Source organism: Sciurus carolinensis, chromosome 2 (assembly GCF_902686445.1).
Source record: "Sciurus carolinensis chromosome 2, mSciCar1.2, whole genome shotgun sequence".
Classification (NCBI taxonomy): Eukaryota; Metazoa; Chordata; class Mammalia; order Rodentia; family Sciuridae; genus Sciurus; species Sciurus carolinensis.
Genome location: NC_062214.1, coordinates 81,886,993 through 82,157,562, shown reverse-complemented (window position 1 = coordinate 82,157,562; position 270,570 = coordinate 81,886,993). Strand labels below are relative to the sequence as shown.

The following is a 270,570-nucleotide window of genomic DNA, read 5'->3' as shown; positions in this document are numbered from 1 at the left end:
CCCCTCAGGATGCAGTGGCTGACTGGGCTGCAGTTTGCTGCCATTGTCCAGCATTATAAGACTATCAGGCAGCATATCAATAGCTCAGGAAAAGATCAAAATCCAAAATCCAAGGTCTGGTTTCTATTGCACGCTTATCACTTTTGCACCACCAGTTGAAAAATCATAAGTCCAGCCATCTTGGGGACCATCTGTATTTCCCATTATAGATACAATTTCGAATTTCCTGGAGCTGCACCCAAACAACTCACACGAATGGGTGTGCATACAACTGTTGAGTCTGAATAAACTCTGTGGATCATGCCAATGTTAATTCCATGATTTTGCTATTGTACTGTGGTTGTATGGAATGTTGACATGAGCTGGTGCATGGGACTCCTCTGTACATTCCTTTGCAAATTTCATGAAGCTATAATTACTTCGAAGAAAGAAATTTAAAATATGTATAATGAGTCAGGCGCAGCAACACATGCCTGTAATCCCAGGCAATTGGGAGGCTGAGGTGGGAGGATCGCAAATTCAAGGCCAGCCTCAGCAACTTAACGAGGCCCTAAACAACTCAGTGAGACCATCAACAACAACAAAAAAGTGTAACCAGAATACAACTCCTGTCCTGTTAACAGCCTGGCCCAGGACATTATTGTTTCTTGTTTAAATTATTGCAACAGATTCTCAATGGGTCTTTCTGTTTTTACATGCAGTCTGTTCTTAATAGAGCAGCTTTTTAAAATGTAAGAGAATTTGTCATTTGCAGAAATAACTAAAAACCAATCAAATGAGAAACCCAAAAGCTATTTATTCAGAAATTGCCATAACAAGGGAGTTGACCACCAAAGCTTGCATTGTAACAGAGACTCAAGGGCAGACAGAAGGGTGGGAAATCTTACAGTAGGAAAAACAGGAGGGTTTCGGGTGTGAAGGAGACTGTTGGTATTGGGAAGCTGAAGGGGGATAATTGTGAGCAGTACCCTATGGGGTAGGGGGTGCAAATTTAGCATTCTCTGGTTGGTCCTAACTTGGAAGTTGGGACAAAAATTAGGGAAACTAACAGTTACTAATCAAGTCTTGACCATTTGGGGCTGCATGCTACAGAAGTTGTTTTGCTCTCTACATCGTTACTAGAGACAGCATCTGGCTTCCTATAAGTCTGACTTATGGCGCTCTGGCTTCCTGGGCTGTTTTTGTAGATAAAAGGATTGGTTTCCTGGGCAGGTGGCTGCAGGTTGTGGGTCAGAATTCTGTTTTATGTATTTTCCCTTCATATGTTCAGCCTCTCACATTCCTCTGCTCAGGACCCTGCACAAAGTCCATATGATGGCCTATAAGGCCTCACATGAAGGAGCCCCATTTCCCCTCTGGCCTTACTCTCTACCTCTTGCTGCGCCAGCCACACTGGATTCCCGACTGTTCTGGGACATGCCAGACCCTTTCCCAAGGCACTGATGGCCTCCTAACATACTGTATGAGCTTTCTTATTTTTAATGCTTCTTGTTTATGTCTAGCTCTCCCAACTAGAATGTAAAGTCCACAAGGACAGGCATTGTCTAGGTTGAACTTGTTCACTGCTATAGAACTACCACCTGGATCATTGCCTTGTCTGGCACATAGTGAGTATTCAATATTTTTATTTTTTTCTGGTGCTGGGTATTGAATCCAAGGTTTTGCACATGCTAGGCAAGTGCTCTGCCACTGAGCTATGTCCCCAGCCTGATAAATTTTTTAAATGTATAAATAAATGAATATGTGAGTATATGTGCTCAGATATGTTTAATAGTATCAACATCTCTTTATTGGATGCTTAGAGTATACCAGGCTCTGTGCCAAGTGCTTTTCATCTAGTGTCCCACTTTTATTCTTTATAGTTCTCTGGGCAGGTATCATTAGGAACACTTATTTTTCAATGGTAATAAGTCCCCAAGGGGCATGGCCAAAGCTCTTGAGTTTTTCAGAGACCTAAATAAAAATTAAAAATCTGAAAAATCTTGGCTCCAAAGTTTAAAAACTGCAGAATAATTAAAATTAATAAATGCTTGATTAAATTTCTATAAAGCATAAATTATCTATAAATTATCTATTGCTAATGTATGTCATAAATTCTATGTCACCTTCTTTAATTATTAAGTGTAGTATTCATAACAATTTCCTCATACTTGAAAAGAATTTGTAGAATAAATAGCTTTTAATTCTGTTAGCACATCAAGAATGTGAATGAGTGGTCATGGAGAGCTGAGGAATGGTGGAGAATTGTGCTGTAAGTGAATTACTCCTGGTCAAATAATTCCCAAGGAAAACTTACAAAATCACTTTGCATTTATAATAATGGGCTATATTTAATATAGAAATGCTGTGCTTTTTAATGTTTGAGAAGCTATGGGAAGGAACTAGTTCAGCACCTCCCATTTTCTCCTAGTCACACCCTCAACTTTCTTCCCTACCCTCATCCCTACCAAGTACACCTGGGCCCAGGTACAACAGGGATGTTTGTGTTCTTGTGAAAGTAGATAGCAATGTTTAGCAAAGTTCCCCCACTTGGTTCTCACTCCACCACCCCTCAGGACCCTTCTTGACCCCTGAAGCTACTGGAAAGGAAACCAGCTATGTCCTACAGTGCCACAAGATGGCGCCACAAGCTCAGACTGGGCTTCTTGGGTTCTTTAACAGGAGGCTCAGGCCCAAGAGCCTAAGGCTGACCCTGGAAGCCTCTGGGTGCCTCTCCCAGGGATTCTTCTCTTCAGGGGTGACTCTGGCCCCTCCAGTGTGACCTACAGGCTTTTTCTTACCCCTGTGGCAGGCCTCATAGTTTGGGGGCCCATGGGATCCAGAAGCCAGTGGGGAGCCTCAGACCCCCTTTTAAAGAGCCAGTTTCTCTCATCCTCAGCTCCAAGGCCAAAGTTGGAATGGAAAGTGAATGAACGGGACCAGAGTCCTGTGGCCCCAGAACAACTCAGAGAGCACCTTGCCATCTTTCCCGCCCACAGGCCACGCCTTCCTCTCCAGTTCTGTCTGGACCCATCTCTACTACAACTTTCTCCTTGTGCAGTTCTGTTTCTCTCTTGCTCTAGGTCTCTCTACTCTCACTCTCTTTGTCTCTGCCTCTCTTCTGGTTCCTACTCCCTCCCTCTGTCCTGGCTCCCTGTCATTTTGTCTTTTCTTACTTCCCCATGCTTCCTCTCTTCCTCTCCTCTTTCCCTTTTCCCCCCTCTCTCTCTCCTTCTGTCTTTTGCAGCAAATCCAAGATTTCTTCATCTTATTCAGCAAGTTAATTTTAAAAACCACTTGCCAGTCCCCATTATATGGCAGATGGAAATCTAACAAAAGCATGCTGGAGTCCCAGCTCTCTGCAGAGGTATCAGGGACTGTGATGGGCAAGTCTTCAGGGCCTGGAGAGTATCACCTTCAACTTCCCTCTCTCCTCTCTGTCCACCTACCTCTTTCCTGACTGGGGTAGTATTTGGAGCTGCAGGGGTGGGACCCCACCCCCACAGTCTTCACCTAGCCCCATTCAATGGAGTCAGACTTGGAGAGCAACTCAAGGATCTTGAGACCCTTTTTATTCTAAGCCAATCCTGCCTCTCCATGGTCATTCCTAGGAGCCATGAGATAGCTCAGGAACCAGCCACAAATCCTTCTGGGAGGATTCTCTCTGGGTCTGCTGGGCCTCAGTCTTCTGATCTGTGAAGTGAGCTAGTAGATCAAATCTCTTCTGCTTCTTTCCTGTTCTGTTCTCAAAGGTTCTCCCAGACTGTCACCCACCCCTGCCTCATGGCCTCAATTAGCACCAACTGCCCCCTCACCAGTCTTGATAATGTTGGCCTTTGGTCATTGCTAAAAGATTTGCTGTCCTGGCTGGGTTTCTCTTGGCCCAGGAAAAGAATCAAGAACCACCCACTAGAAAGAGACAGACATTGACTCCTCCCAGCCTCCACACCTCCAATAAATAAATAAATTTCCTCAGCCCCTTCATCTTTCTCACTTTATGAATTTTGGTTGGGAGGATCTACAGAGAGGCTGACCCAGGTTGGGCCCTGTCAGTGACCAAGATTTTACCATTAGCCCTTCTTTTCCTTGAAATTGTTCCAATTAATAAACATTCCAGTGCTTGGGAAATGGAACTGAACTACCAAGATTTTCCATCTGCACCCAAATATTACCCACCCCCATATTTCCTCCCTTCTTTCTCCAAGACAAGACATCACTTCTTTGTCCCTTTGCTAAGGCTCAGACCCCAGTTCCTTCTCTTCCTCTAGAAAGTCACTCTCTTTCTCTTTCCTTCTCTCCCTCCCTCCCAAGGGCCTGGCTTTTTCCTCTCACTAGGTTATGTCTCACACCTCATCCATCTGAAAAATACCTCCCCCCACTAGCCAATGTGATGAGAAAAGACAAGGCATTGTAAAGATCAGAAAAAGCTGGCAAAGTTTCACCATTTACAGATGATATGACTACACCAAAGATGAAATACTAGAAATAAAATTTAAAAATAGTAAGTTACTAAGATACAAAATTACTTCAGAGCAATCAATTGCATTTTGATCAGATAATACAATGGAAGAGAAGATCTAATTCATAGCTGCATCAGAGAAGATAAAGTATCTAGGAATAAACTTAATAAGAAATGTTCAAAACCAATAGAAACAGTATTTTCAATTTTCTAAAGGATACAAAAGAAGAAATAAAAACACATCATGTTCATGAATAGGAAAACTTAATGTCATAAAGATTGCAATTTTCTGAGTTACTCTACACATTTCATGTGATCCAAATAAACATGCCAACATTTTTTATTTACTTATTTTTTTAACTAGACTGGGGTTGTGACTCAGTGGTAGAGCACTTGCACAGCACTTTTAAGGCACTGGGTTCAATCCTCAGCACCACAAAAAATAAATAAAAATAAAGTGTTGTGTCCATCTACAACTAAAAAACAGAAAAGCAAACTGGGTAATTCTGAATTTCATTTAAAAGAAAAAGAGAGACAGGAAGACCTTCTTTAAAAGCATTAAAAAGAATTAATCCCACAGATATTTTAAAAAGTAGTCTTAGAACATGAATAAACATTAGCCCAATGGAACAGACAGAAAATCCAGCCATAGACCCATAAACAGAAATGCATGGTGCTGAAAAAAAAAAAGTAGATCCAGCAGGGCGCATGTGTCTTAATAATCCCAGGATCTCCGGCAGTGAGGCAAGAGGATCATAAATTCAAAGCCAGCCTCAGCAACTGAGTAAGGGCCTAAGTAACTCAGGGAGATCCTGTCTCTCAATAAAATGGAAAAAAAGGGCTGGGGATGTGGCTCAGTGGTTAAGTGCCCTGGGGTTCAATCCCTGGTACCAAAAAAAAAAAAAAAAAAAAAAAATGTAGGCCCATACTTTATACTTTGTGCTTATTTAAATTCTATGTGGGCCAAAAAACAGAAAGAAGTACATATAATTCTTTAATGGTCTCAAAATGGAATTGCTTTATTTCCTTCCTTATTTCCCCTGCAGGGCCTCCAGATTGCTAGGCAAGTGTTCTACCACTGAGCTATACCTCCAGCCCCGTCTTTCTGTTATGTCTCCAAATTCAGGAGTCATTTAATTTCATGGAAATATACCATAAGCAAAGTCAAAATACAAACCAACAATTTTTTTTTCTTGAGGTGGGGTTAGTACCAGGATCGAGGGGCACACACCTATAATCCTGATGACTCTCAACTCCCAAGGCTAAGGAAGGAGAATAGCCTAAAGCAATTTAGCATGACCCTGTCTCAAAATAAAAAATAAGACGGGCGTGGTGATGTACACCTGTAATCCCAGAGATCAGGAGGCTGAGACAGGGCCATGGCAGATTCAAAGTCAGTCTCAGAAATTTAGCAATGCCCTAGGTAACTTAGCCAGACCCTGTCTCAAAATTTAAAAAATATAAAAAGGCCTCAGGATGTGGCTCAGTGGTTGAGCACCCCGGTTTCAATTCCCTGTACACAACATACACACACACACGCACACCCCAACCTGAAAGAACAACCAAGAAACTAAACTAACAGCAGGGGAAACCTGTACGGAGAAATGTGTGGGGAAGGGTATAGTGGAGTCGTGTGTGAGGGACAATTTTCATAGTATGTCTTTTAAAATTCTTTTAATTTTTTTAAAAGAATTTCATTTATTTTTATGTGGTGCCAAGGATTGAACTCAGTGCCTCACACATGCCAGACAAGCGCTCTGACATAAGAGTCACAACCTCAGCCTCCAAAATTCTTTTTAATTTTTGAACCATGTGAATGTATTACCTATTCAAAATGAAAATACTTATGTAAAAATTACATCAAACCTGGGCCTGTTAATCCCAGCTACTGGGGAGACTGATGTAGGAGGTTCAAGAGTTCAAGGTCAGCCAGGGCAACTTAACAAGACCCTGTCTCAAAATAAAAAATAAAAAGGGCTGGGGATGTAGCTTAGTGGTAAAGGGTCCCTGGGTCAGTCCTTGGATGATAGTAGATCATCATGTAAGTTATTTGGATGTCTAGATAAGTACAGGGACATATTCAGCATGCCCTCACCACAGTCCCTGCACAACCCCCCTCGTGCTTTTGGTTTCAGTCCCCCAGAGGTGCCAGCCTGCTTCTTCCATCTGTGCTCTGGCAGGGACTTCCCCTCTGCAGGGTGACTGACCCATCTATTCTGAAGGCCCATGCAGCAGCAGTCTCAGACCTGGCTTCCTCAGGGAAGTCTTCTGGGGTTGACCCATGTCCTCCCCTTCACCCAGCCATTCTGGTGGCCTTTGAACCTAAGGTTCCTCTTCCTACTGGGCTGGCCTTGCCTCCTTTCAAGGGTGGGGACTTAGTGACCATGTGAGGCCTTACTCTCCACCCAGACATCTAGAAGTTTCATTTTCCCCTAAAAGTTATGTTCATCTTCCCACACCCATGAAGAAAACCTGAGAAGTTTCAGTTTCTCTCAAGTTGTGATCTCATTTTCCTCACTACTCTCCCTGATCCCCACCAAGAGACAGAGCCAGCTTCCGTGGTGGAGATGCTTGGTACTCCCAGGGCACTTGCCACTTAGCGTGGAGCAGCCACGGAGGGCATCTGCAGGTGAATCATGCTTGCATGGAGCTCACACCCCAGCAGGGAGGTGCAGCAGCAGACAGTGGGGAAGAGGCACAGTGACAGCTGCAAGAGGGGAGGTCAGGCAGGGGCAAAGAGGAGCAGCCCTGCTGGGCCTCAGGGGCAGCAGTGTGGCCAGTGGGGACTGATGGGGAGGCTCTGGAACAAAGTCCCAGCTGGAAAGCCCTGGGCTCTGGAACAAAGTCCCAGCTGGAAAGCCCTGGGCAGGCTGAGGAGAGGCCTGTAGGTGAGCAGAGAGGGGCAGCAGCAGGGGTGGCAGGCTGGGGCTGAGGAGGGCCCCACAGCTGACAACCAAGCCCCAAGACTGCAGCAGTGGGGTACATGCTGGGCTTGAAGAAGGCACCCCAGGCCAGGCAGAAGGCTCACCAAGGCAGTGTGGTGCCAGCAAGGAGAGAGGGGCAAACTGGATGGGGGCCTGGTGCCAAAGAAGAGAAAAGGGCCCCAGAGGAAAGGCTACCAGGGGACAAGCTGGAGGCTGTTCTTCAAGGAGGTAGTTCTGGTTTTTGTCATTTGGTTCTGGATTTTCCCCTACAAGTCTGTCCAGGAAGTGAGATTCATTTCTTAGCACTGGAGAGTCAGAGGCCACTTCCCTGTGAGCTGAAGCATTGGAGCGGAGAGCCAGTTGGGCCCAGGGCCAGGACTGGTTGCCTGTTCCCTTCCCCTCAGCAGAGGCATTGGGACAGCAGTTAGCAGTGCCCCAGCTCCTCTCTTGAATGTGATACGAGACCCTCACCCTGTCATGCATCGAGTTAATGATTGCAGAACCACATCCCTCTTTCCTGGCAACCTGTACCCCCAACCATAAAGAACAGAAAGCACCCGTGGGCCCTGCATACTGGGGCTTTGAGACCCAGGAAGAACTACAGGTATCCACAGGCTCTAGGTCAGCCTCCAGGGCCTCAGTCCCTCCTGGGCTGGGGGGTGGGGATTACCTTGGCCCCTCCTGGCCCACCCTACTTGCCCATAGCCACGCTTCACTTCTCTGCTCTACATTGGAAACACCACATTTATTCGTTGGAGGCTTTTAAGCCTCTGATAAGGCGTACAGGAAGAGCAGGGCTTTCCTGCATGCTGCCCTGGCCCAGCTCGTCAGGCATGCAGGACAGAGCTGGTAGATGAGGCAAGGTGTCTTCAGGAGCGGGACCATAGAAGCAGCAGGCCCTGCTGTCCCATGCCCTCCCCCACTAGCCTGGTCTGAACTGCAATCAGGTGGGTGGGCCCAGCCCAGTCCTGTTGCAGGGGCCTTTTGCTGGGGCCACCCTCCCTCTCCCTCCCCCACCCTCTTCAATCCCCTCTGAAGCTTGCAATCCAAGTCATGCACTTTGGTCCTTCACACAAGCCACACCAGCTGCCATCAGGCTGGTTCTGTGTGTCCTGCCTCTCCATTCAGGTAGTCAGCTGGGCAGGGCAGGCCTGGTTCTCCTGTCCTCACTCTGTGTAGTCAGCTCACAGCTGGGCACTCGGTGGGAGCAAAGGCCTGTTCAGTAAATTGCCGCAGGCAGGAACTTCCAGCTGCTGCTGGCCCTCAGCCTACATCCGTGGGCTCCTGGCTGGGCCTGGAACTTTTCAGGGTCTCAACTTTCTGCAGTGCAGATCAACACCTCCTCCTTCAAAAAGAAGCTCCCCTGGCTCGGTGCCAGGCTTGAGGCTGGGCAACGGATGGTCAGCCAGGGCTGCTACTTCAGGGCCCTTAGGACTGCCTCCAGCTTCATGGCCACTGCCAGGTCACCCTTCACTTTCAGTCGCCCACTCATGTAGGCCCCCAGGGGCCGCAGCTCCCTGCACAACAGAGCCCGCAGGTCTGCTTCAGCCATCTCCACCACCACATCGGGGACACCTTCAGGCACACCATGTCCCACCCTGCCTCGCCCTGTGGGAGGAAAGAAAACTGAGCATTAGTAGGGACATGGGACATAGACAGCTATGGAGGAAAGGAGAGGTCAGCATGTCCCACTGGAAGGAGCAGAGAATACTGGTCAGGAGTTTAGGTTCAAGGGCTGGAGCGTAGCTCAGTGGAAGAGCACCTGGTTAGCATGCATGAGGCCCTGGGCTCCATCACCAGCATACACACATATACACAAACCATTCAGGTTCTAATACCCTGAGTTCAAGTCCTATAGGCCCCTTGGTGCCTCAGAGTGCAAATCTGTGAAGGGGACCTAAGCTCATGGTAAGAAGCAGGTGATAGAATGCACAAAAGTGCTCAGCACAGAGCCTGGCATGTGGCAGGTCTGCTGTATGTGCAGGGCTCTTGGTATCGGTAGCCTAGCCATCTCAAATGTCCTCCCACAGCAGGGAGAGCAAGGCCCAGATAATTATTGTCTAGAAATGGTGTCAGAGCCCCGGACTGCCATGGGTTCACCCAAATTGTTGGCAGGAGTAGGAAGCCTTGCTCCTACTGGGTATGGGGGCAGTCTAAAACATAGCCATGGGGGGGCAGGTGTACAAGCAACTGGGTGTGAGGGAGAGGCAGGGGCAGCTGCACCTGTGGTGAGATCCAGGAAGTAGATGCTCTGGGTGCCACTAGGAAGGATGACGTTGAACTGGTAGCAGGCCCCAACCTGGCTGACCAGGGCTTCAGACAGGAAGGGCTCCAGAGCAGTCAGCAGCCCCTCGGCCACAGGCTGCTTCAGGCTGTGAGGTGCAGGTGGCTCCACTTCGCTCACCATCTCTAGGGTGTCTGCCGGGGTGGCCAACAAAGCTGGGCAGGAAGGCAGAGAGGCAGGTAGGTCAGTGTGTTCCCAGGGACAGCTGGCCTCTGCCCCTTTTTGGCCTCCGTTCAACTCCCTTCTTTGTCAGGAGACTGCCCCTAAGTTTCTACTTTAAACACCTGAATCCTGTTTCTCAGCTGCTCGTGCTGAGATCAGACGTGGAACACTCTTTCCAGCTGCAGGAAGAGGTACTGCTGTCTCCTCTCACCGTGCCTGCCACATGTCTCTCCATACTCGTACAATCTGGGCTCTTCTCACAGACCTAGCTTGGGTTGTCCCTAGAATCAGCGTGGTCCAGACAGACAGGCAGAGAGTGCACTGTGCAGAGGTGCTTGATTAAGGGAGCAAGTAGCGAAGTCAGCTCCAGGCCAAGCCGAGAGCACCTCCCCCTTGTCCCCAAGTTCCTCACCTGGTCCGGCACATGGGGTACCTCCTGCCACTGAGTTCATGCCCCCTCCCAGCAAGTGCAAGGCCAGCTGCTGGAGGGTGCTGTCCAGGCTGGACCCTGCTGGGCTGTCCTGGGGCTGCTGCAGCACGGCCTCCACTGCCAGCTCCACTCGGTCCACCTCCAGCCCCCAGGCCCTGGTCACATCGTTGATCTCCAGCTGGAGGACAGTGTGAGAGAAATGGAATTCATGCAATAAACCTTTCCCGAGCACCTTCTTGAGTGCGCCACTATGGCCACAGGTAGACCTGGAGGTCCCATGCCTGCCCTTGAGGAGCACAGGCAGGGGACACTGACAGTCCAGCTGTGTGAGTGCTCAAACAAGAGTCAGGGAGACACTGTCGGGGACTCTCCAGGTGGAGAACCTTCCAGGCAAAGGGAACAGCATGAGCAAAGCTCAGAGAGGAGAAACTGGAGGTCTGGGCACTTCAAGCAGTTCCATTTAGTCAGTCCCTAAAGTGTAGGCTGGGGGACCGAAGATGGCTGAGGTGTCAGAGGTGGACTCTTCCTACTTACTTGGATTTCTTGAGGCAACAAGGACATCAGAGAGGAGTTTATGCAAGTGACAGAGCAGACTTACCTTTTGGAAACACCCTCCTGGCTGCTGTGTGGACACTGGATTGGATGGGGCTGATGATGGAGGCTTGGGGTGTAAGTAAAGCACTATTTCAGATTGCGAGGAGAAAGGAGACAGATTTGGTGGGAGGCAGGAGGGTCCAGTGAAGCAGATACACTGAGGGGGTACAACTCTGCCAACTGCGCCAAGCTGCAGCAGGCACAAGAGGAGTGCCACTTTGCTGCCTGGATGTGCCATGGCACAGAGGACAGAGGAGGGGGAGGCAGGCTTCTGGTGAGATTTTTCTGGGCTCAAGAGTATGGTATTCACTTAGAGAATACGCACACAGGATGAGGTGGGGCGGGGGATAACTGGGTTTTCGTTCATTTGTTAATTCTGTAAGCTCTGGGTGTCTGTGGGACAGCAAGTGTCCTGCAGGCAGCTGGATAAATGGGAGCAAGATTCAGGAGAGTCAGACTGGAGCAGCGTGCTGTGAACAACCAGTGCCCAGAGGAAACAAGTCCTGGGTGGCTCAGCTCTCTCAGAAAGGTGACTGATGAGAAGGGGATAGAGTTCAGGAACCTGAACAATGAAAGGCAGGAGAACCAGCAAGGTCAAGGGGAGCAGAGGAGGAGGAGGAGTCACGCAGACGAACACTGCCAGCAGGTAAAATAAGGGAAGGCTGAGAAGTGTCTGCTGGGCTGGGAAGAGGGAGGTCACCACGACGTCCACCAGAGCTATCTCAGGAGCTGGGGGAAGCCTAGGTTGAGGATGGGATGGGAGGAATGGGAGCCTTCCAGAGGGAAGGGGAGAGGGTGGGTAGGGGGGAGAGGGGGAGCAGGGCAAAAGGAGAACATGTTTCTGTGCAGAAAAGAGAGAAGAAAGAATGAAGAGATAGTGAACCTGAATGGAGGGAGAGAGGTAGAGGTAGGGAAAGAGAGGACAGTGTTGGAGGAGGTAGGGACCAGAGTACTGTCCCATGCAGGGATGAGCTTCAGGAAGAGCGAGTGGGCGGGAAATGAGTAAGGAAAAGCAGCACAGGTGCAGAGGGTGGGAAGTGAAGGCTGAAGGTGGAGGAAGCTGAAAGATTCCTGTCCTGGAGTTTTGTTGTTGTTGTTCTTTTTGTTTTTTCTCCTGTGTGTAAAGAGGCAGGACCTGTTGCAAAGAGCGACGGGGTGGGCCAGGTTGCAGGAAGGCAGCAGAGGGGTGAAGCTGTCTGGGAGCACTAGTGGGTGAGTCACTGAGCAGGGGCCAGCAAGTGAGGGGGCAGCCTGCAATCCCTTCAGAGGAAAAGTGGGCAAAAGAGGAAGTGAGAATGAGAACATACGCCTTAACCAGGGTGGGGAGATTTGGCTTCTACCTCAGGCACTGCCCATACTCTGCCAGGTGCCCACTCAGTCTGGGTGACTTTCACATCACAGGATGGAATGCCCCTTTCACACCAAAGCAATGTGCAACAGGGCGGAGATCCACTTTCCTTTTCCTAAAGATGAATTATAATGGGGTATAGGGTTTTACGAATAAAAAAATTATTGTCTGAGTTGTATTAGATCAAGTACTTTTTTGAGGGTGGGGAACCAAGGGGTCTGGCTCAGGTTCAGTTCTGCCCTTGATCATGACTCTTTGTGTGTAGGTGAGGGGGTGGTACTGCGGATTAAGCTACATCTCAGTCTACTGAGATGCAGATTGGTGCTCCCCTACCAAGCTATATCCCAGTTCTTTTTATTTTTTGAACAGTCTTACTAAGTTGCCCAGGCTGGCCTCAAACTTGCCATCATACTGCCTCAGCCTCCCTGGCTGCTGGGATTACAGGTGCCATCATGCCCAGCCACGTGGCTCTTAGAGGCAAGCTGAGACATTTCTGAGCCTGGGTTTTCACCCTCCAGTAATACTGGCCCTCTTGCTGCAAAAAATGTGAAGCTGAGCTATTCTGGGGCGGGCACAGGACTCTGTGAACCATGACAGACAGCATATGTGAGGGCAGTTGTTACAATCAGGACTAAGGGTCTGAGGAATTTCACCCAGCTGGCTGCTTGCTGACTTTCTTGATGAAGGGACTGAGAAGCTCCAGGACTGGCATTATCCCACTTCTTCCATGTCCTCTAACCCCATTTCCCCTGGGGTTAGATCAGAGTGGCAGGGAAAGAGGGAAAAGTTCTCTCACCTTCCTCCATGAGGACAAGCAAAAGGGGGGAGCAGGAGTGGAGCGTGGCTGTGAGGCACATGCCACTGCCCATGCATTTACATCTACCCTATCTTTTAGTACAAGGATTTAAGGTGAATTCCATGCAGATCATTTTTCATACACATGGAGAGAAGCCAGGAAGAAGATTCAAATGTCTTCATGTTTCTTTGTTCTGTTCCAAACAAGAAAAACCAACCCACAAAAATGCATGTGCTGCCTCATGAGTACAGAACTCCCTAGGGAACCCCTCCTACCACCCACCACACACACTGAGAGTCAGGTCCTGAACCCAACTGGGACTGCAGAGGCCCCTGAGACCTCATGTTGATATCAGAGCAAAGAAAGGCAGAACCTCAGCAGTCTGCCTGCCTACAGAGGTCGGGCCCCAGGAATTCCCACTGGGGTAGTTCCCCTTCTTAGGACCATGTGTGCCCAGCATGGTTATGGTCTAAGCTATCTTCCGTTCCTCAACTCAGATCACTGGCTCAGCAGAGGTGGTTACACTCTCGGCACATAAGATAAACTGAGGTTAGAGCAACCTGTTTGCTCAAAGTGACCAGGTGCCAGCCTCTGAGCTCCACCTTGCAAGGAGCTGCCTACCAGGAGCTGGTCGCTGATCTTGAGCTTCTCCATCTGGATCTCCCGCAGTGGCCTCCTGAGCAGGGCCTTGGTCATGGCATTCTGGGCCGTCAGGCGTGTGGCTGTGTTCAGGTCCTTCACAGTCATCACCGACAGCACCGGGTCCCAGATACGGAACTGGACATCAGCCCCCACAGACAGCACAGCCCCATCCTTAGAGGCCAGCTGTTGGGAGAGGCCATGAAAGAGAAAGGACACTCAGGAGGCCTGGGCTACAAGGTTAGGCCCACTGGGACCACCCAATTTGACCCACCCACTTGACAGCTAGCTCCTTAAAGGCAAAATGGTGTCTCCAAGTACATGGGGTCAGATGTAAAGAGTGAGGATGCCCTCCAAGCCTTTATCCTTAACTTTCTGTTCTCTTCTCCCACTTTCCCAGAAGGTTACTTTTAGGCCAATGCCCTGGCACTCATAGAACACTCTCTACAAGCCCCCATTCTGTCTGTCCAGAGCAGCTGAGAAGACCCTCACCTTGCAAGGAGGGACATTGAAGGCTCGTGTTCTCAGATCCACCCTCTGAAAGGAGTCAATGAAGGGCAGGAGCAGAACCATGCCAGGTCCCTGGGGCGTGCGGATCCGGCCCAGACGGAACACTATCATCCGCTCATAGGTAGGCACAATCTGTTCACAATGGCAAAGGGAAGAGTTGGAAGTGGTTTGCCTAAGCTTACCAATGACATTTCCCCAGATCCCTTCCTCTCCTCTTTCCCCTTTGCCTTGGTCATAATCAGGTATCCTGAGCTGTTTTTAGATAAGAACACCAAGACTCAGAGAGGTCAAGTTCAGAAAGGTACTCAGAAGTCACACAGCACCTAAGTGAAATGGGCACTATTCTGAATGACTCCAAAGGCCATGTGTCTTAATCACCACATTGTACTGACTTGATTTATAGAGAAACTTCATCTTTCTTTAAAGATAAACATGATTCATACAAGGAAACTGTCTGCCCTTGGATTAGTTGGGGAAAAGGCTGGTCTGTTCTAACAGCACCCCAAACAAAGGGGTTCCAACTTAAGATCCATGGAGTCCTAAAGAAGTTGAAGAAATTGAGAACTGAAAGCCCAGAAGTACACAGTAACTTATCCAAGGTCACACAGTATTTGTCTAGTAGCATTTCAGAATTATGATCTAGAACCATCTAAGAACTCCCTTTCAGATCACAGAAACCTACAGGCTTTCTAGAGAAGCTGACTGTTTCCTTGGGCCACACAAAGGGGAGGGCTTGACTGGGCTTCCACCTTGACCACAGCATGAAGGTGTGATTTACAACTAGAGCTCTATTATTCATCCTTTTTCCATCTGTACCAAATCTTGTTGAAAATGAAGTCTGACTTCCTATTGCAAATTGCCTGCTGGGCCAAGTTGGGTGTTTTTATTTCTAATTTGGCCTAACCCAAGATATCTGACCAGATCCCAGGACTTAGAAGTTTGGGAAGACTTGTTTCTACTTCTTACTGGTTCCCATGATGACAAGTCTGGGCCTCAGTTTCCTCATCTGAAATACGGAAAGAGACAATTCTTGCATTACCCCTTTTGTAGAGGTGTGATAGAGGCAGGAGATATAGAATATGAGGAATTCATTCATCAATGCCAAACCCTTCAATATGACCCACCCACCCTAGAGGTGACCCAGCCAGTCTTACCTTCAGGGCAAACCAGCCCGAAATGGGGAAAGTTACCATCAGCAGCAAGAACCCAAGGAAACTGATGAGGCCATGGCAGAGGCAGGAAGGCCAGCTTTGGGGTACATCTGGGGGTGAGAGAGCACAGGTGGTTAAGGAACACCAGATGGCTTGGCAGGACAGCTATTAAGTACAATGAGCTTGGTCAGGTGTATTTTGCCCACCTTCCCCTTCATACACTCTGGTCTCACTGTTCTCAATCATATCTTTGGACACGTGCTCATTAGGTACTGTTCTCTCCCCCTATACATCAAAACTAATCTGATCCAAGTACAGCCCTCATGAGTCTTTATTCTTTGCTAGGCAAGTCACTGCATCTGAGAGTACAACTCATATGATGCTGTCCTTACTGGACTGAACAGGAATCAATCCCTTGTCAATTTATGCCAATTAGTCATGCGAATTTATACTGATTAGTCATGGAGCCAGGAATACCTGGGCATCTGAAAAACATGTGCTGGCTTGAGTTGAATGCTGCTGGCATAACACATTCCTCCTCTACCAACAGTCCCGGAAAGTGTGCTTTCAAGGGGTCCTTATGGAAACAATGCCTTAGCCCTATGGGGATGCAGCATTAATTGCTCATTAATAAGAGAGTGCAGTATTAACTGCTCATTAATAGGAGCATGAGATGCAGATAAAATTTTCTTTTCTACTCCTCACCCCACTTCAATGCCCTAAGAACCAACAAAATTGCATATTTCAATTCAAGCAGCTTGGTGGTGGTGGTGGTAGTTGGGGTAGGGAGGAGGAGGTAGAAGAAGATGAGTTACATCCAAACCAAGGAGAGCCAGGAGTACAGGATGGAAAGCCCCAGAATCTGGAATGAGCTTATTCTCTGCTCCTCCTTTTCCATTTCTGGACAGGAAGCAGACTGGTGCCTTGCTTCCATCCTTCATGAAGTTCATGTCTAGTGGGCTTTCCAAGGCCCAGGACAGCAAGGTTTCACTTCCTGCCTGGCTCTGATCCACTGTGACCTCTGCAGGAAAGAAATTCTTGAACAGGAGCAGCTGTCGGTATAGAAGGGTCAGGGAGGGACCAAATCCTCCAAGGTTAGGCTGAGAGGTACGGGAGCCAACCTGGGGCCCAAAGGAGCCACAGACAGCTTTGGAGCAAGACAGAGAGAGGACAGACAATGGGTAGCTGAAGGTCTGCCTTTTTGTTCTGTGCATCTTCTCCAGGTACTAAGTAGATGGCAGGTCCCTGGGTTTCTACCCTGGGGTGAATATTCTTCCATTTCTCTTCAGGTACCTGTAGGGTGCTGATGAACTATGCATAATGGGAACCTGACACCTCTGCCTGATAAAAGCCAAGGAGAAATGTGATGTGGTTCATTTCGGTAAGATGGAAGCTACGCTAGCTCTGAGGCTGCAGTGCCATGCCCCTAGGGAGGGCAGATCAGCAAAAGCAGCCCAGCAACGGGCCCAGCCCCCTCTCCAATCGCACGTCGTTTCCCTTCTCGGTCCTTTCTCTTAGGGTGCGAGGCCGCAAGGCCGGTCGACTCCTTAGAGGCAGAGGGTTCCGGCTTGTGGGTACCGTCCAATCTTCCCCTCCCCCGGTCCGCCTGTTGGGCGACCACTCACCGGCCCCCGTCCCTACGCCGCCCCGCTCCGGGGACAAGCAGCCCTTCTGCGAGCCCAGAAAGCCGAAGCTCGACTGCTGGAAGCGGTCAAAATCCCCCAAAGGCAGGGCCCGATACCCGGACCTGCCAAGCATGATTCCTAACGGGGACACGCCCCCGCGCTTCGGCCGGCCCCAGCCCCTGCCGGCCGCCGCTTCCGGCTTCACCTGCGTCGCCACAGGCGGCGGCCGGGCACAGGAGCTGGAGGCCGACCCCGGTCTGTGCCCGCGGGGACACGGCGCCCCCTGCGCTGGGAGGACCGAACTGCGGCCTCAGGCGTGGGGGCGTGGCCCGATTTCTTGGCAACCCGGGGGTCATTGCCACCTTATCCCAGATCTTTTTTTTTTGTACCAGGAATTGAACTCAGGGGCACTTGACCACTGAGCCACATCCCAGCCCTATTTTGTATTTTATTTAGAGACAGGATCTCCCTTAGTTGCTTACGCCTCACTTTGGCCGAGTCTGGCTCGGAACTCAAGATCCTCCTGCCTCAGTCTGCTGAGCTGCTGGGATTACAGGTATGTGGCACAGCGGCCGGCCTTCTCCCAGATCTTACCCGAACTTAGAAATGGAGGAGGGAAGGTGGGCTTCATAAGAGGAGATTCAGGAGCCAAATTTCCAGAATCAAGGAAATGCTGTTTTCAGTCTTCTCAACCCTCTCTATTCAATCTCACAAACGAAGGGAGGTCTTATGTAGATTTAGAGTTTCTCTAGGGCATAGAGTGTAAAATAATTGCTTTGTGTCCCCACAGCTCTGCAAGCAGGGCCTGTCCCAAAGCAGGTCTCAGTACATTGTTGAATGATGGTCCAGGTCACTGTGGACAGAGCAGAGCGGGAAGGGCTGAACTTTGGCACCAAAAGAACATTTCCACGTGCAGACCTTAGGGAGCACTGCAGAAGGAAAGGACAGCCTACAGCTAGCAGGGCAGGATCACCAGAGCATCGCAGCACACCCCTTGATCCAGGCACTAAAGGCACTTGCCTCTTCATGTCTTTAGAAAACCCAAATGCAAATAGCAAATTTATTCTGAGAAATGTTAACTTTCAATAAGATGTTGGGGCAGGCTGGGAGCAGGTTACCTTCCAAAGTTAGCAAATAAAGTTTTCTCAGTTCTGTCTCCTTGGGCTTTTCATCCTGCCCCCAACACCCAGCACAGCCCATTTCCAAATCCCTTCTACATATCGCTACCCACCATATTTGACTTGTCCTAATTTGGTGGTCTGATTGTGAAGGCCTGGGGGCACTGACCAGGCTGGAGGGTATGGCACTCTCCTGAAGCCTTTCACAGTTCTTGGTGTTGGATCTCCTTCCAGTCCCTGACTCACACATGTACCTCAGACTCTACTCTTTAGAAGAGCAAGGCCCTGTCACATCCCTTCTACTCTATTCCATGTTGGAACTTAGTACTGGATGTGCGTGCAGAGACCAGTGCAGTGGCTGGGATGGTTTGAAGTTTGAAGCCAGAGACGTTGACCCAGGGAAGCTGCCTGGAGCTGCACCCTTCCATCCTCACCGGCTAGGGTCTGGTCTGCTTTTCATCTGCCAAAAGTTAACGTACTGTCTCCTTAACTTCTTCATACCTGCTAGTTAGTTTTCCACACTTCCTCCCTTTCCCCCTCCATCTCAGAGGTTCAGGAGGCATGGTGGTCCAGTCTTCTTAGCACATTCCTCATGAGTTCCCTCTTAAATCTGAAAGTGGCCCAAACTACCTCCCAAACAGGCTCTCCTGTTTCAAGTCTCCATACCTTCTGCCCGGCTGTCGTTTAAGGTGCCCCCCTCCCCCTGCCGCCAGTCCTGTATCTCTGGTGAATTCCCGCTGCTCCCTCAAATCCCAGATGAGTGATCTTCTTTCCTGCCAGTCCCAGTACTGCGCGTTTGGAGGCTGGCTCCTCTACTAGATCTGGGGTTCTTTGAAGTACTGGCCGTGTGTGGTTCATGTCTAGATCCCAGGGCCCCAGGTGCTAGCTAGGGTGGGCACAAAGCTATGTCAGAGGTGAGACCGTGAATGACTCAAAGCCTCCCTGGGGGAGTGCTCAGCCTCGCTCCCTCTCCCGAGCTCAGCCGCGCCTCCGCTGCTCTTCTGGGGCTCCCTCCTCCCAGTTCTGCGCGAGTCTTCAAAACCCACAGCCCGCCTGTCGGCGCCTAGACCCGCCCCAGCCCTGTCTCACTTCCTCTCCGGAGGCGGGCCTTCAACCGGTACCTCCCCTTTGGGGACAGTTCGGGAGACCGCCTTCTGACTGACGCCACGGGTTGGGTTTCTTCTCCCGCCCTCCAAGATCCAAACGGAGAATCGAAACTGCGCTGGGCTCCATGCAGCAGGAGCCTGCATCCGCCCGATCTCCCGGCCTCCAGCAGGACCCTGTCCTGCCTCACACGCCCACAATGCCTCCCCCGGACTCCCCCTCCGGAGGCCACCAGCCCAGCCACAGCCCGGCAGAGGTATAAATGGGTTTGGGGATGAAGGGGTTTAGGCTTTGTTGGTTTGCTGTGGAGGGAGAGTTGGGAAGAGTAATGTGGATCAGGCCAAGTACCTTAAAGAGTGACACGAAGAGCGAAGGCCAGACACCAGGGTCCTGACTCTCTTGGTTGGGGTAGTCGAAAGGCCTGGATAGATAGGAAGAGGAAACAAGATGAGCTGGGGGGACCACTATGAACTGTCGTTCTCCACTGAGCAGTTTGGGAAACATGCGGAGGGCCCGTGGCAGCAGACCGCTTTTCCTCCTTTCCACCCAGCCTGGAGCCTTGGCTTTTCCCAGATGAAGGACCTCAGGTTAGAGACAGTGGAGGTAGTAGCCCTATTGCACCACCTGGGGCTAGTGGCATGTCCCAGGCATGGGACACCCAAGTTCCACACACCCAAGTTCCAGATCAGAAGTGAAGAACTGTGTCCCACATGGGAGAGATTACCTTGGCCAAGGCCTAGCTGCAGCTCATGTGATTTCTTCTCAAGGAAGTCCCAGTCCTTCTCTTGGAACACCCTTCCTGGCCACCTCTCACCCACAAGGGAGTTTGTTAAGTCCTCCTCTTGCAAGTTTTGCCTTAGCCTTCTTCTGGGGACCCTCGTCTCCACCCCCAAAGCAACTACTTGGCACCTTGTTCTATATTTTTTCCAGGCCCTTTTGCTCCCTTTCATGAGAACATGTTGCTGTAACTTATATTATTAGCATTTTAAAACTAAGAATAATATTACTTAACAGTACTAGTTAAAATTTATGAGTAGTTCTCATGTGCCAACTACTGTATTGAGCACTTTGGTGGAACATTTTTTTTGTTATGGTGAAATACACATAACATAAAAGTTACCATATTAGCCATTTCTAACTGTATAATTCAGTGGCATTAAGTTCATTCATAATGTTGTATAACCAACACTACCATCGATTTCCAGAACTTTTTCATCACCACGTATACCTGTACCCTTTAAGCAATAACTCCTTGTTCCCTGATAACTTCTAATTTACCTTTTTCTCTATGAACTTGATTATTCTGGATATTTTATATAAGTGGAATCTCTCAGTGTTTCTCCTTTTGTGTCTGGCTTATTTCATTTAATGTAATGCCCTCAAGGTTCATCCATGTTGTTGCAGATATCAGAATTTCATTTCTTTTTAAGGCCGAATAATATTCCATTGTGTTGTAGACCACACAGTTTATTCATTCATCTATTAATGAACACTTGGGTTGTTCCCTTTTGGTATTGTGACTAATGCTATTCTGTACATTAGTGTACAAATATGTGTTTGAATCTTTGTTTCCAGGTCTTTTTCAGGCATATATCTAGGAGTGGAATTGCTGGGTCATATGATAATTCTGTGATTAACTTTTTGAGCCTCCCCCCAAACTGTGTTAAGTATTTTACAAAGAGGTTGGTGCTTAGTATATTCACCATCTAAACTGAGTTCACTGAAGGCAAGGATGTATTCTACGCATTCTTATATGCCAGGGCCTAATACTATGTCTGATGGGAAAGTAGATTGTATGATGAGATTTGGAAAACTTGAGTAAATGGGGAAGTTGGGATGCTGATAAGCCAGGATTTTGCATCATTAAATGACTGCCTGGAATGGAATGTGAGGTCCCACTCTGACTTCCAACAGAATGGGCTGGTGGCCAGTGGGCGGGGACTCCTGGGACTTCTGGCCTCACCTTCCTTCTTTGGTTCTCCAGCAGTCCATGGAAGAAGAGTTCCAGTTCCTGCACTGCCAGGGATGCCAGGCACAAGCCAAGTGCCCCAAGCTGCTGCCTTGCTTGCATACACTGTGCTCAGGATGCTTGGAGGCGCCGGGCCTGCAGTGCCCTATCTGCCAGGCACCCCAGCCCCAGGGCGCTGACTCTCCGGCCCTGGATAACGTATTCTTTGAGAGCTTGCAGCGGCGCCTGTCCATGTACAGGCAGATCCTGGATGTGCAGGCGGCTTGCACCCGCTGCAGAGAGCCAGCTGACTTCTGGTGCTTCGAGTGTGAGCAGCTCCTCTGTGCCAAATGCTTTGAGGCACATCAGTGGTTCCTCAAGCACGAGGCTCGACCCCTGGCTGAGCTCCGCAGCCAGTCCGCTCGTGAGTTCCTGGATGGCACGCGCAAGTCCAATAACATCTTCTGCTCCAACCCCAACCACCGCACCCCTGCGCTGACTAGGTGAGTGTACAGCCCTGGGTGGGTGGCCCCGTGGGTAGAGCAAAGATGAAAAGAGTCACACAAGGCAGACAAGGAGCTTTTAGGGCTTCGCAGTTCAAAATGTGGTCCAAGGACCTGCAGGCTCTGTGGCAATGACACCAGTTTTTACAATAAGTTGCCACGTGGGTGGATAGTGAAGTTTCCAACCCCACGCCCACAGTAAATAATGCTGCTGAAGCATCATTGCACCCTTATCCGTCGTTTTTTAGGATAAATATTTAGAAGGACCACTGATAGGTGGAGTATAAAAATTTTACGTTTTTACACTAAAAAATATACTACCAAACTACCCTTTAGAAAGTCTTATAATGGAATTTTCCATAAAGTGCCAACAGGGAATCTCAATAAGGCTGGGTTCTAGGATCAGACACAGTTATTTGTTTCTATCTGAAAAGTCCAAATCCTAACGCTGGGCTGTGCTTTCTGTGAATGTATACATGAAAAGAAAAAACAAACAAACAAACAAAAAAATGCCAAATCCACATATAATTATTTTTATTAAATAGCAGGTACTCATTTCATTTTTGAAGAGGTAATACATTTATATGGTTCACAAATAATTTGCACCATCTCCATTCTATTCCTGTCTGCCTAATTTCCATCTCTTCTCCCTCCCTCCATCTGTGATCGTTCTTGTTACTAGTTTTGAATGTTTCTTTGCAGTTTCTATGTGAACATATATGCAGGTAGAGTAGTCTTTTTTTTTTTTTTTTTTTTGATACTAGGGATTGAACCCAGGGCCTTGTGCTTGTGAGGCAAGAACTCTACCAACTGAGCTATATCCCCAGCCCAGGGTAGTCTTATAAGGTATTGTTTCCCTCCCTTTTAACCAATAAGATAGCATACATTAAATGAACTTTTGACCACTGGAATAGATAGTTTATATAGGGTTCTTCCTAGTATGTACTGTATTAGTTCTTGGGGAGCACGTGCAATGGGAAGTTATTCTTTGTTCATTCTGACACATTGAAAACTACTGTACTTTGCTGATAATCTGCAATATCGGCTGAATTTATTGCAGAGCACTACCTGTCCCCCTTTCCTGAACAGCTTATAATATTAATTTGCATTTCTTTGCTGATCGTTTTGGTTGAGTGGTTCCCCCCACCTCTGTTTATTAGCCCTGTGGGTTTCCTCTGTTTATTTCCTAAATAAGCAACATTGTGAGTTGTTTATTTAGCTCCTTTGCCTGCCCCCCCACCCCTTGGAGGAATTAGTCCCTTTATTTGTGTAAGAAGCTGTTATACTGCAAATATATTTTCCCATCATTCACCTTTGTCATTTCATTTAGTACACAGTATAGTGTTTCAGATAAGCCCTTAGTATTAAGTAGTCAAATTTGTCCATTTCTTTCTTCATGATGTCTGGCTTTTATGCATCTCAGGAAAGATCTCCCCCTGCCACCATGCCAATGTTAAAAATGTTCTCCTATATTCTATTTCAGTAATTTCATGGTTTAGGTGCTGGGGGTGTACTTCAGTGCCCCAGCACCACAAAAATAAATAAATAATAATTTCATGGTTTTGTTTTTATAATTCAGTCTTTAATTTATATGGATTTTATTTTTGTGCATGGTATAAGAATCATTACTTTGTTTTTCTCTCCAAATGGAATTTTTTCTTTCTTTCTTTTTTTTAATCAGGGATGGAACCCAGGGGTGCTTAACCACTGAACCACATCCCTAGCCCCTTTTTATATTTTATTTTGAGATAGGGTCTTGTTAAGTTGCTGAGGCTGACTTTGAACTTGCAATCCTCTACCTTAGTCTCCCAAGCTGCTGGGATTAGAGGCATGCACCACCGTGCCCAGCTCCAAATGGAAAACCAGTTCTCCCCACTGCATTTATCAGATAGTCATTCTGCCCATTGATCTCAAATGCCCTTTTAAATCTTATACTAAATGCCCATGTAGTCATGAGTTTGTCTATAAATCTGTTCTGTGCCAATGTGACTGTCCATGCTCTTTCTGTGCTTTTTCCCATTCTTCAAAACTTTCAATTGAAATTGCATTAAATCTGGGGATAATTTACCTCGTCTCTGGTTATTTCTTTTAGATTTTATAGTTTTAGTTACATAGGTCTTGAACTTATAATTTGTAATACTCAATAGTGAGATCATTTTATATTATAATTTATAACTGATTATGATTAGTCCTAACTAATCCTAACTTATATATATTAATATTCAGCCATCAATGAGTTATTTTATTTGCTCTATTAAGTTTTTCAATTGATTTGCTTGGACAGTCTAAGTAAACAATGATATCATCTGAAAGTTGTAGGGTTTTTCATTTTCTGGGTACTTATACATGTTGCCACTTTCTATAGCTTTGTTTCATTGTCCAGAACCATCAGAACAATATTGCACAATAGTGATTAGCAAAGGCAACTTAATCTTGTTCCTATCTTTAATGAGAAAGTTTCTAATGTTTTCTTAAGTATGATGTTTATTGTTGACATCCTTAGAAAATTTCTTAAAATCACATTAAGAAATTTACTTTTGGGAGGCTGAGGCAGGAGGATTAAGAGTTCAAAGCTGGCCTTGCAAAAGCAAGGCACTAAGCAACTCAGTGAGACCCTCTCACTAAATAAAATACAAAATAGGGCTAGAGATATGGATTAGTGGTTGAGTGCCCCTGAGTTTAATCCCCGATACTCCCCGCCAAAAAAAAAGAAATTTATTTTTTGTTCCTTGTTTACTAAGAATTTTGTTATTACTATTCTTTTGTTTTTGTTATTGTTTTTTGCAGGTTGAGGATCAAACCCAGGCCTGGCTCTTGCTAGGCAAATGTTCTATCACTGAGACACGTCCTGAACCCCAGTAGTTTTCATTTTTACCTTAGGAATAGATGTCATTTGGGACTCTGCGAGGGTGTCCTTTCACTTTTTACTTTGAAAATTAAAATCGATGTATTTCTTTATGTTGACCATTTTTTAATTACCAAAAGGAAAAACCCTACTTGATCATGATATTCTATTATTTTAATTCACAGCTAGTTCCTATTTAGTAATATTTTATTTAGGCTATTATCTGTATTCGTAAATGTAATCATAAAGATTTTTGTGGTATTGGGAATGGAACCTAAGATCTTGCATTTATTAGGCAAGTACTCTATCAATGAAGCACATCCCCAGACTTTCTTAAATTTTTATTCTGAGACAGGGTCTCATTAAGTTGCCCAGGCTGACCTACTAGCAATCCTCCTGCCTCATCCCACCAAATAGCTGGAATTACAAGCATGTACCACTGTGCTAGGCTGTAAATGTAATCAATTTTGAATGAAATGTGTGTGATTTGTCAGGTTTTCTTATACATTTTATACTAATATCTTTTAATGAATTTGTAAGTTTTCATATTTTTGGATATGATAATATGTTCCCTCGTTGGCATTTCAAGGGAAATTGGTCACAGGACTCCTCCGTCCCTGCCCCCCCACCCCCAAAGACACTTCCTGCCATGTACTTTAAGTCACCTCTAGGTCACTTATACTACCTATATATTCTTATACAGTGTGAGTGTTATTTAAATAGTTGTTATACTATATTATTTAGGGGATAATTTTTTTAAAAGCCTGTATATGTTCAGTGCAGATGTAATTTTTAAAACTACTTTTGATCTGTGATTGGTTGAATCCACAGATATAAAACTTGTGTATACAGAGGGCTGACTGAATGTGTGCACATGATATGTATGTGTAGAAGTAGGGTTTTTGTGTATGTGGTACTGGAATTAAACCTAGCGGTGCTTTAACACTGAGCTACATCTTCAGCCCTATTTATTTATTTTTAATTTTAAGACAGGGTCTAGCTAAATTGCTGAAGCTGGTCTTGAACTTGCCATCCTCCTGCCTCAGCCTCCCAAGTTGCTGGGATTACAGGCATGTGTCACTGCACCTGGCTTACAAGTAGATTCTATATATACACACATATATATTCACATACACATACATGTATAGGTACACACACATTAGACCTATTTTGTCTGTCACTATGAAGAGTAAAATATGACTTTTCTTCCAGCCAAGATAAAACCTTTAGCATACTTCTTCTTTTCCTATCTTTCCCTTCCCACTTTCATACTGAGTTGAAATAATGTTAACTTGTGGTTCCAGATTATTGCCTTTTCTATTTTAAATATCCATTTTAACAATTATTAAGCTTCATAATCACATTATAATTAGTCATAACCTTAGATTTAATTGGTTTCATTGCTCACATTTTTTTCTCTAGTATATCTGTCTCTTTTTCTTTCTTTCCCCGCCCCTCTCTCTCTCTCTTTCTTTGTCTTCCCCTTTATTGAAATATTTAATGTGATTGGCTGGAATACTATAACATCAAGTAATTTAGTTATTTTATTTTGGGACCTTAAGTGTCTTAATTTGCATGTCCTTATTTTGCTGTCACACATAAAGGAAATTTTAGCTTGCTGTAAAATTCTGGGGTTGCAATCACAATTCTTACATCTTGGAAAATGTAAACATTGCTTCATAAATTTCTAGCCTCTGGTGTTTCAGATGAGTAATTCTAATTATTTTTCCTCTACCAGTAGTCTGTTTTTTGCTTGCTAAGGATCCTTATATAATTGTTTCTTCTTGGAAATCATTGATAAGGTGTATTGGGTACAGGTCTTTCTCTTCTTCCAGTAATCCTCCGTGACCATTGTTGATCTGAACACTCAAGTCTTCAGCTCAGTAAATTTGTCTTCTATTGTTTTATATATGAATTCCCTATTTGTTTTGATTTTTACTACTATCATTATATGGATGGATATTACCGTACATCATTATATTTGGAACTCCAAATCCATCCTGTATATCATCTTCCTTTTTTCTTCCTATAGATTCCATCACTTTGCCTTTTTCCGCACAGATTCTCAGAGAGCTCCTTGAACTGATTTTCTAATTCATCAACTCCTTTTTTTTCCTGTAGACATTTTTCAGTGTTTTATTACCTGGGTGGGGTTGTTTTTATTCCCCAGCAATCATGTTTTGTTTTGTTTTTTAATTGCCAGAAGAGCTTAGTGTTCTCAGGATGCTTTTCCTTGACAGCCTCTTCTTGTTTTCTCAGTGTACTAAAAAAAAAAGTCAGCACATACCAAAGTTTTGTTTCTGGGAAAAAAAAAAGTCAGCATGTACCAAAGTTTTGTTTCCTATGTCATCCCTTTCTCACTGGGGGCTGAGAGACTTACTCTGTCAGGTCTTCCATTTTGACTGCTGGTTTCTGTGTAGGTCCTGGGTCATGACCATGTACATAAAGATTGACATTCAGATTGTTCAGTATTGGCAGCTGATGTGGGCTGGCAGCAATTGCAAACAGCACAGTTTACTCTTCCTTCCCCTGCAGTGAGGCCAGAGCTGTTCCCAGAGCCCCAGATGGACTCGGCTTATAAGTAGTCCCATGTCCACTGGAGGAGTAGGTGTATTTGTCCCCAGTGGAGGGGAGGAAAGTCTTTATCCATTTTAGGTTCTCCTGCTGAGGCCCTGAAATTAGATCAACAAAAGACAAATAATCAAGAAAAAGCCAAGTTTATTAGCTTGTATATTGTTCTTATGCACGGGAGTATCCAGGAATAAGAGTCGGTTAGAATTTCGACTTATATAGCACCTTAACAAAAGAAAAACAAAGTTTTAAAGAAGTGATAAGATGAAAGAAAAGGGCCAGTGCAGTGTAATCCTAGCGGCTCAGGAGTTTGAGGCAGGAGGATCAAAAATTCAAAGCCAGCCTCAGCAATTTAGCGAGGTTCTAAAGCAACTTAGTGAGACCCTGTCTCTAAATAAAATATAAAAAAGGGCTGGGAATGTGCTGAGTGGTTAAGCACCACGGGACTCAATCCCCGGTACCAAAAAAACAAACAACAACAAAAAAAAAAAAAAGAAAGAAAAAATAAGAAAGAAAGAAAAGATTTCCAAGGTGGCAACTGCAGGAAGGTAAACATGGAAACGAAAGGAGTGCGGGTTGTTTGTGCGGCCCGTCTTGGTGCCAACTTTCTATCTTCGTCATGACCATAAACCTTCCCTGAGAGAGGAGATTTATAGCAGCCCTCATGTCCCAGAAGTTTCTGCTTTTTTCATATAAAGGAAGCTTTGGGAAGGCTGTTTTCTGTATCTGTTGTTTCTCATTTGCCTCCAGCTCAGAATAATAGTGGGCCAAAGTGGCATGTTTTGACCCGCTACACTGGACAAGGCTGGTCCAGCCAGCAAGAAGGCAGGATTCTTGTCCCTTGAGCAAGGAGGATGGTTATAAAAAAAACCTGGCCATGTTGTTTACAGACCATGCACATATACTCCCAGCTCACTGTTTGACTATTTACCAGTAGTTATAGGGAAAACTCAATATTTCTTTGCAAAACCTCAGTTCCATGAATTACCCACAACTGCCTTCTGATCTCAAGTCAGTAATAAACCACCCCATCATTTGCTACTGAGCTGACTTGGGGCCCATACTGGGGAGCAGTCCAAGAGGTGGCTTTAAACCCAGGACTGGTGTGGGTGTGGGGGTAACCTCTGGCTGCTGGCATTTGATCAACATGCTTGTGGAGCCTATTCTCTTAGCACATGTTCGTGTCACACCTACTTTGTGGCATGTTCTCTGCTAGGTGATAAATGGGGTATAAATATGAACAGCTAGAGTGAAACTTGGCCCTCTGTGAGGTTACCATGTGGTAGAAGAACCAAATTGGCAATGAACAATCAAGACTTCAGAGTGGCATGAGGAAGCCTCTGTCACTTGCTGACCGTTGTGCCTGTGTTTTCATAGAGGGGTTATGTGGCAGTAACCCTTGACCAGCACATGCTGACATCCAGTGTGTGTTCAGGCAACTGTGGGAGCACAGCGGAAGAAGGCAGGCAGGCACAACAGCCAGTGACCCCAGAAAAGACATGTGCCCAGCCTTCCAAGAAGATGTCACACTCGGCATGCTGTGTAAGGAAAGACAGGTGACAGAGAAGAGGGGCTATGTGTGCAAGGCAGAGGCACTGGTGAGTCTGCATCTCTGGAACGGTGATAATGGGGTTTACATGAGAACAGGGACAAAAACAGTGAACTGGGATCAGACAGGGCTTGGAAGGAGTTAGGACTCTAACCTGCAATTTCCAGAATACTGGACGTGCTCAGCTTACCCCTTTCTCATGCACGTGCCCTTGTCTTACCAGTGGATATCCGGTAGATTACTGCATGAATCCCACTGATGGGTGTTGAGGAGGGAGTGCATGGCTAAATCCTCTCCCTGTACTCTGCTACTTTGACTCAATGGGGCAACTTTAGGAGCAGAGAGATCACTATTTATTTATTTAATTGCATACTTATTTATATTTCACCCCATTCCACAAAGATTTTGATGGGATTTACACCATATTTTGAGTATATTCAGAAACTGAAGCTGAAGAATCTGGACAGGAGAAAAGGAGCCCCATTTGGAGTTAGGGATGAGGCCTGTAAGATGGCAGAGATGGAAGGGTGGAGGGAAGGTCGGTGTCTCGTATTACCAGGGCATGCAGGACCACAGGGAGCCCTGGGAAGCACTGGCTGGGAGTGAGGGGGCTTTCACCAATAGTGGTCTGTGCCTAGGACTGCAGGTGGAGCTGAGGTCCCTCTATGTCTAAAACTTGGTCCGTTGGGATAGGGGAATTAATCCAGGGGCATCAAAGCCTAGAACTTGGATTGTATTTCAATGGAGAAAACAAAAGATCTATTAATCGAGTTTAAGAACTGTGCCAGATCATAAGTGGGAGAAAGTTCCAAAGACCAGAAGCTACAGTGATTGGCAACAGGTGATTAAAAGGCATCCAGACAACCTCAGGCAGGGGTCAGGACAGAGGTCAATGACATTCAGTGGCAAAACTGCTGACAAAGCAAGGAAGAGCTGGGCTGCTGGCTAAAGAGGAGTTGGAAGAGACAGATGCTGGCTGGGCGTGGTGATGTGTGCCTGTAAGCCCAGTGTCTTGGGAGGCTGACGCAGGAGGATTTCAAGTTCAAGGCCAGCGTAGGCAACTTAAGGAAATCCTGTCCCAAAATGAAAAGGGCGAGTGTAGGAAAAAAGAAAGGAGAGATGAAAAGGGCTGGGGATGTAGCTCAGTAGCTCCTGAGTATCCCCAGTATGGCAGAGAAAGAAGGAAAGAAAAGACAGATGCCAGTGGGGTAGGACTGATGGAGCCAACCTGCTGTTGAAGGTGCGAGCTCTAAGGAGGCCCTCACCTGCCTTGCCCTCATGAACCTACAGTGAGCATTGCCCTAAAGTTTGCACCCTGGGCGTCTTGCTGCCCTGCCTCAGTCCCAGCCCTGCCTTATGCCCCACGTGCAGTGCTGAGTAAATTTCATCTTACTGGGGATGGTGATACCAGGACTGCTTCTTGATCCATGAGAAACACCACATGGTAGAAGAAGGGCTGCTGGGAGAAGCTGGGCAGCAAGACGGAAGAACAATAAATGACTCTTTTCCAGATTTTTCTGTTGAACTTACTTGAGGGACTTGGTTTTAGAGCAAGAGCAACTATTTTCCTTTTCATAAAGGAACCTCAAAGTTCCATTTGGTAGAATAATATGTGGATAAAAGGGGCTCCATCCACCAGTCCTTTTTGATATTTTAGAGAAAAAAGCAATGAATTTAAGCCAAGATCAGGGTTAGGACTAGGGGCCCTGTCTCAGTTCTCATGGAGACTGATCTCTCCTTTTCCAGCTGTGGGTATGGGCCCCACTGCTTAGGTATGGAGGCCTTGGACATTTTAGAAGAGCGTTGAACACAAGATTGAAATTAGCAGTTGATTCTGAACTGATAAAATTAAGCTAACTGGAATTACATCAGTCCATTTGCCCAGCCAGCCATTAAGCAATCATGTATGAGGTATCTCTCCATGCCTGGTGTTGGGATGGCTGTTGCTGGATGAATGGGAATTGGTGTCCTTGGAGTCTGAATCTACAGAGAGCTTCAGTCCGTGGATAAGTTGTATATGCACAGTTCTGTGCTGCATGTCAAGGACCCACAGGTGCAGATGAAGTGCCACAGCAATTTTAAGAAGGAAGACCTTGCACTTAATTAGGTGGAGAATTAGGAAAACCTTGGTAAAAGAGTCAGTATTGAGCTATATGTTGAAGAGGTTTTCTAGTCATTGAGCTGTATGTTGAAGAGGTTTGTTAGTTTCTGTGAGTTTTGATGATAATAAATCATTTAAATTAGTGAGAAATATTTTAAGTTAGTGGCTTAAACAAAAACATGAATGGTGGGTGACATACAAGTGAATAAGGATGAGCTGGTCTCTTACCTGACCCAATTGGATATTCTGATCATGTCCCAGGGTGAAGTTCTCTGAATTTTTTGTGACTTGGCTTTCTGCCAGAAGCTATACACCCTCAATCTCAAATCCAGAGGAAGACAGTGAGAATCTCTCCTTGAATTTCAAGTTTCAATGTGTCTGCAATTGGATCAGGTTCTCTCCTTGAAAGACTGCTCAGGCTGCTGGGGGACACTCAGGTTGGCTTATGCCCAAATCATATGCTCCCAAAAAGTTCTTGGACCAAGAATTAGGAGTGTGTGTCTCCCTGAAGGGAAGTCCAATTCCATAATGATGCCAGAATATAGAATGCGCCTTTAATATGTCTTAAGAAAAATGACTACTGCAAAGGAAAAGTACTCCAGGTATGTAGATTACAGGGGATATATTTGAAGCCAGCCTCAGGCAAAGCACCCTGACTCCCCCTGGGGACCTGGGCAGCCCCTTTCCAATGGGGCCAGGGAATGGACTGTTCTGGTTGGATTACACCTTCCTTCTTTACACAGTAGAGCAAGATCCTGTCTTTTGAGATGTTTTCCGTGTGCTATCTTAATTTCAGCACCCTCCTACAGGATTGTAGGGGAAGAAAATTATTTCCATTGTACAAAGGAGGTGAGAGGTCAAGGAGCTACCCCACAAGGAGAGCTTGCAGAGAACAGGCTGCAAGGTGCACCTGTTTCGCTCATGCTGGCCTCTACCTTTAGGCTCCTGCAACAAGCAATAGGGGCTGAATTGCAGAAAGAATTCTGCTCCTCATTCTTTAGAACTCAAGACTGTGTTTTCCCTTCAACTTGTATTATTAAAAGTAAGCTTTCTGTTTAAGCAATGTGAAATTTAATTTTCTTTGAATTTAACAGAAGAAAAAGAACTAATGTAAAATTAGACTTACTCCTGTAACCCAGTGACCCTGGAGGCTGAGGCAGGAGGATCACAAGTTCAAAGTCAGCCTCAGCAACTTAGTGAGGCCCTAGTAACTTATTGAGACCCCATCTCAAAATAAAAAATAAAAAGGGCTGGAGATGTGACTCAGTGGTTACAAGCCCCTGGGTTCAATCCTCCCCCCCAAAAAAGAAAAGAAAAGAAAAGAAAAGAAAAGAAAAATAGACTTGCCAAGCTTCAAAGATATATCTTCTTAAATATCTTTCTTGGGGCTCAGTGGTAGAGCCCTTGCCTAGCATATGTGAGTCCCCAGCACCTCAAAACAAATCTTAAAAGATCCCTCTAAGATTAATAACAAAAAATACTAAGACATTAAGTATGTTAGTTTGTTTTCAATGAAATGCTTCCATATTAAACAGTAGTAACAGAATCTTGGCTATGAAAGATCAGGAATATTCAGTTCCCACTCTTCTAGTTTTGGGTCCATGTAAAAAGGGCTATAACAGTTGGCACTGGTTCTTTCATCTTAACCTTGCTTTTTGCAAATTTTGTTTATATTTATTTATTTATTTATTTATTTTAATTTTTCAGTGCTGGGGATCAAACTCAGGGCCTCACCCATTCTAGGCAGGTAGTCCACAATTGAGCTACATCTCTGGCCCCCAAATTCTCTATTCCAGTTGAGCTCTTCTTTGAATGGATGCTATCAACAAGCAGTTTCTTCAAGAAGGTCTTCTGTGTTCTGAGTTCCTTGCGTCTCTTGGTGCTGAGAATGTCTCTGCTTACTCTTACACTTGAATGGCATCTTGGCTGGGTATAATAGTCGTGGGTCACAGTCTTTTCTTTGTAGACACTGATACACTGTCTTTGATCATCTAATGTTCATGAACAGAGGGCTGAGGCCAAACTGATTTGCTTTTTCTGTCTTGAAATCTAATAAATTCTTGAAATTTATTAATTAACTAAGTTGTCTTGGTGTTAAGCATTTCATATCAAATTATTCTGGAATACAGAATGCTCCTTCAATCTAAAAATTCTGTTCCTTCAATGAAATTTGTTGTTACTCCTCCTCCTCTGACTTTGTTTTCTTCCTTCTCATTGCTTTCTTTTTCTTGGATTATTACCACTAGTATTACAATTGTTTTGTTGATTTAAGTGTTTTCAGATTAGTAAACTAACATTTATATTACTACAATTTGAGGGAACTTATTTATTTAACGACTATTGAATGAGTAACCAATATCAGAACACCATATACAATCAAAGCTATATAAGAATAATTTTCTGCACATTTTTCTTTTTTTCTTTGGGGTGCTGGGGATCGAACCCAGGGCCTTGTGCTTGCACCGCAAGCACACATTTTTCTAAAAGTACTTGAGAATATCAGAATTATTTATGTCACATACAGAGTTACTGCCTATTTTCTACATTACTGGATTCAGTTAACATTTAATGATTAACTTAGTAATCGAATTTTGTAACAAATTCTTGCTATCCAGATTTTACACTAGGGATATGTTCTGCCAAAGCTTTTAGGGTTGGTGAGGTACTTCAAGATTGGCACAACTAAATGGAACTGTTTTTAACCGTTATGTTACTTGCCTACTATAGTGTTGTGTTATTGTTACCTTAAACATGAAATATCTTTTTACTTGTGCTTACCTTTAATTGACTGATTATTTTAGCTATTCCCATCTCTTTGGACATTTCACTTACTGAAAGCAAATCAGATTTAAGTAAAAATAACAGTAATCACTGTATTTTCTAGGTAATAAGCTTTGTTTTATTTCTTACAACGTTTACTGGCTGGCAAATCCATATTATGTTAATGTTTGCCTGCATTTAATACTATATAATTGTGGTGTATTGTTAGGAAAGTCAATGAATTTCCCCAGGTGATCTAACTTTCTTCCAAAAATTGAATTTCCTTTCTTAGCATATAACAGATATGACAGACACAATTTTGATTGTAAGGGGTGATATTGCTATCACCTCTGCTTCTGATGGTAATAATCATGCTTTTAAAATTCCATGTTGAGCTGGGCACAGTGGTGCATGCCTGTAATCCCAGCGATTTGGGAGGCTTAAGCAGGAGGATCATGAGTTCAAAGCCAACCTCAGCAAAAACAAGGTGCTAAGCAACTGAGTGAGACCCTGTCTCTAAATAAAATGCAAAATAGGGCTGGGGATGTGGTTCAGAGGTCGAGTACCCCTAACTTCAATCCCTGGTACTCCCCCTGCCAAAAAAAATTCCATGTTGATGACTAAGGAAAGTAGATTGGGATTGGAGAGACCAAGGCAAGAAGGCCAAGTATAAGATGGTGCCCTGGGAGATGAGCAATGATCAAGGCAAGAACAAAGGCAGCAATAGTGGGAACTGATGTGACAGGTTGAGGAGCCAGAATTCTGACTTTACCATCTTTGCACCCCAGGCTCTTGCCTTCATGAAGTGGTGATTCATCACTTAAAATTTTTTTTTTCTGGGTAGGGATTGAACCCAGGGCCTTATACATGCAAGACAAGTGCTGTACACTGTGCTATATTCCCATTCCCATAATTTTTAAAAGTTTTCACCCAGGACACTTAATGATGAATCATTTTTTGAAGTGATCCAGCATCCATTGGGATGACCCTGTGGTCCCTGGCTTGAGTGACTGCCAAATGGTAGTGCCACTCACTGCCCTAATGAAGGGAAGAGGAGCAGGACTGCATGCAGCAACATACCTGCTACTTACAGAATAAGTGAACTTTCTCTTCCTCATTCTTGTGTGCAGGGGCAGCATAAGATATGCAAAAGAGAAAGTGCTTCCTTCTCTCACTTATTTCCTTGTTGCTTCTCTAACTTCTTGTGTTTTCCTCTCTGAGTTCTCAGGCTTTCTTGTCTCTCCCTCACCTTCTCAAAACCAATGAATACCCAACCACACTGGCACCTGCTTGTTAATCCCAGCAACTCTGGAGGTGACACAGGAATATCTCAAGTTCAAGGTCAGCCTTGGCAATTTAGCAAAATCCTGTCTCAAAATTAAAAATAAAAAGGGCTGAGGATGTGGCTCAGAGATTAAGAGCTCCCGGGTTCAATCCCCAGTACCAAAAACAAAAACAAAACAACAATAATAATAAAAAACAATGAGTAGTTGGGGGGAGGTCAGTAGAAACAATGTGTTCACTCTTCTAAAATAATCCAGGTTCTAGAATGACTCTCTCTGGCTTTAGAAATCTTGTTTCCTCATATCTTGGCACCAAAGAGATAGCATGAAATTGTTCTGGTTAAATATTCATACTACTGTGTAAATGACTGATGGGTTTCTTTAATTGCTCTGTATTTATCTGAATTTCCAAAAGAGTTGCTCCTTTGCTACTTCACCAAAGTGAAAGCTCCAAGTTGCCGTGTGGAGGTGGAGGATTGGGGGGCCATTCAGGCAAACCAGGCCCTTCCCTGGCGTCCTGCTCTGGTGCCAGCTCCACCATTCTATTTTCATAGCGCTTTTTCTGCCTGTATTCTAGTTACCTGTTTTCTAAAACAGCAGAGATGACCTGTTCCTTTGTCTCCAGCAGGAAGTGTGACTGAACCGGAATGACATGAGTATGCTGGGAAGGGGACAGCCGAGGGAACACATTCAGTGGTGCTGTCTCTTTACTGTCTGAGCTGGAGAGGTTCACCCTTCAGCATCAGGGCTACCTCCACCATGTATGTGTGTGGCTACTGCCCCCTCTTCCTTGATAGCTCCAGAATGCCCAGTGTGTACTGGCATTGTGCTGGGCACATCATATATACCAGCCTGAATTTGTCCTCATGATAGTCTATGAGGGAAGCATTATCATTCTTGTTTTGCAGGTGGAGAAATTAGGATTCAGAGAGACTTTGCTCAAAGAGTCAGCTAGGGACTAGGAGAGCTCAGATTCAGTTCCAGCTGTCTCCTCTGGAATTCATACCTTTTCTGCTGTTCGTGGCCCTGGTGTGGCAGTTTAGACATGGGAACTTTAGGATGGGGAAGCTGAGAACCCAGAAAACTTGTCAAGTCTTCTATTAAAATATTAACAAGGTTGGAAATTCATTGAACAGTCATAAAGGGATAAGCAAAACTATATTCCAGGGAAGGAGAGAAAGCTTTGTTGTAATGCCTACATGGGATATTCTTTGAGGGTTCTTTATTGCCTCCTATTTAAAGTCCAAATTCCTTGGCTTAGAATTGGTTATAGAAACTTTTGGAAGATCTAAATTGGTGAAAAGGAGTGGAAGGAGAAGAGATCACTCCCACTGTATTACCATAGACTTTTCCCTTCTTGTAGTCTCCTGTCATCATCTAAAACAAAATGAACAACACTTAATGTCATATAACTTGCCTTCTTATGGCATTACATAAATCATGAATGTCTTTGCAAAAAAAAAAGTATAGTTTTGAATTTTTAGGCAGTAGCATCTGTGGGTTGTATGATTCTTCCATTTCTTGGGCAATTTTAAGTTCTTTACCATCATGAGACAAAGAGTTGACTACAATTTCTCCTTCACATGTTGTTTTTCTCATTTTAACTCCAAAATCCATTGGAAATATATCTGCATGTGAAGAAAGAAGCAAGTCTGTCATTTGGTTCCTGCCCCCTCTCCCCCAGTGCCAGCCAGTTTTCCTGGTTCCCATTCTTGAAAATCCCTTTAATTTGGGATGCTGTTTGAGTACCGTGTTCTTTTTTGTTGTTGTTTTTGTTTGCTTGTTTTTGAGATGAGGTCTTGCCATGTTGTCCAGTCTGATCTTAAACTCATGGGCTACACTGATCCTCCTGCCTTAGCCTCCCAAGTAGGTGGGACTACAAGCATGTGCCACTACACCTAGCAACACTCTTTTAATAATGGCAGTTATATAAAGTGTCTTTTAACTAAGAAAAGTCCCATTCCTTATTCTGATTTTTCAGAAAATTTTTAGCTATTTGCTGTTTATCCATTCATTTGACTCAGTATCAAAATCTCATTTGCAATTGGACTAAAATTGCTTTAATTCTTTATATTAACTTGAGAGTTAATCTTATACTATTTGGTATCTCTAATTGGGACCTTGTTATACTTTTCTGGATTTTTTTAGTCTTTCAGTGGTTTTTTGTCATTTTCTTCATATCATGTTAGGATTATGTCTAGGTATTTTGTAGTTTTTTGTGGAGGGGTATTGCTGTTGTGAATGGGACCATGCACCTTCCCCCATTCTTTTCTTTTCTTTCTCTTTTTCAGCGCTGGGATTGAGCCCAGGACCTTGCACATGCCAGGCAGGCACTTTACCCCTGAGCTGCACTCCCAGCCCCTATATTTTTTTCCATTTGCTTTGCTGGGATAGAATTAAGCACCATCCCCCACCACCACCACCCCGCCCCCACCGCAACCCTCTGTTAATTCTATTACAATCTAGCCACTTTGCTGAGCAATTGTTTATTCTTTTGAATATTCCAGGAACAAGTAAGTTATTTGCCTTTCCAAAGAGACCTTCCCCTATGTGTGTGTTGGGTTTGGGTTCTTGCTGAGGTGCTCCCTGTGGGCAGGTGCCTGCCTCACTTATGGTCTCCCCCATTTTGCCAAGCACACAGTATTGACTCAGTGAGTGTCCCTTGGATGACTAAGGTCAGTTAACTAAGAAGGTCATTCCTGGTCCTGAGGGGAGCTCCTGGATGGGTCACTCCAGTTCAAAGTCTGCACTTCTTATCAGAGGGCTGCAAAGTCTTATCAGAAGGCTGGGGGCTCTAGGGGGTGGGTGGCCAAGGGCATAGAGTTAGCATCAGACCCACATCTACCCAGTCCTATCTCTGCTCCAGGTGCTGCTTACCTTAGTCATAGACCCTGTCTCTGAGTGACGATCTGTCTTACTTAGATCAGATTTCCCAAGGCTGGAGGAGCTAAACACCTATGATCCATTGACAACACCTATTCCTCTCTCCCACACTCTGTTCTCCAGAAGCCTCTGTTGGCCTGGAATAAGTCTCCAGTGTTTGGTCAGGAGGATCAAGCCCTGAGACTTGACCACCTAGGGTGGCTTGGGAACTTTGAGAGCTGGTGAAGCTGAGGACCAGTGCCTGGTGCCATGAGTCAGGAGTCAGGCTCGTCAGCAAGCTGTTAGTAGTTCCAGAAAAATTTGATCTTGGTAATTTAAGCCAAAGTAGCCCCAGATAAGACCCTTTTCCTGGTCTCAGGTGGGCTGACTTTTTCTTACCATTGTTGGTGTGAGCAAATTACAGCAATATTTCTGGGAAATTAGCTAACAATATTTTTCCTGGCAATATCTGAAGAAGCAACATTGCAGTTGTTAAAGGCATGAACTTAGCCTTCCTGCCTGGGATTTTATATTAATTTCATATGGCTTCTATAACAAAATTCATTTTGCCACAAATTTTGGGACTTAAAAATGTATTATCTTAAAGATGTATTATCTTGTCCATCTGGAGATCAGAATGAATCAAATGAGTCTGAGATTAAAGGGCCAGCAGGGCTTTGTTCCTTTTAGGCGACTCTTGGGGAGAATTATTTTCCTTGCCTTTCCCAGCTTCTAGAAGCTGCTTGAATTCCTTGGTACATGACCCCTTCCATCCTCAGAGCCAGCAGCATAGCATCCCTCCAGCCTCTGCTCCCATCACATCTTCTCTCACTTTCCTGCCTCCCTCCTCTTTCCTTTATAATGACTCTTGGGATTACATTGGATCCACCCAGATAATCTATCTCAGGATTCCTAATTCAGTCACACCTTCAAAGTCCCTACCACATGTAAAGTAACATTCACAGGTTTGATAGGAGGATTAATTAATATGGTAAAAATCTATGAAAGTGTCTGCTAGCTAAAAAAAATACATATATATTAAATGGATAAAAAATGTATATATTTATGGTGTACACAATGATGTTTTGAAATATGTATACATTGTGAAATGGCTAAATCCTCCTAATTAACATAGCCATTATCTCACAAACTAAATATTAATTAAATATATAAAGTACATAGAATATTACAAATATACACTCTTTGATGTAGCAATCCTCTTATTTGTACTTTATTTCATAGAAACAGAAGTGTGTAAAACATTTAATAACATGGATATTATTAAATCATTGTTCATATTGGAAAAAGAAAAAGGAAGGAAAGAGAAAATTCACAAACAGGAAGTCACAGAATGTCTGTCAAAAGGAGAATGACTGAACCCATTGTCTATCTGGAAAATGGTGGATCCGTTAAAGAGAATACGAACTGGGTGTGGTAACATGTACCTGTAATCCCAGAGACTTGGGAGGCTGAGGCAGGAAGATTGCAAGTTCAGAGGCCACCTCTTCAATTTAGTGACACCCTGTCCCCAAATTAAAAATAAAAAGGACTCAGGATGTAACTCAGTGGTCAAACACCCCTGCATTCAATCACCAGTACTGAAAGAGGGAGAGAAAGAAAGAGAGAATATGAGAATATATTAGATCAACTCCTATAGAACTAGAGAAATGTCCTAAATGGAAAACTAAAGGAAAAAGTTACAAAGTGATGATGTAGCATAATCTTGTTTTTGTTTTGAGACAGAATCTTGCAATGTTGCCAGGCCTGGCCTCCAACTCCTAGGCCCAAGTGATCCATCCACCTGCCTCAGCCTGTCCATTGGCTGGGATTACAGGTGTTGCCACTGGACCTAGCCTGGCTTCATTTTTTTAAAGAACACTCAGCAACTCTCCAAATTGTTTAGATATCTGTTTGGGTTTTTTCTTTTGTGTAACAAGGATAATGATAATTCTCACCTGGAGGGCTCTTGCATAGGTTAAATGGGATGATTTCTGTCCAGTCCTTAAAATTCTACAAGCAGCAGCAGCCAGGGCATTTGTGTAAGGTGAGTTGAGTGGAGAAAGGAGGGAAGGATGCATCCTATCATGCTTACCTGGTGCCTCAGAGGTGGGGAAGTTTAGAAATGGTGGAAGGAGATTATTACTTTATTTTTTTTTGTATAATTTTGCATCTTTGCATGGATGGAGAAATTGTTACTGTAGTAACTTTTAAAAGACTGTTGTTTTATCGGTAGTTTAGGTTCTGTCAACATAACTATTAACACTGAATTGGGAAAAGGACGAATCTAAAAACATGTCATGTTGCAAAGTTTGGTAGTTTTGGAATAGGAATTTAATAATGAAAATTTAAAGGGAAAATGGCAGGAGCGCCTTAACCCGGGGATGGACTTGTGTGTCCACAGCATTTACTGCCGAGGCTGCTCCAAGCCACTGTGCTGCTCCTGCGCGCTCCTGGACAGAGACCACAGCGACCTCAAGTGCGACATCAGTGCGGAGATCCAGCAGCGGCAGGAGGAGTTGGACGCTATGACACAGGCACTGCAGGAGCAGGACAGTACCTTCAGCGCCGCGCACGCACAGATGCGCTCAGCCATTGGCCAGCTGGGTCGCGCGCGCGCAGATACAGAGGAGCTGATCAGCACTCGAGTGCGCCAAGTGGTAGCCCACGTGCTGGCACAGGAGCGCGAGCTGCTGGAGGCAGTGAATGAACGGTACCAGCGAGATTACGAAGAGATGGCCTGCCAGCTTGGTCGCCTGGATGCTGTGCTGCAACGCATCCGCACTGGCGGTGCACTGGTACAGAGGATGAAGCGCTACGCCTCCGACCAGGAGGTTCTGGACATGCACGACTTCGTGCACAAGGCACTCAGCCGCCTGCGCCAGGAGGAGCCCCAGAGCCCGCAAGCTACCCTGCGCACTGACTGCTTTGAGGAGTTCAAGGTGCGCGTACAGGACCTCATCTCTTGCATCACCCATGGAACAGGTAAGCTCTGGTCATTTGAGGATTTATGCCTTGCTGCTGCCTCCTGGGGAAGTCGAGGCAGAAAAGATCATCTCCATTTGACAGAAAAGGAAACTGAATTTCGATTAAATCCTTTGGATTTCCGCAGGTATTAAGTTCCAGAGTGCAGAATAAAGGGGAGAGGAGTCCATGCCCATGGGTTGCAGGTACCCCAAGAGGGCACATTTTGCTAATATATAGGACCCTATGAAATAGCTGTGACTCAGGGAACATGTGGAAGTTGACAGACTGCACACCTGAGAACCCAACCTGGTATCATTTTGGCCCTCTCCAGGAGGTTCTCTTCAGCCCCCTGTTCCCAGCAATAGAGAAGACAGCTGGAACCTGGGGGCTAAGAAAACCTCTGGAGAGTGATTGGATGCTTGTTCAAAACCTTGCCCCTGGGATGACCTGCCACTAGACCAGCTGCCAACCTCTATGGACTCTGCCTAGTACTGGGCGCTTGGGAGCTGGAGAATGACACAGTGCTTGGCCTTGCATCAGAGTCCAGGAAGTGAAGCAGCTCTGTGCCAGTCTTTCAAAATGAGTAGGGGGAGGAGGGGAGGGCACAAGATTGCCTTCAGGGCTTTTTGACTAAATCTCTAAGCTGGAATCAGAGCTCTGAGCAAGTGGTATAGGGTGCTCTTCCTGGGAAAGGGGAGGGAGAATCCAAAGTTATCTGGGCAGGAGTCAGTAATGGAGAGCTCACTCACTCCTCCTGGAGCTGATGAACTTTGGCTCATAAAGGTATGATCTAGAGTGAGCAGGAACTTGTGCCTTCTCCACCTAAGCAGTGAGTATTTCCCCATATCTGGGAAATAACCCCGAAGTTTAAGCAGGTTGCTTTGGATAACGTAACTGGTCAGTGACAGAAGGAAGAGTTATTTTAGTCTGAAGCATGAGAAATTTTTACACTAGATTTAATAAAAGCCAGGCAGTAGGTCAGGAAGAGTATCATGGAGCTCTCACCCTATAGGAATCAGTGAGCAGAAATGGTTGTCTGCATTTTGCCTTGCTGTTGACTTAGAGATGGAGAAATGTACACCTGGGGTTTGGAGTTTGCTACCCCTTTCTCCCTTTTGGTGGGTTCAGGCCTACTGCAGCCAAGGGAGCGTTCCTTCCAACTGCCAGCCCCTCCACAGAGATGCCCTGGAGAATGGGGGTCCAGAGAAAGCCACAGGAACTCCTCTCTGTCACTGTTCCTGGCCAGGATGCCCCTCACTGGGATGTCTCTGACCTACTGTCCATTCTCTGTGTTCTCCAGATGCAGCTGTACCCAGGAGAGCCAGCCCAGAGACTTCTAGAACTCCCAAGGAGCCTTTTGATGTTGACTTGGTGAGAGGGGCTTGAGATGTGAAGGGGAGGTGGTACAGTGGTGTCCCTGTGTCTGGAAGAGTGCCTGAGAGGGACATCAAGTGGCTGGACTAGAACTTTTAGTGGAAGGGAGTGGAGGAAGGCATTAAGGAGGGATTGGCTAGCTGGCTCTGGCCAAAAGTAGCTTTGGCTCTGCCAAAGTAGCTCTTGATGGGCCATGAGCTGGGTTCAAAGGGGTTAGATCCCGAGGTGGTAAGTGGTGAAGGAAATGGTTACTGGCAGCAGCCTTGTTGGATGTGACAGATGACCTCCCTCTTCCCCGTACCCCACTCTAAACATGTGAGTCATTTTCTGGGGTCAACTTAGGTGGACTTTATCCTCATCTTTCCCCCACACATGGTCGTTGGTTGAGAGAATGGGGCCAGGAGTCTGATCTCCATCCCAGCAGCCAAGCTTCCACTGTATGACTCCAGGGACATCATATACCTAAGAGCCACAGCTTCTCAGAGTTGGAAGGCACCCATATGCCATCTCATGTTGGTTTTTCGTTGGCAGCACCCCTGACCTGTGGGTGTCCAGCTTTCACGTGCACACCTCCAGGGACAGGAAGGTCATTCATTCTGGAGGCAGCCACTCCCATCTCTGACTGCTTTGACTTAGAAAGTTCTTTCCTGAGTGGTGGCATCCCTTAGCTTACCCCTTCAGCATTCACAGGCATGACTCCCCTCCCCAGGATAAGCCTTCTCAGTTCCTTCCTGGGCCTGGAATGTGTCTCTTCCCCACACATTCCCTGGAATGTGTCACTCTGGTTTGTGTGTGCCTGTCAAGGGTCTAGGCTCAGCACTAAATAGTCCTCCCTGGAAATCAGGTCCTCTGGTGAGGGACAGGGACAGTAAGCTTGGCTATGGTATGATCCATAGACAGAGAGATTGCTGTGGGTTGAGGCAGATGGGGGAGGCTTCCTGAAGGAGGTAGCACTTAAAGTCTGAGAGGTTTAGAGCTAAAAGAGAGTATGGAGTCTAAGCCCCTCTTACTTAGGATGAAGCTGAACCCAGAGAGGGTCTGTGACTTACCCAAAGCCACACACAGCAAGCTAGGGACAGGATTAAAAGCCAACTCTTAAAATTGCCTTGGGTATTACATCCCTGTATACATAGTTTCAAAAATAAAAAGAAGGCAATTTAATTTACTTTTCAATAGGTCATATAATCACACTGTCAGAAATTAAAACATAGAAAGTGACAAGTAGCATGTCTCGCTCCTCTCTCATCTGCCATTTGTCCAATTCTTTTGCCCAGATACTTATCTTTTTTCATTTCTTATATATCCTTTATATAATTTCTTCATGCAATTATAAGAAAATATGATTATAGATACTTGCTTTTTCTACTTCATTTTTGTACAAAGATAGCATAACACCACATATATATGGTATTGTACTCTGGACTTTTTTGCTCAATGATATATTCCAAAATTCTTACCCTGTCAGTACTGGGAAGCTTCCTCCAATATTTTAGTGGCATTTTTTTTTTTTTTTTTTATATATACTGGAATTGAGCCCAGGAGCACTTAACCACTGAGTCATACACCCAACCCTTTTTAATATTTTATTTAGAGACAGGGTCTCATTAAGTTGCTTAGGGCCTTCCTAAGTTGCTGAGGCTGGCTTTGAACTAGTGATCCTCCTGCCTCAGCCTCCCCAGGTGCTGGGATTACAGGTGTGTGCCACCGTGCCCAGCTCCTGGCACCTTTTTGCCAGGAAGTCAGTATTAGGAAACTTCCTGGTATCTTCCTGCCACCTTTTTGTGGTCTTTTAAATGGATGGAGTGTGCTTTGTGTAGCCAGTTCCCTGTTGTAGGTAGTTTTACTATCACAAACAGTGCTAACATGGCTAATGTCTACAAAGAAACAATATGAAATAATAATGGGAAAGTGCCCTGGACCCACAGTCTCAGCTGTCTTCCAGGTGCCAGTCACTGGCTCTTGAACAGTAAGTGAGCCCGTACAGTCTTGTGTACAGGTCTAGGCATTTTGTCCCATCTTTGTCTCAATAAAGCCAGAAAAGAAGAAGCCTCACCTTCAGCTATGACAGCTTGAACTTGAACTTGGAGCATGTATGCAGTGTTCTTTTGGCAAAGCCTCTTGCTTGTTACTTTGGTCATTACTTGGGACTGGGAGTGGAGTTGAGGGAAAGAAGTGTTTAACAGTGTGTGTGTGTGTGTGTGTGTGTGTGTGTGTGTGTATGTGTGTGTGTGTGTGTGTGTGTGTGCACGTGCAAAGGTCAGGTGACACAGGCACAGGCAGGCTGCCCCAGGGAAGTGTGGCTCCATCTCCCCTGCCAGGAGAGAGGCAGCCCATTTTGTTGCCTTAGGAGATAGGAATTGGCCTCCTGGCTCTAACATTCATCCCTCTTGAAGCCGCTGGTTTGTTTGCCTCTTTGCAACTGTGCCTAGAAGAGAGGAAGAGAAAGCACACCCACAGGCTTAGCTAGGAGTATATGAGGGGAGCCGTGGCTCCATTATCTTCCCTCCTCTATTTCTTCCAGGCTTATTTCATAGTGATGTTATAATGCTTTCATGGAAAAAAGTCCATTTGTTATTTTAAAACTCTGAGACAACCATAAAGCAGTTGACATTTTTTTTTTCTTACTGAGTCCCTCTGTGTAACCCCTTCTTTCTTAACATTAGTGGTGGGTGGGGTGTCAGGAAGGGAGGGAAGCAGGCCCAATTAGTTCGTGGCCTAAGTGGGAAAAGGGCCTCTTACATACCAGCAGTTTGCAGAGCCAGACAGGGAAGGATAGAGCCGGACCAGTGGTAGGATGGAGCCCAGGACCTCCAACATACTTGGCAAGCATTCTCACCACCGAGCCACACCTCCAGCTCTGTGTTCAGGTGTGTGTTTGAACATGTTTTCAGTTCTTTTAGGCATATACTTTGGAGTAGGATCACTGGGTCTTTATGTCAATTCTTTGTTTCACTTTTTTTCTCTAAATATCTGCTTTTATTTTTTTTCTTTGCTTAGTTTCTTCAAAAGGCATAAAATTATGTGATAATTATAACAATTATTATTGAAGTAGTAATGCTTACAGATATGGTCTATATAAAAATACTACCCAAAAATGGAGTGTCATGAAATATTTAGAGATAGTTTGAGCAATGACTCCTACTTTATCTTGAGATAGGTACACAAAGCACTTGGCCCTGAGCCTGGCATGGAGTAGTAATAAAAACAGTATTAATCATCATCATTATCATCATCATCACTATTATTAATGGTACTTTTTAAGTGCCAGGTGCTCTTCTAAACATTTTGCTTGAATTTAATACATTTCTTCCACACCACCATTTGAGGTAAGTGTTATTATTCCCATTTTACAGAAGGAACTGAAGCTCAGTTAGTTTTAAGTAATTTGTCCAACTTGTGTAGTAGCCAACCAGGTAGAAGAAAGGTCCAGGGAGCAGAGTCACGTTCATAAGAGGCCAGGTTCTGCTCAGTGGGAGGATTTCTCACTGCTAGAAATTTGCAGTCTTGGCAGCAAATCCCTGGATATGTGGAAGCCGGGCTGGCTTGTGGCCATGTCTTGAGGAAGAGTTGGGCAGTATAGTCCCTGAGGTATCTTTCAGTCTGGTTAGGATACCCAGGAATTGAATTGGTGCCTGGACACCAGCAAACCAAGGTCGGGAGAAGGTGAAGTCATGGAAGGGGAGAACTCCTTGTCCCCAGTGGGCTCAGAGCTTGAGAGCAGAGAGTCTAACTGAGGCTGGCTACAGGCCTGGGGTCACTGGCCTGGGACCTGCTGCTTAATCATTTCTGATTTTCTTGTTTCCTGACTTCACAGCCGGACGAGGCAGAGAGGGTACAGGCCCAGGCCTTGGCTGAGGCACAATCTGTGGCTGTGGTACAGTCGGTGCCCGGAGCACACCCTGTGCCACTGTATGCCTTCTCCATCAAAGGCTCCTCCTACAGAGAGGTAAGCCTCTACCCAGCCCCGGCCTCTCTCAGAAGGCCCACATTCTACCAAGACAGTGAACTGAAGCCAGGGTGAAATCCCAGCCTTCAGAATCTCTTCAGGAGGAAGTGTTTGCTTGACACCTACTCTGTGCCCTCCCTTGCTCTTGGATGCACCATCGGGAAGCTCCCCTCTCAGCATGAGCCACTCCCAGCCCAGCTGGGGTGCTGGGACACCCAGGGCTGTCAAAGACCAGTAGAGGTTGGTGGTGAGCAGCTAGGAGCAGCGTGCTTGGCAGTGTGGGAGGGCTTCCTGTCTGAAGAGGGGCATCTTGAATGGCAGAGGGAACATCGGGAGGAAAAACACAACCGTTGGACTCCAGCAACCAGATGGGATCTCTGCTTCTAACCCTAGAGTCACCTAACCCAGCCTGTGACTCCCCCTGCACAGGAGGTCTCCAACACAACCACCCCCCAGAAGAGGAAGTCCTGCCACACCCAGTGCTCCAGGAAGGTCATTAAGTTGGAGTCTGAGGAGGAGAATGAGGCAAGATTGGCCCCAAGCTCCCCGGAGCAGCCCAGACCCAGTACCTCCAAGGCAGTCTCACCTCCCCACCTGGATGGGCCCCCCAGCCCTGAGAGCCCCATCATAGGAAAAGAGGTCCTCCTGCCCAACAACAACCACGTGACTGGCGACACTGGGGAGGCAGGTAGGGAGGTGGGTTAGGGCAGCAGCAGCTGAGGCCTGCGTGCTGTCCTTCAGGGTCTGGGTGGGCCCCTTCGGCATTCTGACCCTACCTTGGATCCCCAAATCAACAAGATTCCCTTGTGTGTTGTTCTTTGAGCTGCCACTGAATAGGTCAGGGACAGTATATGATTTTCCCAGGGATGAGGGTCTATACAGTTTATCATGTTCTTTGCTGTGATGCAGAGCTGGAAGCCTGAGGGGCTAGCATGCATAGTCCTATGAATCCTTTGCCCAGAACATTCTTCCAGTGCCTGTTCCTGTGCACAGGGTGGGTATCCCCAAGAAATGTTGGTGAGTGACTAGCACAGTCCCAAAGAGGACCTGGGTAAAGTTCATATCCATCACTTCCCCCAATTTTTCTACCTAAGTATTTCATTTGTCTTCATGAGATATCTGTTATGGACTCCACCAGACAGACAGTGTGAGTCCTTGGGCAGGAATTGAGGTCAACACTAAGGATCCTGGAATAAGAGATTTTTTTTTTCCTGGATCTGCCTGACCCAGAGTTCAGCTTTGTTCTTCATTGTAGTTCCCAGACTGAGCCCTGACTGCTATTCCTTACTCACAAATGCTGTTGGTTATAAAAGGGTTTCGATTAACTAGATGAAGAACTTTTAACTCTAGACATCTGAGCTCACAGGGCTGAGAGTGGAACAAACCATCACCCCCGCAGCCCACTGGCTCCGAGGTCCCTTCTGGCCCTCATTCTGAGGTTCTGTGTTAGAAAGTACATGGAGCCACTAGAGTTCAGGGCCAGCCTGGTCAACAGCAAGACCCTGTCTCTGGGGCAAAAGAAAAATCACAAAAGGTTCTAAACCAGGTGGTGGTTGTCAGGCTTCCTGTACAGAGAACAAATTCTGAATTCAGGGCCAGTAGCTCATTAAATATTCACAGATGAGGCACATGGTGAATGTCTACATCACCCCACAATGCTTCCATCACCCCGCAGCCCACTGGCCTGCAAGGACCCCCACCCACCCTAGTGATCATCACCCCCTACCCTAGCCAGCATGCATCCCAGACAGGACCTAATGTTACCTCCCCTCATTGTTTCAGAGGAGCGCATCGTTGTGATCAGCAGCTCAGAAGACTCAGATGCTGAGAACTCGGTGAGTGGCCCAGAAGTTTGGCCCTGGACTCCAGCCACCCCTTATTCCAGGTCCCAGGGGCCACAGCCACAGCAGGTGACTCTCAGACTTGCCTTGCGCCTAGGGAATTTTCCAGCAAGGCAGTAAGGCCTAAATTGCCCCAACGACAGTCTTCAATCCAGCTGTATGCCTCTCACCACACCAGGGCAGGAGCCTTCAGTTGGCATATGTACTCTTGAAAGGCTTGCTAGAGTGCTTCCTTCTAGAGCCCTGGTTCCTCTCTGGAATGTCCAAGGCTTTTGTCTGGAGCTTCCTTACATATTTTCTGGCCTCTAAGTCCTCTGTGAGGAGTACTGGATGAGAACCCCTTCTCTGGTTAATTGCAGTCAGTGAGGGCCAACGGAGGGAGGGAAGGGGCGTGAGGCCCCCCGGGCAGCACTGTGCTGGGGCCAGACAAGCAAGTTTGACTCCATGTAAGAAAGAACTTCTTTAAAGCCATCCTGCAACGAAACCAGTGGCCTCACAGGTAGAGGCCTGTCCCTAGAGGTATGTTAGAGGCTGGGCTGTCACCTTTCCAGGGAAAGGGAGATCTGAATCGAGTGGAAGGTTGGACTGGGTGGCCCTGAGGTCCCTTCCGGCTCTCAGTCTGAGGTTCTGTGTTGGAAAGTGCATGGAGCCACCGGAGACCGCTGAGCCACCCTCCTCACCAGCCCACTCCCTGCTGAGAGCGCCAGGAGCCACCCACCCCCATCCGGCCTCCCAGCAGCCCCACGGCACAGGCCGCCCCCCAGCCTGGCCTCCCCACCAGTCTGCAGCCGTCCCCGATGCTGAGTCTCCCAGCCAGCCTGCCGATCACCAGGAGCATGCTGCCATCCACCGTGGGATCAGCGTCCACCCGTGCAGGGCACAGAGAGCCACCCGCCTTCACCGCTTCCTCCGCTTGCCCCCCCGACTATATCATGCCCCCATGTGGACTTGCTCTTCCCCCATAGCCCAGGCTACCACCTCCACCACAGCAGGGCCTCCTGGCCATCCTGCCAATGCCCAGGAGTGTCCTCCCCGTCTGCAGAGGGCCATCAGCCCACCCCGCCAGGTGTGCAGGGCCCTGCGATCCCGCTGCCGCTCCTTCAGGGGCTCACGCCATTTAGCTCAGTGGCTCAACAATATTTTTGCCCTCCCTCGCTCCTACATGGATTCCATGAGGGGCACACGGGGAGGCCAGGCACCCCAGACTCTTGGGACAAGAGTTCCCCCCAGGAATTCTGACAGAGCTCCCAGGGAAAGTCCCACTGGGAGTTTCTCCAATTGCATTCCCAACATCCCACCCTCACAAGAGGTCCCCCACCAACCCAGGCCTGGATCCTCCTAAGACAGGCCTCTGAGAGCCTTGAGTGCCTCCTTCTGCAACTGCTCACCACCCCATCCCAGCTTTGCAGCCAGAACCCCCTCCCTGCCTCTGTCACCCCACATACCTAAAAGCCTGCAAAGCAGGCATGGGTTAACTCCCAATCAAGGAAGGGACCAAGGAATGAATGGACCTCTGGGTAGGGAGATGAGGCCCCCTGACTGAAGGGAAACTGAAGGCATTGCTGAGATTCGGCCTGCCCTTCCTCACAGGCCTCTTTGCCCAAGGGGGAGCTTCTCTTGCCCTTTGTACCCTCCTGTGTCCCAAGCCCCACCCCCATCCCCCACCCAAGCCTGTCCCCTGAGCCTCTGCCAGGATCTGAGCCCTGTGTGCAGGGACTGTGTCCATTCCAAGACCTGGCAGATGTGGCTGCTTAATAAATTCTTGCTAAATGATCACCCTTGCGAACCCTTATTCCATGACCATCAGATTCCCTGGCGGATTGAGCTCTTCCCTGCAGGTGGTTTTGTCTCCTTCCTGCAGAAAACTTGGTTCTCAGAACTCCAGGGATACCACATCCCTCTTCCTCCCACACTTCTCAGCATCAGAGGTGGGAGGTGGGGCAAGGCCCTTTGCACCCCCTGGACTGTCCCAGCCCCACCATGTGGTAGGACCCCCTGTGCCTTCGAGGTACAATTCTTGGGGTGTACCCCACTCTCCCTGCCTCAGATGTCCACCCCCCACCCTCCACGAGGGAAGATGTGAGCATCTGCCGCCTAGATTTCTTCTCCCGCTCAGGTCCTGCCTTCTTACTGTCTTCAGCATCCCTCACCCTGACCTCTCAAGGGTCTTCATCTCACTCCACTTCTGCCAACACACCTGTGGCCATACCCTGCACCTTCCACTGCCAAGGAACTACCATTCTCTAACCTGGTTCACTCAGAGTGCAGTCCTGGGTTCCTTGAGCCCTTGGTCCTATCTGCCAGCACTGTCCCTTTTTCAGTCATTCTTTATCAGGATCTCAGCTCCCAGTTCACAGGACCTCCGGTTAGGCCTGCCCAGCAGAAAGAGCCCTGGCAGGGTGCAGGAGCTTGCTGCCTCTCTGCTGCCCCCTGAAGGCGAGATTTGTTGGAGAAAAGCCACACCGAGAGGAAAACTTGCAGAGGACGGTGTCCAGCCTCTGAGGCCTCTGAGGGCCCCTTGGTGCCCCTCAATGTCACACCCTCCTGCTCTCCACCACAGCTCCCTACCACCACTTCTCTGGTCTTCATCCTGACCCTCACTTTCAGCTGGTGACTATCTCCTGCTCTGGAGAGAAGAAGGGAGCTCTCTGATGGCCTAGGAATGGTGGACATCTTGCTACCTAATTACAGGTTTACCTGACCCTGTCATATCGCTTCACCTGTCCCTTTTGTTAGGGTGGAGGGGATGTTGACCTGCCTCTAGGATTCACCTTGTGTCCTGGCCCAGCTCCCTGGAGCCTTACTCCATCTCCTCATCCTCATCACCTCCCCTGCATCTTCTAACGCTTTCACTTCCTTCTGAACTTCACACCCTGGGAGATGTCTTGTCCATCTCCACCAACCCTTCCCCTTGAGGTTTTATGCCGCTCCTTCCTCACCCCACTTCCCTGCACCTCCCTGCCATGCCGATGAACCCTACCCACTGACCCAAGGAAATCCCCTGCCTCTGAGTGCAGCGGTCCCTTCAGTCCTGGGTGTCCTTGACCAGTGTGGGCTGCTTGCACCTGCTGCTGTGGGCACTCCATTCTCGGGTCTCTGTTCTTGTAATGTTGGCATTCTTCCAGCTTTGGTTTGAGACCCTCTTTATTTAGTCCTCACATTCTCATGATGATCTCAGCTGCACCCTGATTCCAGTTACTGCCCAGGGGTATCTGATGCCCACGCTCACTCCTGCTGCTGCATTAGCATGTCCAGTGGCCTCTGAAAGCTCCACTGGGATGCAGTATAGGTACCCCAGATTCATCCCCTCTCCTGTCCTCTCCAAGGATTGCCCTGCCAGCTGTCCAGAGCCAAGGCGTTGTTTTCACCCAGGACCCCTCCTTTTTTAGGATTCCTCACATCCAGCTAACGGCCCATGTCTTTCCCCGGGCCATATTCTTGATACCTGCGAGCTTTTTTCCATCCTTTGATCTTGGTAAGGTTAAAGTGACCACTGACCTCAGGTGGAAGTAGAAGCCTAGGAAGGAAAGGTGGAGTAGAGGATGGGGATGCCAGTAGTCTCACCTCGTATTCTGAAGAGTTGAGCTGAGGAACTGAAACCAGTAATACGTGGGGGCAGAGAGGGGAGAAGGGGATCCATCCAACCCCCAGCTATCCACAAGGAGTCAGTAGGGATGTAGGGTTAATCAGGTTGGAGGGATAAGCATATTCTGGGTTATGAAGAAGTGAAAAGCCAGAGGCCTGCTTGCTTTAGAGCTGGACCTGAGGTGTGGGAGAGAGCCAGACGCCCACTGCTTTTGCATGTATATTCTTTAGAAGAGCATGTAAAAAAAAATTGATCACTACAGGAGCCCCAAACTTTTAAAAATATGTAGTATTTACACCGAATATTAGGTCCCCTTCCTGCATTTCTCACTCATTTTCACAATCCCTTCCAGAGCCCTGGTGTCCCTAGGGTACCTGCAATATCTCCAATGCAAATTCCCACTCCCCAGCTTAGAGGGAGGTGTTAGGGTGCTCTAGGTGGCCCCCTCCCGTGTCCTCCCCATCTGCAGCCTTTATCCAGCTTTACAGTGAGTGAAAGTTGTAGAATACCAGCCTGCTGAAGCTGCACATTTTCCAAGTGTCCCTGGGATGAAGAGGGGACTCTGCATGGACTTCGGCTGTGTCTGTTGCTGGACTCTGCCCTTCTGGGACTTGGGTGAGAGACTTTGAGCAAAGAGGAGTATGCCAAAATAGCTCTCCCCTGCTGGAGGAGGGAGTAGGGCTGTGGTCATGGGGTGGAGGGCAAGTCCCAGGCCTGCTGTGGGATGAGGACTATTTAAACACTGAAGAGGTGGGTCAGCAAGGCCTCTATCAGGGGCCCTGTCTTAGGATCCAAAGCAACACAAGATAGATACTTTGATTCACGTTCGTGACGGATGACTGGCTCCAGTGCCTCAGCGGCAGCAGCAGAACCAGTGGAAACAGGAGGGACCTGGCAGAGGTGTGGCCTGTGTTAGCCATGGCAGTGTGACCACAGGGAGGCCTGTGGGGAGCTGCTGGTCCAGGGGAAGGCCGTGGTGCTGGTGAGTGTGCATAGCAGAAAGAGACCTGGGTGCTTGGCTGAGAAGGTGAGAGCCACATTTGCTGAGGGGCAGCGCTGCCTGCAGAGGAGCCGGAGCAGCAGGTGGAAGGGCTGCAGAGGCCACAGGCTAGCCAATGGGATGATCCACACTCACTGGCACATGTGCTGTGTCTCCAGAGCCTTCAAGACTGTAAGAGCCGGGGTTTGTGTCTGCAAAAACCAGAAATGCTGCCAAAATGATCCCAGCTATAGCTGAAGCTTGGGTGCTTAGAAAGTCGGGAGCTCAGGGACTGTTGCTGAGCATTAATGTCAGACACTAGATCCCGTTAGGAGGCTGGATGATGACTATCAAAGAGTTTGGCTCATATTTGGCTGATGACTAAACATGAACTGAATCTGAAGTTAGGACAGTGATTCTCAAGCCTGGAAGTTTTAGCAACTATAGATTGCTGGATCCCCACCTCCAGATGTTCTAATTCCATTAGTCTGGGGTACAGCATGGGCTTCCAGAGTTTTTCAATGCAAATAATGCCAAGTCAAAGTCAAGGGCCACTGAATGGGGGATTCAATTGCACACGTGTCAGAAGAATACTCTCATTTGTCTGTGTATAAGTCCTGAATGGAGGTGTGATGCTTTCATACTGGATATGATACATTAGGCATCTTCCTGGATAAACCTTGACTTTTGGAAGCTAACTCCAATGTCAACCCAGCACTTCCAATGAGCACCCTTGGTATAGCGGTCAGACCTGCTGTGTTGAATTGGATCATAGCTGACCTGCCGCAGCTCGAGATCTGTGATGAGCAAGAGTGAGGAAGACACAGCTGGAAAGCTAGATTGCAGGTGTATCCTAGTTGTTTTTATATCCTGAAAAGTCCCGGATCCCATGTGGCTCTATCTGAAACAGAGTTTGGCTTTCAGAGAAACAGTTCACTAACCAGTATAATAAAGAAACACCTTTCAGTATTTATTTTTCTTTCAGAGAATAGTAAAGGGAATCCAGCTTATAACCCTTGCCAGCATTTCTTAAAGTCCTCTTCCCCTTTCTCCCACTCCAGAGTTCATCCCTTTTCCTTTTCTGTTCCTCACCCATGGACAGGCATCTCTTTTCTCTGCCCCACTGCCTTCTTCCCTTTCCTTCCAAGCAAACTTTTTCCAAAGACTTTTCGGCTCTGTGCACCCCCGCCCCTCACACCCAGCTTTGTGATTTGTGGGACCTGCTAGGTGGGACAGGAGATTCTCCCTTAGTGAGCAGGGAGGGAAAGATGTCTGATGCCAGACTTTCTATATACCAATTGCCCTTCTGGTGGACCAGAGATTTTAGAAAAGCCTTGTTTAAATATTCTAGCACATCCCAGCTGTGTTGCTGGGAATGAAGGGGAGGAGGGGAGATTGCAAATTTATAGCTGGATGGATTAAATACAAGGCATTCCTGTGTGATCAGCCCCATGGGTTGGCCATTCTCTATGGCAATCCCTAAAGAGGAACAGTGGAGGAGCAAGTGTCAGGGCTGAAATATCCTGCCTTTCCTCCAATGACAAGCTCAGGGAAGGGAGTGTCCTATTAGTGAGGAAGCCCCTCAGTGAGTGCTCCCTTAGAGAAGGTGGCTTCAGTTCATTCAGGACAAAGCACAGTTCCATGTCTACAACAATGGGAGGGTGTAAGTGAGATTCTGATGGCATCCATAAATGACCTGCTGTGAAGATGGGGGAGGGGTCCAAAGGTTCTGCTGTGTGACTCTACACTCTGGGAACCCTGCTCTTGTAAGACAGATCTGAAGGCAAGGAGCCTGACTCTGAGACCTGAAGGGACATTGCTGGAAGGAATGAACCAGATGGAAGTGCTCGGGGCCACCAAGGGGCATTTGCAGCTATGTTTGGAGCAAAAGAAAGAATGGAGAAGAGAAAACCCCTTATGCCACATCAGTGGGTGGCAGAACAGGCGCAGCCAAGGAAAGAGCTCTTCAGCCAGTGGCAAGAGGGAGCTGAGTCCTGGGGAGGACCTGGTGAGAGCAGCCCAGATCCTTCCACCAGCCCAAACAGGACAGCACCACCCCTCAGGGCCCTGGAGATGGAAAACAACTTGATTTCTCCAAGAAAAACAAGAAGGCAGAGTCTAAGGTCTCCCAGCTAGCAACCAGGAGGACTCCTCAAAGAAGGGTCCCCACAAATGGAGGAAGCAGTGTAAGGTCACTCAGCAGGATGTCAAATCAACTTTTGACCACGTGGCCAAGCAAGGAAGCAGAGATGCAAGGCATTTGGCCAGTTTTCCTCAGATCCTTAGCTGTAAAGAGGCAAACCCAGCTCTAGATGGATCCATAGTGATGTATTTCTGTCAGTGACTGGAAAGAAGTTGGAGATCCTGGTGTGAGGCCACAAAATGCAAGTGGAGTAAAAAGCAGCCACTCCGAGGAAAATCCACCCCATTTTAACTTGCTTGTGGGCAATAAGGACTTTTCTCTTGGCTGAAGTTTTGTGGAAAACAAATGTTTCACCTGGACAGTGAAGGGGGCCCCCGGAATGTGCTAGTTGACTCCCAGGCCAGGGGTGTTAGCCAGAACCCAAAGTAAATAGAGCTTACGCCCCAAGTGACACCAACTCCATTGACAAGCCAGAGATAGTACGTAAGAGGTCAGACCTGAGGACTTTTGGGGGCTCTGTTCCAGGAGTGCCCTCAGCTGATGCTGAGACACTGGCCATGCCACTTCCTCTTGGTCTCTTCCTCTTGGTGGCATTCACAGGACATTCACCAAAGATGAGACATCTGGGTTTGGCAGTTGTGCACATGACAAGCAATTAACTTTTTATTATCACCAGAGGCTTCACCCCCTCTGTAGCCCCAGCTCCTTAGAAAAATCTCTGGAGCCCTTTCTGTCTCCTAAGGATCCCCACCCTGGGGCCTTTCAGACAGTGTTCCAGCCAGGACTAACATTGGTGCTGGAGAACAGAATCTCAAGTGCCAAGCCAGGGGACACCCAGGCTCCTCTGTGCAGCTGGGGCTTAGATGCTAAAAGATAAGCAGTCTACAAGCTCCAAGACTCTGACCTCCTTCCACTGCCCTCTCACTGCCTGGAACCTGTGTGTCCACATAGATGTGGTATTCAGGAGGCTGAGCACTTAGTTCTCTTTCCTTGCATAGGACACTGGGCCCTACAGCTGGCTTTGGGGACAAGGAAAACCAGACTTCTGGCCTCTTTCCCAAAATCTCCTGGGGTTCCATATGAGGCTCCTTCTTCCTGTCCCAAGTTTATGATGTTTCTTCTGAGTCTGTGCAGGAAGATGAAATTAGCAGCTATCTCAGGCTTTGCGCACCACGGCAAGTCACCCTTTCCCTGAGTCTCCACAAACAGCACAACTTGCCCACACACACTCGAATTTTCTCACATTTGCTTGTGTCCACACAGGTCCACAGATTCACACTGATGCTTGGCACTTGAATTCATTTCCATACATCCACAGCTTGCATGCTTGATTGCCTGCATGAGCTCACCCCCCACACATAGTCTTTTCCTAAGGCAGGTGCCCTAGTTCACACTCATGGCCCTCACATGCGACACACCCAGTTCTTGCCTGTTCTTACACACACACACACACACACACACACTTGCTCCTGGGCACATGCTCACCTTGCCATTTCCATCCTTCAGGCCTCTGAACCCCTGACCTGTTGGTTTTTCTGTGTTGCAGTCCTCCCGAGAGCTGGATGACAGCAGCAGCGAGTCCAGTGACCTCCAGCTGGAGGGCCCCAGCTCCCTCAGGGTCCTGGATGAGAGCCTCGCCGACCCCCGAGCAGAAGACAGGCCCCTGGTTTTCTTTGACCTCAAGATTGACAATGAAAGTGGGTTCTTCTGAAGCCACCCCCACCCCTTTCTAGCTTAGCCTCTGAGTCCCCAAAAAGAAGTGTACACAGAGCTCTCAGTGAGGCCCAGGCCAGCCCTGAGCTCAGCCTATGATGGCAGCCACAGGGGACAGAGCTCTTGGGCTCACCTGTGCTCCCAGATGCATGCATGACTTGGAGGTCTGAACAAGTCACTGCCTGGAGCAGTCTTGCACTTGGGAAGGAGGCAAGTTCCTCCATGAGTTCACCTCTGACCAGACCTTCTCTTAGAGAGCTGGGGACACACTCGTAAACAGTGTGTCTCATTGCTGAGATCAGTAATCCTGTGAGACCTTGGCTGTGGCTGCACATTTCTGAGTACCAGGCCCATCCCACAGGTGGATGCACAGGCCAACAGAGTCAAGCTCACAGATCATTTGAACCCTTCTCCCAGAAGCCCCTTGTTCTCCCTCCCTGTCATGCTTTCCCTGGTTCTGTAATGCCCCTCCTGAAACCAGAAGCCCTGGGCCCTGCCCTGCAACATGAACTTGACATTGGGGCCAGAGAAGCAGCAGGTATTTTCATGGAGCAGGAAAGTCATTTGCAGACAGCAGGAGGCTCTGGTCCATGGTCCCAGTGGAATGCACTGGGCATTCTGCTCTCTGTGCCCTAGGGAGCCTCAGCTAAGTGACTGATGGGATTGGAGGCAGGAGTGTGGAGTAGAGGGCTGGAAAGAAACAGTCTGGGGTCACGGAGGCTGATAGAAGACAGGAGGGATCTCGGTCCTGGGGATTTGGCAAACTGCAGTGGGTGGAGTGGGGAAGAGCTAGATCCCCAGGTGAACAAGCTAGGCAACCTACCTCCCCTTCTGACCTCTGTCCCATCAGAGCCAGGTGAGAACTGCATCTGGAGGCTGATGTTTGGTTCCTGCCAGCAGGCCCCAACGTGTTATCTCTAGATGGTGGGTTGGTAGCCCCACGAGGTCCCCCTGCACCAGCCCTCCAGTGCTCCTGGGGCCTCACCCTGCCCTTCTCTCCTGCCCAGCCCAGAAGATTAGCCAGCTGGCAGCTGTGAACCGGGAGAGCAAGTTCCGTGTGCTCATCCAGCCGGAGGCCTTCAGCATCTACTCCAAGGCCGTCTCCCTGGAGGTGGGGCTGCAGCACTTCCTCAGTTTCCTCAGCTCTATGCGCCGCCCCATCTTGGCCTGCTATAAACTATGGGGGCCCGGACTTCCCAATTTCTTCCAGGCCCTGGAGGACATTAACAAGCTGTGGGAATTCCAGGAGGCCATCTCGGGCTTCCTGGCTGCTCTGCCCCTCATCCGGGAGCGTGTGCCCGGGGCCAGGAGCTTCAAACTCAAGAATCTGGCTAAGACCTACCTAGCGAGAAACATGAGTGAGCGCAGTGCCCTGGCTGCTGTGCTGGCCATGCGTGACCTGTGCCGCCTCCTTGAGGTCTCTCCGGGCCCACAGCTGGCCCAGCACGTCTACCCTTTCAACAGCCTGCAATGCTTCGCCTCCCTGCAGCCTCTGGTTCAGGCATCCGTCCTGCCCCGGGCTGAAGCCCGCCTCCTGGCCCTGCACAATGTGAGCTTCCTGGAGCTGCTGACCGCATACCGCAGTAACCCTCAGCGGGGCTTGAAGAGGTACAGCCGCTACCTGAGCCTGCAGACCACCTCATCACCCCCTGCCCAGCCTGCTGTCTACCTGCAGGCTCTGAGCACCTACTTGGAAGGTCTGTTGGAGGGCCCGGCCTTGGCACGGGCAGAAGGCAGCTCTACCACTCTCACTGGCCGCAGCTTGGCAGAAAAGGCCCCCCAGCAGAGCTGAAAGGAGGGGATGACTGGCATAGGGTCTCTGGTAGGCAGAGAGGGAGGGGGTCCCTGAGCCAGGCCCCGCCCATCACAGCATTCCCAGGTCCTAGTACCTAGTATTCAGTTATCATTTGGTCCAGAATCAGTTCCCTTTCTCGGGGACCAAATTTCTCCTCTCTAAAAACCCTGCAGAGGCGGCAAAGCACTCAGCCCCTACCGCCAGGCCCCAACCCCCAGGAACCCCAGTCCCCAGGCCTCTCTCTCCAGGAGCCAGAACCAGGGAGGTCCTCAGTGAAGAAGCCATGACTTCTGGGCTCTCTAAGTGGCCCATACTGCCCCAACCACCCCACCTTCCTGACCCCCAGCCACTGCTGATAGTTCCCACAGACAGCCATCTGTGGTGAGACCGACAGCAACAACAGTAGCCCCGTGGGTACCAAAGTGCCTTTCAAACTAAACCCCTCCTGAATCTGGGTTCTCCCAGCCTCTGTCTGCCCAGAGATCAGTTCTCCATTCACTTCCTTTCAGGAGCATTTTTGTCCCAAGGGTGCCTCAGATCAACAGAGAAAGCTAGAAGCCATTGCTCACCTGCTTGCAGTCTGACCCTTCAAAACGTGCTTCCTTTCTCCCAGCCATGAAAATGCCTTCCTTCCATTGTGACTACACTCTTTGGTCCTCAGACCACCAGACCCCCTCCTCAACATGGTCCTTCACTTTCCCTGTGCTGCCCCCAGCAGTGTCCCAAGGGATGTCCCCATCTTGACCTGAGGCGTTGGCCTCCCCTGAGAACGTCTTAGAAATGTGGATCCATGGGCTCTATTTCAGGCTTCCAGAATCAGGATTTTTGGGTGTGGACCCAGCAATCTGTTTAAGCAGGTGATCCTGGTCCATGCTCAAGTTTGAGAACCACTGCTCTGATAGACACCTCCCCAAGGGGAAACAGTGTAGAATGGCTGAGAAAGTCCTGTCCCTGCCCCTGACCCTGTGCATTGAATGTGACTAAGAAGAGGTCTCTTCTGGAGCTCCAGTGTCCCCATCTGTGAAATGGGCCAAGTGGCCTGCATGGCCTCAGAGTTCCCATCCTGCTCTGCCATCCTGAGTTTTTAGGCATGGACAGGAGGTCTCTGAGGCAGTGGATAAGAAGCCCTAGCTTCCATCCTAAGTCTTTGGCTGCCAACCTCATGGTCACACCAGAGGTCAGCAGCAGAACAGGAAGTCAGGACCATCCCCGCTGATTAGCAGAACTCTTGTGCCTTCCCTAGCCTCCCCCTGTCCCATTCCTCCTCTGTGGCTCTTGACTCCTAGCATGCTTTCCAGACAGCCCAGGCCTCTAGTCTCCATGACTGATGGACTTTCACACTGGTGGAGTCTGTGTGCCCACTGGGTGGGCTTGAAGACCCACTAAGGCATTCCATAGGAACTTGCTCCCATTATGCTGGCTCTTAACAGTGAAAAATGCATCTAAAATAAGATCGCAATATTAGCCCATTAAAGCTTTTTCTGAACAGGCCAGTGGATGAAGGAGAAGGGAAGCAGGGGCCCCCGCCTGGCCGTTCTGACCCTCTTGGCAAATGGCAAGGCAGTGCTGGGGCCACTTCTCATATTTTGTCCTTAGCCTAGTCCTGGGCTGAGCAGTGCTTATTGAGGCCCAGTCCCACCATGTCTGCTGTCTTCAGATGTGACTGATGATAGGCTTTATAATAAAGGGACACTCTGTCACAACCTTTAATAAAGATATGAATCTTGAAAGCCCAATTGCTCCAATCACAAACTGCTAAGTCCATCCCAGAGGAGCCATTGAGATACCTCTTCCTTGGGAAGAAGGGGCTCTCCCAGGCATGGATGAGCAGACATTAGCCCAGCACGGCCATGCCATGAGGGGGGTCTTTCAGGGATTGACAGAATGTGAACCCCCATTGCAAGTAGGGAATCCAGGGTAAGTTTGCCTCAGGATCATTTCCAAAGGGAAGGGCCATGTGGAAGGAAAGAGGCATCAATTTCAAGAATTATCTCCTTCCCCAGTGAGATGGCACCCACCTTTAATCCCAGTGATTCAGGACGCTAAGGCAGGAGGATCAAGAGTTCAAAACCAGCCTCAGCAAATTAGCCAGGCCTTAAGCAACTTAGCAAGACCCTGTCTCAAAAAGAGTTGGGGATGTAGCTCAGTAGTTAAGCATCCCTGGCTTCAATCCCTAGTAACACACACACACAAATGAGGTTTGGGACGAGCAGACAACTGTGGGGCCTTGGGGTCTGAAGGAGCCAAGAAGAGCAGGGGGCCTACCTTGGAGGATCAGGGCAGTAGGTGGTTCTGTGTTCCTGACACACCAAATGGGAGAAAACCAGGGACAGAGAAGACCTGTGGCAGCTCAGCCCCATTTTGCCCCAGGGCCTCCTCTGGGGACTAACAGCTCACTCACAATTCAGTGAAGTTCACTTAAAAATCTGCTTAAATCCTAGTCCCATCCTTGCTCATCCTTCCACCTGTACTACACCTAGATTTTGTCCTGGCCCCTGGTCCCACTGTTCTCCCATCCTACCCACCCTGCCCTGACCACTCTGTCCACCTCAAAGTCTGACCTTCACTCCACTCCTCCCAGCAGACCCCTAGCTCCTAGATCCTAGCTCCTCCTTTGGCCTCAGCCTGTCTCCACACCACACTCCCACGTGCATCTCGCCTTGCTTCACTCCACACAATTATGGAACGCCATAGCTAGTCAGCGTGGAATCAGAGAGGGTAGGGTACTGTGGACCTATCCAGCAGAAAAGGAGCAGAACTAGGACTGCTCACAGACTCTGCCAGCAGAGGGCGCTGCAGCCCACTGGTTTGGTAGGAGGCTGCCGCCAGGCAGGGGCGTGAGTGGGATGCACTGGCGTCCTCAGGCTAAGCTGAAATAGCTCAGCCTTTCTAGAGTACCATGCACACTTACAGGGCAATGGGAGAAAACTAGGTAGTGGGTGCATGGAAAGCAGTGTCAAAATGTTAAACATTTTATATTTTAACATCTTTTTGAAACACTGTAACCAACCTATCAAAACCATGATTTCTGAGATATAGTTGCTCAGACGCTAATGTGGGATTCTTTCAGGATCCACTTAGGACAAATACTAAGTAACTACAAGCTCAGAAGTAGGCACAAGGACAGCAACACTTGTGACAGTAGAAGTGAATGACCTAAGTTTGGGAAATTCTGAGTTACCAGTAGAATTAAGATGAGGGTTATGGGAGAGAGTTAGAGTTAAGGTCAGGGCCAAGTTAGATCAGGGGAAGGATGGGGTGGGTTAGAAACCTGGGTGAGGGGCTGGGGAGATAGCTCAGTTGGTAGAGTGCTTGCCTTACAAGCACAAGGCCCTGGGTTCAATCCCCAGCACCGCAAAAAAAAAGAAAAAAAGAAACAAAAAAAAAAAAAAAAAGAAACCTGGGTGAGGGCTGAAGGGCCCATCTGGGGGCACTGGGATAGGATTTGGGATTAGATCAGATTTGGGTGACTAAGGTTAGAAATAGAGCTAGGAACAGATTCAGAGTCTCTCTTCAGACTACAGGTCTTTGTGACTTTGGCAACTGAGAAGTCCATGGAACCATAGACACGTGGGCAGGAGCTTCTGCAGAGGACTGCTAAGGTGGCTTCCGGAGTGCATTCTGCTTCCCTCCCTAGAACCCATTCCAGAAGCATTGGCAGGGCCTCTGCCTCAGCTCAAGAACCCCAGTGGGGCCCAGGCAACTATTGGGATCAGAGGGACAAACGTGGCCAGGAGTGAGGGTCCCTGGTACAACCAGGTGAATAAAGTTCACAGTTAGACAATAGGAAAATACTACGGACTCTATTAAACCATTTAGCACAAGTAATCTCATTCAATCCCCCCAGCCACCCTACAGCTGACATCCTCCTCATCCTGCTGATGAACATAGGGGAAGCAAGCTGAATATCTTGTTCAAGGTCAGTACATTTGCCTGTGGCATAGCTGGGGTTTGCCTACAGGGAGCCTGTGTCTAGACTGGTACCATCTGTAGTACACGCTACAGAGGACCCAGCCGCCAGCCCCTGAGTGGGGGCAGGTTTCCTGGTCTCTCCTTCCTATTCCCTTCTGGTCTGCCAATCACAGGTGAGGAGAAAGACAGGTGCCCAAATGCTACCCTGTCAGCCTTCTGGTCCTCCTGTTTGAACTTACCCTAGTTCTTTTTTTTTTTTTTTTTTTTTTTTTTTCCTTTAGGGAAGTGTTTCTCAGCCTTTTTTTTTTTTTTTTTTTCCATTATTGCCCACATAAGGAGGCTTTTTAGATTTTTTTCCCCCTAATTTCATTGAAATTTTAATGCTGGAGGTATACTGAGGGCTGGGGGTGTAGTTTAGTGGTAGAGCACTTGCTTAGCATGCGTGAAGCCTGGGTTTAAGAAAAAAAAAAAGGATCATGTATGAAAATGAGATCATTTTATTTTGTGCACAACATACTTATGAAGCGTGGTCCTTTGGAGGGTTAGAAACCGTTACAATACCTGAGGTTGTTAGCTGCCCACCCAGGATGAATTTCTTCCCTTTATGGGGGTGATACTGTCCCCATTGAGGATGAGTGATGTCTGGGAAGTCACCATCTCCAGTTACAATGCAAATAAGTGGTTGTGGGGGTGCTAGCTCCTCCATGAGGGTGGGGACAGGGTGAGGACATTCTGAGGGAGATGAAATAGCATATAGGCAGGGGACTCAGGGAACATGCTTCCCTAGCATGACCTGGGTCCTGGTCCAAGGTACAAGCCCAGGCTGAGCCTGGGCTGAGGGAAGGATGGAGACAGTACCACTAGTTGTTTTTGTCTCTGAATCCAGGTTCAACTCCATTGGACCTGAATAAAACAGCTGTGAGTGGAGAGTCTGGTGAAGAATCTCCCCTGACTCCTCCCATTCTAAAAGAAATGAATAAATAAGAAAACCAAAATACAACAACAGGAAGTTTGGAACTCTCTAGCCACCCTTATAAAATATATTTGTGTCAAATGAGGAGGAAATTCCTTCATTCTTGGCTCTAGGAACTTCCTTAAACTCAGCCCAAAGGAATTCTCTAAAATACCAGTTGCCTGGATTATGCTTAAGTCAGCTTATAAATATTATAAATATCCCAAACTTGATAGCCAAGTAGACTACAAAAGCTAGCAAGCTAACCACAGAAATTTTCCAAAAAGTAAGCCAGTCAGACAAGTGTGATAGGAGACGTTGTGGAATCTAGAGTGGCTTGTCTGATTGTCTTAATCGGCCTTCATCACGCAGACAGAAGGCAGAGGACTGACTCCCCTACAGTTCTACAGCCAGAAATTCAAAGTTGGGGCTCACCCCAGGCTGGACCATTCTGCAACAAATCAGAAGAGGGTGGAGGAGAGGTGAGGTCTGTGCCCTGGAGGCACCCTCTGAAGGGTGCATGTAATATAGAATTTGGCTTTGGAGGGACGTGGGTTCAAATACCACCTCTGCTGTGTGACCCTGGAGAAATTACTTAACCTCTGAGATCTCATATGCAAATTGGGGATTAAATGGGATAACAAATATAAAGTACTTAACAAGTTGACAACACAATAAAAACCACTAGAATCCAACACCATACCAAAGGCTTGTACTGACTTCCAGAACATTCCAGAGAGCACTGCCTATTTTGCCCCCTCACCCCTCTGCTCCTTCCTAGTTTCCCCAGTCTCCACCATTTCCCTTCCCTGCCTTTCCCTCCCTTCCTTCTCTTACTCTCCTCTCTTCTGATTCTAGTCCATTTAGGATCTAGGTGACTATCCCCAGTCACTTCTCCTGGTTCCTCTATCCCCACCCCCTCCAAGCCTCCTGCATCCTCTGCCCCAACAGGGTCACCTCTGGGTTGCAGCCTAGAGGGATTTATAGCAGCCCCCTCCTCTGCATCCCCACCTGGTTACCAGACGGCCATCTGCATGAAGGTCACTTTCTCACAGTACTGGCAGACTTGCAGGTTGGCTAGAGGAGGCCCTGGGAGGAGCAAATAAATACATCAAGTTTCCAGCTGGGTCTGGAGATAAGAATGCAGGGAAATGAAGCTGAGGCAAGGGGAGGCGTTCACAGCCCTTCCAGCCTGTTTCCACTGACTTGCCAGCAAAGACTATTTGGGACACTTCAAAGAGGACATCAAAGGGTCTCATGCCAGCCGGGCGTGGTGTTACATGCCTGTAATCCCAGCGACTCAGGGAGGATCACAAGTTCAAAGCCAGCCTTAGCGATTTAGCAAGGCCCTAAGCAACTCAGGAATACCCTGTCTCAAAATAAAAAGTTAAAAAAAAAAAAAGACTGGGGATGTTGCTCAGTGGGTAAGCACCCTGGGCTCAATCTCTGGTACCAAAAACAAAAACAAAAACCATGCCTAGAGGTTGTGCCTGGGAGGCACTGAACTGAACCACCCTCCTCAGTTTGGATTGGTCTAAGGAGTGAGAATGTAATCAACCTGAGCCCAAGATGAGGCAGGCAGGAGGAATGGTTAGCCCAGCAGCACAGGAGGGAAAACTGAGGCCCAAAAGAAAGAGAGATTTTTCCAGCGTCTCACAGGAAGTCAATAAAAGAATAAATTCAGCTTGCTAGCCCCTGGTCTCCTGCTCTGGAGCCCCGTACACTGAATCGTGCCTCTTATATAGAATTATACCTTGCTGGATTCTGCCAGGTCATTTCCTTAATTGACTACTTTCACACAAAAGATTGCTTCAGTTCTGTTTCTGGGAGACCATTTCCAAAACCAAAAACAACAACAACAACAACAACAACAAAAAGAGTTCATTAACAGCCAGAGACCAAAGATACCTGAGAAGAAATTAAGTTTTATTCCATCCCTCCATGCACCCACTCTGAGGTATTTTGATGGGGACAGTGGATGTGAAGGCCTGGAGCAGTCCTCCAGGAACTTTGAAGCTGGGGATGGAAAAGAAGACCTCCAGGATCTGCCCACAGGGCATCTGCTGGGTGCAGGAATCTCTAAGTATGCATTTCGTGTGATCCCTCTCCCATCCCTTAGACAATGGAGCAATGACTATGACAGAGCAGAGAGGAGTGGTGACCTTGGTCTTCCTTGCTCAGTCATTACCTCAGGTGACTGAACTATTCAGTGATCAGATTTTAATCTCTAGGAATGGTACCCCACTGCCTGAGTCCTCCTGAGGGAAGGGTCTTAGGGAACTACTCAGAAACAGAAGGACTCTCTTTGCCCATTAAGCAGTGCACAGCAAGTTGGTGGGGAGCGGGGTTAGCTCCTGGGGCCCAAGTGTGGAGATGACCTCAAGAGATGAGGCAGGCTGCAGTGTGATGGGAGGCAGAACAGACACTGTCAAGAGCATGGGGAGGAAGGAAGCAGTGTTCCAGGATTCACAGAGGACATCTTCTTGAGGAAGCCCCTCCAATGACAACCCATCCCTTGAAGTGCAACTCAACCTGCAAACAGGCTGCTCCTAAGTCACAGCACCCCCAGAACCAAGGCTTCAAAAAGGGCAGCACTGGAAGGATCTCAGGGCACATCTGGTCCATTCTCTAGCATGGCAAGAATGGAAACTTAGAAGGAGAGAGAAGGAGAAATGGCTCAAGATCACACTGCAGGCCTGTAGTTAGAGGGAGTTTTCAGGCCATGAGTGCCAAGCCCAGAGTGGCCTGCACTGCTTCATGCTACCTCCATATTCTTCCTAAGACCAAAGTAACATTCTTCCCCCTGTTTCCCACCTGACAATTCAGGGCCTCTCTTGTCGTAGGTCTGGTGCTGTGCTTTGGGTGTGAAGCCACGTGAGAGCGTCTCTAGAGTTCATAAACATCCTGTTCATAAATCTCCAACTAACGAATGAAGCTTCTGCTGCTCCCAAAATAGCTTTAGATCCCAGCACAGGCATTTCTAAGAACAGATTTTCATCCTTTCAAGAATTCTGTGAAAGCAGAGGATCCCCTGGTTTTTATGCCCAGCAAAGAGAGTTCCCTGGACCTGGCCACACATGCTGCCCTGACCCTGATCTTAACCTAAGTCCTGACCCTGGATTCAGAGTGTGGACATAGACTGGCCTCATCTCCACATAAGAACCCAGATATAATCTGGTTCATTATAATCATGGCCATTCTCATTTCGCCACAATATCTTGTTTACTCTGAACAAGCAACCCCCAATCCTGCTACTTAAAGGAAGCCTTGCTTGTAGGGAATCTTTATTATTATTATTATTATTATTTTGGTGGTGCTGGGGATTTGAACCCAGGGCCTTGTGCTTGTGAGGCAAGCACTCTACCAACTGAGCTATATTCCCAACTCTTGTAGGGAATCTTGAGGTAGACTCCTTGCTATTCATTTCAGGACTAGTGATTACTGACTGTAAGTCAGTCAGTTTCGATCCCTTGGCCAGTGATTGGTTCAAAGATGGGGTGTCCTAAGCCAATATGTGTCAACAGGACCCAATAAGGGACTATGGTTTCAGAAAAGAGAATCCAGTCTCCCCATCCCACTAGCTTGTTAATAAGTATGTTATTCCTGCTGCTGTGACATCAATGATACAATCCTTGGGTTGGAGTCTTGTTAAGTGTGTGAGAGAGAGAAAGTGAATCTGGGACTGCTCTTGTCATTAAGCCATGGAATCAACCTGTCCAGAAGCCTCCTGCTTTGTGAGATGGTCCACTTACCAGCCTCTACCCGTGGGACTGGGAACTCTGTTATTAGCAGATGGACGCATCATGCGCCATCCCCACCTCCCCTACACTGTGTCATCCCACCACCTCTTTACTGTAGTAAGACTAGCCATGGAGGAGCTGGCCACCTCAGGGGCTCTCCTGCTCTGAGTGAGCCAGTCCTGCCCAGGCTGGGGTGCAACAGCTCACCATGTTGCCCCTCACATGCAGGAATGTCACCTCTTCCAGGAAGGAGTTCCCCAGCATCAGTGAGACAAGCACAGACTCACGTAATTACATGAGCTGCCACTGGAAGAGCTGTCGTTAATTTTGATGGCAATAAATGGCCTTGCCAGCATGTTAAGCTAATTTCATGAAAGCACTGGGAGTAAGGTCATAGGCTGGATCCTGGATTATTAATAATGTCAAGCTTCATTTGAACCATTCAGGAAATTCCTCCCAGTTGCCTCCAGCAAACTGCCACAGGTTGCTACTTTCCTCTGAAATCAACCGCCTTCCCATAGGCCAATGTGGACGTTTTTGTTTTTCCCTAGAAAATAATTAAAGTCACAGAGCCCAATAAATACTTAAACAGAATTTGGTTTTAATTAAAAACCTCCACCAAGTCTGCAGTTGCAGGTCTTTCTTTCCAAGCAGGCTTGCTGGTGACAGCCATGGGCATCATCAATATCAGTGTGTATGTATGTGAGACTAGAAACCTTCACAAAAAATAGCAATAATTTTGATGGCTGCTTATGCTGATAGGGTATGTGTCAAATGGGTGGTGATGACGAGAGATGTCTAGGGCAGAGCCAAGGTCCTCTCCCTGTGGAGGAGGCAGTTCACAAGCATGTAGGTGTTGTGTGTGGCCGCACATCTCTTCATACCTGTATCCAACTCTGCACAGCAATCACAGTAGCTAATTCTATTCAGCTATTGGTGAAAAAAAAAAAATAGCTTCTTTAATGAGCACTAAGTGCCATGTGCTAAGTGCTTTGCATATTTTGACTCATTTAATCCTCACAAGAACCCCCAAACATAGGTACTCTTATTTATGCCCTATTTTCCTGAGGCACAGAGAGGTTAAGGAACTTGGTCAGGATTGCACTGCTAGTATACAGTGAATGTGATGCTAGCCTGTCCCAGCCACTACATAGAGTGTATATGAAAAGAAGCTAAGCGTAGGGGGCGGCGACGGTGGTGTAGAAATGGCCATTTTCCCTGAGAAGTGATCTTTCTAATGGAAATTAGGAAAGGAAATCAGTTTGGGGAGAAGGGTGGCTGGGGGAACGTGTGTGTGTGTGTGTGTGTGTGTTTTCAGCTTTAGAAACTGAAAAGTGGGAGGCAATGAGTGAGTGTTAGGGAGCTTCTGGCTGGAGGGCAGCTGTGGGGAAGGTCTCCAGAGCAGGCTGCTGTACTAAGGATGTTTGATGTCCATCTGGGCCCTGGCTTTCTTATTCTCAGAATTCCTTCCTGCATCCCCAGGCAAGTCCATTAAATCACCCATGTGTCACATTAAAACTCAGGGCATATAGGATTTTGAACCCAGTTGCCACCGAATCCTTTGCACATTACCCGTCTTAAACGTTTAATCAAACATCAATTGCTTCTGATTTTGCAGTTTTCTTTTTCCCTCTTATGGCCAATAGATTTTCTTTGGTTAGCTCTCCTACATTTTATGGGCCCTTCAAAAAGTTATGAATCTAAGGGTTAGGACGGGAAGAAAAAGTGCTCCCGCCACAGGGAGGACAGTGGAGAAGGTGAGCAAAATTAAGCTCATTGATTGGCTTGTGCCAGGGACTAGTGGCTTTGGGAGAATTCAGCGGGCGCCTGTTGTGCCCTGGGCGCTGAAAATACTATGGGGTGCAAAACTGCCGTGCCTGTGTTAATGAGGGTAGAAGAAGTTGCAAATTCCTGGGGCGTAGCCTGGGTGGGTAGCGAGGGAAGCCTCGGGGCTTTGGTTGAGCGCTCTGGTTGCCTAGTCCCCCAACTTCCCGGCCCGCCATTGCCCTACCTCTGTACCCTTCAGAAGGTGTCCAGCAGGGGGCGTGCGAGGACCAGGACTGGGCCCGGGGAGCACCGGCCCCTGGAGCAAGTCCTGGGATCCTGTGGATTTCAGCTCAACACCCTTCCGACAATCCCCTGTCCTCCAGGTTAAAATTGGAGGTCAATTCGCAGAAGGGGGCCCTGGGCTCCAAGTTTCCGCCCCTGAATCTGTCTGGAGTCAGGACTCCATTCTGGTAAAAAGCTCAAGCTCGGATTTGACAGACACTGAAGCTGAAGCCCTCTGCTTCCTCGCCTTGGAACTTTGTATTCCTCCTTTCTCCCGGTTCCTGCTTCCACGCACCTGATTAGGTGCCTGTTTCTTTAATTATCAAAGACGTAGGAGGCGGCGGGGGTGGTGTCTTCGCTCTCGGTTCCCTGGCCTTTCAGTAACTGTATAGTTATTAACATTACAAGCATTAGATCTGCTTCTGCGCGCAGAGCGGCGCAGAGCGAGATGCGCGTGATCTTCTAGCTGAACTCGGAGGTTGAACCCGGAGCTGTGGCTCCCATCCCAGGCCCAAGTGGACTCTTACCAGGGGCGACTCGGGTTCCAGCCCTGCCGGAACAGGCACTGGGTTCTCCAGATAAAAGGCAGGGGTAAGGGGTGTCTTCTGCCCAGAAAGGATCCGGGAACAAAAGCTTTTGCTGGAGAGTTGGCGGAAGCCTCCCGGGCTGCGGGAATTAGCACCCTTGCCGCGGGTAGCTGCTGCACCCGAAGTGCTGTCTCCCCACAGAACGCCCCGACTTCTGCCTCCCTGGCAAGAGAGCAAGGAAACGGGGGTTCTTCCAAGCCCATGGGCCCTGAGGTTTCCGGGACCCTGAAGGCGTTGGTCCCAGCATCCAGGGACCTTTGGGTAGCGAGCTGTGGAGTTCCCACCTACTCCCTATAGTCTGTCTTCCTATGTCTAGCTCCGTCTAAGTTGTCCCTTGGCCCGCTTGCTTCTCCACCGAAAGCAAAAAGAACCAGAATAGAGGTGAAAGCTGGCGTGGTGGTGGGCAGTGTACTAGCCATGAACCTCCACCCCAGTGCCTCCCTCTCTACCTCCATTCCTTGCTCCCTTCCCTCCGTCCCGAAAATTCCCCAGGACCCACCATCTGGCACCAGACCCTTAGTCCCGCTGCTGGGCCCCAGTCCCCTCGGATCCCTCTTCTCTGGATGATGCTCCCAGGAACGTTCCCCCAAGGTTCCCAAGACGCCGGCAACGCAATCAGGACGCCCACCTTGCGCTGCAGACAAAGAAATCTGCCAGACCCGCCGGCCGTGCCACGTGTCACTTTCGGGCTCAGTCCGGCCCAGATCTCTGGGACTTACTCCTGCTTTAGGGACCCATTCCTGGCTGACCCATTGTAGGGTCCCGGGTGGGGACGGGTCACAGTGGTCTCACCCTCAGCCTTTCTCCAAGATGCCTTCCCTCGAAGGGCGACCTCCTCCTCCTCCTGGGTCGCCTGTGGGGACCCCCCGCCTGGACAGGTGTCATGAAGTTCTGGGTTCCGAACTTGATTGAGCGACGTGTACTGGCTCTAGCTCGCTGGGCCGCCTCTGGCGACCACAGGAGTAGGAGAGAGGGAGGGGACTCAGAGTGTGCGTGCACCAGTCTGTTCATATTTAATTTACAAAGAAGCCTCAGAACCCAGGCCGGGTGGTCTCTTTAGATGCAGCGCTCTTTGCCTGTCTCTCTCCCCCACCTCCTCCCCAGCTCATTAAAATGCTTAACTCAAATCGGGGTATTGATCTCCGCGGAGGCCCCAAACACGCGCCATCGACCCATCAAGACAGACCGCTACCCTGGGTGAAGGCTGGGGAACCAAATGCGCCCCAAGAGCTCAGTGTCAACAGAAAGGACTGGGGACTGGGACTCTGCATGTCTCTCGGGGCCTGTACCCCTTTTCGGGTTGGGACCAGCAGTTCAGTCTCCTAGACTACTGGAGGCAACACGGGATGGAAACGAATTTTAGCCAAATGCCTCGACATCCCTGCGCCTCCGCCTCCTTGTCGCTAAAAGAAATGTCGGGGTTTCGCCAGAGATAGAGTAGGGAACAGCGAGTCCGCGAGTCTGCTGAGGCCAGCTGTTGTGTGAGGGTGTGAGACGGCTTTGGGGCATATCGTGTGGAGAGCGGGGGTTGACTGTATGTTTGCTTGAAAAACTGTGAAGATACCGGGGGTGGAGGGACGTTCGGGTCTTAAGTCCCCAGCCCCCAGTGCTCAAGAGGAGCAGACGTTTTGTAACCATCCCTGTTGCTGCCACAGACCGCTACAACCCCGGTGCCACATTTGTCTGGAGCTGGCAATACCTGTGAGCGAGGCACTTGGGTGCGCTCAAGCAAGCCTCCAGAGAGAAAGCAGGCTGATACCTGCGCGCCCCACCCCACCCGGCGGTGAGCACAGGCTAGCACGCTGGGCGGTGGGCTACAAGCGCTGGTTTTGCTACAAAAGACCAGACGTAAAGAGTTCCGGCTTAATAGGATAGTGGCGGCAGAGGGTTGGGGAGGTGGGTGTCTCTTCCCCATGCTCCCTGCACCGCTGCGCGTTCTCGTCTGGCGGGGTAAACTGGCAGGGGGCGGGGGAGACTAGGGCTTGAATCTGCCCAGATCCAGGCAAAAACGGCAGGGAGGGTGAGGCGCTCTGCTAACACTATCAATTATGCATCGTGTTGAACGTGGCTTCGGGGAGGAGGCGGCTAACAGGGGGGTGCGGGAGAGAAGGGTCCGCGCCAGCCAGGCTGAGCGCAGCTCTGTCGGTCCCGCTGGAGGTCTTTCTGCGCCACTGCCTGCATTTGCAAAAAGTGTTTAAAGGCAAAGACACGCCCCCACTACAGTCGGGTGCGTTTCCTTCCCCCAAATTCCTCAAAGATGGTTTGTCTCACGTGTTGCGGGGCGTAAAAACGGCTCGCATTCAATTATCAGCAAAGCTCACGGGCGCTGGCGGGACGGGCGCGCAAGGGTGAGTGCGCGTGAATGTGTGCATGTGCGAAATAGGGAGAACCGTGAGTGTCCGGGGTGAAGGTGTGCTTGCGAAAATATGTGTGAACATAGCGACAGCTCAACACGTTGACGCGATTATTACATGATGATGGACAATTCTAACGTGAAGGTCGATTGTGTGGAGAGAGTGGGGGGAGGGAGAGAGAATGTGTGTTTTGGGGGCAGTGAGACGAGGGACAGGGACAATGTCAACGGCGCAGTAAATGTAGGGGAATAGGGGGAAGGGGTGCGGAGGGCTGGGAAGGGCCAAGCTTAGGACGGCGGGCATACGGTGCCCTTTGTGACCGACGTATCTCTGCCTCGGGGAGGGTCTTTATGGCTTTAACAAATGCAGAGGATGCAGGAGGTGGGAGAGGCTATGCGCGTTCCCGCCGAGTCCGGGGGGCGCGCGAGTACTCTCTCCAACCTGCAGCCAGAGAGAAGTGGGGCCAACAGACACGAAAGGAAAAACTGAAGTGGGACTTCAGGGGCAGGGGAATCCTCAAACTTACCTGTCCCTTTCTCGGCTCCTCCCTCGTTTTGTCCGTAAGCTGCAGCAACAGATGCCGGAAGCTCTCTTGGGCTGTCACCCCAGCTCTGCCATACCGAGTCTGGAGAAGGGTTTGCAGTCCGAAGGCTGCATACTGGGAGTCAGCCAGCAGCGGGTAAGCAGTGGGGACCGCCCCTGCAACCTTAACACAGGTGGGGGGTGGGTCCAGCCTAGAGTACTGAACCCTAGCATCACCTTCTGGGAGGATTGGGAAGGGAGGGGCTCCCCCGTAGGAGCACTAAGATGCGGGATTCCAAAGACAGTGTGGGAGGGGCTCTGCCAAACCTGACAGGTGTCCCAAGGTGGGGGGAGCCTATGTAAATGTGTTTGTGAGACTGGAGATGAGATTTTCTGGGGGTCCCAGGGGCATCTTGGGGCTATGAAGAGAAAGGCACAGAATTTTAAACCTTCTCCAGCTTCATTTGCTAGGAGAGGCTGCTTCCTTGACCTGTGGACAGGGGACTCCTCTCTCCCTGGAAGCACCTGGGGTCTGAAAGACCCAAGGGGGAAGCTTTGGTGACTGTTCCCACTATGCATCTGGTTCAGACATGGTGGGGGGTTTCCCTTCCCAGACTTAAGGGGGACCAACCACCCTGGCTAGGGATGGGGATGCTATAGCCCAGGGGAGGCTGACATCTCCTAGGACGGAAAAGGGTATACATGCCATCAGGGACTTCCCCAGATCCCATGCCTCAAGTCAGCCTGCAGCAAGTTCTGGGGTATTGCCTGCTCAGGTTTCAGAGGAGGTGTGAATGCACATGAAAGTATGGGCCTGTGTCCCTGTGGGTCAGTTCTCACAACAAACAGAACAGCACTTTGCATGGTAGTGAAAATACTGTACAAATGCTGGGTTCAGTTGACAGAACAATGAGGTCTCTGGGGTACATCGTGTAGGTGTCCGGGTGTCTATGTGTTTGTGTCTATAAAATGCATTGTGAACCTTCTGATAGAGCATCAGGTCCTCTAGTTGGTGGCTGGATGATGATGCCTGAGCTTCTGTTTGTATTGTTGTGTGCCTGTATGGGCGTGTGTGACAATGCTGTGTGTGGGACAAAGGGTTCCTGAAAGAACAGCCAGTCATGGGCAAAAATATCCTTTCTGTGTATCCATTTCACGGGGTTAAATGAAGACTTAGAAACACACAGAGGGGTCAGTGCAGAGCTCACTGCAGACGGCAAGCAGCAGAGCCTATGGAGGGCTAGCTCCAGGATGAGGGTAGGGAAGACAAGAGCATGGTCCATGCCCTCAGGAAAAGGAAGTCAGGGTCCGGTCCGGAGGGTGAGCTCTGCTCATGCCCAAGAGAAGTTCCTGGATGTACAGGAGGTCGTGGAGCTGTGGAGTCTGTGCTAGATGGGTTTGCGGAGACACAGCTTGTTAGGGAAGAGAAGCTGGAGTTTGATAAGTCATTTTCTCCTTTTTGCCCCGCTTCCATTTGCAGGAACCGTGATGGCACCCCTTCGAGCCCTCTGGTTGGCCTGGGCACTGATAGGAGTAGCTGGAGCGTGCCCAGAGCCGTGTGCCTGTGTAGACAAGTACGCTCACCAGTTTGCTGACTGTGCCTACAAAGAGCTGCGCGAGGTGCCTGAAGGACTGCCAGCCAATGTGACCACGCTGAGTCTCTCAGCCAACAAGATCACTGTGTTAAGGCGCGGGGCCTTTGCCAATGTCACGCAAGTCACGTCGCTGTGGCTGGCGCACAATGAGGTGCGCACTGTGGAGCAGGGGTCACTGGCTGTGCTAAGCCAGCTCAAGAACCTCGACCTGAGCCACAACCTCATATCCAGCTTCCCTTGGAGCGACCTGCGTAACCTGAGCGCGCTGCAACTGCTCAAAATGAACCACAATCGCCTGGGCTCTCTGCCCCGGGAAGCACTCGGAGCACTGCCCGACCTGCGCTCCTTGCGAATAAACAACAACCGGCTGCGTACACTGGAGCCTGGCACCTTCGACGCACTAAGCGCTCTGTCACACTTGCAACTGTATCACAATCCCTTTCACTGTGGCTGCGGCCTTGTGTGGCTGCAGGCCTGGGCCGCGAGCACTCGGGTCTCCTTGCCAGAGCCCGACTCCATTGCGTGTGCCACGCCTCCGGCGCTGCAGGGGGTGCCGGTACACCGTCTGCCCGCCCTGCCCTGTGCACCACCTACCGTGCATTTGAGTGCAGAGTCTCTGTCTGAGGCACCCGGCACTCCGCTGCGCCCCGGGACAGTGTTCCTGTTGCACTGCGTGGCTGAAGGCCACCCCACGCCCCGCCTGCAATGGCAACTTCAGATCCCCGGTGGCACAGTCCTCTTAGAGCCGCCTGTCCTGAGCAGGGAGGACGACGGGGACGTGGGAGAGGAAGGGCAAGGGGAAGAAGATGGGGACGTGCCCACGCAGACCGAAGCCCCAACCTCATCTCCGGCACCCGCTTGGCCTGCGCCCCCAGCCACCCCGCGCTTCCTGGCCCTCGCAAACGGTTCCCTGTTGGTGCCTGTCTTGAGCGCCAAGGAGGCAGGCGTCTACACATGCCGTGCACACAATGAGCTGGGTGTCAATTCGACATCAGTACGCGTGGCTGTAGCTGCAGCAGGGCCCCCTAAGCACGCTCCTGGCGTGGGGGGAGAGCCCGATGGGCAAGGCCCGACTTCTGAGCGCAAGTCCACAACCAAAGGCCGGGGCAACAGCGTCCTGCCCTCAAAGCCTGAGGGCAAAACCAAAGGCCAAGGCCTGGCTCGGGTCAGCGTCCTTGGTGAGACAGAGGCACAGCTGGAGGAGATAGGTGAAGGAGAGGAAGCAGACCAGATTCCTGTGGACCCAGGCGAAGAGCAGCACTGCGGCCACGGGGATCCCTCTCGGTACGTGTCTAATCATGCGTTCAACCAAAGCTCAGAACTCAAATCGCACGTCTTCGAGCTGGGCGTCATCGCGCTGGATGTGTCGGAGCGTGAAGCTAGGGTGCAGCTGACGCCGTTGGCGGCGCGCTGGGGTCCTGGGCCCGGCGGAGCTACCGGAAGCGGGCGGCCTGGGCGGCGGCCCCTGCGCCTACTCTATTTGTGTCCAGCGGGGGGCGGCGCGGCAGTGCAGTGGTCCCGCGTGGAGGAAGGCGTTAATGCTTACTGGTTCCGTGGCCTGAGGCCAGGCACCAACTACTCAGTGTGTCTGGCACTGGCAGGCGAGGCCTGCCACGTGCAAGTGGTATTCGCCACCAAAAAGGAGCTACCCTCGCTACTGGTCATCGTGGCGGTGAGTGTATTCCTCCTGGTGCTGGCCACCGTGCCCCTGCTGGGCGCCGCCTGCTGCCATCTGCTGGCCAAACACCCCGGCAAGCCCTACCGTCTAATCCTGAGACCTCAGGTCCCAGACCCGATGGAGAAGCGCATCGCTGCCGACTTCGACCCGCGGGCCTCCTACCTTGAGTCCGAGAAAAGCTATCCAGCAGGAGGCGAGGCGGGGGGCGAGGAGCCTGAGGAGGCGCCAGGGGAGGGCCTTGATGAAGACGCGGAGCAGGGAGACCCAAGTGGGGACCTGCAAAGGGAGGAGAGCCTGGCGGCATGCTCACTGGTGGAGTCCCAGTCTAAGGCCAACCAAGAGGAGTTCGAGGCGGGCTCCGAGTACAGCGACCGGCTGCCGCTGGGCGCGGAGGCAGTCAATATCGCCCAGGAGATTAACGGCAACTACAGGCAGACGGCGGGCTGAGCCCCCAGCCCGCCTGGCCCGCCCATTCCGCCCCCGCTTTGGGTGCCCGGGAGCAGAAACCTAGGGCTGGCAGATTTTATCATTTATCCCCTGCACCCCACCACCTTCAAACTTCACTTACTCCGCACCCTTGGACTACTAGGAACTTCTAGTAGGAATCGGGCCGAATTCACTAGTCCCTGGTCACTCGTGGCCGTCTTTATCCCGGTGGGCTCTGCCCACCCCCCAGGTCCCACTCTTATTTCCCCATATAAGACACAACCCGCCGACAGCGAGGCGAGATCTATATCCCTTCACTTCTATCACGATTATCTGCGAATTCCTCCCCGCAGCCCGTCCCACCCGTGGGCCCTGGAGCCGGAGGAAACACGCGAAGACACTGGAAACATTTGGAGGCATCGCTGTTTCTGGCCCCGGACCTCTAGTAGATGACCCCATAGTGGAGCGTTGTGGGTCTCACCTCGACCCTGCACCGCCTTTCCAGGGCTGCCCGTCCCAGAAGCCGGCTAGTTTTAATCTCAAAGCCCGACAGAGAACCAAATCCTTCTGTCCCCCCGCTCCACCCCAACCCTACTTCTGTCCAGCTGGAGCCAAGCCCGGTGCCTGGGGCGCCTTTCAGCTCCACGTTCTGGTTTTCACATTTTCGTTGTTTTCAAAGACAGCGACATTCTGGGTCTGGTGCTAACACTCCCTTCCAACCTCTGGGAAAACTGGGTGTACGTGTGTCAGGGAGTGTGGGAGGGAATCCGTTTCCTCCCGCCTGTCTTCTAACTTAGAGCGCCGCAGAACCACGCGCCCCTTTTCGGCAGAGGGGTCAGCTTGGTTCGGGGCCAATTTCGTTGTCCATGTGTGGCGGTTTCCGGAAAGCGGCATGCACTACAGCTTCTTCCGCGGCTCCACCGGGCCCAGACTCCAGCCGGAAAGCGCCGGGGGCGTAGGAAGCCAACTGTGGCTCCCTGGGGCCGAGTTTCTCCGGAGGGCTGGTGCCCTGGTGCGCACAAAGCCGGCGCGTGACTGCAGCGAGATCCGGACCGGGAGAAGCCCCCGGGTCCTCGCATCTCCTCGCCCCGCCCCGACCCGCCCAGCCCCTCCTTCCGCGAGAATAGTGTTTGCCCGGCGTGTAGTCCTAGTCGAGCGTGGTGTGTAGGAGAAATCTGTGTCCTGTATAGTGTGACCGTGTAGGGTAGCGGGGCGGGCGGGCAGGCAGGTGGGCGGGGAGGGAGGGAGGGAGGGAGGGAGAGGGTGGGCGTGGCGCGGGGGTCGATTTTTCGTTCTTAAAGGAAAGTGTCGGGGTCGGGTTTTCAGGCCTAGGGACCAACCCTCTCCGTGAAGCGCAGCACAAGCGTGGCCCCGGGCGGAGTAGCCCCCCGGAAGCCCGCATCTTTTTCTAAGCTTGTCTGTATGTAAACAGTCAATAAAACAATCGATTTAAACTGGGCTTGGAGACTTTTTGTCGAGGGTTGAGAGGAGGGTGACGGAGCAGGCCTGCGGGATGATGGAGGCAACCACGAAAAGAAGGAATCCCTAGGAGCCTTGCGTTGGGATCTTTTGTGCGATTTCGTGTTTGAACGTCTTGTGATCTTGCCAGGTGTTTGCATCTGGCCCTGCTCTTGATGCCTCCAACTCTTGGGTGGAGGGGTGAAACCGCTTGGAATGGGAAGTGGGTAGACATGAATGGGAAGGGCTCGCAGGGAAGAAGGGACCAGTGTGTTCAGTGTGTTCATAGGACCAAGACTGCTGTGGCTTGCACAAGAGAAATAACACAAATATCAGAGCAGGCAAATGATGTCAAACGGCAAAGGGGAAATCTGGCAGGTTGATTCCACAGAACAAACTGGCACTTTAACCTGTCTCCAAGAGTGTGTATGTGTGTGTTGTAGTTGCAAATGGGGAGTGAATAATGCATGGATGGGATGCAAGGGGAGGGTTACACACATGAAATCAGACTTGAAAGTACACTGACTTAATAGTCTTAGAAATGGCGAGCCAGAGAGATGGAAGATCAAGAGTGGATTCTGGGCGGGGGTGGGGGGGCGCTGGTAAGGGAAGAATGGAGGACCCTTATATTGTGTAGAGGGAAATGAGAGGAGGGGAGGGGTGGGGGGAGGAAAGACGGTGAAATGAGACAAACATCATTACCCTATGTACATGTATGATTACAGAAATGGTGTGACTCTACATGGTGTACAGCCAGAGAAATGAAAAGTTGTACTCCATTTGTGTACAATGAATCAAAATGTATTCTGCTGTAATGTATAACTAAATAGAACAAATGGGCGGGGGGAGTGGATGCTGTGCTCCTCACCAGCCTAAAAGGCTGGGGGTGTGCTGCCTATATATTTCAGCAGAATCCCCTCAAGGGATAGGAAGTATCCAGGAAGAAAGGTGGAAGAAGAAAGGAAAAGAAATGAGGGGAACAAGTAAAGATTCCATCCTTTTCCTCCCTCTTTCTGCTTCAGATCTCTTCACCCATGCCCTCTTTGTGAGTTTCAGGTCTTCCTAATTCGGTTAGTCAGACACTAAATGGACCCAGGTCAGACAGGCCCTGATTGAGGTCTGACCCAGGTCCCCTTCCTAGACCAGCAAAGCTGTTTCAGAAGGAAAAATTCTTTCTAAGGGCCACAACCTCAACCCTGCCCAGGTCCCAGACCAAGTCCTATCTTTGCAGCCCACCCACTGGAATATTACCTTTTAGAAAGGAACTGCTTTATTCTACCTGCCAGTCAATTCCTAGGACTGGTTCAGGGATCCACCCATAGGATTGCTGCTGGGTACAGGCCTGACTGGGTCAGAAAGTGCTTGGTGGTTTAAGTCTAACCAAATCCTCTGGTCATGGATCTCCTGTGTGGAGAAGGATTCCTTCCTGTCTCTCCCTGTCCTCAGGATTGGGGCCCTCCTGAGCCTCCCAAGGATCCTGGGTGCCCACTGGGGAAGGTGTAGAGGTGCTGAGGGTTCAGCCTCTTCTCTGTCTGGCAACAAGCTTCCTAACAGACAACAAGCCCTACTCAGCTAGACCTTGTGCTCCTTGGGAGAGGGCAGGCCCAAAGACTCTGTTCACAGGACAGGAATGGGTAGGGTTGGAGTCCCAGGACCAGGATGTAATGCCAACCTTCTCAGGAACTCTCCAACCTCTGACCAAATGTTTGGCATGTGCACAGAATGGTCCCTAGACTCTGACTTTCCTTCCTGTTTCCTTTTAAATTTTATTTTTTCGTTTCCTTTCCATCTTTCCCCTCTTTTCTCTTTTCAGTTGTTCTAATTCAACTATCCCCTTGAAATTTATTTCTCTTTTACAGTCTCCATGTCAGGTGGTTGGGTAACCTTGGCTTGTACTTAACCAGAGGTGGGGAACTCACTTTTTATTCTCTTCCTTCAAGGAACCACATGTTGAATAGTTTCAAAAGTGTCTGTTCCTGCTGCCACCCCTCAGGCCTGACTGCCACTGGCATGTGCCCTGTGAGAAACTGCAGAATTTTAGAGATGTAATCCCCACCTCCGCCTCTAACTCCAGGGCCCCACAATTTTTCTTTCAATGCACCTTCTTTGAGTGTCTATTGTATGCTTCAGGTGCTGTGCTGGCTTAGCTTCCCACAGTGTGTTTAGTCAGAGAAGTTATTTGGATGCCACATGATAATGGAATCTAATGGATAAAAGAGTATAACCATGTGTGTGTGTGTGTGTGTGTGTGTGTGTCTAAATGTGTATTGGGGAACCTGGAAATGGTCAGAAAATGCAATATGACAGCAGTAGCCTTGGAATTCAGAGAAGTTTATTAGGATCAGTAATTCTTTGAGCTATAGAAACCACATGCCCCGGATGTGGCCTTGAATCTGATCAGAAACCTGTCTGCCCAAGTAATTTGAAAGAAGAGCTGCCCCTCCCCCACAGTCTTCCTGAAGATCAGCTGGAATGAGAACCATCTAGAAGATCATCAGAGAAAGTCCATTAATATAAAGGAACAAAGGAGAGCAGGGCTCCTCTGAGAAAAAGCAGCTGGTGTAGGTCCTCTGCTTCTGGATCTTGTCTGGAATGCAGTCCTCTCCCCACCCATGACAACCCAGTAACATCCACAATTAAAGCTTACATCTCCAAATATCAATAAATGTTTGGACTGTTGCTCCCTGTGGTGATGTGAATATCAGTTTTCTTTCCTGGCTTTCAGGGTGATGCAGGAATCTTGCTAAGATTGTTCCTTTCTGGATTTGTTAACCCTAGAACACAGCCTGCTGTCTACACAAAAGAGGTATCACCTGCAGAGAAAGGACCATGACTGTATGAGCACTGATGGAGGGAAACTGTCCTTTCAGGTACACTCCTGGTGGAAAGCCAACTCCAGGTACCAGTACATTAAAAGGCTCTAAGTGGAAGCCATAAATTGCCAAGTGTGACCTAACAAATACCTTTATCCTAAACATCTGCAACATACAGCTATTGATGAGAAATTCTGCTAGAAAAACCGGGATGAAACAAGCAGAGCCATTTCAGTTGTAATGTGTCAATCAATTGATTGCATTTGAAACACACCCACCTACACCTGTATGTTCAATGACGAATTTTTCCTTAGGGCTCAACAGGGAATAGCATTATATTGAAAAAGAAAGATCTGCTGTAACTGGAAGAGATTGAATTACAAAATGTCTTGCAATGCTAGCTTTTAGTTTAAAATATAACCAGTGTTGGGCTGAGAATGTAGCTCAGTGGCTTGCCTAGCCTGCAAAAGACCCTGGATTCAATCCCCAGTACCAGGGGTGGAGGGGAGTAGCCAAATATGATCAATGTTCCTAAGGAGACTTGATATGGATTAAAAAAAAAAAAAGATTAAAAGTTCCCAGGCTGGGTTAAAAAAAAAAAAAAAAAAACTAAATTGTTAGATTAAATTATTTGCCAAGACTTTGTATTATCTCTTGGTTGAATAAGTAATTTGAAGATGATAGGATTTCTAAAATTGTGCTAATTGTGTGTGCTTTGTTTGGACATGCAGATGTAAGTTTAATAATGAAATTTAAGTCCACATGGAACAAGAAGAATAAGTGCTTATATTTTTATCAACTGCCTACTGCTTAAGTATACCCCCTTGTGTATTAGGAGTTAATTTGGTTTTGGCATATTAGATGCGTTTTCTCTTAGCAACACTCAAGCAAACTGGTCCTTAAATTGAGTCTAAAAGCCATTCGAGGCATCCAACCATTTGAAAGAAAAACTGCCATGATCACAGACATTAGAGAAGAACTTCATAAGAATTGATCAGTGTTGGAATAGGGAAGGAATAGGAATGGGGAATTAATTATCGAATGCTTTTTAATAGGAGTGGCTTATTAAACATCTAAACTGACTAAGTATTCTCAAGGTCATCACCTAATTTTAATACCAATAATACCAATGTAACCAACATTTATTAACTCTTACCATATTCCAGGCACGTATTATGGACTTTACAAGCATCATTTTATTAATCATTATGATAATCCTGTGAGATGATAATATTATTTTTGCAATTTGCAAGCAAAGAAATAAAAGAGCAAAGATGGTTAGTACTTGCTGAAGGCCACACAGCTTTGTGACTTGCTGGGTTGAGATTTGTCTAGTTCTCTGAATCCATTGTCAGAACTCTTAGCCATCAGTCCAACTCTCTTCTTGATACCTTTATAAATCAAGATTCTGTGGAGGATATTTTATATATTATTAAATTTGCTACTAATTATGGAACTTGTCTAGAAAAAGGGTTTCTCTTGCTGTCTCTCTTATAGCACCCCCAATTATAAAAGTAACATGTGCTTCAACAATTAAAAATATAGTGCCTCAATCTCACCAGCCACATTTCAAGTGCTCAACAGCCACGTGGGCCCAGTGGCTCGATGTACTATACAGCAGGGATACAGAACATTCCATCATCAGAGAAAGTTCTATTGCTGGTGCTAATAGAAAAGTACTTGTAAAAGTAGTTAATTACTTATAATTCCCCTGTCTAGTGAAAATCATGGTTAACAATTTACTTTTCTTTGGATCTCTTTCAAAAATAATTTTTATTGCATTGCATTAGTAGCATATGAATGCATTCTTATCTTAAAATAATAAACTGATAAACTGAGCAGGGTGTGGTGGCACACACCTGTAATCCCAGCAACTCAGGAAGCTCAAGCTGGAGGTCAGCCTTGGCTGATTGTAGATTGTAGAGTGGCTCAGTGGTAAAGTACCCTGGGTTTAATCAAAATAAAATTTTGATAAACAAACTCCCCTTGACCACCTTCTGCAATTCCAGAGTTCTGCCTAGTGGTAACCACTCTTACTAAAGAAGTATATGTCTTTTCAGACCATTGTTGGCATGCACTTATACACACGAGTATATTCACATGGAAATATGTAGTGGTGTCATTAATGCCATCCCAACTCAGGGAGCTTCCACCTGATTCAGTTCAGTCTCCCCAAATACACACGAAAGCTATTAACCCCACCATCCAGAAGTCTAGGACTCTCTTCCCCTTCATCTTGAGTTACTGTGGTCCTGGGATATTGTGAGAGGGGATATCACCTGGAGCAGGCCAGGTGGGGACCAAGCACAGAACTAACAGTTGCTATTCCTGTGGGGTGTTCTTAGAGCAAGGTGCTAAGTCAAGAGGAGTCCTTACTCCACTCGGACACTGTGGGGAGCTAATCCGTGATCCAGGGCCTGCCTGAAGGTGGAGGCGGAGTCTATGAGGTCTGCAGGCCCTATCTGGCACCCAGTGGGTGGGCTCAGGCTCAGAGGTCCTTTGCTGCTTTCATGTACACCACCCTGGAGCATGGACTCTCGTGAGGCTGCCCTGGATCCCACTGCACCCATTTAATAGTTTTCTGCCTGGTTGCCATTGCAGGGATGCAAAGCAGAGACTGCCTGACCCAGACCAATGTATCTCTCCATGTTTACCTTTTGAGTTCAGTTCTTAATTCATGAATTTTAAATCTGTCTTCTTTTAATATATGCATTTATAGTGGTTAATGTTCCCTTAAGTCCCACTTTAACAGATTCCCCCAAGTTTTGATGGGTGATGGTTTGCATTGTCATTCCACAAGATTTGTTCTTGGGCTCATGAATAATTTAAACACATGCTTTTAAACTGTCAGTTTTATGTGTGTTTTCTTCTTGCCGTTTTTGATACTAATCTCATCGCATTTGTTAGAGACTGTTGTATGATGTTGATTATTTGGTGATTATTAGAACTTGGTTTGAAGAACAGTATGTAGTCAGTTTTTATAAATGTTCATATGAGCTTGAAAAGAATGTTCTTGAATTGTTGGGTTCATGATTTTTACAAGTTCATTAGATCTGGTTTGTTAAATTTGTTGGTTACATAGTCTCTATTTTCTCACTGGTGTTTGGTCTGCTTTCTCTATTAATTTCTGAGGAAGGTGTTTCAAAATCTATGATTGAGGATTTGTCCCATTTTTCCTTGTAATTTTGCATTGTTTATTTTTAAAAATTTTTATTATTCTTTTATTTATTTATTTATTGTTTGTTTGTTTGGTACCAGAGATTGAACATAGAAGCACTTTATCACTGAGCCACTTCCCCAGCCCTTTTTTATTTTATTTTGAGACAGGGCCTTGTAAAGTTGCCAAGGCTGGCTTTGAACTTGTGATCCTCCTGCCTCAGCCTCCAGAGCTGCTGGGATTACAGGTGTGTGCCACCATGCCTGGTTTGCTTTGTTTATTCATGAGGTCATGTCAGAAGGTGTATTTATCTTTATTTAAGTGCAACACACAGAAAAATATTTTAAAAAGAGAAAACAACAATAAAACCTGCACCCAGTTCAACAAAAATGAAAATCACCAGCACCCTAGTTGCCTCTCTGTTTCCTGAGTAGCCCCTCCCCAACCATCCTGACTAATAATATGTTAGTTTGCCTGTACTTGAACTTCATATAGTGGAATTACGCAGTGCGTGCTTTTTGTGTAGAGCTTCTGTTCAGCCTTATGGTTGTGTGAGATTCATCCATGTGATTAGAGAAATCACCCATTCTTGCTTTTGTGTGTTCTGTTGTATGAAGGTACCACACTTCCTGTACTTATCCTATTGTTGATGGACATTTGTGCTGTTTCCAGATTGGAGCTATTACAAATAATGCCATTGTAAATACTCCCTTTTGGGATTGTTAACATTTCTGTAGGCTTGTGTCCAGTGTGTTGATGCTCAGTTTTGGAAAATGCTGTCAAAGAATTTTTTATATACACCAATTTACACCTGCCCAGTTATGAGAGTTTCACTGACACTTGTTATTTTATTATTATTATTATTATTATTTGGTACCAGAGATTGAACACAGGGGCATTCAACCACTGAACCACAACCCAGCCCTTTTTATTTTTTATTCTGAGACAGGGTCTCACTAAGTTGTTTAGGGTCTTGCTAAACTACTGAGGCTGGCTTTGAACTTGTGATCCTCCTGCCTCAGCCTCTCCAGCTGCTGGAATTACAGGCGTGCACCACCACACCTGGCCTGACACTCATTATTGTCATTTTTTGGTTTTAGGCCTTCTAGTATTAGTATTGTGCTTTGTTTTAGTTGGCATTATCCTGATGAGTAATGAAGTTGAACACATTTGTTGACTGTCCTTTTGGATATCTCTTATGTAAATTGTGTCCCCCCTTTTTTATTGGGTTATTGATCTTTTTCTTATTGATATATAATAATTTTTTCATACTTTGGATGTGGATTTTTTGTGTTTAAAATATCTTCTCCCTCTCCTCAGCCTCTCTTTTCACTCTTTAATGGTATCTTTTTATGAAGGGCTGTTTTTAATTTTAATGTATTCCAATTTGTCAATTTTTTTCTCTATGGCTAATACTTTTTTGGACCATATTTAAGAAATCTTCGTTTATACCAAGATCATGAAAATATTCTCCAGTTTTCTTCTAAAAGCATTCTTTTCTGTTTATGATCCATCTGGAAGTTGTTTTTGTTTGTGGAGTCAGTGAAGTCAAGTGGAGTCAAGACTCTTTTTTTCCTATGTGGCTGTTCAGTTGACCCAACACTTTTTATTGCAAAGGTTATCTTTTCCCCACTATGAGGCCTTGCCACATTTATCATTAGTTAGGTGACCATATGTGTTTTGTTTTGTTCTGTTTTGTTTTGTTTCCACCTTTTGGATGTTCCAACCCTGCTTATGTTCTCACATCTCTTTCTCTGACTCTTTTCTGCATCCCTCTACCACTTTTAAAAATCCTTCTGATTGTACTGAGTCCACCTGGATAATCCAGGATAATCTCCCCATTTTAAAGTTAAGTGCTAACAACTGTAATGTTCTCTGCAACCTCAGTTCCCTGTACCATGTAACCCAACATATTCACAGGTTCTGGGGATTAGGACATACATATCTTTGAAGGTCCATTATTCCACCTACCACAATGAGTGACCCACTTTCTCTGCATCCTCACTAGCATTTTGTGTTGTCATTGTTTATAACTTTAGTTTTCCTGGTGTGTAGTGATATCTCTTTGTGGATTTTTTGTTATTGTTGTTTCTTTGTTTTTGTTTTTTGGTTTTATTTATTTATTTATTTATTTATTTTGGTACTGGGGATTTTACCCAGGGCCATCCCCAGTTCTTTTTATTTTTTATTTTGAGACAAGATCTCTATAAGTTGCTTAGGGCTTTGCTAAACTGCTGAGGTTGGCTTTGAACTTGAGATCCCCCTGCCTTAGCCTCCCAAGTCACTAGGATTACAGGTGTGCACTGGGATTACAGGCATGTACCACTGCACCCAGAGAGTTCTAGATACTACTTCTTTGTTGGATATATGGTTTGTAATACTTTCTACTGATCTGTAGCTTGTCTTTTTTCTTTTGATACTGGTGATTTAACCCAGGAGAAATTAACCACTGAGCCACATCCCCAGTCCTTTTATTTTTTATTTTAAGACAGAATCTCAATAAGTTGCTTAGGGCCTTGCTAAATTGCTGAGGCTGGCCTTAAATTTATGATTCTCCTATCTCAAACTGCTGGGATTATAGGCATGTGCCTCTATACCCAACTATAGCTTGTCTTTTCAACCCCTTAACTGAGTCTTTCATTTAGAATAGCCTTTTTAATGTTAATGAAGTCAAGCTTATCAAATTTTCCTTTCATGAATTGTGTTTGTGGTGTTAAGTTTAAGAACTCCTTGCTCAATTCTAGATCCTAGAGATCTTTCCTTATCTTTTATCTAAAGTTTTATAGTTATAGATTTTATACATACATACATGATCCATTTTCAGTTAATTTTTGCATAAGGTGTGAGGTTCACGCAGACACCTCCTTACCTAAGTGTGTCCCATTGCTCCAGTAGTACTTGTTGGAAAGGTTGTTCTTCCTCCACTGAACTGCTTTTGACCTTTGTAAAAAAATCAGATGGGAGAGCCAGGCATGATGGCGCATGTCTGAAAACCTAGCTACTTGGGAGACCAGGGCAAGAGGATTGCAAGTTCAAGGCCATCTCAGTAACTTGGCAAAATGTTGTCTCAAAAAAAAACAAAAAGGGCTGGGGCTGTAGCTCAGTGGTAGAGTGCTTGCCTAACATGCATGAGGCTCTGGTTTCAATCCCCTGTACCTCCCCAAAAAAGTCATTGAATTTCTATGTTATGTATATTTTACTACAATAAAAAGTTTCTAATTCCAGTTGAATTTCCTCTTTAACCCAAGAATTTTTATAAGCACATTTGAAATTTTTCAGGTGGATATTGTTTAATTTGGCTACTCCTTAAAAAAGAAAGAAAAGAAAAAAACTCCTAATTTTATTAAACAGGGTTTGTGAATATGTCATGTAGGATTTCTGTTTTTTGAGTTTTATTAATTGCTTTTGTGGACTAGTGTTTGTGTTTGGAAACTTCGTGTATGCTTGAAGAGAATATATGCTTTTCAGTTATTGGGTAAAATATTTTAGTTTACCTTTAAGATTAAGCTACTTAATTATCATTGAACCATCCACAGCATTAGTTCTTTTCTGTTTCTCTGATCTGTGGACTTCTGGAAGATGTATTAAAAATCTCCCACTCTGTATATGCACAATGAACCCAGTGTTCTCTACAATTATTATGTGCCAATAAAAAAAAAAACCTTTCATTTTCAGAAGAAACATTTGTGTTTGCACTGTTTTTGAGTAAAAATTTCAAAAAGGAAAGAAACCCTCCCACATTGATCGTAGATTTGTTTTATCCTTGGATTTTTGTCAATGCTGTCGTAGAGGTGTGAATGCCTGTCATGCTTTCCAGGTGGACAGTACTGTCTATTCATATAGCACAGCCTCCTTGTTCTTCATGCATGTTGCCTTGAATTTATTTTTTCTGATGTTAACATTGTAACTCCCACCTAATTTTTTTAGTATGTACCTAATATACCTTTTTTCTATTATTAAAACTTATTAAAAATAAAATAATTCTCTAAGGTTTATAATAATAATAATAATAATAATAATAATAATAAACAGTCCTGTGCTTCACCTGATTCCTGTTCCCTAGGATCATCCCTTTCAACTTTGTTTCTTCTGCTCTTTCCTACCAAATATATATTTATTTTAAATAACATGCTTTCCTGTTATTTTTTTCAATTTTCTGTATGACTTACTGACTTCCTATGGAGATTGAAGAATTAGCTCTCTCACATAGGCACGCACACAACTTCCCTCCATTCTTTCAGTATGATTAAATTGCAATTTTTGCTTAAATCGGTGTTCAATGTTTTCATTATGATAATTATGCAAACACTATTCACAGCTGGTCCATGTAATGAATTATGCTCATACTTCTTTTCTTTTACAACCTTTTGTTCTCTCTGGAGTTGATAATTACCTTGTTTTTCTTATTTGCTTATTTTCTTTATTTCTATTGCTGCAGCCCCAAACTTGTTGCTGAAGTGCAAATTTCCTCCCAATATATTTACATAATTAGATATTCGATTGGTTTCTTTTCTTCCCTTGGAGACACCTGGAGCACTGGGCCCTCTCCTCCCACCAGAGCTGCTGGATTTCCAGGCTGCAGTTTTCAACCTGGGACTTTCCTGGCCAACATCCCTGTGTCCTGCATCCTCTGTCTTCCTTTTCTTGATTTATTTCCTCTTTGAGATAAAGTACCTTCTTTAGAGAAGCAGATGATGATCCCAATTTTGTGGGTCCCAAAATGTACACAGTTATAAGAAAAATCACACATGGAAAATTATACATCCTAGACAATATTACTTCACAATGAAAAAAAAAAAAAAAAAGAAATGACAACAAATTGCCATTTTGGGAAAATGGTAAAAATGAGCACAAACCACAAAATCAGGAAATTAACATTAAATTGCATTGCATACTTTATAATAATTTTCTCCTGAGCTTTTTAGTTGGTGTTAGTCAAGTTTCAGTCAGAAGATCCCACTAGAAGGACGTATTTCTATCTTTCTCTCATATCTATTATCTATCTATCTATCTATCTATCTGCCATCTATATTTGTTACGGGGCTTTGACTTTACCCAGCTGTGGAAGTTGGTCAAGCCCTCAAACTTTGTATAGCCTTTCCTTTGCCTCTAATGCTGGCGTTTGATGTCCACAGGGCAGGCCTGATGGAAAGGAAGATGTGTTTAAATATGGAAGTGACCCAGCAAAAGCTGGAACCAAGAGCAAGAGCTGGGGCCCATGAGGACAGACCAGAACTGTCTCTTGCCTTGATCACGTGGGTGTCCTTCAAGAGAAGTTGGTGCCTCCCTCAAAGAGCTAACTGCACACCTGTCCCAGCTATCAGAGAAGTTGAAGGGAAAGGTGGAGTATTCACAGACCTGCTGCTGCCCCACACGTAGAAGTGAACAGGCAGGTAAGCAATGAATGGCCGATGTTTGTCTTCCACTCTCCATGCTGCCTTCAAAAATATCTCTTGTGGTCACTCCAACTGGGATTATTCCAGAAAGGGAATTCTGAGAAACTATTCAGCCTAGCCAAGCTAACATATTACAAAGCCACTGACTGGGCTTCTTAGTGGAAATGATTTCACAATATTTTCCTTAGAGAAAATAAAAAGATAATTCAGGCATTTCTTTAGCATTTTTGATCAAAACAATTTTTTCCAGTGCTGGGAATCAAACTCAGGGCTTTGCACATCCTAGGCAAGCACTCTTCCACTGAACTACATCCCAGTCCCCCCAATTTTTTTTATTAATGTTAGTTGAGATTCATGAAATCTCACACAAGTAGATTGAAGTTCCTAATGCAGTTGCATTTTTGTATTCTACCAACAGATTCTAATAAGCTCTACTTCATGTGATTCCCACTCAAAAAGAAAAAAGAAGCTGAGTGTGGCATACACCTGTAATCAAGTGACACGGGAGACTGAGGCAGGAGGATCCCACATTCAAGGCTAGCCTTGGCGACTTATTGAGATCCTATTTCAAAAATAAAAAAGTGCTAGTGATGTTGATGGGTGACAGAACCCCTGTGTTCAATCCCCAATAAAAAAAGGAGAAGGAGAAGAAGAAAAGAGAAAAGAGGAAAAAAAGTACCTCATTTAATTAATAATTTGATTAGGCATGAATATGTAACAATGAATCTCACCATTATGTACAACTATAATGAACCAATGTAAAACATGGAAAAATTATTTGGTTTGGCATAGAATCTAATACCATTTTCCTTAGGGTTTTTTTTGTTTGTTTGTTTGTTTTGATTCTGGGAATTGAACCCGGGGATGCTTTACTACTGAGCTACATCTCCAGCCCTATTTATTTTTTTATTTTGAGACAGGGTCTTGCTAAATTGTCCAGGTTGTTCTTCCCGTCTTTATCTCCTGCATAATTGAGATTACGGTGTGTGCCACTATTCCTGGCTTCCCTTAGTATTTTGAAGGTACACATCTATTTTGCAATATAGAATATATTCTTGACCGAGACTCCTGACTTTGACTAAGCCTTAATAAGAACTGAATATTCTTCTTACAAATTTGTACATCTAATGATGCAAAGAATTTTCTTCAGACTTGTTTTGCCTCTACATTTTTTTCCCTTCCCTACCCACATACATCATTGCCAGATGCTGTAGAACAAATTCATATAATGATATGACATTTGGCCCTGTCCCTTCAAGTCACAATGCTGGTGAGTGGGCCCAGTGGGTGGTAAGAATACTCCCAAAACTCTTTTTTGTAGTAAGATAACCACTAGCACATAAAGACAGCTGAGGTGCCCAGTCAATAGCAATTACCAACTGTCAGACATATATCGAGGACATCTGGGACCCTCCAGCCCTCTTGAGTGGTCAGTTGACAACAGCCGTATCAGTAACCTCAGCAAGAACAACAGAACTGCCCAGATCAGGCTGAGTGGTACCACTCTGATCCCAGCAATGTGGGAGGTTGGGAATAGAGGCATGTACCCAAGTCATTGGGATTACAAGTTTGAGGCCAGCTTCAGCAATTTAGCAAGATCCTGTCTCAAAATAAAAAATAAAAGGGTCTGGAGATGTGGCTCAGTAGTATAGCACCCCTGGGTTCAGTCTCCAGTACCAGGAAAAAAAAACAAAGGAAGAACTGCCCAGATCACTAACCACAGGATTGTGAAAAATGATGATAAATCATTTTTGTCTAAAACCACTAAGTTTTGGAGTGTTTGTTTGTAGCAATAGATAACAAAGCACTTATAAATCACATCTAAATGAATTTTCACAAACCTAGTAGGAATGCCTTTTTTTTAATGGATAACAACTGATTCACAATTTATTATCCTTAATGATACATTTGGATTGGTTTGGAACATCTTGAGTTTTCTAGCCTCATGTTCCCCTTCCCCTCCCCCATCATTTTGTCTTTCTTTAGGTCACAATTTAGATTTATTTATTGTATTTTTCCTGTCATGGTCTGGATATTACAAATCCTATTTCTGTTCTTCTGGCCTTTCTTATTCAAGAAACAAAGGAATCTATCTGAACCTGTTTCCTCATTGTTCCCTTAGCTATTGGGTGTGCTTCAGGTTTAATTAGGTTGAATTTTACCCATCAGAAGGGAGTTACAGCGAGTGGCCTAGAAAACTATGAAATATAGAGTAAAGCAATCAAAATCACCACAGGAAGGAAGCCCTGTGGGTTCGTCTGAACGGGACGTGTGAATGGATGCTTCTCAGAAAATGGTGGAGGAATGCAACCCATCAGTAGAAGCCTTTACCTACCAGCCACCTGTCTGACACTTATCGGCAGCATCAGTTCCAGAGATTGGCTGAGTGTCTGCAGTGGCTTGTTTCTTACTCTCTGCATTGTCTTGATCAAACTTCGGGCAGCTTCTCTTTCCTACAGGCTCCAGAGCTCTGCATTCTCCAAGCCTGAGATAGCAAAGGGAAAAAAAAAAAGTGGACCATGACCCCATTATCAGCCTCTCCTGGGAGTTGCCTGACTGCAGCCAGCACTTCCTCCCAGACCCTCTTGCAGGTTCAGCTTCGCCCTGGCAGATTTTCCTTGTTTTTGCTCATTCCCGCTTCACCCTAGAAAAAAAAAAAAAATCGCTTCTTTTGTTTGATTTTGAGATGCTTAACAGATTCTGGAGATGGGGTTCCCCATATTGAAATTGTGTTTCTTTCTAATTACATTCTCTCCTTATCTAAGTGTGGATTTTTAAAAGTTTAACAAATGGTACATAGTCACCATTTCATGGGAATGAAAATGTGGGTAATATCAGAAACCTGGAGGGCCTACTCCTTACAGTCAGAAATACTATTCACACATGCTTCTTTCCTGGGACTTAGTGCTTGGGGTGTAGCGGGTGCTTAATGTGTGTTTTATGAATGAATAAATGAACAAACATTTGCTAAACACAAGAGACAGAAAAGGACCTGGTGTCTGGCCCCAGCTTTGCCTAGGTGCTAGTTTCTCCTCTTTCACAGCTGTAGCTGTCAGGAATTATGGAAACACGTCTTGCTGCTGTGGAAATGAATGCAGTCACAGGGTGGGCAAACCGAAGTTACTTTTCTGAGAAAGTTAAGACACTCAAGAGCAGATCTGTAAGAATCTTGGCTTCTGCAAGAGTTGGTGATAGGGTGACAGTAATCAAGTTCACATGGTTCACTGTGACAGCTAAGAGAACTGGTTGGAAATGCAAAAATTACTGCCAGTTACTTGAGATCCCCACCAGCCCTCGCCTTGCCTTGCCCACATCTACCTTCTCCAGCTTCTTGCAACCAGATGTGTACACGTGTCCCAGCAGCCGCCTGGCCCACCCTGATGACTGAGGCAGGAAGTCGATCTCTGCGCCTCAGCTGCTTTTGAGAAAGCAGCTTTTGAGTCAACTAAAATCTGTTCACTCTTCTCCCTGAATCTGCTGCTCAGGCTGCTCCCCACCCGCTGGAGGCTTTGCCAGGTCTTGTCATCACACTCGACCATCTCTGGATTATTTCTGGATCCATATCTGCCCTCTGACACACCTGGCATCTTTGCCAGCTTCCTGATATCTGTAACTCTAAGAAGCATGGAAAAATGACACTGTCCAACAGAACCATTGTCCACTGTGCCAAAATAACAGAATCACCAGAAGTAATCTGGGCACACATGAACATCCCTTGGAATGGAATACCCCCAGTCCCTGCTTTTCCCCATCTGTGTAATTTGTTTTCCAAGGAAAAGTTTTGCAAACATTTATGCATCTTGAGACATTTTTATGATCTGAGTTTCTAATTTGGATAGATTTTTTCCCCTTTAGTTAAGAAATCATTTAAATCCATTTTGGGCTGATTATTTCCCCTCTGTAATAGTAACAAGCTAGGACCAATGGAATTATCCAGTCGTAGGAGGTACTTCCCCACCATCCTGTGTGCTCTTTGGGGTTTGGGCTGAAGGTTACTGACCTCCTCCCACTGGCCTTGTGGCTAACCTGTGGCTTGGTGGCCCAGCCCTCTCTTTTTAAAAAGTTGACCTCTGCTTGGCCCTTCCCAACCTGACAGAGCACCTTCTTGTTCAGGGTGGGAGAGGGGCTAATGGAACACAGTCCCACCCATGGATAATTGATGACAAAATTACATTCAATACATGTGCACAACCTGCTCCCTGTTCCATGAAAGTGGCTGCATCCAAGGAGCTGCATCTACCCCCCTCCTCCACCCCTGCCCAGCGAGGGCATCTTGTTAATGAAAGCCTCAGGTCACTCCCAGTGCTCCACACTCCCCTCTTCTTTCAGTCACATGGAAGGCCCAGAAGCGGGTAGGATGATTACAGTCTCACCTCCCACCTTCCCAGCTGCATGGTTGAACAGCTGAGCATCAGTCTAGAAAAGTCACCCTGAAAAACAGTTCTAGTTTGGGGAGGTGACACATTCTTGCTCTATCCCATTGTGGTCCTTGCAGTGGGGGGAGTGTGTCCTGGGCTGAGTATAGGAGGAAGCTAAGTCTCAGCATCTGAGATGAGACAGGTACTTCAAACTCAATCAATCATTTATTCAATATCAATCAATCAATTTTTTTTCCACTTTCAAAAAAACACTAAAGGTCATTTGAAAATACCAGTCACTGAATTAGCCTGGGTTCATCACACCAATAACTTGCATTATCACATTGTTTCCTTGATGCTTTAAGAAATTGAGTAAAGTTATGTTTCATGATTTGGAGACTGCAACTAAAATATCCTGTGAGGGAATAAAAGGGGATTTTGTGTGTGTGTGTGTGCTGGGGATCAAACCCACAGCCTTGTGCTTACAAGGCAAGCACTCTTCTGACTGAGCTATCTCCCCAGCCCCAAAAGGGGACATTTTGATAACAGATAGGACGTCCCTTTTACAGCATAGAGCTGATTCTGTGAGCTATTCCAACAAGCATGCTTTCTATATTATATCAAGCAAATTATGAAAAAAAAGTGTTCTCCCTGTCTCTTTGGGTATTTGGAGTTTCAAGTTTTCCTGATTTCTATAAAGATTTTAGTGATTTTGATGAAGATCTATAATGGTCTTAATGAAATTGCAGAAAATGTAAAACCAAAGATTGTTGATATCATGCCCAAATTCAAAGTAGACCTTGTTCATCTAGCTGAATTCCTGGCAAATGGAGCAAATGTAAATTTTGGAAAATTCCACTCAGTCTATAAACTTTTTATCCAAGAAAAATTTAGAAACTTACCTTGCTAAATGTCCTGAGCATCTTTTATATAACCGGGCTAAAAAGAGATGTGATTTGCTTGCCTGCGATATTGACGATTTCATAATGAAATTGGTGATCACCTTTTCGGTTCTCTCAAATCATGTAGAAGCAAGCACTTTATGAGCTTGTCGACTTATGGAAATGGAAGAAGATAGACTTCTTAGACATATGCCTATAAGATGTCATGTAGAAAAGATGTTAAAATGTAGACCTATCATAAAATCACATTTTCAAAGTGTGAGATGAGAAAAAAAAATATCCTTTCTGTAATTTGAAAATACACTGAGGATGAGAACAGAGAAGGCTACTGTCAAGAGGAATATGTATGCCATGTCTTCAAAACTGCTTCAGAATATTTAAGGGACCAGAGAAAAGGATGAACTTTTTACCTGACTCCTTCCATTTAGATGTGGGTTGTGACAAAAAAAAAAAAAAAAAAAAAAAAAAAAAAACCCTCATCTGGTGGAAAAATGACTCATTTCTTAGTATAAGACTCTTTTGGAACTTGGAAAAAAATCATCAGAAAAGGACAGCCAAGTTAAACAGGACTTTCTCAATTTCTTTGCTAAAACTGTAACTTATTGAGAATCCAAATTCAATTTCACAAGTTTGAACTGCCTCTGTGCTTTACATCCATTTTCCCAAGAAAAGTGGCTTACCTTAGATGACATTCAAGGGCCTTTGAAGTGTTTTAAGATGATGGAGTTTTTATACACGGTTAGCTTGTCTGATGAATTTATGGATGCAAATACCTGGCTGACATTTGTCTACTGAACAAGGCTGGTCTATAACCAGCCTTTTGCTACAAAAGCTAGACATTAATTCCCACAAGTCTAAAAATCTGCTGTTGCTAGTAAGTAAAACCTACATATTCCATGCTCAGACACTGTCGAGAAGATATTTAGCTTCGTGTCATCGCATCAATCTGACACAAGGAATTGGTATACTGTGGGCTTGCGAAGATCAGAGCTGGAGGTCAGAGTGACTTTTACATTTGCCTCTATCTGGTTTTACCACTACATAAAAGAAAAGATCGATGGCCTGAATGCCACAGGCAATCATAGAAATATTTTAGAAAATGAAACTGGAAGAGAAACAAATCTGGGGCAGAAGAAAATGTGTCATTAGTATCTTTTATTAAATATAATATTTGTCTGGTTAATCCTATTGCATTTATGTTTTCCTTTCTAGAAGGCTTATATTTGCGTATCTTAAGAATATACAATAGCCAGGTGTGGTGGCACACACCTGTCATCCCAGCAGCTTGGGAGGCTGAGGCAGGAGTATGGCAAGTTCAGAGCCTGCCTCAGCAAATGGAGGTGCAAAGTAACTCAGTGAGACCCTGTCTCTAAATAAAATACAAACTAGGGATGCAGATGTGGTTCAGTGGTCGAGTGCCCTGAGTTCAATCCCTGGTACCAAATAAATAAATAAATAGTCTATAAAATCTAAATATTGGGCTGGGGTTGTGGCTCAGTGGTAGAGCACTTGATTAACTGGTGATGCAGTCAGCACTGTGCTTCTGAAATTACTCATGCTGTCATGCATGTCACTAGTTCAATTCTCTTTGTTACTAAGTAGTGTTCCTTCATATGGACATACCCCTGGTGGGTTTTTTGTTTTGTTATGTTTTTGAGACGGGGTTTCTCAGGCTGTTACCCAGGCTGGCTTTGAACTTGCAATCCTGCTTCAGTCTCCCCAGCAGCTGGGATTACAGATATACGCCACCTTCCCCAGTTTACCCCTGGTGTTTTTGTTTGTTTTACCTATTCACTGGCTGGTGGACATTTGGGTTGTTTCCAGTTTGGGGTGATTATGAATATACTATTATAAATATGTGCATGCAGGCTTTTGTATGAACACATGTTTTTGTTTTATTGGGTAACTACCCAATGACAGAATTAATGGATTGTATGGTAGTTGTATATTTTGCTTTGTAAGAAACCCCCAAATGATTTCTCAAAATGACTGAACCATTTTGCATTCCCACCAGCAATGTATGAGCTACTTTGCATTCTAGCTAGCACTTGGTAATTTCAGAGTTTTGGTTTTTTTTGCTTCTTCAGTCATTCCAGTAGGTGTACAGTGGTATTTCATTATCTTAAAGTTTCACACCATGCATTTTGATGGACATTCACAACTGCCTCCCATGGAATTGAGACAAAAAGAAAATATAAAGAAAGAAAATTCCTTCTGTGAAACCAAAGAATGGGAACAGGTGTGGTCAGGGTCTGGGAAATGTGTGTGGCATGGAGCACATCCTGGGTAAAGATTTAGCTTCGACTGAGCAAGAGCATGTGGGAGTGGCCAACCAGACCCTCCCTCCCCTCCGAAGCTCCCCTCAGAGCTCTGAATGTTCCCCTGTTGCAGCTTCAAGAGGAAAGAAGGAGTGGGGGAGGGGAGCGGAGAGCTCTTGCTCAGAACATTCATTCTTGGAGAGTGGTGTTCATGTCACTGGTTGTGAGCTCCATGAAGGTAGCTGGTCATCACTTTGTCCACTGCTCTGCCCCTAGAATCTGTGGGGGTTCAGTGCCAGCCTCAAAAGGAGCCCTCGAGGTACTTGTGGAGTGAATGAAATGAGCGCGTGAGTGTCTCAGGTCTGCTTAGGCTACCTCCCCTTACCCTTTCATGAGTGACCATCACCTGGAAGTGGTGACTGTGCTCTTAAGCCTTCTTTGCTCACCTAACCCAATTCATGGCCCATTTAGTCATCTCTTACCCCCTCCATTGTCCCTCTTTCTCCCCCTTCTTCTCTGTCCTACTGACACAGCTTCCTAGCCACCTCCCTGCCTTCACCAGTCCCCTTATCTCCCCCACTTTGTGTCTGTTTATCTGCAGTGGATACCAATTTTTTTTTCTTTTTAATTGGGAATTGAACCCAGGGGCACTTAACCACTGAGCCACATCCTCAGCTCTTTTTTATATATATTTTTTAATTTAGAGACAGGTCTCACTGAGTTGGTCAGGGCCTCACTAAATTGCTGAGGTTGGCTTTGAAGTCTTGATCCTCCTGCCTCAGCCTGCCAAGGCCTTGGGATTACAGGTATGCACTACCATGCCCAGTTAGATGCCAAATTTATAAATCCTAGCTCTTATTCTGTACCTCTCACATCCAAGCACCTGTTCTGGCTCCTAGGTACATACAAGAGAAAAGCCATCAGAGTGTCTGGTCCTGGCTCCTTCCTACATTCCAGCTCCCAGTGGCCCCCTGGAAGGCTCAGAATTTTGGTCAGATTCTACCTTCATGTCCTGCCCTTTCCAAGATCAGACAAGATCAGGCCCGTTCAGTGTGGTCTGCTGAATTCTGTCTTGTCCAGTCTGAATGGCTCCTCATTAGAATGGAGGAGACAGAATTTGAGAATCAGAGTCTTGAGTTTGGATTCTGGTCCTCTATTTCCTAACCAAGGGGACATCGACAAATTCTTTAATGTGAACCTTAATGTTCTTTTTTTCTGGGCAATAGAAGTTTCTGCCTTGTAGTGTGGTTGTAAGGATCTGTTATATATGAAGGGCCTGGCTTGTAGCAAAGAAGAATAGATATAATTGTTGATAATTCCTGCCTTTAATAAAAAAGGGAAAAAGGCTAAAAAGAGGGGTATGATGAATAAATGTCAGGGACCAAGAAGTTCTCATTCTGAGAACATTCTGACCTTTACAATAAGCAGCAGCGCCCCTCCCCCCTCCTGGCTGATAATTCTGACAGTATGGCGCCTATGGTGCCGTCCCTGCTTCTCTTCCGGGACTTCACCTTCCCGCCGTTGCGAACCTCACCTTCCCGCCGGCGCGAACTTGCAGCCTATCAGGAGCCCAATAGAAGAACACAGCCAACCAGGCTGCACCTCGTCATACCCCTCATTCCCTGAGCATATAAATACCCCTGTGTGAACAATAAAAATTTGCAGCTTGATCAGAATTCCTGTCTTGCTGCCTCTCCCTGCGTCTCTTGTCCCTTCATTCCTTCTCTCTTAGGTTTGCCGTTCCGCGTTGATGTCCCGCGGGTCGGGACAAATAAAATTTTTCTAATTCTCTTCTATCCAAAAAAATGGAGGACGCTTCCCTAAGGATGTTGAAGGAATTGCCTAGGTGGAGGTAGGATTTCAAGGGTGGTGCCACTGCCCCCACCTAGTGAGTAGCACACCCTGAAGAGAATCTGATCAGTCAAGATACTGCCCCCTACTCCCCTCTACCTTGGGACACAGGCCTTATCAGTTAAAACCCAAGCGCATAGCAAGAGGAGACAGTCTGTGAAAGAGAATGCTTCCATTCCCAACTGCAGACATTTGGGACCATTCCAGGAGCGAGTATCATGAAGGAAAAAGAAAAAGACAAACAAAAGCAGCTCCCTGGCTGGAGGCTCCATAACACCAATAAGTACCTAAAGGATGGTTTGGGTTTGTGATGGACTGTATGATGGTGTCCTTTCCAAAATTCATTTTGAAACTTAATTCCCAATACAACAGTATTAAGGGGTGGCCTTTAGGAGGTCATTCTTTTCCCTCCTGAATGAGTTAGACACCATTAGAAAAGGGTTTGAAGGAGGGAATTCTTCCCTTCCATTCCTCTGCTCCTTCCCTCCAGAAGACATAGCAACAAGGCGCCATCTTGGAAGCAGACAGCCGTCCTCCCTAAAAACTCAACCTACTGGTGCCTTGATCTTGGATTTTTCAATCTCCAGAACTGTGAGAAAATAAATTTCCTTTCTTTATAAATTCCCCATCCCGTATTTTGTTACAGCAGCGCAAATGACCCAAGACAAAGTTGTTCTAAGAAGAAGACCCTCAAAACTTTTCCAAAATGGATGGACCTTCTTGGAGTGGAAAGTCCCTCCAACTCCACATTGATGGGATTCTAGAAGGGACATGATAATTACATATCAGGGAAGAGAGTATAGCTTCACATGGGCTCTTTAATTAGATGTCTTCTGAAGTTCAGCCTCATTTTAGGTTCTACAACTGTGAAGGTTTTGGGGTCTCCATGGAATTCTAGTTGCTTGAAAAGCAAAAATAAGTAGAAGCAGCTTGTATGTCAGTAAGACAAGTAATTAAGGAAAGTGGATACTTTTAAAGCCAGGTTACATCAGCACAAAGAGATGTACACAAAGCTGAGTTATTTTTAGTGTTTGGTAAAGGAACATTATTCTTCTAACAATAAGCATAAAGAAAGCAATTAGAAATTCCAGGAAAACCAAAACCTGTACAAAAAGGTCAAAGCCCATATATAAATCAAATGAAATGTGGTGTGCCTTTGAGCAACCGATGAAGCATATGAAAATTGGATACATTTGACCTTGATACTAAGAACCCCTTCCGAGTGGCCTGGGCATCATGTCATTGAATCAGGAGGGACGGAAATGTAATCCTTGGATATTCCTTGGCTCAGCAGTGGCAGTGAACTGCACGCATGCGGACATGAGAATGTAATATTGGTTTATTGATTTTTTAAAAACTTTTAAAGTCAATCTATGGGCAAAATACAACCAATGCAATTATGACTTCAGAACAATATCTAAATATTATCATATTTTAAAATGTAAAAGTAAGACAATGAAAGACGCAAATTGAGAGGAAAGAAGTAGAAGAAGAGGAGAATCAGGAATGATGTCTGTCATTCTATGTAGAGGGATATTATTAGATTTTATCTCCACTCTGTGAAATAGGAAGTAAGGTATTATTTAAAGCTCCAATGTCACCAACAGAAGAACCAAGAATATTTTAACTAGCAAAATCCAAGAGGAGTAAGGAGCCACCTAAGTGAACTGAGACCTTATTTCTCATAGGAGAGTATATTTGTTTTCTAGAGCTGCCACGTTAAGTACCAAAATCTGGGTGACTTAGGCAATTGAAATTTATCACCTCACAGTTACAGATGCCAGGAATGTGACGTCGAGGTGGTGGCAGGGCTGGTTACTTCTGAGGGTTGTGAGCTGGGATCCGTTCCCTGCCTCTCTGCAGACATCTGCCCCTTGGCTGGCTATCCTTGGTGTTTCTTGGTTGTTGAATTCATCACTCCAGTAGCCACCTTCCTCTCTATTTGCATCCTTCCTGTGTCTTCACATTGTCTTTTTGGTGTCTAAATGTGCACTTTTTACAAGTACACCAAAAATTCTAACCTTGATCTTGGTTTTCCAGGTGGTCATTAAGGTACATTTGTCAAGGCAGGAGAATAGGACACACTAAACAACTTGTAGGATGTACACCTTTTAAATATTTGACATATGGTGTGTGGTCCTCCCCCTGTACCCACACCCCTAACCCTGCAAATGTTCCAGGCAGGCCTGAGGTGCATGACCACAGCAGAAGTAAACACAGAAACCGTCAGAAGTCGCCTCCGGAGAGTGGCAAGAGGAAGGGAAAGTGGGAGAAAGACGATTGTAGTGCTTTGTTGTAAACTTCCCTATCAATCTGATTTTCTGTTTGACCATTTGCATGCTTTACTTTGGTAAAACTTAGGAAAATTACTCAAGTTCCCACTTGCTCCCTAGAGTCTTCCTGATCCCCAGCTCTCGCCTCCCTCCTCTGACCTTCTATAACCTTCAGTGGCTACACACCCTGCTGTCCTGCCCCAGGCTGCCCTTCCAAAGACTGCAGCCAATGCCACCTCTCCAGGCCACCTGCCTTCTCCTTTTGTCTCCCCCTAAGGTGTTCCTCTGGGCTGAGGTCAGTGCAGCCTCTTCGCTCTGCCCTTCCCATGGCCAGCAGCCTCAGCCAGAACCTGTCCCCTCCCTCAGTGTCCAGCCAGGGCTACTGCCTCCTAGTAGCCCCCATGGGTTGAGAGGAGCCGGGCCCTTTCTGCAGCCAGTGTCTAGGGGTTGGTGTGGAGCAGCATGGAAACAGCACCGCAGCCTAACCCGTTAATGAGAAGCAGGTGTCTGCAGCACCACGTGGCTCTCTGCTGTCAGCAAGAGGCGGGTCTTGCTCCTGCTGTCCTGGGCCTTTCCTTTCCCACCACAGTTCTCTTTCTGCTTCCCCCTCCCCCTTGCATCTGCCCCTCTTCCCCGGTTTTCCTTGTTCTCTCTCTATTCCTCTTTTCCTCATGGGAACCCTTCTTTACCCACAAAACCTGTATCCATACTTAATCCTGGCCCTTCACCCTGACCCCCAACAAGGCCCTTGGCCCATTCCTAGGCCCTTGTGGCTGAATATAGGGGCAAGATCCTAACCCTGGAACTCTGCTCCCAGTTTAGAAACTTGATCTAAAGCGTCTCATTCATATTCCAAAAGCCTTTGGAAGAGGCTGAAAACTGGACATCTGCCCTGGGGGTGTGGCCAGGGCCAGCATTCCTGGAGATTGCAGGACCAGCTTGGAGAACAAAAAGGATTCCTATGAAATACATCCCAGTGAGCCCTGCTGCAGAGAAGGACTGAGGGGAAGGCCAGGAGGGGGCAGTGAGAGGGAGGGCAGTGACACACAGGGAACAGGGCTCAGGAGTAGGAGGGCTGGCAAAGGTTTCCGGCTGGAGGACAGAGGTCATTCTTCATTCAGTCACTCGACAACTATTTATTGAGCACCACCCAAGTGGCAATTCCTTTGCCAGGACCTGGGATACAGCAATAACAGAACCAAGTCCCCACCCACGTGGGCCTCACACTCATATTGGGGAGACAGATGAAAACACACTAAAAGATATGTTGAATGACAAAGTCTGTTTACATAAGGTGGCGTGGGAAGGACTTTCTGAGGAGTAGTATCTGAACGAATTTTAAATGACCAAAAGAAGTGAGCTCTGCAAATTATGAGGACACTGTCTAGTTTAAGGAAGGAGCAAGAACAGTGGCCTTAAGGTGAGAGCAGGTGACATGTGAGGCTGGACATAGTGCAGAAAGGACAGAGACAGTGGGTGACTTCAGAGAAGTAGCAGGGTCTTGATTTACCATGAGGCTAGTCCTGGATTCCAAGGTCCTGAGATAAGGGGAGAGTCCCCAAGAGGTGGAAGTGGTGTATGGAGAGTAGAGAGGAGATGGGAGTGTAGCTACCCCTTGTGGGGTGAGGGTGGCCTGGAATAGGGTCAGTTAGGCACAGCAGGAAGAAGATGTGGCCTGAGCCATTTCCCCATCCATGGCTCCATGTGTGCACATGGTGAGCTCAGGCTTGCTCCTCTCCACCCAGAATACACACCAGCCAAGCACAGGTGAAAAGGAAGCACAGGCTTGCCCTCCCTATACACACACAGAGAAATAAAGATGCATGAACACATGCACAGACTCCTTATATAAATGCAGACATTCATGAGAATTCTAGCATGGCAAGATATCAAGGCTGGAGGACTTTAGACCAATTCCCACATAGGACAGAGAAACTGAAGCCCAGAGAATGGAAATCTCATTTGGTGGTCTAGGCAGACCTCAGTAGGTCCCCTCCACATGTGTTCACGTCCAGGCTACTCACATGTACAAGCCCAGGGCTTCCTCCATGGCCCCTCTTCTCAAGGTTCAGGCCAGCCAGACCCTCCCTAGAGACCCACAGGTTTAATCAAGTCCCAACAGGAGTGAGCTGAGCTCCTCTCAATTATTCCAGCAAGCTGTGTGTTGGACATGTGGGCTGGGGACTGAGGTCAACTGTGCCCCTCGATCAGGATGATGACAGCCCCACAAGTATGGCCGAGCTCATGTTGCAGCAGCACCCCTCCGTCTGTTCCAGGGCCTGTGGTGCTTTGTCTCTTTCTGGGCCTTGCCTCCTTTCTTCCTTTCTCTGCCCTGACTGGCTGTGATTCCATCCCCCTCCCACTTCCTCCAGGTCTCTCTCCCACTTCTGTCCCTCTTTCTCTCCAGTTCTCTCTCTTTATGCTGGGCTCCATCCCTCTCTCTCCATTTTCTCTTCAGGATCTTTTTTTTTTCCCCATCCAGGAGAAGTTGACATGGCTCCATGCCAGCAGCAGCCCAGGGCCTCTCCAGGCTGAACAGCCGCTGCTGGAGCGGGGCTGGCCACCTTGTTTGGAGATAGCAGGACTCAAGCGGAGAGGAGGTGGGAGGAGCAGGAGAGAGGGCTGAGTCTCTGCAAAGCAGGAAAGGGAGGGAGTGGAGGAAGTCCCTGTGACAGTGACCAACTGTCCTGGTTTGCCTGAGAATGTCCAGATGTTAGCACTGCAAATCCTGCGTCCCAGGAAACCCATCAATTCCGAGAAAGCCAGAACAGTTAGTTGTTCACCTAACATGTTGCCTGAGAACCCAAGGAGCTGGGGTCAGGACTCCCAAATATGAACCCTTCCTTCCCCTGCCAGGGCCCCCGATTCTCCCTTTCTCTGCTGCAGGGTTGCTGAGGACCCGGGATGGTATAAGGACTTGATAGGGTCTGAGAAGAACTCTCCAGTCCGGAGTCTCTGGGTTGCCATCAGTGATCTGGGGACAGTCAGGGTGCCACATACCCATCAAGGCCCCCCACCTCTGGGTTTGAACCGTGGTGGCCCAGGCATATTCAGGGAGCTTCAGGCTGGGAAGAGGATGGGACACTGGGCTTCTGGCTGGTCTCCTAGCTTACTGTTATGTCCTGTGGGGTGACTTTTGCAGGAAGAACTTCAACTGGGGACAGCAAGGAGGAGAGGGACAGGAGGTAATAAGTACCTTGAAAGGGTACATAATGACTCCTTAAGCTCGGCCCAGGGTGGTCCCACATGTCCCATTGCGAAACACCACAGAGGGTCAGATAGTCCTCAGCTGAAGTCCACTCAGCCCTGGTGACCCTTATCTGACTGTCTTTCCTTGTGGTGGCACAGGGTTGCACTCTGCTGGCAGCAGTAGGACCTAGGCAGATCAGTGACTGACACGCACATTCTGACTTCTGCCTAAGTGGGCTGGTTCCTCTTGCTACTCCTGCCCTCAACCCTGGGGTTGTTCTGACTAGGGATTCTGAGAACAGCCTAGTAGTGTTTGGCTACCATCAAGGTCTTCAGTGATGGAGAGTTAGAGGCCAGGGTTCCCAGACCCCAGGAATGCTGGTGACACACTCACCTACCCAACTAAGTGTTGGTCTTCTATGCCATATGCAGTCTTCTCTGCAGTATCACCCTTGTAAGGGACAGCATGACCTTGGGCACATCCCTTCCCAAGTCTAGGCCCAGAGTCCCCATCTATGCCACATGGAGGACAAATGGATGAGCCCTAAAGCACTTCCCTTTCTGGCATCCAAGGAAGAGTGGACTCCCCGATTCATTCAATCAAAAATGTTTATCGAGGTACTTCTCTGTGCCAGAAATGGATAGCAACTGGGAAGACAAGGCATCTGCCCTCAAGAGACTCCCCCTCTAATAGAGGGGTCCCACTTTAAACACATATGAATAAGTCATTGCATTACAAGAAGTACATAAAGGAACCTGGGAGGTTGTGAGAGCAATGAACGGAGACCTCCTTCAGACTAGGTGGCCTCTGAAGGACTGCTCCGATGAGGTGGGATTTAATGAATGTGCCGGGAGGGACTAGTCACACCAGGAGGGACTGGGGCTTGGACAGTGGTGGGAGTTTCACTCTAACCCTGGTGTTTCAGAGGATGGGGAAGAGCAGAGAACTGCGAGCTTCCTTAGGTGTCTGGATGTGAGGATGTTGACAAGGCCTTTGTGCAGGTGAGAGTGCAGCCAATGAAACCCCCTCCACCAGGAAGTTCTCCCTGACTGACACTGAGGTCACTGGTGTCCCACCTGCTTTATTGACCCCTGGATGTGTATGCTTCCAGCTTCCAACTCACCAATACAGGACTTTCTCAGAAACTCTCCAGCACAGAAAGGATGATGCCGGAGGGGGCTTCATCTGCAGGGAGTGGGATCTAAATTAAACCACAGTGATATCCTCAGCATCAGACCCCGGCATTTTCAGGCAGCACACTGTGGACTTCTGAAATTTTGCTTGGTGAGAGAGGGGTGTGATGAGCTGGAATCAGGCTCCTCAGATGCTTCCAGCCAAAGATGGTTCCTGTTTGTTCTTGGCCCTGCCAAGAGTGTAAGTTAAGTCACGAGGAGAATTCAGCAAGTTAACAGACAGAAGGAGCAGGCAGCTTGGGTGAGGGTTGCTAAGGGGTTATGAATAGGCTCATCTGTGGAGGGTAGGTTGATCTAGTCTAGAAAGTTCTTTTCGGGCACTCCCTCATCTTTTGGTTTCTCCTTCAGCTCCCTGGTTTTTGATCTCTTCGTGTCTCCATTTCTGTTCCCCTGGGCCCTCGTATTTGGAAAAAAATGTCCAATGTACACCCCTTCACATGGTGTGTGGACTGCCGGGTCCAGAGGGGACAAGGTGACTGCATGGATGTACAGCATGGATGGTGGATTTCAAGCACTTCGAGGCCACAGAGAGAATCTTCCAGGAGTGAGGCCCTCCACCTCAGGCCTGTATGCTGGGTGGGCAGTGCTGAATGCAACCTCTCTAGGAGCCTGGGTGTCCCAGAAACCCAACCAGGGACACTGATGCTCAACTGGTTCATGTCCCAAGATTTCTGTTAGCATGTTCTGAGCCAGGTTTCCTGTCGGCCCACCAGCCTCCTGTCCCTCCCTGCTCAGATTGGGTGGGGTTGGGGTTGGACACTTGGGAGCTCCCTGGGCACCTCCAGTCGAAGCTGCCTTGGCCAGCAGGATGTTTTCCTAAAAACACGCCTAACATTCTGGCTTCTTGCTGAGGGTTGGGACCTGGCAGTTGCTTCATACACTTTGACCTTCTTAGTTTCTCACTGAGACCCCCCTCCTGCCCGTACACATAAGTACACACTCACTTCCACACACAAACTCACACATCAAGACAGATACAGAGTGTCACACCCACACGGACACACACAGTCCCAGCACACAAAGACACAGCCAATCCCACCCCACAAACTTTCTGAAATGCAAATCCACACACACAGCCTCACAACAAAATCTACACTAACACCTACAAACTCATCCACACACAGTAATACACAATCTCAGCCCCCTAAATTTGTGCAGGCTCACACGTACACACACAAACACCCGGACAGACAGCTGGGAGAAAGGAGCCGCTCTTTTTTTTCCTGTTTGAAGTGAGGTTAGAAGTTTCCCACTTTCCATGAGATCCAATTTCTCACCCTCCCCCCCATAAAAACCCTTCTGGCCTCATCTTTTCTTGGGTCCAGTCCAGACAGTGCTGTGTCTTTAAGGAAGTTGAAACTGCTAAAAGTGAGAGAGGAAAAGGGAGAGAGAGAGGGAGAGAGAGAAAACACAACCCAAAAAAATTTGGCCTCTTTCCCCCTCCCGTTTCTGGTGTCACTTATGAAACACGGGTCCCTGTTGTTGCAGCGCAGCAGTTGTTTTTCTGGAAGAAGGAAGCAAGTAGCTGCCCTGGCTCCTCCCTGCAGCCTCATCTCCGTGCACGGTTCCCAGGCCACAGGCGTGCAAATTGAAGGTGCTGTGGGACCAGGCCGCCCCTTCCTCCAGCATCCTCCTCCTCCGCCGGGAGCCCTGGCCTTGCTAACTCTCGGCGCTAACTTTGTCCTTTATTGCTCTTTGGTTCCATCTTCGAAGACGCTCTGCTGGACTAAGGAAGAGTAGTTTCAAGGTAAGTCAGGGCGGAGGAGGGCTTGCAGGGCCTGCGGGTGGAGGCAGGGCCTGTTGGACTACTTGGCCCGTCCCTGTTGGTTCAGGGTGCTGGGGACAATCCCTTGCTTGGAGCCATCCAGGGAGCATCTTGCTCCTTCAACAACCAAGACCCCGGAAATCCCAACTGTGTTTGGGTCGAGCCACTGGCCCAAGTCAGCTGAGAGGTCCTGGCAGGGGTTTATTTAGGCAGCTGCCTGGTGTAGTTTGAACAGAACAGGCCATGGGTGTGATTCTGCAGAAAGGGCCTGGTGTCTGCTGTGGTCACGGCTGGAGCAGCGGGAGGGAGCGGGTGGGGAGATGGGGGTGGGTACAGTGCACAAGAGGCCTTGTTTAGGCCAGGGCAAAGCTTACCTATGGGGGGCTCCAGTGGGAGGGACTGCAGCCAGGATGTGGGAGGGCAGGAGGGTGGTTCTGTAAAGAGCTGGGGGAGGGGGCGTCTGGAAAACAGATTTCAAGTCATAAAGCGAGCTAGGAACAGGCTGAGGCAGGGAGAGCTCTCTGTTCGGAGAAGTTGAGATCCTCTTTCATCCTTTCTTCACCCTGCCTGGCTGCGTGATCTCGGCAAGTCCCTGCCCTTCTCTGGGCCTCAATTTCCCCTTCTGCAGAATGGGGATGGCGGGCTTTAACTGGATTATGTGGGAGTAGGGCCTTGGGATGGGGGTGAGTTTGGGCTAGGGTCCTGGGAGGGATGAGTCATTTGGGCAGGTCCTCGGGATCACCTGGGTGATGTGTCCTTTTCCACAGGAGGTACCATGCAGGAGCTGCGCCTGCTCTGCTGGGCAGTTCTCTTGGGCTTGGTGCAGTCCTGTCCTGAGCCCTGTGACTGTGGGGAGAAGTACGGCTTCCAGATAGCTGACTGTGCCTACCGTGATCTGGAGGCTGTGCCACCTGGCTTCCCAGCCAATGTGACCACACTGAGCCTGTCAGCTAACCGGCTGCCGGGCTTGCCAGAGGGCGCCTTCAGGGAGGTGCCTCTGCTGCAGTCACTGTGGCTGGCGCACAACGAGATCCGCACAGTGGCTGCTGGTGCCCTGTCCCCTCTGGGCCACCTTAAGAGCCTGGACCTCAGTCACAACCTCATCTCTGACTTTGCCTGGAGCGACCTGCACAACCTCAGTGCCCTCCAGTTGCTCAAGATGGACAGCAATGAGCTGACCTCCATCCCCCGTGACGCCTTCCGCAGCCTCCGAGCGCTGCGCTCGCTGCAGCTAAACCACAACCGCTTACACACAGTGGCCGAGGGCACCTTTGCTCCGCTCACGGCACTGTCCCACCTGCAGATCAATGACAACCCCTTCGACTGTACCTGTGGCATTGTGTGGCTCAAGACATGGGCGCTGGCCACGGCTGTGTCCATCCCGGAGCAGGACAACATCGCCTGCACTTCGCCCCACGTGCTCAAGGGCACTCCGCTCAGCCGCCTGCCGCCACTGCCTTGCTCTGCACCCTCAGTGCAGCTCAGCTACCAGCCAAGCCAGGATGGTGCCGAGCTGCGGCCTGGCTTCGTGCTGGCACTCCACTGTGATGTGGACGGGCAGCCGGCCCCCCAGCTTCATTGGCACATCCAGACGCCTGGCGGCACTGTAGAGATTGCCAGCCCCAACGTGGGCACTGACGGGCGTGCCCTGCCCAGTACCCTAGCCGCCAACAGCCGACCGCGCTTCCAGGCCTTTGCCAATGGCAGCCTGCTCATCCCTGACTTTGGCAAGCTGGAGGAGGGTACCTACAGCTGCCTGGCCACCAATGAGCTGGGCAGCGCCGAGAGCTCAGTGAACGTGGCACTGGCCACACCGGGTGAAGGCGGGGAGGACGCACTGGGGCGCAGGTTCCATGGCAAAGCAGTGGAAGGCAAGGGCTGCTATACGGTTGACAATGAGGTGCAGCCATCTGGGCCTGAGGACAACGTGGTCATCATCTACCTCAGTCGTGCTGGGAGCCCTGAGACTGCAGCAGCAGGGGAAGGGGCGGCTAGGCAGCTGCTCCCAGGCCTGTTCCTGCTGGGCCAGAGCCTCCTCATCTTCTTCCTTGCTTCCTTCTAGCTGTGCCCTGACCCAGGCAGGGCTGGAGCAGGAGGCCTCCCTAGGACTTCTCTCCCACGCTGCCCTTCCTCCTTATAAGTGCCCAGGGCTCTGGAGATGGCAAGGCTTGAGGCCTGCTTGGGCAACTCCACATTTTCCTACCTCCCCTCCTGATCTCTTCTGGGACACCCACCACCCCAGCTTCTAGACCTGCTCAGAGCTAGTGACTAGGATCCGGGAACTTGATCCCCGCACTCACCGTCTGTGGTGCTAATGCTGCTAACAGCATCGCCGGAGTCTCCCTATCAGGGGCGGCATGCTAGAGGGGTGATGCCCTAACCAGCCTGGGAATTCCAGGTACTGTGACTGACAAGCTGGTGGGGGCCACCCAGAAGGTGGGAGTGAGCATGGGGGTGTGGCTGAGAGGTGGCCTGGGGCAGGCAGCACAGGAGAGGGTCAAGGATGTGGGCAGTAGCTGGGGGTGCTGCATGCCCTGCTGGAGCTCCTCTTGCCCCCCTGGTGTTCTCTGACCTTGTGGGGGGATCTCAAGAGTACTTCTGCCCTCACCCTAAACAGGATGGAGGATCCAGGCTGGGCCTCCCTCTCCTCTCACCCTTCCTCTCAGCCTGCGCCCTCTGCCCGGGACACCCCCTCTTCTTTTTTCTTCAAGTATGCATCTACAGCCTGCCCCTCCTAAGAGGCCAGCCAGCCTAGGGGTGGCAGAGAAATAAATAGCATTTCTGATGCTTCCCTGTGTCTACCTGGAGTTTTGTCTGGATCTAAGAGTCCATCCTGGGGCCTAGGATCAGGAGTTGCAGAGTCAGGATAGCAACATATGTGTAGCCACATATAGGTGCCCACATAGGACATGGGTCTATGGGACATACACGGACCATGTGGCAGGCAGCACGGGAGGGGTGGCCCAGCAGCGAGTGGGGGCAGGCCTTGGCTTGAGATGGGTGCAGATGTTTCCTGCCTCCAAATTAGCCCACAGGACAAATGGGGGTAGGAGCCTGACAACCATGACAAAGGTTTTCCTGGGGTCACTAGTGACCCTGAGCAGTGCTTTACACCAGCAGTGACCTCAAGGCATTTTGGAAATGGAAGGATCTGGGTTGTGGCCCCACTTTCCTGTCCTCCTCCTGGAAGAGACGTTAGAAATGGAGAGGAAAGGGGGACATACGGGGCGAGAGGGAGGAGAGATGAGAAGGGAGGAGGCAGGGGGTATAGGATGGGGAGAGAGAAAACTCCAGAGAGACTGAGAACAGGAAAGCAGACAGGAAGGAGAGCCGGGGGGGAAATGAACCATGCTTGTCTCTCCACTTTCCAGGAAGATGAGATAGCATTCCCAGAGGTCTCGGTAGGAAATTCTCCCCTAGGATTTGATGGGTCAGTCACTGACCTGGGGTGGAGTGGGGGTGGGGGCTGGCCACAACTGGTGGGTCTCTCAGAATGGGGGAATATGGTTGCGTTCAGACCCTGGAGACTCTGCAGAACCTCAAGTCAGAGATGTCTCCCTACTGTCTCTACTCTGTCAATTTCAAGAATGAGGACACTGTGCACAGAGACAATGATCCAGAGGGGGAGGCTCTGCAGCCTCTGCCCAGGGTTCCCAGAACTGCTGAGCTCAGCGAAGTGGAGGAGTCCGAGGAGTCTGGGGTAGCAGCTGTGAGCCTTGGCAGCTGGCCAGTTCCTTCCCCGCCTCCTGGTCCACATACAGGGCCTCCCCCTCTTTCCTGGTTCTCCATCAACTTGCAGCTCTGACTGAGCTCATGTCTCCAGCAGTCAGTAGCCTGGACTCCACGTTTGGTGGAAAGCAGCAGGATGGAACCAGATTCCATGTGCAGTGCCACCTTGGGTAAGTCATTGCCCATCTCTGGGTTCGGTTGCCTCAGAAATCAAATGACAGGGTAGAACTGAAAGAGTAGGACAGGGCTCAACAGACTAGTTATGGAACGCTTGACTATCCTGACCTGACTTGGACCCTGCCGTCTCTGGTTCCTTTCAGAGGTGAGTGGGCTTAGCTTCTTGAAACGGGAGGTGGAGGTACAACCCAAGTCAAGCAGCCTGGGCTCAACTGTGCCAAGTGCTACTCCCCTGTCTTGAAGTCTTCCCTGGCTTCCATTGCCCTCGAGGAAGCCTGAATTTCCCAGCCTCTGCACCTTTACTTGTACTGTCCCCAGCCTGTGCACCCTTTCCCTGTTCTTCACTCGGCTAAGCCAGTCTTTAAGATGCAGCTCAGATACCACCTCTTCCAGGAAGCCTTCCACATGTCCCCTGTCCCCAGTGTGGTGCAACCCCCTTCTTTGCTCACAGCCCTAGGTCCTGTGACCCAGCTGATCACATTCCATTGTGACTCTGCCTCCTCATCAAGAGCAGAGTCCGAATCTGAGTTCTTGTCTCTGGGACACTGTCCAATGGCTAGCTAACACAGGGCCAGGAAGGCGTTTTCCAGTGGGCTACAGGGGGACAGAGCATGCCCTCTTTGACCTCCCTGGGCAGCCTGGAAAGTGGATTGGAGTTCTCCATCCTCACTTTGTGTTTGAGGGTCTAATGGGCAGGAACAGTGTGGGGTTGCCGGTCTCTAACTGCACAGACCATGGACATTTCTTAAGGCCCATTGCCTGCGCAGTGACCATACCTTCCCTGTAGCCCCCAGTCCCATGGTGGCCCACACCCAGAGTCTCTCCCTTACTCAAGCATCTCCTACCCGCACCAAGTCCAGCAGGGAAGGGCCCCCAGTTGGTCTCAACCCCCTTCCCTTCTGCATACTTGGTCTACTGTCACCCCACAGTGTGGCACCTCTGTCCCACCTCCAAGCCCTTTATTCATACCACTTCCCCATCGCTCCTCCTTCCCACAAAAACTCTGCCGGTTCTTTAAGATTCAGAAGTTCAACATACACTTGCTTGGCAGTGGCATCTCAGAGTCCCATCTTCATCACCCAAAGGGATGTAGCTATGGGCTCTCTCTGCCCCCACCCTGTGCCCAACCCAGCACATAGCCAGATACCCCCACTCATCCAGTGTGGATTGACTGACGGTGTGGGCAGGGTTCCCCTGCATCCCCTCTCCCCATAAGGAGGGCCGTTGCTCAGGGACAAGTTTATTACCAGGAACACACTAACCTCTTTCATAATAGCTAAATGCATAAAAACTACAAAAATAGCCAGCTTTCAGGAGTGGGCAGCTCGGTGTGGGGCCTGAGCTGTGACTTTGCCACCGGGCAGGAGCCCATGTCTTCCTCATGGTCTTCCTTTCAGGCCCCACAGCTGGGGAATCTTCCAGCCACTCCTGGAGGAGAGGAGAGGGGAGAGCTGGGAAGAGGGAGCACCATGGCCGGCAGCCACAGAGGGCCAACACTGAGGTGGGGCTAAGCTGGAATGCAAGGCTGGCCCGGAATCACGGAGCCTGTTCAGGAGAGGCCTCAGTGAGGCCCTGCAAGGTCGGTGGCAGAGCCAGGGTGGGGAGGGGCTTGGATGCGGCCACCCTGCTCCGCTGCTCCTGGACCAACAGCCTAAACCCCCAGTTGCTTTCTCCAGAGCCCTCTCTGCATTCCAAGACCAAAGCGGCAGATGAGGGTCCTGCTGAGACTCACAGGAGGAACAGACCTTCATTCAACCTTAGTGAGCCCAGGCCTCAGCTGGTCACTGGGGCCCTCATCCCAACAACCTGCTGACTGAGGTGCTGCCAAGGGGAGGGGATGCCATGGTTGGGTGGTGCTGGGAAGGGAGGAGGAAGGTAGATGGGCATGTGCTCCGACATACGGGGCAGGTGGGCTGCTTTCCTTGCCCTCAGGCCTGAGCACCGTTGGCCTGGACACCTGACAGGGCTGTCTTCCGGAAGGCCTGCAGGGCTGGGTTGTTCAGTAGTGTGTAGGCCAGACCCCAGCGGGCCCTGCTTCGGCTGGCTCTAGGTCCCATTCCCTTGGCCATAGGGTCCTTTGTCTGTAGCAACTGCATCCCTGAGAGGGAAAGAGACCTTCTGTGAGTAACTCTAACACCCAGTCAAGCCTCTCCAAGGCCCTAGACTCTGCAAATTCCAGAAAGTCTGCAAATCCCATACATAGTAAGGGTGTTGAGACTGGGGTTCCAGCTGCCAGCTTGGAGTGGGAAATCAGAAGAAGCTGGGGTTGCAGAGGGGGGACTTGGTGAAGGCTCAGGATGTCAGGGGGCAGACAGAAGCAGGAGGGGCTGAGGTTGGTGGAGGGACTAGAGGCAGGTCTAGCACAAAGGCACAGAGCTGGCTTAGTATTGCCTTCTATTATACACTTCCTGGGCAGTAGGGAAGGAAAGACCTCACACTTCCTGGGGAGAGGTGTGGGGTAGCCTGGTGAGCATGACAGAGCCCCTTAGCAAGACAGCCATTTCCTTCTGTGTGCATACATGTGGGGTTGGGTTGGAGTATACCTTTGTATCACAGGAAAAAAAATTATCACAAGACTGGACCAGGATGGGGGACCTCAGGCAGCCAAGGGAGAGAGGAGAGAGAATTTTCCTGGATGTTCGCTGTGCTGGCAGCGGGCATGCTGAGCAGGGCTGGCTGGGCCCCCGTCCCAGTGGGAGGGCGCACCTTCTTCTTCCTCCCCAGTTCTGAGGTTGCCTTTGGGGCCTGCTGGGGCCGGGGGCTGGGGGCTCCGCACTGGAAGTAGCAGTGTGCAGAAGGCCATCACGGCGGGATGCGACTGGCTGGCCTCCATCTTCAGGAAGTTTCTGTATGTGCAGTAGCCTGGGGTGGGGCAGGGGACAGCAGTGCTTGGGCAGGAGGGGGCCAGTGGCAGACTAGAGGCACCCAGACACTTCTGACGCACGCAAGGACGCACATGTATTAGAGCATGTGGACACATCGGGCCATGTCACACACACGGCACAAGGACACGTGTGGACCCATGGAACATGCCACACGCACTGCACACCCTGCAGAGCCCCAGCAGCACACAGAACCCACAGATGCTCACAGTCACAAACATCCTCCATGAACGAATCTGCTGGGAGGTCACTGTAGGCTCCCAGCCCCTGCCCAGCAATCTTACCGGGGTCCAGAGTGGCAGCTCTTGGTGGCAGCAGACTGAGGTCCATCTGACTGAGGTGGACGGTGTTATAAAGGGCGGAGAGGGACACTCGCCAGGTGGCCACCACCCCACCCACCAGCATGTTGATGGGAAAGAGGAGAAAGGTGGTAGCGTAGAGCACTCGCCTGGGGCGGGGAGGAGAAAGGCTGAGGCAGGCTCCCCAGAGCCCCTTCCCCAGGACCAGAGTCACTCCTAGAGGCCCACAGCAGCTGTGGACTTATTGAGCACCTACTGTTTATTAAATATGCCTTCTGTGAGGCATGCTCTATGCCAGGCCTTCCCTCTCAACCCACCACCCTGGAAGACAGGTGGGAGCACCTTCTTCTGTAGAAGGGAAACTAAGGCCTAAGAGACTTTGCCAAGTCTATCTGGTTACTCAGTGGCAAGACTGGGATTTTAGTTCATTCTTTCAATGAACCCAGTGTCTTCCACCTCCTCCTATGGGTTCCCTGTCCACTAATTCCAAATTCGTCATGGGGACAAATTTCTCCCACAACTCTGCCATCTGACACAGAACCTCTTTTCTGCAAAGTGAGGAGATGTAGGGTTTTGGGGGGAACTGAGGATCCAGGGAGAGGAGCATAGATCCCCCAGACAAAAAAGGCTCCTGGAGCTAATTTATGTCATCTCATGCCAAATATAGAGAAAGATATCTTGGTAAGGCAAGCTCTTTCTTCTACCTGCTGTGTAGGACACACTGAAGAAGAGGCTGAGGGCCCTAGGGAACCACAAACTCAGAGACCACCTCACCTGTTGGTTAGCTCTGGGTGTACATGGTGAGTCTCCAGGAAGACCCAATGGGCTGCTATGATCTGCAGGGTCACAGCTAGGGCCAAAGTCAGCCAGAAGGGCCTGCAGGTGGGTCAAGGAGGGTGGTTGCATTTAGCAGTCCTCTACAAAATGGTCCCAGAACCCTCTACTCCTTGCCTCACTCACCATGAAGACTCCAGGGATCGTAAGAGCAGGAGGTTCCTGCCGTGCAGTACAGGCATGAACACCAGGAAGGCAAGGGCTGTGGTCCCCAGGAAGAAGATAATCTGCTGCACCAGGAGCCCTGCAAAATCAGAAGTAACAAGGAGACAGACACCAAGTTCTTTGGGAACTGATCCACCTCTGCCTCCCTCAGGAATCCAAGAGCTTTGGATCCAAGGACTGACTGGGTTTCAGATCCCTGCTCTGCCACTGCTTAGCTCTGCTGCCTTGAGCAAGTAACGTTACCTCTCTGAGATGTTGTGTCTTTCTTTGCAAAATGGTAATAGTAGTCCCTCCCTCGGAGGGCTGTCGTGTGATCCAAAGAGATTCAATCAGTTGCAACTCTTTGAAATCAAAGTGCTTTGCAAGCATAATTTTCCCCCACTTGCTCCTGAGTTCATGGGGACCAGACCATCCTGTAAATTAGCATTTGCATTCCTACCAGCCAGAGCCTGGTACATCATAGATGCCCAAGAGTTGTCTGTGGAAGCAACCAGACATTGATCACATGGGATAATGTGTACAAAAGGGTTTGGGAAGCCAGGCATGGTGCCACACACCTATAATCCCAGTGGCTCGGAAGGCTGAGGAGGATCACAGGTTCAAGGACAGTCTGGACAACTTGCCAAGACCATCTCAAAATAAAAAATAAAATAAAATAAAAAGAACTGTTATGTCACTCAGTGGTAGAGCACCCTGGAGTTCAATCCCCAGTACTGAGGGGAAAAAGAAAAAAGAAAATAAAAAGATGACAGAAATCATGCCTTTTCATCCCAATACTTCCTCTCCATTATCATCCTATCATCTTTCTCCTCCTCCAAGGAGGTGAGAACCAAAGTAACTGAAGGGAGAGGCACAGGCCCTTAGATTCCAGCCGCCTAGTTTCAGGATGCTTTCCTGGCTGCAGGCGCCAAGGGGAGAAACAGAACTCGGAGGGTTCCTTGAAGGCCATCTGGTCCAGCTCTCTCAGGGCAGGAACCCCTTGGTAATCCCCAACAATGTCCATGGAACCCTGCTTTCATACCTGAGTGACAGGGCTCCCCTTACTTTCCGAGGCAGCCCATTGCGGTACAACCCTCCCTTATAGGAGCAGGAATGTGCCACCTTGAACTTGCCACCTCCAGACTTGGGTACACAACACATCACAACACATCAACACCTGGTGGAACCAGGGTTGGTCTTCGTGGGAAGGGTGCCCTCCAAATGCTCCCTGATGCTCTTGCTCTACATCTGCCCAGCATGACTAGGACCTGCTGAGTGTGAGTCCCTCCCCCAACTGGGGTCAAGGTCGGGGGCAGAGGTGGGGGAGGGGGCTCACCAAGGCAGGTGAAGGTAGTCTGGTAGGCACAGAAGCTCATCCAACAGAACACCGCCTGGCGGGACGGTCGAGTGCTCTGGAGCGGGGGACCCAAGTCCAGGGCAGCCCCTCGGTGCAGAGCTTGAAGATTGGCCCTGGGGTGTGAGTCAGGGAGGCAGCGCCCTCAGGGAGGAGTACACACTCCCAGATGCCCCCTGGGCAGACTCTGGTCAAGCCCCCAGCCTAAGTACAACCCTCAGCAGGGGTGCTCAGAGCTGTGGGAGCTCTGAGGCCACTGACTCAAGCTGCGAGGTCTTCCTGGAAGAGGTGATGTCCGGGAGTCTTACAGGGTGAATAAGGAAACAAAATCAGGGAGAGGTTCAACCTGAGCCATGTCAGAATAGTGGGAACCAACATCGAGAATGGAAGCGACGCAGCTTGGCCACCAGGGCAGAAGGTAAATGAGCATTCTTGTGGAGCCTTGAATGCCAGGGTCAGAGGGGCCAATCCTGTGGGAAAAGACCCCTGGACAGGGTCTCTGAGGGCTGTCCAATGCACAGCACCTGGGGCCAGTTCTCTGACATGGTGAGCGCCTGCCTCCCCTTCCCACACTGCCCGCTCCCACTCAGAACTCATCTCCCCTCTGCTAGGATGCCTCAGGTTCTTCGGCACTCACCATAAAAGGGCAAGCTAGGCAGCTTGGCCCCCGCCCCTGCCAGGCACCCATTCCCGTTGTTGGGTGCACCCACCTCTCTGCTCTTGCCCATGAGGTTCCTCTGGCCTGTAGTACCCTCTGACCCTTGCCACCTACCTCTTCTTCCACTCCTAGGTAGACCGCCAGCTCCCCAGGTGGCCTCCCTAATTAATTCAGCTCTTCCCGTGGCTCCTTCTCAGAGGTGACCCCCTCCCTTCAGTCACGCCCAGGTGTTTCCCCAACCAGACAAACGCTCAGAGGGAGCGAGGGCCCAACTCTCCACCCACCACTGTGCAGTCTCCAGCAGACTTGGTGACAGCCGGGGCCTGCACAGGCCTTCCCTCCCTGCAGCCCCAGGCTCCCCACATGCCCTCTTGGGTCTGCCCCCTTCCCACCTCTGTGCAGGGTGAGTCAGAGCTGCCACCAACCTGTGCGTTGTCAGCGAGCGAATCAGGAGCAGGAAGGTGAGTGCGCAAGACAAGACCAAGGCGGAGATGTAGCAAGCTGGAGGGGAAGAGGGGCCACAGTGGGAGGTCAGGGCCTGGGGGGTCTCTGGGGAGCCTCCAACCCCCTGCCAGAATGGGACCTCGGTGCGAGTTACCTTGGCCCCCATCCCCCTTTGAACGGAGGCCTCTTGGTCCCATTCCCATCTCTCAGGTCTACTGCAAACTGATGACCTCAGCAGCTACACCCTGCCCCATGGCGTGGTGGCCAGGATGGGGAGAGGACAGCTCTGAGACACATACCTGACCTTCACCTGGGTTTTGTGGCTTAAACTTGTTGTGGTCCTCAGCAAGGGATTCCACCCAACCCAGCTCCTGCCTCAAGCTCCACCACTTCCTGGCTGTGTGAACTTCAGGGGGGCACTTCGCCCCTGAGCCTTGCTTTGTAGGTGTGCTCCCTGCCAGGCACTCAATCACGCAGCCCATCTCCAGGGTAACTCAAGCCACGAGCCCGTCCCTGCCTGCACCAATGACCTTTGTTTAGGGCACAGAGGATGTGAGTCCACAGCAGTGTGCCGAGTCTATCAGGACAAAGAAGGTGGCCCTGCTACCCATCTCTGGGGTATGCCCCACCTCTTAGCTCCCTCACCCCCAACCTGGCCATGCACGCAGGTAATGAGATTGCTGGTTCCATGGCAGCTGGGAAAGAGTGGAGGGTGTGTTGGGAACAAATACTAAAGAGTATCAGAGTGCAGCCCTCCCACCCTCCATCCACAGCCAGCCTCACCCTGGACCCTCGGAGCAACCTCAGGAGGTCAGACACAGGAATTGTTCCCAGGAGGTCAAAGAAGAAACCAGCTCAGAGAGAAGGCCTAACACAGCTAACCCCACTGCCAGGCATGACAAGTGCAGTCTGCCACCAGATCCAAAATGATCCACAGCTGCCTGCACTCTGGGCTTGTAAGTCAGCCCCAAGAAGTGTCCCTGGTTCCTGTGTTTCCACAGGAACTAGAAAAGTGATGGCAAACACACATGGGTAAGACACGTGCCCATTCCATATAGCCAGAGATGTGGGGGCAGTGAGTCTTGGCACTGGTGGCACACTGGGGGAACCTGGAGTTGCCCAAACTCCCCACTGCCTAGGCTGTATCCAGACCAGTTAAATGAGAGTTTCTGTGGGTCAGATCCAGCAAGGTGCTGGGAAAGCAACCAGGATTCCAGGGTGCAGCCAGGGTGCAGCACTGGTCTGGAGGTAGAGCCTTCAGGAGTCTCTTTTGAGGCAGGAAGGTGGATCTCCCATAGGCAGATAGGATAAGGGCCTTTGGAGAAGGATGGGAGGGGAGCGGGAACATCATGCCAACCTAAGAGGAGACAGGGGATCTGAAAGACATCATGTGACTTGCTGCTCCCTGCCAGGGTTAACCACAATGCCTTCTGTCATAGAATACTTGTCTCTGTCCCTCATAGCTGCCACCACAGCAGCCCTTCCTTAGTTACCCTTGCCCTTACCCCTCATGATGGCTGTCCACAAGCAAACAGACCCCTACCTGAAATGCTTCCTCTTTCTGAAAGATGTGTCAGAATTGACTGGGAACTATAAATGCAAAGTGTGGTAAGTAGAAGACTCACGCCTGGACACATCACTTCTTGCCGGAGAGCCTCAGTTTCCTGTTCTATGAACCAGGATCAATAATACTGATCTAACAGGACCACTGCAAGTAAGGATCAGAGCTTGGATGTGTGTATAGCTAGGCCATGTCTGCTTCTGCCTGTGACCTAGGTCACAGCCCTCCCCAAACCTGTCACCTGTCCAGGTTGTGGGCCTCAGCCGCAGCTCCTAGGCAGCCTCCAGTGTGAGAGCTGAGACATTCAGGCATGCGGTGGGAAGGGTAGGCAGGGAAGGAGGAGGTCATTGGCCATGCCCCTGCCTCTTCCCCACTCTACACCCCACTTCCTGCCATGCAGCATTGCCAGTGTGCCTTGGTCTGTGGGACAGGATGATGTTAATGGTCAAGAAAGCTGTTGAGCAGCCTACAATGCTGGCAGTCTATGCTCCCAACTACCATAGGTCATTCCCCAGAAGCCAGGGGTCCCACTATTGAGGGGCCCTCAGATTTGCCAAGGGTGCAGGCCCCAGGACTCTTGATCTCCAGACTTATCTCATGGTGATGGAGAGAGCCCCAGCCTGGGCTCCAGGTGACCTGTGTGGCTCCCTGGCTCTGCTCTGCCCTGCAGCCCAGCCGCAGGTCAGCCGTCTTCCATGCACCCAGTGGGGAGCATCTGGGGAGGCCTGGGAGGTGGGGTAGGGAGGTAACTGCAGGAATAGGGCTGCAGGTGGCATCTGTCATTCCTGGACTTAGGGACTCATTTCAGGGAAGGCAAGGAGAGAGGAGATGGCCCGAGTAGAGAGGGACTGAGAGAGAAAACAGCACCTTGCCCAACCCCATCCCCTGCCAGGGATTAGCCCAGAAATCCTGGCCCACTGCCCCACATCACTCTCCTTTCCTCCTTCCCCTCCCTCAGCTCACACTGCCCGGCCTTCTCTGTCACCACTCCTGGGAGTTGGTCAAAGACCCTGGGACTGGGGACAGGGACCCTGAAGAAGCTGATAAGGGGCAGGGGGCTGCCCAGACAGGTTCCTTCAGGTCTCAGAAACTTGGAACTGGAAGCTCCAGTTGCCCCCATTTGGAAATGAGGCAATGGAGTTCCAGAGAGGGGAAGGAAAGTGTCCAAGGGTACCCAGGATGTCTGTGGCAGGCTGGGACCCAGCTTGGGTATCCTGACTCCTGTCCCCTCCGTGGCTTCAGGGCTCCTGAGGAGGGACCTCACCTTCCAGAGCCCACAGGTAATGTTTCACCAGCTTCACCACCTCCTGCCTGTCTTCAGAAAGCACGATCCCAAAGCCAGCCAGCAAGAAGGAGATGTCCATGGTGACCCCTGCCCTCACCTTCTGCATGGTAGGAACCACGCTCACCAGAAGTAGCAGAGCCACCTGGGAAAACCCCACAGTGAGGACATCAGGGCCTGGCTATACACATGCCAGGCATCCCACCCAGAAGTGTTTCCTGTGCAAGCAGAGGGACTTCAGGGGGTAGCATGCTAGCTACAGCCACGTGCCCAGCGAGTGGATTGGAGTGTCCTATCCACACCTTAGACCAGCGGCCACACACCTCTACGCAGTATGTTACAGACACCTCTGTAGCCTGGCAGCCCCCCAAGAAGCATAAATGTATACTACACCTCTGCCTATCTATTATCTATGGATCTAGCTAAACTTCAGAATATAAAATTTCTAATTTTTCCATGTTGGACAAAACAAATGAGTAATGACATTAAATGTAGAAATACCCAGATTCAGATTTTGGCGACTCTGGGATAAATTAGCTGTAGAAACTCAGCCAAGTCAAAATTCTCTGAGCCTCAACTCCCCTATCTGTAAAAGGGAGAGAAATTATACCTTCCAGGATTTAGTTTTGGGTTTTTTTGCAGGTAGTGGGGCTGTTGGAGGGGGGATTTGTCAAATATATGATCTCACTAAATCTTCTCAACTAGCCAAAGAGGAGAGCGATTCTATTTTTTCCACTTTGTAGATGAGCTAACAGGTTCAGAGAGGTTGAATGGCTTGTCCAAGGTCACACAGGAGGCAAATAATGGAGGTAATATTTAAATCCATTTTTATGTGACTCCAAAACCCATGCTCTGAGCTGCTATATGAGCCCAACAAGGGCTTTCACCCTTCCCTTTTGGGCCAGCACTCCCAAAATGGCCAGAAACAGTTGGACAGGATCATGGGGGGGTATTTGGAGAGCTGAGTTGGGCCTGAGTTTTTCCAGGTTTGGGGGTTCAAGGATCCAGAGGAAGATGACACTACAGGGCATAGGATATACCTGGTAAATGGCTGTCCCTGTCAAGGTGACTGAGATCACCAACTTCAAGGGGAGGCGGAATCCTGCAGAACCCAAAAGAAGGGGTGTGGTGAATAGTACCACCAAGGCTCAGGGGCCCCATCCCTCCCAGGACCACCAAGGCCAGGCCAGGATCTTGCCCTTGTCCCAAGCTGGCAGTTGTCTCTCCTGATGACAAGGGAGCAGGGAAACAGGAGCCAGCCCTCCACTGCTGCTTCTGGGCAAAGGAGAGGTGAGGATACCTGTCCCGCGTAGTACCTGGCTGTGGAGTGTAGGTGTAGCCTTGGCAGCAGCTCCAGAACCGGGCCAGGAAGCCATGCTTGGAGGTATGGCAGCAGCTGCAAAGACCCAGGCAGGCAGGAGAGACCACAGGTAAAGCTCCTGCCCTAAGACCAAGCCACAGAGCCTGGTCACTCCTCACCTCTGTCCCCACTGGGCACCAGCTTCCTGAACACGCCTACTCGCCAGCACCCCCACCACTCCATGTGCCTGGGACCTCACCTGCTTTCCTGCTTCTTTTGGCGAAGGAGACTCCTCAGATACTCTTCGGAGTAGCTGCTGTGCAGCCCCTGTGGAGACTGGGAAGGGGTTGAGCAGATGAGACCCGCCTTGAACCATTCCTGGGACCGTGACTTAGGGCGCCAGAGTGGACACTGAGTAGGTCCTCATAAAAACTTGGCTGTGGTGGTGATTGTGGAGTATGGAGAAGGTGACTTGTGACCTATGGGGTCAAGGTACATGACCTGCAAAAGTGTCCTCTTTTCCTGGCAAGGAATCCTCCTCTCGATGCTGTTCTTCCTCCAATCTCTCTCTTGCTTTACTCACTGCTTCCCTTCCCCCACCCCACCTTCTTCTAGCTGTGACTAGGGTAAAGGAAAGCCTATGTTCCTTGGGCCCATCTCTGACTAGGACACAGGATGGGGCCATTCTGGGGCAGATCCCCCAGGCTTCTGCTCCTGCTCAAGGGAGATCACAAGGGTGATCAGATTTGCCTAAGCCACATTCCAGGCCTTAAGCTGCCTGCAAAGTGGCAGAAGCCCATGGGAACATGAGGTTAGCAACTGCCCTGGATCACAGGGAGAATAGGCCATGGTCACCTGTTGCCACAGCAACCCCAGGACCTAGGGCTGGAGTGGGTCAGCTCAAAGCTTGACTGGTCCTTTGTGGTTTAAATCTCTTTGACCAAAGTCCAAAGAGGATTTTATTCCTTTCAAGCCTTGGCAGAGGGGTTTGCCATGGAGGGAGAAGAGAGGCAGAGGAAGCCCTGGAGAGGAGAGAAGAGGACCCCCATGGGAGAGCTGCTCCCCTTTTCTAAGCCAGCCGTGAAACTGAGGGGACCACAGGCTCCCTGGAGGAGTGTGAGCCTCAGGAGGGCAGGGGGTGGCAAGCACCAAGACCCCCCTGCCTGCCGTGCGGGAGCCCGACCAAGAGGCTGGGGCCTTTGGGACCACAGGGCTGCCCGGCAAGCAGGCCCACCTGGCCTCTCCTCACTCCCCATTTCTCCTCAGCCTTTCTAGAATCTGCCTCTGCCCCTTTGAGGGCCTCTGGAGTGTTCCTCCCTTCTTACCTGTGAAAGCCACTTGGCCCTGCCTACACCTGTTCCCATAGCATCTGGAGGAGCCCACTGCACATTTCACATGTCTTGTCCGTGTGTCACTTCACCCATCTCCCCACCACAGGGAGTCTCCTGGAGGCCCAGCAAGGATGGGTCAGCTCCGAGGCCCTAGCACGGAGTTCAAGGCCTGACATGTGGTTGGTGTGTCTTAATAAGATTGCAGTATCTTTTAAGAATTCTCTCTCACAAGATGTATCTATCCATCCATCCAAAAATTCAATAATATTTGCTGAGTATCTATTATGTGCTACAACCTGCTCTGTGCTGCCAGTGTCACACCCCTCTGTCCCCTAACTCATGCTCCTGCTCATGCCTGCAGTGCCTGCTCCTATTCTCTCCCCACTGCAGACCCCGCTTGTCCTTCAGGCCTCTGCTAAAGTCCACCTCCCCCAAGAAGCCCTCCCAGACCTCTCCTTTGTCCGACATCATCCAACAGAATCCAGCCTGGCATTGATTTGTAATGCAGTTCCGCATTCATCCTGAGTCATTTCAGCATCTGCAGAACTCCGAGGAGGCCCAAGGCTCCTGGCCCAGCTCAGTTCTCCAGCTAGATCCTCAGGGTTTCACAGACAGGGCTATGACTTCCTGTTTTCTGATCCAGTTCTCCTTTGTTGAATTCCTGCTGTGCACACAACCCAGTGCCCCGGGTATCCTGGGTGCTGATCAAAGGCCCAGCCACTAAGCAGTCACCTTGTGACTCAGAAAACATTTTCTGAGCACTTCTTACCTGCTAGACCTCATAGCAAGCATGGCCGTGTATTGGGGACCAGAGACATGGGGGAGTCTGGTGTCTTGGCTGCTGAGTAGGAACCAGCCCAACCCTGCCCTGTCCCTTCACCTTGGAACCTGCTCCTGTCCTGTGGCTGAAGCTTCGCACCAGCTGCACCGGGTACCACACACTCAGGAATCCAAGGCCCAGCAGGAGAGGCAGGGAGGCCAGTAGCGAGTAGTACTTGTAAATCTGGACAGACACACAGACACTCAGATAGACCTACCTTCTGCTTTCTTCCCCGACTAAGAACTAGAATCCGTTTCCCTTCCCACCTCATACTGCCATGAGGATGCTCCGGAGGGCCATGGGAAGGCTTCCGGTTTTGGGGACCCCCAACTTTGGCCACCCCTCACCAACACACCCACTTCACGTTTTCAGGCCCTGTAGAGATGCTTGCCCCTAGGCTCCTGGACTCCCACAGGCCTAGGAGGAGCCAAAGGGAGGTTACAAGTCCCCGCCCCACCCCCAGGGACTGCAGAGAGCCCTGAGAGGAGGATGCCCACTCTCCAGGTTCCCATGTTCCAGGCATGTCAGGACACAGGCCCCTGAAAATTGGACAAAGGCCTAATTTCGTCTACATGCAGTTTGCCACCTCGGAATCAAGAAGCCCATGTGCTGCCTCCAGAGGCCTTCCTGGGTTAGGCTCCTTATGTATTCATTCATTTGTTAATTTGATGTCTTTTTATTGAGAACTTAGTGTGTGCCAGGTTCTAGGTGTGAAAAAGACTCACCAAGTCCCTCCTCTCAAAGAAACCTCCTATCTTCACCCAGCCCCAAGGGATTGGGGCTACCGACTCTATTTATCGGTGGGGAAACTGAGTCTCAGAGAGGTAGCACTTTCCTCAAGTCACCTGGCATCACTTTTTTTATTTGTTTTTTGTGTCTCCCCTTCTAGAACACCTCTTGGGAGTCCAGGGACTTGGCTTGGCCTGTTCACAGCTATATTCCAATGCCTGGAGATGTCCCTGGTATAGAGTACATGCCTCAAACACATTTGCTGAGTAAGGCAGACCTGGCAGCTTCACAGTCCTGACCAGCAGCTAGGGAACAAGGTTCCGAGGTTCTGGGATTCTCTAGCCCTCTGAGACCGTCCCCCAACATGGTACCTGCCATCCTCCATCCCTCTTCACTTCCGTTCCCACTCCAGCCTGACCTAGGGAAGGCTGGGGAGTCAGTGAGGGGCTTTGCTGGCCTTCTCTTCTTCCTCTGTTCCCTCCTGACCTAGAAGCTGCTAAGGGCAGCTTGGAGAAGCTGGTTGGCACAGGTACATGTTGAAAGATGTGGAATCCCGTGCATAATGGAAGAAGGCAGAGAGGCCCAGCGTATAAGCAGAGATGAAAGGAGCCATGCAGGTTGAAGCAGGCTCCTCCATGCGCCCCCTGCCCCAGGCTGTGGTGAGTCAATGGTTACCTTAGGTGTCTGGGGACACTCTGCCCTCTGCCAGACCTGGATGCTAAAGTGAGCCCAGGATAGTGCGCTGCCAAGCAGGTATGCAGCTCCATGCCCGACTGTGGCACAGGCAGCCAAAGGGTAGTAGAGAGCAGGATAATAGAGCAGGGCCAGAATCTTCCAGGACTCTGGAAGGTGAAAGAGGCAGAGAACACATGAAGGGGGCAGACATGGGGCCTGAGTGGTCCCCACTCAGATTTCTCTCCCATCTCCCTCTTCCAAGCCCTCACTGGGTCTGTGGGCAAGAGCCCAGGGTTCGAACCCAGACTCTGAACAATATCAGCTGTCATCTGGGGCAAGTTACCTCTTGGAGTCTTGGCTTCCCCATCTGTGAAATGGAAAGAATCACATTATATCAACAAGGGCAAAAGGAGAAGGTCTAAGCCCAGCACCTGAGTCAGTTCCTAATAAATTAAGGTTGTACTTTGTTGCTTCTTTCTCTCTCTCAGTTCCCTCCAGTGCAAAATGGGACTAATGTCCACCCTTCTTGGGGTCTGATGATCTAAAGCAGTCATGCCACAGAGCAAAGGTTCCTCCCATTGACAAGTGCTCTGGTTTCCATCACCTCCCCAGCCAAGCTTAATACTCCTGGAACCCACCCTGCCCCATCCCATCAAGCCTGCCCCTGGCCTCGGATGCACTGGGTACCTGCATTGGGCAGTGAGGCAAGACTCAGGAAGGGCAGCGGGTCCTTGTCAGAGAGCAGCAAACACAGGGAGCTGAAGAGGACCATGAAGACAGCAGCAGGCACTGTCTGGGGTCTGTCCCCAGCCAAGAAATTCACGGGGCTGACACAAAGACAGGGAAGAACAGGAGAGGTTGCTCAGCCCCTGTACCCCCATTACCTCCAGTTATGTTCCATAAAGAGGGTGGTAGAGTCAGTCCCACTTCCCAGATGGAAAAACTGAGGCCTAAGGCCCGTTCATTATTCATTCATTCTATAAATATCTGTGAGTGCCTCCCATCTACCAGCTCTGGGTGCTATGGCAGAGGGATGCACACACAGCAGCAACAAGCACTGCTTCCCCTGCCCACCCAGGAAGGTCCAGGAAACAGCCACCTCCTCACTAATCCATCTGTCTGTCTGAGATGGCAGATCTTTGAAGAAAACAGTGAGTCGCTGCTTCCTTGTGCAACAGCCCCGACCCCGGGCTGGGTGTGGCCCAGGGTATAGGACAGACAGCAGGCCCAGAAGTCCCAGGTGTCAACCCTCTGGGCTCAGGGCAGGCTTCTGTGTCTCTATTCCAGCTTGCCCTCATGAAGCTCTTCCTCTCCCAACCCTCCCAAGTAGGGCAAGCTCTTTCCTGGGCCAGCCAGAGACCTCAGGTGGCTCACCACAAAGCCAGCACAGCAATACCCATTTCAGTGTGCCACCCAGGTCTAGGGTACAAAACCGTCTACACCAGGGTTCCACCTGCCACTTCCCGCAACCCTTTGGTGTCTCCTACACCAGTGCCCCGTCCCATCTCCTCAGTGTCATGCCTGCAGGCTCTGGGGTTGCAGGGCTGAACCAGAAAGAAGGAGAAAGTTCCAGCTGGAGGCCAGTCCCTCATCAATCAGGGTCCGAGTGAAGACCTCAGGGGAAATGATGGTCAAGATAGCATCCGGTGGCTGTGACCAGTCCAAACCCTGGAGCCTGTGTGAGAGGACTGTGTTCCCTGAAGACTTTTCCCCCATTTCCTGGACCACAGAAGCAAAGGAAGCTGGGCAAGTCCCTCCCCTCCCTCCGGGGTTCCTGACTAAACCAGGAGACCTGGATGGGGGTGGGGAGAGCCCCAGACAGAGAGAAGTGGGGGTGTCTCTGAAACCAGAGTTGACTTTTAGGTACCTAACAAGTCACCCACCCTCCCAGAAGACCCTGTCAGTCAGGCCCCCTGAGTGGAGGTATCCAGGCCCTAGGAACCAACCTGGGCAGTCTGGGCCTGCCATGCCCACAGCCAGGCCAGAGCTGGTGGCGCCTCACCAGCACAGCCAGCAGCAACAGCACGAGGATCTGGAAGAAGAGTACAGAAGATGCTCGGGGTGCCCAGGCTGTCCCCAGGGGTCTGCGTCTGGGCTCAGTTAGTCCCAGAACACCTCCCACCCACCCAGTACACCCTCATGTGGCATCTTGAGGACTGTCCAAGAGGTGACAAAAGTCTGGCAGGTTGGACATGGCCTGCATCCTGCTTTGGGCCCCCACCTGGGGAAAATTTCCAGATCCCTCTATGACTCCCAGGGTCCCCCTGCACCAGCCCCAGGAAAGGACACAAACCCCTTTGCCCAGACTGGTAGCAGGTTGCAAGCCAGGTTGAACTCACCGATAGCGAGGCCAGGCAGGCATGGAACAGGGCGAGTGGCACACCGGGGTCACAGGAGGGCACAGCCCTACAGAGCAAATGGAGGCTGGCTCAGGCCCCCTGAGTGTGCAGCTGGGCCTGGGGTTGGAGGTTGTCTAGGCTGAGGCTCCACCTAGAACTTTCCAGCACCTTTTGCTCCCCCCATGGTATGCTGGCCCAGTGCAGTACCAAGCTCCAGAGTGATAGAGCCAGAGCCAGGAGGCTCCTGGGAGGAAGCAGCATGTGCCAGCTCAGTGAGCACCTTTCTTGCTCACCCAGAGGCTTCCTATCCTTCAAGGCCCACTTCCTCACTCCTCCTCCAAGAAGTCTCCATGACTACTTCTGCCCTCTGAGCTCTTCTCAGAACCTCAGGCCTACTGCCTGGATCAAACACTTCATTGTTATGATTTGCCCTCTACTCACTGGTACCTCAGATTGATCTGTGACTGAAAAGATCTTTCCAGGTCCCCTCTTTTCCTGTTTTCATGTCGTTAAGAGTTTCCATGTACAGTTGGGCAGGTTGCTTGCTGCACAAGGATGCTTGCCCATGGAATTGAGTGTAACAGGAAGTGCCCCCCACACCCTGTACCTACAGCGAATACACCTAAATGGGGGGCCCTTTATCTAATATCACAAAGGTTTCCTCTGGTTTGACAGAGGTCTTGCTCTCAGGGCAGCTAAGCACAGAGGGGGACTGTGGTGAAGATAAAGAGATCAGTGTGGTCAGTGAAAGGCTCCCTAACCAGGTTGTGTGACAGAGAAAGCAAGTCGGCAGGAGCCCTGAGCTCAGAGCTGGAGCTGGAGCTGGGTCAGGGTGACCTCCAGGTAGCCCAGCTGGAGTTCGCGAGCCAGAGGAAGGACACCTGCATGGACACGGGTGAGTGCAGAGCCCTGGGACCCTCTGAGGAACATCTCCCCTCTCCAGCTTTGTTTTGCTCAGGAAATACCAGAGGGCAAGCAGTAGAAAAGAAACTGGTCCTTGGGCTTATCCTTGGGGGCGTGGGGACTGAATAAGTCTTCTAGACTAGGGCAGAGCTGGCTTCTTCCCAAAACCCTGGTCGAGGAGGGGCCATGGAGGGAATCAGATTTCCAAGGCTAAGCCAGGGCCTTACCTCTCCACCCTCGGCTCTGCCTTGGCACACTCAGGGGTGTGGGGTGGGCTTGGGCTCAGTCCCGTCCTCAGAGCTCAGGACCACCACCCAGCCCTCCAGTCTGCACCCTTCAGGTGACTCAGTCCTGCCCTACCCTGTTCTCTGAGGTCCAGCCAGGACAAAGACCCGGCACACTGTCCTGGAGCAGCTGAGCCAAACTAGGAGCCGCCCCAGCCCTGGGAATTCCCTCCAGGGCCCTGTCTGGGAGAACATCTGTATCCTCTGCGGTCCTCTTCTGACCCCTCAGCTCTGTGTTCCTCGAGCACATGTTTGGGTGATGGTTTGTGGACTTGGGTTTTGTGTCGTGGGACAGGCATCTCACGGGGAGTCATGCAGAAAGGGAGGGAAGCTCCATGCTTGGAGAGGACAGAGAAATGGGGTTGGATTTGAGTTTGAAAGATGGGTAGCATCTTTTTAGGCAAAGAAGGGAAAAGGAAGCTCTGTTGAGAGGACAGCATGAGGAAGCAGTGACAGGCAGAGTCAGTGTGACCGGCACCAGGCAAGTCCTTTTAGTTTGATGGAGGCCCAGAGGGGTGAGAGACAAGGTTAGAGCAGCACAGAGGCACTAGGAAGCCACTGTGGGTCTCTGAAGTAGGATATTTCTGTGGCTGAGTCCATCTGGGCCACTCTTAGAGTGTCCACCAATCCTGACTCCAGCAGCGAGGTGCACGGGGGAGCTACCATCCAGAGCGCCTCAAGGTTTTCATGCACCTCATCACTGGGGTGTGACTCACACTTGGAGAGGTGAGCCCAAGTTCATCTTTGTGGGATTCCCCTGAGCGCCCAGCTTCCCGCTCCCAGTTTTCAGGGATGGGGGTTGGGGAAGGGCGATGGCAAGTCTCTAGACTTGCTTTTACTAAACAAGTAGATTCAAATACTCTTCTTTAGTCTCATGGGCTCCATGTCCTACTGTGGGAGAAGGGAGCTACAGAGTCCAAGTACTACACACACGACAGGCAGCTAGTAGTCCCCATCACCCAGTTCCTACCATGCCAGGACTTTATTCTGAGACTCTATCTAAATATGCCAAGCACAATACTGGTTGCAGGCACCTGGGTCCCAGCCAATGCCCAGGCCCTGGTGCTCTCAAGGAGATAAGTTCCCGGGCTGGGGATGTAGCTCAGTCGGTAGAGTGCTTGCCTTGCAAGCACAAGGCCCTGGGTTCAATTCCCTGCACTGCAAAAAAAAAAAAAAAAAAAAAAAAAAAAAAAAAAAAAAAAGGAGACAATTTCCTAGAATCCTTCTCAACCAGTCAGGGAAGGTGAGCGGGGAAACACCCACTCGGCAGGGCTGTTCTCCAGGTGTCAGAACCCTGAGTCTTTCAAAGGATGGCTCCTTCCCCTAGGCCTGGGTGGGGCCTCTGTCCCTGCTGGGTGACCCAAGCCTAGCCAGGGTGCAACCTCAGCCCCTGGGGAGGCACTTGAGCATTTTTCTTCTTTACTTTCAAATTTTAATGGAGAACAGATGTGCACACATCTGGTTCAGCACTCTCCCCCCTTCACCTTTCCAGTTCCTGAAACCCTCAGAGGAGCAGGGAGGCAGGGGAAGGACCAGGGCCAGGAACAACAGGGCAGAACTGAGCTCTGGGTCCCACAGAGGCGACAGCCTTGGCAGCAGGTGGGGGCACAGAGAGGCCCAGTTCCTCTGCCAGAGTGCCCAGACTAAACAAAGATAGAAAGGGTCTGGGCCAAGAGTCCTTGGGTCACCCTGGGGGGTGCTGGCTGCCCCCTCCCTCTCTCTGCACCCTCCCTGGCTTTGGCCTGAACACTCTCAGCTACAGAAAACAGAACCTCCTCATCTTCCCTCCCCAGACTAAGCCATCCCAGACAATGGGCCACAGGGTCCCTCCCTGAGTGACTTCCCCCTAGATTTTGGTCCCAGCTATCTGCCTCCCCCACTCTTCCCCAGCCTGCTCCAAGAACCTGAGGCTTGTAAACACCACACCCTAAGTCCTCACCACAGAGACCAGTAACCCCTCCACTGCTTCCCCATCCCGGCTTCAGGCCAGATCACCCAGGGAGCAGCCCAGACCTGCTGGAGCTGAACCTGCAAGGATGGGGCCCAGGAATCTGTGTTTTTAACACATCACACAAGTGCTTTTCAGATGACCAGGTTCCCCCACCTCAAGCATCTTAACAGCAGGCCAAGGGCTATTGTTCTATATCAGATGCAGAAACAGAAGCCCAGAGAGTCTGTGACTTGCCTAAGAGTCACACAGCAAATGACTGGTTGAACCAGTTCTTAGTAGCTCTTGTCCAGGGTCTACACACACACACACACACACACACACACACACACACACCAATTGGTAACCTCTGCCACACCCCACTCTGGAGTCAGGGGTGCCACACTCACCCCTCTGGCTGGACCTTCTCGCCCCCCTGGGGCTCATCGATGTACCAGCTGTCGTAGTCATCATCTGCTGCCCCTGAGAACGAGGTCTGGTTCCCTGCTGCCTGGGACGACATTCTTGGGCCCTTCTCCTTTGACCCCCAGACAAGAGAGAGAGAAAAAAAAAAGCCACTACAAATGTGAAAAGAAGCTTAAAGGAAAGAAAGAAAATCCTAACAAAGAAACATTTCTTTTTAATCCTAAAGGTTACTTTCTTGCTTTTAGCTCTCTGGGAAAGCCCTCTGGGACTGCAGGCCTGGGGAGGCTGGTGCAGGAGGAGGGGAAGGGCCTCTTGTGTTCCTCCTGTCCCTTCCCGCCCAAACGTGCCCCATCCTGTGGTTATCTTAATGCACCCCCTCAGGGTCCCTGGGCTCTCATGAAGTACCCATCTGGTCATCAAACGGCCACCAGCTGACCTTCGCTCAAAGGACCGTTTTCCAAAATTTTCCCAGTCAGTTCAAGCTGCCCACAGAGACCCCTCTCCGTCCCCTTCCAGCCCACCTAGACGGACCCGCAGATACAGCAGAAGGGAGGACCAGGAGGAAGGAGGGCAGAGATGAAAGGGTGGGCGGGCTGCAGGAGGCTGCTTGGTCTGCGGGACCAGGCCCTCCCAGCTGGGTTCCCACCCCTTTTGCACTAGGGGTCCGGCCCCAGGGGCCCAGCCCAAGCCTCCCTCACTTTGCCCAGGCTCCCTGGAGACCATCCCCCAGCCTCAGCCTCCCCTCTCTCACCACTTGTGCCCGGATGACGGATGGTACACATAATCCCAGACAAAGCTCCCTCCTGGGAGGAGGTCCCAGCACTCTGGTCACCTTGCCCTGGCAGCACCTGGCTGCACACGCACACATACCTGCCTTCAGTGCCTGCCCCGGAGCCCCCACATCTCTGCCCACTGCCTTCCCAGAGTCCAGCCTTGTGGCAACCCACAGAGGGGGCTGAGCGGCTGAGGCAGGGAGCAGGGCCGGTCCATGACTTCTTCTGGGATTTCCATGAAGAAGGCCGCATGTGTTTCAGTGGTAAAACCTTTTTGTTCCTACAACTTGATTTCACAAGAAGATAACTCACCCGCATGGGCGGAAATGAGTCCTTTAAACACGAACCAGATCCAGGGGCAGGCAAGGAGTGCCCCGCCTGCCTGCTGCTCTTCCAGGGCCTGGGGCGAGGGTTCCTCCCGTCCTCCTCCCCTGAGGAGCTGGACCCCTTGCTGCCTTCCCTCCCTCTCCCTGGCCCAGCCCGCAGGGAGGGGCGAAATGCAGACAGGCAGAGAACTGTGCTCAGCCACACACAGCCCCTGGGTGGGGGTTTGGGCCCTGAAACTTTTGAGGGTCCCTGTCCTTCCAGTACTCCACAGGGGCTTGGGCCTTGTCCTACCCAGCTATGTGTTCAGCAAAGAAACTTTTCTTAGAAAAGACATTCATTTGTTGCAGGGCCTGGTGGCATAATCCTGTAATCTGTTGGCAACTAGGGAGGCTGAGGCAGGAGAGTCACAAGTTTGAGGCCTTGTGACACCCTCAGCAACTTAGGGAGACCCACCTCAAAATAAAATAAAAAGGACTGGAGGTGTACTTTCATGGTAGAGTGCCCTGAGTTTACTACCAGTACCCCCACAAAAGCATTTGTTTATTTTTTCCAATAGACACTTATTGAACACCTATTGTGTGCCAGCAGTGTTCCCTGAAATGAGAGAGAGTACAGTTCTGAGGGTGGAGGGCCCAGACGAGTATAAAATAGCCTCGGGAGCAGAGGGTTGCAGAGGGGAGGCACAGGTGCCCTGGTTATATCCTGGGAAAATGAATTTGGTCTGAATTGGGTGTGGGGAGGATTCCTGAAGAAAATCACTTTGGGTGAAGATCTGAAGTTAGGAAAGCCAACTGGGCCGAGGAAGGGGTGGGGCAGTTCAACGTGTGTTCCTGACATGGGGAACAGCCTGCGTGAATCTCAGAGTAGCAGGCTTTGAAGTCCTAAGCCTCCCCACCCACCCACAAGGCAGGATAGGGCCTGAGCACTGGGTAATCTCGTTCCTCAGCCTCCTTCCCAAATAGCCACTCTTCCAGGAAAGGGGCTCTGACCTCCCTCCTGTACAACAGAGAGGTCAGCAGTGCTGACTCAGAGCTGAACCTGAGGTCACTTGATGCAATGCAGGAGCCCATGACCAGGCCCTCGGATCCCAGGTTCTCAGGTCAATCCCTGAGGGTGGAATCCCTGCCTCTTCTTCCCTTCCTGATGCGCAATGCCTGGCTCTGGGGTCAGAGAGCCTTTAGAAACTGAGTTTGGTGAAGCCATTGCTTGTTCTGGTGACTATCATTTGTTTGTGGGCCTGTGCCGTTGTGCCCTGAGGTTCACCCACTGGGTTTTCCAGAGCCTCTGCTCAATGCCAAAGCCCAACTGCCCATTGCCACTCAAGGATCTGAGACTCTCAGCTTAGAGAGCAATCAGCTCCTATCTGATCTTAAATTCCCTTCATGATACCTCCAACAATTGGAGGCTAGAGTCCCAGAGAGGAACGCCCTCTCTGCACGCAGCAGAGATGTGCGTGCAGTTGGCCAGAACCATGTCCTGCCCTGGAGGGAGCCTAGCTCTGTCTCTCCCAGACTCATTCGCTCCTTCAACAAATATGTGCCAGGTTGTGTTCTTGGTGCTAGTGATACAGCACAGGACAAGTCCTGCCCCTCAGGCAACTTAACATAGAATGGGGGTGGGAGGGTGGCTGAGAAGGAAAATAAAGCAGGGAAAGAGAAGAGAAGCAGAGACACAGAAGATGGCTGTTCTGGATCAGGTGGTCAGGGAAGGCTTCAGTGAGGAGGTGGTATTTGGCTTGTAGCTGAAGGGATGGAGGGATCCCATCAGGCTACCTAAAGGAGTCTCTGCCAGCATCAGGGGTGCAGCCAGGTTAGGCCTAGCGGAGCCGGGCACAGTCCCTCCCTCACCTCCCTGAACCAAACTTGCTCCTGCTAAAGGACTACTGTGGGCACTGCCCCTCCCTGTCCCACCTCCACAGCCCAGCTTCCACTATAACACCTTCCTGTTCAGTGGGGAGACCCAGAAGTCACCCTCAGGCAAGCCCTATCAGAGGTGACGGGAGGGCTTTGTCCCTCTCCCCTGACGTGGGCCCAGCTGGCAGAGGGCATCCTTATGGCAGTATGGTACAGATACCATGGGCAGGGCTGAGCTGGAAACAGGAAGGGGCTGGTGGGAAGATAGGGTGGGGCGGGAAACGCCAGTTGGGAAGGTGGCCTACCTGAGTTTGAGCCCCGGGGCTGGCCCTGCGGCCTTGAGTGGGTCCCTTCCCTCCTCGGTCTTGGCCCAACCTCTGTCTCCTCCAGCCTACAGATTCTTCTATTGTGGGTTCTCCTGCCCAAGGCCCCCACTCCCTGCCCTCAGTGACTTCATGGCCCAAGAATGTGCATCCAGCACATCAGACACTGGTTATAGCAAGCAGATCAAAGCCACAGAGGCTGGCTGTAACTTTATGGGTGCCCCATTGCCTTCTACCCACCTTCCTGGCCCCCAGCTCCCACATCCCCTCTGGCAGAGGCATGGGATAGTCCATGGGTACTGGGTGGCCACAGAGCTCCAGCTTGAATAAGACCCCACTTCTTGAGCCCAAAGTACCTCCTTAGCCTGGGGCCAGAACAGCTTGGAGCTGCAAATGGGAGGGCTGGCTCTCAGATGTCAGGAAAGAGGCCACCTGGCCAGACTACAGAAGAAGTACTGGGGACAAGAAAAGGGTAAGATGCACCACTGAAGAATTTCTCCAAAGGCCTGGGGAGCAGGGGCAGGGCCTGCCCTCAGAGGTTGGTTGCACAGGAACGCTGATACCCAGGAGAATCAGGACAGGAGAGGCTGCAGAGCAGAGGAACTCAGGAGACAACTGCAGAGGCTCAGAGGAAAGGGAGAAAGAGGGAGGAAGGTGATAGCTGGGATGATCTTGGGGGCTTCCTGGAGGAAGAGGGTGGAGCAGAGCCCTGAGGCCAGAGAGGGCCAGGAATGGTAGCAAGAATGAAGTACTAAGTGTCTCAGGAGAGCCAAGAGGTGGGAGAGGCCAGGAGTAAGGCCATCTGGGATAAGGGCAGGGCTGGCCTCCTGCTGAGGCCAGCAATGAGACCCTGTGGGCACACTTGGATGAAGCCTATGCCAATGTCCCAGGGGTAGCTGAGGCCAGCAGGACTCAGGGTGGACTTGGATGGGGGTGGCTAAGCCCTGCCCACTGTGGGAGGATGTCTCAGCTTCTGGACTATGAGCCAATGAAGGTCATCTGCCACCTTGGCCTGGCACAAAGCTGCCCTGCCCCCTGGGCTGGAGCTGGCCTGTGAAAGCCTTGGGACAGGGCTTCCTTCCTCTCCATGCTTTTGTTCAAGTTGATTAAACCTCAGGAATGCTTGTGACAAGGAACAGAGAGGCCTGCGTGCCTGCCTTCAGCTGCCTGTGGTTATCAAAATCTTCAAAGGGCAAAGTGCTAAGATCAGAAGGAGCTAAGAGTTGTCTGGAAGGAATAGAGAAATTCAGCAGCACCCCACAAACTCAGAAAAACTCCCAAGAGCCCCGGACTTCAGGACACCTCCAGAACCTTAGCAACATTCCCTGAATTTCAGTAATGACAGTAGAACCCAGAACCTCAGTGTTGCACCCAAGCGCTCTCAGAAGTTCCAAAACACAACAGAACTCTAAAACACCTTAGGGCACTAACTGTACTCCAAGGACCCTCACTCAGATGCTGGCAAAGCAAGGACAGATTGTGGCAGAATGGTCCAAATCACAGTGAGCAGCTGCAGGAACGAGCGATCTCCCCCATGGCTCCCCATCCTCCCATCCCTTGGCTCTGAGTCCAACAGCACACCCCAAAGTCCTCTGACATCCAAGCCCAGCAACAGTCCAATCCCACAGCACAGCAGAGAGGACCCAAAAAGGGGTGCTTCAATCTTACAGTGGGGCATGGTCTGTGCCCACCTGGGCAGCCTGGTGCCCTGAGAGTCCATGGGTGAGCAGTCAAGGCTGAGTCAAACTCAGGCACTCGGGGACCTCAGGGTCTGCTCACATGGACACTCTCGCGCACACACACGGAACGGCATCCAGCACACAAGGGTCTTAACTAGCCTGGGGTTTCCAGCTGGAAAGCAGTGTTACTGGCTGCCAAGTTCAGGAGAGGAAGAGTGCTGGGCACCTGTAATCCCAGTGACTGGGAGGCTGAGGCAGGAAGTTGGCAAGTTTGAGGCCAGTCTTGTCACTTAGCCAGACCCCGTCTCAAATAAAAAAAGGTTTGAGGGTGTAGCTCAGTGGTAGAGCAACTGAGATCAATTCTCAGCCTCTCTCTCTCTCTCTCTCTCTCTCTCTCTCTCTCTCTCTCTCTCTCTCTCTCTCTCTCTGTCACACACACACACACACACACACACACACACACACACACACGAAAGAGGAAGAGTGTGGCTCTGACGTCCTCCATCCCTCTCCCCTGCCATGCAAGAGGCAGAGCATCATACAGTACATAAGCCCTTCCTGGAACTCTTGTCGCCCTCACCAATAGCACCATCCTGACATGAGGAACTTAGGTCATGCTGCTGTGGTGGGACTAAGGACTTGGTGAGGAGGAGGAAGAGGCAGCGCGTGCTTCCCCTCCCAGAGGGCTGGGCAAGAACTGATTTGGAGGAGGGAAGGCAGGGAGGCAGATTTCAGCTCAGTTCAAAGGAAGCTTTCTTATTCTCACAGAGTAGTGAGCCTCCCTTCAAGGGAAGCAATCAAGAAAAGGCTGAGCTGGGTGCAGGTGGTGCTTGCCTGTAGGTGCAACTGAGGCAGGAGCATCACTTAAGCCCAGGAGGTTCAAGGCCAGCCTGGACAACATAGCAAGACCCTGTCTCAAAACAAAACAAAACAAAACAAAAAGACTGGTGACACCTAGGTGCTACAGAGGTTTCCTGCCTTCAGATGTAGACAGGCCACAGGCCATGAGGATTCCCCAGCTGTAAGAGCCCCAGATTCTCCTTTCCCAGCACGCGCTCCCTAGACCACCATGGTGTGGCCTTGAGAAGTAGCTTCGGTGCTGGACACTGACCGCAGGACTCGGGGCAGTGCTCTCCTCCTGCCCATGAATGTAACGTTGCCCTATACTGGTTCCCCAGTGGCCGCTGAGGACAGCCATCCCCTGATCCCTCAGAATGCCCGCCCTATCAGTCCTGCCCCTTCCTGCCTCCAAGCCTCAGCTCATGCTCCAGCCCAGGGCCACCCCTTCTCCCTGCTCCCCGACCTGTCCCCATCCTACCTGGCCTTCCAGGCCCTGCTCCAACCCCACCTCTTCCAGTCGCGTCTTGTCCTCTCCCTCTGTTTCTCTTCTTCGGTTTCTATCACTCTGGGGAGACTTCAGGGTGCTCCCCTCACAACTGGCTTGATTCTGAGACCCTCTGGGACCAAGAGGATGGTTGATTGTGTGGGCTCAGCAATTGGCCCTGAGCAGGGTCCCCAGCACCTGCTTTAAAAGGTGCTTGATCTCCTCCTCCCCCACCCGGAAGGCAGCCCCCTCCTTCCCAACTCTGGCCCTGCCCCTCCTCCTGTCCCCCAGACCTCCCGCCTGCCATTCCGGGATCAGAGAAACCCACCCCACCCCCTCCTCCCTGGCTGCGAAGGGGCCTCACACAGCACACAGGGCAGCTTGTCTCCCGCAGCGGAGCCTCTCCGCCCCTCAAACCATTTGCCCGAAACTTGATCTCTTTGGCCCTCAGAATCACCTCAGTGGAGAAGCCTGCACAGGGCTTTGATGGCTGGGTTTCCCCAGCTGTGGTGCGGATGGGCTCAGGAACCCCCTACCTCCCCTCATTTGTCACCATCCATCACTCCCAGGAGGCCATTGCCTGATGAATTGCACTGAGACCGGCCACCAACTCAGCTTTTAATAACCGATCAGCATCCTGCTGCTGCCCAGCTGGGCTGAGGGCCCTAACCAGGGTTGGGAGGGGTGCCCGCAGTGCGAGAAGGGGGTAATCACACTTTCATGTGACTTGGGGTTGGAATTCAGGTATAGTCCATCCCATGGGGAAGCCAAAAAGACCCCCTCAGAGAGCTTTCTCCTCCAATCCTTGTAGAGAGGCTGCAGTTCTGGGGTCCTGCTCATCACCCCGGGGCACATTTCTGCAAACCCCAAGGCTGCAGGGACAGCCAACCCTGACCTCTAAGCACCTGAGCAGGGTTCACCATGCTCCTCCCTCCGCCTCCTAGAGGGGACACCCAGCAGGGATGCAAATAAGACCAGGGAAGGAAAACAGCAGCTTTAAAGGTATAAAAACCCGGGGGCAGGGGGACGGGGCGGGGGGGGGGGGAGCGCTAATAGAATGAGACAAACAACATCACCCTATGTACATGTATGAATACACAAATGGTACGACTCTACTTCACTACAACCAGGTATAGAAACCTACGCTGTGGCAGGAGGGAGAGGAGGGGTGGGAGGGGTGGATAAAGGCTGGGACAAGAAGTGGGCTCTAAATTCTTAAGAGAAAGGAACTGGGGAAGGGGTCTCTTTCTCTCTGAAGGCTAAAGGCAATGCAGTCAATAAACGGGTTGGGCAGTCTAGAGGCCCAGGCCTTAGGGATATGAGCCTGGTTTCCAATGCTGGTCAAGACCCAGGATGAGAGGGCACAGGGACAAGAATGGTGCCAAGGTGGGCAACTGCCAGGAGGAGAGAAAGGCAGGGAGAAAAGCACCCTCTTTGCAGCCCAAGCCAAGACAGAGAAGTGGTGAGCCAGCTCTGACCTGCCCGCCATCTTCCTCATGCAGAATTGTCCATAAAAGAAGGATAAGACCCACATAAAGAGATAGGCATGATGGTAGTGCACACTTGTAATTCCAGTAGCCCTAGGAGGCTGAGGCAGGAGGATCTCAAGTTTGAGACCAGTCTCAACAACTTAGTGAGACCCTGTCTCAAAATTTAATTTTTTTAAAAAGACTAGAGATGTATGTAGCTCAGTGGTAAAGTACCCCTAGGTTCCATGTCCAGTAACCAACCCGCCCCCACCTGAAAAAAAGAACTAAAGAACAAAGAAAGAAAAGACACACACGAAGAGAGAAGTGACCTCTGGCTCACTTTTAGGAATTCATCGCCAAAAAAGCTTACATAGATAGGCAGCCAAGATGCCCAAGGCTATTGTAATGACAAAAAAAAAAAAAAAATCGACAATAAACCCAATATCCATTAACAAGTTTTTAAACCTTTTTTCTTTTTGTTGTTGTTGTTTTGTTTATTTGCCATATTGGTGTTTGAGCATGTTAGGCAAGCAAGCACTCTACCACTGAGCTAAGCTCTCATCCATAAGCTTTAATAATCCATATAGTGAAGTACTATTTCTTTGGGGTTTTGTTGTTCTTGACGTTTATTTCTTTTTTGGTACCAGGGTACTTAATCACTGAGCCACATCTCCGGCCCTTTTTAAAACTTTTTATTTTGAGAGAGGGTCTCACTATGTTGCTTAGGGCCTTGCTAAGTTGCTAGGGCTGGCTTTGAACTTGTGATGCTCCTGCTTTGGCCTCCTGAGTCACTGGGTTTACAGGCATGCACCGCCATGCCAGTGTGAAATACTATTTCACTGTTTAAAAAGAACAAGGTATTTCCTGATGGTAGAACTTCCAAGACATACTGCCAAGTAACAGTAACACAGTAACCAAGAAAGCTAGTTGTTGAACAATACGTCAGTCGTCAGTCGCAATCCCATTTTATGCTTACACTAGGTAGACATGTGTATGTGCGTGCGTGGATGCGTGTGTGCATGTGTGTGTGTGTGTGTGAAGATATAAAAGTGAATCTGGCAGCCACATAGCAAACTGTTGGCAGTGGTCACACTTGAAGAGGGGGTGAATTTGACAGAGAGCAGGGGATTTTCACTTGTTTGGAATGTGTATTTTAAAACTTGCATTGCCTGTGTAATTTTTTTTTTGTAATAAGCAAAAGGAAACTGTAAGCTCCGTTGAAGGTTGATGTGAGCACAGATCTGTGAAGGTATCACTGAGTTGTGTGGATTCCATCCCTAGCCTCCCTCCAAGTAAGATGCAGCCGTAAGACACAGACTCAGTATTGGTCAATGAGTTGGGAAAAGAAGTTTTAACCCAGCATGGTGGTGCACACCTGTAATCCCAGTGACTTGAGAGGCTGGGGCAGGAGGATCGTAGGTTCAAAGCCAGCCTCAGCAATTTAGTGAGACTCTAAGCAAGCTAGTGAGACCCTGTCTCAAAATTAAAACAAAACAAAACAAAAAACAGGACTGGGGATGTGACTCAGTGGTTAAGTGCCTCTGGGTTCAATCCCTGGCACCAAAAAAAAAAAAAAAAAAGTTTTGAGCTTAATTCTTGGGATGGATATGTTCTTTAAAAAGGGAAGTGCTTTCTTTATCCCTTCCTCCTTCCAGCTGGCTGAAATGCTGTTGTGATGGCTAGATCTCAAGAAGCCATACTGGACTATGATGCAGAGGTCATAAAGTTCAGCAGGATGGAGCAGTAAGTTAGCTGCAAAGACAGAGCCTGAGCTAAGTTCACATCATAAGGCTGCCAGAGACCTCAGAGCCTCCTACTGCACTCTATATTCCCTCACATCCAAGGGAAACTTAGTCACATGATGTGCCAGATCAGTGACTGAGCTAAGTTTTGCCAGAGATTCCCACCCCTAAGCCACCCTACCCCCACTCTACTCACCGATCACTGTTTTTTCCCCCAGAAACCTCCCTTCCTAGAACTTGGACTATGTTCTGCTCTGTGGAAGCCCCCCACCCAGTTGGTTAATCTAAACGGAAGGTCTGGTGCACCTGTCAGCAGAACCTTACCCAGGTCGCTTCCTGTGTGTCTATCTTTCCTATTTGACTTTTCTCTATCTCATTATCCTTCTGTCAGCCTGTGTGTCCCTGTCCATCAGTCTCTCTTTCCATCCCTATTATTGTCACCCTGTGTCTCACCCTAACTCCGTCTGTCTCCTATCTTTCTGTCTCTCCTTCTGTCTCTCCGCTTCATTCTTTCCTATGAGTCTCTCTCTGACTTTTCTCCTTCTCCTCCTCCTCCTCCTTTTTCTGTCCCTCCATTTCCCCCACCTCTCTCTCCCTGGCTGTTTGTTTCTTTCCTCTAAAAGGTTTCAGGCAGTACCTTTCCTAAGCTAGACCCTGCCCTGCCTAAGTCTGAGCTTGTGCCTAGCCAGGGCTGGCCTGGTGCTGCCCCTGCTGAGGCCTGCTCTCTCTGCCTCCTTACCTGTTCTTTCTGTCCTCGGCACTACTGGTGATCACAAGGAAGGACTGGTGCCGGTCTCAGAGCCCCCAGAGTCTGCAGGATCCAAGCCAGCAGGACACCACCATCTGGAGGTTGAGTCCAGGGAGCCTGCTGCAGTAGCTGGACAACTGGGCATGCAGAGGCAAAGGCCAGTCCTGCTGGAGCTTCCCGTGAGGCCACCCCCACCTCCTGCCACCCCTGGAACTTCAGGAACTCTGAGGCAAGGCTGGCCAAGGGGGGCTGTCGGAGCGAGCCCAGGGGTCACCCAGGGAGCCCTAACTTTCCTCCTCCAGTTCCTGCCCAGCTAAAGTCAGGACAGAGGACTTTGGGGAGGCCTGAGCTGCTCCCCGGAGCCTGGGGTAGGACACCAGGAGGGAAGGCAGGGTGTGCGACCTGAGTGGGCCTGAGGCGTAGGGTCAGGACCACAAATGCCATTTACAGGGGACAGTTTATAGGCCCTCTATGGAGGGAGGAGACCAGGCTTCTAATTTTGTCTTTACCATTTACTAGCTCAATGACAACCGTGGTCCTTCCCTGCTCTGGATCTCAGTTTCCCCATCTGTGCAGTGGAGACAGAAGGCTGCCGTGCTTCACTATGCCAGCCTGAGTCTGTGACTCTGTCACCCCCACGAGCCTGTGGTGCTTGGATCTGAAGGGAGAGGGATAGGACTTGCAAGGGAGGGGAGCTGCGGGGACAGCCTGGGGCTGCAGGCCCATGTTCCACTATGTGAAGCAGTGGTGACCGCCAGAGCCCGTGGGCCCGGGTGTCAGAGACCTGCCTCCACCCTTCACCACCCACCTGTTCTCTGGAGACTCTTTTATCCTCTGTGGCAGGGGATGTTGGTCGCGGCCCCACGTCCTGTTAAGATCCAGAGGACTCACAGATGTCCCTGCTTTACCAGGAAGACTCAGCTCTGAGCAGAGACCAGGAGTGGGTGGGCAGGGAGGGAGTTGGAGGTGGATGCTTGAGGATGGGTGTCTAAGAGCCCTCAGGACCCTGGGGAGTGTTGGGGGAGGGGTAGGCTGAAAGGAGTCATTGTGGGAAACAGGAAGAGGGACTCTGGGGTGGGCTAATTACAGGCCCAGGCTCTTCTAGACAAAGCCAGCGGCTTCTGAGTGGCCATTCTTCTGGGGGAAAAAAGAAGAGTCCAGGCCCTATTAAATCATTCAGGCTGGGGCTGTGGAAGGTGGTTTGGAAGTCAGCCTTCCAGGGCTGCTCCCCCACCCATCCCACTCCCTCCCAACTCCCTGGGGTTGGGGGTAGTCAGGCCCTGCCACCCAGAGACAGCCTCGCCTGGAATTTAAACCTTTGGAAAACTGCCAGAGGCTGAACTAGGGAGGTAACTAGGAGTAGAAAGAATCCTGGGGTGGGAGTAGGGACCTGTTGTGCTCTGCACTGTTGGGCTTAGTTTCTTCAGCTATAAAATGGGCGTGTCATCGAGCCCTGCCATGCTAAAATTCACTGAGATTTCCAGGCTTTCTCTGCAGAACTGAGGCCAGGTCTCAAGAAGCCTAAGCACCAGTAGCCCCTGCCTCCTGCCCTGCTGCTTACCCGCCTCATTGCTACCCTTCCTCCCGGGCACCAACTTGCCCATGGAGGCCCTAGGATGCTTCTCTCTAAGGCCAAGTTTGACTCAAAATCCCCAAATAGTTTTTGCTTCTCATGGATGAAATCCAGATAAAACAACCAAAGACAGAAGCTGAGTTGGGTTTGCCCATTCATTCATTCATTCATTCATTCATTCCATAATGCTTTAACAATCCCTAGCTACCCATCCCTTGCCCAGACCTGTACTGGATACGTGCGTGTGATTCCTGAAGAAATGTTCAGTTAAGGGTAGACAGGTCATCACATGAGATAGGAAAGGAAGAGGGCCTTGTTGCTCCTCCAGGTAGCAGGTAGAGGTTTTACTAGTTTGCGGGAGGAGCAGATGGCTCCGAATAGAGCTAGCAGTTTGGGCAGAGGAAACCACAGTGGCAAAGGCAGGAGGTAAGCAAGGGCAAAAGCTACTTCTCCAGGGCATGAAACAAGCCAGTCACAAAAGGACACATACTGTACGGTTCCACCCATCTGAGTACCTGGAGCAGTCATCCATAGAGACAGGTGGAAGGGTGGTGACCAGGGCCCAGGGAATGAAGAGTGGAATTCTTGTCTAATGGGCACAGAGTTTGTTTTACAAGATAAAAAATAGTTCTGGAGATTCATTGTACAACAAAGTAAATGTATTAGCACTTCTGAACTGTGCATTTAAAAATGGTTAAGATTTTTTTTTTTTTTTTTTTTTGTACCAGTAGCTAAACCAAGGGGCACTTAACTACTGAGCCATGTCCCCAGCCCATTTTTATTTTTGATTTTGAGACAGGGTCTTGCTAAGTTGCTAAGCCTGGCTTTGAACTTGCAGTCCTTCTGCCTCAGCCTCCCAAGCTGCTGGGATTACAGACATGCACCACCACGCCTGGCAAGATGATAAATTTTATGTTCTATTATTTTACTTTTTTTTTTCTTAAAAAAAAAAAAAAAAAAAAAAATACACACCCACACCAAGGTGAGCCTAGCCTGGAAGCATAGTAGAGGAGAGGAGGCCAGACATGGGGAAGGAAGTAGGGAAGCCAGATGGCAGAAGGCCCTAAAATCATGAGAAAGTCAACATGGCCACCTCAGAGGCTTTGTAGAAAGTTGGAGAGAGAAAGGAAGGGGAAGGGGAAAGAGGGGACATATTGAAGAGACTCAGGAGGAACAGACTGGGGAAGAAGGACTCTGTGCAAGAGACTTGGCCCCAGGGGCACAGGGCGGGGGTGCAGTGCACAGCAGTTGACCTGCAGGTCAAAGGTACTGATGCCCATCAGGTAGCATCTCTGGGGTGCACTTCAAACATGCAAGGGAATAGAGCTGCTTTTACTGAATCACTGAGTGCCAGGACCAGGACGGCCCATGCTCAGCTACTGGGGCAAAGGCTTCTAAGCAGCCTCTGCCACTCACCTTCTCCCCCATAAGACTACCTTGTCGCCCTTCCCAACAGGACTTACAGAGCTTCAGACCACCAGAGCTGAGGGATGGTTACCACTTGCTCCCACCTGTCGAGCAAAAGAGGGCACTGGCACCTAGATAAAGAGATCTACCAAACTTCACCTGCAGGGCAGGTCCTAGAATTCTGTTCCTCAGTTTCCCCTCGGGGATCTGAAGAAACTGAATTTTAATCATTGCAGAGGAAGCCTGCCGCATACATTGGGACCCTTAACTAGACTGGCCAATACCATCTTTGGACCAGCGTCTTTTCCTCTATGAAATCATGCATTCCAGTCAACATAATTCACTCCAAGTAAACTTTTAAAAGAGCAATCTAGGCTGTCCATAAATGTTCTCTTCAGACTCAGAACTGTTCTTTTGCAGTTTTAGAATACAAAATTCCTTAATAGAATTCATCTGAAGCTTTGAGCCAGTCCCAGGGCATGCTCAGTAGGAGACAGTATAGAGAGACTTAGGTTCAGTTCTCGACTCTTGTTTATTGACCATGTGATCTGAGATGGATTTCTTCACATTGTTTCAGCCTCAGATTCTTCATCTCCAAAACAAGAAATAGGGTTTGGGGTTGTGGCTCAGTGGTGGAGCACTTGCTTAGCACCTGTGAGACACTGGGTTCAATCCTCAGTACCACATAAAAATTAATAAATAAAATAAAGGTATTATGTCTGCCTACAACTAAAAAAATGTTTTAAAAAAATCAGGAAATAATTGTATCTACCTCAGAGAGCTATGCAGAGTGCCTTATATCTAATAGCTGCTCAATGAAAAGCATCATCAATGATAATGACATTGATAAAGGATAATGATAATGGAGGTGATGATGGTAGTGGTAGTTATGGTGATGGTGGTGATAGTGGCAGTAATGGTGGTGGTGGTGATGGAGATAGTGGTTGTGGTGGTGGTGGTTGTTGTTGGTGGTGGTGGTGCTAATGGTAGTACATGTGGTTCTTACTGAGGGGTATCCATCGGGTATTAGCAAGACTCAGGATCAGGGAGGATGGATTTTAGCTTGACCATTCTTCAGTGTGAGAGTCTCTGAGCTCTTTGTGAAGTGAAATTGTGCCCCATATTGTGTTTTGATTAAGAGGGTAAACTGAATTGGGTGCTCAGGGCATGCTCCCAGGGAACAGACGCCACCCCCTTCCCTCACAGCCCAGTTCACACCTGAGTGAAGAATCCTTGGGGGTGAATAGACATATGGAGACAGGCTCTCCCAGATATGGAAAATTCTGGATAGCATACACCCATGTACCTCTCCACTCTGATCCTGCTCTGATTTTTTTCCATAGAATTTATCATCTTCTAGCTTACATTATAATTTACTTATTTTCTATATTCATGTTCATTTTTTTCTTCTTTCCCTTCCTGTTCCACTAGAAAACAAGCTTTAGGAGGGTAGGAATCTTTGGTTCACAACTGTATTTCAAATGCTTAAATTAGCACCTCACACAGAGTATATGCTCAATAAATATTTGTTGAAGGAACAAATGCTAACAGAGGGATTCATGGCTGCCTTGGTTCCCCAGGACAGGCCCAGCTTTCTGGCTTGTTACCTGGTTTCTCAAACAAACCGTGAGAGGTGGGGTGTGGCCCTGAGCACCCAGCCTGTAGCCTTTCAGACTGGGCACAGGCTGGGACTATGGGCAGAAGAGCAGTGCTCAGCCTGGGGTCAGGCCCCGAACATGACCATGTCCTTTAGGGGGCCTGAACCCTGGCTCCCTGCATCCTTGATAGGGCGGAGGCTGAAGGCTGAGGAGAAGACGCTGGACCTGGAGTTCGAGGTCTTGAGTGTGGGATTTAACGAGAAAGGCAGATATGCCCTGCGGCTGTCAGCTGAGAACCCACTACTGGCAGGCTCTGGAGATGGCGTGCAGTTGCAGGTGAATGATGGGAACCCCCTCCCAGCCTGCTCTGCTGTCACTGATGTCATTGAGCAGCAGGATCCTGGCCAGAGCCTCACCCTTTCCAGGAACAAGTTCATCTTTACTTTGCCCAAAGGTACAATGTGAGAATGGGAGTGAGAGGGAGAGAAGGTCCCTGGGTTTCTGCCCCAGCCCCTGTCAAGGACCCTAGGGAATCTCAGGATTGCTGGGAGGGGTGGGCAGATCCCCAGACTAAACTCCAAAAGCCTGACCTGAGTGACCTTGGGGATACTGGCCCTCTGTGAGACATTCTGTGTGACACAGGATGCTGGTACTGCTCCCACAGGGTTGGGTGAGGGGAAAATGGAGGGACAGGTGTGAATTTAAAAGAACCGAGCCCATAGTAGGTTTGGATCCAGTCCTGGGTAGTGCACATTACAGTGAGTAACACTAGAACCCACCCTAAGTGCTCAGCCCTGAGCATCACTTAGTTGTGGGTATGGGGGATGAACAGGGACAAGGAGACCCAGATCTTGCCTTCTAGAAGCTTTAAGACCAAGTGAAGAGAGGCAGGAATCTTAATTAGACAATGGCTAAGAGAGCTAAAAGGAGAAAAAGATCCACCCTGGCCAGCTTCCCAGTGGAAGAGAGGCATGAGGGAATGGGGAAACAAAGTCCCAGATTTTGGTGACCAGAATCAGGGGCAGGTTGAAGTCTTCCTTGGAGTAGAGTGGCTTCAGGACCCAGGATGGTCCCATAGGCTTAGCGCCCTCCCTTCCTCACTCCAGTGGGCTGGTACCCAGCATGGGTAAAGGGAGGGAGCTACAGGTGGGGAACTGAAAGGGGGCTCACTCACCAGAGAAAACTTTGCCAAGCCTATTTAGCTTTGACTCAACAGCTAGGCAGCCCAGGTAGGAAGAGATCCCAGAGACCACATTCAAATCCCACGTTTCCCACCCAGGGTTCTGCAAGAATGACGGGCATCACGATGCACGGTTGCGAGTGGAGGCTCTGCGGCTGGATGGAGCCTCAGGACAGGCAGCCCAGCGGGTGGGCCAGGCCATCTTCCCCATCTACCCACGGCCAGACCAACCCCGCATGAACCTGGAGGCGCAGGAGCACGAGGACCTGTACCGCTACTGTGGCAACCTGGCTCTGCTCCGGGCCAGCAAGGACCCCACAGTCCGCCACTGTGGTGGCCTGGCCTATAGCGTGGCTTTTCATGTGCACCGGGCCCCTCGGCCTCCTGCTTCAAACTGTCCTCCAGCACACAGCCAACCAGAACTGACAGCACCAAATCCAGAGCCTCAGCTCCCCAGGCTGCAGGTGGGTGCTTCCTGAGTCCCATTTCACTGGGCAGAGCAGCAAAGCCTCCCAAGGCTGACTCCTTCAGGTCTGGGGACATGCAGTCTGTCCCCATACAAGAGTCTCAGCTTAAAGGGACAGACCAAAAAAAAAAAAAAAAAAAAAAAAAAGATGGAACCAAGGCCACACAGAGCAGGAACACAGGAGGGTGGGGAATCTTTTGCTTGGTATGTGTGTTCCCTGAGAACACTCTCCTTAATCTCACATATTCTTCCCAAGGGTTTGAGGGAGGCTCTATGTCACAAGACAGACATCTCCTCTGTGTGCCCACCCTCAAGTTCCTCCAGCTCCCACTGGAGACCAGGAGACCAAGAGAGGCTCATCCCTGAACCAGGACCCTGGCAGCCTCAGGCCCAGGCAAGGGGGTCTAGTCCTTATCTGAGCACAGGAGGGTTTCCCACTTCCGCAGCCAGGCAGCATGTCTAGAGGCCTCAGAGCCAGCACGAAGAAGCCACTAGAGTAAATCGTAGCCCATTTCACAGGTAGAGAAACCAAGACTCAAGGATACATGATTCCATTTAATGCCAACAACATTCCTGGTGACACAATAGTGCTTGGAACCCAAAACTAGGTCAGTCGTTAAGGTGGGGCCCTCCTGCAGTGCCTTTCTCCCAACCAGTGCTCTGGTGTGTTGCTGGGCAGAGCCTGGGTAAGGGGCTGAGTCTGGCTGGAAGAGGGCTGGTGGATGGGAGAAACCAGAGGAAATGGAGGGTAGTGGCAGAAGAGCAGAAGTGGATATCAGTTTGGGAGGCATTGGGGAACCACTGGAGGGTTGTGCATAGAAAGACAGGAGGGGAGCTGTGGCTTTGGCAGAGCGAGCAGGAAGTGCATACCAGGAACCCAGGGACCAACCTCTCTCTGCCAGGGCTCCAGCCTGTTAACATGGCACACTCTGGCTCTGTTCATTCATTCGTGAGTCAATCAACACATGCTTTTGACTCCTCGCTGTACCCCCAGGTCTGTGCTGTGTGCTGAGCTTGTAAAATGAGATGGGTGTCACCTAGATTCCTAGGGAACATTCTGTTCCCTCAGATTGCAAGTTCCCTGTCTTCAGAGCCTGGGCCCTGGCCTTTCTTTCCTATGGTCTATCATGGGACAAGGCTTGTAGGAGGCTCTGAGCTTGGGGACAGGTTGATCCCTCTACTCCAGGTCCCAGCATGACTTGGTCACCCCCAGCCCTGGGCCACAGGGCCAGGCTGCTCTTTGAAATGCGTGTGAGGGAGGGTGGGGCTGCTGGGGGAAGGGGGCTGGCTAGATGGCTGTGGCAGACTCAGCAGCTCTAATTTCTGTTATTTAAAGCCATCATCTCTGCGCCACACTCCCTCTTAAAGTGTCAGATGTCTGCTTCTACCAAGACAAGAAAATGGTTTTCAAGGGAGAGAGAAATCGCCCCCTCCAGGGGGTCAGCAATCACAGCCCTGACAACAGCACAGAAGCCCAAGGGAACAGACAATGGAGTGTCCCTCGAGAACAGAGGGCTGGGCTTTTAGTCAGGCAAACTCAGTCCAGCCACTCAGAGACAGGAAGATAAGCATCTTTCTGGCGTTGCCTTTTGGGGGCTCAGACATTGTTGGAAATCGGCATCAAGACCAAGCTCAGGGTTGGGGATGTAGCTCAGTTGGTAGAGTGCTTGCCTCGCTAACACTAAGGCCCTGGGTTCAAACCCCAGCACTGCAAAAAAAAAAAAAAAAAAAAAAAGACCAAGCTCAGTGGGACCCACATTGTCATTTGGACCTGTGTCAGCTCCCTAGGGAAGTGGATGTGACCTAGAACCACAGGGACCCTCAAAACCACACACTCTTCCCTGCATCCCCCAATTTGTGGATAAGGACAAGGAAGCCCTGGAAGGGGGGACTTCACTCAGCTCTCATTTGTCCTTAGTTGAGGGAGAGAAATAAAGTTGGAATGGGGGGAGGGGCAGCAGAAGAAAAGGTCTTGAGGGAAAAGGCTAGAAAAGACAGGAGAGGACTCCATTCTTGGGATGTAGTTCAAACTCAGCAGTATTCAGTTCAGGTCTAGGAATGGATTGCTGGGCTCCAGATACAAAAGTCTAAATTCAAGGCCACCTCCTCCAGGAAGTTTGCCCACCATTGATTTCATCCCTTTCAAGCTATTCTCAGTCCTGTCTGCATTAGGCATCTCAACAATTAAATCTATTCAATTTGGGGCTGGGGAGTTAGCTCAGCTGGTAGAGTGCTTGCCTCGCAAGCACAAGGCCCTGAGTTCGATCCCCAGTACCGCAAAAAAAAAAAAAAAAAAAAAAATCTATTCAATTTAGGACTTTATCGTAGGCTCAAAAGTTGTTCTCTAATTTGCATAGTGTTTGCCATTTTTTCAACCAGAACTGATGATGGTTATGGTGCTGGGCAGTGGAGTTGGGGTGCGGGGAGGCATGAAGGACAGGCGATTGGGAATGCAAAGATTAGGATGCTCAAGGATAAGCAGGGAACAGAGGCAGTGTTCAGGGTGTGACCAAGACCAACTTCAAGGACTGACTTGAATCACTTTGTTTCTCAGCCCTACAGGTTGCTGGCCCTAAATAACCACACAAATGCAGGGCTAAGAAGGGACAGTCCCCACAAATGTTTTCAGTGTGAAACAATCAGATGCCAGGATGAAGGTCACTCCTAGGACCTCTGACCCACAAAAGAGGGCACTGGGAGTTTGCCAGCAGGGGCTACAGAAGGTTCTCTCAGCATGGAAGGGCAACTGCTCGGGGTTCCCTACCAGCCACAGGCACATGGTGCGTCCTCACTGGGTGGAGCTCCCCCAGACTCAGCCCACTCCCTCTGCTGTCACCTCTTGGCAACTTTGAGACTATCTGGCTGGCCACCCCAGTACCCTGCCCCTTCTTGTCCAATGGCAAGGGTGAGTTATCAGACCAAAAGGAGGTGGCCTGCACTGGGCAGAGTGGGTGCCCGGGCTCCAGGAAGCTGCAGGAAGGTGCAGTGGGAAGCCTGGCTAAGGGGCATCAGAGGTGACTCTTGAACACCTGTGAGGGCAAATGATGTCTCTGTGAGGGCCTGGGGAGGTCACAGCAGCTTTGCGCCTGGAGCCATTGGGTCATCAAAGGCTGCACCTCCTGAAACCTCACTCCCTTCTCCTAGAGATCTCTGACAGTTCAAGGACAACTTCCCATGGGTAGAGCTGTTTAAGAGGGAAACTTTGGACTGGAAATTCCCAGGGATAAAATATCTGGACACATGAATTTAAAAATTCCTTGCTCTTAGCTCTGGGAGCCATCCTAGGGGCTCCGTCTGGAGGCCCTGAGCTTCCTCCCACACAGCTCTGCGCTCTGGATTCCTGGCAGGGAGGGAGGAGGAGGAGGGCGAGGGCGTGGAGGGCTCCCTCCCCCAGCAGTTACCTCTGTCAAACAATTGCAGTTTTGTTTCGTGGAAGCAGTTGAGTTTTCCAAGAGCTTTTTAAATGGCACTTTCAAGGGTTTTTTTCCCTTCCTTTCTTTCTTTTTATTTCTTCCATTTAAAACACCTTACCCTGCCCCCCGCCGAGGGGGAAAAATGAAAGAAGAAAAAGCTAATAAAGCAATCACCAAATGCTGAGCACCTGGCTCCAAGCCTGTGCATTCTGATTGTGGATTTGGCGTCCACAGGCTGGAGGGGCTTTCATTAAGGAGAAATGGAGGGGAACGAAGGCCAGTCATGGACTACTAGTGGCTTGCCTAGAGTCCCCTCTGCCCTCAGTCCCTACACCTCTGAGGCTGTGTCCTCCCTTTGTTCCTCCTTGTCCCCACCCTCCATTCTGCCCGTCAGCCCCAGCCCTGATTCTGGCGGGAGCCCCAGGCCAGCAGTTTCCCCACCCAGGCACCCTCCCACCTCCCGGCCAGAGCACTGCGGAGTCCTCGCTTTCCAGTCTCTGCTCTGCTTTTAAATTCATTATGTTTTTTATTGCTTGCTGTTTCTATTGCCCTGGAGACTAGAATGGTTCAAGCAGGGAGAGACCCCCAATGTGGATTTCATTAACTTTACTCTTTACTGTGCGTTGAATCTCCGGGGACTGGCCTGGCTGGGGGAGACGGGCACCTCTTTGTTCGTGCCCCTTCATGTAGGTGCCAGCCCTTTTGCAGGCTGGCTTCCCTGGTTTTGAGCAGTCTCCCCTCAGAGGCTCCATCCCATTGTCCTGGGGGAGGGGAACTCCAGGCCCATTTCACAGGTAGGGAAACAGGCTCCAGAAAACACCGCTTGGCCTGAGCTGAGGAAGGTGAAAACCGGTTAGACCAGGACTGCCAACACTTCTCAGGCTGATACCCCAGTCCCTCACACTGCGACCCCAAAGCTGCCCCTCCTCTGCTTTTCCTGCTTCCATCAAATACAAGGACCTGCAGCAGGGCAGCCCCTCCTTGCAAATGAGGCAGTTTTATAGGCTTTAGAAAAACACTCCAATTGTTCCCTCAATTACCCTGGAGCAGATTGAATATATTAATCTCTCTCTTAACTCGAGTTAGAGACTTGGCTGCCGCCCCTCCCCCCAGCCACCAGCACCCCTCCACTGGCACGTGCCAGGCATCAATTCCCAGCCCCCACCTTCCTTGGTCTTGAGCCCTAAGCAGGTCAGCATTCGTCCAGGCTGCATGCTTCTGCTCAGGCTGTGCCATCGCAAGCAGGCACATGCATGTGCATACACACATGTGCGCTTGCGTGTACACACACACACACACACACACACACACACACTCGGCAGACAGCTGCTTTACATTTCTCTATCAATTTTCATTGATTTTCTCCTTTGCCACTCTTTGAAAGAGCTTTTTTCTTGAGTAAATGCGATTGTGGGGGCTCCCCCCCAAAAGGGGGCGGGTGGGAACTGCAGGCAGCTCCCCCTTCTGCTCCTGTGACAACTGCCTCCAGCTTAAACACACTGTGCCCCAGGCAGCTGAGCCCGTTAAAAGCTACCTGAGGTTTCCCTTTGTAGCTCGATTTTCTTTTATTTCAGGGGAACAAAGACACTGTCAAGGCGCTCTCAGAGAGCATCGTCACCCACGCAGGGAGGGGTGCAGACCTGTCACTGTGGTGGAAGGTTGACTGAGGCTGGCAGGAGGAGCAGGGCAGGCCAATACTAGCCCTGGGAGCGAGCGTGGGCACTTCCAGTCACCCCAACCTCAGGAGGAGAGGCCGGGGGCTAAATGCCCCACAGTTACCTTGCTGGCCTCTGCCAGCTCCTCTTCTTCCTCTGTGTGCACTGAAACACTTTTCTGCCCAAGGGTCCTCCAAAGACCCCAGGAGTCCAGGGTGGGTATCCTGGATGGGACCTAAAGGTGCATAAATTAGAGAAGTCTCTTATTTATATCCTTGCTCAAGCCTGTCGCTCCACCTCCACCCTGCCTGATTTCCAATCATGGCTTTGAAGTTCCATCAGGATCTGCGCTTAGAACTCGCTGGGTGGAGTGCCAGATTTGAGATGCAGCCAGTTTAGGGTGACAGGCAGGTACCTTGGGGTCAATGGAGCTGAGTGCAAATTAAGCTCTGGCATTTACTTAGTAGTCGTTTGACCCTATGCAAGTAGCATCTCCCCAATCACCATTGTCCTCTATGACTGGGAAGATTTAATGAGTTAGGGTCCCGTTAGTCCTGCCCTCCAGGAAGTACTTAATGAATGTTTGCCATATTCGTAATGATCAAGTTGGGATGTCTGTTAGGCAAGGTAGATGGGTCTGGGCCTCCTCAGTTTTTGCATCTAGAAGATGGGGTTGCTCCTTCTTGCCCAGACAGGGAAGGGTGTCACAAATTTGTGAGATGCTCAGTCTCTGGGCCAGATACCAGGCTCGAGTAGAGAAGGCCAGCCTGAGTGCTAGTCTGGGAAGTGGCTCCTTTAGCAGATTGTGGTAAGGAACACACCAGATGGTGCTGCTCCCCTCCCCCAGCTTCCCTCCTCACTTCCCCCACCACAACCCTGGGGACTGACACTGGCTCCACCTGGAGGTCTGTGTGTGTGTGTGTGTGTGTGTGTGGGGGTGGGTGTGGGTGTGAGAAAGAGAGAGAGAGAGAGAGAGAGAGGTGTGCTTGATGGGGTGGTGTAGGTTGGTGTAGGTTGAGATGCAGAGGAAGGGGCTCCTGCCTCTGATGTCCTCCTGGTGGGTCCAGCCCCGATGAATAGCTGATAAGCTCCAGGGGAGGGAAAGTGGGGCAGCCTTCTCATCTCCAGAAGTCATCTTCAAGGTGAAAGAAGGGGAATGAAGTTCAGGAGGACCCAGTTATGGTGATCTTTTCTGGTCCTTACATCCCTAGAAGATGAATGTGTCCCTAACCCCTGAACACAGCCAACCTCACAAGTACTCAGACACACAACACATGTATGTGAGCACACACGGACCCACCACATCCTGGATGTGCAGAGACCCTCCTCTTCACAAAGATAGGGTTCACACCAACACACTGAAGAACACACCTAGGAAGTACACATCCTCCCCCACCCAGACCCGTGCATCCTGGAGACCCTCCTGGCTTCATTTTGATACACACACCCCCAAGTGTAGTCGTCTAAATGAGTATGAGGTGTCAGGGACATGACATTTGTGATGTATGAGGTGAGATTAAAACTCCATGTGAAACCCATCTTTAATACAACTCTGACAGCAGATGGGGGAGGGCAGCAGGGAAGGAAGACTGACAGCCCCAGTCTGCCACCCTGGCCCTGATGAGGTTGGCCTATTAGAGATCACCCCAAGCTTGTTCTGCAGAGTCCCAGAGTCAGGAGCAGCTGAGGCCAACAGGGAGCAGCCCCCTTCCTGGGATAGAGGAGGATACATATGGGATGTCCTTTTCCATCTGGATCTGACAGCCTGCCCTGGGCTCCATGGTTCGTCCTCCCCAGGCAGAAGGTGACCTTCCTTCCTTCCTTTCTTCCTTCCTTTCTTTCTTTTTTCCTTCCTTCCTTTCTTCCTTCCTTCTTTCCTTCCTTCATTCACCTATTCACTCCCCCAAGCAGTAAATTAGATTGCTGTATGACCTGCCCTTGGGGAGATGCCAGGCTGGACAGGGGAGGAAACAGGAGAGCAATGACTTTTTCAAGCCCACTGGGACAAGGTGGGTGGTCATCAAGGACACAGTCTGCTATAGGGAAACAGTCCTGACTGGGAGTCAGGAGGCTTTGGCTTAAAACCTCATTTCCCAGTTGCATCTGAGCACTTATGACTTGAGCAAGTCACTCAGCTCCCTGGATCGCAAACTCCTCATCTGTGCAAGGAATGGACCAAGTAGTGCTTACTGACAAGGAGGAAAGGAGGTTCAGGTGGGGAAGAGGGTGGGAAGTTACATGGTACATTAAAGCCCACCTCACACAAGTCAGGAAGACAGTTGAGTTCTGCCCTCAGGACGGTGGGATTCCAGCAGGACAGAGAACAGCTTTATGGTGCAGAGGACAATAGGGGCAAATGGGTAGAGGCAGGAATACAGAGGGGTGCAAGGGACAAACAAGTGGGAGGCAAGCAGGAAGTATTTTCGTGGGATGGGGGAACTTAGTAGGGGATGCCAAGGAAATGGACAGTCATCCCTGAGAGCTCTGCACTCTCTGCTATCCCCTCCATAGTGGAGGATTCTCTGAGCCAGGCTGGCAAAGGCAGAACTCACATCCCACTGAAGGCCCACAAAGCCCATTGGAGCTTCACCTTGGTCCAGGAGGTGGACAGGGAAGCCTTGACAGTGCCCATTTTCTGGAACAGGAACTGAGCCCCTAGAGGAGATGAAAGACTTGCCCGAAATGTCTTCTTGATTCTAGCGGAAAGGCCAGGTTGGAACCCGGGTCTCCACGGCATGTTTCAGTGTTTCTGATCTAGTAACCAGCACACAGGTGGGTATGACTTGCAGTATCCCTCCCCAGGGAGACTCACACTTTGCAAACTGTTCCTTAGACCAGTGGAATAAGGTACAGAACACTGGGCTTTCTGGATCCTGTGACGGGATCATGAGGAAGCAGTTCACAGGAGCAGATTTGTTCTTGGCTCCCATATCACACTAAGACCAGCCAAAATAGGTTACTCTGTGTTCACTGACCACCACAATGAGTGCTCAATTGCACTGGATATTCTGGGAGCAAGGCTGGGGGTAGAGGCAGGCTGTCAGTGGCTCAGGGTCTAGGGCACCCCCACCTAGAAAGAAGTATTGTATAAATGTCTCCACCCAGAAACAAACCTTTAGCCCTTACTGGAGGCATGACAGGAGTCACAGCCACAAAGGTTTACAGTGGCCAAACTTTAGACTGAAGTTTGAATTGAGACTCCTGCTCTGCCTTGCACTAGGTATTTCTGCACTAGTCCTTTGGCTTTTCTGACCCTCTGTTTTCTCATCTGTAGAAGTGGGTAATGGTACCTGTTTTGCAATGTGGTTGTGAGAGACTTGGATAATGTACTATCCTCACTGCAGACCAGGAGGGCTTCTTGGAGGAGAGGGGATCCTAACAATTCCCAGAACACAGACAGGTTGGAAATTACCATGGGCTCAGCCTTGGAGACAGAAATGATCACCCAGCCTTACCCCACTACAGGGAGCTATTATGGAGTCTCCCAGCAGCGTGTTTGTTGGGCCCTGATTCTGTGCCAGACCCGGCCTCTCAGAGCTTCCAAGAAGACAGCAGCACCACAGTGAAACCATGCAGTCGCTTGGGTATAGGAGGGAGGCAACTGGACCCATCCCATGGAGGCTAAAGTCACAGAGGAGTACACTTGCCCCTTGGACCCTGGGGGACTGGTTCCCAGGAACCACTCAGATATCTATATATCTAGCTATATATCTATATCTATAATCTATCTATATATATATTTGCATATAATCTATACAATCCTCCCATGTGCTTTATTTATTTATTTAGAGACAGGGTCCCACTAGGTGGCTAAGGCTGGCTTTGAAGTTGTGATCCCTTTGCCTCAGCCTCTGGAGTAGCTGGTATTACAAACATGTACCACCAAGCCTGGCTGTCCTGCATACTTTAAATCATCCCTAGGTTATTTATAATGCCTGGTATAATGTAAATGTTATGTAAATAGTTGTTGTACTGTATTCTTTAGGGAATAACAAGAAAAAAAATGTCTATACACGTTCAGTACAGGCACAATTTTTTAAATTTATTTTTTTTGTAGTACTGGGGATCAGACCCAGGGCCTCATACATGCTAAGCATCTGCTGTGCCACTGAGCTATACCCCAACTCCAGACAGAAATTTTTCTCAATATATATATATGTATGTGTGTGTGTGTGTGTGTGTGTGTGTGTGTGTGTGTGTTGGTACTGGGAATTGAACCCAGGGGTGCTTTGCTCCTGAGCTACATTCCTAGCCCCTCTCCTACTCTTTAAATTTTGAGACAGGGCCTCACTAAGTTGCCGGGGGTCTCGCTAAGTTGCTGAAACTGGCCTCAAACTTTCAATCCTCCTGCCTCAGCATCCTGAGTCCCTGGGATTACAAGCACAGGTCACGGTACCCAGTTTCCAAATATTTCTGATCCAAGTTTCCTTAAATCTGCAGATTTGGAACCCGCAGACTCAGAAGGCCAGCTATAATTGAATCAGGACAGGAAGGCAGGGAAGAGAGCAGTGAAAAATTCTAGTTTCTCTGTTTTGCCACCTTCCACCTATGGGACTTACCTCTCTGCAGCTTCTTTACTCATCTATAAAGTAGGGGTGATGGCAGTCCTCCCCAGAGGGAGTGTTGAATTGTATTTAAAGAATACAGCATATGCTTACAAAGGGGCCAGGATCATTGGGCAGGTAAATGGCAGCTTGTCAGAGTCACAGGGTTGAGGCTGCGCTCAAGTGAGGTAGAAAACCAGAACAGGACTCGAGAGAACCTGGCTTCTTTGGGGAACGCGAAGACTCTCTGTGGAGGAGGTAGGTGTGCTGGGGCAGATGAAGGCCCAGTCATGGGGACCCCCCACCCCTCACCCAGAAGGAAGCTTGCCCTGAGCCATCACTGGGCCAAATGAAGCTGAGGCCCTCGGGTGGGCACGTGTGTGGGAGGGGGTAGACATTATTTTAATCTTCCTCTTAAAGCATAATTGCTTTTTGTCTGCGGGTGTTCCTGGAGACGCCTCCCTGCGAGATTGCTTGCCAGGCTCCTCTCTCTTCCAGGAGACAGGCAGGGCCAGGCAAGCTCCACGCTGCATTAATACGCTGCAAATGCGATTTCATGGCCTCAAATGAGATTAGGGCCAGAGGCTCTGCTCTCTGGGTGAGACGGCGGTTCAGGCAAGGGTGGCCAGAGTGAGCAGAGAATCTGAGAGTGGGATCCCAGGCTGAGTTGACCTGAATAAGAAGTTTCCTGTAACAGGAGCCCCCCAGACCTACTGGGTCTCCTGGCTGCAGAGCCAACCCTGAGGCCTCATCCCGTGGGTGGGGTGTCAGGGCTGACCTCCACCCAGCCCCAGGCTCCCCACAAGCACTTCGTTTTGGAACAGTACTCTGATAAAGAACACAAGTTCTGCAGCCCAGCAGCCTGGTCCTAAAACTGATCTTCTTTCCTCCTGCTTCTGCCTTAGTTTTCTTGTCTTTAAAGTGGGAACGATAGTAGTGACAATCTTGGGTGCAGTTATAAGGACTAGCACTTGTGGCGACTGCACAGTGTAAGGGCTCACTAATTGTTAGCTGTTATCGTGAGGTTCTTATACACAACTATTCACACCCTAGTAGGGGGAGAGGCACTGAAGGCTTGCACTATAGAGAAGGGGAGGTTTTGGGGGACAGGCATCACTGTCCCAGGCTAAAGTAGCAGAGAGGAGGAAGGTATCTGATGCCAATTTTATCTCCCATTCATTCAACAAGCACCCACTTGGTATCAACTCTGTGCCAGGCCACATGCTGAGTCCTAGGAACCCCCAAGTATGGTCCCTGTGCCCTAGGGATACAGACCCTGTCTGAGAAGTCCATAGTGGGTCATGAACCAGGGTAGGGGAGGCCCAGGGCTTGTGGATCTGACACCCTGGAGTGGGGGTGGGGTGGAGGTGGTGGCGTGGAGGTTTCAGGGAAGGTTTGAGGAAGGCTGTGCTGTTTGTGTCTTGAAGAACCATGAATTATTCTGGCTGGTTGAGGGAGGACAGTGCAGGTATATGGGCAGTGTATCTGAAGTCTCCAAAACTGGAGAGACCACCTTCCTCTTGGGGGGACAACAGTTGTGTTGTGAGACTTAAGTGTGGATGTGAGGCAGGGACGGGGTGAGCCAAGAGGGAGGTTCCTTGGGAGACCAGAGGCCTGCAGAGGTCTCCCAAGAACTTGGGGCCCTGCTAAACTGTTAATCGAAGCAGAGGAAGGACTTGGTCAGATCTGTGGTTTGGCAGAGTCAGGGGGAGGGGGCACAGATCTTTTTGAGACTGGTTGAGTCTGGCTGCCCTCTAAGTGGGTCCCCCAACCTTGGCAGGGCACTTCTGCCCCATCCTGATGGAAGGGAATAGCGGGCAGCTTCATCACTTACCCCTTTATTCAGCCCCTTGGTAATGAGTTATTGATTTTTTTAAAAGAAAAATGCCCAAAAGTCACGTTGCATCTTCAGCAAAGTGATTTATGAATTGATGGTGGGACCTGGGTGCCCTTGAACCAGAGCTCTGGTTACCAAACACTGAGAGGAATCCTACAACACATGCCTGCTGAGCAAACGGAAGCGGTGCTAACCAAGAACGAGAACACTGACCCCTTTAACATCCCCCCAAGTCTCCTGTCACCAAAGCCCCCTGGCTGTGAGGGCACCATGTTGGTTTCATATTGGTGTGAACATGAGGGAAAGCTCCCTTTGGGGGCTGCCCGCTAAGTGCTGGGCTTCATTCTCTTGTCTAGTCCTCACCTGGCTCTGCAGATCCGCTTGGTAGGTGAGGAATTAGAGGATCCAAAGTGTCAATTGACAGTTCCCTGTGGTACCGGTTGAGTTCCAAGGTGTCCTGCTATTTTGGCTGCCCACATCTTTCCTTCCCACTTGGTAGCACTAGACCAGGCTGTCCCAGGGGACTGGAACAAGGGGCATAAGACAAGGTCAGGACTATCATAGAACAGGGTCTGTGACAAAACATGGAACACATGGATGTAGCCCAGTAGCCAGTTACTGAAGTCACCTGTCTAGTAAGGAACTGGGGGAAGGGTGGAAAGCAGTTCCCCAGGACCCCAGGATCCTACCACAGCCCACGCGGCCAACAGGCCCTGAGTCAACAACCTGAATCCAAGGACTTGGCTTGAACTGGGAGTGAGCCACCATGAGTGCTTCCAGTCACAGCTGGGTGTCTGACCCACCAACCCTCAGGGTCCAAAGGACCCATTTGTGCTGGATAGAAAGGTTTCCTCCACACACCCTGCTTCTGCCCTATTTACAGTGGCCTCCCCAGTTGAGGCTCTAGAACTCGCCTCCATATTCTCCTCTGCCACCAGTGTCTGGGCTACATGACTACAAAGCCCCAATCTGTGTGGCCTCATTCAAAAGGACAGGTGGAGCCAGGCACAGTGTTACACACCGCAAATCCCAGCGGCTCAGGAGGCTGAGGTATGGCTGAGATATGCAGATGTCATCCCTCAGACAGTGCTCACTCCTCTGGTTCCTGTCTGTTGGGGAGAAGCACATCTAAGTCTGAACTTGGTTAACTGAGAAAAGAACAAGCCATGTATGGAGTACTTAACTGTCAGTGTTAAGTGCTTTACCTGTGAGGTCTCACTTAGCCCTTGGCCTCACTGTATAAGAGAGGGAAATAAAGTCCAGAGAGGTTTAATATTTTGTCCAAAGTCACACAGCTTTGAAAATCATTTGCTACAAAATCACACGACCTGCTTCCCACCTCAAACAACTCAGCAGCCCAGTGAAAGCAGGAAAGAAACTGAGAGTCCTAGGGGTGGAGGCAGGACAGGGTTAAGGGGAAAGTAAAGGCCAAGCTGGGGGTTCTGGGATAGACATGCTTCACTGGGACTTGCTGCATGGGCAGTTAGGCCCAAAGGGCTGCCTTCTCAGAATCCAGGCCCTGGAACATGGAGGAGGAAGCCACGTCTATGATTATAGATCACACATACCTACCAGACTCTTCTTGCTGCCCACAAGCCCAGAGCAAAGCCCAAAAAGGAAGCAAAAGCCCTCCTTCTCCACCAGCCTGCCTTGGATTCAACCACAGGGCCTCACTCCTGCCTGAGTGGTGGGCTCCCTAATGGCTGTGTTTGACCCCTGGCCACCTAATGATGCATGCTCTCTCCTGGGGGACAGGTTGAATGGGGCAGCATGGTTACCAATTAGCTGTAAGATTAATCATTACCTGCTTCATCTCACACTGGAATCACCCTGAGTCATCAAAGCCTGGGGCTGGACCCTGGGCAGTGCAGCAGAAGTTCCTCTGGAAATTTGGGAAGCAGGCACATGTCCCTGGGCTGGGAGAGGTGGAGCTCCCCTGACTGGGGAAGGGAGGAGAAGGACGAGTAGCTGGGGCCCATGCTGTCCTCAAGGCCATCTCAGTGGCCAGTGGAAGCAGAGCTGGGGAGGTTAGGACAGGCACAGGAGCCAGTGTCCCAAGGCTCCTTGGTCCAGGGAGATGAACAATCATTGAAAGGCAGTGAGAGGGCCCTCCTGCTGGTGGCTGCTGGGTGTGCAGGGCCTGCTGGTGCTATGGAGACAGAGGGCCTGAAACCAGTGCCCATTTGCATTTTGTTCCTCTCAGGCAAGAAGAGCACAGGGCTAGGGCTGCAGAGGCAGAAACTCAGATGCTAGGTCAGTCAGCTGTGGGAGAGAGCCCAGAGCTTTGGAGTGGCATAGCTGTCCCATTCAGGTGAGAGGAGGTCCCCAGCCCCACCCACCCCTGGCAACCCAGAAGAGGGGGAAAACTAGGAGTGGGACTCCTGATTTCCATTGCCAATTTTCTGGGTGATCTTGACTGGTCCTTTCTAGTGCTAATCAAAGACCAGGCCTCAGTTTTTCTGTCTCTACACTGGGGAGAACCACCTCCTTCCTGCCTCTCTCTCTGGACAGGGGATAGAGGAGGAAACTCCTGCCTCCTCACTGCCAGGCTGGTCCTGCTCTTGAGCCCCAAACTAAGCAAGATGGGAAGGCCCCCAAGATGGGACCAAAAACAGCTGACAGAATAGTAAGGTAGGCCACAGGTTTCTCCCAAACAACTCTAAACCCCACCCAGCACCCCTAATCATCCTTCAAGGCCTAGTTTTCACAACCTGCATGAAGCAGCCTCCCATCTCCACTAGTCACTCTTTTATTTTTTATTTATTTTCGGTTCTTTTCAGTTATGTACAACAGCAGAACCCATTTTGATATATATCTTATATATAAGATATATCATATATGTAAGATATAAGAATATATCTTATTCTAATTAGGACCCCATTTTTTTTGGGGGGGGTGCCGGGGATTGAACCCAGGGCCTTGTGCTTACAAGGCAAGCACTCTACCAACTGAGCTATCTCCCCAGCCCCAAGGACCTCATTCTTGTGGATGTACATGATGGTGAGATTCATCTAGTCATTCTTTATTCTGCCATTTTTTATACATATGTTTATGATAAAATTGAATTTATAAATTAGGCATTATAAGAGATAAATAACAATAACTAATAACAAAACAGGACAATTATAACAGTATACTACATTAAAATTTATTTAAAACTCATGAACTATTTATTTCTAGAATTTTCCATTTGGTACTTTCAGACTGTGGTTGGTTACACCACAACTATGAAAGAGAAACAGTGGTAAGGCAGGGCCACTGTATTCCCAGTAACTGATCACTCAATCTAAAAAACATGATGTTACCCACAACATATCTACTTAGGTATTCTTTCCCTCTTCTCCCTCTTCCCACCTGTCCTCCAAAAGAAACCACCCTCTTGAATTTTATTATTAAACAAAAGGAAGACTGTAGGTACCCAAAGAGGTAGAGTGGCTGCAGATTCTTTAACTGAAGTAGCTGTTGTACCAACCAAGTTGCAACTCCCTCAGGGGCAAGGCCTGGCTGTCCTTTGCTTCAGCGTGAGGTACCCTGGGGTAACAAGAGCAGGAAGGTGAGGACTGGATGCCAGGCAGCAGAAAAGACAGCTCCAGAAAGAGGAGATCCCACCCCATGACACCTGCACAGGGGCCTGTATGACTTTGGCTCTGCCCTGTGATGTCACATAGTGTTGCCCTGGTAATCCAACTGGGTCTGGGCAGAGAGAGGGCCAACCCTCTCTTCACCTTCCTGGGGGTGCTAAGAGTCAATTGCCCCAGGCCACTGACCAACTGGCCATGGCCCTGATCCCCCAAGGTTCTTCCACCCACAGAACTTCTTGGTGCTGAGAAAGATCCAGACCCCCGCCCCACTGCCCACCCTCCTGCTTTCCCCAGTCCAAGCCTCAGGGCTGATATATAGCAGCCTAGAGACAGTACTGACACCCCATATTCTTCATCACCCCCAAAGACTCTAAGGCACCCGGGCCAGCTGCTGGGCAGGACTGTTCATCCCAGGTACCAAATCCCAAGATTGCTAAACAAAGCCAAACACTCCTATCCTGAGAGGATGCGACGGAAAAAGACAAAGGTGAGGACTGGGGGCAGAGGCCATGCACCTGCATGAACTCATCCCTCCTTCAAACTCTGTTTGGTTCGCTTCCCTTCTCTGGGCCTCAGTTCCCACGGCTGTGAAATGGGTGGGTAAGGCAGTCTCTATGGCTCTTCCTATCTGGACGTTAGGCCACACGGGAGTTGTAATGCAGTATGCTCGCGGGTGTTGTGGAGTCAGACTGCCCTTACCTGCTTGCTTCTGTCCTCTTGTTGCTGGGCTCAGAGAGCCCACCCAGATGGCTCATCATCTCCTGCAAGATCCCTGCAGCACCCACATCCTGCTGCCCCCATACCCTCCTTGCCGCTGCCCTGCCCTCCCTCCTGAGGCCTAGACCTCCTATTTGGTACAGATGCTTGAACCCCTGAAGAAAAGGCATCTGGGATCTGTTTTGATTACTACTCAGAACAGTGTCTGACACATAGTAGGCATTCAATAAAAAGCTGTGGCAGAGCAGCAGGGCCCTGCCAGGAAGGGACTAGAATCTCAGTGCAATGAATGCCAACAGCTCAGCGTAAGTTCCTAGATTGCCACCCTCCTCTTTAAGATTCCTAGCTGTCATGCATCCAGACTGGCCTGACCCAGGAGCCCTAAGCAGCCAACTGGATCCCACCTGCCCTACTAAGCTGGAGGGACCCAGGCAGTGTGAGAGTCCTGAGGGGGAGCCAGATGTTTTATTTGATGGGTAGCTTTCAGAAATATTTTACTTTTTAAAATTAATTAATTAATTAAATGTTTGATACCAGGAATTGAACCCAGGGGCACTTAACCATCGGGCTACATCCCCAGCCCTTTTTTATATTTTATTTTATATTTTATATTTTATTTTGAGACAAGGTCTCACTAAATTGCTTAGGGCCTCACTAAATTGTTGAGACTGGCTTTGAACTCACGTTCCTCCTGGCTCAGCCTCTCACAACGCTGAGATTACAGGCATGCGCCACTGTGCTTGGTTCAGAAACATTTTAATAGCTGGGTAGAATCCTCCACAAGGATATTCATAATGTATATGAAGCATTATATATTCATATTCCTTCTTTTGTGAATCCCCAGATCAGATCTTCTATTGGGTAGATGTTTACAAACGTCAGTGCTTTGCATATTAGGGATTTTAATCCTTTTTTATTCCACCTTTTTTTTTTTTTTTTTTTGGTATTGTGGTGAATTGGGGGCCATTATAAAAATTGGTGTGGAGGCTTAAAAATGTAATCAAAATTCTTTATGATTTCTAACTTTTGTTTCATCTTCTTTTCTCCCCACTTGGTGCTGGGGATGGAAACCAGGGCCTCACACACTCTCTGCCACTGAGCTCTACCACCAGCCCCGTGTGATCTTTAGAAAGGTTTTCCTGCCCCAGATGCCACAACCTCTCGCTACTGTCAATGAGTACTCAGGTTACAGGGGTTACAGCCCTGAGAATGAGCCCCACGTCCAAAGCAACGTGGTTTGGGCAGAGCAGAGGCCTCAGGTCATGGGGATACACAAACCCTGGCTCTAGTCCCAGCTCTGTCGCCACTGGCTCAGCCGAGTGCCTCGGGTAAAGGGGTTTCACTCCCCAAGTAGATTTCATTGCTCTAAAGGGGCCTTCCCCTGGCCGTAGTAACCATGGGCAAGTCCAGATGCTGAAACTAGAAGGAGTGCAAAGAACCATTTTAATTCAAGGCCCACTAGAGTCTAGTAACGTGCCCAAATGACAGATGAGGGCATCCAGGGCAGCCTCTGAGGGCCCAGCAGAGCCTCTCCAGCTGGTATGGCTTCCAGACACAGGAGCCTTCTGGAGGGAGAACCTGGGTTTCTTAGCTTCCAGTGACCTTCCAGATTCCTGGAAGGAGGGGTGGCAGGTAGGAGGGACTGAGGATGGGGAGTGGATTTCATTCCATCCCTATCCCTACCAGAACCAATTTAAGCTATCCACTCGTGGGAGCTGAATTAAATGGGCCATTAACTCCTTCACTGCTGGTCCTATCCTCCTCCTCTACCCCCATCCACTCCTCTCTACACACATTCCAAACTACGCTGAGTGATAGGCAGTCTTGGGGCTCCGAGGACAGCTGCTGGCTAATCCTGGCGTATTAAGGACAAGTCTGCCTGTCTGGACTGCCAAGGCATGGATCAAATGGCTTCCAAGTCTGCCACATGTGAGCCCTGTGGTATAGCTGGGAGTCCACAGGCTTCCATACTCAGGACCTGCTTGCCATCTATAGGCTGGGTGACCTTGGAGGGAACCGAGGCAAACCCTTGCCTAGAAAAGTGGCCTTCTGAGCTCTGCTCTGAGCAGTGGTGAGTGGGTGAGCTGAGGGTGAGTTTGAGAACCCAGCGTTGCTCCCAGGCCACAGGAGACAATCAGAGGAGGTGAATTTCCTCCCAGGGTTCTCTCACTCCACGGATGCATCCACGGCCTGAGACTTAGGGAGGTTCGCATCTCCCACAGTTCACTCCCCAACATGTGACCCAGCACATGTTTTCTTCTTTTTTTTTGGTACTAGGAATTAAACTCAGAGGCGCTCTTCCACCAAACTATACTTCCCAGCTCTTTTATTTTATTTTGAGATAGTGTCACACTAAGTTACTGGGGCTGGCCTCAAACTTGTGATCCTCCTGCCTCAGCCTCCCAAGTAACTGAGAGTACAGGCATGCGCCATGGCGCCTGGCTCCCACACACGCATCTTCTATTCCTTCAAAAATTCTTCAGTGCTGGTCAGGAATGGGGGACATGCAGGGAACATGAATTCTGACACAGGGACATCACTGAGGGAACAAAGTCTGCAGATTCCCATCCAGAAGTTGGAAGGAAAGGGGAAAACGGAAGGTTGAGGCCCTGGCCCACCATTCCCACTGGAGTCCTCACCTTTGGCCACAGGCCTCCCTGGCCCTGGGCCCAGCCTGCCCAATGGGCACATGCCCACAGGCCTCACCAGGAGGCGCCAGCCTGGCAGCTGGCCTCATGCCCAGAAGTGAAGCATGAGCAGTGCCTGCCAAATCCTCTGCAGGCTATATTTCCTGGAAGGCTCTTCCTGAGGGGAAGGCACAGGGCCGGTAGGGAAAGAGGCAGCACAACTCTGGGCCTTGCTAGAGGCCTACTTGAGCTCTGGGGCTGCCAGGGAGTCAGTGAGAGACTGGACGCTGCTGTGCTTCTGGACCTTCACTCTGTGCCTCTAAGGTGCTAATAGCAGGCCGGTGCCCCCAAAGCAATGAGGCTCAATCTAGGGGTGGGAGGGACATTAGCTGCCTCACTGCAGGAATCTTAGGCACATCGACCATGAGGAGGGCTGCATTCCAAACATTGCCCTGAGGCTCAGAGAACTGGAGGCAAAGCTGGCTAAAACTTCACAGACCAAAACTGATGGGGACTGGGTTGGGGAACACTGGCAAGAATGCAGTCTGACCCCAGAGAGGAGGCAGTGGGCTGTGGCCGTTTCCCCGCAGTCCCTCCATCTGGTGGGGGTTCCCTCCCCTTCCTCTCACCCTGACCTGGCAGGGGAATAGTGGAGGCTGCCGGAGTTGGGGGGGGCTCTCATCTCTCATCAACACCTCTGCAGATGGTGACAGGTCCTGCTGCAGGGGGGACGATACCCTCCTCAGTCAGAGGAAGGGGAGGGGTCTCTCTGTAGAGCTGGCACTTCAGAGGTGGAAGCAGGGAGCGGGTATATTCTCATCCTCTAATGAGTCTTTTGTTAGGCAAAGACAGCCTACACCAGGACAGCCAAAGGAAGCTTGGGAGCAAGGTACAGGAATGACAGTCCTGGGTAAAATCGGGAAGAGCAGCCCAGGCAGAGGGAACAACCAGGACAAAGGCTGGGAGGCAGGAGGAAGTTTGGTGTGTGTGAGAAACAGCTAGGAGGCCAGTGTGACTGGAGCAGAGTGAATCAGGGGACCCAGGGACAAGACAAGACTCTGAGAGACAGGGAGCTATGGCAGGATTATATGTCAAGGAGTGGTTTAAATTCCTGAAGGATCCCTCTGGCTGCAGTGTGAGAGGGGATGGAATGGGGAGGGTCAGAAGGGAAAGAGCCATAAGTAGCCAGAGCAGACAACCAGGTGTCTTGGGACCCAGTGCTTGACATGCAGAGGGTGGGAAGGGACGATTCTAGAGATGGATTAAGGTAGGGCTGACAGGATGTGCTGATGGACTGGATGAGGGTTGTCAGGAGGACTCCAGGCTCTGGGGCTTGAGCAACTACAAGAATGGAGCCCCCGTTAGATGTGTTGGGGCAAGAACCGAATGAAGTCACATCCCTAAAACTCCTCAGGGTTGAGCAAGGCCTCAAGCACTTAGCCCTTCCTTTTCCCTTTGCCTGAGGCTTCTAGGTGCCAGGAGGGTACCAGTGTGCTCTGGATCCCCAGCCCAAGGAGGCAGCAGGTCAACTCCCAGACAGGCTGGTCTAAATTCTCAGTGTCCCTATGGGGAAACCCACACTCAGCATGTGGCTGCCCTGCATCCCATAGTGGAAAGCGGCAGAACAAGGCAAACCCAGCTGCCCCAGCAGTGCTCATCAGAGGCTACCAGAGCAAGCAGGTCCTTGCTCCTCTCTGGGCCTCAGTCTCCCTTAGTATAACAGGACATCCTCCTCCACCCCTGTCCCCAGGGCTTGCCCTAGAATGCAGGTAAGAGGGTCAGCTCTCAGGGCCCCATCTCTAACCTGAGAGCACCATTGCTCCTCTTCCAGGGCCATGAAGGCCTCTCCGTATGGCTATGTATCAGCAGAAGGGACAAAGAGAATAGGTGGCATCCTGCCAGGTGAAGCCTAGCAAGGGTTAACATCAGTCTATTGGGTCAACTCCAGGTACTGGGAATGAAGGTCAGTCAACCAGCCAGTACAGAGGAAGGATCAGGACACCCCAAAACCACATCGAACCCATGTCCCCTCTCCTCTCCAGCACTTGGTGTTCATTCACCACAAACATCCCCAGCTGTGCCACCTTCCCTGCCTTCCCACTGCTCTGTGGTCAAACAGCCTCATCTGGCCTCAGATACCTCCCTCCCCTTCCCACTTCACTGCCCCACCCCAGGCTGCAGCCTTCTGCCTTCTGGCTTGAACTGACTTCGCTTTCCATGTTCTCCCCACCCTTGAAGGCCTCGGTTCCACTGCCTTTCCCAACTGCTCCAGCTGCCATTGCTGTCCCCTCTCAGCAACTCTCATCACCTTGCCCCTTTGGGTCATGAATCCATGCTGTCCAGTTGTTAAGTCCCTGCACAAGTCTACCTAGGATGCCCGGCCTAGGAGGTCTGGGCATTACACGGGCAGCACCTCTCCTCCTCCACGTGCAGGGTTCTCTGGGGAGAACACACATCCATCATCTCCACTAAAACAATGATGACTTCACGGATGGGGATAAGCTTTGTAATGTACAGTGCTGTGCCCAGGAAGGACCTGAAGTGACTGACGGTGAAGTTACAGAAAAGACTGAAGAAGGTGTCCAATCTCTAGGACCTGAAGAGCAGGTGGGGTTGAGGAATTACAAGTAAAGATAGACGCAAAAGTAGAGGCTTAGAGGTAGGACCTGACTTGAGAGGTGAGGTGGCCTTTCTCCTGCTGCAGGAAGGGACAATCCAGGACTGGGGAAGAGGCAAGAGAGGCACTGAAGGGCATATGGCCTATGGGACAGAGGTAGGGAGAAAATGGTTTTGAGGGCAACTGCCCCATAATTCTGGGGTAGGGGAAATGACAGAGGAAGACAGCCACTAAGAGGGGAGGCTAGAGGTTATAGAGGGGCAGTAAAGGGAGATGCCAAGTCAAAAGAGGCCACTCAGCCCTGACTCTCCCCACAGGTCACTGAGGGCCCAGAGAAGCCCCTGAACACCTCCCAGAGCATGAAACCTGACTTCAGCCACCTGTCTCCCCATAACATGGAGACCATCGCGGTCACTCTCCACGGGGCTTCCAACCTTCCCACCTGCAAGGATGGCTCTGAACCATGGCCCTATGCGGTAGTGTAAGTAGCTGGGTGAGGGTGAGGCAGCAGTGGTGCTGGGCTGTGAGCAGAAATTAGGGGTTAATAAGGTTCAGGGGAGAATAATAAGGGGTTAGAAGGTTCAGGGGAGAAGTTGCACAGGGGCCGTGGGCTCTGCAAAACGAAGGCCTGGTGCGCTTCCTTGCTATGTGGCAACTGCACATAAGGCCAGGAAGGAAAGACACCAAAGGGTCCAGAGGGCCACCTCTTGATTCCACAACGAGTCAGGCAGGGCTTGGCCACAACTCCACCTCAGGGCCCTTGTATGCAGAGGCCTAGGCTGGGTCAGTCGGAGGTGATGGTCAGAGAGATGACTTAGGGTCTGCCTCTCCCGCCTCTGGATGCCCTATCCCACCATGCCCTAGATGTTATGGTCCTCACAACTACCCTCCCCCTTGGCCCCCAACTCTCTCCAATCATGTCCATTGTGGGGCTTCTTTTTTCTTTTATTTATTTATTTATTTATTTTTGGATCAGGTGTTAACTAGGGGCACTTAACCACTGAGCCACATCTCTAGCCCTTTATATAATATATATTTTTTAAAATTCAGAGAGAATCTCACTAAGTTGCTTAGGGCCTTGGCTAAGTTTCTGAGGCTGGCTTTGAATTCTTAATCCTCCTGCCTTGGCCTCCCAACTGCTAGGATTACGGGTGTGTGCCATCGTGCCCGGCTGTCAAGGGGCTTCTGGATCCTTTAATGTACCCCATAGCCCCAATCAGCAGTTGATGATACACACTTCTCCTCCTGGTTTCTGAGCCCCAGCATACCATATCTGCTGCCCACCTCTCTTAGAAGGCCATCAAGCAACAACACGGTGTCCAGTAGCCAGCCTTCCCTGTGGAGGTGGGACTTCTGCTCAGTTTTTATCTTAGAGCATCATGCATTAATTAACCTCTCCAAGGAGCTTGTCTTCCCTTGACCCCTTCTGTAGACACTGAGCAGCCACAGCCTCCCACCAAGCTACACTCTGCCAATGCTGGCATCATTGAGTTCCTGCCTACAGGCTTTTGCCTGCATTTCCTTGTGGGGAGTGCCTGTCCCAACCTTCCCACCCACTCCTGCTGAAATCTCACCTTCAATGCCTCGATAATGATGCCTCCTCCAGGCAGCCACCAGAGTTCAGCTCTTCATCCTCTGAAGCCCCACAGCAGTGGCAACACTGGTCTGAAATACTTTTTATAAATATGGTCTATGTGTTCCTCTTCTATCCCCCTAACTGAGGCTCCCTGAGGATCTCAAGTTCCATTCTCCATTTCTGCAACATTGCACCCAACACAGGACTGAGCACAGACTTATAGCCAAAGAGGCAAACACCTGGTTATAACAAGCAGCCCCGCCTCCCACTCACAGGGAAAGGGGGATAGATGCTGTGCTGGAGACCAACAGGTGAAATGCTTGCCTTGCTTGCCTCCAAAACCCATTTGCGCCAGCCCAGCTCCTCAGTCCTCCCCTCCCCCACCTCCATTTCCGTGGTGAGGGAAGGACAGGTGGCAGAGAGCGGGCTTGGCGGGGAGGCTGGTTTCTAACAGGGAGCTCGCCTTCTCCTCTCAGCTATTTCCATAAACCAATTATCGCCGATCATCTCGGGAGATTGAGGCCGTGCCTGTCACCAATCCAGCCTGGGCGGCAGCAGGGCGGGTAGCTGGGTGGCCGCGTTGCTCCTCAGCAGGACCGCAACCCCGCGCCATCACCCCGTTGCTATGGAAACGAGCGGGGGCGGGAGCCTAGGCGACTTGAGCTTGGGTGGGGGTGTGGAGAACTGGGCACACCTCGTCGCCTGCGCCCTCCCAGTGGCAGCGACTTGTGGGAAGGAGAGGGGGAGGGGAGAGCGCATCGCTACACCCCTCTTCTTGTTGGGAGCAGGGCCTGGGCCAGGACGCACCCGCTCCCAAAGCTCCAGGCGGAGCTGCCACCAGCTCCAAGTGGTGCTAATGAGATGCAAATGAAAGGAGAAGGGAGGGATTCTGAGAACAGAGCCCAGCTGTCAGGACCCGGAGGTGGCTTTCAGTGCTAGCCCCCAGCCCCAGGCAAGAACCCCAGAGGGAGGGCCTGAACCTTTAGAGTCCCTAGACCTTGGAAAGAATTTGATGTCCTCCTGTGTCTAATCATAATACACAGCAACAAAGCATACGATAGGCACAGGAAAGTCCACTGAAGTTCTCAGTTTTTCTCAGGAGTATTTCAGTGCTTTAAAGAAAAACTTATAAATACTTAAATGTAAAATCTGAAACTGTGAAACTCCTGGAAGAAAATAGGGGAGAAACTCTTTACACGAGTCTTGGCGATTTTTTTTTTTTTTTTCTTAATTTGACACCAAAGTACAATTAAATCAAAAATAAACAAGCAGAACTACAACAAACTAAAAAGCTCTGTACAACAAAGGAAGCAATCGACAAAATGAAAAAACAACCTATGGAATGAGAGAAAATATTTGCGAGTCATGTAAGGAATTTATACAACTCAATAGCAGAAAAAAGCCTGATTTAAAAATGTCCAAAAGAACCTGAAGAGACATTTTTCCAAAGAAGATATATAGATGGCCAAGAAGTGTGTGAAAAGGTTCTCAGCATCACTAATCATCAGGGAAATGCAAAGCAAAACCACAAGGAGCTACCACCTCATGCTCCTTAGGGTGACTGCCATCAAAAAGACAAGAAGTAACAAATGCTGATGGGGGTGGGTAGGGTTAGGGTTCGGGGGATCCTCATACATTATTGCTGGGAATATACATTGGTGCAACCATTATGGAAAACAGTATGGAGATTCCTTAAAAAATTAAAAATAAAACTACAATATGATCCACCAATCCTACTTCTGGATATGTACCCAAAGGAAGAGAAATAAGTTTATTATAAAGATACCTGCACTCCCATGTTTATTGTAACACTATTCACAAGAGCCAAGATATGGCACCTACCTAAGTATCCATCCATTGTTAGATGGATAAAGAAAGTGTGAGATACATTCAGCCATAAAAAGAAGGAAATTCTGTCACTTGTGACAACATGGTTGGACTTGGAAGACAGACATTATGCTAATGGAATAAGCCAGACACAGGAAAGAAATATTATATAATCTCAATGTGAAATCTCAGTTGAACCTACAGAAGCAGAGAGTGTAATAGTAATTGCCAGGGACTGAGGATGGGGACCTATTGGACTTGCCATTATTAGATGAAAAAGTTTCAGGAAGCTAACATGCAGCATGATGATCATAGTTAACTACACTATATTATACACTTGAAATTTGATAAATCTTAAGTGTTCTAACAGATATAAAAAGGGTAACTATATGAGGTGATGGATGTGTTATCAATTTGATTATGTAGTGATTATTTATAGTAGATATGTCTATCAAATCATCATGGTATAAATTTTAGATAAATTTTTACTTGTCAATTATACCTCAATAAAACTGAAGAATATACATATATGCATAAACTTTTACATTCTTTCTAAATACTTTTTGTCATCATCATTGTCCTGTTTTCTGGTGTCCTAAGTTTAGTCTCCTAGCTTGGTTTCCTGCTGTCTATTACCCCATGTTAGGTCAGGGAGGGTAGCCTGGGGATCCTGTCTCAGCCTCCTTCCATTCTTTCTGGCTTTGTTTCTTCCCCATCAGAAAGGTCCATAGTTGGAGTGCTGGGTGGGGAGAGAAACACAGGCCTGAAAGGACCCCGAAACCATTCACTCATTCACCCCATGTGATGACCTGAAGGACATTCAGGCTCAAAGATGGGGCTTTCTTTACTTGGGGCACAGCCCTCTGCAGGACCCAGCCTGAAACCAAGCTAGCAATGGAACACATCCTCTAGTCACAGCTAATCCAGTCTGGCAGGTCCACTTGGCTCATCTCTTCATAGAAACCATGTCCGCTTCCAATCTGACTCCACTTCTGCATTGAAATAGATTTCTCTAGAGTCCCTAGTGACCACCATGCCTCACCAATGGTATCTCTTCTTATGCAACCTCCCGGTGGCATTAGCCCCTGGTGACCACTCATTCTCTTTAGCCCTTTTCTTCTCTTGGCTTCCAAGACACCACACTCTCCTATTTCCTCCTATGACCACATCTCTTCATCTCTTCTACCTAGCACAAAATGTTGGCCAGTTTGTTTTCTACCTGAGGTTGTTTTCTCTATTCTGTCTCTCTCTCTCTCTCTCTCTCTCTCTCTCTCTCTCTCTCTCTCTCTCTCTCTCTCTCTCTCTCTCAGATCTCATCCCCACCCTGGCCTCAATAATGACATTTTCTTAAAACTCCCATCTAGTCTATTAACAAAGTGTGTCAATGGTCAACATCTGTCTTTTTTTTTTTTTTTTTTTTGGTACCAAGATTGAATCCAGGGGCACTTAATCACTGAGCCATATCCCCCAGCTCTTTTTATGTTTTATTTAAAGGCAGGGTCTCACTAAGTTGCTGAGGTTGGCTTTGAACTTAATCCTCCTACCTCAGCCTCCCAAGTCACTGGGATTACAGGCATGTGCCACTGCCCAGTTCAGTGTCTCTCTTATCTCTTGAATTTGGCTGCTTCTCTCCACCAGCTCCAAATAGCAATAACTAAGTGTTGATGAAATGAATGAATCTGGCCCTGTTTCTAGATTGTTGTGTGATTTGGGGAAAGTTACCTCACTTCTTGATGTCTAACAGAAGAGAGCCATAGGGCAGTGGAAAGAAGCCAGACTGGAATCAGGAAGCCCACCACCCCAACTCCCTGTGTGACCTCTGGCCAGTCCCTGCTCTTTCTGATCTCAGTCTAACCATGCCCAGGATATAAACTACAGCCTCCATGCTGGTGCAGACCTGTCTGGCCTGGGAAACCATCTCAGTTTGTTAGAGTTCCAGCAGGGCCACCTGAGACAGATAGATGCCACACCCAGGCCCGGGCCCAGAGTCTCTCCTGGCTAATCTGGGTCTGGCTGGAGGGCCTGGTGCCTGACCAGTGTCCAACACCTGTCTCCCAGCTTGACACAAAAAGACCTGCCAGTCAGAGCACCACAGGGACCAGGAGAGTAGTGGCATTGACAGGTGGGAATGCCCTAGGGGGCAGGATGGCTGTGGGGGAGGAACCAGCCAGGAAGCGGCCTGTGGATTCTGACCCCTGGCCAAAGGCTGGTGGAAGGGCTGCCAGTGTTGGCAGCTGCTGCTTTGGCTGCCCAGACCTAATGAGTGGTGACAGGGGCAGCACTGGGAAGGGAGGGCGTAGCTTCCTCTGTGCACATGGGCAGGCTCCGCTCAGTCCAGGCAGAGGGTGGGTGTCAGATCAGGGCCCTTCAGAACCATGTGCAGAAGACCTTGTGTTTTTATTGTATGCCTGAGAGCCCTGACCTGGGCCCCACATTGTATGTTCTTGGTCACAGACTGAGCCTTGACCCTGGTGACTGATTGGAGAGAACATTGAAAGGAGGACAATTGCTGGAGGTCTTGGTAATAGAGGGATGTTAAAGAAGTGCCTCCCATATACTGACAAATATGCCAGGAGAACGTGTTTCATATAACTTAATTGTTACCCAGTCTTATGTATTAGGTGTATTATCCCCATTTTACCCTTGAGGCTCAGAGCATTTCCATAAATGAGCCAAGTTCACAAAGCCTGTGAGTTCCTAAGTGAGGATCCAGAATTCTCAACTCCAGAAGTTCTTTCCACTGCATTCCCTGCCTTGGTCTTATAGTAGTTAGTTTCCCCTCTTGGAAAGAGGCTGCTGGACTCAGGATCCTGACCCATGCTACCAGAGAGAGGCAGTGACCAGTCTGGAGACCCCTCCTGGGCTCTGGGCTCCCCCTCCTCCTGGTCTGGCTGTGGCCTTGGCCAAGAGCCCCAGAGGGCAGAGATCTGGATGGAGAGGGTGGAGGCTCAGCATGACTCACAGGTGACCTTTGTCTCAGCAACCAGATGGTTGGGCTCAGCAAAACTAACAACAGTACTCGAGGACAGTACCAGGATAAAGCAACTCCCATTTGCAGATAATGTCCCCCTCTAAGCTTACTGGGAATTCAGTTCTCCACACACTGTTTTTCACAGAACTGCGCTGGGAAGCAGTTTCATAACCCCGTATGTTAGTCAAGGAGGCCGAGGCCCAGGGGCATGAAGGGATTGGTCTGAGGTCCTGCGGCTGGCCAGCAGAGTGGAGCAAATGAAGACAACTGTTACCATCTGACCACTGTCTCTTGCAGAGACTAAGCCTCCTTTCCAAGCTGGAGGGCACCCCTGGGGAAAGAGACAGGGTTGGGAAGCAGGCCTTGGGTGGGGCCTGGGAATCTATCACCCCTGCAGGACCTCAGCCCTGTGGCCTGCTTTCCTGCCCACACCTGCTCCATATGACTTTGGTCCCTTGAGGCGCAGAATCTCAGAATTTTTGTTCAGTGAAAATGTTCCTGTATCACAGAGCTATAAACACAGCTGGTGTCAGTGGTTAAAGGAGGGCTGCCCTGAGACCCGCCCCCTCTCAAGTCAGACTGAAGTTATAAGGATTCTTTCCAGATGTTCCCTATCACCTCTGCTCAGTGCCCCTGAGGTCTTCTCATGCCTGAAACATGAATTCAGACACCCAAAAGCATAAGCTCTCCCACCAGTACTCCCAGAGGGCAGTACTGACCAGGAGAAGTCCAGGGAGATGGCAGGTAGTGGGCAGGCCATGGGGCCTTTCTGGTGTCCTTATTACATTATGCTCGGGCTACCTCCTCTGCTTATTCCTGAGCATGCGCAGAGCAGCTTTCCTGGCTCCTCCTCCCTCCACAGACATCATGAACAACCAAGAGCTTGATCCCCCTATAGGCTTTGCCTGTCCTCCCTCCGCCCTGCCCCACTCCCCATGGGCTTTAGGAGCAGATGCCAAATGGTCTGGCACCTAGCGAAGAGTGAGGTGCCAGACTGGACAGGAGCTGTGTTTTTAGGTTCCAGTTCAGCGTCTCCTGCCCTCTGTTCTCCCTGTTTATGTCACCTTCCATCCCTCCACACACCCAGTAAGCTTCCATCAGGATAAGCCACACCAGGCATACCAAAGTCAGTGCCTTCAGGGCCCAATTAGTTACATAAACCCCGAAGTCAGCTGGTGTGTGATAAAACAGAGAATAGAAGAGACTGGCTGGGCTGGGGATATGGCTCAGTGGGTAGAGTGCTTGCCTTGCAAGCACAAGGCCCTGGGTTCCAATCCCTAGCACCACAAAAAAAAAAAAAAAAAAAAAAGAAGAGACTGGCAACAAGGAGGACCCTGGCTACTTCAGAGGAGCAGCCTCCAGTATCCTCCCACTGATATCTGACTTGGAGAAATCGGGGCTTGGCTTGTCGGTTCCCTCTGTTTTTGGAGAGAAGCAAGAAATTCAGATTTCTGTGCAAAAATTGGCCATTTTTTTTTTCATGCAGGCCAAACAGCTCTGGTCAGTTAGGATCTCTACAATGGCCCTCATTGTCTTCTCCTCCTGAACCTTCAACTCATGTGAGACTCAACGGTCGCATCCAGCTTCACTGACTTGTCTCCTCCCAGGAGAGCGACTTCCGGTGCTGTCCCTCTACTTGTTGGAGTAGACATTCCCCCTTCTTGAGGTCCCCTCTCTCTTCACTTCCAGAATGGCCCCCTCTCCTGATTGTCTCCCTTGTCTCTAGTCACTCTACCATGAGATCCTCTTTGTCTTATAACTATAAATGTCAATGTTCCCCACTCAGTCTTGGCCTGTCCTCTGCATCTCTGCTTTCCCTGAGATCTCCCTCAGTTCAGGTTCCCCAACCACCCCCAGAACCCCTGTATCCAGCTCTAGCCAATCTCTTAAGCTCCATGGACCCACTTGCCAATGTGCATATCCACTTCAGACTCAGCCTTCCACAGTTGACCTCCTTATCCCCCTTCTCTAAGGACGCACCAGGTGCCTGGAACCTTTGAGACACAGAGTACCATCACCAGGGAGGAGCTGAGCTCAGGATGTAGCCTCCTGGTCTGTAGCAATAGAGCCAGGAGCCAGGACTCACACCCTGGCCTGTGAGCCCTAGTGCTAATTCACCTCTCCAGCCTTCACCATGGCTGACCTGGGAAATGTTCTGGGTGCTATGAGATTTATCTTTGTGGAGGGCAGACCATAGCCTCCCTGCTCCCACACAAAGATGGGGACCAAGAAGGACTTTGGTTGTTGGACGTGACCCTCTCCTCTCCTGTTAGTCATTGTTTGACTTCCTAGGCAGCCCTGGGCCTGAGGAAAGTGCTGTGTGTGTGTGTTAGGGGTGTTTTGTGTGCGTTGGAGAAGCAGGGCCCCTGGACCAGCTCAGGATTGTGGCTGGGGTCTCACAGAATGGTTCACATGGCCATCAGAACCAGAACCAAAATCCAGCCACAGGGTCCTAGCCTGGGATGGAGAGACCAGTATCCAGGCTGAAATAAGGCGCTCAGGGCCTAGGCCCTTGAGGAAGCCCAGACCCCACAGCAAGGCTCTGCTTTCCCACTGGGGATATGCTGTTGTGACAGCCATTGAAATCTGATCACTCCTTCTAGCCAGGAGCCTCTTTTAGGATGGGGCTGAGGAGCTGCCTCTGTATGGAGAGCAAGTCCCAGCATGGGCCCAGGGGCTGCCAGGAAGAGCCACGGAGGACAGCCTGCCTCTGTCTTCATGTGCTTCACCACAATCCATCTCTCTTCCTGTTCAACACTCACTGGGCCCCATTGGGCCCAGGCTAGGAGCTGGGAACTGAGTTCCTGTGGTGACCAGGCAGGTCCCTGCCCCTGAGGTGCTCACAGTCTAGTAGCAGGTGCAAGTACACAGATAACACTGTCCCTACTTACTTGTCCTTTGTCCACATCTCCTCAGAGGGCAGCTTCAGCCCCCTGCACTTGGGCATCAGGAAAGTTGGTCTCAGAACTTGGACTGAACACCACCCCAATTAGTCCAGGAATAAAAATTAGAATGAACCTCTTTCAGAAGTTGGGAAGTTCACCTTCACGTCTGACCCAGCTTTTTCCTGCAAAAAATTCCTACACAAAAAAGGGAAAGCTCAGCTGAGAGGATGTGCAGAGCAGATGATGGGTTGAGAGAACCCTAAGTCATGGAGAGGTCCTCTGAGCTGTCTCACCCAGGCCTACACCTTGCCAAGGGCACCGTCATTTCATCCCCATAGAGCCATGGTGGTGACCGACAGTAGTCCCCCCTGCCTCCCCTAAGAAAATGGTCCCCAGTGTACCTCACCACGTATGCCACAGGGTGAAGCTCCAAAGGCTGGCAATGGTGCAGGCAGGGGCTCTTCTTGGTCCTGCACTGTCCCCAGCCTCAAACAGACAAAAAAAAAAAAAAAAAAAAAAACCCTCTGGAAAACAAGAAAATTCTTTCCAGAAAAGGGTACAATGTCGCACACAGGAGGCTTAAGTCTAACTTTGCACCAGTCACTTTTGTGGGCTACAGTTCTTTCTTGGGCTGTACTGGGAGACTATTCCTGCCTTACCCATCTCCCTGACTGACATGGGCCCAGAACAGGGCTGCTCGTTGCCCATGATGCTCCCCAAGAAAGGTCGGGGTTATTTCCGATGAAGTGTAGGGAAGGATGGGGTGAGGAAGAGGCATTTATTTTTCAGAGATATTTTTGCCTTTACCAGAGTTCCTTGGAATATGCCCTTGCCTACTCGCTCCCTGCAAGGGGAGGATCCAGGCCCAGGCAGATGTGGCGTCTTCAGTGTCCAATTCATACCCGCCTTGTGCCAGAGTCCGTTATTCTGTAAATTGAGGCCCACCTGTAGTGTTGTAGCACCATCAGCAGTTAGTGATGGTTCATTAGACTCCAATTAATAATGAAACCCAGGACGAGAGCCCATCGTTTTGCTGAGAATAACAACCATGCTCATGTCTTAAGTGGCATCCTCCGGAGAGCTAAGAGACCACAAGGACCAGCTGCCCATCTTCAGCTACACCTACGTAGAGTGGGGGCACTGTTGATGGCTGAGTCCGGGCAAAGTGGGGGGATGAGAAGAGAGCTTCAGGCCGGCTTCTCCCTTCCAGATTCAGCACCTCTCCTCTTTGAGAAGTTCCTGGGCACAACTTCCTACCCAGCATTCCGAGGGGATCTTGGCCAAGGCCAAAAGTGTGAGGACTTTTCCCTCCTGCTTGTCTGGCTTCAGAGGACACTGCAAAGGGGTATGGAAAGAAGAGAACTTGAGAGGGAGCTCAGTCAGGGAGGCCCACGAGCCTCTCTCTCCTAACTACACCAATCCTCCAAACCTGGATCAACCAGATTGTCCCTCTTGTGACCTATGCATGAAACCAGCTCCTAGCCTGCTCTGAGCCTTAGGCTCTGTCCTCCAATTGGGAAGGTCCTCTTCTCCATCTCTGTGAGTTCCACCTTCTTTGTGGAACCTTTCCCCACTGATCTAGCCAAGTAGACTCAGAAACAGGAATGCAGCCTTTGATCATCTTGTTCAGACGACCCTCTGCAGAGCCAACACCCCAACTCCTGTCCCTGTTGCATAAGGCTAGGTTTCTGGATCAGGAAAAGGTCGTTGGAGTTTTAGTGCTTTCCAGGGATGGAGGGAGGCCTCTGGCCTTGGACTGTGACTATCTCTTATACTTCTGGAAGATGGGATAGGCTGGCCTCTGTGGCTCAGAGGCTGGCATGGGGGATTCAGGTAGAAGAAAATTGTCCTGCCTTCTCAGATCAGACTGAGGTTCAATTATGACATCCCAGCAGCTGGCCTGAAGGACTCAGTCTGAACCTATCTTCCCATTCTGTGTCTCAGGTAGGCCAACAATAGGGCCATGGTAGACCCTGTCAAAGGGTCACAAGACCTCTTGTCCCACTGCCCCTCCATCTAAAGGTCTTCTCTTTGTCCATCCTTTCCTATGCCTGCCTGCCTATTTCCTTCCCAGAGGGCACCTGAAAACATCCCTCTGGACTTTCCTATCCTCCTGGGAGCCTGCCCAACCAGGACCCCAGTAGCCAGTACAGACCTGAATTCAGGCCCTTCCCTTTCCTTTGCCGTCCTGGTGACTGCCCTGTGATGTGATGGGCACTCAGGACAAGCTGGGCTGCCTGTATTCCAGACTACCAAAGCCCTGCCTGGAAGGAAACCAGATCTTGACTATTGCGTGCACTTTGATGCTTTGAGGGGAGTGGGAGGCTAAGAGGGCCAGGAGGACCAACAGGGCAACTGGGAGAGGTGGCTCAGGTGTGAATAGGAGACTGTGAGGCACTTTGAGGGTTGGTAGATAGGGTACTAAGAATGGATGACATTGCAACATACAAACCTCTTTGGAGCACGGTGTGTGGGGGCAGAGGGGTGGGGGAGTTGTGTGCCTCCAGCTCCCTTTCTGTCTCTGTCAATGTCCTGTGCTCTTCCACTGCTCACCTCCACTCAGCAGCAGACCCTGGGAACCAGACAACACATCTTAGTCATGACCTTGCAGGAAGAAATTTGTTCTCATTCCCTCCCACTCACAGCTGCGCTGGGGCCTGGCTCCTCTGCCTCCTGCTGGGGTGGAAGTGAGCCCCAGGGACCTCAGGCTTGGAACTGGGGTTTGTCAGAGACACTGCATAACCCTCCTGCATCCTGGGGGAGGGGTGGGCTGTATCTATCACAGCTTGGGGCCCAGGGCTGCCCATCCTGCCCTTGAATCCAACCCCAGTCCCATCCTGCTACAGCTGGATTAAGTCTGAACAGCAGGCATCACTGTTAGTTCCTCCTGCCCCTGACTGCCTGGCACCAGGCTGAAGAGCCAGGGCAGGGCTTTGGGGACAGGGGGGAGGAGTTTCAGTCCTTGCAGACAATCTGCAGGGTTGCAGGTCTCAGAGAGGCCCCAGTGGGCCCCGAGGTTGCACTGGGAGCTCTGAGGGAATTCAGGACCTGGGGACCTAGAACTCAGGAATGTGTCCAGCTGGGGGTACAGAATGGGGGCAGGGAGTGGAGGGTGAACTGGTTCCCTGCTCCTATTCTGTAAGGAATCCGAGGCCCCCTCTTACTCTCCAGTTTCTAGAATCGCATCAAGGCCCAGAGGAGTCAGCTGTGCCAGGAAAAGCCATTACCCTGACAGCCTCCCTCCACCTGCTAAAAGCCTCCCCCTTCCCCTGGGGCCTCCCTCTCATGCCTCCATCTCCTTCACCTAGCCCTGGCCACCTCTTTGATGTGTATATTCAGGGGGGGAGGGGAGACTTAACTCCTTCTAGGCCTGAGGGGAGTCAGCCCTTGGCCCCGCCCCATAAATAGTCCCATCTCTCCACCTGGAATTTCTCCAGCCCACTGCCAGGGGAACTCCTATAAAGAAGGGGAGGGGAACAAGGGGCTATAGAGATGTGGGGGTTGGTGGAACATAGGCTGGCAAGTACAGGTCATGGATTCCAATCTGAAACCTGTCCCTGTACTGGTTGTGACTTGGCACCTTTGGTTATGTCTTCTCTGGCGCATACGGAGCCACTTGAAGATCCCTGGGAAGCCCCAGGGATGAGCCAATATCATTCTGTGACTTTTGGGGTCTAGAAGGACGACTCTCCTTCCTCCTGACATACCCTCTGTACTCCCCCTTTCTGGTGCTCCTGTGTGCTTCTCTGTGCTCTGCGGGTGTAGGATGCTGCTGGGAGAGACCATGAGGCCTGATCCTGCATTCATGCTGCAAGGGAGCAGAGGGTGGGCAGGAGGGACCTGGAGAGCTCTAAGATCTCTGCTTTGGAGGTGCTCTCAGGAGAGAGAACCAGGGCACAGGATGGCATGAGAAGGGCCTTATATTGCACCCACCCCTCAGTGAGCCACAGTCACAGAGCAGGGAGGAAGGAACGAAAGTGGTGGAGGTGGCAGGCTGAGTTCCACTGCCCTGCCAGGCTAGATGCCTTCCCTCTCCAACCTGGCAGCCTCCCACACACACCCAGGCCATAGCAGCCCTTCATAATTGTAGGGCGCCCATTCTGTCCCTCAGGATCCACAGGCCGTGTGTCTGGACGGGGCTTCTTTCCATCCCAGTCCTCCCTCAGGGCTCACCTTCCTTCCCCCTCATGCTGCCCTCTATCAGGTCCCTTCGAGAAAACACCAGGTCATTCTATATGACAAATGAGGGAAGAGCGTGAACTGGGGCCTCCTGTTTGCTAGGAGTGTTTCCTTCTGATACTCAATTGCCCTCTGTGGCAGGCACTAGTTAGAAGAGTGGAAGCCCAGCGTGGAGCCAGTGGCTGGGGAAAACATGGGCTTAGCCCCAGATCTCTGAGCTTCAAAACCTGTGCTTATCCAAGGATTTCACATCTTGACCAGGGCAGCCAGGGATCCCCATTTGTAGAACCAGAATTGAGTTATGATGAGAAGAAACCAGTCCAGGGCAAAAGGGCAGGTCATGGGAGAGTCACTGAGGCTAGGACAGTCAGTGCTATGAGTTGATAATAAGGAATCACATTTTACTTATATACTAGTAATTAAAAGTAGTAAAAGGGCTGGAGCTTGTAGCTCAGTGGTAGAGTGCTTGCCTCGTATGCACAAGGCCCTGGGTTCAATCTTCAACAAAAACAATAACAATAGTAAAAGCAATAATAATTACTAACACTTTTATGATACTTAAAGATGTGCCAAGCACAGCACGTGTAAATCACTTCATTCCCACAGTGACCTTACAGGTTGTTGATGAGTACCATGATCATCCCCATTTTCCAGATGATGGAAAGAAAGCACAGGGAAGCTATCTACCTTGCCCAAAGTCCCACAAGCTAATGGTGGCACTAGGATTTGGAACCCAGGTGGCATGGCTGTAGGGTACCCATTGTCATACTTCCTCTCGAAGCAGAGGAGTCTTCAGTTGACTCCTAGAGCTTAGAGATGTGACTCTCATAAGAATGGTTAGGAGCTGGGCCACAGGAGCAGGGCCACAATGTCATTAAGTCTAAAGAACAGAAGCAGTGGTGGGGACCAGGAAGTTCCTGGAAGAGAGGCTTGGCTGGACTGAGAAGGACCCCAGACTGGTGTTACTGACGCAGGGAGCAGGTTGGGTCTGAGTTTCTGGGGTGGCTGGCCTGCCCCACATTCCCTTTGGGGCCTCTGAGGGTGGGCTAAGGTCTGGTGGGGACGCCATCCCTCCTTCCTACCTGGATTGATTGGGACCCTTGGTACAGCTGCCTCCCCTGCTGGATGTGTGGTGTGGCTCCCTGCTGCAGGCTTTCGGGGAGGAGTACTCACCCCGTGATTGCTGCAGTTAATGTGGCAGCGTCTTTTACAGCCCTCCCTGGCAGAATAACCAGAATAGCATCTTCAACATGAGGAGGATTAACTTTGGAATTGAGCTGTCTGATGGCTCTGGATCTCAGGGACACTTAACCCAGATACCTCTGGGCTACACTGGGATACAGATTCAAGCTCCCATCTCAGGGGGGCAGCCTGGCCCTGACAACCTGTGAGTGCTTGAGGGTCTGAAAATCCTCACTATCACCCCCATGCGCAGCTACAGGTGCCAGGCTATGGGCGCCCAGCCTGTGGCCTTGGGAACCTGGGCCAGAAGCATAGGAAAATGAATGAAGATCAAGAGGATTGGACATCTGGGAGGAGCACCACACAGCCACACTATTTAGAGACTTCCTCTCACGAAACAGAACCTAGAGAAGAGGATCAGGTCAGGAAGAGGGTCATGCACACAGACACCTAGAGGGGACCTTCCCTAGGAACACTCAGGAAGTCTGATCAACATGGTGGCTGGTGGCTTAGTCTAAGTGAAGGCCACAGCAGTGGCCAGTAGATGGTGTGACCCCAGAGCAGGCAGGGTAGTCAAGGGGGAAAGCCTGGCGTCCACTGGGCCAGGGATGAAGGATGACATGAATGTCTATATGTAGAGTTTGGAGGACCTCTCCAAGTTTTGTCCACCTTTCACCCAGATTTATGGACAGTGGAATCCTGGGGCAGGCATGTAGCAGGCAAAATGCCTCCCGGATTCACTCTGTCCCTCTCTCCCCAGGGAAACCACATCTAAAGAAGCTGACAGACAGAGCTCCAAAGCAGTCACCTCAGTGACCTCAGAGCCCACCAGATCCCCCATCTGGGGGGACACAGTGAAAGTGGAAACCCAAGCCGAGAATTCAGGGCAAGAAGGTGAGGCTGGGGGCTGGGTGGGCTGGTGTGGGGGGAGGGGCTGTGAACATACCCACCAGCCGTGGAAGGCAGAAGCGGGTTCTCCACTCAGCACAGCTGGAGGCCACCTGAACCGCCTCCCTGGGCTCAGTTAAAAGCATTTAAAAAAAAAAAAAATCATAATACCGTCACGCCTCATCTCCCCAGCCTGCTGGAAAAATGACTTGTTCCACATAAACGAATGCAAGCTTATCTTTTTTATGACTGTTGTTATTATTTTCATGGTTGTTATTACTGCTGTCTCCCACTGAAATGGCACATTACAGCTTCCTGGCATGTCCCCGTGCATTGATCATTGGAGTCACCACCTCCCAGGAGGAACCGTGATGCTCCCATTGCTTAGAAGAGAACACTGAGGTTCAGGGAATTTGAATAACTGGCTCAAGTTCAAGTACTCAGCAGAGAGTCTAGGATTCAGTATTGGATCCAGCACTACATGTTCTCACTGGAGCTCCTGTGTTCTAGCTGCTTCCATTTATGTTTTTGTTGTTGTTGTTCTTTTGCTTTTTGTTTATTTTGTACTGGAGATTAAACCCAGAGGTGCTCTACCACTGAGCTGCATCCCCAGCCCTTTTTATTTCAAGACAGGGTTTCACTAAGTTGCCCAGGCTGGCCTCGAATTTACCATCTCCTGCCTCCACCTCCCCAGTAGCTGGTATTACAGGCATGCCTCACCACCAAGATTTAGTTTTTATTCATGTCCCTAGAATGGACACTTATCCCTGCCTATTCATCTCTGGGTGTCGGACTGAACCTCCAGGTACGGGTGTAAATGCACACATTTGCACACTTGTGTCTTTCATGCTGTGGCCCATCTAACATCTAGCCTGGTCGAGAGCTTGACTGGGCACACAGGAGTACTGGCTGGCTGGTGCAGGAGCTGTGGGGCACTGGCAGCACAGATGGCAAGGGCCCGGCTGCCTCCCTGGTCTCATACAGTCAGAAGACCCTCAGGCTGACTTCTTGTAGGTGGCCCTCTCCCCTCAAAATCTTAGAGTTCCTTTTCACCTCACAGAGGCCAAGAGCCACTGCCAGAGACTGTGGGAGAGGAAGAGGGAATGGGCAGGGAGGATCCCGTGAGATGGGAGGAGGCAAATTGAGGTCCATTCAGAGAATTTTTTCCTGCCTGTAAAGGGATACATGAAACTGTGGGGATGGTTTGAGACAACATAAAAAAAGAGGAAAATTGGCTGAGGATTTCATGCAGCTGCCTGTGTGTGCCTGAGTGCGCATGTTTCTGTGGATGCCTACATGCTGGCTCGTGTGTTCGTGTGAATGGTATTGTGTGTGTGAATATGTGCTATCTCTGTGCCTGTAGGCAGGCATGTCTGCGAGTCTTGTATGTGTGTTTGCATGGGTGTATCTGGCTGCAGTAGTGTGATCTGTGTGCCTCTAGCAGTGCATGTGTATTTTGTGTGTGTATGTGTGTGTGTGTGTGTGTGTGTGTGTGCACTTGAGCACAGGCACACATGCATGTGCATGCAGGAAGTCAGGGGTCGTGGTGTGTGGACCTGGGCTGGATCCTGTCCTGGGCTGTAACATCTGGGGTGAGAGAGGGAAGGATGTGATGAGGTCGGTGTCCTTGGGGTTCATCTGTGCAGCAGAGAAGCCGGCAGGACTAAACACGAGAGGGATGGAGGGTGAGAAGGCAGCACGGGCAGGCAGGGAATATTGGCAGGCACCTCTTTGCAGATTGAAGTAGCTTGTTGGAACCCGGTTGCTGTGGTGATGCATGTGGTGGGGGTGGGGGAGATGGGGGCCAGGCCAAGAGGCAGGAGGAGGGTGGGAGGTAGCTCAAGGATGTGTTAATGAAAAGCAAAGGGGGAGTTGCAGACCCTGGGTCAGGGCCAAAGCAGGCGGGTGTCAGAAAGGGCCTCTGGCTGCACAAAGGGAGCAGTGGGAGGCCGGAAGGGCGCAATGCCCAGAAAGGAAGCTGATGAAGCGTGCTTGTAGCATGCGGACAGGAGAAGGGAGGAATGGCTGTCCACTCCCCCAAGTTATAGCTCATCTGCCAGCTGCCTAACTGGAGCTCCAGAGATGATTGCATGGGAAAGGCAGGGTACTTGTCTCCTGCTTGATCTTAGCAAGTCCCAACCAGATCCAGGAACTCATGGTCCCAAGGGAGTGGGCAGAAGGAGCCGCCACCTACACAGCTACTGTGGCCTTGATCCAGAGCACTGGAATCCCCCAGCTGAGTTCTGCCCAGGGCTGGATGAGTGTGTGGAGAGCTGCAGTTGGTTAACAAGCAGGAAAATAGTCATAAGGAACATTTGCACAGAATTGTGTAACTTAAAACACATTCTTCTCCCTCAGCAATCCCAAGGAAGGGACAAGACTTCTTTTTTCATTTCTTCCTTCCCTCCCTTCCTCCCTCCCTCCCTCCCTCCCTCCCTCCCTTCCTTCTTTCCTTCCTTCCTTCCTTCCTTCCTCTCTCTCTTTCAAGTATGAGCATTTTTCAGAGCAGGTCCACAAAGCTCAGAGAGGTTAAGTGACTCACTAAGGGTCACAGAACAAGTCAGTGTCTTAGTAATGGAACCCAGGTCATCTGGCTTTAAATCCCTCACTTCAGTCAATCTCAAAGCCCCTTTCCTTTGAGCATGAATCCCACCAGCTCTTAGCTGGTGTCTTTCCCTCGCTGTGTGTTCAGGGTAGCTGTGGGGAAGAATGAAAAAGGAAGAACAGTTGGTAAAGCCCTCAATTTCCTTCTGATACAAATGACACAATCCCAATCCAAGCAACCCAGCTGTTGAGTTTGGGGTTAGCACTGGGCTTCGTGTTGGCTGTTTCAAGGACCAGCAGCTGTCCTTGGTGCTGAAACTTCCCCTTCCCATGAAGAGAGGTTCCCAAGGGTCTCCCTTGGGCACATTACTCCACCCTTCCTTCCTTTCCCATTTTTCTATAGATCTCTCCTTTATCTCCTCCCTCTTCCACCTCTCTCATTTCTCCTCTCTTCTTCTCTTCCTTTGTTCCTTTCCCTTCTTTTCTCTCCTCAAATCAGACTTTCAAGAATGACCAGATGCCTCAAGGGTCACCAAATCCAGCCTCCCCCATCATCCATTTTCTAGTTGTGTGATAGTGGCCCAGTTATATAACCCATCTGTACTTCATTGTTCACATTTTCACAGCAGAGATGGCAAAACCATGGTGGGAACTTGTTGGAATAATGGTCAAGGAGTGCTCATTCAATGTCTGGTATACACAAGTACTCAATAAGCAGAACCACTGTAATTCCCAGGACACTGGTGTTTTCCTTAAAGTTCATCCTGAAGTTCATGCCATTTAGTGATAAAAATGTGGTCTTATTTGGAAGGTGTTTACTAAGTGGAGCCCTATTCTTAGTGTTGAGACTAGTTTTTAATTACTTGGAGTAGACTTTTATTCATAGTTGCATCAAAGGATTTCTTCAACAGACCACTTTCCTTTATTGAGTTTCCTCACCTGAATGGAAGTTGACCCCTCTCCATCCTGCAGGAGCTGGTTGGGAGTGTTTATGTCCAATGGAAAGGGCCTTCCTACTTGCCTGTGTATCTCTGTGTGCACTTGTGTGTCTGTTGCTGTGGGGGTGCAGTTTAGTTTTGTGTGTCCATCCCTGGGCTGGGAATTTATTGGCCACAGGAGAAATCACATTTTAGAGTCCTAACTGCACCTGACATGGGAATTGGCCCTGTTCAGGGGCTCAGACAGTGCTTGTGGAGTTATGAGCACATGTGTTCCACACATGTGGATGGTTCCTCTGTGTGGCATGTGCTCCTGCTCTTGGCAATGTCTCTCACCCCTCACTTTCTCACCTTACTGGGAGGTAAGATGGCCTGTTAAACCCTGTTTTGACCCTGTGTTCAATTTTTTTCTTTCCAGATGTGATCCTCAAGGTGGTGGACAACAAAAATAAAGAGGAGCTGTTGTCCTACAAAATCCCCATTAAGTACTTGCGTGTCTTCCACCCCTACCACTTTAAGCTAAATGTAAGTCACAGCCCTGGCCTCTGGGCCTGACCTCTGACCAGAAAGGGGGAGAGCTGGTGGGAAGGACTTTGATGCCCTCGAATAATCTGAGAGCAACCTTAGACATCCCATGCTCACTGCACAGTATGACTAGCCTAGAACCATATGGCACTCAGAAATATCACTCCTGGCAGATAGATAGAAATAATGCCCATAAGAATTTGAAATTTTCATAGGGCATGATGGTATACCCCTGTAATCCCAGCTACTCATGAGGCTGAGGCAAGAGAATTACAAGTTCAAAACCAGCCTGGGCAACTTGACAAGAGCCTGTCTCAAAATCAAAAAGGGCTGGGAATATATCTTAGTGGTAGAGCTACTACTAGTTTCAATCCTAGAAGGGTGTGTGTGGGAGGGGATTCATCTCCATAAAACAACCCAGTTTGCATAAAACAACTACCACATTAAGTGAATACACGAATGGAAGATTTCACATATAACAAAAGAGGGAATGGATCTAAAAATCAAGGAAATACAGTGTTTACAGAGTACCTACCATGTTCCAGGTCCTGTGCTAGATGCTTCCCACACCATCTAGTCCTCAAGGTGAATTACATTTTGCCTACATGAGACTGGGGCTCAGGAAGAGAACCCTCTCACCCTGGATTACAGAGCAAGCAAGCAAGTGGCAGAGTTGAGGGTGAGCCCAGGCCATGCAACCTCTTAAGCCAGTTCCTTCTGTGCTGTCTCCACATGTTGTGTTGGCAGGAGGAAGGCCCAGGAGAGGTTGGGGCATGTGGCAGATAAAGCATTCCCTGGAATGCATCCCTCTAGGTTACCACTGAGCACCAGCCTGGACCTCCCAGGTTAGTTCCCCTGCTCTCACCCATTGTTAATTGGGGGAGGGGAGAATTTACTCCTTCATTGCTCAAGTATTTATGGCACCTACTATGTGCAAGACATTGGGCCACCAATGAGCAGAAGCATCAGGCCTCTATCATGAGATAGAGTAAAGAAAAATGTGAGACCAAATTGTCGGGGTTCCTGTCCCAAGTCCAATATTTATTAGCTGAACACCTATAGGAAGCCAGTTAACCCCAGGCCCCATTTTTTGTCAGCATACCTCCTGCCACAGTCATCTGGAGGGTCCAGTGCAATGAAGGGTAAAGTCCCAGGTACGTTGGAGACACTCAGTTTGGGTAGTCTCCCTCCTCTGTCCTATTCATTTATTTATTTTTGTACTGGGGATTGAACCCAGGGGTACTTAACCACTGAGCAATATCTCCAGTCATTTGTTATATTTTATTTAGAGACAGGTTCTCCCTGAGTTGCTTAGGGCTTGGCTAAGTTGCTGAGATGGACCTTGAACTCATGATCCTCCTACCTCAGTCTCCTGAGCTGCTGGGATTATAGACCATGTGCCACCGCTCCAGGCTCCTCTCTCCTTCCAGGACCTTTCAAGAAACTCTTCATCATAGCCCCAGGGGTCTTTATCTTCAGAAGGCCCCAACAGAACCCAACCCCAGGCCTTCAGGATGAGGCACAGGGTCATCAGGAAAGCAAAGATCCAGAGAGATGAATGGCTCCCCTTGGAGACCCAGCAGCTCTAGTTTGGGGAGAATTACCCGGTCCCTGGCCCTCCATCCACTTACAGCCCAGGCCTTGTTATCATATCTTTACCAAGAGAGCAGGCAGCAGAGTCTTTGTGAGGGTGATGAAATATCCAAATGGAGAGCAAAGATTTATTATATTGATTTCCTTGGAAGGGCTCACAGGGACCATGAGCTTTAATTATCAGCTTGGAGCCCCAGTGGAGCAATGCCAAGTGATCATCTGCAGAGGGCTGGATTTATGACCAGCCTCTGCCCCTTAGATAGTCTCCTCCTTGTGTGTCTTCTTCCTCTACCCTGTCTTTAGTCCACTCAGCCTGAGAAATCCAGCCAGGACACTGCAGAGCCCCAAATGTATGCCACTATCGTTCGGAAGAGCAGCTTTATCCCCCACTACGTCGGCTATGACCACACAGCTCTGGAGGTACCCAACTGTAGCCCTCTAGGGTGGTGGATGGGGTGGGAAGGGGCCCTGAGTCTTGCCCTTGACCATCTCTGACTGGACTGAGAGAATGGAGTACAAGGGTCCAGGGAAGAAATCAAGAAGGGAGAAAGCAACTGGGTCTTTCTAAAATAGCCAGAGTAGTTTATGAAGTCAAACCTTGATCTGGGATGAAGGTGCCCTAGTCAGTCTTCCCCCACTGCCCTTGGAAGTGAGAGAAAGAGGGCTGAGTGGGAGCTTCGCTCCTCATAGTCCCCTGCCTGGCCATGCTGCAGAAAGGACAGGAGTCTCCCACAGCCATTCTTCCCCAAATGTCATGGAAGTTGGGGTGAAGCTCTGTGTGCCCCATCTTGGCCCATAGCCTCTGACTGTTTTCAGTCTAAACCTTCCCTGCTGAGGTAGCAGCTCTTGACCTAGGACCTAAGTGCCCCAAACGAAAACTTAGGGTCTCTCTGACTCTTGCTGGGGTTTGGCTAGTCTGTCAATTAGGTATCCAGGAGCTCATTTGCTCATTAATTCAGTCAACAACTATTTACACAGTCTCCTCCATTAGCCAGGCCAGGACTGGGTCCAGCTTGGCCTGGCCTCTGCCCCTTGACCTATCACCCTGCACCCCTTGGCCCTTCTACAGCTTCAGGAGGAACAGTTGATGCTCAAGAAAGACATAGTCCAGGGATCTGGCTCCTCTACCCTTCCCCACAGCCTTCAAACTGCCCGTTGAGTAGCTGGTTCAGATCCACTGTGGTCTGGGTACCATTTACAGGACCCAAACTGTGGTCTTCCCATACCCCAGCATGGCTGGTTGGATCTCCCCAGCCCCCTATAGCACTGTAAACCTGGCAGGGCAAGAACTATTCTTGAACCCTATTTCTATGTCACAGCTGGGGACACGGAGACCCAAGGGTGTATGGAGTCTGGTGTAGGAACCCAGCGCTCCTGACCCACAGCTCTGCTTCCCCACAGCCAACAGGCATCCCATCTCTCCCCTTTATTCTATCCTGCCCTTTCCTGAGGACAGCCAGCTGCTCACTCATACACAGAATAAGGAAGAGTGGCAGTATATGGCCTTGCAGTCCCCAGGTTGCACAGCACAGAGAGGGAACCCCATCCAGAAGATACCAGCAGAAACTTGGACCTGCAGGGTGCACTGTGGGACTGCCCCACCCCAGCCCCAGTCCTCTGACTTGTGGACCTCTCTGGCCCTCAGCACTCCTGCTTTAGCACAGAACTTTCCCTGTCTGTATGACAGAAATGGCTGCATGAGCAGATGTCTGCTTCTAATGGCAGACTGGAGAGCACAGCAGGAAAAGAAATGGCTTCTGTTACTCACCAGGCTGTCACAGACAGGTGCACTTGGGCAGCTGTCTCATTCACACATGACCAGAGTCAGTGCAGAACAGGTGGAAATTACCCCCTGCCCTTAGACCACCCCCTTCAGCCCTTACACCTGTTGGAGTCCTGTAAGCAATGGGGCCTTACAGCTCTCCCGTGAAATGACACCTTCAGAGATTCACTGGGAGACTTGATGAGAGCTGAAAGGCCCTCAGGACTATTTTGAGCCCTTATCAGCTGATACATGTGTGGAGTTAGCTGGTAACCAGGTGAGATGGGTCCTGGCAGAGGGACCTTAGGAGAGGCTGCTGAGGGAGAGGATCCAGAACAATCCTCTCTCCGGCCATTGAAGGTCAGAGTAAGAAGGATCATGGACATTATGGTCCAACTCCTCAGTGTACAAGTTGGGAAACTGAGCACAAAGTGGAACAGGGACTGGCAAGGTGATCCAGCTGGAATTGGCCTGGCGAAGTCCTCTTCCCATCCCAAGGTTTGCCTGAGGTGTGGTGCCTCAGCTGTGCCCAGAGCCCCTTCCCCTTCCTGTTCTTCTTCCTTAGGATTCTACCATCTCTAAGACCAACTAAGACCCAGACCCTCCCTTGCAATACCTATCTCTTCCCCCACTCCCAGGTGTCTGTATTTCTCTTTCATACTCAGACAGAGGCAACGTCTCCCTTCTCTGTCCTCCCTCAACAATGTGATACTAATTTGTACTACAAACATATATTGAGCTCCTGCTCTGTGCCAGGCACTGTGCTAAAAGTTGGGAATGCATCAGTGACTGAGCCAGGGATGGTTCTTGCCCATATGGAGCTTGGGCATCAGTCAAACAGACAGAAAATAAACACAACATAAAAGAATAAGCACAAGCTAATGAGTGCTGTGGAAGAGGAATGCAGGGACCAAGGGAGGGAATGGTTGGGCTGCTTGAGCAAGAATGGCCAGAAGGCTGCTCAGAGGTGGCACCATATAAGTTAGAGGAGAAGGAGAAGCAGTAGCTGTGATGAGTTGCGGGGGTGGGGGCCCAGGCAGAGGAATCAGTACATGCAAAAACCCTGAGGCAGAAACAGGAAGAACATGTTGAAGAGTGAGGAAAAGAGTCTGGAACAAAAAGGGGACTGGGAGTTGGCAGAGTGGCAGAAGGGCCAACGGACCAACACATGCAGGCCTTGGCAACATGGTAGGAACTATGGAATGAAGACTGGGGGTTGAGCTCAGTGATAGAGCGCTTGCCTAGCAAGCATGAGGCTCTGGGTTTGGTCCCCAGCATGCAAAAAACAGTCTACGGAATGCGTTCTAAGGAGGCCACTGCAGGGTCTGAAGCAAGGGAGTGACGTGAAGACCCCATACATTTCTCAGAAGACTGTTTTTACCACAGTATGTCAACTTGCCTGGGAAAGGGAAGATTGGGCATGGGAATAGAAGAGGAGTGTCCCCTAGGGACACTGTCCATTTCTTCTCTGCTGCCTTCCACCAAGAGCATGGAAAGTAGCACCAAGGGATGACAGAGGACAGAGATCATCATGGGCAGGCAGTGGTGGGTGGGTGACATCTGGGATCTGATGAAGAGAGTAGTCCAGAAATGCTGATGTTCCCTTCCAAATCAACCCTAGCTAGGGAAACCTTGTGCTGAGCTGCCACCAGGGGAATCCAAGGAGGTCTGGCTGTAACCTCTGACCTTGGGAAGTTCAGTGTAGTTGGAGAAACCAGACCTAGGGTTGGTACTTTCCATTTAAAAGGTGTTCTCTCACAGAAAATCTAGTCAGAGATTCTGTGTAGCCCATAACAAGCCTGGATAAGGTTTTTTGTCCCCTTTGATTGACAGAAACTAAGAGGAGCCAGAACACCTAAATTAACCCTAATTCTGTCCCAGGAGCCACAGGGGAGTCAAGGGTAGAACCCAAGTCCCCTGACTCCTCCCAGACCCTGACCCTTGTGTCACATCTTGTCCCCAAAGACCCCTGCTGTAAGACATTTCACTAAGTCCCAGCAGTGCCCTAAGGAAACTGGGGGCACTTACCTTTCATCAGAGAAGGCTGCTTCCTGAAGCAGGGCGGCCCTGAGCAGAGCAAGAACCAAGTAAGGCAGGGAGCAGGGAAGAACAGGTGAAAGGGGCAGACCATGGCTGGGGAAGGAAGAGCAGGCAGGCTGGCAGTATCTGTGGGAGGGCTGAAGGCCACGTGGGCTTCACCTGCCTCCTCTCTCCTCCAGGTCTTCCTCCGGGGAGTCAACGAGCCAATGGTCAACAACCCCAACCCCATGGTAGTGGTTGCCCGTGTGGTTCCCAACTATAAGGAGTTTAAGTAAGCAAAGCCCAGGGGTGGCATGGGTAAGGAGCTGGGAGCAGTGGACAGAGGTTGGGGAAAGGCTGTCACTGACACCACAGTCTGATTCCAGGAGCTCCAGAATCCTCCCCTCTCCCAAGAGCTCCCCAAACCCCCTCCCATACCCAGATCTGAGGTCCCAGAGAGCTTCCTGCAGCAGAGGTCTTTCTTTCCCCTAGAGACTTCAGACCTCTGGGAAAGAGGCAGCTGGGACAAGCTGGGGATGGGGATGAGGCTGCATGGAGCCTGAGGAGCTGGAGGGAGCCAGTGTATGAGGATGAGAAGGGACCTTTACCCTTCCCAGCCTGCCTCCCCAGCTCACACCCTCCATCCCCACAGTTCCCTTTCCCACTCTAGTTCTAGGACACAGGCTCTGCCTCCGAAAGAGGCAACCTAAGACCATCTTGGAAATCTGTGACATTAGCCCTACCTGGGAATTCTCTTAGTCTCCTGGAAGTCTCCCTGGTCCCCCGTCCCAACTTGTCCCCACCTTCCCAAGACCTCCTTTAGAGTTTGCTGGATTCACAGTCCTCAGGAGGGGATTCAGGCTAGTTTGACAACTGCTGGCCAAGTGAACACCATGGTTCCCCAGTGAATATGTACTCTCTGTGACAGCATCTCTCCTGGGAGTTAGATCTCTGCCCCTTGTCACTTCCATTGGTTCTGAAGATCCAAGAGAACCCCCTAACTCATGTGCACCCCCTGTGGAGTGTTTATGACCTATGAGCCCCGCTTCTTGCTTGTTGGAGGAATGAAGATGACTGATGCACTAATGTCCCGATGCCCAACAAACTCAGAGTCAGTCTCTCTCTCTCTCTCTCTCTCTCTCTCTCTCTCTCACACACACACACACACACACACACACACACACACACACACACACCTCTCCATACCCCTCAAGCCTAAACCAGGGTTCCCATGGTGGGGTGGTAGGGGTTATTCTGACAAGATCCAAGATCTTCCGAAGAAGAGGTGGTTTTTGTTTCTGATACTGGGGATTGAATCCAGGAGTACTTTTTTACTAAAGGGTCTTGTAAGCTGCTGGAGGTCTCACTAGCCTCATACTTCCAATCCTTCTGCCTCCGCCTCCAAGTCATTGGGATTACAGGTGTGCTCCACTGTGCCTGGTTCACAAGATCCATTTTAAAGATGGGAAAGCTGACCTTTCCAGATGTGGCCAAAGCTTCAGCAAGTAGTCAGTAAAGGAACCTGGGAGCTGCAGCCCATCTCTTAACAAAAATGAGCATTTCTAAAGTTTAGGCTAGCTGTTGGAAGGACCAGGGTCCTCCAGTCATGTCACAAGATTCCAGCCTGAATGAGGCAGGCCACTGCACTCTACACCTCTCTCACATCAATCCAGAGTCCAACAAGGAGTTCCAGCTGCCAGGCTGAGGATAGGGCCAAGAGTGCTAACCCCTGTCTCCTTGCCTCCCCAGGGACAGTCAGGCCAGACAGAGCGCGACCTCCACAGGGCTGCACATCATTCCACTCTCCTTTCCTATCCAATCAGTGATGAACTTTGATGTTCCTCCGGTCAGCAAGAATGGGTACCCTCAGGTATGGTTCCTTCCCTCATTTCATCCTCTCACTGGTTCTTACTTCTGGTAACTCACCCACATGTTCACTGCTTCACTCAGTCAGCCATCAGTTGACTGATGAAAGAGAGTTTGCTCTACACCACTACAGACCCAGGGCAGGTCTTGTCTGTCAGGGAACTCTTGGTCTGGTGAAGATAGGAGTCACACATGTGGAAACATTAAACATCAACCCAGAGCATCTATCATCTAATATCACCAGGAAGGACAATCAGAACTGCGAAAATCAAAGCAGACACAAGGACAAATATTGTATGATTTCACTTATATGGGATTCCTAGAATCAGCACATTCACAGAGAATGAAAGTAGAATAGTGGTTACCTGGGGCTAGGGAGGAGGAAGAAGGGGGAGTTCAAGTTTCTGTTTGGGGTGATGACAAAGTTCTAAGAATAGATAGTGGTGCTGGTTGCACAACAATCTGAATGTATGTAACACCACTGAATTGCTTAAAATGGTAAATTTTATGTTAGGGATATTTTACTACAATAAAAAAGTTTTAATTGATCAGAGGAGAAGGTTGTGAAGCCTAGGGGCATTCCGGAAAGCAATCTTGACTTTTTGATATGGGGAGGGTTGGTACAGGGTGGTTGAGAACAGCAAGAACACAGTTTGAGGTACAGATACCCGGGATATGTACATGCTGGGGGTGGACAGGAGGGCTGTGTGTCACATCACACTAAGTTGAGGATGTTGGCGTATATTGATAATGGTTGGGTCCTGGGTAATGGCCCTGTTGGTCTTTTCCCGGTATGCACGTCAGTGGGAGCTTATCCTACACAATGGTTCCAACCTGTCTAGGAGAACAAAGGGGTTCTTGGAAGTCCCTCCTCTTTTCTATCCACCAGCACTTATATCTGGCACGGCAAAAGTAGAACAAGACACCCCTTTGGAGTCCCAGCCTTCATTTAAAGGCAAAGACATTTGAAGAAGGCTCAGACACAGGCAAGAGTGATGGTGGCAGGGAGGAGTGGGATAAAGGGGGGACCCTGGGGACAGAAGCTTCAAACCCAAACCAATCCTCGGCCTGATTTCCCCGGAGTCACCTCACACATGGCCCTGCATTTGCCCAGAAAATTATGAACCAATCAGCAGGCTGTCCCAAGAGGCGGGAGGCACTGCCTGCTTTAATGAGTGAGCCCCCTCCCATCCCTGGGCCCTCTCCCTGCCTAACTAGCCTGAGTGGGGGAGGTGCCCCTCACTATAGAGACTTTCCCAAGGCCTTTTCTATGTGTAAGACTTGAGGTCAGGGATCTAGGACACTTGCTGAAGGTCACCCAGCACCATGGCAGCTGGGTCAGGTTGAGAACTCACTGGTAGCCTGCACAGAAGTGCCCAGGTACTGGCAGTGAGCAAACAGGAGCAAGCTGCTACAAGGGGGTGGGGTGGAGTGGTTAGCCACCTACTGGGAGGGGCACCATCAACAGCCCTGGACTCCAGGTTGACAACATCTCCGGCCCTGTCCCCTCTGAACTTCAATCTCATCTCTACAGTTGATTGGGTAGGGATTTGACTAGGTGACTTCTAGAGCCTGTCTTCTCTGATATCTCGGGGTACAGTGGTTTCTCACCAGCTGCCACCTTACCGAAGTAATATGGGCAGGGGTTGGAGGGTCCAGCAGTCTTGGGTTTGATCCCAGCTCTGTGACTTAATAGCTATGTAACCATTGTCAAAATGCTCAGTTCCTCCAGACCTACTCATTCCTATTTTATCGGGCTATTAGGAGAACTTAAAGGATAATCAGGGTGAAACAACCAAGCACAGGGCCAAGTTAAATGGATTCGGTTCCCTTCAGAGCTATACCTTCCTTAGTGCCAAATGCTCCCTCTGAGGCCAGCCTCCCAATTGTCCTTGTTACATTTGACTTCCAGTAACAGAAAATTTAACTCAGATGGACCTAAACATTTAGGATGTTTATTGCCACATGTGGCAAGAAGTCTTGACATAGAATGCTGCCAGAACTGGCTGTTCTCAAAAGACATGGAATCTTTTTAGTACCCCAAAATGCTCCTGGGGCAAGATGTTTGAGGCACCCCATTCAGATAAGAACAAAGATCAGATAAAGAGGGTAATTTCTTAAGTGTGGTTTTTATGAGAAACCTTTCTTTGTGCAATACTCAAGGCCAGAGGCTCAGCACCCTTCCTGAAGGTCACCCCCCATCATGGCAGCTGGGCAGGTTGAGAATTTCACCAATCCTCAGCAGACTTCCCCTCTCCTCTCATTGGTCAGAATTGGGTAATATGCACTTCTCTGAGCCAATCAGTGAGGAGGGTGTGGCTCTACCTTGCTGGTAACCAATGTGCACAAGTGTGGATAAAGGAGACTTCTGGATTAGAGGGTGATGTGTTGCCTGCCAGGAGAAGGAGAATGGTGATGAGATGGGTGGACCTGTGTCTCCTTCACTGCTCTCAGAGCCTGGTGAGAACGGCAAAACCGGAACTTTGATGAGTTCAGGGATGGTGGGCGGTTAGGTGCTCTGAGATTCACCCACTGGATCCAGCAGGCAGCTCCTGTTGCCTGGCCTCCTGCAGGGCTAGTGCAGAGCTCTCAGGAGCTGAAACACAAGCAGGGTTGAAAGATCCATCTGAACCATACACCATCTCCTCCTGTCTTGGCCCAGGCTCTCAAGGGGCCCTGTCCCTCCCCACAGACTCCTCCCTAGTGCTGGTCTTCTCTCCTGCCTGGACCATTGCAGCAACCTCCCCCCAGGCCATTTCCATCTACCTTCTGAGAAGCAGGCTGGGCATCTTCTGCCTGGGACTGGGTCCTTCCCTTGCATCCCTCACCCCTATCACCAACAGAACAAAGACCTCCTTAGCCAGGTCCCTTAAGACAGTCCCTTGTCTCCTCCAGCCTCCTGGCTCATTGCTCCAATTCACTCAGGCATCTCTCAGTGCCACAGGAGGACTTGCTGTTCTCTACATTGTCACCTCCGGCCTCCACCTCTACTGTCCTCTCAGTCCAGGTGCTGCTCCTTTCCTGCCCTCATCCCGCAGGTCAGAAGGTGTGGCTTTCTCCTCAGACATCCACAACCCTCTACATGGATCCTAGGGGTGTGTGTGTATGTGTGTGTGTACACGCATACACATGTGTACATATGTGCTCACTTAGCCCTATCTTCTTGGAAGGTGGTGATCTCTGGATGGTGGTAGGTCTGGCTCTAGCTCCCCCATATTCCCTGCAGCACCCACATGTGTCTGTCATGGAGATGTCCCCCAGTCAACATTTACTGGGTTCAGTTGAACTTTCACTTAATAGCAAAATGTCCATTGTCTCCTTCAACTTCACGGTAAGCTTTCAAGGTATGGATCATAAGGCTTCTTCTCAGAGAGGTCCCAGAGAGGGTAAGGGGTTTATTGAAGGTCACACAGCAAGGTTGACGCAGACCCAGGCCCAGAGTCCAAAGGGCCTAGCTCCCTGGAGGCCCCACCCCAGCATCAGCTACCTGCTGTGACTCTCCCAGGTTGGCCCCCACTATGCCTGGGCAGAGCAGGCAGCAGTAGGTGAGTGGGCCCAGAAGAAATAGAAGGAGGGGACATGGGCCCATGGAATAAAGGCTCTGTCACCAGGGAAGGTAAGCCTGCCTCAGTGGCCCCAGGGGTTAATGGCTTTTCTAAAGATCACATCTGAGGGTTAATCACATGCCTTAATTCTATAGCCCACTCTGGCCTTTCCCATTAGCATCTGCAGGCAATGTCTACCCCCACTCTTCCCCCACCCAGCATATACATCAGCCTTCCCAGGGCCCTGACATCAGACTCTGCAGGTTATATTTAACCTTGAGTCACACACACACACACACACCAGAGAGAGAGAGAGAGAGAAAGAGAGAGAGTGTCAGTCAGAGAGACAGTGAGACTGACCCTCCCTCCCCAGTTCTAGTCTGAAGGGATCTTTCCTGGGGGACTTACCCTGGGATACCATTCAGGGAAGTGGCTGTCCCTCATTAGGCGGGCAGCCACTCACCACCTCTTGCTTTATAGACCCCATTTAGACACATTAATAGGTCCCAGAGCAGACAGCTAGCATCCATTAAATAACTCTCTTCCAGGGTGGGGGCAAGGAATGGGGCAGCAGGGAGATGAGCCACAGGTCCTCCCTGAGTGACCTAATGCCTAGCAGCTGGTCCAGGCCATCTGGATGCCTCTCTGGTACCCAGGAGAATGGGTGTCTCTGGAAGGGACATGGTTTGGGGATCAGTCCCGAAAGATCACTCTGAAGCTCCACAGAACCCAGAACCAGCTTCTCTGGCTTAGCCTGGTGGCCAAATGACCATCCCTAAACTTCCATCTTGAGTATCTTAGGGTTACTCCACTCCCATCACCCCAGTCACTACCCCCTGACCCTGCACTGGCCACGACCCATCTCCCTGGGGGCTGGGCAGGCACAACTGAGCCTTGAGCTGGGCTTGGGAATACCAGAGCCAGCTATCGGTGTGACAGGCATCAGGGCCCCACCTCCACAGAGTGGGACAGGACCCATAAAGATACTCCTCCTTCCTGCAGCAAAACAACTGGAGTTAGTGGAGCATGCGTGCTGACCGTTTTTAGCCATGACCAATTTCCACAGGGGAGCAGGAGGTGGGAGTGGCTGCCCCTGTTGCTGACAGCCCCTGATGGGGCAGAGGCAAGGCAGCCACTCAGAGAGCATGTGCTGGTGACCACAGCCCCTCCCTGCACTGAGACCCCACAGGGCTGCCTCCTATCTCGCCACCTTCCAGTCTCTGCAGATGCCAGGCCTCCCCCAGGGTCCTTCCCCATTCCAGTTCTCCACACATTCCATACTCAGTGCCACATCCACATTTCATTGCTTGTGCCCCTTCCCACCCAGATCTTTCTCCCTCCCTTTACCCTACCCAATCTCTAGTCCTTTGACCTTCAGGGCATTTTCTCTGGCCCCCGCAGAATGTCTCATGTAGCTCCTTATTTGGGCATTGGAGTCGATGCTATCTTGCTTCATTGTCTAAGTTGTCCCCATGTGTATGTTCCAGCTGCTGGCTTAGTGTGCCATCAAGTGCCCCAGCACCAGACGGCCCACATCACAGACACACCAAGGCTCTGCCACAGCCTTCTGGGAGGGGCTGGTGACAAAGAATAGGTATCATGTTTAATTTCACATTTAATGCTACCTCTAGCCACAATTATAAACATTAATGCAACACTTTGGGAAAACAGTTCACCAATCAAGCACCTTAAAAATATGCATGCCCTTTAACTCAGCAATTGTTTTAGGTATTTAAACCAAGGAAATAATTTGGGATACAGAGGTATGAGGCAAAGAGCTTTTAGTGCAGCATAACTACAAAAAAAAAGTGAGGAGAGGGAGAAAATAGGCTACTTGGGCATAACAGGATAAAGTCACGGGTAAAAAGAATTTCTTAATGACTCCGGATATGCCTAGGTTTTGATGGTAAATGAGAAAGGAAGAATACTGAATGGCAATTACTGGAATGTATGTACAAAATATGGCCAGAAAACAAAAACCAACACAGTTTTATGAACAGTTTTCTTTCGTGTAGGAATATAGGGGTTTTATGCTCCTTTTAATTTTATTGTATTTTCTAAAATGTATTCAATAAGTATGTGCTGCTTTTGAAATTGAGACAGTCATTTGTGGCATATATATATATAGACACACACACAACCGGATGTCTGAACTTGGGAGAAGCTATGGCCCCACACCTGCTCCCACCCTCTCTTTCCAGCTGTCCAAGCCTGGGGGACCTCCAGAGCTGCCCCTGTGGAATCAGTCCTTCCTCTTCCAAGGCCGAGATGGAGCCACCAACTTCTCCAAAAATGCAGCCTTGGTGCTAGAGTACTACTCTTCCTCTTCAGGTAAGTGTCTCTGGTCCCACAGCAGAGCAACCCTGCACCAGGAGATCTGTATTTGTATGAAGGGGTGTTGGAGCCAACCTGTCTCTGCCTCCTGCAAAGATGGGTTAAGGGTTCCCAGGTGCCAAGACAGACTCCCAGTACAGGCAGACAAGTAGAGGAGGGCCTGGCTGGATTCCCTGTCCAGGTGGTAGCTGTAGGGACAAGGCCAGGACACATAGGCCTAGTCCCATACTAGCCTCCTGGCTTTTACTGCACCCACCAGTGAGGAGGCAGGGGTGGAGTCCCAAGTTCATGGCTCTCAGAGCCCACAGGGAGGATGGGGGAGACAGGATTCAGAGACCAGTTGATCCATTGTCTTACTTCCACACTCTGGAATCAAAGCCCCCAAAGGACAGAGACACGGATGATCTATAGAAATACTCAAGGGCACAGACTCTGTTTAGAGTTGGCTTTGAATTCACAAAGACTTGAAGACAGAAGAGAAGGGGATGTATGTGTAGGTGAAAACCAAGAGGCAGGAGAGCAGGTGGGCGGGGGATGGGAGAACTAGATCTCCATATCAAAGGATGGGGTGCAGGTGGGCCCACAAGCTGGGATGAGAGAAGCTGGGTGGGGTCTTTGGTGGGAACCCCAGTTGGTCTTTCCCCGACAGTGAAAGGCAGCGAACCATGGACCTTCGGCAAGCCCCTAGGTGTCTCCGTGTTGCCGCTAAAGAGTCGTTTGTACCGCAAGATGACAGGGAAAGGCGTGAAAGGGCTACGTATAGAGCGGCTCCCCATCACTGTGAGTTCCCCTGCCCTAGAGGGCCCCCCACCTGGTCCCACCTCCCCTGCAGGTCTGCTCCACCTCAACACAGCTTCCAGGAGAATGTGGTGAAGCTGAACCCTGGGGGAATCTCCCCAACACCAAAGATCAGTCTGGTTTCTGGGGCTGAAGAACCAAGACAGAGAAACCACCTTTGGGGAAAAAGGACAGGGAGGCCCCCTGGGGACAGTGACAAGAGCTCAGGTTCCCAGCCAGATCTGGGTGTGAATCCTGTCTTGCCCCATCCTCTCCATGGAACCTAAGGCAAATCACTCTACCTCTCTGGACCTTGGAGTCCTCATCTCTAAGATAGGATCAACATGCCTGGGACACAATCTCTATATAACAGGAGAGACAAGAACTCAGGTTCTACAACCAGAATGTCTTTCTGGGTACAAATTCTGGTTCCACCACTTACCAGCTTACACAACTGTGGGAAAATTGCTGAAAGTCTCCATACCTCAGTTTCCTGCTCTATAACTTGGGCACATAGTAATAGTACTTTTCTCATAGCATTGCTGTGAGATTTTGTCAGGAAATACACAAAGCACTTAGAATATGTTCTCAAAATAGAAATAATATTATTATTGTCAACATTATCTATTTCTATGCCACCTTTTCCCCTAAAATACTTTTGGCCACGCTGACATAGATGATATCAACAAATAGGAACTTCTACTCTGCCAGGAGATGAACCTGGAGGGTACCATTCAGGTCTCTATGGAGTCAAGAGGGCACTATGGAGGTGGTGAGGGAGCAGAGGCAGAGGTCCTGACCTCAACCCCTACAAACACCTTCCTAGGAAATGCAGAACAGTGGGCAGAGCAGAGGCCTGAGGCTGCCCTGGCCAGAGTGGACTGACTGCTCCCTTTTCCTCCCCAGGACACCAACCTGAAAACCATAAGTGGTGAGGCCCCCACAGTGGATCTCTCCTTCCAACTGCTTTCCTCTGAGGTAAGGTTGTGTGCCAAGGGAACAACAGGGTTGGCAGATGTGTAACTCCTCCTTGAGTTCCAACGTCTTTCACAATTGCTGGCCTTGTTCAGGGCGAGGGGGCCAGAGACTTCTGGGAGAAGGGAACTGCCAATTGGGGTGCGAATGTCTGAGGGTGATTTGACGCACCAGAAAACCAGAGAAAAAGCTGAGGTTAGGAAAAGGAATGCTTAGTGCAGAGGGCCACCTAGACCTAGGAGCCAGTCTCTGATCCAGACCAAATCAAGCCTGTTTCACTGGGGTCAAGGTTCTACAAGGGTAAATTAGGATCAGTTTGTTTCTGCTGTATCACAAAATTAGCAGCTTAAAATAGCACCCACTTACTAGCTGACACTTCTGTAGGTAGGTAGTTCCACACAGTGTGGCTGAAATCAAGATGTTGAAAGGGTCATATTTCCTTCCAGAGGTTCTGGAGAAGAATCTGATTCCAAGCTCATTTGGGTTGCTGTAGAATCCTGCAGTGTTGGACTGACATCCCAGATTCCTTGCTGGCTGTCAGTTAGGGACTCTCAGCTCCTGAACATCACCTATATTCCTCCTCATAGTGGCCCCTCCATCTTGATGCCCGCAGCCATTTCCAAATGCCCCTGACACTTCAAAATTTTGACTGCCTCTCTGCTGGCAGCCAGAGAAAATCCTGTACTCTTAAGAGGGTCTGATGTGATAAGGTTAGGCCCTCTGGACATGTCCCTATTTTAGGGTCAGCTGGGTCGCATAACGCACCAGAATCACAAGCACCATAGCTGACCATACTGCAGGTTGGAAGGATTATGGCATGGAATCTTGGGGGTCTGTTGTGAGAATCCTGCCTACCACAGCAGGGTTGGTCCAAATGGAAAGGCACCAGAGGCCCAGCCCTGCTGATGGATGGCCTGCTGTTCCTCTAGCTAGCTATGCCCAGGCTCCCAGTCCTGCTTGGATCCTAGTCACTGGCTACAGTGCACCTGACAGGCACCTACTAGAATTTTCTCTTTCCTCTCTGTGGTTCTGAGATGGGGGTGGTTTGACCAGGAACCCAGGAAATGTTCAGGAGCTGATGTCTACGCTAACCCACTCCTACTAACTCCCCATGCTTAGAAAAGTAGTTGCCAGCTCTGAAGTAGTATTTAGCCCTGGGCAATGGGACCTTGCCATGAAGAATAAGGGGAGGTCCATGGTATAGGATATGAAGGGGTACCTCTAGGAAGGTACCAGCCCAAAAGGATCTCCCCACAAGTCTCTCCCTGCTGCGTGTGTTCAGCATTGTCCTCTCAAGAGTTCTCTATTACCTAGTGGGAGAGAGCTAGCTAGCTACACCCTGAGAGCACCCCTACTACCACCACCACCGAACCTAGTGCAAGAACAAGAAGCACCAAAGGGGGAGGTCACAGAAGAAGCAAAATCCAAGAAAGGGCATATGAAAATTGTCACAAATTTCTCAGATAGGAACCCAGCCCTCCAGGGCTTTTCCCAGGGTCTGGAATCTGCCAGTGGCCACCGCCAGCCCCTTCCTCATCTCCCTCTGCCTCCTGCTCCCTGCACTGGGCACATGCATCCTGGGACTAACAGGGGTGTTGGTGCCTCTGGTCAGGGGCCTGGTGGACCCGGGCAGGCAACAGGCAGGTGGGCAGGACACTTCCCCAATTGCCCAGGGGCTAGGCACAAAGGTCTCCAGTGATGAATTATTCACCAGAGCTGTGCTAAGTGCAGAATTAATCCCTTTCCTTCCAGCTGGCGGCCTCACTAAATTATCCCTCCAAGTCATGCGGGAAAACGCTGCCGAATTCATTTAGCTGCTGAGTGTTTTGATCTAGGCCTTGTGATTTTAGCTTCCCCTTCTCTCAGCCCCCTCCTCCTGGAAGTGGGTAAAAAAACCCTTTTAGTAATGGATTTCCAAGAGGAAAGGAAAAGAAAAGAGATCAAGATTGGGTGTGTACCAGGAAAATAGTACTAGCGGAAATTCCATTCCATCAGCCAAGAATTCATACACACAAATTCCACATATACACAGTCTCATACAGTCACATTTGAAAGTCTACACGGAGATAGTCACATATGCACAGATGTGCACACATGCATACACACACACACACACACATCTGCAAGGTTGCACACATTTAATGCATACGTACCTGCTCACACATGTGTGCAAACCAACAGACATCTTCACACCCATTGGCACCTACAGAAGCTAAATCACCTTTTAGATTAAGTATTTCTTGGTGAAGTTACCTGAAAACTGGCCAATAAGGACTCACTTTGACCCTTGAATGTTGAAGACCAATTTAGGGGACTGAGTATGAAGTGCTAGTGTGGGTGGGTGTCCCATAAGGTTCTTGTGGCCATGGCACCCATTCATTCATTCTTTTATGCTGTGCATATTTGATGAGGAAACCCTAAATGCCAAGAACTATGCAAGGCGAGAAGACTTTTGTCTGCCTTTATAGACTGAAGTGGGCAGAGAGAACAGTGGCCATGGAACCAATTGCCTCAAGCTCACCTTCAGTCGCCTTGTACATGGCTCTGCTCTTGTCTGAACCCTTTTGGCACATTCTCCTTAAGGAGAGGCAGGAGAGTGTTGAGGATTGATGAAGGGGCCAGGTGGCACTGCAGGTAAGTCTAGAGGGACCCCCTCCCTGCCTCCCCATCACCTTCACTACAAACCATCATTGTCTTCCATGCCACTGCAAACATCTATGCATCTGGGTTTTAGAGATATTACTTGAACGTAACCCTCCAAATCCCCCCATTTTATAAAACTTGCATCCTTAGAAAGCAGGGAATATGGAACCAACATTGAACAAGTAAATTCATAAGCAGGAATCAGCTAGTGATAAGTGACCTGATAAAACTCAAAGTGACATGATAGGGAGTCCTTGGAGAGGATTCTCTGAGTAAGATATCTAAGTAAGGTTATGAGCAAAGCTGCTATAACAAAGAGACCCTGTTCCTTCCAACCTATTGTTCAACTAAGGTGTTGCCTGCAACTTCATGGTGGAGGGCACCTGGTTTCCATTCTGTCTTGTATCTGTGGAAAGGCAAAAGTACAGCTAAGACCAGAATGGTCAGTTCTTCCACCATTCAAACCAAACACTGCCTAAAGCTCCAAAAGCCACCACCTGGAGATATTAGAGTCTTGTGGACACTTCAGCTACAGTGGGGCTTGTGATAGGGGGCCTCTTGGGACTCCTGGTTCATGTGGCTGACAGCTCTATCTTAGGGCAGCTCAGCTGTTTGCACAGGGTCAAATGGGCTACAGAGAGGAAGTGCTTCATGAGAAATGAATATGTGTGCTCTATTTGCACACGGCCCCAGCCTGAGGACACCATCTTTTTTCCTATGAGCCTCCACATCCAGGAGATCCAGGCACAGGTTATTCTGCTTCTGATTTTGGTGAGCACGACCTCCAACACCCATCATTTCCACATCACCCTTTCTCAGAGCTCTAAGAACAAAAGCATGGTGGGTTTCCAAATAGAGAGTGAAAAGGGTTCTCTCAACACCCCACCCTGGACAGGAATATCCTTAGCCACACCCATCATGGTGGTCATTCCACCCTCTCCCCATGCTCTGCCATGACAGGAAGCCCACTTCCTCCAGAAGCAACCCATCCTATGATTCAGTAACTGAAACTGCATGACAGAAATGTTCCCCTCACAGGGAGCCCACTATGCCTCCCAGCCCTCCCTCTGTCCCAGGCTCCTGGCTCTGCCCTCTGGGGCTGCAGTGCACCCAGCAAGCCTCCTGCACAGATCATATCATCAACCATCAAGTATGTTTGTGAACTGATAAGCTAACAGAGCCTACAGACTGTGAATGGCAAGAGTTGGTGATCTCTGGTTTGGGATTTTGTGCTTGACTGTGGTATATTGGTGGTGGGTTTGTTTTTACCCCTAGTGGGATTTCTCTATGAGAATTTTTTGCTTAGAGTGATCTGCCTTAAGCTAGAGTTGTATATGCAGGTAAGTACATGAATAAATACACACAGATACATAAAAACTAGACTATGTACACCTAAACGTATGCAGAAAACCTCTCTTTATCACATAGTTGGACTGTTAGCCTTAGAGGTTCTTTAGGCTCCAAGAATCCATGGCCGTTCCACATACACATGCACAAATCAACCTTTGGTTTCCTGCTTTCCCCCTCTGATCTCAGCCTCTTCTCTTTGAAGAGTATATGTGGTCCCCCAAGAGGCTGTACTTCTCCAGGCTAAGCAGCCTGGCTCTTTTTAATGAACTGGTTTCAAGATCCCACCGAATCCTGGGTGCCCTCCAGCTTGTGGCCAGCCTCTTTGAAGTACAGCAAACACTAGCCAGCTTCCCCGGGCACACAGTGGGTGCTCATCAGATCCATCCCTGCCTCTGCTTGGAAACACACCTCCCTGTGAGGTGGGGCAAGTACATGTGGTCATCTGGGTGTTCATCACATGTCCTGTCTTGGGGCTGGGATTTGGGACTCAACGTCTTGTCCAGGAAGAGGGTATCAGGTAGAGGCAAGGCTACACCCACCCCTAACCTACATACAGCCCAAAAGACACTAAAAAATTGAAAATCCTAGCTTCCTTGAATTTTGGCACAGGGGGGATGCATTTGAGGAGAGGAAGTAGTAGGCCTGCTACCCACTTGGAGGGAAGCAATGGCCACCACAGTCAGGTGTAAGCCCCATCTCCTTCTCTTCCTCATTGGGAAAGGGTAGGGCAGTCTGATGCCATGAAAAGGGCTATTCTGATGCCTTGGTCACAAAATCCTCTCTGGAGACCAGCCCAGAGTGGGGAACAAGTGGCTATTTAGCAAATGTAGGAAGAGAGGGCAGGGGACAGGCAGAATCATGCTGACTTTTGATTAATTGTCATGAGATTTTTTGAAAGCCACATATGATGACCTTAGGCTGGTCCTTAGAGAAATCCCAACATAAAACTGCCTCCACTTCTTCAACAAACACAAACATTGCTGCCTGAAGTCCAGTGTCCATAGCATGATATTCTTCTCCATTGGCTGTATCCTCTGTAAGTTTCTGTTTCCACCCCCAAGATTCTAGCTCTGGAAACACTATCATAAGACGATGATGGATACAGAGAAAGAGACCCTTCCCCTCTCACCATCTCCCAACACCCCTGTCTTCCATTCCTTACCCAAAGTCCCCTACTCTGTCTTTTCACTGTCTGGTTGCAAGGCAGAAAACAAAGTAAAGAGGCCTGCCACCCCATTTACATGTGCCCTTTCCTCACCAGCTAAGGACCCAAGTACAGTTTGGAGGAATGAGAAATAACAGCTTGTGCTTATCCAGGGCCAGCCTGGCCCTTGGGTCACGGATGCATGGTATGGAGGCAGGTCTCATCTCCCACCATCAAAGACTCCTACATGCTTTTCACAAAGCCTGAACCCATCCTGTGGTGCTCTGTGCCTTAAAGCCAATATCATCCCCACAGTCTCTTGGTTATCATGTCTCTCTTCCCAAGCTCCCCACCTCAGAGACAGGAAATTCAATATTCCTTCCATACTCCTTACTCACTTCTCCAACAGGGACCTCCCTTCCTCCCTCCCAGGAAGCCCCCTCCTACTTCTATCAGCTCCTTCCAAACCTCTTGCCTCTGTCCCTGTGGTTTCCTACCCCACCCACCTTCTCCTTCCTGAGGCCATCTCCAGGGAAGTCAGTTCCCATGCCCATGTCAACCCTGCTGATGTTTGCACACTTTTTTTTTTTAGCAATTATTTTTTAATATACTTTATTTTATTTATTTATTTTTATGCAGTGCTGAGGATCAAACCCAGTGCCTCACCCATGCTAAGCAAGCAGTCTACCACTGAACCACAATCCCAACCCCTATAAACTTTTTATATCCTCCCCATCCTGAACCAACCCTCCTTCCTATGGCTGCTCTTTCTTACACTTGATTTCTGATTTACATCCTTCCCATTGTCTCCCCTTGACAGCATTCCTTTTAAAGTTTTCCCCAAAATGATGGAACCCAATCTGCATGGGTGGGTAAAAAGGACCATCACCCCTTTCTCTAAACAATTTCTTCACTTTGGTGTAGCCAGTCTGTTGTTTACCTTCATCCTTACCAAGGCAGTGAGAGTCCATATGGAAATGGGAGTCCATCCACCTGGCATGTCTACTGCTGTACTTTGAACTTAGAGTTTCTCCTCTCTTAGGTATTTCACCTTCTTCATCTCAGTCCACCTTCTAGGCTTGAGGTCACTCTGGACCCTGATTTTATCATACAACACATTCAGAGTCCCACTCACACTCCACCCCAAGCTCCAGGTCACCTGTGATGATGTGGGGACACTTTTAGTGCTGTAATGTGTGCATGCACACCCGCAGACCTAGGCTTGGGTCCTGTACTTTATTCTGGTCACTCTTCGCTTCATTTCCTTATCTGTAAAAGAGGTTGTAATCCCAACCGGCCAGGGATACAGTGAGAACAGAATGAGGGGGATCCATGCCCAGGACAGTGTCCTACAGTCACTGGTAAAGGGAGCTCTTAACACGGTTCACCCAAGTTGCTGACAAACATGATGAACTTATCAAGGATGAGGACAGGGCTCCTGGAGGAGGGGGGGACATTGGAGCCCCAATAATCCATCACTCAGCACTCGCCTTTCATGACAGCTGCTCCACCAGCTTCATATCCATAAGGACATCAGGGGGCCTTGTCAAGTGCTGAAGATTAACATCACCAATACCACATTTGGCTTCACAGCAATTTTTTAGAGAATGAAGAAAGGGGAAAGAGACAATTCTTTCTCTAGAGGCCAGATTTGCTGAACTTCCCAGTGTACCCTGGGAGCTTGGAGGAGATAAAGAAATAAGCCCTGCTTCCCAGACCAGGGCAGGACAAAAAGAGTCATAGTGTTTCCAGTCATTGTAATTCAGGAGACCTGATGCAGGTTAATCTCACATTAATCACCAGCCACATACCTCAGTTGCTGTGGGAATGTGAGTCTGCAACTCCCTTTGAGAGGCAGAGCATACTAAGTCAGGATGAAGGGATGTCTGAAAAGGTGGACATTTGGACTTTCCCCAGCTCATCTCTCCTTACAAGCCAATGCATAATTGATAGACTGAAGAAGCAGGAGCAGAGAAAGATGGGGAGACAGGGCATAGGCTTCTAGACCAAACTTCTCAAAGTGGGTCTGACCTTGTGATTCTCCCCATCCCAAAGGTGGACCACCCTCACCTAGACCTCTTTCAGCCAAACCAGATGTGTCACAGCTAAGGTCATTCATGCATGAGTTCATTAACCATTTATTAGATCTCTAACCTACGCCTTACAGTAAAGCATTCCAACAGATTATCACCACCATCTTGCTAAGAAGGTTCTAGTTGAGCATACACATATTAGGGGAAGCATCACAAAGAGGTATGGTTTGAACACTGTCTCAAATAGTGGCTTAGAAATTGATAAGGCAAAGGTGCATCAGGCAAAGGGACCTACATGTGCAAAGACATGGAGGCTTGACAGTGACTAGAGCCCATGGGACATATGGGGTTAAAGTGAACAGTGAGACTGGAGATTAGGTGTAACCTAAATTGTGGAGAGCCTGGATGACAGGATAGAGGATTTGAACTTTGTCAAAAAGTGTTGTGACGCTAAGGAAGTTCCTTGAGTAGAATGTGGTCTGACCTGTATGTTGTATAAAAGTCTCTCTAGATGTGAATAGGGGAAACTCAAGAGAAAAGATTAAATACTGAAAGAGCAGGCTTCAGGCTAATGAGTGAACTCACAGTCCATCTACTGGACCACAGGCAGGGCTGTTTAATACTAGGACCCCTGACAGAATTTTAAAAAATCTTTATCAGTGGCTTCCCTCCTCTGACCCCACAACTTGCTTTTGGATTAACACTCTGACACCATTTTCTGGGAAATAAATGATGGCCCCAGTGAGGATTAACACCGGGACCCTTGTAGACTGAAAGACAAACTCAGCCTCAAACTCCACCACAGCTGCAAGACCATGCAGGATACCATAAAGGAGGCTTATGTGCAGGGAAGGCAGCAAGCCCTCTTGAAGGGCCTGTTGTCTGAGCCTTGCCCACAGCTGAAGAGATAAGAACCTACAACTGCGGCCACAGGAAATGACAAAGCAGTGACTGATTGGGGAGCCGCAGCACAGGACTCATTATGGCGCTTGCCAGCGGGCGAGACACCCTTATCAGGAAGAAAATTGCATCAGGCCTCCTGAATTACTAGCGATTGGAAGCAGATTTCTTGGGACGCACTTTGTTAGATACCTAATGAGCGGGATACAGAAGAGCAGAGCCTAAAGCCGGTGGGGCGGGGGACAAATGTCTTTGTTAAACAGAATTTGTCAGTTTCCGCTCCAGGCTCCCTGGGGAGGGTTCAGGGCCAGCTAATTGAATTAAGAGCATGTGCTCTCCAGCTAGAAGGCTCAGGGCGGGGCAAGAGGCAGGCAGGCAGGCAGGCAGGCCGGAAGGCGGGCATTTTCAGCACCAAGGACAGCAGCTGCAGCCTGGCTACTCTGTAATTGCCAGGGCAGGCTGGAGCTGTTGCATTTTGCATGATCAGGGACCTAGGGGTTGGAGGGGTAGGAGGGAAGCAAAGGTTGTTGGGTGGAGGAGGGAGACAGATGACCTAAGAAGCTGCAATCCTGGGATGCCATTGGCTTGCTCTGTCTCAACAGACCCAGCTCTGCTGGCAACAGTGAGGGCTGGAAGGCTTGAGGAAAGGGCATCTTCTCCCCACCATGGTGCTCACATGCGTTGTGGGCAGCTGTGGCAGCCAAGGAGCCGTGCTCTGGGCGCTGAGTCTGAGCTAGCGCATGGCCTGTGCATCTCTTTGAGCTTTCAAAGTCAGTCTCCAATTATAACTCTAATGAAGCAGGATGTGCTGCAGCCACGCAGCAACAGAGTGAGGGGCCACTTGTCAGCCCTAAGCTGCCCCAGAAGGTGGGGCAGGGCCTGCCAACTAGAAGAGAAAATAAACAGGATTGCGGGGGTTGGCCAGCAACCCCCATCTCACCTGGAAGAAAGAGAACAAGGCAAGGCCAGGCCTGAATAGGGAGGAATTTCACCTCTCAGCCTTCACCTTCTCCCCATCCTCCAGCAGCCTGGTCCCTCCCTGTGGTCTCAGATAAGCTCCTTTCCACTAGGAGCAAGAAGGTAAAAACACATTTCCCTCCCCAAAATGTGGAAAGACTAAATCTAAGGAGTTGCAAGGGTAAATGTTGGCCATAAAGAAAGGGAACTATTAGGAAAACCTAGGCACCATGGTCCTCTGTGTGCCCTGCGCCTCATATGAAAGTAACTGCCCCTGGCCTCCCCTGCTAGGCCTGTGCTGCTGGAGGTCTACAGATGTTTCTATATGTCACCCACTCACCTTGCCTCCAAACCCCAAGCCAGGATGGATCCTGGCAAAGTTGAATGGGACAGAGGATCAGAAGTGTGCACAGAAGACCTGCAGGGTGGGAGGTACAGCATGAAGCAACTGCGTGGACAGACAAGGTCCATGAGGGAGAGCAGAGCAGAGTAGAGCCCCTGAGTCTGGCAGGGACTACAGGAAGGGTAGCTGGGGGTGGGATGGGCAGAAAACATAAAACCCATGGACACTCTGCCTTTCCCTCATAATACCTCCTGCCCACCAGAAACTGATGAGGTGAAGGCACTGGTCTGGATTAAAGGTTAGGCTCATTTTTAATATATCTTTGAGATGAAATTAATTATATATAGTAAACATCAGAATCCACATAAATGTACCTGGTGAGTGCCCAACTCTGACCAGGGCTCAGTAAACAAGCTCTGGGTCACTAAATTGACCTAGTTGGTGCTGGGGCCACACAGGGTGGACAGCAAGGAGAGAGAGGCTGTGGGGGAGGGGACTTCCTCAGCAATTGTCCCTGCTTTCACATAATGATGGGGGTACCTCTGGAGACCTCTCTTGATTTCATTACTTCTACTTCCTCCCCTAACTGGATTAGACGGCAGTCTATGAAATCCTGGGCATTGAAATTGGCTTTCTGCCTGGAAATGAGGAGAAATATCATTACAGGTCCTGAATCAGCATATCAAGCCCCAGGGGCTACCTGGCCAATGGGGAGGTGGTCTTCTTTCCTTCATTCTTCCATCCATCCATCCATCCATCCATCCAATATGCATTTCATAGCTTCCCTCTGCAGCCAATCTGGTTTCAGCAGTTCTGATTAGGAGAGAGGGATGGTACTTTTCTCTATTTAAAACACACAACCAGAAAGTACTAAATCATCCAATTCAGATCCTACCTTGAGTGTATCCATAGGATAGTTTCTGAAGTAGTTGGGCGAAACAGCCAGGACTGATGCTTATGGACAAAACAGGCCCAGAAGTCCTGGTTAGGACATGCAATCGGTGATCTGCCAAAGTCAGCCTCAGAGTCACCCAACTCCCCGCTCTTCCCATTCCAAGAGTCTTTGTATAGCTGCTTTATATCCATTAGCTCTGGGGCGGGGGCCGGGGGGAATTGGAGCCCAGAATGGACTGGATGACTGTATACCTGTATGACAGTTCCTAACTCTACTGACTCAAGTCCAAATATATTTGGACTAAATTTTATAGCACATAAAGGAATCATGTAAAGGCTGTCAGTGGTCAAGTAAAGAATTCTTGTCCCAACTCATCTAGTCCCTATACGTGGATCCACTTAGAGAGATCCACCCCTACTCATTCTCACTCTGGGTGTTCAGGGTCAAGCACTGGGCACTTCCTACCTTGAGCACATGTGTCCTGGTTGGCGCTATGCCTATTCCTCTATTTGCTTCTAGCACAATACTAGACCATGGAACAAAGTATCCCAACAGCTGATGTGAGTTTGGACTAGCTTACCTTTAAGGTTTCTACAAACCTTGAGATTGCATGATTCTTAGAACAGGCAGAGTATAAAACTAACCACAGATTTCAAACCAGCTTTACAGTAACCCATCCCCAAAGGGAGCACAGACATGTCCCAAAGCATAAGGAACTTAAAATGTTTGTAAAGAAAATAAAAATAGCAAGCAAACCTGGAACTAGAGAACAAGGTGAAAGCACAGATAACGAACTGATGGGTTGGAAGAATCTAGAAAAACTGCAAACAAGTGTGGGCAGAGGCATCAAGGCTTTCTGCAGGAGAAGGGATGCAGTAGGGTCCAATCTGAGACAAACAGAGATGAGAGCCATAGTCATGCCAGAACTTTGAAGAGGAAGAGGCCCATGGGAGTATACAGAGAGGAGAGAGACTGTGATGGTGATAAGACTGAACGATGATAAAGGAGATTAAATGGAAAATGTCTACACAGCAAAGGGTGTCAAAAAAGTGTAGGACCTTTAGAAGCTTCTGAGTAGGGGAGAGATGGGTGGCATATTTATTTATTGAGCACCTACAAGGATCCAATGTGTCCTTGCTTAAATTTATGCCTTAGTGTGGGCACCGGGGGAGGGAGACAGACAGTTAACAAGTAAGCCCATTTTTTGAAAGTTAATTTTCTGGCAGAGTAAGTACTAAGAGCAGAGTAAAATGGGACTCTGAATAGAAAGTGTATTGGAAGTGGGGTTACTTTAGATAGAGTAGGGGGCTCTATCTCAAAAGCTTTGCTGAGAACATCACCTCTGGGCTGAGATTTGCATGATGAGCAGGGACAGCTGTGGTAAGATCCATGAGGCCCTCCAGGTAGAGAGAGCAGCAGATGCAAAGGCCCAGAAGCAGGGAAGAGCTTGGATTGTAGGAAGAACAACAGGACAGTGTGGCCGGGACCTTGTGGGCAAGGGGACTGTGGGAGACCGAACATGGAGTCAGGCATCCTTGACCTTCTGAGCCATAAGGATTGGGAGACTTAGGGTATAATACAAGACACAGAGAAAGGGCCTGTCCAAAGTTTTTCTGCATCTTCTCAGAGACCAGAAAACTTCTTGACACCGAACAACAGCAGTGTTCTGCCCATCCTGGACCCCAAGATCCTAGATGAGAAGCTGGGTATCATCCACGAGTCCTGGTCTGAGGCCACCATGAGCTCCACAATGAACTCCAGTCAATCCACCGCTAAGGATGTAGAGGAAGAGCCTCAGATTCCAGAGATGCCCCATGACATGGTGAGTGTCCCTCCCTTGGGCAGGGCAGGATGGCACAATGATGAGGACCATGGGAAGGAGACTCAAGGGCCACCTCTGGGACTGGTTCATCCCTGAGGCAGTAAGTAGCTCTCCTGTTAGGGGGGTCTTTGGGCACCCCCAAAGACAAGCTGATGGAAGGCATGGATTCTTCCTTTAACAGTTTCTTCATCTTTTGAATGGAACTCTCATGTGACTTCTTTTGAAACAAACCCCAGCAACACTTATGGAACTTAGGGTTCCATTTATTCAAGTCACTATCAGCTGAAGGGGGAAACCCCCTCAGAGACTAATTGTAACTTATAGAAGAGGAATTTGGTGCTCAAAGACAAGAGGACACCATTTTTAGGCACAGTATCTGTCCTTGATCATGGGACTTTTGGCATGGGGAGGAGTCACTGCAGAATCTCAGCCCCTTGGTGCAGTGAGCTGGAGAACAGGCCACCCAAAACACAGTTTAATCAAAGTCCCCAGAGGAGGTACTGCCCTAGTTACCATGGGTGACTTCATTTGTGGCTTCCTCCCTTCTTCCACAGCGGATCCCATGGGGAACGCTGCTCCAGAAGATCCTGAGAAAAGGCCCCAGAAAAGGCCACTGGCCCAGTAGGAAACCCAGGTCCTCCTCCTCTCAGGATCTGTCCCCCTCCATTGACAGCCTCCTCATCTACCCCTGGCACTTCTGCACCTTTCTGGAACTTGTGACATCAGACGAATAGAAAGGGTTGCTACCTGCTTGGTGTCCCCTCCCACCAGGAGCAGGACTTCCTGTGGTAACCACAGCTCTCCTCTCGTGGGCTATTTCTGCCGTTCCCTCCTTTCACCTCTGCCCCTTGGGGAAACCACTCTCAGGAGCCATTTCCAGCATGGCCATAAATTGCATTGAGAATAAAGATCCAGATCTTGTCCTTGGAGATTTGGGGCAGCATGAATAAACCAATTCCTGCTGCCCCTCAAGTCTTATCCGGGACCCCCATCCATACCTTCTTTTGCCTGTAAGCAGCAGTATGGGGCTGGGGGGAGTAGCAAAAATGCCAGAGAAGAAAGAAAAAGGGAAAGAAAGGTGTCATCTAAGGAGAAAGGCAAATAGGAATAAAGGGGAAAGGCGACCCTGGCCACTGCCCGAAAGCAGCGGAGAGCTCAGGGCAATTCTCCTGCCCTCACCCCACTCTCAGGGTTGGGCCGCCAGCCACGCCTCAGTCCTCATCCCTGCAGGCAGGCCTCAACGCCTGCATCACTCCGTCGCTGGGAGCACAGACATCAGGTGCCACCTGGCTGGACAAACCTCTCATGTCCAATGCCTAAGCACCACACCCTGTATCACCAAGGTGGGAGCAGTCCCCAGCCCCTCTTCTCATGCTTTACATGGGAGAGTTCTCTGGCTTATAGTCTAATGGGCAAAGAATCCATTGTCTGCATTGAGAGCAGCACGTCTGGGGGCCTGGGTTAGGTGAGAGATATTTATATATAATGCTATAGATTTGTTTGGGGGAAGCGAAGCAGGGAAAGGGTGGAAGGGCTGGCTTGGCATCTCACTGTGCTTATGAAATGTGATGAGGATGATATGAAGGCAAAACCAGCAGAAGAGGAAGGGGCCTTTAAATATAGGATGGACTTGGTAGCTGGGCAATTTAGACAATTATTTGTAAATATCTGAAATGATATTATAACATGGGCAGTGGGCCAGTTAGTCTTGATTTTCTCTTTAGGATTACACCAAAAGACAGGGGACTAGACTGCAGCCTGAGAAATCAAGGTTAGCCATTAGGAGGAACTGTCTTTGAGCAAGAGTAACCACTGAGTGACAGAGGGAGGAGGGAAGGACGTACACAAAGGCACCAAGACAGGCAGGATTCTGGGAAGTTCAGGTGACAATGAGGGGCTTGGGCTGCCCATGCCCACAGACTATTAGAAGTGCTATGAGTTTGGCCTAATGGTGGAACTCAAGCATGCCCACCGGGACGGCACCTCTGGCACTCTCACCAATGTGCCATGTACCTGGAGAAGAAGGTTCCTCAATCCCTTCCCTCCCTCTTGCTGGATTCCTAGTGAGGCCACAGGGACTGTCTGCTGGCTTGCTATTAATTCATGTCCACTTGAGCTCCCACCATCTGGCCTAGAACTAAAGTGCACAATGAAACCTTGTCCCTGGGCTCTGAGGCTCTGCTGAGGCCTGGCCCAACACAGACATTGGCAAATGCCTGTTGGCAACATGATGGGACCCCTGACTGGACAGGTGGCCCAGAGGTGGGACCACACCTGCCCAAGGTTTTCTGATCTCACTGCCCCTAGCCACTTTGCATCTAGCCAAGAAAACACTGGACAGCCACATGGTCCACATGCTCAGCCAACCTGGCACTGTTGGGTCCCTCAAACACTCAGAGAACTCAGGGCAGTGGCCTCACCTCTCCCTTGCCCACCCCAGTCTTGGTTCTGTCCTTTACCTTCTCACCCCTGGTTCTCCCCACCCCATGCTACCTCTGCTTCTGCCTCCTCCCCTTCTCCATCCTTCACCTCCTCATCCTCATCCTCATCCTCTCCCTGCCCCTCAACCACCCCTACCTTGGTTACCCTGCTGGCTCTTCCCACCCCTGACATATTGTCCTAGCTGGGACACCCAGCCCCCACTCCAACTCCTACGGGCCAGAACCCAGAATAATCAGGGCAGGACCGAGATACACACATTCGTGCAGCCAGTACACCCAGTCACAGGCAATAGAATGTGGGTGGGTAGCAACAGTGTACAGCTCCATGACAATCACAGGTAGCCCTGCAGAATGGGTCACTGTTCCATAGCAACCAAACATAATTGCTTAGCAATGGATGAACTCATGTGACCAAGAGACACAGTGACAAGCAATAGAAGATGGCCATGGATCACAGGAGCATAGCTGCCTAGCAATAGACCCCAGTTGTAGAACGATGTCCCACAGTACTGCATTGTGGGAAGATGTAATTGTGACCCAGTTGTGAGCACAGAACCTGTTGTGTAAGCTGTAGACATGGTTACAGGGCAACAGAAGATCTTGAAGAGCCCTGGGACATACTTAGGTAGCAATGGCCCAGTTACAAGGCATATGACTCCTGGACTTGAATCTGGAAGTGATCACCAGCAGCAGAGCCTGTGAGTGAAGCAGTGGCCCCGTGACATGGCAGCAATTGCATAGTAACCAAACGATGACCCCAGCAACCCCCTTGGCTCTCAGCTTAGCTGTAACCCTCCTGCATCACCTGACGGAATCCTGAGCGCCTTTGTCTAGGTCTACTCTCACGTGCAGTCCCCAGAGCCCAGGAAACAATTTTGTCTGCAATTCCCTCCAGAGCCTACTCTGGCTTAATAGGAAATTGAACATTATCTGGAGAAAGGAGCACCTTGGGAATGGAGGAGGGAGTGGGGGATGCTGTCTGAGCCCCTCTGGGCCATTCCCTGTGCCTTCTGGCCTACTGGTCCCACACCCACAGGCACAGTCCACTGGGCTGACTGGGGCTCCCCACCAAATGCACCCATATGTCTCCAGACACCTGACTTTGACACAGAAAGTTCAAGTGCCAATTTGTCTGTGTGGTGTGCCAAGCTGGTCCTGGGTGAGTGAGGCTACTGAGGTCAAGCGTAGGGCCCCTGGCAGAGCTGAGGGGAAGCACGTGCCTCCCTCTGAGTGGGACAACTGTGGGACAGTCATGAGCACGATAAGTGAATGTCAAAGGCAAGGTGTTCAGGGTTATCCCCAACATGGCAACTCGCCAAACACCCATCTGTGAGCCCCTCTCCTCCCCACCACAGACACCCCAGCCCACCTGGCACTGCGCCAGATCAGGTCTCCCAATACCAGGATGACAGCAGGTGAGTTGAGGGGGCTCTGTCCAGTCTCCAGGTGGCCAGTTCCACTCACAAAGGCTTAGGAAACACCTACCAAGAGTCCTCCAGTCAGCCAGAAAACCAGAACTCCCCACCCTGCCAGGGCCCAGTCTGCATCCCCCAGGGAGGGGAGGGAATGGGGAATGACAAACTGAGCCCCTGAGCACTGGAAGTTCCCCAGGACACAGAAGTGAGCCACCTCCCCAGACCTTTAGGCTTAGCCACACAGGAAGTTATTTGATGATGGACAAACAGGCCAGGGCAGAATGGGACAGTGTACCTTCTCAACAGCCACATGTACCTAGCACTGCTGGGCCCACCTAATATGCCCTTAGTAAAACAGAGGAAAGCAAGGAGGACTACCTGGAGGAGGTGGGCTTTACTTTGGATCAGCTCTGTGGCTATTCAAGAAGTGTGCACGTAGTGTTGTTGCCAATCCAGAAACTCAAGCATGGGTTGCTCTCCTGTCTGCCTCCCTCTCTCTTCCTCTCTCTACCATCCCCCCAAACTCTACCCCCCCCCCCACCATTCCACCTGCTATTTCTGTGTCTGTCTTCTGTCTTTCTCTGGTTGTCCCCATTTCTTTCTGAAACCCTCTCACTTGCTCGCTCTTTCCCTCCCTCCCTCCCTCCGCGATACTCAGAGGAGATTTGTGGCAGACCAGAGGGCCCTCATACCAGGAGATGAATAATTGACAAGGGTTGTTTAAAGATTCAGTGGAGTTTTTCCAACCTCCCTACACTTGAATAACTCATTTCTTTCATTCTCTCTTTGAAAGCTCCCCCTCCCTCTCTCCCTCTTCCCATCCCCACATCCCGGCTCTGAGTATAAGCTTTTGTTTCTTTTCCCTTCTGGATTCTGTGGACCCTATGAGGATCCCTCCCTGGATCCCCTGGTCTCTTCAAGTGCACCTCCCCCACCCCATTTAACCTGGCCCTGAGGGTGGTAGGTGGTTTTCAGCTCAGGGACCCCACGGGCACAGAGAAGACAAGAGAGCTGTGGCTTCTCCTACATCCCACAGCAGCAGAGGTGGGGCTTAGGCCCCAGAAGGCAGGCCTGCCAGCCCAGGGCCCCCTTCCCGCCCAGACAGGCAGAGAGCTGCTGCTCTGTCCCGGGATGCCCGGAGCACTTGTGTCCCTGTGTCTTGATTTTTGCACCTGGGATACAGGAGAGCTGCTCACCCTGCCCTGTCTGCCCCTAAGGATCCATCGGGACAGGTGAGGGGCCTGCGAAGGAGGCTGGCCGTGTCGTAGACGCCCCTAGTCTTCATTATCTTCTTGGCATGGCCTTAGGCTGACCAACCATCTCCATTTGCCCTTGGCAAACCTGGCAGGGGATCACCCACTATGGCATGGAAACGCCCCTGTGGCATTCAGGCTGCCACATCCCCTGCCCCTCAGGGCCCAAGGCCACAGGGCACACACCTCTACCAGACCCACCTGGCTCCATGCTGTGCCCGGTTCTTACAAGTTCCCACTGGTTTTTTTGTTGTTGTTGTTGTTGTTTGGGTGCTGGGGATCGAACCCAGGGCCTTGTGCTTGCAAGGCAAGCACTCTACCGACTGGGCTATCTCCCCAGCCCCTCCCACTGTTTCTTGAAGTGACCTTGAACTCCCTTCCCCTCTCTGGGCCCCAGTTCCTGCCTCAGGTCAGTAGAGGAGGTTAGAGCAAATGTGCCCAAGTCCCCTGGGGCTCTTGCACTGTGACTAAGCCTTGGTCCTGCCCCTAGGCCCCTGCCCCAGGGTGAGGTCTGTAGACTCTGGAGGCTGACAAAGGCTAGACCCAGCCTCAGCAACCTGAGCACCGCCTGGTGGCCGGTGACACATCCTGAGCTGGGGCCTTGTGAAGCAGCAGGCAGTACTCACCAGAGAGGGGACCCAGAGCTCCCCTGGACAGTGCCCACATCGGTGGAAACAAGTGGCAGGAACACCAGCCAGAGCGAGGACCTGACAGTCCAGGTGATCGGGGCTGGCCAAAGCCAGAGTGGGCAGGCCTCACAGGGACCAGGGTTCAGGCACTGAGCCCAGCCTGGGAGGCAGGTCCCCCAGGGCTGAAAGCACGAGCCCACCAGGGACCCGGATTCTCCAGAACCACCAGCGGCAGAAAAAGCTTGAAAGACACAGAGAGTGAGACAGAGCAGAGCCATCTGGTGCCCACCTCAGCAGCCTCCTGACAGATGGCCCTGACTCAGCATCCCCTTCAGGCCACCCCACACAAGCCACAGCCAGTCCCCAAACACCCCTCACCCACCCCTTCTGCCCCCACACCATCCTCGCCTCCCCTGCCCAGCCTTCATGGCCCCGTCTGTCTGGCCCATCTGCCCTTGGTCGCCTTTCCGAGCACCCCAGCACCCCGTCTGGCCACCTGGAGCCAAGGCCCACCTATGGCACGTACGCATCACATGCTCACAAAGACCAAGCGTCCTCCACACTGCTGCTCCCCCAAGCCCAGCTCCTGCAGGCAGGAGGTCACCTCAGGGCTCTAGCCACCCCCTCCTCCTCTGCACTCCCGCAGCCCCTGAGCCAGGAACCCTGCAAACTAGTACTGGGGGAGGGGATTCTAAAAATAAATCCGTGTGAGCATGCACAGTCCCAAGCCAGCTGAGAACCCTCACCAGCACTCTTCCCTTCCTGTCCCTCCCCCAGCTCTGTCCTTTTCCTCCTCCAGCTTCTGCATGCAGAGTGCTTACCAAGCATTTAAGGAAAGGAGAGAGGGAGGGGAGAAAGCTGGAAAGGAAGAAATGAGGCTCCCAATCCACACATGTGCCCCATACCTCCCCTACCGACACCTCCTCTCATCCATGCAGCTCTATCAGGTTTGAGTCCCATTCAAGGTCACTCAAGATCTGTGTGACCTTAGAGAAATCACTCTACCTCTCTGATCTTGCCTCCTCGTTGATAAGTGAAGGGAATACTATCTTCCCGCCTACCCCTTAAGGCCATAGGAAGAGTTAACCAGAGAGTGGATGGCGATGCATTGGAAACTGTAAAGGGCAGGAGGCTTATTCACAGTTGCTGGGTTCATGGGGCCCCTGGAGGCCAAGAATAAACAGAAACACAAAACCTCTAGGCCTCTCCCCCTGACCCTTTCTCCAAAAGGGCTCTTCCCAGACTCCTGACTCCTCCTCCTCCTGGCGCCCTCCCCCTGCGTCTCAGGCGGGCCATTCTCCTCCTCCATCCATCACCTGGGACTAAAGAGATTAATAAACGAGACTCATAACTCAGCTGCCGGGATGCAGCAGATATTTACGGCTCCGTTTCAATTTGCAGAGAGATTAAGTGTTTGTCGATTTATTGTCTCTGGGTGTGTAAGCGGCTGAGCCAGCCCCGCTGGCCAGCTCCCCTCCCCCACTCCACGCACCCAGTCTCGGGTGGGCTCCTGCCTCCCTACCCAACTTCCCACCCCTTGAGCTGGTGGCGAGCCTGATACTGCCCAGTCAGGAAAGCCATCATCTGCTGGAGGGGCCTGTCTTGATGAGACTTGTCCAGAGGGGCAAGCCCGGCCTTGACCCAGGGCCAGAGCCGGGAGGCCTCAGAACATGCATTAGACAGGGTGGGCTGCAGTCATCCTCAGGCCCACCCAGAGGCTCCACAGTGGCCCTCCTCCAGCTGCTCTCTCCCCTGCTGGCCAGGGCAAAGTGCCTGGAGCCAAGCATCCGACCATTCTCTGGCACCCACAACCCCAGGCTTCTGCCTTGATGGGCCTGAGCCCGAGCTGAGGGCTCTGGGGGCGCCACCTGTAGCCCATCCCGCCAGGGGTCGGATGCTTTCACAGGTGCAGCCTGAGGTCCAAGGATGGCTGTTGGAAGAGGGTAGAGGCTGGGAGCTACATTTGTGCTCTTTCCCTGGACCCTGTGGACTTGGAGACTGAGAGGCACACTTCCATGGACAGCCCACTGCCTACCTGGGGAGGAGCGTGCAGAGGCCTAGGGACACGAGCTAGCCCAGGGAGGCTGGGAGAAGGGTATCATCCCCAGGGCCATGCAGGAGAGGACCTGACCCAACATGAGCAATGCTCCATGGGCCAAGACGGGGCAGCTGAGCACAGGGAGCCAAAATGGTAAGACTCCTCACCTGCATGGACCTTCCCCGCAGCTGCCTCTCCCCAAAGCCTAGCACATGCACCCACTCATTCACTCAGTCACCTTTTTGAGCACCTTCTAAGAGCCAGGTCTTATTTCCTCACCCCACAGGACCCCCCCCCCCCTTTTATGCAACTCCAGCAGGTTGATGTCCTGTTTCTACCACTCGAGAGCTGTGTGTCCTTAGAACAATTACTCCACTTCTCTGATCCTATCTCCTCATTAAGTGAAGGGAATGATCTCCCTTACTTTCCTCTTGAGGCTTTGCAAAAGAGAATGGGTGACAGCACACTGGAAACTGAAGGGCTGGCTGTCCACATTTCAGGAGTCTTAATAGTCAACATATTCATGAAGTCCTTCAAGACCGAGGTGGGTGGGGGGCAGCACAACTCACCCTACCTCTCCCTCTGACCCCCTCTCCAGAAACTCATCCCCAAGATGAGTGATAATTACATAAAGATAATTCCATAAAAGGGTCCCTGTCCTCAGGAAGCCCTGGGTCAGAAAAGAAACGTAAGAAGTCAGAGGGAAGAGACTTCAGTCAGGACAGGGCCCCGTGTGCACCTGGGGCTGTGGAAATGTAGAGGGGTATACCTAACCCCACTCCCACCTGGTCTTGTCCCAAGAGTCTGCAAGTCTGCAGATGTCACTGTGATAAGCAAGAGAGAGACAAGCCAGCAGAGCATTAACGTTAGTATGAAAAAACGATAGACGTCTGCCATTTATTGGAAGCAGGCAAATGTAGGTGAACTTTTTCCTGCAAAAGGAACCTATTGATCAGTCGAGCAGAAATTACGTGTGTGTGTGTGTGTGTGTGTGTGTGTGTGTGATCTTTCTTAGACCTGGCCTGTGGTCTCACTAAAAGGCACTGTGGTTCCTTCTAGACTTCAGTTTCTTTATCTATAAAATGGGGAGAACACCCGCTCCAGAGAGGAGAACACGGAAGGGGAGAGCTGAAGGGGTGGGCCTGGTAGTGAATGGGGCAAACCAGGGCCTGGCCCCACACCCCCTAGACTTGGCTCAGAGGGCATGGAGAGGAGAGGGCCACCAGAGGTAGGGAAGGGTAGAAAATTAATAGCCTGACAGGAGAAAGAGAAGGAGACCCTGATCTGGGAGTCACCTGGCTGAACGTTCCCCTCTCTCAGCCTGTGGCCGAGCTGCCATCTGTGGGTAAGGGGCCTGGCCTGATGACTTCCTCCTCACTCCAGGCAAACCAGGCAGACAGGGATGGGTAACCTCCTGGCTCTGCCTCTAGAGGAGATGGTCAGCACTGCCTGGTCCCAGTCCTTCACTTACAGTGGCAGCAGAAGCGTGGACCCCTTAGTAAATGAGGCCCAAAGGATGAGGTCATCAACTGCTGGGGGCTTGGGGACAACTGGGAGAGATGGTGCCAACCCAGGCAGGGAGGCTGGTCCCTTCTGCAACTTGTCAGCCTACCCCTCCCGGGCCCTCCCATTAACTACTAAGCATACCTATCCCTATTTATTGAGTTCTTCTTGCTCGGCATCTTTCGACTCAATTGCATTTAATTTTGTTGTCAACCCGATGAGGAATGTACAATTATCAGCCCTGCTTTACAGGTGGGGAAGCTGCTGATGGGTGTCAACCCCTGGGGCCACAGGCAAGCCCCAGGAACCCAGGGTTGAGGGAGCCAGGGCCAAGCTGGGTGACTTACAAGTGGAGGACAGGGCTTGGGTTCTCCCAAGGGAAGGAGGCCGCCTCGGTTTCCTAGTAAACACCAAGACACTCCGTAGCTATGGGTTCCCTCCCCCACCCACCCAGAACATTAGAGAGTAAGCAGAAGGGCCCACATACCAGATGTCTAAACTCCAAATAATTTAAAGTGAGCAAATCAAGTTGAAGCAAGAAACTATGAAATAGTTTCTGTCCCTCTGCCTTTAAATGCACTGTATGAAAAAACAAAACAAAACTCAAAAGGATTGTCAGAGTCCACACAGGACGCTGACATCATGGAGGGCAGCTCCCAGCTCCAGGTCTCAAATCTTCTTGTCCCCTTCTCAGCTCACCTTCAGTTCCACAATCATGAGACTTTGTGGGGATCTTTCAAGTGCCTAAGAGTAGACCGCCACCTTCAGGAGCTCAGGAGGTGAAGCAGGAGGGAAGTCTTGGTCAGGTACCCTGGATGGGCTTGTTTTAAAGGGGTGCAGGCTTTGGGTGGGCACATCCCCTTGGCCCCAACAACTCCTCACCCAGGGGAAATGTTGCACCCCCAGGAGGACCAGTGCAGAATCCTCTTATACAGGGGGCTCAGGGCTGGGGCCTTTCTTGTCTAGGGCTAAGAGCAAAACCTCCCCTACACACAGTTCCTCCCCCAGTTCTATGACTTTATTAGGGTGCTGCTCCTGCGCTCAGTCAGATTAAACGCTTTTCAGTACAATCCAATTTCCTTTGACACACAGACTAGAAAAGCCCAGTGCGTGTGTGCGCGCGCAACACACACACACACACACACACACACACACACACACACACGGTGCTAAATATCCAATCAAGTCCTCAGATAATAGAGAACGACCAGTTCACTCCCAGTTTAATCAGATAAAATGCCCATTCATCGGCTCCTGCCAGCGCAGACATCCCGCCTGCAGCCGCCAGGGCGAGCGCAGCCGGCGGGGCGGGTTGCAGGAGGCGCGGGCCCAGTGGGCTGGGTCTGCGGGCTGCGCCTTTAAATCTTCCAGGAGGGGGGCGCCGCGTCCACGGGGGACTAATTATCCCTCCGCCTTTAGCCAGCTCTTACTCAAACAGACAAAAGGGGGCTCGAGGTCCTGATGGCGCTAAGCCTCGCAGTAGAATTTTTTTCTACTCTCAGATATGCAAATCCACCTCTGCACGCTGGACCTTAGGATGGGCTGAGTGGTAGCTCCGGGGAATTGGAAGAGCCAAACAGAGCAAGGGCGACTGGGGAACTCTCAGAAGACTAGTTTGGGAGACTGGGTGCATCTCAGGCTTCCTCCCGCGCTGGGTGGGGAGCCCGATCTGCGCTCTAAAGGGTGTCTGGGGCGGTGAGGTGCCAAGGGAAAGCCCCTCCCTCTGTCTTTTCCTTTAGTGGGGTGGGGCCCCACTCGGGAAGCTGTTCCAGGCTGCCCTCCCCAAACCCCCTCCTCCCTAGGAGACAGCCACCTGGTGCTGCCACCTGCTCTGAACTCTTGCATGGCTCTGTTCTCCCTCAGCATGAGGAGCCCCTCTGCCTGAGACCTTCAAGGCCTGCACCCCACTCCCTTAACCGAACCCAGAATATTCTACCCAGCCCTACCCCCACCGCCTTTTAGCTCCAGGGCTTAGCTCTCTCCTCACTCCACCCTGTATCCCCTCCCTGACCTCCGACCTGTTCCTAATATGAAGTGGGGATTCCGCAAGTATGCACCCACTGAATACATCCTTCGCCCCTTCTGAAGCAGCTACTTTTACCAGGTGATCTGGGGCACAGCTCCAGCCAGTTCCTGTAGGAACCTCTGTCTTTTTAGCTGTGAAATGGGGATATGCTGAGCCATACCCCACAGGCTGACTGAAAAGGCCCTGGTGCCTGGAGAGGGTTCTGTGAGCTATGAAGTCTCCTCCTGTGTCTTATTGTTCACAGCAGAGAGAACAACATAGGAAAGTTGCTGGGTGGGGGTGGGTGGGCCTGGGGACAGGTTCCAAGACCCTTATATGAGACAACTGTCAGCTGCTCCACAATGTGTGAGCCTCTGCCCTGCTCATTCCAGACTCCCCCACGTTGTCCACCAGCCATCTCAGCAGGAGGGTCCTAGACCTGAAAGTCAGAGGGGAACAGAAGGGCAGGGAGGAGCAAGAGGAGACGCGCTTGGTGCAGATGGTCCAACTAATCAGGATTTGGATTTGAGAGTGACCTGGGCCTGGATGGGCAGGGACTACCCAAGAGACCCAGTAAGGAGGGTACCCCCAGGCAGGGGGAGCTGCCCCCATGAAGCCCCCTTCCTTGTTGCCACCTGCATCTGTGAGGGCCTGGGTCCTGTATTTCCATTATTTGGGAAGAGACTTGGGCAGCAGGTAGTGCTGAAGGAGGGCAGAGAAGCTTCCTACCGGAGGATTCTCAGAGTAGAGGCGGTGGGTCATGAGCAAAAGAGTGGCCAAATGAGGCTTGGTAGCAGACTGGGTGAGGAGGGGACTCTGAAGGGACCAACTCCCTTGAGGCTCAAACCTCAACAGACAAAGGTGAACACAGGAATTTCTGGAAGCATTGCCCAGAATTCTAAGAATGGAAGCACTTTGTGAAGCTATGGGGTGACTTGGAGCCAGGCAGAAGTTGAGTGTTTTCCAGCAACATAGGGCTGGAGGGGCAAGGGGTGGGCAGTGGGGACTCTGGCCAGGGCTGGAGGCAGGAAAGGTGATCCAGCCAGGGAGGACAGTTGGACAAAGGAATAACAGCCCCTAAGAGAATCTGGATGGGGCCTGGGAGGCGGCAACAAGGTAATTGGGACATGCCCCATTCCCAGGGCAGGACTGCCCAGGCAGGACCTTAAGGATTCCCCAGCCATGCTGCCTCCCCCTGAATGTGCTCCTGCTGGATCACCAGGCCTGGGCATTGGGAGCAGAGGACCCCTCTCTCTCCACTGCATCTTCCAAGGCTGGCTTTACAGGGACTCAGAGGAAGAGGAAGGGAGGCCTCACTTTCATTCCCCTACCTCCAGCTCCCCCATGACAGCTGAACTACCCTATCACCCATCCCTCCCCATCAGCTCCGCCCAAGGCTCAGGATAATCTGGCCATTTGGATCTTCCAAGAGGCCCCATACCTAGCAAGGGCTCCTTCCCGCAGGCAGAGGCTGGCGGGTGCCCCCGGGATCCCCCCCGGGAAGCAGTGGAAACACATGTTCACAAAACTAACGCAATGGGGGAGGGTGAAAGAGCTCTGAGCGAGGCCTGGACAGCACACTCTTCCAAATAAGATAGTGCTCTGAATGATAGGATCCCCATCCCTCTGGGAGCACAGCTGCCATCCACTGGGGTTAAGCTGACTGGCTGGGGTAGCAGGGAGGCTGCACCCCGAGGAGCTACGGTCACCTCGGGAGTGTATCTGGAAGGACTGCAAAGATTCTGGCTGGGAGCGACTGATTTGGGGAGCCAGGATTTTGCTCTGATTGGATGCTAATAGGAGGGAAAGGCAATTCTGTGAGTGGGTCTCCTGATAGTTCCTATCCAGAAGGCAGGGGTGATGACATGAGGTTAAAACCGTCGCTGGTAAAGCAGCAGCATTCATTCACTCATATTGACCAGGAACAGGAGAGGTTTGGTCATTTTTGTGATTCAGACAACGTTCATGTTTTATCTGTGTGCGGACAGAGGAGTCGGAGTAGTTGCATGGTGCTGGGGAATTATGTCCAACAGGAGAGCACCAGGGTCCCCCTGTGGCGAGCCAGCAGCCACACTCACACTCTGCATGGCAGCTGTCTTGCTCAACACTAGAGGCCGCTCCTTTAGTCTTCCTACAACCCTCTCCCCATTGAACAGAGGAGGAAACTGAGGCAAAGAGAGGCAAAGTGCTCACTGAAGTCAGCAGTGAACTGGCAAATCTGCAGCATAAAACCAGAGCTCTCTGACTTCAAAGTCCATTTCACCCCCTGCCCTTGGCCTGGAGACTGAGCCTCTGCTGGCTCCTTAGGGTACACGGCCCCAAATTGTGTTCCCCCGGCATCCCAGCTGGGCACCTTTCACTGCAGGGACTCAATACTGCTGTCACAGGCCTGTAGCAGTGTCAGCAGCCACCTCAGCCCAGGCTGGTCCTCTCCACCTAGAGGTGTGAGGGGTAATGAGGCCCCATAATTAAGGTTTCTGGAGCTGCGACCAGGAGATTTATAGACAGGCTTTGTCAATAACTATGCTCCTGGCTGCAGATTCAGCAAGACATCGATAAGTGCTCGTTACAGCTTCTCCCTGCTCCCTGCCCTGTCCCCCACCAACCCCTCCCGAGCCTGTCAGCCGCCTGTTTGAGGCGCCTGTGTACACAGGCTTCGCTCAATTAATTTGCACTTGTTGGCACCATCTGTTCTTTTCATGCGTCCTTATCAGGAGCGTGTGGGTGCTACCTTCTCCTCAGACGCGCAAAGAGAGGGCAGCCCTCCTCCATGCAGGGCTCCCAGGGCAAGGCCATGTCTCAGCCTGGGCTCCTCAGGGTCCAGCACCATCTACCCACTGAGTCTGGGGTCCATGAAGGTAAAGGTGAGGTTTCATCTCCTTCCCAGTCCCCGCAAGCCCCTCGCTCTGGTCCTAGGAGGCAGGGCTCCCATTCAGGTTCCAGCTGTGCTCCCAAGTTTGAGGTTTGGCAGGTCTCTGATCCAAGAACAGTGATATCTTTGAGTCACAGGCTTAAGAAAGGGCGAGAAGCCACTTCCAAGTCTCTTATTTCTCTTGAGCAGCATCAGTGGAGGGCCTGACAGGGGCTTGGATTGGACAGCTCCCAGGGTGAATGCGGTGGTGCATGGCTTGGTGGCTCCAGGATGCCAAGGCAGGTGGCCCACCCAGAAAACTGAGACAAGCTGGCATCTCAAGGATGCCTTCGCCTGGCTGTCTCCAAATCGAGTTGCTCCAGAAGTTCTGTCGGCCGCTTCCGGCTTAAGAGACTGCTTTCTGACCTCAGCACAGGATTCTGACCCTGGAGGACTGTGAATGCTGAGTCAACTCTGCCACAAAAGTGCTGTGGGAGGCCAAGTGACCTCCTGCCCTCTCTGGGCTCTGCTGTCCTGCACAGCCCACTGTGTGTGCTTACAGAACCACTAGGCCTAGTAATGGGAGAGTCTCACTCACAGTCGTGCTTGGCGCCAGCATGTATCTCCAGACTGGCCACCCCACCTGACTGTGACAGGCTCCATGGTGACTGGGCCTTAGCCTCACATCCAAGGCCTCCATCTCCCACCAACTGTCCTCACCACACATCCTGACTACTGCACTCCCCTGGCATGCCAGGTGGCTCTCACCTTTACACAATTGCTCCTGCTGCCTCAGGGCAGTACCCCTTCCATATGCCTGTATCACCCGACACACTCCTACTCATCCTTCAGAATCCATCTCGGGCACTGAGATGTCCTCCAGCAGCACATCAAAAGCCATGGTGCAAGCATTCAGGAGGACAGCCTCGGACTGTGCAGGCCTGACCTGGAGCTGTGGGGAGGCAGAGAGCAGAGCACCCAGTGGGGCTCTGAGACAGGGTGTGGGCTCAATGGGGCCATTGTGGGGGACCATGGAGGCATCTGGACCTCCCTGCAAGGCTGACTTCATACTTGGGAGTGAGACCTCTCCCACCAGCCAGATGAGCATGGTTACCAGTGTCCTGCAGGCCCCACCCTGATTTCAGCTGAACCTGGGGCCAGCTGTCGGGGAGTCCACTGAGGAAGGAAGTGGGAGGCCTGAGCCCTGACCCCGTGGGCTGAGAGCCAACCGGTTGAGGTAGAAGAGCCAGCCCCATGGTCTGAGGAGGTAGCTAAGAGTAAAGACTCTGGAACCAGCTCCCCTTCTGAGACAGGACCCCTAGCCTTCTTGTGCCTCATGTTTCCCCTCTACAAAACGGTGTGCTGTGGCAACTTCCTTGGGCTGCTCGAAGCCTGAGGTCAGACTGATCTGTTGGAAGTGTTAAGAACAGGACTCAGGCCCTGGCAAGTGCTTGTTATCTGCCAAGTTCAGCCTGGAGAATTGAGAAAAGAAGCCCAGGAGGGTGGCAGAGGTTTTGTCAGCAGAGGATGAAGCACCTCATCCTGTTGGTGGAGGGACTGCATGAGGGAAGCCACAGAAGCAGGATCCAAGTGGGTCATTTGTGCCCTCAGAGGTTCTAAGGCTGCCAGATGTGGGTGGGCATGGGAGAGGAGTTGCACTCTTTCTTTCTTCCTTCCTTCCTTTCTTTCCTTATTTTCTCCTTCCTCCTTCTCCTCCTCTTCTTCTTCTTCCTCTTCTTCTTCCTCTTCCTCCTCTTTCTCCTCTCCTCCTCCTCCTCCTCCTCCTCTTTCATTTTGTTTTGCAGTACTAGGGACTGAACGCCAGCATGCTCCACCAATGATTTACATCCTCGGCCCTTTTAATTTTTTATTCTGAGACAGGGTCTTCTAAGTTGCTGAGGTTGGCCTTGAATGTGTGATCCTCCTGCCTCAGCCTCCCAAGTCACTGGAATTACAGGCATGCTCCCCATTGCCCTGCTTGGGGAGCTACACTATGAGGCTGGAGACCACAGGGGACCTTGACAGCCAAGCTGGGTGAAGGAAGTGTGAATAAAGCCCCAATACTATGGGATCTCTGCCCTCCTTCGCTCTTCATCCTCAACCCAGACTAGGGCCTGCCCTGCTTCCTGGGATCCACCTGAAGGACACTCCCCAGGCCCATGAAGAACACTCATCTTCACGTTGGAATTCTCTAGCGTGTCTCACCAGGCTTTAAGGCCGGGGAGCTCTTCAGCACCCATTTCATAGATGAAACTCCTGAGCCTAGGCTGATCTCCCTGGGGCCCACCTGGGCTTCTAGGAACAGGCACAAGTCATTCAAGGGTGCAGCTTCCCCTCCCTCTCAGCATCCCACACCTGTTCTATGTCCAGTGATGGACCCCTGAGTGTGCCCCTCCTGCCTCTTGCCAGAGCAGGCTGGAAGGCAGCCATGTCTGAGGCCTGGCTGAGCTCAGAGGATGCCTCCACGTGGTGCATTATTGATGGGGCCTCTAATTGTACGTTTCCCAAAGTCTACAGGCCTTTGATGAAAAATTCATGGCACGCCCGAGGATGGGAGCAGATTCAATCGATTGGCAGCTCAGCGGGCGCAGGGCTGGGCCCCTCATGGGGAGGGGGTTGGCTGCAAGCGGACTGGGAGGGGGCACGGGTCTGTCAGTGTTGTCTTCCTCCCAGGCTCCTAGCACACACCGCAGGAGGCGGCAGCCCATTTCCCTGGTAGGTAGTTCCAAGGCAAGATCAGAACAGTTTAGGGCCCGCATCTAGTCCACCAACTGGGTGACTGATGCCATCAGAGAGTGTGGCCGGCCCCATGTCAAGTGTCCTCCTCATGTCCCTGGGGGAGGATTAGTCCCTCCAGAGCCTTCCGTAAGCATCACACAGAGCAGGGAATAATGTATTGGGAGCCATTTCCATGTGGCAGGTTCTCTGCTCAGAGCTTTATACCCACAACTTCATGTGGTCTCCCAACAGTTCAATGAGATGGGTGCAGAGAATGCTCCATTTTACAGAGGGGAAGCTGAGGCTCAGAGATGTGTCCAAAGTCCCCAAACCAATTAATAGCAGAGCCCATGGATTTTCCTGCTTTACCAGGCTAGCTCAAATGTGGTTTACAGAGCAGGGTAGGGGTTTTATTCAACTCCTCTGCCCATTCTTATGCTACGAAATCTCACTAAGAGGGGTTAAGGTTGTAGCTCAGTGGTAGAGCGCTTACCTAGCACATGTGAGGCACTGGGTTCGATCCTCAGCATCACATAAAAATAAATAAAATAAAGGTATTGTGTCCATCTACAACTAAAAATATTTGAAAGAAAGAAACCTCTCTAAGAAAAAGTGCACTAAGTGAAAAGTGAGGCCCACAAATGAAAAGAGGCCAGGCCCCTTTGCAACACCGATAGGACAGATGCCCCCATTGGTGGAGAGAGATTCTGACACAGGTAGAGGTGTCCATCTAAGACTATCCAGTCACTTTCCATTGTTGTGCCACCACTGAGGCCCCAGAGAACCCTAAACATTCATTAAACAAGTAACCAAATATTTATGAAGTCTCAGCTCCAGCCAGGCATCTGCTGGCCCCGGATGGGGGCCTATCATGAGAGGCTCAGGGCCGAACTTGCATGGAACAGGCTGACGAGCTCCCCACGCCCTAGGGAGGGGTCTCTGCAACCAGGCTGAGGCAGTTCTGCCTTCCTGACCAAGGCGTTTCTAGGTGGTGGGCTGGCTTGTTTGGGTTTGTTTTCCCTTTGCTTCCCAGAGAGTTCCTTCTAAAAACACCCACCCATGTCTCCGCTGAACTAAAGAGAAAGGAATTTGACCAGACCATCAGGAAGGCAGAGACAGGGAGGCCCTAGGGGCCAGGCGTGGGACCCTGAGTCGTACTGCGCAGCTGCAGAGCAGAAAGTGAGCCCAGTTTGGGATATTGTGGGGGTTCTTGAGAACATGGGCTGCAAAGAGAGGGAAAACTGAGGGGAAGAGGGACAGGGACAGAGAGGGTAAGGCTGAGGGGGAAAGAAAAGAGAATGGGGAAGCAGAGGCACAAGTGGAGATGGAAGGGGAAATGAGTAGGGAGGCTGAGGTGCAGCTGGAGAACAGGCTGGGGGAAGGATCCTGAGACTGGGGCTGGGGGCAGTCAGAAGCCCCAGGTCCTAAAGGGCCACCAGAACTCTCCCCAGCCCTGCCAAGGAATGAGCCTAGCCTGATTTCAGCCACCACCCAGGTGCCCTCTACCCTGGAACAAAGGGGAAGTGGCCCCATGGGCTGTCTGCTTCCAGCTCAGGGCTGAGCTCCGTCACCAGGCAGGCACTTGTTGTAGCAACAGTCCCTGGGGACCATCCCAGTGAACAAGACCGCTAGCAGCAAGGATGGGGGAGCCAGGGGCCCCACCCCCTCTGGCCCCCAAAGCTGATCTGGGCCTGGTTGACAGCCGCTCTGTAAGTCTGCCCCCCCCCAACCCGCCGCCCCCGCCAACTTCTCCTGGGAGATGAGGAGTCTGTTCACCTACAGGCAGGTGTGTAGGGGTGTGTTGCCAGGCAACCACTAGAGGTGTTCCCAGAGCCTGTACAAGTGGGAGGCAAGGAGGCAGAAGACCAAGGCACTGGCTCCTAGATGTACATGGTCACAGGAACCTTCTGCAGGACCCCAGCCCCAACCAAGGCCGCCTGAGCCCATAGTCAGAACCCAGAGAAGGAGAAGAGCAAGACTTCTGGGGAAATCACTTAAAGTGACCCTTGTCTCTTGCTAATTAAGCCCTCACTTTGTCATCTTGGAGGTCTAGCCCCAGATCCCAGTCTGGGCTAGGCTGGGAAGGTGTGCTGAGAGTGCAGACCATGGTGCAGGGCTGTGAGGAAGAGTGGAGGTGGCAGATGGGAGCATTCAAGAGGAAGCAGTTTAGCCTGAGACTACGGGCTTGGGTGATAACAATGTTTTAAATTCAGGACCCTGTTCCCAAAGTATTTCTTCTACTGAGGCAAGAACTCCTGAGCTCAATCCCAGTAGGTGTCAACCCCTAGATACAGACGAGGGCCTCTAGAGTGGCAAGGGCCTCTTTGAAGGTCATCCAACAGCTTGGGGCGGAAGTGATATTAGAACCCAGGTTCTGGACCCCAGCCACTCTTCCCCCACCCCACAGGAAGCAATCAGAGGCATAAACTCTAAGCAGGGGGCATTCTGGTAGGAGGAGACCAGTGGGGGACTCTCTTTGTGGGAGAGAGAGCAGAGTCACTTTGGGGAGAGGTTAGCCCCCTGGAGAGGCCCTATGTACCCCTGGACTGGGGACAAGGACTGGCCCCAAGTCGCTATCAGCAGAGGGAAGACCTGAGTCACATACTAGAGAAGGAGTGATTGATAGCTGAGCTTGGGGTGGTGGGGTGTGAGGGAGGGGCGGGGGGCATCTTCCTGGAGGAGGGGGGTCCAGAGTGGAGCCTTTTAGATTATGCAGGGTCGAGGGAGGCCTAGGGAAATGAGAATGGGAAGCCAGCCTCTTCCAGAAGCCCCACCCCATGATCGCCCCAGCCCCAGCCCCATTGTCCAGGCCTGGTCCAATTAGTCTGCCTGGCTCCTGCAGGGGCCAATTAGACAGGGACTGGGGTCAGCTGCCGGCCAAGGCCCTGCCGCCCCTCGCCCCTTGGAGCTTCACCAAGCCAAGCACAAAAGCTTTCTAGACACCATTTCTGTTGCTGCAGGAAGGGAAAGAACAGAAAAAAGGGAAAATTCATTCCTTTTGTTTCTTTGCTGTAACCTTGGGCCGAACAAAGACGCTACTGCCACCCCCTCCCTGGGAGAGTGGCTTCCATAGAGTAGGGAAACCTGTTTTAAACAGCAATGTGCACAGATTTGTTGTGACTGGGAGGCCCAGCTGATGTTCAAGGGAAATAATTTCATAAGCAGGACCTGGGGTGAGGAGGCCCCTAGTTCTAGAACCTTCTGTGGCTCTTGACTGTTCTCTGTTCAGAAGCAGAGCTCCAGGGCCTGGCACTCCAGGTCCCACTTCCCCAGCTGACCTCACAGACAAGGTCGGACAGACCTGTGTGTTTTTCTGATCCCCGAAAGTCCAGGCCTGTGCTGACTTCCACACCTGGGCTCTGGCCATTCCCACACCTCCAGTCCCACCCAGTCCAGTCAAATCTTACTTCTGCTTCAAGCACCTGGACTCCAGTCCCTCCCCTTCCTTTTGCCTCCTAGTTACACTTTCCTGTGTCCTGGGGCGAGTCCCCACTCTGCTACTGGCAGCTATCTGAGAACAAGGTTTACCCTGCCCAACAGAACTGAGCTTAGTGCAAACTCCGGCTGCCAGACCTTATTGGGGAGGAGGTAGAAGGGAGATTTATAAGAATGGGCCTGGGAAGCTGGGACCACCTTGGAGTGGCAAGTAGAGTAAGGACCCACCAGTACCACACCTCCTCCAGGTTCTCACTCTCCAGTTGAGGTCCCATCCCACAGACCGTCCTGGCCAAACCTCCCCAGCCCTGCTATCTGGAACACAGCCTTTGCCATTGGGCCACACCCTAACTGCCTGATCCAGCTCGGCCTCAGTGTCCCCACCCAACCCAGGGGCTCACAGACCTCCCTTGCCTGCCCTCTGGTGGTGATTAAGTTAAAAGGGAATGGAGGGAAAGAAAGGCTTGGTTACTCCATTCTTTTGTCATATTGTCCCACACTGGGAAGAAAGAGAGCATGGCTGGGTGGACAGTAGCCAAAGACAGAAGGGTCAGGGATCAGGTGGCATCAGCCTGGATGTTCCTCTGGATAAGGGGATTGCTTAGCCACAGTGAGCTTCAACTCTTGGGACAATACTGGTCTCATCTAATCTTTAATCGCAACCCCCATTGAACCCCATGCTTTCCTGGGACAGACCCTTGGGGCTGGGCTCTTGTTCCCAGCTCCTTGATCTTGGGACAAGGTCGGGGTGAGGTCAACATCAATTTGCATAAACTGAACGTTTCCTTTTTGATACCAGGGATTGAACCGAGGGGCACTTAACCACTGATCCACAAACCAGCCTCTTTTAAATTTTAAGACAGAATCTTGCTAAGTTGCTGAGGGCCTCATTAAGTTGCTGAGGCTTGTTTTTAAAAAAAATTTTTTTTAGTTGTCGATGGACCTTTATTTTATTCATTTATTTATATGTGGTCCTGAGAATCAGGACCCAGTACCTCACACATGATAGGCAAGCGCTCTACCACTGAGCCACAACCCCAGCCTGAGGCTGGTTTTGAACTTGCTATTCTCAGATCTCAGCCTCCCCAGCTGCTAGGATTAGAGGTATGCACCACCATGCGTGGCTCCATTTTATTTTAAAGAAATGTGGTTAATTCCATTTATTTTTTTTTTCTCTTTTCACATTTTTATTGGTGCATTATAGTTGTACATAATTATGGAATTTGTTGTTACATATTCATAGTGTGCACAATGTAATAATATAATTTGGCCAATATTAGTCCCCTGCACTTCCCCCTTCCTCCCCACATCCTCACCCTGGTCCCTTCCCTCTATTGATCTCCCTTTGATTTTCATGAAATCCTCTCCCCCGACATCTTTCTTTTCCTTTTTCCTCTCTAGTTTCCACATATGAGAGAAAACATTCAGCCCTTGACCTTCTGAGTCTGGCTTATTTTGCTTAACATAATGATCTCTAGTTCCATCCATTTTCTTGCAAACAATGTAATTTCATTTTTCTTTATGTCTGAATAAAACTCCATTATGTATATACACCACATTTTCTTTATCCACCCATCTGTTGATGGACAGATTAATTCCCTTTAAAGATGTTGGAAAACTTGGTCTATCAAAAGTGGCTTCTTTGACATCCAGAGGGACAAATGAGGGCTGATCTGCCAGGAGCAGCACCCTGGCCAAGGTTTTGCCTGAGAAAAGCAGATAGGTAGACAGGCCCACCCAGGAGCTGGAAAGAAAGTTTGTAGGTGGTGTCCAGCAGATGGGAAATGCCATACTGGGTGGCTCAGGGATGGCTGCTAGCCAGAGGAGGTAAGGTTTCAAAGATAGAAAGGGGCCCAGGAAGCCTGGGCCCAGGGTTCAGTTCTAACGGAAGGTCTAGTTGTGCTGTGCCTGACTACCTTGAAGTTCAAAGATGGAAGTTTATTGTGAAGGGCTTTGTCAAGAGGCCAGGGAAAATGTTCTAGTTATATAACGTAACAAATCACCATCAAAACGTGGTAACTTCATCATTTTTTCTTGTGTCATTACATCTCACAGTATTGTGAGTCAGAAACTAGTCAAGACACAGCAGAAAGGGCTTCTCTCTACTCTAAGTTATTCAGGTCATCAACTGGGGTGACTTACAGGGCAGCACTAGAACAGCTGCGGGCCAGGTACTCAGGGTAGTTGGACTTCCTCACAGCATGGCAGTCTTGGGGCACAGGACTTCTCCCTGGGGAAGAACAGTGTTCTGGGAGGGAGGGGGAAACTGCAAGTCTTCTGCTGACTCCAATAAGCCCCTAAGGCCAGTAATGAAGCAAAGGGGACTTAGACTCCTCCTCTCCATGAGAAGAGTAACAGCATTTTCAGTCACCTTCTGACCACCAGAGAAGAAGGTCCTGTTTTGAGATAGCACAAAGAAAACCCAACTGAAAGGGAGGCAGAGAACTAGGAGGCCTACCTAAAGGAGGAGGCTGAAGAGAGCAGACTAGAGAGCCAGGAGCAGTGGCAGGGGAATTCTGGACAGAGGAAATTCATGGAGAGATAATGGGTACACCACGTGAGCTGGTTTCTCAGGAGCAGAGAGATATCATGAGGAAGTAGAATTATCTCTCTGCCTTGTTTGGAGTCAAGGCCTGGCCAGGCCCAGGGGCAGCACTCTTTCTATCTCTCACTCAAAAAAGCAGCCACCATGAACTCTAAGGGCACCTCTCAGACCTGAGGGAATGGGACGGCTCATGGGCCTGACGGACCTGCCTCCCCTCTCCCAGCAGGTTGCTCACCTAGTAGTAACTTCAGTCCCTGGTGAAAGGAGAAAGTCAAGCGGCATCTCACCTGTCACTTTGAACATGGTAGTTCCAGTACCCCCACACTGGACTCCACGAGACACGCCCTCCACAAATGCCTACAGACCTAAGTACAGTCACAGCTGTGCTCTCGTGAATGAGGCAGTCTTGACCAGATCACCTGGTCTGCCTGCACCAGGACCAGCTCCCTGCTGAAGAAAGTTGAATGGAAATGCCTCCCTTTCAGACTCCTTCCAATCAAAGGAAAAAATAATAATAGTAAGGACCTGGTCAGTAAATAGACATTCAACAAAGGGTATATATGTCATTGAGGCACCCGAGAGCTCCAGAGGTGCCTATCTGGGCTGAGTGTACACAGAGTATATGTGGTTGGTGGATAGAATTGTATCTGGTTTGCAAAGATTTAGGCTCAGGGATCTGCTGCTGCGCAGACTGGAAGAGTTGGGATGACTTTTAGATGGGTCTTATCCCAAACCCCTCCCTTTGATACTCAGCCCTGCAGCTGGTACAGGACAGAGGACCCAGCTGAGGTTCAGGATTCACTGTGTGACCTCAGGCAAATCAGTATACTTCTCTGGTTTCGATGGATGGTTCTTAACAGAAGGCACCCCTTAGAACCTCTCAGATGGGAGTTCCAGGGCAAAAAGTCTGAGAAGGCCAGCTGGACCACCTAGAGAGGGACATATGGGCTGGGGACTGGAGAGTGAGACACCCCCCCACACACACACATTCCTCTGCAACATAAGCTGTGGGACCTGCCTCAGGGGACCTCAAGTCTCAGTTTTGAGACAGACTGAAGCCCAGTATCCATGGGAGGCGGCTGCCCTCTGCCGGCTGCAAAGGCAAAGCACATACAAGTGACCTGAGCCTGCCAGCGTGGATTTGGGGGCCTGGGGACCCAAAAGTTGAGTGGCTGCTCAGGAAAGGGCAAAGAAGGGGAGAGGGCATGTTACCAACCCAGCAAACCCAGTGGCCTGGCACAGCCTCGCCGCCCACCCTCTGCGCCCACTCCGGACTCCTTTAGGAAGCCCTCTGTACCCTGGCTTGGCCACCCTGCTCCGGCCCCCTTTCCTCCTGCCTCTCTGGCCATCAACCCATTTCAAGGACTCCTCCCACCCACTCCAACCCCTCCTTCACACCCGCGATCCTGAAAATCTACTCCCTTCCCCGAGGCTCCAGTTGTACCTCCTGGTGGTCTGTCCTCCCACTTCCTGTCCCTCTACCCCTGTGTACCCTCTGCTGTGCCCAGTCTTTGTGGGCAGCCCCTGCCCCCATCTCCATGCCCACTGCCTCTGCCCAGTGAGAGTCCCATTGTGTCTCACCCTGCACATTGCTCTTGGCCCTCATCTCCCCTGTCTTTCCTTTGTTCTAGGCAGCCAGAAGGGTCTTATCCCACACTGTCTGGCTTAGGCCCTTGGTCAGCCTGCAAGATGGAGACCTGCCCTCTTTGGGCTGCCCTGCTGCTTCTCCAGCTGCATCCACCTCCCCTCCCCACACTCTTCCCTCCAGTAACTCACCTGCTTTGTCCCTCATCACACGTTCCCATGTCCCTGCCTTCGTCATGGTGTTTCTACCTGGGACCCCAACACTCCACAGAACACCCACTCATCCAAGAGCCAGCTCAGGTTGTCACCACCTCCAGGAAACCTCCAGGGCCCCCAGGCTGGAAAAGAGCCTCCTCTAACCCCCTCTGTCATGGATACTTCCTACCATCTTCTCTTAGAGGAGAGGCAAGAGCACTGAAGGCAGGGACATTCTGGTCTCAACTGTGCTCTGGTGGCACAGACCTGGCACTCAGTGGCACTCTCCAAGTGTTGATTGACCTGGTTTATTGGGCTGCTTCTGATGGAGGCTTTATAACTGATTCCCTGTGACCTTGAGCATGCTACTACCCACCTCAGTTTCCTCGTCTGTACGCTGAGGCCATGAGGGTCCTTCTGCTCAACACTGCTGGTAGTGGCCACAGGCATATTTGAAAGCCCCCACTTGGGTGATGGACCTCAGATTGGGCACAATGCTTCTTATTTGGGAGGGAGGGAGCTAAGCATTGCCCCCTTCAAGTTTTTGTAAAAGATAATCCCTACCCTTCCTCCTCAATGGAAACTGGGCTTTCGATCCTGTAAAAGGGGAGTCATCACGTGATCATACTTTCTGTACCCAGTGCCCAGGGCTATTGTAAGAATAATTTTTAAAAAATCATTGGTGGTGCACAACTGTAATCCTAGTGGCTTGGGAGGCTGAGGCAGGAGGAGCACGAGATCAGAGCCAGCCTCAGGAATTTAGCAAGACCCTGAGCAACTCAGTGAGACCCTATCTCTAAATAAATACAAAAAAAAAAAAACAACAACAACAACAACAAAAGGGCCGGGGATGTGGCTCAGTGGTTAAACGCCCCTGGGTTCAATCCCTAGTACAAAAAAAAAATTTTTTTAAATCATTCAGAAAGTGTTCAGGAAAGGGAGTTACAGCTGTCAGGCACCTGGAAGCTCATTCACCTCATGCCCCCTCACTCTAGAGTAACCTTGAGGGGGGTGATTTTCCCATCCAAGGCTCAGAGGACAGCTGCCACCCTTCCAGAGCCAAAGAAGTAGTGCCAGTGTGGCAAAGGCTGTTGGTGCTCAGTGGCAGTGGAACAACTCAAACTGGGGCCTCTGCCATCTGTCCTCTCAGCAAGCTCTGAGGGTGTGGGGGTCCTGGTCATGGGGGTGTCAGTGGTGAGAAGGTGCAGTGGGTGCTCCAGGATCAGGCTTGATGGCTTTGGAGTCATTGGCCCCAGAGATTGTGCCAGCCCAGAGAGAAGTCTCCCCTCCCACAACAGACTGGGGAAGAGAGGGAGCATGCAGCTGGCAGGCAGGACCACAAGGAGAATCTGGGACGTGGTGTCCTGTGTGATCTCAAGGCTGGGCTGTGACGCAGAGCATGACCCTGAAGAACCCTGAAGGAGCTGGAGAGAGAGGTCAGGGCTGCCCTGCAGGCTGTGGCCTCACAACCCAGCTGTGCTGCCTAAGATCTCCTGCTCAGCTCAAGAGGAAGGACCAAGCAGAGACAGAGGAGCCAGGGCCAAGGGGCCACTCCACTCCCCTGTGGAGCAGCCAGGCTGGGGTGGGACGGGGGCCTGTGGAGGAGGATGGGGCCAGCCTTCAGGGTTGGAGACCCACCAAACCCATTGCCCCTCCTGCAGCAGGCTCCATCTGGCTGAGTGAGAGCCACCCCGCGCCAGAAACCCAGCTCAACCTCTGTCACTTCCTTCCTTGCTCTGGGTCTCAACTTTATTCATCTGTCAAGGGGATGTTAATTATTACAGAGCTCTGCTTACCAAACCCCCGCCTTCACCCCAGACTCTGGAGTTGGAGAACAGTGGGCTCTTAGAGAGAATGCATCCCTGAATTAATCAGACTCAAGGGGTGGGCCAAGAGACTGGCAGCCCTTCTCCCGGACTCCTCCATATGTGTACTCACACACACACACACACACACACACACGCACGCACACACATACACACATGTATGCACCCAAGTTCTGGGTGGGTATCATTCATGTTCTTTTCTCTCTCTTCCTTTTTTTTTTTTTTTTTTTTTTTTTTTTGTACCAGGGATTGAACCCAGGGGCACTTAATTACTGAACCACTTCCCCAGTCCATTTTTTTTTTTAATTTATTTAGAGACAGGGTCTCACTGAGTTGCTCAGGGCCTCACTAGGTTGCTGAGGCTGGCTTTGACCTCAAGATCCTCCTGCCTCAGCCTCCCAAGTCATTAGGATTACAGGTGTGCACCACCACGACAGGCTCCCTCATGATCTTTTCATTTCACAATAGAGTGTAACCATCTCTGAGTTTGCACAATTAATTTTAGGTCATTCTTTGTAACTACTGCCTGTAGGGCAGCAAGCATCCTTGAATAATGTGTGTGTGTGTGTGTGTGTGTGTGTGTGTGTGTATGTGTATGTGTGTAAGAGAAAACCCTAGAATTCTATTTGTGATTGCCCAGAGCAGACATGTTAAGAGGTTAAACCAGGCCTGGAAAAGAATGGAGGAGAGCAATTTCTTTTGCTGAAATGTGATGGGCTTTCTCCAGCCAATGTACTGGATCTCAAAACCCCTGTCAGTCATGAGCTGCCATAAAGAAGACTTAGATCTCAGCAGAGGAGTGGATAAAGGAGGTCAGGGCAGCAAGAGGGAAGAGGAATGGGTCTGACTAATGCATCCATTAGAACAAAAATGAATTGGGATGAGAACAATACCTCCAAATTAGATGTGGCTGGACAGAAACCCAGGCAGGGGCTTCACACACCGACTCCAAGCCTCACAGCAACCCCAGGTATCTCCTACATGAGGACTCTCAGGCTCAGAAGTTCTGAGCTACACAACCTGACAGTAGCCATACTGGGCTTCCAATCTGGACCTGGCCACAAAGTTCATCTGTGTGTGGTCCCTGGGCTGAGTATCTGGGTAAACATGCTGACTGGGGACACCAGATGGGCAGATCTGGAGAAGCCAAGACCTGGTATTCAGCAGGGGCAGGTGCAAGGGACTGATACTAGTTAGAGAGAGTCCAGCCAGAAAGCTAGACAGTGGCAGGTGACAAGTGGTGTCTTATGATCCCCTGTGTCTGAGGACTCCTCCCCCAGAAGCCAGTGGCCCCCTTGTAGCAGGTGGAAGGCAGTGGCTGGGAAGCCAGGCCACATCCCCAAGCAGCATGGGGCCCAGGTGGGAATTTGGGATGGTCTGCTTCTTGGGGGTTTGGGAGCCTGCTGGGTCCATAAGCCCCACCCCTGAGGCAAGGCCCCAGCTTCAGAAAACCCACAGGCCACAGGGCTGCACAAACTCCCAGGCAAGCTCACCTCCCTGCCCCATCTTCCCTCCCCACCCCAGCTCTGCATCCTCTATCCGGATATTTCTGACTTTTTGCATTGGATCCCCCTTTTAAATATTGTGCTGCTTAGGTTTAAGAAACTCCATAATTTTTAAAATAAATAACAGTAAGTAGTTTCTGATTATAAAGCAAATGCATATAAATATACTTTATTAAATTTTCCTTTGCATATATGGGCAGACTTGAAAAGATAAAAAAAATAATTCTTGTTGATAGCCTGATTTTATCACTTCTCATTATAGCATGAAGTATTCATGGGTGGGAGCCTGTCGGTGGGGTTGCACCGTGCTTACAGACAGACTCAAGTGCCAGAAGGCCTGGATTTCAGATGCTGGTTCAGCTGTGCACTTGTTTTACCACTGAGCAGGTTATTTACCTCTTTTAGCCTTGGTTTCCTTATCTGTAAAATGTTAACAGTACCTGCCCTTATAGGCTTGCATGAGGGAGGCCACGTAAAACACCTAGAAGGAGACCTGGAACATAGTAGATGCTCAATGAACATCAGATATGAGGATCATTGTTATTTCTAACCTCATAACTGTGTCTGCTTCCTGGCCCCAATATTGCACCCCACATCTTGTAGCTGGATTTTGACCTCGACCCTGAGACCTTATCTGAGTCTTGTAGGCCTACCTTGTGTCCCTTCCTGACTGCTGGGCTGGTTGGGGGGCTGGTATCAGAATCAGCTCCCAAGTAGCACTTAGTGGGATTTCTAAGAGGCTCTTCCCTGGGGTCAGTGACATAAGGGGAAAAGAAGAGAGAGAAGGCAAAGGAGTGGTTATTATTTGGCCAGCCTCTGGAATCATAGCCCTGATCCTTTCAAGCCTGTTGCCCATTGGCTTTCTCATCTGGTGTCTGAGTCCTGGGTTTCCCTCTGAGTTGGCATCACAGGAATCAAGTGGTCCTTGGGAAAGTACATTAGTGCAGCAGTCCTCATGCAGCCAGGAAGGATTGGGAACAAGTCATAACCAGCCCTCAAGAGAGATGCTAAAACTTGGGGTCACAGGTTGGGGCTCATGTGGCTCCTGGGCCTTTAAAGTGCCCCACTGACTCCCAAATAAAGGCATATATGTGAGGTGGAAGCTTCCATGGGGCTGGAGACTCAGCTCTAGGCTCTGGGATCCACAGGAGATGAACAACTACCGGCGGGCCATGCAGAAGATGGCACAGGACATCCTGTTGCTGCGGAAACAGGCCAGCACCTTGGAGTGGGAAAACCGGATGCTGAGAAGCCACCTGACCCAGCAGGAAGTAGAAGAGGGGCAGAGCAAAGATGAGGTCTCAAACCTGGGTGAGGATGTACAGGCCACTAAAGGCATCCAGAATCCTGTCTGGGCCAAGGCTCTGGGTTGGAGACAGGGTGCTGGAGAACTTTTCCCAGATATGCATGCAGGTGGACTTGAACTAGCAGGACCCTGCCACACACACACTCCACCCACAGACACTCACATGGTCCCTGCCCAGTGGTCCTCTCAGGGGTGGGAAATGGAGCATCCAGTCCTGTCAAAAGCCCCACAGCTGGGGCAGGCCCACATTGTGCTGATCCACGCTGGGAGAAGCTCCGCCCTGAGCCAGCTCCCTGCCCATCCCAGCGATGTCCATGAAGGAGAAGCTGCTACTGAAGGAGTTGGACATGAGGAAGTTGAGGGACAAGGTGCAGCATCTGCAGAATGAGCTGATCCGGGTGAGCTGGGGCTTCTGGAGCCGAGGGGAAGGGAGCTGGATGGGCAGTGCTGAGAGAAGTGTCTAGGGCAGAAGATGGCGTTGAGGGCACAGTGACCCGCCTATAGAGGATTCAGCAGGGGGCTGAGTGGACCCTCTCAGCCAAGAGTGACTCCCGAGCACCCTTTCTCTCCCTTCCCTCCCCTCACAGAAAAATGATCGAGAGAAGGAGCTGCTCCTCCTGTGCCAGGCTCGGCAGCCCCAGGATGCGCAGCTGAAGCCGTACCAGGACAAGTTGACAAAGATGAAGGCGCTGGAGGAGACTGTGCGGCACCAGGAGAAGGCAGGTGCAGGGGTTGCCAGCTGGGGGCCTTCGGATGGGAAGGTGTGGCACCCCCAGGCTAGCCCAGCCTCGGTGCTTTGCCTGCCAGGTGATCCAGAAGATGGAGCAGGTACTAGAGGACAGGCTACGGGAGAGAAAAGAACCCCCGCCACCCAACAAGCTGCAGGGGAAACCCAACGTTGGTGGGTCTGCGCCCCTAAGTGGATGTGAGTGAATTGACTCCCCAGATTTTGCCCCAAGCCTGGAGGCTCCTCCTTCCAAGTTCCCTCAGCTCAAGGAGAATCTGCGAAGAGAGGCCATGCTCAGTTATGCCTACGGGCCTGAGATACCCAGGAGGAAGCTGCTCCCCTCTCTGGCGCTGAGCACTTCCAGAATGCCCCAAGCTACTTCCTCCTGCCAGGGAGCTTCTTAGGACAAGATAGGACACTGTATGAGCCAGGCCAAAACCATGCCCGCCCTCAGTGGGAATAGCCCTGCGCACTAGGAGGACTAAGACTTGCCCAAAAGAGGGCCACCTGGGGCATCAGTTCCCAACCCCTTAACCCCGAAACCTTTTGAATTATTTCCCATCTCTCCACATCTTGAAAGATTCTGTCTCTGCAAAGCAAACAAACAAAAATGCTTTGATGAATCCATGATCTGTCTTTCCCACTGGGGTTAACCACAGCCACAAATCAGAGGTGGCTCTGATGAGTAGGAAAGAACCAGGTGACCCCCATCAGATCTGTCCAAAGCAAGAGATTACCCCGTGCTGCCTCTGTAGTTCCCCAGGTCAGAATGGAACAAAATGCTGGGACAGATCAGGGCAGAGACTTGGAGGCAGGACAGCCCATCTCACAAACACCCGTGGCCATGTCCGCAGCTTTCCCCCTGCTCTCAGGCTCTGGCCTTCCCCTGGGTTCTACGAGAGAGAACCTGCCTATTGACGTTTACTCAGTGCTGCTGGCAGAAAACTCAAGGCTACGGGCAGAGCTGGAGAAGAACCACCACTCAACAGGCCCCATCATTCTACAGCAGCAGGCCCTGCCGGTAAGAGCCACCAGCACAGGCTTGGCCTTGACCCGCCTGTGCCAGTCACCGGGTATTAGTAGTCACCCTCAGCACTGTCCAAGTTGATGATCAAGAACAGGAGCTAGGCTTCCCAGGTTTGCCCTTAAGCCTGGCATCCCCTGGAATGTGAGCTCTCAGGCTGTGCTCTTTTTCTCCTGGGAATGCATGAATCTGAAAGCTTCTACTTCACCTGCATCCTGGGAGAAAGCAAGTCCCTGTCTGATCCTTAACTCCTTTTGCCATATGGCTTGCTACCTTGGAGAGTCCTTTTCCCCATCCCAGGTGGACTCTGGGGAGTTGGGAGCAGGTGGAGACTTGGCAGAGCGGCTGCAAGAGACAGATGGCCCAGGCCACTCCAAGTGCACAGAGACCTTGCCCGCACAGGTGGGTGTCCCAGGGCCCAGAGATGCCTTAGTCCCACTCCACTTCCCAGGTTGCTCCCCCACTGTAATTGGAATTATAGCCTGGGTGGGATACACACAGGAGAGGGTTTCTGTCCATCTCAGGACTTGCAAGGGGTGAGTTCTATTTGGAAGCACTAATATGTGGACATCCAGGTAAAGTGTGGAGGTTGGGGAGCCCTTGCTTCACAGATGTTTTCTCCCTACAAAGAGATTCCCTGCTGAAGTATCTTCTGTGCATTCATGGGAGCTTCTTGATGCATTTCATGCTTGAAAATTGATGTATAATAACTTTAGATGCCCCAAATCACGGAAGAAACAGCTGTGAAAAAAGCACATGTCCAGCCCTGTGCTGAATTTGGGGATGAGGGTCAGGCCCAGGTCTGAGGCTCTGCTTTGGGGAGCTGGTTGGAAATCAAACCTGACTGGTTTCTCCTTCAGTGCCTCGCTGCTTCCTGAGCTCACATCATAAGCTGGAGTTATCTTGAGTTTTTGCTTTACCCATAGGATCTTCTTACCAGTACTTCAGATAAATTTAATCTCCTGGCCAAGCTGGAACGGGCTCAGAGCCGGATCTTGTCCCTGGAAAGCCAGGTGGGTGAGCTGCAGGGGTTGATCAGGCTAAGCAGGTTCTCTAATCAGTCTGTGGCCAGGATGGGTGCTTGGTGTAGGTCCAGGATCTGGGGTCAGTCTTTGACCAGTACCAGAGTTCAGTGCGCAGTCATGGTCAGAGGGAAGGACCAGTGTAAATCTTGAGTCAGGGCTCACTCAGTGTGTTGCTGAGATGCAGAGAAGGTCCGCCAGTGTCTTTGACTGCATGGCCCCTGCCCCTCCCCTTTCTACCCCTGAGGTCTCTTGGAATGGTGTCAAGTCCAGAGCTTGCCGAGAGTTTGGTTCTCTGCTCAGAGAGCATGCTTAGGGTCTAGCTGTCCTAGCTCTCAGGGATGGGTCCCACTGCCCACTGGTCCTCCAGTTGTACCTCTCCATGTCTTCAGTTAGAGGACTCAGCTCGACGCTGGGGACGAGAGAAGCAGGACTTGGCCACACGGCTACAGGAGCAAGAACACGGCTTTGGGCCCCGCTCAGACTCTATCATCTTAAACCAGCCTGTAAGTGACCTCTTTAGAGGAGCTGGAAGCCAGTCAACCTCACAAATCACTGGGAACTGAGAAAAACTTGGGAGGCCAGTTCCTGGGCTGGGCATCAGAAGTCCTGGGCTAAGGTTCCTGGGGTATGGTCTCAGTCTCCCCGCCTGTCTGGGGGAATAGAAACTCCTGCCAAAACCACCCCTTCCCCCACAGATTGTTGTGAAACTCAAGGAGAAGATGACTGTGGACAAGGGGCAGCCCACATGGGCATTTCTGCAATGTTCTGGCACTGCCCATACTCTAGGACTGTTTTGTTTTGTTTTTGTGATACCAGGGATTTAACCCAAGGGCACTTAATCACTGAACTATGTTCTCAGCCCTTCTTAAATTTTATTTTGAGACCAGGTCTCACTAAGTTGCTGAGGCTGACCTCAAACTTATGATCCTCCTGCCTCAGCCTCCTGGGTCACTAGGATTATGGCATGTGCCCTCATACCCAGCTGCCTGGCACTGGTTTTACTCATGGACAGAGTAGCTTGTGCCTCTACACCCACCCAGTTCCAAGGTTCTCCCCCCATCAGTCACCCTTTTGAGGTAATCATAATGCTGCTGATAGGCTCCCAAGGCCTGCTCACAGATGTCCCTCAAGTTCAGCTCTAAGGACACTGGCCCCCAAAACCAAGATCCTGATTTTTCCTGCTCTTGAGCCATCTGTTCTTTGCTCATGGTTGAGGCTCCACAGCTCTCGTGAAGGCCCTGAGATGGGAACACAGGGCCACCTTTGAAACTCACTTGAGCCCTGTGGACTTGGAAAAATCAAGTGTTCCATGCTATGATCAAATGGGTCTAGAAATCTTTGAGAAGTCACAGCCCACTGAGTTTTGGATCCTTGCCTTACCAGACAAGATGCCCTAGAATAGGTTGCCCCTGGGGATGGAAGTGTACTCACTAGACTTGCTTTGCATACCACAGAATGCCTCCACCAACTCCAAGGACCTCAGGCAGCCCTCTAAGCTGGAGCCTGTGCAGCCCAGCTCAGACACGAAGCTCAACAAACCCTCAAACCACCAGAAGACCTCTAACTTCCAGCAGGCCTGAGCCTTCCCAAGTGCTGGGGAGTCTCACCTCTACCCCTCTACTCTAATAAAGATGACTTTATTAAATATTGTACCTCAGTGAGCTTTTGCCTCTTTCCTGAAGCAACGTAGCCTGGGACCCCCACCGCCTCCTCCCAGACCCCACTCTGGCCCTGAGCCCTCTGTGGCAGCCATACAGCCCCCAACCTGACCTGGAAGCTGGCGTCTTCAGAAAACCAAAAGCCATAATGAACCCAGGAAGGTGGTAAGAAGAGGCACCGGGGAAGTAGGACCCTCCTGAAGTGCCAGGGGAAGTGAGGCCACTGGAAACCAGCTCTGTTGGCACACAGGAGGAAGGCCAGGACTTCCCACCTGCCCAAATATATATCCTATCAGAAATTCTTTTATTTTATTTTTGGGGGTGGGGTTTGGTTTATCAGATGCTCAGTTGCTTGGAGAAGGGAAAAACTTGAAGCCTTCCTGTCAACAAGGGCTGGGCTGAGCTGGCTATACTGTGTCCATATGCAGCCAGAGACAGGACATTTCACAGATGGGACTGGGGGAAGGAGTCCTCACTGAGTCAACAGGCCCAGGTTCTGGCCACAAGCATGCTGCATAACCTTGGGTGACTGGAAACCTCTCAGAACTTCAGTGTCTTCATCTCTCCCATGCAGAGTTGGACATCTTTGGTGGTGAGGCCATTTCCAGCACTGACATTTCTGAGTTAAAGATGACTCCAGCCCAGGGAAAAGAAAGGAAGCAGGAAGGAGAGAAAAAGCCAAGAGGGAGGAGGTGGGAAAAACAAAAAGGCTACAAGCTTGGACCCCAAAAGTACAGTTTATTGTCTTCCTGAGGTGGGTCAAGAAGGGGAAGAGGTGAGGTAAAGGGAAGAGACTCAACTGAACTGAAGCAGTTGACCACTGAGACCCAAATCCTCCTGCCTGAAAGGCAGGGTGGGAACAGAGAACTGGAGATGGAGAGAACCTGTACCCCACCACCAGGCCATCCCACTACGTGACTGCCAGCCTGGTTGGTGGGAGAGCAGTTCCATCCTGATCATGCCAGGGCTGGGTCCTGTTTGAAGGGCAATAAGGTGAATAAGATGGGCTTCTCAGGCACCAAGATGAGGTTGAACTTGGTACCCACATCGCTGAGATGTTGGATTTCAATTTTGAAGTTCTCCAGCACCTGAGAAAGAGAGCAGTGGGCTTAGGGTATTCTGTCTCCCCTGAGCCCAGCTTGTTCACCTGCCAGCAGGGCCTCTGAGTGTGATTGAGGCCTCTAAGAGGTGCACAACCAGCTCCACATCTAACCCTGCATGCACCATGTCCAAAATGCACCACTGGTACTCTGTTCCCTGGATTTAGACCGTGACTTAACTAGTTGGCAATAATCCCTCTCCTGCTCCCACCCCATCCCATCACCTGAAGGGGAATGGATGGTCAGGGGACACTGGTGGGTGATAAGTGGGTTAGCTTAAGAGGAGGCAGCAGGGAATTGTGGGAGACAGATATGCCCTAGCTATATAATCTCTGGGCTCTATGCAGAGATGGGAAGAGTAGGGCTGGTGACTACCTGAGGTCCAGGGCTAGCCCAGGGTACCCAGATGTCCCTAAGCTCAACTCACGTGGATGAGTAATATGGTCATCTCCAGCTCTGCAACCCGGCGGCCCAAACACTGCCGAATACCCCAGCCAAAGCTCAGGTACCGGAAGTAGGTGATGTTCTTGTCTTTGCTCAGCCATCGGTTTGGGTCAAAATTGTCAGGGTTGGAGAAGAACCTGGGTTCTTGGCCCATGGCATAGTTGGCCACTTGCACCAGTGTCTAGGGGAGAGGTGGTCAGAGGCCTGAGTGGGTCCCACCTTCCCACAGTCCTGAGCACAACACCCAGCTTTCCCATGTCCCTGAGCTCCATCCCTTCCACTCCTCATCCCAGTCCCCGTGGGGCTGCCCACCTTACCCAGGACAGGATGTTCTGCCCACTGTATGACGTTAAACAAGGCCCAGCCCTTCCCTGAACTTTACCCACCAAGTGAGAACAACTGAAAACTCAAGGTTGGGATAACCTGCCCTTTTTCCTGCCCTTTCCTCAGCTCCAGTGTCCCCCACCAACCCAGGCAGACTGCGAGGTCTACACCCTAACCCCGGACTCCAGAACATTCCAGTGATCATTACCCATGGTGCCTACCACCTCTACTCTTCATTCAAATTTGAACTTCTGCTGCTGAGAGCTCTACAGGGCCCTAGGGCAAGGCAGAAAGGCAGGACAGAAGCCCCCCATCACCACCTCTGTCTGGAATTGCAGCCTACCCTAGCCTCCTCTGTCTGACCGGCAGAGCCTGTAGCTCCCTGGTTGTACCTACCTTGGCAGGAATCACGTAACCATGAACAACCACGTCGCAGGTGATATATCTCTGCACAGTCACAGAGATGGGGTGGAGTCTGTGGGGAAGAGGACGCTCAGAAAAGGATAGCCACAAAACCTGGCCGTACCCATCCCCACTCCTGCACCAGTATGGCATCTCAGACCTGGCTGCAGCTCCCCAGTCCTGCATCTGAGGTAGGACTCAGCATCTTTCTCCTCCTCCATCCCCAGCCTCTCATCTCCTGCTTCTAATTGCCTGTACCTCCCCATCCTTGGAAACCTTTCCCCAAGCCCTGCCCTGGCCCTGCCCAGGGGTTAGGGAGGCAGGGGTGGATGTGTGCTTGCCTTAGCGTCTCCTTGATGCTGGCTTTGAGGAGTGGGACCAACTGCAACATTGTGGCCATGTCTCCCTGGGCCTGGCGCCGGGCAGCCAGAACCTCTGCCCTCAGCATCTCCTGCACCTTCGGGGTACGGGCCATCTCGTACATGTGCCACTGCAGGGTCATGGATGTCTGGCAGGGAATGTGGGGGTGCAGAAGACCAGGAGGGCCCATCACTCTGAGGCACCTCAAGGTGAAGGACCCAAGCCAAATTTTCATTTACAAGAACCTCTCCCCTAATAACCACCTCATCCCAAGTCTCCACACCCACCTGCAAAAGCAAAACACAATTTGAAAGGCAAATATCCAAGAAGGGCTTTTTGCCACCCAGGCAGGAATGTTTGGTATAGCACTTGACCCTGGCCTCATCCCTCATGTCACTAGAACCATCTGTGCAGTAAAGTATCAGCTGCACTGCTGATGTCTTCCTCCACGAAAATCCAGAGGCCTCAAATCCTACCTCCAAAGGGGTCATGCTCCCAAATGACTGCTGTTCCTGATCACATGCCCCAAGGCATAACGGCCCTTCCCCATCCTAGAGCAGCAGAGCTTCAAGTAAGGATCAAAGGTACTAAAACCAGACCTCAGACCTGCCCTCTGCATTGCAATTAGTGTGTGGGACATACTGGGACTAACCAGTTAATCTCAATACAAGCCAGAGATAGTAGACATTGATCATCAAACACCACAGTCCCAGATTCCTCCATGGTGACAAACTAAACCCATTTAGAGTCCCAGACTGGAACACCCTCCCTCCTATGACTAGAACATGGATCATTGGTGTATTATCTTACCAAGGATCATGTTTCTGTCCAAAGGGTTTAGATACCTTTCTCTTCCTAGCAGGGACCACAATGAAAAAATGGCACCCAGTCCCTTTTCAGCTCTAAATCCTTGCCTGGCTCCCTGGATCCTCCAGGAGAAGTGCAGAGGCTCCAGCCTGACCCATGTGACCCCTTCAACACCTGCCTGCTCTCTTCCAGTGCCCCCCCCCCACCTCTCCAATACACACTTGATGCTCCAGCCATGCAGAGCTGCACATAGCTCCCAAAGCCCAGAAATCTCTCCCATGCTAATTCCTCTTCCTAGAATTCTCTTCCCCACCCATGAAGCAAGTGTACACTCCTTCAAGACCCTAACCACATGTGTGTGAGGTTTTATCTCAGTACCTCCATGGCCTGCCATGGAGTAGGTACTTGGGAGACACTTGGTTAATAAGGTAGTTAAATAAGTCAGTAGCTGTGTGACTTTGATCAAGTTACTTAACCTCTCTATGCCCCAGTTTCCTCATCTAAAAAAGGAAGATAATGGTAACATAGCTCATAGAGTCCCTTGCCAGTATTAAATGAGGCAATTTGTGTAAAAGCTTAAGACACTGCCTGCCAAATAACACATGCTTAATAAATGGCTCCTCATCTTTGGTGCAGATAGTCACCTTTAGGAGATTTCCTCTACATAACTCACAATGAAATATTTTTCAAATGAGTGCCAAAGCTCCATATACAGCCTGTCACAGGAACCGAAACTTCTCCACCAGAGTGACATATAAAAGTAATAACTACCAAAGAAAATTACTAACCTAGGGGACTTTGACACATGTGTCTTCTTAGTTCTGAAATGCAATTCTTTCTCTCTCCTCCTACAAGGGACTTCAAGATACAAGTTGAATTTGAACTCCTCTCTGTTCTACAGGGAGATGCCTCTGGCATCAAGACCCTGTAACTTGGGTGGCAAACATCTGCTCACACCTCTGCCTTCCTGCTATCAGCTGCACTGAGTGCCTCTAAAATTCAAGGCATGTGACTCACATGTGTAGTTCCAGAGACTCAGCAGCTGAGGCAGGAGGGTCACAAGTTTGAGGTCAGCCTCAGCAACTTAGGAAGACCCTTAAAATTAAAAAGATATTAAATAAAATAAAAAGAACTGAGGGTGTTGCTCAGTGGCAGAGCACCCTGGGTTCAATCCCCAGGACTGCAAAGATAAAATTTGCATGTCAATATTCTAACCTCTACACCACTGCACTTGGGGGTAGGAGCTTTAAAGAGGTAATAAGAATAAAAGAGATCATAGACCCTAATCCATAATGTCTGATGTTCTTCTAGGATGAGGAGGTTAGGACACAGACAGGCACAGATGGAAGCCCAGGTGCAGGTAGAGGGAGGAGACAGCCTTTCATGAGTCAAGGAGGAAGGCCAATGAATGAATCAATCCTATCTGCACCTTGATCTTGGACCTCTAGCCTCCAGAACTGAGAGAATCGCCTTCTGTTGAAGTTATTGGGTTATGGTGTCCTGAGCAGATGAACATGGCCCTTACCTCAGTCATTTAAGAACCCTCGAAGCATACTGTGTTCACCTCTATAGTCTCAGTGCCTCTGTCCCAAATAATAATCCATAACACTAAATCATTAACTCACTGTCCAGTTAGCATGGGGGGAGTTTAAGAAGAAGGGAAGGTACACAGGACAGATAGGTTTTAATATTAAAGAAGAGAAGTTTCTGGGGTACTATGCAGATAGAAGGAGGGAGACCTCACAGTAGTTGCCTCTAGGCATTGGTGTGGAAGGGGAAGAGGGAAAACAACAGAGACCCTGGCGGGCAGAGCCCAGGGCAAATTCCTGTGCCCTGCAAGCTTTCTGAGGTCCTGCCAGTTTCCCTAGATCTAAGTGAGCTGTATCCTCCACAGGCCTGGGGGAATGCGGTCCTCCCACAGCTGGGCCTCCGCAGAGCAGGATTCCACATAAATCTTTAGCCTTTAAAGACTTACACCAAACCTGGGCCTCACCACCTACACCTGGTCATGCTCTTCTCATAGGCACAGAGAAAAATGTCCAGTCAGCCTCCAACCCTGCCTGTGGGGAATCTGACTTTGATGTCACCCTCCTAGGAAATGAGTTTAGAGAACAGAGCCAGGACAGGGAGGCATAGTCCATATGCGGAGGACCCCCTTGGATCGCAGGACTTCAGACAACCACACCACAGGTAGGGAAGGTGCACTTGGGCACAGGAAGCAGAAGATGTGCCCACAGCCACTCACCGTGTCCACACCTCCTGCCAATAGCTCAGTAATGTTGGCCTGGATGTCCTGGAAGGATAGCTTGTTACTTTCCAGGAGACTGTACAGGATGCCACGGTACCTGTCACTGAGGTCTCTTTTCTGTCTCAAGTCCCAGTAGAAGTTCTGGGTGTATCTTTCAGCTGTGGAGCAGGAGAAAGAACCCAGATGGGGTGGGGAGGGTGATCTTCAGGAAAAAGTAGAATCAAGGGCTGGGGATTCTGGAGTGCCCTCCTTTGTAGGTTGTCATTTTACTAGGTACCTATACTAAGCCCTTCATATCTGCTCATTCATTTAATTCTTAGCCACAGCTCTATGGAGTATGTGACATCACTCCCATTTTTCAGTCAAAGAAATGGAGATTCAGAGAGACAGTCAATTGTCCAAGATCATGTGGGTGTAAGGGGCATGGGTGGCATTTGACTCCAGCATACCTCAATCAACCTTTTCCACCTGACCTTCCCCTTCCTCTCCCACCCAAGTCCTGACTCCTAAGACCCAGCACAGCTGGAACTCAGACACTGACCCTTAACCCTGCAGGGATCGTGAGCTCCTTGAGGAATACTATGAACATCTTTCCCTCTCTAACTCCAGAAAATTCTGATCTCCCCCAGCAGCCAGCCTTAAGCCCACCATCTCCAGGGCTTCCAGGGCCTTCCTGACACCATGGCTACTCACCAGAGAGTGGTTTTCCTACATGGCAAGTCAGTGTCCATTGACAAAGCTCAGGAGAAAGAGCAGCCCAAGGCCAGGGCCTCCAGCTGGATAGGTCTCTCCCAGTACGGAGCTCCCACCCCCTAAGTAAACAAGGCTCTCCTGGCCCCCAGGCCTGAATGCCCTGGACATAGCCAGAGGAACCCTCACCTTTATTGAAAACAACGTCCCACGCAGCCGCATGGTCCTTCCAGGTCTTGGTTCTGAAGAGACGAAACAGATCTGGGGGCAGGCTGAGCATGGGTACACTGGTGCAGAACACCTGATAGATGGCATTGATGAACTTCTGGGCCTCAGGGTCCACAATCTCCTCCAGCATCCCCAGGCGCTCCCCAAATATGACATTGCTGATGGCTGCAAGGAGAGACTAAGGCTAAGGAGCTCCTTCCAACCAGGTCATCCGAGAGCCTCAGCTCCCAGGATCTACTCCGTCCCCTCCATGCTCAGGAGACCCTGATCCACCCTCAGATTCCTCCAGTAAAGAAACCCAGGCCTGAGTCCCAGAGGAATGAGAATACAGGATAAAAGAAAGCTGCTCTTCTGGCAACCGCTCAGTTCCCTTAGACGTTGACAGGTTTACGGAAACCCCTGAAAAGGAACGTCTTGATGGGAAGCAGGGTCTCCAGCCGTGCCAAGGAAGGCCCCATGCTGGGATGAAACTGCTCTGCCCACCATTCCTCCAAGAGAGATTTCTCATTGTAATGGATGAATTGGCAAAATTCACAGGTCAAAAAGGACAGTGGGGACATAAATACCTGGGTAATCAGCCACCCGGAACCTGAGAGGTCACACAACCTCCAGTTCTTTTCACCTACCAGGTGAATTTGAATGCTTGTTTTATACCAAATTCATGATTAAAAGCTGATTTTATTCCCAAATCTCCTACAATGACCACACGATCACCAAGCCACATGCCAGTGCTGTCCCCTCTATCTATGCAGCATGACTTCCTAACCCTATCCGGATAAATCCTACACATCCTTCAACACCAAACTCAGATTAACCTCCTAACCTTCTTCTCTCCTACCAGACATGGAGGGCATATTTCCAGGTGAGGGAGACTTGCAGAATGAAGGGCTAAGCCAAGCTCTGGGTCTTGGGTGGTAAGGAGGATCTATGCTTTGGGGACCCTCACCCCCTCAACGTGAATGCCAGATGAGGGTAGCTGACAGTGGAGGATGTGTTCAGCCACTCATCCCAGAAGCCAATCTCAATGCTTCTGCAGAGTCTGTGCTGAATCTCAGGTTGAGAGAGGGAACTCCAAGCTCTTCCACCCTCAGTCCCCACTGCCAGCCAGACGCAAGTCTCTTACTCTCAAAGGCAAAGCGGAACAGGTCATCACTGAGGTCTCCTGAGAAATTTCCAGACTTCTGTTGCTTGACACGCCTGTTCAGGACACGAATGAAGTCTTGAGACACCACATCCATCATGGGCACAAAGTTCTTGAGGGCCTCCGGAGTCATCATCTCCTGGTTCAGGACCACTCGGTTTTTCTTCCAGTCTTCTGAGTCCCTGAGAAAACACAGGCCCTCAATCCCCATGGTCACAGTCCCCAGGCCTGACAAACACCGAGGAGTGACTCATCCTCCCAGGAGCTGAGCAGAGCTGAGCATGTGGCACTTGTGTGTCCTTACCTCCTCCCAGCACCCCCTGCCTGTCACCTCCTCCCTGTTTTGCCTGGCCTAGGAAAGGGAGAAGGAAGGAAGAAGGTGATGGAGAACAAAACTCCAACCCCTGTTCACTTCCTCTGCTGCCACCACTACAAACCAGAAGTTCATATTCTTATCACCCTTTGAGCAACTTTCAAGCTGTCCAGTCCCTGTCACTACAAGCCTGCCCATTCCACTGCACTTCCTCTCCTCCTGGCCCATGTTCACCTTCACCATCAAGCACACCCCACCATCACCTTTTCTCACCCCTGCACAAATAAACTGACAAAGCTCTCCTCCTCTGTACCCACAAAGTGACTGGTATTCACTACAGCAGGGGGAATCTCAGGTACTCAGAATTAATCAAAAACCTAAGTTCAGCAGGACACAATGGCAAGCACCTATAATCCAGCTACTCAGGAAGCTGAGGCAGGAGGATCTCAAGTGTGGGGTCAGCCTGGGTAATTTAGTGAGCCCTTGTCTCAAATTTTAGAAACAACTGGGAATGGAACTCAGTGGCAGAGCATTGCAAGCTTGTGAAAGTCCTGGGTTTGATCCCACAAAAAATAAACACACAGCTGATTTCCGGGTGCACTCTAAAAATCAGTCCATGCAAAACCCCCTTTGTGACTTGGGAAACATTGTTTGCTAGTTGGATATAAGAATATTATTATAAACTCATCACCCAACATAAAAACTAGGAACTGGATCATGGCTTGCTTTCACTCTCCTGATTCTCCCATGCCCTTCTTCTTGGATCCTTTACTCTCTTCTGTGTATGGTTTTATCCCATGATAATTTATACTTTTTGGGGGGGTACTGGGGATTGAACCCAGGGGCACTTGACCACTGAGCCACATTCCCAGCCCTATTTTGTATTTTATTTAGAGACAGGCTCTCACTGAGTTGCTTAGTACTTCACTTTTGCTGAGGCTGGCTTTGAACTCCAGATCTCCTGCCTCAGCCTCCTGAGCCACTGGGATTAGAGGTGTGCACCACCATGCCCCACTTCATTTATTCTTAAAAGGTACTTTTAAAAAATGTATACTTGTTTTCAACTTCTTTAAAAAGTTATCATGCTTTCAGGGACTTGCTTTTTTCCATTGGAATATATACATATGTAAAATTTTTTTGGTACCAGGGATTGAACCCAGGGGTGCTTAACCACTGAGCCACATCCCCAGCTTTTTGTATTTTAGAGACAGAGTCTTGCTGAGTTGCTTAGGGCCTTGCTAAGTTGCTGAGGCTGGCTTTGAACTTGCAATCCACCTGCCTCAGCCACCCAAACTCCTGGGATTACAGGCGTGTTTCACCACACCCCCTGGATTCTATATTTCTTCACCATTGTGGGACATGGAGTCTATTTATTCCGACTAGTATGTGCCACCATTTGCATATTTTCATTTCTGCCAGGTTTCTTGGTGCCTTCCTTATATTTGCTATTATGAACAGCACCTGAGCAAACACTCTAGCACATGTCCCCTAGGTAGATGTGTTGGGGGGTTTTCTTTGGAGTATATCCCTAAAATCAGAACTGTTGCATCATAGGTATGTGAATAGCCAATTTCAGAATTATTCGCAATTCCAAAGTAGAGGCACCAGTTTACCTTCTAATCAGCTAAGAACGAGAGTTCCAGTTGCTTCAGTCATAACCTACTAATTCAAGTTTAATTTTTTATTCTGGTTACCTGGATTTAGTGCCAGGGGTACTCTATCACTAATCTTCATTCCCAGCCCATTTTTTAAATTTCAGACACTGAGTTGTCCAGGTAGGACTCCAACTTGCAACCCTCCTGCCTCAGCCTCCTCAGACACTGGGACTACAGGTGTGCACCACCACCAGTAGCTACATTTTCATTTTTGATGATAATTTGAACACAGTAGCCCCTACATTAAATTAGCTGACTTACCTCTTCTCATTGCCCCTTTAGATGGTGCGGGACTCATTGTGGCAGAACCCTGCCCTGTCACTGTTCTTCCAGCCCCTGGCACAAGGCCTAGTTCATAGTGGATGTTCAGTAAGGTGGGATTTATTGATTAAAGCAATGAAGGAGAACTTCCCAAAGTCTTTAATTACTCATAAAGATCTTCCGCCTGACATTTCCCTGGAGGTTGGCAGGGCAGTTCACCATCACCATCTTCACTGTCACTTGTGTTATGGAGGCAAGAGGATGACAGGGTCTTGCCTAGAGGTCCTGCTTGGAAGGGCAGGGTAAGCCTGATCCCAGTCCTCCCGTCAATATCTCCCCCCTCAGGACTCCCCCATCACCCCGAAAGGGCTCAGGACTCACTTCAGAAGGACTCCCGTGGGTCTCTTGTAATACTCGTGATAGGCAACCCAAGGCGGGACGTGGAATCGTTCTGGGGTGGGACCTTCGGAATTAAAGATCAGGGCCGCATCTTCAGGGTCTATGATATAAACTGACTCCAGGTTGCCAAGCTTCTCCCTGGAGGGGTGGGGAGAGGGCTGACATCAGGATCCAAGGAGAGCCAGAGCAGTCAGGACTCACTGCACGACTGCCTTATGGTTCCACAGCTTTCTTGCTATGTGACCTGAGGCAAATTCCTTAACCTCTCTGAGTCTCAGTTTCCTTGTCTGTAAAATGGAGACAGATATAGTACCTCTCAGAGTTGCTGAAGGACAAAATATACAGTGAATTAATGTGACTGAACACCATTGTTGCACATCCTAGGAGATAGAGTTTTATGACCATGGTTGCTGCTGTCACAAGGCACATCCCCGGGACTAGCCCCAGCCCATCCCGCGGCTTCAATGGACTTCCATCCCGTCTTCGGTCCTAACTTGCCCTTCCTGTGGCAACAGACTCTCAGAACCACCACACACTTTCATGTCATCCCTATAGGGCCTGTCCATAATCCAGGTCAGCTAATCCCTTCTAGGACTGAGATTCTACGAGTGGTCACCCTGTCCCAAGAGTCGGACAGAGAGCCCTTCGCCTCTATGAAAATGAAGCTGCAATGAAGCATCAAGTCCCGGACACAGAAGCAGAGACAAGAGAGGCTCTCAAAGTACTTTGCAGACAGTCCGTATTAAAACGCAACCATTCCATGTGACTGGCATCCTCGTAAGAAGAGGAAAGGAGGACAGAGACCTCAAGAACAACCTCGTGAAAACAAGGGGAAAAGATGACATCTAAAAGCCAAAGAGAGAGGCCCCAGGATAAACCAACCCTGCAGACACCTTGATCTCAAATTTCAGGATCCAGAACTGTGAGGCAATAAAGTTCTGCTGTACGAGAATGAAAGGAGCCGGGCACAATGGCACACGCTTGTCATCCCAGTGGCTCGGGAGGCTGAGGCAGGAGGATCACGAGTTCAAAGTCAGCCTCAGCAAAGGCGAGGCGCTAAGCCACTCAGTGAGACCCTGTCTCTAAATAAAATACAAAATAGGGCTGGGGGTGTGGCTCAGTGGTCAAGTGCTCTCGAGTTCAATCCCCAGTACCCCTCCCACCAAAAAAAAGAATGAAAGAAAAACAACAAAAAGACCCTACTACAAAACAGGAAAAAATTCCACTTCCTGCTTGTATCTGCCTTTTGCCTAAGAAAGGTTACTTGAAGATATAGTTTAAGGCAGATTATCACAAAAACATGCAGCTGCGAGCCAAACGTGCTCTCCCACCCCTCTCTCCTCTCCCTCTGTATCCCCTGCTCCTCTTGGAGAATACCATGCTTACCACCCAGCCATAAGGCCTGGGACCACCATCTCGAGTCTCAGCTTTGGCTTGTTCATGGCCTCCCAGAAAATCCCCTCAGTGTTTTCTGGCTATCAAGTGTCTTTTCAAGAATTAGCTCCATCTCCCAACCGGAGTTTGCAAAGTCCTTGATCTGTTCTTGGTGTTATCAATCCCTCTCCCGGGAAGCCCGCCAAGGCAATGACCTGACATCAGAAACCCGCCTGTGGGGTCCAAGAAAGAGCCAAGGCTGGAAGGGAGCTAAATGTTCACCTTTAAAATACTGGCTTAAACATATGGCTTCTCTGTACCATGGACTACTGTGCTGCCATTTAAAATTATTTAGAGAGAGAAGAGGAAAGAAACCTGGCATGTGCCATTGGACCCCCACCATAGACATACACTCATTCCTCGTGGTACTCAAATGTGACCCAGAATAAGACTGGCTCCAATTTCCATTTTTCGTTAGTGCTTGTCTGCATTTTCTCAACTGTTCCATAAAGAATGGAAACAGGCTTCATGGCATGGGGGAAACTACAAAAACTGTATTTCAAATTCTGCAAGTTTATGCAAGAGTCTATTATTTCCAGGCTATAAGTTGTAGTGTCATCCTGACACACAGACCTGGAAGTCATACAATGTGGGTTCTGGTCCTGGTTTTGTCCTGAGGAGCTGTGTGACCTTGGTAAGAACTTTCTCCTCCCTGGGCCTCAGTTTCCCCATCATAAAATGGGGATAATAGCACTAACTTTGAGGACATGTTGCCAGCTTCAGATGAAAGTGGATCAGAAGAGGGTTTATGAAATAAGATGCTCTGAGGGGAAAGGGAGGTCTGAGGAATAAGGCTGACCAAATTGTATTGTTTTATTCTGTGCCTGTGTAAATAGGTAACAACAGATTCCACTATTAAGTATAATTATAATGCACTAATAAAAAAGAAAAAAAATAAGGCTTTCCTACTTGAGCAACTAGGAAGTAGAGAAAGAAAGGGAGGGAAGCAGGGATAACCAGGGGTGCACCTGGGGTAAGACTGGGGCACAGGAACAGACAGAACTGGGACAGAGAGGAGGAGAGGAGATGCAGCAAGGAGCCACTTTTTCCACCCCAACACTCCAAATAGCTGTAAGAAAAAAAAAAAAAGGCAATTTGGATTTTGACAGGGTTGTTGGGGAGGGAGGGAGCAGTAAGGCCCCAAAACAAGCAAGCCTGACTCTCATGGCCACCCACCCCCTCAAGCCCTCCAAGATGTCACATATGTTCCTTCCCCACCATGACCTTCCTATTAGAATTCTTCGAGTTGGGACTGGGGCTGTGGCTCAGTGGTAGAGCGCTTACCTGGCACATTTAAGGCACTGGATTTGATCCTCAACACCACATAAAAATAAATAAATTAAACAAAAGTACTGTGACCCGGCATGGTGGCACATGACAAAAAAAAAAAGCACAAAACAAAACAAAAACAACAACAAAAAAACAAAGGTATTGTGTCCATCTACAACTTAAAAAAATTTTTTTAAAATAATTATTTGAGTTGATAAAGAACCTGTCACTTAAACTGAAAGCATGGCTCCTCCAGGTCTCCCCTCCAGTCCCCAACTATCACATTCAGCATCTTCCATCCCTTGAAGCTGCTCTAGGAAAAGCCCCCAGGAGTAGCTTGAATGTCACTAACCTTACCCATCAGTAAGCCAGGGACAAGCCATAACCCTGGGGTCTATGGTCAAAGGGCCAAAGGGTCGAAGTAGAAGCAAGCCTTTCTTTTCCTTCCCCTTCGAGAGGAAAGGGACAAAAAAAAAAAAAAAAAAAAAACCCAGCTGCTCTAGAGCCACGCAGGGCTGAAGAGAGCAGTTAGCACCCCAGCAGGATGGAGATCTAACTAGTGATCAGGCACCCTTGCCTCAGTGTCCTCCTCTGACCATGGGGACAACAAACTTTCCTTACAAGGCATCCTGGGGATAATGGCTATGGGAGACATTTGAGGGCTTGCTCTCTTACCACCCCCGGCCACCGTGAAGTTTCAAAGGGGAAAGGAAAGGCCTTTGCCTTCCCCACCACCATGCCCAGCCTGGAAGAAATAAAATCAGAAGGTAGGCAGGAGTCTGGAACTAAAAACAGACCATCTGGGGAGAGGGGAGCACAGGAGAGCTGCCTAGGCCCCTGCACCTCCCCATCCCGTCTGCCTCTGCCCTCTGCCAGGCTTACCTGTAAATGGGGCCATACTTCTGGAAATTCTGGACATGGTGATAGTGGATTTTGCCAGGACCATTTTCTCTCCAGAAATGGTACAGGTTTAGCCAGCCATTGTCACCAGGGGAAGGGATCTCACTGAAGGGGCGAGGACTGCGGGTGGAGACACCAGCTGTTCTTCCAGTGGGTACTCTGGGATGCCCCAGGCCCTCCCTGGCAGCACTCAAGAAAGGCTGGCACCCTTTGACCAAGACGGAACGCTGGGGAAGTCCCTTGGCCAGCATTCTGTCCGCACAACTGCCACTCCACTGGCTCTGCTACAAGAGAACTTGCTGGAGTAACTCTGTCACCCGACCCTGGGGCCAAGCTTATAACTACTAGCTCAAGGCTAAGATTGAAGCTGATAAAGCCACCCACAGGCCTCCCTCCTGCTGCCAGTTCATCCTGCAAACAGTCCCTCCCAGTGTGAAGACTCAATCTGGAATTTCTGCAACCAGCAAGGCTACCCCAAGACAGGGATACTCTCGGTCTCTGTTCTCAGTGCAGTGCCAGCCCCTGGAGGCTCTCAAGATTCATGCCTGCACCCTCCCCAGGGCTAAGGCCTCCTGCCAGCCCCTGTGGTGGGTCCAGGTGCTAGCAGACATCCTTTAAGATGTGCACACAGCCTGGGACTGGGGACAAGAGGAGCCCAATAGGAAGTTGTAGCCACCTTGCCAGTTTGGGGGCCACAAATGTCTTCCTTGTGGCCCACTATTTATATGTCTGATTATAAACTGCATGGTTAGCTGATTTTTTTTTTTTTCTTTTTGGCACCCGGATTGAACTCAGGGGCACTCAACTACTGAGCCACATCCCCAGCCCTATTTTGTATTTTATTTAGAGACAGGGTCTCACTGAGTTGCTTAGTGCCTCACTGTTGTTGAGGCTGGCTTTGAACTCATAATCCTCCTGCCTCAGCCTCCTGAGCTGCTGGGATTACAGGCATGTACCATCATGCCTGGCTGGTTAGCTAATTTTTAAAGTTCTATTTTTTTCTGTTTGTCAACTCCCCTGCCAAATACCCTATAGTCTCTGAAAGTGTTATGATTGGCAAATGTTGCTATCATTATTATTAATATTATTATTTAATTATTTATGTTACCAGAGATTGAACCCAAGGGTGCTTAACCACTGAGCCATATCCCCAGTCCTTTATTTTTTATTTTGAGACAGGGTCTCACTAAGATATTAAGGCTGGTCTTGAATTTGCCAATCTCCTGCCTCAGCCTCCCAAGCTGCTGGGATTATAGGTGTATGGCACTACACCCAGCACTACTATTACTTTTTAATTTATAGTCATGTCTATTCATGTAGAACTCTGAAGGAAAAGACAAACAAGAAAATTAAGATCTTCTGAGTCTTTAATGTTGAATAAAAGAAGCCAGAAGTAAGAGTACATGTTGTTGAATTCTGTTTTGACAAAGTTGAAGGATTAGCAAAATTAATTTATGATATTAGGAATGTGGGATAATAATTTGGAGAGAATGTGAGAGAACTTTCTGAAATTCTGGGCATGTTCTTTTTCAGCAGTGTATTCACATATGTCAAAATTCACTAAGCCACACACCTGCAATTATTTCATTTTATTGAATATAAATTACTTGATAAAACAGTGAACGAAGGCAGGCACAGTGGCACATTCCTGTAATCCCAACAACTCAGGAGGCTGAGGCAGGTGGATCATAAGTTCAAGTCCAGCTTCAGCAACTTAATGAGACCCTGTGTCAAAATAAAAAAGGGTTGGTGGTTTAGCTCAGTGGTAGAGGATCCTGGCTTCAATCCCCAGTACAAAAAAAAAAAGTGAACACAAATTTGCATATTTTCCTAGTAGATTGTTTTTACAAAGAAGACGCTGACTCATTAGTAGGACTTAAACCCAAAATAAGCTTTGATGCAGCTTCTCCCTCCTTAGGTACTGTGAGAAGGAGAATGACGTCCCTGCTCCAGGGAGAGTGGATTTTCACTGTGGGCAGAGTGACAATCACCTCAATACAACACAGAGAATAGGGAAGGCAGGCACTGGAAGCCAGTGGCCCTGAGAAGCACTGAGTCACTGCCGTCTGGCAAGGAAGGGGCAACAATTCATTCAGTGGGTCCCAGAAAGAATGACAGCCCCACCATACCTGAGTGGTTGTCCTACCCATCCTGGTGGCAACCCTCTGATTCTCTCAATTTATGGGACCAATTAACCTGGTCCGGCTTTTATCAAACATTTGGGCATCCTGGGCTGAGCTATTCGGGCATAAATTCCCACAGATTTAATGGTGATTCTCCATTTAATGACCCCGCACCTTCACTCAGAACAGGAGCCAAAATCTGACTTTCTCAACATCCTTTGCAAATGGCAAGTAGGCAAATGACTTGGGCTCCACCAATCATGTCCTTTCATGAAATGTTGGTTGAGAAGGTAGCAATCTGACAGGATAGGCACCATGTGAACCCACTCTGCAGCTACAGTGCCTGAGTTCTGCGGGGGTCAGTGGGCAGCCACCAAGGTAGCTCTGGAATGTGATTCAAATGATATTTCTGACCCCTGTGGCACACAAGTCTGGAGATTTTGTGAACTACATAGTCTCCCTTAATAAACTTCTTTCTGGTTGCATCTTAGTTACAGCAAATTCTGTTGTAACAATTAAGAATTCTGAATGATACAATAGTAAACAACTAACTATATTACTTAAAGTGGGTCCTGCTCTTATGTCCTGGTTGCACCTAAATTCAAACAGCTGAGTCAGGTCATTTGACCCATCCTACTTTTATTTTATGTACTACAGGTGTTAACTCATTAAAGGGACCAAAGAAAGTCTCATGGCAAAAGAGCATTTGATGGAAAGAGGACAAAAGATTTCTTATGGGGACTACTACCATAATACCCAAAGTCCCACCACCCTGAATTAAATGTGAAAAGCATTTTGCTGCATTTTCTTCTGGGTCTTTTTTTCATTCATTCTTCTTTATTTTCTTCCTTTTTTTTTTACAAAGGGTTGAACTTTATTTTTACTTTACATATCAAAATAAAACTATCCATATAGGTGGCTTAAAAATTCAAGTTGCACTTGTATCACTCCAAGTTCAGGGAAGCAGACCAGCGGGAAACATGTATTAAGAGACTAATTGAGCCGAGCATGGTGGCCCACACCTATGATCCCAGCAACTCAGGAGGCTGAGAGAGGATGATCACAGATTTAAGACTTGCCTCAGCAATTTAGTGAGATCCTGTCTCAAAATAAATATAAAAAGAGCTGGGATGTGCTCAGTGGTTAAGTGTTCCTGGATTCAATCCTCAGTACCACCCCAACCCCCACCCCACCCCTCAAAAAGAGAAAGAGAGAAAGAAGACTGATTGGCTTAGGCAGTTGTGGGTCTGACTTAGGTCAGTCTGAAGTGTGTGGGGCAGCCTATCAGGACGCATGACGTTGCTATCCACAGGTGGAATCTTCTTCAGGGAAGCTTCATATCTGCCTTTCAATTGATTGAACCAGGTCACTCAGATAGCCCAGGGTGATCTCCCTCACTTCAAGTCAGCTGATTATGGACTTTAATCATATCTACCTTCACAACAACACCTAGATTAAGGTTTGATCAAATATCTGGGGACTATAGCCTAGGCAAGTTGACACAAATACTATCAGAACTACTGACAGTACATAAAACACTATATTCAACTGATTAGTAGTTTTACAGAACTTAAGAGAAAAGAGCAATTCTCCCTAATCTTGATGCCACTTCCTGGAGGGGCAAGGAAATCTCTTCTCCACAGAATCAGCCACTACATTCATCTTTATTTCTTCTTGGAAGCCTCTTCCTACCATGTGCTTTCCTAATCCACATTGCTCACTGCTGTCAGCCAGGGACTACCCCACCCCTTTATCAGCATCGTAGAAACTTCCTTTGTCTCACTCCAGTTTCTTGACCCCATATCTCTTCTGTCTGGTTGGAATGCATCCATCTTTCAGTCCCTTTGTTAAAAACAGTGTAGAAAACATACATTTTTGAGATTTGCTTACCTTCTGATGTCTTTATTCTGCCCTCACCCTTGGTTAAGAGGTTTGCTGGATACAGAGTTGGAGGTTGGGCCAGGTGTGGTGGTGCACACCTCTAATCTCAACGATTTAGGAGGCTGAGGCAGGAGGATCACAATTTCAAAATCAGCCTCAGCAACTTAGCAAGATCCTGTCTCAAAATAAAAAATAAAAAGGGCTGAGGATGTGGCTCAGTGGTTAAACTCCCCTGAGTTCAATCCCTTGTACCAAAAAAAAAAAAAAAAAAAAAAAAAAAGTGGGTTGGAAATAATTTTCAATTTGTTAAAATTATTTTTGAAAGCATAACTCCATTGTCTTCCACTATCTAGAACTACTATGGAGACGCCAAAGCTATTGCGATTCCTGAATCCTTGCATTTCCCCTTTTTGCTCCCTGCAGGTAAGCTCTCAGCACTTTCTTTTTATTTTGGCTGCTCTAAAATTCACAATGCCCCTTGCCACATCAGTTCTTGGGCTGGATCTTTGGCAGTCTCTTTCAGTATGGAAACACATGTCCTAAAAATCTTGTATAATTTATTTCATAATTTCTGTATTCTATTTTCTCACTATTCCTGGAACTCCTATTACACACATGCAAACCTCCCTTTTGTTTTCACCAAAATCCTGTAAGAGTGCTCCTGAACCATCTCTTGTAGAAGCTCCATTGGTCTGTCCACTAAATGTGATGTATTCATTTATGTCCAAAACTCTGAGTTACCAATATCGACTTGGATGGTTAGGTGGGAACCAGACCATGTGGGGTAACAATCAAGTGTGGAGGCATTGCCACATCTACAGCACTGGGCTGGGTGAGCAGGGCCCAGGGGACATGTGGATCTTGCCCTGGGGAGAAGGCACATTCTGGGAATCAGCCTCAGAAGGATTCCAGCATTCAGAGAGAGGGACCAGAGAGCATCCATAGGCTGAGACTCGGTAGCCCCTTTCAGGTGGGCTTGAAAAGATAAGCCTTCTAGAAAAAGGTCAAAGGAGACATGCTAAGCCAGGCACAGTGGCATATGACTGTAATCCCAGCAGCTTAGGAGGCTGAGGAAGGAGGATGGCAAGTTCAAAGCCAGCCTCAGCAATTTAGTGAGGCCCTAAGCAACTCAGCTAGACCCTGTCTCTAAAAAAGCAGGGTGGGGCTGGAGATGTGGCTCAATGGTAAAGCATCCCTGGGTTCAAATCCTGGTACCAAAAAAATAAATAAATAAATAAGCGAATAAGTGCTTAGAGAAGGCAGACAGAACCAAGAGAGGTTCTCAAGAAGAAAACGGTTAATTCATTGAGCCCTAGTGAGAGAGAGGCTGCAGGATCTGAAGTGGTATCTGCATTTTCCATTCCTATAAGTCTTGGTGCTTTAAGGACAGCTAAATCAGGATGGGCGTGTGGAAGTCAGGAACAGCCACCCACGGTTTACTGGCTGCATACCAAATTCCCACCCTCCACAGCAGCATTTGAAGGACCACTTCCAGAGAGAAATGGAAGGGAACAGAACACAGAATGCCAGGGTCTCCATCGTATCTCCTCACCAAACCCACCATGGTCAGCCACAGCTCTGCCTCTTACCAGCTAATGCCTTCAGACATGGGCATGGCTTCTCTAAGAGCAACTGTCTACCTCTGTCAAACAAAGCTAACTGACAGCTTCCCATTCATCAGAGGACATCATTTGTGAGGCCCAGCACCTGCATGGCCTTCCCCTTGAGGAATGTGGTCATGGGGAGCAGGGACCTGATGGAACCTGGGTAGGTAAGCCAGGTCAGGTCAGAGTGACTTTCACTTTCCTTTTTTGGGCAAAAAAGGGAAATTTAGGCTGGCCGATAGGAAGCAGGGCAAGAGGGAGTAGGTTAGGCAGGCCTGGAGCTGGGGGAGGAGGGAAGAGGGACAAGACCCATGGGAACAGGAAGGAGACCAGCTCCAGAGAAAGTTCTTTCCAGGTAACACCATGCCTGACAATGATAAGCAGGAATGAGGAAGGGGAGAAACAGAGACCACAAGAAGAGAAATGACTCCCAGAAGACTGTATCCCCACCTGAGCCCCTGACCTCACCTCATTAGCCTCTGTGAGAGTGTGCAGGACATGGTTGCCTGTAGCATGTCCCACAGGCTGCCTGCATTCCTGTCCTACCTTACCCTCCTGACCCATGACCCTCGACTTCCTCTAAAGCCCCTGCAACATACTGCCCACGGGGAGCAAACGGACCAGCCACCCAATGGAAGTAGAGAGGCCTGGCTTCAGGAACAGGAAGAAGATCCTGTTCCCTGCTTCTGCCCTGAGGGGCAGAAAGAGTAACGAATACTTGGCCTTGGGCAAACCCTGTGGTCTTGTCTATATCAAGAAAATATACTGAGCACCTAACATGTGCAGATGTGCAGAGTACTTCACATGCGTTTCCTCTTCACAGTCACCTTACCAGGTGGGCTTGTACTTTTGCATACAGATAAGACCCGGCATGGTGCTGCACACCTGTAATCCTAGCAACTCGGGATGCTGAGGCAAGATATGATCACAAGTTGAAGGCCACTCTGGGCAACTTAGTGAGACCCTGTCTTAAAATAAAAAATAAAAAGGGCTAGACAGGTAGCTCAGTGGTAGATCACCTCTGGGTTCAACCTCTAATACCACAAACAGATGAGGAAACTGAGACCCAGACAGGATGGCTACTTGCCCAAAATCACAGCTCTAACTAGCATCTGAACTGGGACAGGAGCACAAATTTTATCTGGTCCGGGCCTGAACTCAAGCCCTTTACTATGCCGCTGCGAGGCGGGCCTGGGGACACTAAATAAGGATAGTCAGCAATGTGAGAGAACCCTGCAAACCAGAGATGGCAACAGCTACAGAGGCCCTGGGGTGATTTCTGTGAACTCCCTTATACAGATAAGAAGACTAAAGTTCAGAGAGGAGCAGAAACCTACCCAGTGTCACTAGAGTGAAGCAGGGGTCAGGCCTCAAGTTCCCCACAGAGCCACAGGGGCCCCAGTCAAGGATGGCTCTTTCCCCAACCTGTTCTGTGTGAGACCGGCTCCCCCAAATCACCTCTGATGAACCAATTTAAAAATTATGGAAAAAAGTTTACCACAGATTGCAAGAGAGGAGGTTCTTCACTGATGGTGGAGAGAAGGCCAGAGATGATGAGAAAACCTTCATTTCCCCAACCTTGGAAGAACTTGAAACGAAGGAATTTCACCTTGGAGCCTGACTCCCCATCAACCCTAGCCAAGTCGACCCTGATCTGGGCAGTGACTCAGCATGGCTAGCTCACAAAGATGTCTGGTTCATTGATCTGAGGTCTGTGACCAGGTGGCTTTGGACTCACTCCAAGACCTTGAAAAATGTGGCCACCAGCAAACCCAGCATGTCAACTCTTCCCTGTTGCGTTTCTCAGCTCCTTCGGCCATACCAAACCCCCAGACCCATTCTCCTAGCCCAGGTCATCCCCCATACGCACACCCTGCACTGGCCACTCCCCAAACAACAGACTAATCACAGAGACTTACCAATCATCTCAACAAAGCTAAAGTGGTCTCTCTTTCTCTCTCTTTCTCTCCCCCTACCCCAATCTTCCTCTTTCTCTCTCCCTCCCCAATCTTTCTCTCCCTCTCTCCCTCCCCGCCACCTCTCTCTTTGGTATAAGGAATTAAACCCAGGAGTTTAATCCTAACCACTGAGCCACATCCCCAGGCCTTTTCACTTTTTATTTTGAGACAGGGTGTCACTAAATTGCTTAGGGCCTCACTAAATTGCTGAGACTGGCTTTGAACTTGCCATCCTCCTGCCTCAGCCTCCTGAGCTGCTGGGATTACAGGCATGTGCCACAGCTTCTGGCTCTAAAGCTCTCTTGATAAAAGTATGCACATCAAAACACACACACACACACACACACACACACACACACACACATTCCATGTAGAATAACTCATGATGACTTCACTATACTTCATGTTTTACATTGAAGAATGACTTTTCTCTTTTTTTTTTTTTTTCCAAATTTTATCTGCTGATAAGTAGAGGTTAAATTTAAAACATACGTAAGAGATGGAAAGTAGATTGGTAGATTGGTGGTTGCTTAGCACTGGGTGCATGGGGGATTTGGGATGATACATAAAGGGTATGGAAATTCTTTCCTTTTCTTTGTACCAGGGATTGAACCTAGGGGTGCTTTACCACTGAGCCACATATATATACATGTGTGTGTGTGTGTCTCACCGTGTTATTTAGGGCCTTGCTAAGTTGCTGAAGCTGCCTTTGAACTCATGATCCTCCTGCCTCAGCCTCCTGAGCTGCTGGGATTACAGGCATGCACCACCATGCCCAGCTGGTATGAGGATTCTTTTTTTGTGCGTGTGTGGTGCTGGGGATTGAACCCAGGGCCTGCGCATGCAAAGCAAGCACTCTACCAACTGATCTATATCCCCAACCCCAGTTTGGGAATTCTTATGGTGATGAAAATGAAAATGTTCTAAAATTCATTGTGGTGATAATTATACAATTCTGTGAATATACAAAAACCATTGTACACTTTAAATGGGCGAATTTTATGGTA

The 270,570-nt window shown here is 49.9% G+C and overlaps 7 protein-coding genes across 28 annotated transcripts; 4 read left to right on the top strand and 3 right to left on the bottom strand.

Moving 5' to 3' along the window:
• Positions 1 to 8,093: 8,093 nt before the first annotated feature.
• Stoml1 (stomatin like 1) lies at positions 8,094 to 17,141 on the bottom strand. 5 transcript variants are annotated; one of them, XM_047542181.1, is made up of 8 exons: positions 17,024 to 17,038; positions 15,280 to 15,386; positions 15,092 to 15,131; positions 14,108 to 14,257; positions 13,598 to 13,801; positions 10,221 to 10,416; positions 9,586 to 9,801; positions 8,094 to 8,970 (listed from the first exon to the last, which is right to left on the bottom strand). In XM_047542181.1, exons 4-8 carry the CDS (start codon positions 14,234 to 14,236, stop codon positions 8,777 to 8,779), a joined length of 939 nt encoding a protein of 312 aa, XP_047398137.1. In that variant the 5' UTR covers positions 14,237 to 14,257; positions 15,092 to 15,131; positions 15,280 to 15,386; positions 17,024 to 17,038; the 3' UTR covers positions 8,094 to 8,776. The 5 variants fall into 5 exon arrangements, with proteins under 5 accessions (XP_047398137.1, XP_047398136.1, XP_047398133.1 ...); XM_047542180.1 differs by lacking the exon at positions 17,024 to 17,038 and adding an exon at positions 16,902 to 16,919; XM_047542177.1 differs by lacking the exon at positions 15,092 to 15,131 and having other exon boundaries at positions 16,902 to 17,141.
• A 2,029-nt stretch (positions 17,142 to 19,170) lies between these two features.
• On the top strand, positions 19,171 to 61,143 carry Pml (PML nuclear body scaffold). 9 transcript variants are annotated; one of them, XM_047540598.1, is made up of 9 exons: positions 19,171 to 19,379; positions 21,111 to 21,574; positions 39,947 to 40,527; positions 41,810 to 41,880; positions 45,698 to 45,829; positions 46,223 to 46,517; positions 47,612 to 47,664; positions 55,925 to 56,075; positions 57,099 to 61,143. In XM_047540598.1, the coding sequence occupies exons 1-9, from the start codon at positions 19,251 to 19,253 to the stop codon at positions 57,881 to 57,883; spliced, it is 2,661 nt and encodes an 886-aa protein (XP_047396554.1). In that variant the 5' UTR covers positions 19,171 to 19,250; the 3' UTR covers positions 57,884 to 61,143. The 9 variants fall into 9 exon arrangements, with proteins under 9 accessions (XP_047396554.1, XP_047396556.1, XP_047396555.1 ...); XM_047540600.1 differs by having other exon boundaries at positions 46,259 to 46,517; positions 57,099 to 61,142; XM_047540599.1 differs by having other exon boundaries at positions 21,108 to 21,574; positions 46,259 to 46,517; positions 57,099 to 61,142.
• Positions 61,144 to 71,343: 10,200 nt separating this feature from the next.
• On the top strand, positions 71,344 to 76,898 carry Islr2 (immunoglobulin superfamily containing leucine rich repeat 2). The gene is made up of 3 exons (XM_047540495.1): positions 71,344 to 71,474; positions 72,046 to 72,159; positions 73,483 to 76,898. The coding sequence occupies exon 3, from the start codon at positions 73,491 to 73,493 to the stop codon at positions 75,720 to 75,722; it is 2,232 nt and encodes a 743-aa protein (XP_047396451.1). The 5' UTR covers positions 71,344 to 71,474; positions 72,046 to 72,159; positions 73,483 to 73,490; the 3' UTR covers positions 75,723 to 76,898.
• A 29,109-nt stretch (positions 76,899 to 106,007) lies between these two features.
• On the top strand, positions 106,008 to 109,106 carry Islr (immunoglobulin superfamily containing leucine rich repeat). Its single transcript, XM_047540162.1, has 2 exons — positions 106,008 to 106,297; positions 107,083 to 109,106. The coding sequence occupies exon 2, from the start codon at positions 107,091 to 107,093 to the stop codon at positions 108,375 to 108,377; it is 1,287 nt and encodes a 428-aa protein (XP_047396118.1). The 5' UTR covers positions 106,008 to 106,297; positions 107,083 to 107,090; the 3' UTR covers positions 108,378 to 109,106.
• A 2,343-nt stretch (positions 109,107 to 111,449) lies between these two features.
• On the bottom strand, positions 111,450 to 133,793 carry Stra6 (signaling receptor and transporter of retinol STRA6). 6 transcript variants are annotated; one of them, XM_047542435.1, is made up of 20 exons: positions 133,672 to 133,793; positions 130,398 to 130,525; positions 126,874 to 126,940; positions 126,481 to 126,566; positions 125,222 to 125,361; positions 124,878 to 124,901; positions 124,535 to 124,701; positions 123,191 to 123,313; positions 121,239 to 121,315; positions 120,996 to 121,123; positions 120,720 to 120,781; positions 119,662 to 119,824; positions 116,818 to 116,893; positions 115,717 to 115,850; positions 114,363 to 114,480; positions 114,177 to 114,278; positions 113,388 to 113,551; positions 112,928 to 113,083; positions 112,123 to 112,319; positions 111,450 to 111,649 (listed from the first exon to the last, which is right to left on the bottom strand). In XM_047542435.1, exons 2-19 carry the CDS (start codon positions 130,508 to 130,510, stop codon positions 112,150 to 112,152), a joined length of 2,070 nt encoding a protein of 689 aa, XP_047398391.1. In that variant the 5' UTR covers positions 130,511 to 130,525; positions 133,672 to 133,793; the 3' UTR covers positions 111,450 to 111,649; positions 112,123 to 112,149. The 6 variants fall into 6 exon arrangements, with proteins under 6 accessions (XP_047398391.1, XP_047398390.1, XP_047398394.1 ...); XM_047542434.1 differs by lacking the exon at positions 133,672 to 133,793 and adding an exon at positions 131,499 to 131,637; XM_047542438.1 differs by lacking the exon at positions 133,672 to 133,793 and adding an exon at positions 131,499 to 131,637 and having other exon boundaries at positions 113,388 to 113,437.
• Positions 133,794 to 145,340: 11,547 nt separating this feature from the next.
• Positions 145,341 to 247,974, top strand: Ccdc33 (coiled-coil domain containing 33). Of its 4 annotated transcripts, none has more exons than XM_047541013.1 (21): positions 145,341 to 145,683; positions 146,509 to 146,873; positions 168,184 to 168,347; positions 183,247 to 183,380; positions 187,275 to 187,381; positions 189,278 to 189,394; positions 192,956 to 193,047; positions 194,505 to 194,625; positions 200,368 to 200,497; positions 201,150 to 201,280; positions 202,184 to 202,255; positions 214,145 to 214,339; positions 243,431 to 243,593; positions 243,895 to 243,986; positions 244,176 to 244,307; positions 244,396 to 244,489; positions 245,170 to 245,336; positions 245,640 to 245,741; positions 246,266 to 246,352; positions 246,754 to 246,867; positions 247,819 to 247,974. In XM_047541013.1, exons 1-21 carry the CDS (start codon positions 145,368 to 145,370, stop codon positions 247,942 to 247,944), a joined length of 3,021 nt encoding a protein of 1,006 aa, XP_047396969.1. In that variant the 5' UTR covers positions 145,341 to 145,367; the 3' UTR covers positions 247,945 to 247,974. The 4 variants fall into 4 exon arrangements, with proteins under 4 accessions (XP_047396969.1, XP_047396968.1, XP_047396971.1 ...); XM_047541012.1 differs by having other exon boundaries at positions 244,396 to 244,513; XM_047541015.1 differs by lacking the exon at positions 245,640 to 245,741.
• Positions 247,975 to 248,787: 813 nt separating this feature from the next.
• LOC124977503 (cholesterol side-chain cleavage enzyme, mitochondrial) lies at positions 248,788 to 266,109 on the bottom strand. 2 transcript variants are annotated; one of them, XM_047541094.1, is made up of 9 exons: positions 266,011 to 266,109; positions 258,377 to 258,532; positions 255,749 to 255,948; positions 254,587 to 254,790; positions 253,705 to 253,865; positions 250,634 to 250,800; positions 250,287 to 250,365; positions 249,550 to 249,747; positions 248,788 to 249,110 (listed from the first exon to the last, which is right to left on the bottom strand). In XM_047541094.1, the coding sequence occupies exons 3-9, from the start codon at positions 255,900 to 255,902 to the stop codon at positions 248,979 to 248,981; spliced, it is 1,095 nt and encodes a 364-aa protein (XP_047397050.1). In that variant the 5' UTR covers positions 255,903 to 255,948; positions 258,377 to 258,532; positions 266,011 to 266,109; the 3' UTR covers positions 248,788 to 248,978. The 2 variants fall into 2 exon arrangements, with proteins under 2 accessions (XP_047397050.1, XP_047397049.1); XM_047541093.1 differs by lacking the exon at positions 266,011 to 266,109 and adding an exon at positions 261,980 to 262,248.
• Positions 266,110 to 270,570: the final 4,461 nt, after the last annotated feature.

Coding starts and splice junctions, on each gene's coding strand:
- LOC124977503 (XM_047541093.1), bottom strand. CDS start 262,248: ATGCTGGCCAAGGGACTTCCCCAGCGTTCCGTCTTGGTCAAAGGGTGC. Junction 255,949..258,376: donor CCCACGGGAGTCCTTCTGAA/GTGAGTCCTGAG, acceptor GTGTTTTCTCAG/GGACTCAGAAGACTGGAAGA. Junction 250,366..250,633: donor AGCATCAAGGAGACGCTAAG/GCAAGCACACAT, acceptor TCTTCCCCACAG/ACTCCACCCCATCTCTGTGA.
- Islr2 (XM_047540495.1), top strand. CDS start 73,491: ATGGCACCCCTTCGAGCCCTCTGGTTGGCCTGGGCACTGATAGGAGTA.
- Stra6 (XM_047542434.1), bottom strand. Junction 120,782..120,995: donor CACCTACACTCCACAGCCAG/GTACTACGCGGG, acceptor TGGGTTCTGCAG/GATTCCGCCTCCCCTTGAAG. Junction 112,320..112,927: donor AACTGGGGAGGAAGAAGAAG/GTGCGCCCTCCC, acceptor TTTCCCTCTCAG/GGATGCAGTTGCTACAGACA.
- Pml (XM_047540597.1), top strand. CDS start 19,251: ATGCAGCAGGAGCCTGCATCCGCCCGATCTCCCGGCCTCCAGCAGGAC. Junction 19,380..21,107: donor CCAGCCACAGCCCGGCAGAG/GTATAAATGGGT, acceptor TTGGTTCTCCAG/CAGTCCATGGAAGAAGAGTT. Junction 41,881..45,697: donor AGCCTTTTGATGTTGACTTG/GTGAGAGGGGCT, acceptor CTGACTTCACAG/CCGGACGAGGCAGAGAGGGT.
- Ccdc33 (XM_047541012.1), top strand. CDS start 145,368: ATGACCATGTCCTTTAGGGGGCCTGAACCCTGGCTCCCTGCATCCTTG. Junction 201,281..202,183: donor TAGAGCGGCTCCCCATCACT/GTGAGTTCCCCT, acceptor TTTCCTCCCCAG/GACACCAACCTGAAAACCAT. Junction 244,514..245,169: donor GTCTGCGCCCCTAAGTGGAT/GTGAGTGAATTG, acceptor CCATGTCCGCAG/CTTTCCCCCTGCTCTCAGGC.
- Stoml1 (XM_047542177.1), bottom strand. CDS start 17,034: ATGCTTGGCAGGTCCGGGTATCGGGCCCTGCCTTTGGGGGATTTTGAC. Junction 15,387..16,901: donor CGGCGTAGGGACGGGGGCCG/GTGAGTGGTCGC, acceptor TCTCACCCCCAG/ATGTACCCCAAAGCTGGCCT. Junction 14,258..15,279: donor CGGGCTGGTTTGCCCTGAAG/GTAAGACTGGCT, acceptor CATTGTGAACAG/ATTGTGCCTACCTATGAGCG.
- Islr (XM_047540162.1), top strand. CDS start 107,091: ATGCAGGAGCTGCGCCTGCTCTGCTGGGCAGTTCTCTTGGGCTTGGTG.